At 39.1% G+C, this 279,813-nt stretch overlaps 1 long non-coding RNA gene across 1 annotated transcript; it reads right to left on the bottom strand.

Moving 5' to 3' along the window:
- Window positions 1–52,181: 52,181 nt before the first annotated feature.
- Window positions 52,182–257,752, bottom strand: LOC141578068 (uncharacterized). The gene is made up of 3 exons (XR_012507952.1): window positions 257,622–257,752; window positions 172,549–172,697; window positions 52,182–52,366 (listed from the first exon to the last, which is right to left on the bottom strand). It is a non-coding gene; the product is annotated as an uncharacterized LOC141578068 (long non-coding RNA).
- Window positions 257,753–279,813: the final 22,061 nt, after the last annotated feature.

Raw genomic sequence — 279,813 nt, 5'->3', positions numbered from 1 at the left:
AGTGGAGTTCTAAAACAGTTAAGTTTTTCTCCTCAAAATGCATTGTTTGTTTTTCACAGTTTAGAAAATTAATCTACACATGCACTGAGATTATACTAAAATTGCACTTACAGATTTTCAAAAATTATTTCTATAACCTTAGTTTTAATCGTTCAAGAGTTCACATTGTGTGGACACTCAACAAAGAAGTAATTTGCCTTGAAAAGTGTTTGAATGCCAGTTATGCTTTACCAGCATACATACCTTGGTTCTTTATAACCAATGGCAATTCAGTTGCCAGGGAAACACATGACCTAGCTCCTTTATCCCTGAGCTATCATAACAGATTTCTACCTAAATTTTCAAGGATGAAACAATGGCCAACTTTCTTAACTAAAGGGGATTTCAGAAAAGAACTAGTAAGGCTGATAAGAAACATATGCTAAGAAGGTAAGAACACAAAATTAAGTACTTTTTATGTTGGTACCATTGTCTTTATCTTTATTACCTCATAAAGAATAGTTTGTAGACTGGATACAACCCCCATTCCTAATGTGCTTCGTTATTAAAACAACACTTAATTAAGTGGTGGACAAAGCCAGAAACATGCGATGGTTTAAGGAAATCTCTTAGGTTATTTTCAGATGTTTCTAGTTTGGAAAAAGCCAAAGCATATTTTGTTCAGCACATTTTATTCCTATGTGTATTATAAGGGAAATCTAACCCATGTGTTTTATTTCATTAATATTTTGCCAAGTTAAATGGTTCTTTTGCAAGATATATTTAATGTTAAGTTATTTTTATGAGGCTTTTTTCCTTGGATTATGAATTCATATGTCACCTAAAGTAAGTATACTTTGATCCAAATACCTTGTAGTTATGAAGTCAGAAACCCACAAGACTTGGGTGATTTCCCAACAGTGCCAAGTGCAATATTTCATTTCTACCACTAACATCATGATTTTTTCCTCATATTTGTCAATCAGCGCTTATTGAGAAAACAACAGAGTTATTCTTCGTTTTAAGCCCTGCTTTTTGATAAATGTCCAAAGGAGGCTTTGGCTCAATTCAACATGGGGCACTAGCTTCAAATTGTGGCAGAGATCTTAAGTGTATGGTTTGTATACTGTCTGAATCACACCTGTGATTACTCAGAAGTATGATATAAGTGGGCACGTCAGAGGTCTTGATGACTACTAACCCATAAGAGTGGCAAAAATCACAGGTGAAAATATGAGGCAACAGAAACTTTCAATCAATGCTGGTGGGCGTGCAAATTAGTAAACTGCTGTAGAAAACATTTATTATCTAGCAAAGTTGCAAATGTGCATGCGCTATAACCCAACAATTCCACTCCTGGGTTTAGTCCCAGAGAAACTTGCACATGTGAACCAGGAGACATGAACAAGAAAGATCACAGTGTCATAATAACAAAAAACTGGAAACAATTTGAATTATCAATCAATAGGCAAAATGGATATGTTAAGCTGTGATAATCATACAAGAGGATTGTAAAAAGCAATGGAAATAAATAAATTATAGACACATATATTATCAACATGGATGAATCTCAAAAACAGAGTGCTGAATGAAAAAAAAACAAGTCATACAAGAAAAAATGTAGCATTATATTTGCATAAAGTTTAAATATATGCAAAGAATTTAGGGTTTAATAATATGTACAAATATGTAACACTGTGAGCAAAACTTATGAAATGATATAAATAAAATTCAGGATAGTCATTACTTCACATGGGGTGATAGAAATTTGAGGGGATAAGATACAGGAAGAGCTAAGATTTCTTTCATTTTCTATTTTTCAAATCTGTGTGGTGTGTGTATACAAGTTTTTGTTTTATCATTATTTTCATACTTTAAAATATGTTATAAATATTATTTTGTATTTATCCAACCTTAAAAAAGTAATTTAAAAAGTGCAGATTTAAGCATGCAATCTACATACTGGATTATTTACCTACTACTTCAATTCTCATGAAACTAAAGCAAAAGGTACAGTCTGTCAGAGTTGAGTTATGTGCTTAATGCTTCCCTTCCTGTTCTGACTTTTCAAAAAAAAAAAAAATCCCTTTGGGTTCATTCTATGTCTTACATAACTGGGCTATTTCTTATATTTGGGGATTAGATTAAATACTGTTAGGCAGCTTCTGTCATTCTGCATAAGTAGTAATGATTACTCTATCAGAAAAAAACTATAGTAACATAGCGTAGCAGTTAGCGTTTGACAAGCAAGTCTCTGCGGTGTGCTACAGCTGTCAGTGTAGCCATTAGTAACATGAAGACACAATGAGCTAAATTCTGCAAGAGAATAGACCTCTCCCTTGTTAAGAGAAGAGTGAATTCTTTCCAAACAACAGGGAATCTCTTTATTATGTAGAATCAATTATTCACAAGCTCAGGCTGGCCAGCCTCCTTCCCTCCCCACACCCTTCTTTACTTTTTTTCCCTTCCTCTCTTCCTTTTTTTCTTTCATTTATCATATTAAATATCTATTATGTGCCAGATGCCAAATATTCATGTATACGCTGATGTCCCAGAAGAATTAACAGGACCTTTGGCAATGCATGTACTGCAGTCACACTTCCTGTTTCTCTCTGGCACAGAATGACACTTACTTTGGTCTATCAAGGGATATCATCACAATTTTTGCCAAATTTGTTAGCTACAGAATTCCTTTTGTCTTTTAAAATTGTAAGCTCTGTAGTATATACAAATGAATGTATATTTTTAGTTACACAATCTAAGGGATGATGATAAAATGAACACTCATGTACTTACCATCCAGCTTAAGAAATAAACTGCAATTAGAATATGTGCCCCTCTTCAATTTTCCCTCCCTTTCCTCACCCAGAAATAAGGCACTATTTGAATTGTATATCATCATTGTCTTTTTAAAAATAGTTTTATAACCTATGTGTTTATCTCAATATTTAACAATTGTTTGAAATAATAATTGGATAATATAGCATATGTTCTTCTGTGAATCAGTGTTTGTGACTCAATGTTTTTCACACAACAATCTGTTTTTGTGATTCTTCCATGGAGATGTGGCTGATTTAACAGTTGCATGGAATTCCATTCTAGGCTTTTGTCCCACTTTATGTATTCTTTGTTGATAGGCTTCTGGTTTGCTCCATGTTTGTTATTCTGGAGAGTCTGCTCTGGAAATTCTTATACATGTCTCCTGGTACAAATGTGCAAGTTATTTCCCTTGGGTATACACTTAGAAGTGAAATTCTTTGGTCATAGGACATGTGACACTTCACTATACTGAAAAATGCGTATTTATTTTCCAAAGTAGTTGTTCTGATTTACATTCTCATCTGCACTGGGTGAGAGTTCTTAGCTCTACATCATCATCAACAGACAACATTGCTTGACTTTTTAAGTGTTGCCAATTGGGCGAGTGTGAAATTATCTTACCCTCCTTTTAAATTACAATTTCTTGATCACCAATGAGTTTGATCATCTTTTAATATTTGTTATTCATATTTTTCTCCTGTGAAATGCTATTCATGTCTTTTGCCTATTTTCCTGTTTGGTTATCTTTTTCTTAATGATCCACAGGAACTCTTTCTATGCATTTTTGATGAGTTCCTTTCTAGATATATATCCTCCTAGTCTGTGCTCTGAATTTCACTCTCTTTATGATATTTTTAAATGCCTTGTCACATCTTGATTTTCATGTAATCAAAATTATAAATCTTTTTCTTTATGCATTGTGTTTTTTTGTGTCTTATTTAAGAAATCCTTTTGTACACTGAGATCATAAATATCTTCTCCTTTACTTTCTCCTAAAAGTCTTTTTTATAGTTTTGCCTTTTACATTTAAGTTTTTAATCCACAAGGAATTAATTGTCGTAAGTAATGGTATATAGGGATCTATTTTATTCTCCCTCATATAGTCAACCAATAGTCAGGATACCATTTACTCAGGAGCTTATCCCTTCCAGTGATCTGCATTGCCATTGCCATCTATACCATTTCCTTCTAGAGAATGCTCTGTTTCTGGGTTCTATGTTTTCTTCTTTTAATATATAACCTGTCTTTGCACTAATAACACATTGTCTTAATGAGCACGGGTGGTAGAGCAAGTTGCCTCATCTTTTTCTTTTGCAAAATTATTCTGGCTATTCTTAGCCCTTTGAATTTCCATGTAAACTCCAGATAAAGATGATAACTTCCCTGTAAAACCCTATCTAAATTTTGATTGGAATATCATGACATTTACAGTTAACTTGAGGAGAGTTAATATTTACATCATATTGAATTTCCCTGTAGATAGCATGTTATAATTCCAAAATTATTTAAATCTTCTTTCAATAGATTAGATAGTTTTCAATAGATTAGTTTTTTCATATACAATTTGATGACTTTGGATATATGCATATAGTCTTTCATGAAACCTCACTGCAGTCAAAGTCAGGGTAAGAGATATATCCATCATCCCCAAAGTTTCCTTGTGCTCCTTTGTTTTTGGTTTTGTTTCTGTGAGTAAGAATGCTTAACACGAGCTCTCCCCTCTTAACAAAATTTTTAAGTGCGCAATACAGTACTGTTAACTATAGGAACTATGTTATGTAGCAGATCTCTGGGACTTGTTTATTTTGCATAACTGAAACTTTATACCCATTGAACAACTCCTCACTCCCGGCTGCCCCCAGCCCCTGGTAACCACTATTCTATTCTCTGCTCCTATGAGTTTGACTGTTTTAGATACCTCATATAAATGGACCATGCAGTATCTGTCTTTCTGTGACTGGCTTATTTCACCTAGTATATTGTCCTTCAGGTTCATCCATGTTGTCATATATGGCAGCATTTTCTTTTTTTTAAGGTTGAATGAATAATATTCCATTTTGTGTATATACCACATTTCCTTTATCCATTCATCTGTCAATGGACATTTGGATTGCTTCCATATTTAAGCTGCTGTGAATAATTCTGCAGTGAAAATGGGAATGCAGATATCTCTTTGTGATCCTGATTTCAATTCTTTTGGATATAAACCCAGAAGTGGAATTGCTGGATCATATGGTAGTTCTATTTTTAATTTCTTGAGGAATCTCCACATTGTTTTCCATAGTGGCTACACCAATTTTCATACCCCCCAGCAGTATACAAGTATTTCAACTTCCTTACATCCTTGCCAACATTTGTTATCTTTTGTTTCTTTGATAATAGCAATCCTAACAGGTGGCGGTAATATCTCATTATGGCTTTGATTTGCATTTTCCTGATGATTAGTGATGCTGAGCATCTTTCCATATACCTGGTGGCCACTTGTACTTCTTTTTTGGAGAAATAGTCTAAGTCCGTTGCTCATCTTAAATTGGGTTATTTTGGGTTTTTTGTTGGTGGTGGTGTTTTTGTTTTTGCTATTGGAGTTATTGGATTTTCTTGTATAGTTTGAATATTAACTCCTTATCAGATAAATGGTTTACAAATATTTTCTCCCATCATATGTTGCCTTTTCATTCTGTTGATTGTTTCCTTTGCTTTGCAGAAGGTTTTAGTTTGATGTAGTCTCTCATTTATTAATTTTTGCTTTTATTGCCTGTGCTTTTGGTGTTACATCCAAAAACTCATTGCCAAGACCAACATCAAAAAGCTTTTTCCCTATGTTTTCTTCTAGAAGTTTTATAGTTTTGGGTCTTATATTTAAATCTTTAATCCATTTTGAGTTAATTTTTGTGTATAATATAAGATAAAGATGCACTCATTTTATTGTTGGTGCCATTGTAAATAGCGGTTGTTTAAACGGATAAAACTATTTTGGAAAACAATGTGTCACTGTCTTATGAAGTGGAGGGAGCACATACCCAGCACCTAGGAATCCCAGCCTTAAGTTATAACCCAAGGGAAGCTCTTGCCCTTGAACACCAGGAGACCTGTGAGAGCAGCTTTGTTCATAATAACAAAAAAAATGAAAACAACTGAAATGTCCATGGACAGTATAGTGAAGAGATTACTGTGGTATATTCACAGGAACAGTAATGGGAGTAAAACTGAATAAACTAAATCTATGCATATTAACATGTGTCAAGACTAGAATCATAATATTGAGTGAGAAAAGCAAGTTACGAGCAATCCATACAGTGTGATTTCTTCAATATAATATTGAAGGACAGGAAATATTAGATAAAACATAGCTTAGGGGTACATGCACACATAGTAAGATTATAAAGAAAGGCAAGGGAATGATCATTAAACTCAGTAACGTAGGTACCTGGAGACAAGAGGGAATGGGGTTGTTGTTGGGAGAGCACACTGGACACTCTGAAATACTAGTCATTTTCTATTTCTTAAGCTGGCTGGAGAATCAGGTATATCTTATTACTTTAAAAATACAAATAAATAAATAAATAAATAAATAAGCCTAATTACCCGGAGGTGGGTAGAGCTCAGGGGTAGAGCAGTGCTCAGGGTCCTGGGTTCAATCCCCAGTTCCTCCATTAAAATAAGTAAGTAAGTAAGTAAATAAATAAATAAATAATTAAAAATATGTATTTGTGTATATGTAGACATGCCATACCTGCATACATGGTATACATATTTTTGATACATGCTATAATTTACAATAAAATCTTAATAAAAATTTAATTAATACATCTAACAATTGAGAATTATTTTTTGGTAATCCAAAGAGTACTTTAATGGTTTTATGACAGCTCATTAATCTGTTAGTGACTTAAGAGTGTGCTCTTGGTCTGAGCTTCTTACTTTGCATCCTCCTCTACAGTGAGGTAAAACGCTAACCCTAGTGATGTGTTTTCAGATTCCTTCATCTGTGTATTATGAATTTTTATAACTAACATTTCCTGATTGATCTAAGAAAGATTAACAGAGGTTCCCAGGGCCATCGTGCAGACCTGAGTTTGAACCCCACGGCAGCATTGAGCCATGTGTAATGTGTGTCATTGAAACACAGTATGGAAAAAATATCTGTTGACCCTTAACTTTTTTCTCTTCCCAGGCTTACAGCTGGAGAACTTCTCTTAGCCCATCTGACAAATGAAATGGGATAAGTGACAAATTTTGAAATCCTTCTTTAATTTCCATGGTGTGTTTATTCTTGTCCTCCATTCTTCTTTTTTATTTAAAATCACTTTAAACAGAAACATACATCTTTACAACACATACACAGACAACTCTTTCTTAGGCTGAATTGCATAAAATTTTTTCACCCAAGAAAAATATTCTAGCTCAATTTTCCTAAACTTCAGCCATTTGAAAACCCTTTTATGACTTTTGACATATCCATTTCCTATCTATGCCCTATAGTATATGTGGTATTTTTCTTTAAATTTGCTTGAATTTGACTCACTTCTGGTATCTTTACCTCACTCTAAGAAATAATATTAGTCAAATCATGAGTTTGATGTGCTATTTCTGTTTTGGCTAATATTCATGAAAATAAAATCATTACTATTACATGTTTAAAAGTTTGTCCATATATTATATTTGACCAAAAGTCATTTCGGGTATGTCCATGTGCTACACTTTGGGAGAATCTAATCAAATTTAGAAAGACCAAAAAACAAAAACAAAAATGAAACAAAAACCAGTCTCTCTCCCACCTCCTCTGCCCCAACAGTACACGTTCAACAGAAGGGCAACTGGCAGCCCGCTCCAACGTCAGCGTGCACCAGACTGCCAGTCTTTTCCTTTGTCTGCAGAATGTTTCCCATTTGGATTTGTTTTCTGCTTTTTAATTGGGATTGCCATCTCTCTGTTGCCCAGCTCATTATAGACGGGGGTAAATTTATTCCCTGGGAAACCAATACCCCTGCAGCTGCAATGCCAGCCGGTCAGCCGAGATAAGGTAGCAGAGCAGAATTAATAGACTGGTGCCCAAGTCCCTGTTTATATGTGGGCCAAGTCACTGGGGGCCTGTGTGGCTGTGTTGAAAGTGGATTGTCAACCTCCCCGTTAGTGTCCTGCCCATAGCAGGGTGACAGCAGACCCCACAGTATTCAGTGACAATCCAATTCACAACTCCTCGGTGATCAACCACTCGGGTTAATTTACTCAAATTCTCCACTAACTTTCTAGCTGGGTCATTTCTGGTTGATTAAGCCTTGCTTCTTTCTCAATGGCACGGTACATCTGATACAGTCTGATTAAATTTTTTTCCTTCCATTTAGCTGCTCTTTAAGGTCAGGTGGTTTAGATATTTCTAGAGGCTGCCACTGCCTCTTAGTTGCACACATGTGTATATGATGTCATGGGCAGGGGCTTCTAAGCGCATGGCTGAGTCCATTAAGACTCAGGGAAGCCTGAAAGGGAGGATCGATGTTTCATTGACATCAAAAGGCTCTACTTCTCATCACATCCTGCTGGACACAGGCTGGACAACATCTTATTACTAATCAGCTCTCTCTGACATTGAATTCTAAGGACTAGTGTTTGGAAAACCAACATATTAGCTCTGGCCTTCCCAGCTCCTCTCAGATAATCATTTGCCCCCTCACCAGACTTTACAATTTGACATTCTTGTTCAGTGACTTCTCACTCATTAAACTGATCAAGATACAAAACTTGTTAGTTAATTTTTCATGCACTTGGGGGATCTGGTTGCATATTTTAATGATCTGCTCTCAGAATATGCTGATCAAACTGCATATTTTGTTGATTCACTGTGACATATTCTTAACCACAGTGTTGTCGGCGCAGGGTCCTGGGTGATGTGAGCTGCATCCAGGAAGTACAGAGTGGATGCCTTGTGTGCTAATTGAGCTGGCAGCTCCTCTGAGGTGGTGATGTGCTCTCAACTGATTGATCTGAATAATAACCATTTGGAATTTTCATATTCTGGACCCCAGGGCTCAAATGGTATCAAAATCAATATTTACTAGAGTATCATTGTCCTAGTTAGACCTTAAGGCACTTTTCTCATTTGCTTAAGGTTTGTTCATGGAAACTGGGGACTACACACACACACACACACACACACACACACACACACACACACACACACACACACACACATCATGCATAAATGAGATAAACAAAGAAATCAAGGAGTAATTCTAAACAAGGTCAGGCAGAAAGATAACAGAAATCCTTAGCTACTCTCTCTGCTGCTGAAGGCTTAGAATTGACTCTATACATTTGGAAAACAAACCTTCTGTCTCTGACTCCATGTCACTGACTCCAAAATGATTCCTTCAGGCACAGTGGGTGCTCAGAGAGCCCTGTCAATGGGGAGGCAGAGAGAAGCACCACCAGGGCCTGTGTCAGGGGTCAGAGGACCTGGGTTCTTGCCCAGATTTTACACTTGGCTGCTCACATGACTCTTAGGAAATAAACAGAGTCTCCAGACATGTTTGTCAATCCATTTTTTCCAAAGGTGAGAGAACCCTAGGCACCTTTAATTTCTATTAAGTAGAAAGAGCCAGGTTATAGGTTTGAAGAAACATCTGCACCAAGGTAAGGTATTTTATGTTACAGACAGATAGATTTTGCTTTAATATACTTCAAAAATACAATAATAAAAATTAAAACGGTATTTGAGAATAGTGAGGCTATGTTCTCAGGATATAAACAACAAGATAGTATAAATGAACATACTTTTCAGCACACCTCAATCGGCATGGGTGGGTAGATGCTCTATATGAACCTATGAAGGGACAGACAGCTGTGTGTCTTCAAGCCACACAGTCTCCAGGTCTCTGTCACAGTAACTCAGCCCTCAGTCGCAGTGGGAAGCAGCTGTACGAGACGCAGCAGACAGGCTCGGCTGTGTACCTATAATACCTTATTCACAAAACCAGGCAGCCCGGCCAGGTTTGGCCCAAGGGTACTGGTCTGTTAACTGCTGGTCTAGATCATTATGCTATCATCCTACAGTTTACTCCTCTGTAAAATGAAAACATGGATGCAGGGAAAGTCTTGGAAGCCCAATATCAATGATCAGAACCATTAAGCTGGTTTTGTTTCATTTCATAACAATCACCAGAATGAATTAATTTCCAAAGCTTATTGAGCTATTATTTTGTGATTTGGGAAAACAAGAGAAACTTACCCTTTATACTGATTTAAAGTGAAGAAAAAGGCCGGTAACTACTGAATGTTAGTTAATTGAAATGGAATTCCCCATCTGATAACTATTTCACAAATTTGTACTTAAAATCCAGCTTGTGACTATATATAAAATAGATAAACAACAAGGTCCTACTGTATAGCACAGGGAACTATATTCAACCTTGTAATAGCCTATAATGAAAAAGAATATGAAAAGGAGGATATATGTATATGTATAAATGAATCACTATGCTGTACACCAGAAATTAACACATTATAAATCGACTATATTTCAATTAAAAAAAGATAAACTGAGGCATATTAATTTTTTTAATAATAAAAAAACTAAGTCCAGCTTGTGGACTCCTTCACTGAGAGAGGTGGGCAGAGCCATCTATCAGCACCTCTCCCTGAGGCCTCCTTCTAAGAGAGAGTCTTGGGCCTCCTGTGAGGCCCCAGACCCAAGGCACACACAGCCCAACCTCCCTCCTTCCAGCTGGAGATTCTTAGCTCCACCAGTGCTTCTTGACCTTTTCAAATATCTGAATGTTTGGCAGCACATTTGAGGGAATTAAAAGATAAACACTTTTTTTATTTGTTTAAAGCAAGTTTCAGAAAACCCAGAAAACTTCCTGTAACTAACCTGCTATTCTTCTGTTTGCCTATTGGCACCATGTCTCCACTTGAGTGGAAATGGTTACTGCCCTGAGAATGTTCTCGTGTGTTCTCCTGGAGCACGACTCTTCTGTGTTCCAGTAAACCTGTGTCTTTCCTGTAGCCCCGGCTGATTTTCCATCTCCCCCTTTATCTGTCACTCACAGCAAGTTGATCCTTGCCCCACACCACTCACCCTGCCAGCCCTGCTCAGACAGCTATCCAGCCCTGACTGACTTCACCTCAACTGTCAAACTGTAAAAACAAATTTCTCACACAGATCCAAATATGTCTGGACACCGTTCTGTTGTGACACATATATGACAGATGAGCAAATACAACCTGGTTTATGATATCTGGGTATCTTGCAAAAAAGTTCAAAAATCTCTGGTCTCACAATGTTCACAGAGCCCCAAAGTTTCCCTCTGTAGTTGATGAATGTCTGTATCTGGAAGGCATTTTTAAAAATAGAAATGCAAATGTCTTTCCCTGATTTTAAATGCACCCCTGGCAGGTAACAGTGACAGCTCTTATAGAACAGCAGTCACTATACTCAAAACACTTTCTAAACATTGTTTCATTTGCCCCTCACAACACCCGAATCTATACAACAACCAACACCTAATAGGGCACTGTGATTATTCTGCTTTACAGATGGGCTGATAGGAGCTTAGAGAACAACAAAACGACTCCCTGAAGTCATGCAGTTACGTGCAGAGCCAAGATCCAGACCCAGGCAGGCAGAGCTCAGAGACAACACACCTCTGCACCACTTTACAAGGCTTCACTTAATGACTTTTTCATTTATAACTCCTCATGAATGATTCAAGTTTTCTAGAACCTAAGGCTGCAGGCTTAATTGCCCCAGGCTCTCCCTTCCACCCAGCTACACTAATTTCCTTATTTGATGAAGTGCCTTCTTTCTTACACAGCTCTTTACAAACTGTGGTCAACAAGCATTTTATTCATTGCCTCCTTAGGTCTCTCCTCACCCTCAGTTCTCACTAGATCTTGAGCTGAGGATCGTTTCCTCTCCACTTCTACTTACTCACATCTTCCACTAGGGGGCACGTTCTGACCGTAAAGCTTTTGGTGTTCTTGCCAGGCAGCTAAAATACAACCAGGGTCACCCTAATGCTTTCATTCTGTTATAAGAAATGGCTTTATTCAAACTACAGGCCTCATTGTTATTTCATGGAGGGGGAACAACAGTAAAAAAGGAAACCATATAATGTTTGTGGACTGTTTCTCCATAATTCATTCTGGATTTCTATGCTATGTTGTATGGAATCCATTAAGCAGGATATTGAAGCTTATGAAGGGAGACCTAGTAATTCCTCTTTAATAAACATGAGTTACTTTTATTTCTTAAACTTTATTAGGCACTTACTCAAAACATTACTCAAAAATGCTTGTTAATAATATGAATGATGATTTTGATTCCGTTTGCATTATTAGAATTTCTAAAGGCCTAAAATACAAAGTCTGGACTATTCAGAAAGACTGAGAAAATGGCTGGCATTTGAATGTAAATCTTCGTGCCTGAATTTAATTCCGTCTTGACACTTCTCACCAAACCTTGCAAGGAAGGTAGTGGCTGCTACCACAGGGGCCTTTTTGTGTAGCTCAGGAAACTAATATTGGAGGGGACTTACTCAGAGCCTTAGGAGGGGGTCATAGATGAGGAAGGGCGCCGTTTTACGCTGCTTCCCTGTCGGCTGCACGATTCACCAAGCAAAGCTATCACAAAGAGTAAAGAACTATGAGTACATCTTTAAATTTAAAGTAAAGCTTACTTTGTCCTCCTTACCTGCCAGACCTCTAAATGCTGGAGTCCTGCTCAGTTCTATGCCCCCTTTGCTTCTCCATCATGCTCTTTCCCGAATCCATTTCATCCATATCCATGACTTTGAAAACCATTTATAGAGTGATGACTCTGAAGCTTATATCTCCCCAGATCTCTCCTCTGAACACCCAGCTTATACCTAAATATACCTGACAACTTATACCTTAGACCTGACGACTCCACGTGGATGACTTCTTGTCCTATCAAACCGAACAAGTCCAAATGGAACAAGGAATTTTCCACCACAACCCAGAACAGGTATCACCATCCTCCCAGCATCTCCCTTTCCCCAATTTCAGGAAATGCCCCTAGTATTTTCCAGATATTAAAGCCAGATACCTAGAAGTCATCCTGATTCCAACTTTTGCCTCTTTCCAAACCCAGATGTAACAGCCAGATCTCTTGATCCTGTATCTAAAATACATTTTATATTTTTCTACTGTTTTCTCTCCATTTCACATTCCACTTTAGTTCAAGATTCCATCATCTCTGGTCCAGATCACTGCAGGAGCCTCTCACTGGTGCCTCACTCCTATTTTTGTCCCTCTCCCCAACAATCTGGTCCTCATACAACAGCCTAATTAGTCTTCTTACAATATAGATTTGACTCTGACTTCTCTTGCTTAAAACCCTTCAGTGGCATCTCATTGCACAGAGAATAAAATCCCAACCTTATCATGGCCCACAGACCCTCTAAACTCTGGTCCCTGCCCACCTGTCCAGCTTTATCCCAACCCTCACTTCACTCAGCTGGCCTTCTGTGGAATCCAGAGCAAGTCAAGCTCTCCACCTCATGGCCTTGTGCTGGCTGTTCTTTCAGGCTTTTCCTGATCATCCAAGATAGGCAGATCTCCTGGTTATTCTCTGGCACCTTATTCACTTTCTTCCTAATGCTTTTTACAGGCTATGATTATTTTAATAATTTATCTGCTTGCTCATTTATTATCCTTCTCTCCAACTATGTATCTCCAAACCTCATTTGGTCAATAAAATAATCACTGCCTACAACACCAGCGTGCAAAATATGATTATTTAAATAACTCATTTTGTTCACAAATTTCCACTCTACCAAGGCAGGCAAATCTAATCTAAATCAAGGTGGTTCCCCCCTCCACTTCCCTGAAGTTGCACCCAAGTTGTAGGGGGTTACATGGGTGACCCCTCAAGATTTTTCATATTCTGTGTCCACACTAGTACCTGCCAGGACACCTGTTGTCCTTCCGAGCCCCTGTCAGTGTTCACAAGGGCCACTAGAGCGACATCCTCTTCCTAATCCAAAGGCCCTTGAGTCCATTGGTTCACATCACTGTCCTTATTAGGTGCAAAACAAACCATTCTACAGTTCCTGCACCACATGGGAGGCTGGTCAGTCTGTGCTGCTGGCTGCAGCTTGGTCTTCTCAACCTGGTGCTGCAGTCATGCTACCAGGGGCAGGCACAGGGCCCACCAACATCTGCACTCGTTACTTTCCTCCAACTCTTCTATGCTCTCAGTTCAGAGAATCTTTTCCTAGAAGGAGCAGGAGAGGGGATAAATAGAAGCCTTGCTCTTATGTTTGAGGTTCCCTCTCAAATATTTTGTCCATATGGAGTCCTGTGTGTTCCCCTGCGGGCCTGCTCTTCTGAAACTCAAACGAAAAAGGGAATTTTTTTCCTCCGCTTTCTGTTTTTCATCACTTCCCTGAATCTATGAACCCAGAAAAACTTAACTGGATGAATTGGAGGAAAGGATATCACAATGGAATTTTTTTTTTTTTGGTTTGAACTACTTTTGGAAAAAAGAAACTAAATTCAGAGTAAACCTTAAAGTAAACCTATGAGTACAAAACTCATAGTTTGCGTGGTTTTGTTAGAGACATTATAAAACAAGTTAATGGAAAAATCCTGGCAAATACTTTGCTCATGGAGAAGACAGTGTAATAAACTGATTTCTATAAAGAATATAAACCATCGCATTCTATTCTAAATGAAGTATAATTGACCTTCAATATTATATTAGTTTCAGGTGCACAAGATAGAGATTTGATATTTCCGTACATTACAAAATGATCAACACAATACTTCTAGTTACCATGTGTTGCCACACAAAGTTATTACAATTTATTGACAATATTCCCCATGCTGTACATTTTATCTCTATGACTCATTTATTTTGTAACTGAAAGTTTGTGCTTCTTAATCTCCCTCAGTTATTCTCTCATCCCCCCACCCACCCATTACCCTCTAGCAACAGTTTGTTCTCTGTAACTATAAGTCTGTTTCTGTTTTATGTTTGTTCTTTTGTTTTCTTTTAGATTTTACACATAAGTGAAATCATAAGGTACTTATCTTTTTCTCTCTGACATTTCTCTTAGCATAATACCCTCTAGGTCCATCTGTGTTGTCACAGATGGCAAGATTTCACTCTTTTCTATGGCTGAGTAATATTCCATTTTAGATATATATATATATCTCACACACATACACACCACATCTTCTTTGTGGAACTCCAATCATCATCACCATCATCTAGCAAGAGAGAAGGGACAAAAAGGGTCTACCAAACTGATAATAGCATGAATGTTGTAAGAGTTCAGTGCCCATAACACATGACTGTAAAAGCACTGCCACACCTGGCACAGATGCTGTAGACCAATGCCCCAGTCAAGACTGCTGAGCTCTGAGCAGCCCAGAGTCGGTAGTTAGCAATCCTACAACTAAAGAGGTGCCTTTAAACACTCTTATGTGTCCCTGCTCCCTGCTGTCAGGCTGAGAAGAAAAGGAAGTGGCCCTCCGTGTTGGACCTTGCATGTTCCCAAGGGCACGGCAGCTGAGGAAGCAGATTTGGGGAGCAGGAAGACAGGCACTTGAGAGGAAGCCTGGGTATCACAGGTGGGCTGGCTGTGGTGATGGTCTGTCCAGGGCAGATTCTCTTCCAGGTAAAGGAATCTGATTCCAAGTCTTTTAGAATCCTGGGCCCGTAAATAAACAAAACAACAAACTGAAATAAAACTAAAGTACAACTACTTACTTTTAAATTTTTACTGAGTTAGAACATTTTTACAAAAAAGAAGTCATAACTAAAACATTTCTATCTACTTTCATAGAGGAGAGGGTGTCTTCCCACACTCTCCCCACCTCCACCAAGAGATGGGGTATACTTTGGGAGATCATTATCTCAGAGCGAGAGCCAACTCCTTAAACTGAATAAATGTAGTTTTATGAACAACTTCCTACATAGTCTGTATCTTTCTCACTTCAATTTGGACCAGTGAAAATTCTGTTATGCATCTGTATGGGATCAACAATTAGTATTTGGGAGCCATTGGTATTGGGACTCCAACTCCCCTGAGGGAGTTTGAGACACAGCAGCAGACTCACTGCTGGAAAGAGCTGTCTGTACTCACTCCCCTTTCCCTCAGCTTCCCCTCATCTTTCACATAAGGGCCTTCCTCTGCCGTCACTTCACCAGAAATGGTCCCATTAAGTCACTGGGGACTTCCTACTGACTCAACTGAATGGGTACTCCTCAGACATCTTTCTTCGTCTTACTGGCATGGGAAACCATTGATCATTCCTGTCATTCTTTTATTTTTTTCTCTAGCATCATTACACTGTACCCCAGAGAATTAGGTTCTGCTCTTTCTGACTTTTCACACACAACTGAGCCAGACAAGATTTTAGCTACAAAATATTAACAGTAATAATACAGATGTATGTTTTGTATGGGAAAATGTTGGGAGAAGTCTTTTTTTTTTTTAATGTGGTAGTGTATATGTAACATTGCCAAGGACAAATGATTTAGGAAAATTAATATTTACTTCTTTTTACGATACTTAGAAGAGGGTACAATCATATTTTTATCTCTAACTACTTACAGTAAGAAAAAACATACCAAAAAATGGCTTTATCCAAGTTCTAGAAGATGATTTTCCCCCTTGCAGCTTATTGAATTAAATTTAACTACAAAATTACAAAAATATCAAGTTCTAAAGGCACTAAAAGCAATTACTCATGGGCAGTATTTTTTGACCCTATTTCTCTAAAGATAGCATTATAACTTCTACATCTCTATTTTTTAAATTTATGTCTAAAATGTATCTTTTTAGCTGATCTTTCTTTCCTAAAACAACATTTTCTATTGTGTTGACATATAAGATAGTCTTTTTGGGGGTACTGTACATTTTAGACTTTAGCACTGCCATGGGGATAAAATTAGCCTTTTCCTTTTCTTAAAACCTTGGGGTTTTAAAAGCTAAATCATTAAATAGTGAAAGTCCTAACTACAAACTTACTACTAACCTAAGAGTTTATTCATTTAATTTTTAGAAATTTTTAGAAACATTTCTAAGATTTATATAGTCTCTTTATAGAGCCTTCCTTAATCTTTGCACAGAGTAGGTATTCAGAATTTATTTATTGAGTTGAATCTTGCAAGGAAATGATGCATCATCTAAACTCTTGATTTGTATCTTTCATTTGTCACTTTTCAGTCTGCTCTGTATTAAAATTACATTTGTATTTCATATCACTAATGAGCCTGTCAGTTTCTTGAGGTAGGAATCATGTCTTGTATATCTTTGTCTACTTCATAGAGCCTCGCACAGCTCCTTTCATATTGCAAATGTTCAGTAAATATTTAAACTGGGGTGGGGGGAGGACCACATGAAAACTTACAGCAAATCTCAAACTAGTGAAATGTTTGAAAAATTCTCTTTGAAATCAGGAATGAGACAGGAAGATCTGCTATCACCCCTTGTGTTCAGTGGTGAATTCAGTGGAGTAACAAGGACAGATTTATCCTATACTTGAAAAACCAAAAAATGGAAAACATACATGAAAATTGGTTTCTGTGACATTGGCTATCAATCAGTGTAGGATAGTCATTCCTGAAATATGAAAAACAAATGAGATGAGCCCTCTGCTTGCCCCAGACTATTGCTTTGACAGGGTTTCCACACCAGGTTTGCAGATATGCACACCCAAGGGGAGAAAGGTGAACTCTCTGAGTTCAGGAGAAGGAGCTACAGTCCAGAGAGACCAAGGTGGCTAGGCCATGCAGCTTGAAGACCAGAGAGGAGAGAGCTGTTGTGACCCTCTCTGTAGGACCTGTGAGTATAACAGACTTTATTTTCTTGAATCTCTCTTGTGTCTCCTCTTGTGGCTGCACCTGACTGACCATCACATAAAAGAACAAAGAACACAGGAAAACACTGGTTCTTTCATTCTGTTTCATTGGTTTGCTTATCCATCACTCTTAATCCCACACTAACTTCATGATTAAAGCTGTGTTAATTGAGAGACAGTGTCTTAATGACAGAATTATAGATAAGCAAATGAGTAAAAAAAGAATGATAAAGCAAAAAAAAAGTCTCATCAATACATGGAAACAATATTATTTCATGCCTGGAATTGCAGATCAATGAGGAAAATAAAAACTACTTAATAAGTGGTGTTAGGACTAATGATTAGCTAGTCAAATTGTAAAAAGGAAAACTGGAATTTTATCTCACAAAATGAAATTTATGTATAAGTAAAGTGAAGATTAAAGTGTGAAAATAGATAAATGTTTTGAAGTTGGCGTAGAAAATTTAATATAAAAACTATAAATAGTTTGATAAATTCATCTACACTGCAATTTTAAACTTCTGTTAATCAAAAGATATTGCAGAGTAAGTGAAAGGGCAAATACCAGCTGGGAGAAAAATATCTTCAACACACATAACTGGCAACACACACATATATAGCCAGACTATATAAAGAACCAAAAAGAAAAAAAAGCAAACAACGAGATGTTTGAAAAATGGACAAAAGAGATGGACAGTTTACAGAAGATGAAACATGGATGGTCAAAAAACACATGAAAGACACTCATCTACATTAATATCCAAGAAAATGCAAAAGAGAGCCACAGTGGGAAGTTATTTTACACTCATCAAAGGCAAAGATCTAAAAAGTCTGAAAATACCAAAGGTTGTTGAGAAGACAGAGTTTGAGGGAAACCTTTGCCTGGTGTCAAAAAAATGGTGCTATCACCTTTGGGAAAAATTTGGTAATAACTTGCAAAGTTGAAGAAGTGCATACCCAGCAATTCCATTCCCTTTTAAGAGCCCTAGAGAAACACTCACATGTATGTACCAGGAGACATACAAGAATGTTCGTAGCATCATTTCAATAAACTCTTGTTTTCACCAACCCAAAAAGAGAATTAAAAGAAACACATAAATAGGATACTGGGTAAACAGGTCGGAGAACAGTCACAAATGAAGTAGTATACAGCAGTGAAAAATAACGAATCAGAGCTATAACTTTCAATGCAGAAGAATCTCACAAATGCAATTAAGTGGAAACAAATGTACATAGACCTTGAATCTTTACAGAGACTACAGCTGATAAGCCACTCTTGCTTCCTTCCCCGTTACAGAGCACCAATACTACTTGGCAAATTGCTTCCCAAAATAAAGGGGACCTTTCAACTTGGTGTGGTCATGTGATTTAGTTCTGGCCAATGAGCTGTAAGTGGAAGTGATGACTAGGATTTCCGGGAGCTTTTAAAGGTGTTGTGCTCAGTTGCTAATGATTTTTTTTTTTTTTGGTCTTTCTGCCTTTTTCCCTTCTTCTAGTCAGCAGTGTGAATGTAATGGCTGAAACTTCAGTAGCTAACTTTAGATTATAAAGTGATGCAGAAAATGGAAGCCATGAGCTAGGATGAAACTACATTCCTAGGTATCCCTAGATCAGCCCTGATGGCCCATCTCCAGCTTCTCTGTATGTGATAGAAGAATAAACGTGTATTCTGTTTAAGCTGCTTTCATTTTGTGTTTTTCTGTTACATCTATTTGTTTCTATTTACATCTGTATCAGATGTAAATAAGATTTAAAAACATGCAAAGTAATTAGTATGTAGCAAAGGCCTGGAAAGCATGCAGTGGTAAACAACAAATTTAGGATAGTTATTACTTTCGGGGTGGGATGCAGGGGGAGTAGATGGGACATGTATATACAACATATATTGGGTTTCGATTCATTTTGTTTTATTCTTTATACCTTTTTACATGTCTTAAATGCTCACATAAAACTGTTTAAGCCTTTGGAGCCCTTGGAGCTCTGGGAGCATCAAGCACGCCAAGTTATCATTGTGGACTCTGCATGCAATGTGCCTTCCTCAATTCTCCTTTACCTTGGGTGACCTGAGTTGGACAAGTAGAAATAAACCTGCTTTTCCCTAAAGGCTAAAACAGTCACCCTATATATTTCCTCTCCTCTTCTCTCATCCCTCACAGATACACGCAGAAGCTTTCCTTTAGCTGAAAGTCTTTCCAATATTGAAACATTTTCATACTTCCTTTCTAAGTGTCACTTCAGCCTGTATTCCTAGAAAGGGAGAAGCAGGAGGACAGGAGAGAAGGCCTCTATCATCTCTGCACCTTAGGGTGGAGTTTGGTTCTACTGCACATTAAGTGTTCCTTTTCTCAGATGGCATCATTCCGAAGAGCTGAAGAAGAGGGGGCTTTGCTACGGGGCCAGCTGTTGCTTAGGGCTTGGCACGTCAGGCTGCTCGCTCCCCACCATGCTAAGAGGATGTCAAATCCATTGGATATTTAAGAGCATGCCAAGAGCAAACAGCTTCTACAATGACAGTGTAACAATTTCCCGCTGGAACGTTTCACAAATGGGTTGATGGGATTCAACAGCATGCCTTTTTCAGAAGACTTTATAGACACGATCGCTTATATAAAGATGAAAGTGGTGTTTTGGGGAAAACGCCAAGTTGCAAATCTGAGGTGGAGAAGATATTCCATTAACCTTGTATCTATGAGACTGTCTATTAATTTCAAATGATAAAGGGATGTCAGATAAAGCCAATTAGCATAAAACACTCTTAGTCAGCTTTGCAAACCTTCAACAAATAGCAACAAGAATGAAGGACATTTGGGGATGGAGTTTTTCCAAGGAACTATTAGAAGCGATTGTGTCTTCACTTTCTTTCATCTTGTATATTCTCTGTGCAAGTCCTAAGGCAACTACTAAGTGATTTTCTAAATCCACTCTTCTGCCTGTCTCTTCTCTCCTTTGTGATTTAATGCCTTGGATCTCTTTACAGAGAAGAGACAAATGGTGACACATTCTTCTGGGGAAGGAAATACATGATTACACTTGATTTTCAGAATGTCTGAGAGTCCCTCAGCCTGCTGGGAAACTGCCATTTTTAAATTCATGATGCAACTGTGGTGATGAGGTTTTTCCACTTGAGGTTATTTCAGTGATTAAGAGTGAGGACTGAGGTACAATCATGGGTGAGCACTGTACAAATTGGGTTTGTGTGGTGGTGACTGTTTGTTCTCCAAATATACCCCTGGGTATATTATTACAGGTACATTTTTAATGTTCACTTTATGTTTGGCTCTGGGTCGATCAACATGGAAGACACAAGAGGCATCTAAGGTATGGGTTTTTCTACTGCTGTAAGGAACTTGGAGGCAAGGACTAGGACTTACTCATCTCTGTTTCCCCAATGCCTGGCATACAGTGAGTGCTCAAAAAACAATTTTTGAGCAAATAAATTTATACATCAAACAATTAAACAATGAGCCTATAGTAATATGCCATAAACTAACAAAATATATGTAACATAATAATATAGTAATATAATATAGTATCTACCAAATTGTGATACTGACTATATGAGCTATAGAAGCTCCAAGAAGAGGAAAGTCATGCTAAGAGAATGCTTTGTAGAAGTTGAATTTGAGGAGGCACTTGAATGCTGGATACAAAATAAGAACAGACAGCATTCCAGGGGCATGACTAATATGAGCAAAGGTATAGCAGTAGATATGAATAAGGATGCTTGCAAGATTAGTAGAATAGCCTTGTGTTGAAAGTATAAAACATTCCTTTTGGAGAAATAATGACCCCCACAGCATCTGCTACAAATTCCTCAATTAATCTTAGCTGCTTATCCTTTCATATGCTCAGAGAAGGTGATCAATAATGATGGTTTCATTCTCTTTGCCAACGACTAGTTTTGTCAAGGGCACATAAGCTAATCCTAGAGAAAGAGTTTGGGGACTTCTGGGAAAAGGGTCTTCTTCACCAATTAAAGGGAAAGCCTGTTTCTTCACAGGGCATTGTCCTGTCTGCATGTGATCTCTGGAGCTATGGCAGCCATCTTGCACCCATGAGGAGAGACATAACCATACACAAAGATGACAGGGCAAAAAGATGGACAGCACTAGAGTCTGTGACAACACAGTCCAGCCAATCCTGAAAACATTGGCCCTGAACTTACAAAGTGAGATATTATGTGCTATCATCATTTGAGCCATTTTTGGATTGACTTTTCTGTTGTACTCAAAAGCATCTACACAGTTAATTTCTCCAAATAATGGAGGAGACTTTAGTGCCTTTGGCTCCACTAAGTAATAGAAAGAGACAATAACAATTTTAATAACCATTGTTAGCATTTATTGAATGTTTACTATACACCAGGGGCTTTCCTTAGTGCTCTATATCATTTAAGGAGGAGGTAAATATTTGTATTAGTTAAGGCAATGCTACCTGCTCTAAGAAACACCAAAATGTAGAGCAGCTCAGACACAATAGAAGCATCTTTATTCATCCAAGTGCAGTGTAAGTATTCCTGGTTGGCAGGCAGTTCTCCTCCAAATGGAGGCCCAGGGGACCCAGGCTCTTTCCAAATTGTTGCTTTTCATTTCCAACGTGTGGCTTCCTAGGATGTTCTGGACACTGATAATAAGCTAGCAAATGAGGAAACAGGTACAGAAGGTGTGCCTACTTCCAAACCACATTAACAGAAAGCAACACACATCACTTCTACTTACATTTCATTGAGCTAACCACATAGCCCCACCTAGATACAATGAGGGCCAAGAAATATAGTTCCTGGCCAGGAAGCCGCTTCACAGAAAAATTCTATACAATGGAAGGGGAACAAGAATCATCCTTGAGGACCCTTAATATCACCATTTTGCAGTTGAGGAAACTGATGTGTAGAGAATTTAAGCAACTTACCTGAGGTCACAGTGGTGGAGTGCACTATACACCTTGAAAACATTCTCTGTCTTAAAAATTACTACCCAATTTTCTTGGGTATTTGCTTTGTCTATAATTATGGATACCTGTTACTAAGTCAGGAACTGTTAAGTATAACAGGAGGAAAATGTGGAGGCCAAATTCAACTGAAATACTGAAACTTAATGAGGACTGCCCCACCCATGTAGCCTCATCTCCCCCACCTCCATTTGGAAATGCATGGTCACTTTGGATTGTCGCAAACGCTGGGGGGTACTACCCAAATTAACCTTTTGTGGCCTGGGATGCTGATGTTCTATGATACGCGAGATAGCCTGACTCTATGAAGAACTGTCCCATTCAAAAAGTCAGTGGTGTCTCTGCATGACAGCAGACCAAGGTTGTCCCTTCTGTGCAGGGCTTACATGCTAGTGTGGAGAAAAGATGTGGTTTAGCTGGAGCACAGATTCTGGGAGTAGAAGGTCTCTGCCTGAGTTCTGTCCTACCACTTACAAGCTAGCTGAGGGGAAGTGAGGCTCTGAAAATAGCTCCAGGAAGGAATGGAATGGCTGAAGTATAATAAGAAGCAGAGGAAGAGAGAGTCCACCCAGGAGGGATTTAGCTCTGTGTGGATACAGGCTGGACTCCTGGTAAGGGGTGAACATGACCTCATTCAGCAGAGAGAGCCACAGGGAGTCAGTTACAGAGCCTGCTCTCTGGCTGTTTCAGTCTTGAATGGAAGGATGAGTAGAGTTGCTGGAGGGAAAAGTGGAAACTGATCGTGACTGAAGGAGGGTAGAGAGACGAGTTACTGTTGTTATGAGGGTAAGAAGCCTCTTCCAGCTTTTTCCATTACTGTTCCTTTTAGATTCTCTCTCCATACAGGGCTGGGGTGACTTCCCACTAAATTGAGGCCCAGGGTCTGGACTCCAAGGATGATGACTGCAGCATCTCTATGCCAGACAGGAATGGTTCTAAATGCTCAGTACCTGCATACAGATGTCTTGTCTAACCCAGCCCCTGGCCTGGTGCGCTTAGCACCAAGTGAGAGGTGACTTACTAACTGGAAATGGAAGCATGAATGTATGTATGAGTGAGTTCTCTTGATAACCTTCCCATCGGTGGATAAGCATTACTGTTCAGGTTTGCAGGGTGAGGAAACCGAGATTGCTAAAGCTTCTGGGGAAAAGAGAGAAATTAGCAGTGCAGGGAAGGTATCTGCTACCTTTTAACAAATGGCTTTAATGAACTGAATAGAAAAAAGCTTTATAAAATGCTCCTCCAGCAAATAGCAAAGTTTTGTTTTAAAAGTGAGCAAACAAGGTGAACAGGAGACTAGAGACTCATAATGGACCAATTCTACCAAGACACACACTAAAGAAATACCTTCCTAACAGATTGCTCTCACTCATGGTCTAGAGTCTGTGACCACGTTTTAAAAGTTGTGGGGAAACTAGAGCCAGAGCTGCCAACTCAAAAGCTCACAGGTCCCCAGGGTTCTTGTTCCATCTTAGGAGGTGAAACCGTGCCTCAGCTTCAGCCATTGTCACTGTCATGGAGAAAACTGTTTCAGTAGCTGAATTTTCCCATTTCCAAGAGAAGCCCAAAGTCTCCATTTTTATGTGAAATCTCTTTGTTTTTAAATATTGGCAACAAATTAAAAATCTTTACAACCAGATCCCAGAACATTATCCAGCTTCAGCTCTCTGGTATTGTGTCCTCAAAACAGATTTTAGAAGAGAAGGATAAGACACTGAAGCTGGTAGCAGAAAATGTTCAAGAAGGAGGAGGGTGTGAGCTGGAGCCCTCCTTGGCGATGTAGCCTGGGATTCCTGGTCCCATCAGTGCCTGTTTCTGGGTTACCAGAGGGCACTTTGCTCCAGATCTTGGTCCCTGAACACCTCTCCTCCCCAAGGTGGGTCCTGGGGAAGCCACCCCACTTGTATGGCTTTAGATAAAGCCCAGTAGCACCAAGCCAGAGAATGACCCTTTCAGGTATGTATTGTACATTTATGTCTCTTTCAAGAACCAGAATTGCTAGCCCGGAACCTTGTGTGGTGGTGATGAGGCACGTACTGAGATGCCTTGAGATGAAGAAAAATGGAAACCTGTCTGGATGCATCCCTTATCCAGACCATGGCCCTCAACCTGGATCACTGACTGCTGGAGTAGAAGTGTTTACCACGCTTGCCTGCATCATCTGGAATTGAGAACTGTGTACCCGGCAATTTGTAGATGGTGATCAGACACCATCAGATCTCAAACCTATACCCTTTTATGAATTTCAGATTCTGTGAGAGAAAAGGGTCATGGTGTGCAATAAAGAACTTGACGAGCACAGCTCAGGTGAAGAACAAGATGTGAAATATTTTTTGCTATGGAAATTCTTTGTAAGATATGTACATACTTCTAACTTTCAATCAGTGTCTTGCATTCAACAGACTTCAGTTCATTCTTTCCGTATGGTCTGAGAAAGCTGTTAACGTGTGCTCTTCAAGCAAGTGAGGAGATCAGCATAGAATTTCCAGTGAGTAATATTTACCTTTTTGATGTTTGAATAGCTTTGCTCATTTGTAAAATGATTGCAATCTGCCGAAACTGGGTTTTGTTTAGACTCTCTGGGAAAACCCTGATATCACCGCTCCACATCCCTACAGAATTAGTGCTGTAGGGACCTGTACAGAAACGTGTTTATGCTTTAACTGCTAGCCACTTTCTTAAAGATTATATAAAGTATCAACAACAACAGAATCTGTTGGGCCACCCAAGCTGGCAGCTGCTTAGTTTGTAGATGGGTGCCAGTCAGCCAGAAAGATGAACTGAGCTAAAGACAAGTGTATTCTGTGAGTTGAATTTATACCTTGGATTATTTCTGAGCACAACAGAATGGTATTAGAGCTACACACCTGAAATATTAGTAAGAGCCTACAAATGACATATTGGGTGGTATTTGTCTCATTGGACTAACATTTACTGGCTCAGATGGACGGACCTTGATGTGCGGGTTGTGTGAGACCTGTGAGCTTTCTCCTTTTGCACTATTTAAAGAAAAATCAGGAGAGTTTACAAAAGAATAAACTGAAGACTCCGTTTTCTAATAGTTTTGTTTTTGCCATAAAAGATTACTGAGAATTTGAAAATGGAGAGTGACATATGTGTACACGTGTGTGTGTGTTTATGTATCTCAAAGCTAAATGTGATTTCAAAAAGAAAAATGTAGCTTTTGTTTATTAGCATCAAACAAAATTCTATGCAATTTTATAGGTAAGATCTGAATTTTCATAGTAATAAAATTGATAGCATCTCTTAAGGTGATGAGTAACTTATTGCTGCCTTTTGTGTCGGAGAGAGTAGATTTCATGAAAAATACAGTAACAAAACGTGATCTAAAACTTTTCGAAAACCTGCTTTTCTCCTGACTCTATTCTTTTCTTTAATATATATATTAAAAGAAGTTAAAGGAATGGCCAATAAAAAGAGGTTTCAACATTCAAATTCTAAGACAAGCTTCTAAGATACTTCTGTGTGAATTGTTTTTCCTCTCTGAGTCTGAAATGTGGTTAGGATCTACCCGTAAGCTCTCTTTTGAATACCATCCCCCGATCGTATTCATTTTCAAAACACATTCTTTAGGACCTAAGTATGGAGCACTTTGATAAATAAGATAGGCCTCTGTATCATTTCAGATTCCAAACCCACAATCATGCTCCATGCCGTCAAGGATCAGGAAGTTGGAAGCAGCTAACAGAAAGTTAAGCTGATCTGCTTGCATGATTTTTTTCCCAGTGCTGCATTTTAGAAGTTAACCACTACCAAAAAGCCACTAAATAAGAGGTCAAACAAACACACATGGTTCTCCAAATGCATCACTTTTCCTAAACTAGGAGCTATTCAAAAGTGGCAAATTGTTTTAGGCCTTTTTCTCAATTTGGGAAAGAGTTGTGAAATAAAATTTTGCTTTTTAGGAATTTAATGGCTCAATTCTATTCTAACCCTTCAAAGAAACTCTTCTAAAATCCTCAATTAGGATTGATTTCTTTGTCCTCTATGTCCTTCATACCATTAAAAAAATCCCTTGTTCTTTTAAAGAACAGAAAAACAATAGAGGGATTTAAGAAACTAAAAGTTGGTTCCTTGAAATAGCAATGAAATTGACAAAACTCTGGCTAGACTCACCAAGAAAAAAGAGAAGACACAACTGAAATAAAAAATAAAAGCAGGTTGTTACTAGCAATCTTTTAGAAAATAAAATGGATTAAAAGAAATTGCTATGAATAATTGTGGGCCAACAAATTAAATAGCCTAGATGAAATGGACAAATTACTAGAAACACACAAATAACCAAAACTGACTTAGAAGAAATAAAAAGCTGAACAGTTCTATAACAAGAGATTGACTCAGTAATCAAATCTTCCAGCAAAGAAAAATCCAGGATGATACACCTTCATTGGTAAGTTTTACCAAACATTAAAAACAGAATTAATACCAATCATACACTCTTCCAAAAAATTGGAAAAGACAGAACACTTCCAAAAATCATTCTATGAGGCCAGTATTACCTCAGAACCAAGGCCAGATAAAGACTCTATAAGCAAGCAAGCAAACAAACAAAACTACAGATGATAGCCTTTATGAATATAGATACACAAATCACAAACAAAAGTAGCCAACTGAATTCAACAGCATATTAGAAAGGATTACATACAGACAAGTAGGGTTTAACCTAAAAATGCAAGAATGGGTAAACATATGAAAATCAATCAATATAATACACCACATTAATAGAGTGAAAAAGCCACACTATCATCTCAACTGACACAGGAAACATGTTTGAGAAAATCCAGACATGGATTTTCATGATAAAAGCACTCAGAAAGCTAGGAATAGAAGGCCATTTCCTCAACATGATAAAGGGCATTTATGAAAACCCCACAGCTAAGATCATACTCAATGGTGAAAGACTAAGCATTCTCCCTAAGATGAGGAACAATAAAATGGTGCCTACTTTCACCACTGCTATTCAACATTGCACTGGATGTTCTAGCCAGAGCAATTAGGCAAGAAAAGGAAATAAAAGACATCCAAATTGGAAAGGAAAAAGTAAAACTGTCTCTATTCATAGATGACATGGTCCTATATATAGAAAATTGCAAAGAACACACACACACACACACACACACACACACATACACACACAAAACTACTTGAGCTAATAAATGAATGCAGCAAAGTTGCAGGGTACAAGATGAACACAGAAAATCAATTGTGTTTCTTATACTCCAGCAATGTACTATCCAAAAAGGAAATTAAGAAACAATTCCATTTATAATAGCATCCAAAGCATAATATACCTAGAAGTAAATTTAACCAAGCAGGTGAAAGACTTGTACTCTGAACACTGTAAGACATTGCTAAGAGAAATTAAAGTAGACTTAAATAAATGGAAATACATAATCCATGATTATGGATTGGAAGACCTAATATTATTAAAAGGCAATTCTATCCAAAGTGCTCTACAGAGCCAATGAAGTCCCTATCAAAGTTCCAACAGCCTGTTTTTTTTTTTTCAGAAATGGAAAAGATGATCCCCAAATTCATATGGACTTGGAAGGGAACTTGGATAGCCAAGACAGTATTGAAAAAGAAGAACAAAGTTGGAGGATTCACACTTCCCAACTTTAAAAGTTATGACAATGCTACGGTAATCAAAACAGTGTGGTAACAGTGTGGTACTGGCATAACAATAGATGTAGATTTAATGGAATAGGATAGAGAATCCATAAATAAACCCATACATTTATGACCAACTGATTTTTGACAAGGATGCCTTGACTAGGAGTGAATGGGATGTTTTAAGCTGTACCTCATCAGTTTTGTTTGTACTTGGTACTGAATGGCCTCGTTAAGTTCTATGCTCCAAGTATTTATTTGTCAATTGTCAAGTGAGTTCTATGTTGTCTACAGACATGGAAAAGTGGAAAAAGCACTCTCCATGAGCCTTCTGCTGTGCCAGGTAGGTGGGGATCTGACAAATTTTATAGGCTGCTACCTGACTAACCAACTGCATATTCAGGTAAACCTTTCTCAGGATTAATCTTCAAAGAGTGAAAGTTTTGTGTTATGTATGCACGGAGGGCTTCATGTACAGGTGTCCCAGATTTGGCAAATGAAAATATAGACCCTCAGGTAAATGTGACTTTCAGATAAACAACGGTTAACTTTTTAAATATACCTCAAATATTACATGAAAAATCTTGTACTTTCTCTGACAACCTGCTTAATGTTGCAACTTGTTTAGACTAGAAAAGAGGCCAGTCTGTTTTCAGATATTTGTTTTCAGCTGTTCTTTAAAACAAAAAACCTACATCCAGTTTTAATTTCTTGTCTTCATCCAGTTTTAATATTTTCTTGCCTCAAGGTAGCTGAACATGATATGCTGCCATTAGGGGATATCTTATTCTTTTTTATACTAATGCTGAAGAACAATCCACAGATGCTGACAGATAGTCCATAACTGGGAGTAATCATTAAAAATAGTCAGTGGCTACAGACAAACATCTCTGCAAACATATTCAAATGGAAAAAAAATAAAATGGAAGATTTGTGAGCTTTTAAAATGTCTGTTAATGTATTTAATTGCGTAAATGGCTTTGTCACCTTCATACACCAAAGACATTGGATCATAGTGGCTTTGGATTTTATATTCATGGATGTCCATCCTTATTTACCACTCCAGATTTTTACAGCCCCCTTCTACACGAACATGGATAGAATCATGCCCTTACAATTTGCATACTGTAAGTTAAAGAACCAGAAGAAAACGTTTAAGATCGGTAACAGTTCATTCTAATACTTCTATTCGTAATTGACATTTTTCTCATTTAAAAACCAATAGAACATTTTAGAGTTATTTTCAATGCAATAAGGTAGACTTTGATAAGGCATAACATTTCTCTTAATCATCCCAATGAGTCCTTTCAGAATTTTAGGATGTGGCATATTTAGATTCCATGCTATTTTATCTTTTATTTCAATTGGCCTATGTGATTGAAAAAATGATCAGAAATATTAGATCAGAAAACTTTTGGTTCCTCTAGGTAAGAGATTGGCAGGAAAATTCAAATATTCTTAGAAAGATTTCTGTAGGTGTTAAATAGTACCACTTTTTCTCTCTTGGCCACTCCTGAAACATATCCTCCCCCAAATCCTAACTTCAAATAGCTCCTAAGTGTTTACTGCTTGTCAGTGCTATTGTAACTCTTCCAACCTTCACACTGCAGTAGGGCAGGTACTATTTTTATTTTCAGAGACTGGCACAGAATAGGACATCAGCATGTATTTGTCAAATAACTGAATACGATCATTTTTACTTTTGCTTTGATTACAGTTTCTTTAAATGACTGTTAAACTGTTTGTTTCTTCATTTGTTCATTTATGAACCAACACAAAAGTGAAATTTGTTTTCAGCCATGTCAAGGACAGTAGTGCGCTTCTCTCCTTAGGATTCATGGGGCCCATTTCTTACTGCCTCCTGGTGGCCGTAACTATTACAAGGGCGAGAACAGGTACTGAAATCTACAAAATCATCTCCAAAGCCCACGGGGGACTATGGTGAGGAAGGCAGGGGACACCCTCCAGTTGTGCACCAGGTACTGTGCTAGGCCTTTTACATGTGCTCTCTGCTCTAATTCTTCACAGCAACTTCCGTTATACAGATGAGGAAACTGAGGCATGAATACACTGAATCAAGGTTGCAAAGCTGGTGAGTAGAAGCGTTAGATTTCAAAGTCGGCATAAGGTGATGTCAGGAATTTATCTGACCAATTCACACTGTAACTCGTGTCATGTGAATCATAACTTCGTAAGAAGAGGGTCTACCTCCGTCTGTTCAATACTGAGTCCCTAGGACCTAGCACACAGCAGGCATTTGGTGAATAGTGGTGGAATGGAATGAATTATAAAATAAGTGGGTGTGCTCACTCAGTGTCCTTCCACCCAACACCTAAGTATATTAAATAAAGTAGGGCATCAAGAACTAAAGTCAAGTCACTACTTGGTTAAAAAAAAAAACACTAAAATAATGAGATACGTGTGTGTGTGTGTGTGTGTGTGTGCATACATATGTGTATCTGTACACACATGGTCACCACCATAACTAGTTCAATCAATCTAGAACTAATGCTGAATTTCTGAGGCAGTCTAAAACAGTATGACAGGCTAAGCTCTCTTCAGTTTACTCCCTTAGGCCTAAATTGAGCAGCTCATACAATTTATGAGGTTTCTGGGACAGAGTTTTGCTTGGCTGCAATATCTTGTGTGAGCAAAATAGACTGAATTTGGAATGATGTTAAACTTAGGGTCAAAGCAGGGTTCAACAGAAAATGAAGTATTGTAAAGGAACGTGTGCTCGATTGTTCCTCAAACCTGGGGTGTTAGGGGATAAAGCAAATCCCCCAGATACAAAATGGGTTTGAAGGTGATTTTTTATTGAAGTCTATTGTCTTAACATGTGGTTGTAATATGCACAAAACCGTGAGTTCTACCTTTGCAGTTATAACTCCACAAATGTTTTTAAATAAATGCTTCATCAGTTTGATGTTAAAGTGGGAATGATTTACCCAGAATCTTGCAATCAGACATCTGTGTGTCTGGTGTCTACTGATACTAACCCTAATACAGATGCAATGTAACTAAAAAATTAAAAATCAGATGCAGAAGTTAAAACTGTAAGGATTTAACTCTGTTCCTGGCATCCCATGGTAGACATCAGTCTGATTAATAAGGGACCAAGTTCTCTACTTCAACATAGGCTTTTTGTATGTTAGTTTTTATTTTTGGTTTCACCTTTCACATTTGTTAAGGTTCTATATCCCATTATTTCCTAGCTCCCTAAACAAGAATATTCAGTTTGATCCTCATTCCTGGAAGTTTGCATGCTTTTATTATTACCTGGCAGAGTAAGACCAGAGCCAGTCAGCGCCCATGGAGAAGGAGTCATTCTGTTCTTATGGTTTATAGACCAGCTGCTTTTTGATTTTTTCCTTGGAGAGCTTTCCAAACTGTACCTTGTCTGGCACTGCTGATTGAACGTTGAGTGATCTAGATGTGGATATGGGAGATGTGGTCCTTAGGAGGTAATTACTTGGTTTATAGCATCTTGGAGCACTGGCATGAATTATTCAGTTTTGCATTCCTGGTCCCTAGAAATGTAGGTGTTTGTTAAGAATTTGATTGAATGACTCCTCTTTCCACCATCGCAGGACCCCTGCTTGGCATGTCCCAGTGGTGTCTGGGTTTCCCTTGGTCACTTTGCCTTTTCTCTGTCTCAAGTACACGTCTTTTGGCTGCCTCTTTCCTTCTTTCTGAGGCCTGGATCACCCTCCCTGTTACTGCTTGTAATTTCTGCTGGCTATTGCTGCCACTCACACCACTTTTCATCTCCTCTCTCCTATCCAGCACTGTCTTCCCTCTCCATCTCTGTCTGCAGTGTTCTTGTCTGCTGTCCCCTCCCAAGGCCAGTCAGCACTAGTATGGAGGCACTGAGCTTATAAACATGTAGCTGGGCAATTAAACAGCACTGTCCTTTCCTGTCATCGATTCAGATAATCACCACAGTTCATCAGGCGCTACCTGTGGCCACTCTTCCCAGATGTACTTGGTGACACTGAGTTCTAAGAAAATGATGTTTTTTTTTTTTTCCTGGATAAGTTTTATTGTGGAGCCATCCCAGAAATGCAAGTATTCTGGAGATTAAATACCAGATAAGTGCTATTTAGCTGCAGTAATTCCTTTCAATGTCCCGCTGGGTATCAGTTCAGTGGCGTTTGGCATTTATTCACCATTGCCTCGTTTGTTTGTTTTCAAGCACGAGGGAGTAGGAGCCCGCAGAATTTATGTGTGATCGGGGGACTGGTGTTCATTGTGCTGTCAGTGGTGATACCCAGTATTACTGAAGAATTGACATAGGACTTCAACGGGAGTGTAAAAGGGAATTTTCATATGAGAGCCATAAGCTCTTTCTTTTGGATCCATTTTTGGGGTTACTTTAGAAATATTTTTGCAGTTTTTCACTGTTGTTAATCTTATAACCTCTGCAAAGATATTGTGGATGTGCTAAAGTTAGTCTAGGAAATATCTTATTTCAAAGAAGACATGAGAGTTGGCTGGGAGGAATCCACACCCCTTCCATGTTCTCCCAATAAAAAAATTCATGAAATAATTTTTATTAACTTTTTGAACTACATCTAAGAAACTTTAAGCCTTTGGGATTTCACAAATTATGAACTGGCACACCAGAATTGATCAGGGTTGGTAAAATCTAGATACATGAAAATCCAGAGGGCATCCTCTCCCCTCGTGGAAGAGCTTGGTGGGCAGGAAGGCCTGACCCAAACTGCAGAGGCCCATCCTGCTGGTGAACCTGCCCACATAGCCCCTCCCCCAGGCAGATTATTTTATATTGGTCAAAGAACAGGTTCCATGGGGCTGACTCAGAAATCCACATGGAAACCAGGTAAATAAACCCATACTGAAGTTACTTAAGAAAAAAAATTTAATTGTCTTTTTTCAAAACAACTTAGCATCTCTGAGCAGACAGATAAGTGACTTTACTATCTTATTAGGGACTACCATCCATCCTAGAAAAAGATGCTTAGTATTCATTGTCTCCAAAATAACAAAGACACAGGGAAAAAAAATTTCCATACCAGTTTTCTCTAATGACTCCCAGTCCCTTTAAAATACTTAGATCCTAAAGTATGTTTGCATTGCTCCTTAATGCTATCATTCTTTCTGCGTTATTGCTTTTAGGATGCTCTTGGCATAATTGAAATGGCAGGCTTTATTTGTGACTATAGATCCTGTATATTTTACTTAAGATCTTGATTCCCCCAACTATATAGAAATGTAAGTACATTATTTGTTCTGTATGCTCTGATCAATCAAAAATGCTTCTTAGCTCTTTCTGTCTACCTTTGGAAGATGACTTAGGAGTACACTTGGGACCAATGACATGGAAGTCACAGTGTTGAATTGATTCTTGGTCAGATTGTTTTGTTTGTTAAGCTCCTTTCGGGTTAGGCAGCAGAATAGAGATCAGCTAGAATTTTAGTCTAAATCTGTTTGGCTGGGCTTGCATATTAACATTAATATAATGAAGTCACAACAAATTATACAAAGCATTTGGAATGGGTATGGTGGTTGCTTCAACTTGTGAAAAACTCACTATTCCCCTGCATTTTGCAGCTGACATACTTCATTGCGGCAATGCAGAAAGGACTCAACTTGGAGATGTGCATTTTATCTTCCTGCCTTTTTAACCATCCAAAGATTACTTGAGTTTCCCAGTTATATATTCTCTCATTCTGTCAGGTTCTGGAAATTGAAGCCTCTAACTAAATTTTTGAACGTTTAGTGGGAATACAATAATACTTTTCTTTAAGCAATACATTTGAATTTCCACATGGTCCAAATACTCTTACACACTGATCAGTATTTTGAAATGAAGTATTGCAAAAGGTAATGTATATAATATATAACATATAGCTCTTGATATGTATATAACCCAAGAGGAATAAATAATCCAGTAATAGCAACAATGAAGCACACTGCAGACTCTGAATAAAGAAGTTTTGTGGAAACAACACTCTCTTCGAGGGAGATTACCATGGTCTCTCCCTCAGAATTGCCTTGAAAATGATCCCAAGAGGCAGCTTCATAGTAGGTAAGCATTTACTAACTCCCAATCCAATATTGGAGCTAAGTGATAGGTTCTAAATGACACTTAAAAAGGCATTAACTGACACCAATATCACACATATGAGATATTTTAAATATTAAAATTTGGTACTTTCTAATCTTGAAGGAAATGGGTGAGAAAAGATCTGTAGAATTAACTATAACATGTCTGGACATCAAATATAGATATAAAATCAGAACATGAAGGACACATTAGGAAATACACATGGTGAATAACAGAATGTTAATAAGAATTTCCATAATTGAGAAGAAAAGAAGTCTAAAAGAAAGATTTACATAGGACTTAAAAACAGATAATTAAAGAAGAAATAGAAATAATTAAAACATACATGATAAATAACTTAACCTCTCTAGGAATTGAATACAGGCAAAATGAATAGACCAAAAATAATAGACCTTTTTAGTCTATCAAATTAGCAAACATAAACTGTGGGAATCAAAGCTGATAAGGGCCGAGCTTGTTGGCACACCCATACTCTGCTGAGTAGATGTGTAAATTTCTACAGCCTTTCTGGAAGACATTTTAGCAGTTTGTATCAAGAGCCTTCAAAGTATGAATTTCCCATCTAGATATCTATTCTAAGGAAATTACTAGAAAAATGCAAGAAGATGTACCTACTCAGAAATTTGTCACAAGGCTGTCTGTAAGACTGAGGACAACCTAAATGGTCATTTACAATGAAATGTTCTAAAGTCATTAAAAAAATGTTGATTATAAATTTTTAATGACATGAAGAAATTCTTACAATATATAATAGTGGAGAAAAAGAAGGATGAAGTTTTATGTGTATTGTATATGTAGTCATGTACCTTGCATTAAAAGACAGAAAGGAATAAACCAGAATATTATCTCTGAGAATTGATATTATGAGTGATATTATTTTAGTCTTCATGGTTTCTACATCTTCCAATATTTCCATGATGAGCATATAATATTTTTATAATCAGAAGATGTCATAAATGCTAAAGAAATATACATTTAAAACTTTTGTGAAGCTATGAATTATGTAGTGAGAACTAGTATCATCCTCACTTCTATTAGCTCCAAAGGTCTCCTGAGGGGACTCCATTTTGCTGTTTGCGCTAGCCGCAGTGGGGAACTGCATGTAGGGACTCAGTGTGGGTTTAAAGGCACCAGCTGCCCGGTGTTCATAGGAGCACCTGCCTTGTGCATCATCTTCCCCTGACTTCTTGGAAGTTTGAGAGTCTTTTGTACTGACTTTTTTTTTTTTTTTGGTACCCTTTGCCATCAAAATGCCATTTGGGAATAAACATGTACATTATATGGCCTCTTCTAAGAAGTCTAAATAGCTAATGGTGTGGCCATTTCATTATTATACTTGAGATACTCATTTATAAAGGAAGACTTTTCCAAAGTCTTCTAGGTTATCAGCATTTTATCAGGGGATCAAATTCAGATGCAGTTTCCTCAGTTATCTTTGGTTCATCAGATAAAAAAAATTGAGCCAAGATTAAGCATTGAAAGTGGTGCACTTTATGCACCCCAATGTTCACAGCAGCACTATTTACAATAGCCAAGACATGAAAACAATCCAAATACCCATCAACAGATGAATGGATAAAGAAGATGTGGTACATATATACAATGGAACACTACTCAGCCATAAAAAATAATAAAATGCCATTTGCAGCAATATGGATGGACCTGAAGATTGTCATTCTGAGAGAGGTGGGCCAGAGAGAGAAAGAAGAATACCATATGACATCATTTATATGAGGAATCTAAACAATAACAACAACAATAAGGACACAAATGAACTAATTATTATTTATAACTAAGATGACTGATTTCTTGAATATGTTTAGCACATTTGAATGTCCTTTATGATTGGATTACCGCATTCTGTTGATTCTTATTTTGTAGTTGGCTTTATTCCTTTGATAACTATGTAAGTTTAAAAAGCTAAAGCTCTAAACCGTTCTTAGAAACAATTAGTACACATACGTAAACTAAAAAAATGTGGTGTATACTGTATATATGTATTTACATGTAATATAATGTGTATGTGCAGTCAAACCACAATAATTCTACCTAATAAAACTGAAAAAGAAAAAAAAAGAAAGTGGTGCATTTTAGATATGAAATTCTAGTTAGATTATAATGGCAGGTATTAAGAAAAAGAGTCAGGCCACCTCTGAAAATCTCTACAGAGAACACTTCGAATTCATAAATGGTAACTAGTGCTCTGCCTTGTGTCAATAAAAGTGAATCTTTAGAATGAACAGTTTATGGTAATAGTCATTTGGAACAATTGCATAATAAATTTAATGAAAATTAACAATAGTGTTTAAACCTACATCCCTTGAATGTAGGGAACAAATATGGGGGCACTCTTTGTTTTCAGTAACTTAGGTTATTAAAATTTATAATAGTTATGAAATCAAATTGAAATATTATGTTTGTCTTTTATTCACCGATGTCTGTGTCAGAAAACATAGGGGTGCTTATTGTTGACCAGCTTGATAAAACTGGCACTAGCTGTCTTTCAGAATTGCAAAGTGAGGGACCCAGCTCTCGTGTTCTGGATTGTCAGAGTATCAAATAATCACTTAAGAATCCTTGGCATGAAGTTTGCAGTTAGTTTTTGGATTCAGCAATAAAAGAAAATCAAAACAGCTTTCTGTCCTTTAGCAGCTCTATATGATTTTTATTACTTTGCCATAGATCACTAGCAAGTACTCCCAAAATGTTTTTTTGTTTGTTTGTTTGTTTGTTTGTTTGGTTTTGGTTTTGTGTGTATGTGTGTGTTTGTGTGTGTGTTTTTGTGTGTGTGTGTGTGTGTAGCAGAAAAATAAAAGCTTCATTTAAAATTGGATACTTTGAGGCAAGAGTGGATACTAGGAATACACCATTGAGTGAGTGACAAGGTTGGGACCAATTCCAGAGGTGCCATCCTCAGCAGGTCCTGGAGTGGGAAAGGTAGTCCCAAAACCTGCACAAAGGGGAATTCTTGACTCATTCTCCTTTCTTCACCTTCTAGTAAGATGGAGGGCAGAGAACTCCATGCCATCGTGGTTAAGAGAGAGCGTATTTGTTTCAATTCCTTTCAAATTGGGGGAGTGGGCTGGATTTATGATCTTGTCAATGAACAACCCAAAATACTGTTTTGATTTTAATTTGATCATATGAATGCTTAATCTCCTGCTCCATGTATTGGAATGCATGGGAGGGTGTTGTCCTCTAAATGACCTTTCCCAAAGTTGAATCCTGAGTCTAAAAGCTGTAACCTAAAACCCAAAATCATTGGCCTTAAAGAAATTTCCCTGAGAGAATTAAGCCATTCCTTTTTCATTTCTAAATGCATGTGCCTCTTGTATGCATTCAGAAAGTGTGGTATCCTTGGCCTCAAGCCTCTCTTGAGTTTTGGGATGCGTGGATAAGCAATAGTCTCTCAGCTCCAACTTGATTGGAGCCTGAACCCAACCTCACCCAAAATTAGTTTTCAAGTCCAAATGCAATTAAAAACAGATGTTTCCAAGCAGACTGAAAAAGGTTGTGAAAAAAACCTTTAGAATTGGGTGAATATGCTTGGTATTTGTAATCACTAGGAAGGGAGAAGAAATAAGAGTTGTTCCCGGAAAACCCTCTCTTCCTTCCTCCCCACACGGAGCCCTCCGAGGGCTCAGAATCAGTACCTGTTGAAGAGGTGTGTTATGATTTGCCAGGCTGGACGTTCCTGCCTGATCCACTTTCTAATCTATTCCAGGTCAAGACAAATTTGCATCTTGAGCGAGGCACTTCATAATTCTTATTGCTGAGAATGAAGTTCTACCAATAAAAGCAGGGACACATAAAAATAACTTGTTACTCAAAAGTACTAGAATATTAAAGATTCTTAGACAGAAAGTTTCATTTAGCACATGCTTTAAAACTCCTTCTAAAGCTAGCCTAATGGCAATTCAGGAAACATTAGTGAGTTTTAGAAGGTCCCCCCCCCCATTGAATCAAAACCCCATTAAAGTAAGCATAGGGGGGAAAAGGAGGAAAAAGCTTACTTGTGGACAAATAGTACCCATGAACTTTAATGCATTAAAATGGATTCATAAGTTCTTCTAAGATGAAAAACATGTGTCCAATTATTGTGAGATTCACCACTCCTTACAAGTTCAGAGCAGACAGTCCTCATCTCCTTGTCTTAAAATGAGTATGTCTATTTTCAGACTAATTTTCAGCATGAAGCCTGGTCCACCATTTGATTTTTAATCTCCTCTTTTATCCTTGGAATCTTGCATTCCTGGTGCACTTCATCTCTTTTTGTGTGTGGAATAATGTCCTTCAGAAATCTTTGATGCATTGGTGAATTAAAAAGAAAAAAATGAGATGTAAGTGCTTGCTCTATTTGTCATTTTTAATACGTTTTGAGTCACTTGATTTATGATTAAGCATTTCTTGGGAGAGGAGAATGTTTAAGGTGGTATTTTGAGCTCCATTTAAGGCAATTTAGTTGTCATCAGGCCTCCTCACCCCATAACCTTCGTAAGACCCTGCTTCATAAATTGGACCCAAACAATTGGCTTGTGTTTCGAGTAGACAAAGCCTTATGGAAATGATACTTGCTAAGTGTTTTTATTGGACATCTGGGTAAGAGTTAGCCTTTGTCAGACCAGTCATGGACCAGAGCTAGCCTGACTCCTACACCCTTGGTGGCAGTTTCTGCTCTTAGAAAACTCTTTTAAAATTCTTTTAAATTGAGAGGGAATGAGATTTGGATTCATTCTCTGCCCTCCAACTTTCTGCTTTGATTTCTGATTCTGTGCCTGAGATTGAGGGTGTTCACGCTATTCCTCCTTCATCTGTAGGTCAGGTCTCTGCTTTTAGTGCCTCTCTTGCCCTCCATTTCGCAGCAGGATGCCCTGGCATTGGGTGGAATCTCTGTAGCCCATGTGATATCCATGTCACACCAGAAAGCTGTCCCTCTGCTAAGGAATGGCAGGGTGGTTTCAGGCCCTGGAGGGGCTAAGTTGGGTTCAACCAGCTTCAAAGAGTGACTGCGATTGTCTCTACCCTCACTTCTTCCTCTCAGTGAGCCCCCTGAGCCAAACTAATGTTGGATGCCAGTGGCATAGAACCTCCTCATTGTCTGTTTGACCCTCGGTGTGAAGGAGGGAAGTTAGTACAACTTCACTCCATTTCTTACTTGTAAAACTGATCCTTCATTTAAAATAAATAAAAGCAATGAATCTGGTCTCCCTTGGGGGTTGGTTACCACATGAAAAAGACTGAGGAGCTTTCTGTAGTATTTTTCATTATTTGTACCATAATATAGAATTTTGTGTTGGGAAACACAGCCTTGACTTAATTCTAAAAATTTCTAAGCCAAAGGTAGAACATCACTTAGATGAGAAATTCAAGGACAAAGGCAGGAAGTAATCTGGCCAAATATGAAGCAAAAGCAAATAAAAAAAATATAGAAGAGGGGAAATGTTCAGAGTATTCAAAAGATGAATTTTATTCTTGTTTAAACTGAGAAAAATGTCCATTCCCCAAGAGAGATTGAATTCCCCCATGACTCAGAGTGCTGACAAGAATACCACACAGTCCTAGCATGTGGTACTCTCTGTCTTTTTATTGTTGCTCTTCTGAGAGATCTGGGGCTTTTTTAAATGTGGGATTGTAAAAAGTGTGCATCTCATGAAGGTGTTTATTTAACTCCTTCTGGTGAGGAGAAGGACCTTATTAAATGAAGTTTTCACATGAGTCCTCACTGTGCCTAGATGTGATTTTAGAATTAAGGAGGCATAAATGTCATTGCAGTCTACTGATGATAAACAGTAGTTTTAAAATGTTTTCCAGGTGACATAGCCATCTCACCTGGGACATCTGAGATGTGCTGTTCTCTGGAGGAAAGACCCTCAGCAAATCAGAGTGCAGCATGGTCTTTGCTTTAGTCAGTCCCTGTACTAGCACCAACTAGAGAGCTGCAAACAGAACTTCTAAAGCCAAAGAATTCTGCCCTAACCAGCTTTCGCCCCTCAGTTTGCTTGTCAATAATGGATGGAACTGAATGACATCTTTAATAGGCTTTCCAGCTTTAGAATTCTTTGGCTATTCTCTATATTCAACTCCAGAGTTTTATTTGTTGGTTTTAATTCCTTTGGGTGTAGAACATTAAGAAAAGGAAGGCAAAGATCAGGAAAGGGAAACAAGAATGAGAAAGAACTTGGAGAAGAATGAAAAGAAGTAGGTTTATAGATAAGTAATGGGGTGAGAGAACTGTGGGAGGCAGATTAATTTCCTGTATCTCAGATTTAATATGAGGGGGAAATAGCTGATGATTTGCAGTGTAATTCTGTATGTAGTGTCAGAGTTAATAATCTACTTAACTTTTTACTTTAGAAAAGCATTCCAGGCGGCAGCACAGTTCATTCTATACTGCAGGCAGAGACCAGGATGGCCCAGTCGGGTGGTGCCGGGGGCAGAGCCATTATTGGTTAATGAGAAGGAACTGCAGAGTACAAACTGCAGCCTCCTCCACGGTGTGGCGGGAAACTTCATTTTGTCACTGCTCTTTGGGTGCTCGGATGCTTCCATGCCTCTTCCTCCCTGCAGCATGTTCATTCCAGAACATTCTGCCCCAACCAGGTCCATCAGTTACAAAACAAAGAGTGGGTTTCCCATCAAGGTTTTCTGCAACTGGCTACATTTTAGTTGACCTGAAAATCCGTGGGAATTACTCCCTCTGTTTCTAACTTTATTCCACAATCAGCAGTGGTTCTTATCTTTTAACATACAGAATAACAAAAAACACTCTGATGTCTTCTGTGTGGCATCCTGGTCTCTTAAAGCATTCAGGATTGAGTGAGGATTACACATCCCATCTGTTGTGGGTAATTGTAAAATGTTTCATTTCCTTGGTGGGGGGGCTGTGGTAACACATTGATACTGTGGAGAGAAGTGGTTCTGGAAAAGATGACAAAGTTTTCTCAAAGTGGAACTGGCTGGTGTGAGCAGGCGTTCCATAAACAGTGGATCAAACACTGTGGAGTGGACTGACCTGTGGGTGTGGGCGTGGCTGGGAGGGGCCCCCAGTGCAGATGTCCCTCTCCCGTCCGGCGAGTGATGGGCTGTGATGAGGCCTGCAGCTACTCTCCAGATAGCACGTCTCTGTTCGGGGACTGTGCTGCTGCCAGCTGTTGCCCGGAGCTGCTTTGGTTGGAAAGTTACTTTATTATCCTCAAGCCTTAGGTCTGTCAGCTGCTATCCAGAGCTCAGCGAATTCTGTAGGCGGCTCTTGTGCCTTCTTTGTTTATGGAAACCACACCTCAGTACAATCCTTCATCGACATGGCAGCTCATTCAAGGGGTTCCTCTTAGCTTGTGCAAGAGGGATGGAGAGTTGGATCATTGATTGGAAATAGTCGATAAAATGAAGAGTCATTTAAAAAAACTAATACATACATACCATGGACATTTTCTTTGAGTTTAAAATATAAAACTGTATTCATTCAGGAATCATTTGATGTAGGAGGGAAAAAGTCTTTTCTTTAAATCTGGGTCTGTTATTGGTCTTGTCTTTCACAAACCACATTTATAAAGCATCATCTACACTTCTCAGTTTTGGGTTCCTTTAAAGTTATATCTACATTAGAGTAGATCAAGTATTTAAAGACACTCATAGAATAATCTGATAGCAGAGGCCTCCAGATTGTAATTGTCATCTTGTACCTTGATTCTTACAGTTGTCTCACTCACATATAATCGAACAATATTTTTAGGAGCTCCCTTTTGGCAAGACTTTCCAAAGTAGCCATCTTCATTTTTGTAGGAATAATCCCTTCCTTTTGCACGCATCTTTCATGGCTTTAAATAACATTTAGTTAAATTGTGTAACTGTATTAAATTCAACAGGGCATACACAGGTGTTGAATCAAAAACAAGTGATTCTTAAAAGACACCTGCACACCAATGTACACAGCAGCACTATTTACAACAGGCAAGGTATGGAAGCAACCCAAGTACCCATCAACAGGTAACTGGACTAAGAAGATGCACTCTCTCTCTCTCTCTCAGAATATTACTCAGCCATAAAAAAATAATGAAATACTGCCATTTGCAACAATGTAGATAGACCTGGAGAATATTATGCCCATGACTTATGAAATAACTCAGAGAAAGACAAATATTATATGGTATCACTTATATGTGAAATCTAAAAAGTAATACAAATGACTGTGTATGCAAAACAAAATCAGACTCACAGACCCAGAAAACAAACTTTTGGTTACCAAAGGGAAGAGGGCAGGGGAGAGGGGCGAATCAAGGGAGCAGAATCAAGAGATACAAAGTACTATATATAAAACAGATAAGCAACAAGGATATACTGTGCAGCACAGGGAACTATACCCATTATCTTGTAATAACCTATAATGGAATATAATGTGAAAAATACTGAATCACTATGCTGTACACCCAAAATTAATACAATATTTTAAATCAGCTATACTTCAGTTAAAAATAAAATTGATTCCTGGTGAACTTACAACTCAACCAGTGGCAGCAGGGGGAGGCCTGTTCCCTTTTTGGCCCCCCAGGCTGGATGCCAGGAGCAAGGAGGCTTACCCAGGGCGTGAGTGAGTGACCATGCCTCTGCAGAACTTGTAGCTGGGGTCACTAAGCCGCTTCTACTCTGATATACTCTTACCATGTCAAATGCAATGTGACAATCTTTAGCTGGGGAACAAAGATTGAAGTCCAGTTGCTGCTGAGTGTTCTGTGCAGTGGAGACAGCACACAGGAAGAGAGATCACTTTTGGCTAAAATGAGCAACCAGAAGGCAGCTGTTACGTGCTGAACTGTGTTCCCCCAAAGTTCGTATGTTGAAGTCCTAATTCCTAATGCCTCGGACTGTAACTGTATTTGGAGATAGGTCTGTGAAGGTAATTAAATTAAAATGAAATCTTTAGAGTGGGCCCTCAGCCAGTATGACTGGTCTTATAAGAGGAAATTTGGATACAGACTCCAACAGAGGGGGGATGACGTGAAGACACAGGGAGAAAACGGCCATCTATAAGCCAAGGAGAGAGTGTCCTCCCCTCCAAGCCCTTAGAAGGAATCAACTCAGCTGATCCCTTGCCCTCAGTCTTCTAACCTTCAGAACTGTGAGAAAATAATATCTGTTGTCTAAGCCACTCAGTCTGTGGTGCTTCGAATGGCAGCCCTAGCAAACTAATGCCGAAAGCTTTAAGGAAGACGGAATATTTGATGTGGGCTTAAAAGGATGGGTAGGTTAGCAGTAGATCAAGGTAAGAGGAAGAAAATTCCAGGCAGTTGGAAGAGCAAGGCTTGGAGGTGGGTAAGTATTTGAGCGCTAATGAGAAGACAGTTTGGCTAGAGGAGGGCTACTGTAGGGCAGTCGTAGAAGACTAGAAGAGGTGGGTCAGAGTCCAGAGCCTTGAGGGCCACCTGTGGGCAGTGGGACTCACTGAAGGTTCTGGAGAAATGACATGATCAAAGCAGCATATCTAGTGTGGCGCTGTTGGAGAAGGCTGCTCCGCACCTGCTAAGGTCCCTGTGTCTGTCAGCCATGTGAGCCTGACCTGCTTCTAGGGGTGGCTGACGACACTGCTTGGAAGTAGGGTGAGCAGCATGGGCAGGAGAGTCAGGACTCACTGCTACATGTGAGTGAGAAGGCATTCCTGCCTTATTCACTTCCATCCCTTACTATGACCATCACTCATGCCCCCCGCCAACACACATGCTCAAGAAAAGAAAGAGGCTTGTCGGGCATCTTGACATTATTTGCTTCTTCGTTGAGCAAAGAGTGGACAGTGTGAGTGGCAGAAGTCAGGAGGCACACTTAAGCTTGGGGTTTCTGATGAAAGTCCCAGCCCAACTCAGGAGGGAGGAACTAAACTTTAGTTCATCTTTGGGTTAATGTGATGTTTCTCACATTGAGGTGTTGAAACTGAAATAGCATTTTATCTGGCTTGCAAGTCTTAAAAGCCTGTATAACTGTATATAGTAACTCCTGGAGAGCCTTTCAAATCATTGGTGCTTAGCATTTGTGAATAAATGCAGTAATGCTCATTTCCATTACTGATAATGCTCATAGCCTGTTGCATTTGAAGAGGTTTCTCAGGCCTCCACCCATACTAGCTGTTCCAGAGCCTCATGACATTTTAAAAAATGATTTGCTCAGGAAAGATTGTTAAGAACAAGGCCCCACCAGGAGAGAGTCTGATTCAGTAGGTCTGGGATAAGGTCTGGGTACATTTATTTATAAGAAGTTCTGCAGATGATTTTGACATATCGCTGAGGTTGAAAAATCATTGATTACATTCAACTTTTCAAACTTTTATAACAGCTTTAAGAGCAAGGTTAAATTTGATACCAAAGAATTTAATCCTCATGCTTCTAATTTTATCAAACTGAATTAGCTTATCTAGAAAAAGTCTTTGCCAATCCAGGAACCAAAGTAGTGACTTCAAAACAGCCATGTCTGCTTTCAACCCTGATTTAAATAGATGCCCTTCTCTTTCTCTTAACTGCCTCAAATCAAACAAGCAAAACAAAACCACCTGAACAAAAGACAGAAAATCTATTTACCTAAACAAGTCTCTTCCCAGAACCACCCCCAACTAACATCAATTAAGCTGAAATATCTGTCTTTATCAAAACTTGTCCATAAACTTAGGTGTGCAAGAAACGGGACTTGACTTTTCTATAACTCAACTCAGTTTCTATTTCAAGATCTCATTCCATAGGAAGCAAATCTTAGTTTTAGTCAATAAAGAGTATTTCCTACCTCTTTCCCAGGAGCTGCACTAAGTCACTAGGAATTTAAATTAGCAGGGTATGGGAGTAGATGGTCAACAGGGAGGTCTGAGTCATCATTTGCTCCTGGTGGTATCACTGAAATGTCCCCCTTTCTGTCTGGTCCTTTCTGCTATGTCATCCCTCACATCACCTGCAAGGCTTTGGGCATCCACTAATTTCCACGCTTCTCCTGCGTACAAGATGAGGCTGTTGCTTCTACCCTACATTGGGCAGGGGTCAACTACGTGGTTGCCTTTGGTGAATTTATGTTGTTATAAGAGGCAGCCATTTCTACAGCTCTCCACACTCTGCCTGGGAAAGAGGGATGGGTTTCCTCCATTTCATTGTGTTTTCTATTGCAAGTCCCCTTCCCTCAAGGGCCCCAGCATCTAAGCCTCATTGCCCCTCGTTCTGCTGTGGAGAATCCCTTCTAATCCCTGGGGCAGCAAACCTTGTATTTACACAGTCAAGACTCTGCACAAATCTGTTGTATTGTTGCTGCCCTAGCATCCTTTCAATTTTCCTTTGAGAGTTGGACTTTTGAAGGAATCAGAGAAAATGCCTCGCTCTCCTCTTCAGGTACTATCACTTGTTCCCTGAGGCAATAAGCAGCCAGCTAAAAGCATCAGGAACAAGGAGAAATGGAAATAGAAAGTTAGACTTTCTCTGAAATTCATTTGCTTCAGCCTTGGTTGAAATTATGACCAAAGCCAGAAGATCATAAGCTTCAGTGATTAATTTAATAAAGAACTTTGAAGAATGTTGGCACAGGGTTTGGTGAATACAATGCACCAAATTAGCTAGAACATCTTAATATATAATAGCAGGAAAATGGAAGATGTTTACCTTACACACACTGAGAATATAAACAGCAGGGTTGGGGTGAAGATCTTTTTTTCTTCATATTTGTATTTATTCTGTATCTTGTTATCATTAAACCATTCTCTGCCTGGATTGCAAAAATTTCCTTGGGGAAATATACTGACTCTAAACTTTATTGTTATATTCTATGGACTACATCCATCCTTAATCTCAGAGACATGGTTGCTTGGAATGGGAAATTGCATTTACTCACCCTAAGTTTGTGAAAGGAAATTGAGTTTGATAGAATGTTTATTGCTAGAAACCAAGTTCACTCACCTGAAGTTGTAATGTACACACCAGCTTGGCCTCTCTAATTTCGTTCTGTTACTTTATTCTTATATAAGGGCCTTGACTTCATTTAGTTAGAAGGCATCAAGCCCTTTACTTAGCTTTCTCCCTATAAGCCTGTTTGAAAAACTCCAAGACTCTCTAACAGAAGTAGTTTTAAAGAGCAATATGAACTTAAGTTTTCTTCCACGAGTGAAAAAAAGGAAATACCAAGGAAAAACCCATTAATACTTGACGCTAATATTCTGCCACAAAAGTTGGTGCTTTTCTAACATTTCTTAGTGGCAAATACACAACTTCTGAGTGATGTCACTGAAGAGGATATAGACCAGAGAAAAGTCAAGGAATTAGGACACATATATTCAGTTTCTCAGGTCACGTGCTCAGTTCTATCTTGGTATCCAAGATGCTACCACCATAAAAGAAATTACCTTGGTAAAATTCATTCACGTGAACTCACTGGTTATGTATACTATCTTTGTCTCCCCATTAGTATACATATGTCATTAGGGGAGAGACTTTGTTCATTGTATCCCCAAGATATCCTACCAGGATGGCGTAGGCAGTCGATAAATATTTGCTGAAATAAGAAAATGAATGAACGAATGAATTCTCCCAGGATTCTGCGTGGACTTTCACCCTATATTTTTGGAAGTACAGTCAGAGAGAAATGTCAGATTTTAGTACACAGGTGTTAAAACAATCAGCATGCCAACATTGGCCATGCTGCTTTTAGAGCAAGAATCCTTTCCTAAATATTCTAGACACACAACTTACTGGTGTGGTACAAGACTCTATGGAAAGCTTGCCCCGTGCCCACTTTGAGGGGGTGGGCTCAGTCCCTCTGTCTGGTAGGATACACCTGTGTATTTGCAAAAGGGTATTTTCCTACCAGTAGTTGATATAATTTTGCTATGTGGATAATCACTGAGATTTGGAGGTGGGGCCCAGAGGGGAAGGAGCAAAAACACCCTGCCTGCTTTCATTCCTCTGGCAGTATATCCCCAAGGAATCAAGTAGTCTACAAAAGCAATTACAGCTTCTGGGGCACTCTACATGGACATGTGAAGAGTTTTAAAAAAACACAACAAACATACACAGAAATCTTCCTATTTCCCAGTTGTGTAGTGGGTGTAAAGGACTTAACATTTCGGTTGGCACATGGTGAGTCCTCAATGAAAGGTTGCTATTATCATTACAAACCATAGAGGCTCCTGTTATTGGAGGTTTGTATCTTTGTCCTGACTGGTGGAGGTGCTTTGCGAGGGATACGTCACCCAATCTAGAAAGCCAGAGCTGCAAGTCATGAACCAATCAATCTCCCTCATTTTACAGGCAAGGACACTGAGGCCTCAGGAAGCTAAACGACTTAGACAAAGTCATACAGGGAGACTGGAAGGCCTGAGCCGAATCCCCAGGCCCTGAGCCTGCTGTGATTTCCACCAGCCCAGCCTGGGACTTTTCAGACAGACAGAGCCTACAGGTATGTCTGAGCAAGGCCTCTGGCACTGCTCGTATCATTTACAGACACTGGGGAAGAGCAAGGGTGGGTTACACATCTTACAGGAAGAGAAAAACATCCCATGAGACCCAGAGAAAACTCTGTATCTGTTTGGGCCTCAATTTTAGAGCCTGAATAAAAGTATAGTCTTTTGGAATCACTTAATTTTTGGTAAGGAAAGAACAGTTCATTGATTTAGATGAATCAATTGCCAGCAGTCTCTTCCGTCTATAAATTTAAGTAAACTAAGTCATCATCAAGTGTAAACACAAGATAATGCTCCCCTATTCCATTTTCTTTTTTCCTGAGACCTTCACATCCAGCATTATTTGGGGGGGGAAATTAAATTAGCCAGCGCTTTTTATGAGGAAAGCTATCCCCTCACCCCCTGTAGATCTGATCCAGAGAAACTGAGGCCCATGGAGATTATGTTCTGAAGTTGATTTTTCTTCTACTTTTGCTCTCACTGGGGTTCATTCTGAAAAACGTGATTCTTTTTAGGTTTCAGATGCTCACTAGTCACTTTATTTTTAAATCAGTGTCTTTTCAGAGTATTCTTCAACATCAAGGGAAATTGAAATGTTATATTTTCTTTGGTCTTTTAACCTTGGGATTTAGAGCTTGATTTAGTTATTCCTCTCAAGATACGTGATTAATCCTAATCTGACTCCTCATGGGGACAGAATAGATTAAGACACAGCTAGCAGATGAAAAGTAAACTTGTCTCCAACATTTCAGAGCAGCATTTCTGAAGAGTAGATGCAAAGTTTGGAGAACTTTAGACAGGGCATGGTGGGAAGACCTTGGTAAGGAAGGCTCTTGAGTGTTTTGAATTTTTAATTATTCTTATTTTGGAATGAGAATCACATAGATGTTAGTTTAGAATGTTTTGCCTTGGCTTTTGAACGAAATTTTTGTAAAAAGGGAAATAAGTTTACTTTAGCTCACCAAACTGCCAGGTGGCTCAGTTTGGGGCTGTACAATAATTTGATTATGAAGTCACAATATAACAAATGGATTTCTAGGCAGAATTTCTTGAAAATAATGGATAAAAACTGCCAGCAATTCACTAACGCCAGAAGATGCTATAATAGTTGGTAAATACCTTGTCTGATGCCCTGTAATGACTTACAGAGCAAATCACTTAAGTCCTTTGTTAATTTATTTTTTCTTGGTCTCACAAGATGTTAGAGAAACATATGCTTCCTATTGTTTTCTTCATCTTTTAAAACTTTGGTGTAAGTGTAAAAATAATGACTGTCACAAAAACTGGCAGAAGAACCCTAGGATTTTATTTTCATATTTTAAGAGGAGATCCTAGATTTCCCAGATTCTATCAGATTGCAGTTTCTGCCATCTCTATGATGCTTGGGAGGTCTCATGATTACAAAAATGACTGTTGGATTTATTTTGAATTTGGGTTCTATGAATCTTTCTAGTCAGTTCTTTTGCTGACATTGAAAATATTGAAAGGCTTCTACATTATCAGGAAAGGGAAATCCAGTGTTTCTTTTAAGCTGGGATCTTTTTTGTTGTTCAAAGTCTCTGCAAAGGGACTATTGTTTCTGAGTCTATCTCTCAGTCTGTTTCCTAACAGTTCATGCAAAATACTTGGGAAATGTTGCTGGTGCTTTTCTAAAACAGACTGCTGATTGAGCAACTTCTCCTTTAACACACAACTTTTGGATCCTTAAGAAAACAAACAAAACTAGGAACAATGTCTGAGAAAGGTGGTATTAAGGATCAATACCAGTGATCATTAAAATAAGCCTAGTCTGAAGTAGTCACAGAATTTTCCAAATAGTGTGTATTTGCAGTAGGAGGATAGAAATGGCCTTAATTTTCACTCAGCAGACACTTACCAAGGGCTTGTCACTCACAAGGGACTGGAAAGAATTCAAGAACATATGTCATTGCTTCTGAGCATCTCAGAGTAGGGTCTATAGAGCATCAGTACTGAACCTGTATTCAAGATGCAGGTCCAAGGGCCCTACCCAGACCTATTGAATCAGAACATCTTGGGGTGAAACCCAGGTGCCTGCATTTAGCCACAGTCATATGCATTACAGTTGTAGAATGATTACACTGGGGCCTCACATTTTCTACATGGGGAAACAGACTTGTGGGTAAATGATGCAAATTCTTGAAAGGCAGGCAGATGAACTGAGCTGTAATAAAGTTACAAAACCTTTCAGGACACAACAACTCAAGAGGAGAAGGAAGCATGGTTCTAAGTTAACTGCTCTCAGGGAACACTGAAAGGTGAGGCTTTATCCAGGTGTAAGCAGGGTATCAAAGTCAATATTAAACCATGTCTGGGAAGTTGAGTACTGTACCCCATGGAGGATAGTAGATTTCCAAAATCATCCCAGCCAGGGGACCTGCACTAGCTCTGGTCCACAGTCCCCCTTTCTGTCAGTGACACTGTCAGTCTGCTACCTCTAGCCTAAAGCTTCATCCAAACAGAATCTCCCCTTTTCAAGCCAAAATCCATGGAAGTAAGAGAGTGGGAGAATTGGAAAGGGAAAAGCAACGTACTGTGTATATTTAGGCTGGGACGTAGCATGGTATAAGCAGAAAGAGATCTGGTTTCTTAATCCAGCAGTAGCTGCATGATTGTTGGCGCAGTAATTCCTCAGGGTCTCAGCATCATTCCTTGTGAATGAAGTTCTTTTTGATTCCTCAGCTGCATTTCAGCTGAGGCTGATTTGATTTGTGAGCCTCAGTGTCCTATCTAATTGATTTGCAAGGGACAGTGTCTTATCTAATTGCATGGTTGTTTAGACAAGCAAAGCCTAGAAATCTCACTGGCCTTAAGCCTGTCCTGTAATCCAGTCAGGAATCAGCATCCCCTTCTGCAGGTGCAACGGTTAGGAGAACAAGCTTTACAAGCAAGTCATCCACAGTGTCAGCTCCAGCTCTGTCACTCACTAGCTGTGTGACCTGGAACGGACTTCTTCCACCCTCAGCTCTTCACCGTTTACATCAGGATAATAACACCCATCTCAGTGTACTGTTAAGAGTACTACTGTTTATGAGATGCCAGCTCCGTGCCTGATAGATACTGTTAAAAAATGACTAATTTAGGTGATACAAACAAACTTTAACCCTTCATGAAGCTGACAGGCTCCATTCCAAGAACTGCAAAATGGGGCAGAAGAAGGAAAGCTTTTACAAGATAAAGAATTAAAAAATTAAGAAAGAATGGTGATCATTTTGTAATGTATAGAAATATTGAATCATTATGCTGGGGTCCTGAAACTAACACAGTGTTGTAGATCAGTTATATTTCAATTAAAGAGAAAAAAAAAAAAGAAAGAAAAGAATAAGGAAGGGAAAAACAGAAAATATCTGACTGGCTGGAGCCACAAAGTCAACTTTGTTTGGGGTGTGAAGGAGGAAGGAAATAAAGCTAGAGCCCAGAGCAGGCTTGGGTTTGGGGAGTGGCTGACTGGATATATTGGGCTTCTGGTCAAGTAGAACAATTACAGGGACACTAAAGTTATTTAAGTTTTGATTTACTGACATGGTGCCCCCAGCAGGAGTGCTCCCTCTTGGGCTTAGGCATAGAAGCTTCTTCTGTAGTTCTTCTGTATGAACGTCTATCTTAGAGGAGTGTCATATTCAAAAAGGAAGGGCCACCATTTATGTCCATCAAAAATTTAAAAAACATAATGTGTAATCCATTGCAGTGACATATCTCAAATATTTGACATCTGGAGTGGATCCTTTTTTAACATTCCCTCCTCTATGATAAAATCATTTTTTATCAATGATCACATAATAATCACCAACAATCATTATTTTCTCCGTTCATTCTTTGGTTTAGAAACAAATAATTAATCCTCCCACCCCTTCCCCTTTGGTAACTATAAATTTGTTTTCTATGGGGTGAGGGAGGGGTGCAGGAGGAAATAAATTAAGAGTACAGGATTAGCAGAGGATGCACACTACCATGTATAGAATAGATAAACAACAAGGATTCACTGTGTAGCACAGGGAATCATAGTCAATATCTTATAATAAACCATAATGGAAAAGAATAAAGGAAAGAATATAGATACATACATACATACATAGATGTATAACTGAATGACTGCTGTACACCTGAAACTAACACAATATTGTAAAGCAACAAAAAAGAAAAAATCCCAAATAATTAACAATTTTAAAAAGAGCAAATTGCAATTTTAAAGGCATTCAAAGTCAGTAAAATATTTCATGTCTGACTAAAACATTACTTGACAAACAAAATTATTATACCTCCAGTTCACAGAACCTCCAAGTTGTTACACAGAAATGACAGACTTCAAGATGTAATTCAAAATCTTTGTTTCTTTGTTTTATAATCACTCAGAGACTATTATTTATTTTGAATCTATTGTTTAAATGCAGGAAGAGGTACCACCCGGTCTGGAGGCAAAACCCTTGTCAACTAAAAATTGTCACTCACCTCTGCCTCTACAAGAATGAAGTTACATGCCACTGCAGTCGCTGACCTTCAGCACACCCTGAAAAGAGTTCAGGGCCAAGACCAGGAATGAGACACTCCACGCTCTGGGAAAAATGAGTAGGACAGGTCTTCAGATAGATATTTTTCAGGAGAAGATTGTTATGAGCCCAATTTCTTGCACCTTCTCATACCTAGAAAAGCACAAAAATCATTAATGGAGATATCTGCTCCTTGAGACTAGCAGCAAGTCTCTGCCTAAATGTGCGCTTGCTTGCATATATCCCCTTGGCCAAAATCACATGTATACTGACCTCTCCCTACCTCTTCAGAGCAGTTCCTCAGAGCCATCTGAGAGGCTGTTTCCCGGGCTATAGTCTTCATTTTGCCCCAGAAACTCAATTCTCATATTGTGCATTTTTTTTTTCAGTCAATGCTTGTACTACCATCAACTGCTCCAGTAATTTCAAAGGTTGAGAACTTGCTCTAGAACAAACTCCTGTGGTTGAGTCCACATAGTTTGAGGTTATAGGGAAGGCAAGGAGGAGACCCATTGTATAACTGGGAGTTCTTCAAATTAATTTCCATATAGAATACAATGATGGAGGATAAGTAATTTAAAGACTGAGATACTATGAAGCTTACATCTATATATTAGGAAAACTCAATAGGAACCACAATAGTTCTCCAGAACTTAGATGAATAAGGGATTTGGGGGGGGGAGACACTGACATTGTTTAGATACATTATTGGCCTGTGTTGATGATAAAAAGCAAATCAACTTTAGTCAGCTTTATTACTGTTTTTAAATCCTCTGCAGATAATACACCTCCCTACTGCCTAAGCCTGGCAGGCTCTCTCTGTTCCACACATGACACACCATGGGTCTCTTTGACCTATGAATTTGCAGAATCCACCTGGTACTGCCCTTTCACACAATAGGTACGTAATTATTTGTGGACTTAACAATGCTGATAACACCACATTTCCCCATGCACATTATTTTTAAAATGCCCAAGGACAAGTATTATTACCTACCTTTAACCGTCAAGTTTTGAGACATCATATAACCTGTTCAAAATCACACGGCTTATTAGAGGCAGAGCTGGGATTCAAACCCAGGGCTCCCTGGCTCCTATGCAGTCAGCACAAGGCCATGTACACAGCTTCTCATCTGTGCCATAATTTGCTGACACCTGACTACTGACTTTAAAATTTATAATGCATAATTAATGAAGTAACCTTTGTGGGTACTATTCAAGCTTGTTTTCATCCTAAATGCAAGCTGCAAAAATATTTGGCACTGGTGACTGTCACATTCATTAGGCGCCTTAAACCCATCTGCAGCTCTATTGATATTCATCAGCCCTGCTAAATCATTTACACCATCAGGAAATTAGTCTAGAATGACACTCCCTTTCAGCGGAAGGAACCAGGACAATCCAGAGAGGCAAGGAGCTGAGCTCTGATGGGAGGTGAATAATAGCAGGTAACTGCTCCAGGCCCCTCTGCCAGGGGGCCCTGGGAACCACTGTCATCCATAGGTTGGAGAAATAAAAACCCAGTCGCAGTGGGATTTTCATTCATATGGCAACACAATCCAGCGCCTGGCAAGTCACCGAGCCAGCACGGCCAACCATCTGTTTCAAAGCTTCCTGCATTTCCCCATTCATGTAGCCATTTAATCTGCCCTTGGCAGGACTGGAAATAAAATTGGGGGATTTGCTGAGAAATGCACAGCTCAGAGAAGCCCTGACTGCGATGAACTCAGGCCTGGCACACCAGGACCACTACAAGAAGCAGCACAGAGGCCCTGCTGGCCCCCTGCTTTTTCTAATCAGAAATTATCCCATAAGATGTCACTAGGGGGAGCCCCCACAGGACACAGCTGGTCTGCAACTGCACCCAAGAGATGGTTCCTGGAACTTCACAGAACTTTCTGATTCAGGACTTTTATTTATTTATTTATTTATTTATTTATTTATTTATTTATTTATTTATTTATTCATTCATTCATTCATTCATTCATTCATTCATTCATTCATTCATTCATTTCTGTTGTGGTGATTGGGAGGGTAAGGGAGATTTGAACCTTTTCTTGCTCTGGCTAGAAGTGGCACCAAGAAGCAGAAGCAACTTGAAAGACTGAGTTATCTTACCATATCTTCTAATTGAGGGCTCAAGAGTTAAGGGAACACCAGGTTAGAAATTTAGAGTATAACATTTATCTGATAATTTCCACTCATCAAACTTTTTTTAACAAAAACTTTAAAAAATTAAAATATGTCTAGAAATGCTTAGTTACCATTACATTTTCTTCTAGGAGCCCAAACCCTCATGTTTCGTACATAATTATAAATCAAAAGATTCAACTTTTTATAAATTCTCTAAAGTCACCAGCTCCCAGACACTGAGGAGCAGCCCAGCAACCTATGGGGCCTTTAAGAAATATACAGAAATGGACCCGTGAATTTGAGATGAGGTCTGAGAAGATATATTAGAAAAATACACAAACTAGGTGATTCTAATATCAGTCAGGTTTCAGAACAACTGCTTAGAAACAGCCCCCATAACACGATTTTGTCCACCTAAACCATCAGGGGCTCTGAATTCTAGTCTGCTGATGACAAATAAATGAGGCCCTTGGTTCTCTGAATGAGGTGTTCATCCCTGGATCTCTATTTCCCAGGCCTGCCTGATTTGCAAATTATCTGGGCATTGGTCATACTTGACCACTCATTGCCATCACCTGGAGCTCTTTAAAAAGCCCCCATGCCCGGGAGTCACACCTAGTGGCTCTGATTTTGTTGGTCTGGGCTGGGCCGTGGGCATTGAGATACTTGAAAGTTCCCGTGACTCTAATGTACAGCAGTTTGAGAGCCATTGACCAAGGGAGTCTGTTACAGCACAGAAGCCCAGGCCTCCAGATCAACCCACTGAATCAATACCTTTAGGGCAGAATCCAGGGCATCTGAATTGTTAACATGTACAACGAGGGGGCCTTTTGGCCTGGTAAGTCTGTGAATGGAAAGGACCTCACATTTGTTTAGCAATAGACTGTGGCCTCCCCTGTCCAGTCATTTTGCTAGAGCTGCGGCTGCGGCTGCCATTGGTCCACTGGAGCAGAGATGTGCAGAGTGGCAGTGAGGTCCGGGGCCAAGCCCAAGGCTCCCTCCCTCCCTCTGCTGCCCATCCACATACATGTGGATGCTTCTATAAATCACTTCTGATATGTGGTTCGTATTCAGGAAGTGTTCTGACTGCTTACCCCTGTAATGATGGAGTGGAGGAAAGGTCTAATTTTGGAATGACTGTGGCTTAGGCAGCGCCGTGTTCCCTGCAAGTCTGAATTTCCTCAACACAGTGGCTCCACCGCCCTGCCTGCTCACCACAATTACACGGGCCGTTGGAGGCACGCTATCCATCACAGCAAATTACTGGTGTGATCTGCTCGAGAACAAGGCTGGACGGCCTTGCTGATGGCAATCTTTGCAGAACCTTCTCCATAACCAAGACAAAGGCCAGGTGGGAGGAAGAGCTTTGCAGGCCAAGGCTACTGAATCAATTAACAAGATCTCTGCCTGACTTAGAGCCTGAGAGACAGGGGTTGTGAAAGCTACTAGTACACAGATAGCATTATACCAGGGTGCACGTTCTTGTCCCCTTGGCTTTGCTGGTGCAGTACAGTCAGGAAAGGGAATTAGCATTTGTGAAGCCCTTTACTAGGGCCACACTCTGCTAGGCCTTCATGTGCATTATTTCAGGAAATTTATTCAATAGCCCCATGAGGCACCATTTCTCTCATTTTCTAGGAAAAGAAACTGAAGCTCATTTATCTAGGATCACACAGGTAGAGGCAGAACAAGGTTTAAGCCCAGACTGCTCTGGCTTCAAAGCTCTTGTTGTCCTCCCCAGTTATCTTAGGCCAGGTGGAATTACAGACACCCTGGGATCCACTTCCTCAGAGATCAGCTTGTGGAGAGCTGGGGAGGCCAGGCAGCTGATGGATCAGCATGATAACCTGTGAATGGGTTGCTGGGTTACCGTCCCAGAAGGACAGGACAGGAAGTGGAACTCCATCCTCCTTTGCTTGAACACAGACACTGGCTCTTCCAATCCAGGGCCCTTGGTTTGATAAACTGGCAATGGGACAGCCATCCTGAGCCCTTCTCCAGAAGTGTCTCCCCAGCTCTCAAAGACCTTCTTTTTCAGGTGCTGGAGTCTTTGCAAATCTCAGCAGCCAGTGTGTTAGGACTCCTGACATCATCCTTGGGTTCCTGGTTCTACATCTTCTGGAAAGTACCCTGTGAGTCTAACCTTTGGCGATCTGTAGGCTGGGGGGTCTGTAATAAGAGAAAGGTCGATCAGCTTTGACCTAGGTGGGGGCCCTGCAGAAGCCAACCATGAGTTGTAGGTCTGAGTGCAGGAAGTTCATTTGGGAGGTGGCTCCAGAAGCACTGGTAGAAGAGCCAGAAAGAGAGACAGAAAGGAAGAGAGAGAAGCCCATAAAGGGTGCATTGTTAGTGGTTACTGGTGCTCAATCGGGGACCTGGGGTCAGTACAGGAGAGAACACAAACCTTTGGTTCATTACCTGCCCCAGCCAGGTAGGAGAGAGCTGAGGTATTGATCCTCCAGCTCCAACCCATCGACTGGCTGAGTGTTGTACCCCGGGTGAGGGGAGAACTAACTTCCTGCATGACAGGGGCCCTGGGCTGAGAGAAGCCGCTCAGCTGTTGGTGTTTCCTGGCCAGGGAATGAGTAATAGAGGAGATAGAAATGAGGCCCTCAAAATATCTGTGACAAACCCCAAATATGCTCATAGCTGGAGAGAGTTTTGTCATTCTGTGGCCCTGAAGACACTATCATGAAGATATCTGAGCTATGTGATGTGAACTCACTGTACGCCTAGGAGTGACATGAAATATATAGCTCCCAGTTAAATCTGAATTTCAGACGAGTCATTTTTAATAATGAGAAGGGCCTGTGCAATTATTTGTCGTTCATCTGAAATTCAGATTTAACTGGATGTCCTGTATATGTATTTGCTGAATCTGGCAATGCTCCCTATGCCTCCTCTCCGAGTCAGGGGTGGGTGTGGGGAAAGGCCACTCAGGTCTCCAGCCCTGGTGTCTCTGACACAAAGCAGAGGCTGTAAGACTCAAGGCAGCAGGGACATTCCTCAGTTCTGTGAGGAGCTGGGAGTGTCTAAAGGTAAGAGAATGAGGTTTTGAAGGGAGAAAGATACTGATCTTTGGAAATAGAAAGAGAGGAATCACAGAGTTGTAGAACCTAGGAATAAGCTTTGTAGCTCATGGTACCGCTTATTATTCTTTTTAGAATTCACATTCAACTAACAGTTCTTGAATACCTACTATGTACAAGGTTCTTCCCAAGGATCTTGTCAGCTCACCTTTACAACCATGCTCATTTTACACTTGAGAAAAATGGAGTCTCCCAGAGGACTGCAGTGTCCAATGTGGACCAATTCGCAGTTGAACCCAGATTTCCAGTCCCAAGTCCCAGGATCCTCTCTGCTGCCTCACAGCTGTTGGTAATGAGGGCATATCTGACCGCACATCCTACACTGCCCACGGCTGTTTATGTCAAGCCTAAGGTGGAGGCTTAGCTCAGACAGTAGGATTGCAGGCCCCTTGTGCAAAACTGTATTACAGGCAGCTTTCAGCCCACTAAGTGGTTATCATCAAGACCATCCCACAGACACCATAATGTAGGTGAACTGTATTCCTCCTATTATAAGCAACCCAAATTCCTTTGAAAACATTGGCTCTAGGAGAGACACACCCTGAATTTGAACTTTCTCATCCCACAAGGCAGACTCATCCAGGGATTCTCACAGGGAAGGGCTGAGGAAGAGGGGACATGCCTGGTTAAAGGCTCCTGCAAGCAGGGCTGGAGGGTGTGGGGCGAGGGGCCAGGAGGTGGTGGCCTGGGCAGGGAGGTTAGAGACTCCAGACACATAGCCCCTGTGCAATGAGGCCTGGAGGAAATGCAGACCTGATGTCCAGGCTCTACTAGTAACAAGGAGGATGCCTCCGCTGTGGGCCTTGGGGTTCTCATCTGTAACCTTCAGAATTCTATGGCTTTCCATGGGAAGAAAAAGGGAGAGGGGGCTGAGACAGTTGAGGGTCCCTCTAGCAGTGGTTTGTTCTGGCAAAGAATAGAGGGACAGACATTTCCAGAAAAGGAAGAGGGGGTGCATGGCCTTGCAGCAGCTGCTGGGCATGCTGCAGCCTGACCCACCCTGTGAAGAGGAGGCAGGAATGCTGATTTGGAAAAGCAGAGGCCGTTTTTATGGCTCATTCCCAGGTGAATGCTTTTCACCTAGAAATTTGCAGTGACTGACTGGATTGAATATTAAGGGTTGTTCCTGGATCCTGAATAAACAGATGGGCTCAAGGAGCCTGATGTCAAAAAAAAAAAAAAAAAAAAAAAAAAAAAAAAATCTGCAACCATTCCTAGCACCCTAAACCAAATTCTGAAATGAACAAACCAGTCAATGATGGGATGCCTAATGGGGACAGGGACAGCCCTGTGTCAGGTATTGAATTCAGAGAGTCACTTTACATCAGAAAAGGATGAGTCATGAGCTCAGCCTTCCAAGAAGGTTTGCGAGGAGGGAGAATGCAATTATCTAATGCAATGGCAGCTTCAATGAAGGATGACAAGGGAGTGGTCAATAAAAGAAAGATACCCAAGCATGATTAAGGCCCCAAATGTAAAAACAATAGTGATCATTCTCTAGAGAGTCACAACAAAGCTCCTTCTAGGGGAGCTGAAGTGAACAGCCCCTAGGCCTCTCTTTCTCACTCTCTTGTCTGAGACCCCCATGGACCCACCAAGAAGGAAGCTGCAATGAGTTTTTAAATCCAATATCAGGTTTGCAGGAAGGAGAGACTGGCTCAAAGTTACGGGATTCAGGGGCCAAAGATTCTGGCTTTCACAAGTCAGGTAAAATATTTATCCTGAAGGAGGAGGTAGCACCAGATGTCTTTCTTCTCGAGGGTAGTCCAGGTAAGGCTGATGACAGCTTCCTGTTCCATAAGGCATCCTTGAGGGAGGACAGAAAATGAAAGGGAGGTCTGCCAGTCTTCCTGGCACCCTCCCAGTTCTGAGACTCAGAAAACAGGCTTATTGCAAAGTAGATCAGCACCTGTGAAGGAGCAGGAGTCACAGGAGCTTAGAGATGTATCCCAGCCCTGGCTGCTCAGGGACAGGCTGCTGTGGCTCTTTTTTGCCTGTTACAGGCCAGGGACTCATGCCTCTTCTGTTCTGGTGCTATAAGGACCAATGATGCACCAAGGGGTCTGCTCCCTCACCTGTTGGGGGCTCAGAGTGTGGACTGTTTCCTGTACAGCCTGGGCCAGGAAGCGAGGGCTGCTGCAAAGTCAGTGGGAAGGACCCTGGGACACTCACTGCGCCAGTCCCTGCCTCCTTCCTCCATGAAGTAAAGCAGGCCAGCAGGCGCTGGGTGGACACTGAGCTGTGGTAGGCTGTGGAAGGACTGTGGCTATTTTGGTGAGGGGGGATCTGAATCCCCCTCACTGAGGCAGGCATGAGTTCTTTTGCTAGTGAGTGGGCCCAGCTGGCTGCCCGGCATCCTGTCTGGTTTGCCTTCCCTGCTGAGGTGTAGGGCAGGCAGTAGGTAAATGTCTATCCAGGAATGTGCCATGTTCTGAGCTAGTGCCCCTCAGGCCAAGTGTCTGCTGCAATGTTCCCTAAAGATTCTAAGACTGAGACCCATTTCCCACCATTTCAGGGGGCCTAGCGAAGGCTGTGTTCTCAGCTGCCATCAAAAGCTCCTGGCACCACCCTCTATGTATTATTGTAAGTCTGAGACACAGATTTGGGAAAAAAAAATGTTCCTTATTTGATAAAGATGTGGATGATGACGATAATTGTCCTTGAAAACAATCTTCCAGAGTCATAGGTTTATTTTTTTCTGTGGTTTGGGGATCAAACAGAGGGAAAGACATCCATCTAACAGCTGCCCCCTCAGGGAGTCAGCCTCGCCCACTCTGTCGTCCAGAAGCCTGTGAGCGTCAGAGCAGGGGAGCCAAGGGGCAGCTCCCGGTTCCGGGGGAGCCAGTTCTCTTGACTGTGCTTTCCTTTCCCACAGTCCCAAATCTGGCCTCCCGAGTTATCAGTGAGGGAAAAGGACTGGGAATAAAACTAAAACCGACCCTAGGACCATGTATGTTGTTTGCTATTCTAAGACTGAAACTGAATTTTAGACTGCAAGGACCCCCAGACCCCATCATTATGCAGATGAGGATCAGGATGGGGGAATGTCTCCCCAAGGGGTACCACAAGCACTGGCAGTGCCCAGGGGCCCTACGCCTTATCCCAACTCTGTGTCCAGTGGCCTTTCCATGGCTATACCACGTGGCTCTCTTATTTGATTCTATTATAAGGAATCAGGAAGAGGAGGGATTTAAGATAATCACTGACTGTCCTTTTTTTTTTTTTTTTTTAAAGATCTAGAATCCAAACATTCTGAAGTGGGGAATTGACACTCTTTCCAAATGAAAACTGACCATTCCATAGATGTGAAAATGGATATTTTGGCTTTAAGTATTTTCTACCCCAATCCCACTCATGAGCCACACTGAAATCATTGAACAACTACCTAAGCATTTTAAGAAACCCTCTCAAAAGACTCCTCCCTCTATCCTATAGCCATATTGGGGAGGGAGGAGACCAATAGAGATAAGAGGATGGTCGGGCAGCTGGGAGGGGAGAGAGCTCCGGGACTGGCCACTCCTGAAGCCCCTCTCCATCTCTCATGAGGAGACTTGTCCTATCAGCCATGTCTTAGGCTCACCCACCAATCACAAGCATGGGGAAAGGAAAGGAGGGGTCTCCTGAGACAGGCTGTCCTCAGACCAGGAACTGGCTGCATACTGTGATCCTCACTGCATTTGGAAAGATCAGCCTGGTGCTGTACAACCCTTCATCCGAACTTGGTCTCTGGGAAGGACTTTGAGCTACACGGTCTTAGAGGGAATGAACTTGGAATTTTCATTGAATTTCTCTTGTGGAGCATTGGGCAGTACGCATGTGAGTTCAGCTGCTGGTGATGGGGACTCCCACTGCTCCATCTGAGTAAAAGCCACACTTCAGAGGAGAAAGAGCAGGGAGTAATGGTGTCTACATCCCTGAGTCACCACCAGATCAGCCTGTCATGTGGACGCCATAACTGCCACCTGACTGGTCTCCCATCCCCCGACTTTCCTCTCTCTGTCCTTACACAAGGGCCGATTTTGTCTTAACCCAGTCCAAAGACTTCAGGGGTGGATCTCCACTGCTCATCAATTCAAACAAACTCTCACCTCTGAATTACAGGATCTCCATCCCACAGGCTCACCACTCCCTCCCTCCACAGATCTGCCCTCCTGCCAAGCCATATTTCTCTGAGTTTCCTAAGCTTATGCTTTCTCTCTTGAGCTTTCTCACCCCCTGTTTTTTCAGCTCTCTGTGCCCCACTGCCTGTGTCAGTTGTGGAGAATACAGGGAACCACAGCTTTCCAAAGTAAAGCCCAGACCTGTCCCACCTGGTGGTGGAATCAGCATTCCTAGGATCACAGAGCGATCTAGACTCAAACTTGTCATTGCCACTTATAAGCCAGATGACCTCTGGCAAGTAACTGACTGATTCTGAGCCCCAGTTTCCACTTCTGTTAACACAGGTAACATCCTGCATTTCAGGGCTGAAGTCAGGGCTGGAGGAGACTATGTACACAGACCATGAGCACAGGGCCTGGCCCCCACTGCTCAGTTAACCCTGGCCACTGGCAGCTCAGTGAAGGGAGAAGATGGAGCCACATCTCAAGCTCTAGGAGCCCAGTTTACCTGGATGGGGCAAAGCACTGCCTTGTTTGCACGTAGTGCCTCTCTGCTGTGAAGGTCTCAAGCTCCAGGGGCCCAGACCTACCTGGTCCCCTTCCACCCAGCACTCCCCAGCAAGCTCTCCCCTGCAAAACGAGCACTATAAGGTGCATTATATTCCCACTGGACAGTCCTTTGCATGGCTTTAAGGGGCAGGAGATCACTCTTCTCCTGATACCCTATAATAAGAAATGATATACTTTGATAGTTCTTTGATTTGATGGGTCCTTAGTACACATGAGCTAGAATTTGGGAGAACATGACTATAATTTGGGGCTTGTGGTTAAGTACAACTCAGATGCTGGATGTAATTCACCACCAGCCTGTCCTCTTGGGTCTTCCACGTGTCCCCTTCATTCTTTCATGAAGGCTTTTTAAGGATGTTCTATTTATCTCTTTTCATCTCCTGAATTTAGGCAAAGAATAATTTCACTATAAAAATTGCTCTAAGAACCTCTAATTTGATTTGTGTCTTTGGGCTCACCTAAAACCAAACCCTTACTCTACAGATGAGAAAAATTAAGGTCCAAAGAGATTAAGTAACACACCCAGGTAATTACAGAGGGCAGGTGGCAGATCCAGATGAGAGAGCAGGCCCAGTGTTCCCAAAGCACGGTCTGTCCTCACACTGTGGTTCCAATCATCTGTATCCATGTCCACTCATGATTTCTCCTATATTCATATATCTCCCATATTATTATTATCATTACTATTTATCCAGCACTTCTTCTTTAAACTGATTAGCATTATTTAAATAAATTTATTTTAAAAGGGAAATTTTATATCATCACCCAATGAATTAGCAATATCTCTTGCCATTGATAGCAAGTTAACTAAAGACAATGCAAAATACAATTATATGGAATTCTAAATAGATATTACTGCCTGGGTAAAGAAAACCAGCTGAAATCTGTTCTCTTTGATTATAAAGGACTATTGGCTAGCTTCAAAGATGTCCACGACCTAGTAGGACTAAATGAAAATGGATTCTGGACCTGATTCCAATGTTATCTAATGCCACCTTTCTGTCATTAAGAAGAATATACGTCAGTAGGATCTTCTCACACTTTGAGACCACTGCAGTCCACAGTGCTGCCACGCCAGGCCCCTGTCACTCCTTAGAGATCCAAAGACTCCCTTCCTCTCCTGCACAGCAAAGCCTTTCAAGGAAAGTACACCAAGATAGCTTCAGGCACATTCTGTTTGGTCACCAGATGCCAAATAAATACCCAACTCTCCTTCATTTTCATAGTAGAATAGACATTGAATTTAAGCATTAATTTTGGTAAAGCTTTTTAAGGGACTATCTTTTTCACCCCAGAAACAACATCAAGATAATTAAATTTTAGATCATAATGAATCATGGCAGTTGATCTCAGCAGTGGAAAAAATGCTATGATTTAAATTGCCAATATATAGATACTTTTAGTTCTTGGAAGCCAATGCCAACTGTGCCTGCTGGAAGTTAAACTTTCAGTAGCTTGTTATGAGTGATGCAGGTTTTAGTCATTAAAAAAAAAAACTTCAACTAAATAATTTGCATCCAAAGGATGACACCAGTTAACACCGTGAACTTGTTGTTTCAGGAATTGACCACTAGATGGAGCACTTGCAATTCAAAAATAAAAATCTTAGCCCTGGAGGTACAAGCATTTTACCAAGGGTTCTATTGTACTTATAAACCCTGCCTGTACACAAGCGAGAAGGCACTGCTTGCCCTGAAGATGGTATTCTTTTCTTTCCTCCCAGACTTTGATATGCCTCTGCCTCTTTCCTCAGGACAGGTCACTTCTCCCCACAGGCAGTTTCTCTGTTTGAGTTCACCTTTTTAAACTTCTAGCGTGTCATTATTCTATTCCTAGCTCTGCGACTGAGTAGGAAAATGTGTTCCTTAAGATGTGGTTTCTTTCTTCCATCTACCTTGCGACTACTCACTTCTGAGTGCTAAGACGCTGCTTCCTCAAGTCCCATTCCTAGATGCTAATCCGATGCTGCCCGCAAAAGCACCTTGATTTGGAGGACATTCATTCTTCTCCACAAATTACACCCCACTTTTATTCTCCCCCATGATGATAGCAATAAATCTTCTTTACAGTTTTTTTTTAAATAAAGTCCATATCAATGGAGCAGTTGTTCTTATACCAACTCTTTAAATACGGCCATAATGAGGTATGTGAGCCCAGTTCTCACAGTGAGGACAGGAAATGGGAGTGACACCTCTAAGCAGTAAGGTCTAAAACAAGAGAATACATTGAGACCATTGCAGCAAATCTGTGAGTTTATTTGCAAGTTCTAATTCAGGGCTGTACTTTCCCCAGGAGGTTAATGGCTTGTGTGTGTACACGTGCATGTATGTGTGTGTGTGTCATAAAGGGGGAAGACATCAGAAGAACTGAAATATTGACTTATTCCCTACACAAATAGGTATGCCAACAAAATCACACACAAAAGAGCCTCTTTGTGGCTGGGGTTTCCTGGCTGCCGCCCCAGAACCTAAGAACCCAGAGCTCTACTCCCAGGTGGCCCCTCCTAATTTTCTAAATAACCTTGGGCAAGTCACTTAACCTTCCCAAACCTCAGCTTCTTCGGCTATAAAAGGAGGATGCCAACAGCTGTCTCTTCACTGCTTCTCCGGGAAGTTCTGAGGATTAATGATGAGAGAAAGGCCGTCAAGGGCCTGGAGTTTCTTTAAGAAAGGTGCTGCTTACTCTTGGATTGGAGTTATAAAAATAAGAGGGATAAACACACACCAGCAACCCAGGTCAAGACCGTCACGAGGGCTCTGTGTCCTGCGGGTTTCCAATTTTCCTCCCTTCAAAGAGGGTTGACAGGGACCAAACCAAACAAAAAATACCTAATAACGCCTTTGTTTGACAAAATTCTCACTGGATCTTTATCTGATTAGGCTGTGTCTGTAGATGAAATGACTTTAAACATCCGGAAAGAACTGAAAGGAAAAATCGGGTCTGCCCAAAGACGCGGGGCACTCCTGCCCAGCCCTTCATCAGAGTGAAACGCATTTCTCTGCAGAGAGGAGCAAACTCCTCTGACAATTAGCCTTCCAGCTCAGTGGCAGTAATTATCACCATTAGAGGCTTTTCTTTCCCTCTTATGATGAAATATGTATTCATGCCGCGGTGGCCCCAATCTGTGGATGGCTTGGGCAGAACCCAAAATGCAAGGAAAGGATCAATTTTAACCTATTTTAAAACATTTGATCTAATTTGATATTTCTAGTTTTCCACGGCTTACAGCAAATAGATGAAAATAAATGTCTTGTCACATGTGGTGCTGCGAACTATGCCTTTTGGTTTTCAAAGACTCCTGAAAACAGGAGGAGAATCCTCTATTAGCTATGTCTGATGCCTCAGGATTTTCCAGCTGTCATTGTTCAAAGGTCTATTCTTTGGAGCCTTGAGGAATGACCAAGTGGATTATCTGCTCTAAAATGCTGTAAGTGATCTGCTTCTCCAAGTCTTTCAGCTGGAATAATGGGAAGGGATGGAGCAGAAGGGCGAGTAGCAGGTCCTCTCAAGAATATGAGGAGCATATATGCATTTCTATGTATTTCAGTCCTAGAGAGCTAATTCTGATATTTGAAGAGGAGGAAGCACAATAAGTAATCACAGATTGTGCCGCCGTTAGCTTCCTTTTCTGAAGTCTAATTATTGAAGTGGCCCGCTGCCTTGATTAAGCCTTTCCTCCCTAAATAATTAATTTGCACTTATGCAAGTGTATTTGCCTCTTCCAAATCTTAACAGATAACACTGAGAACCCAAATTCAGCAAACCTTCTTTCAAGCAGATAAATAATTGCCTTGGAATTCTCCTTGGTAAAGGTGGGCTAAACTTTAGTATACCATGTTAATTCAAAGCAGATATTAGCTATTTGGTGTTAGAAAATGTTATAAACTCATAAACATTTGTAAATGTACATGGTCTATAAGTTTAGTTAGCTGGAATATATTAACTAGTCCAAAGGAATAGTTTCAATGTAAATATTTAACCAATTTGTTTCAATCTATTTCACAAACATTTATGCCAACCAGATAATTTTTTTAAATGAAGGCTCTGGAATCAAGAAGAACTCGGATTGAGAGTGTTAAGTGGATGATCAGGGTTCTTTGCACCATCTGCAGCCAAAACTGAACACACATAGTTTATCAATGGCGGGTGGGTAGCAACTTCTTCATATGTAAAGAATTCGGGTGTGAAGTATGCATGAGCACAATCCCACCCACAGGGCTCTTTGATTCTTGTTGGGCAGGGCTTTTGTAAAGGAATACAGTAAGAGAAATCATTGTTTTCTTGATGCTTGTCTTTCTCTGGGTCCATTCTCATTGGGGAACATGTGTGCACCTCCTTACTACACAGGTGAGGAGATGGTTCCCATCCCTGGCACCCTTCCCGTTCCCATAACTGCTCCGTATTGGGATATTACTTCCTTCCTTTTCAATCCAGTCAAGAGAGCTTGGGAAGGAGTGGGACAGGGCAAGAGGACACTCCCAAGGGGGTTGTGGAGTACCCCACCGTCCCCGGGGTCCCCAAGCCCTCAGCCAGGGTCCTGAAACTGACTCCTTCACACTGACTCTCTGTGATGTGGTGTTTGACTTCCACATTATCTCATGATTTTCTGAAGTGTCACTGTTTTTCTGACATCTTGGGGTTCAGTTTTGGCATCACCTTGTTTCCCAGCTCAGATCTGAGGTTACAATGCCTGAAAGGCTATATCCACTGCAGGTATTCCAGGCCACTCATTCGAGGAAAAGCAGTTTCCAACCGCAGCTGGATCAGCTGGTCAAGCCCAGCCCCCTCCCCACCAGTTACCAAATTTCTGGTGTTAGAAGAGTTGCACTGGTGTTGGGATTTCCACTCCAGGTGGAAGAGACTCTTCCTGCAAGTATAAAGTCAGGCCATGCCTCTGTGCATCTCAGCGTTTTTTTGTGTGCGTATGTGGTGGTGGGTTTGGTGTTTTCTTCTTTCATTTTATTATTCATGTTATTTTCATTTTGGGATGTTATCCTTATAAACTGAAATCCCAGATGAGTGTATACCAGGCAGAATCATGAGACTCATGCTATGAAAAAGCCCATGCAGCCTCTTTTTTTTTTTTTCCCCCCAGAGGAACTTCCTTTCTGCCCTTGGAGTCAATCCTTCAAGATAGGAGCACAGGGTAAATAGTGACCTGGGGAAACATCTTGCTTTGGGTGTGTTTCCCCATGCTCAAAGATTTTTCAACAGGTCAGCTTTCAGGAAACTGCCATCGTAAAATTCTTCGTAAACTCACCACTGTCTTAGATGGATTTTAGTAGGTCTGTGTCAAGAGCAGGGCAAGGAGAGAGGCTGGATGAATTTCCCATGGAAGAGCTGTAACCTGAAGTAGTGTTCCCAGTAAGAGAAAGGGGCAAATGGAGAGAGCCAGGAATCTTCAGCATTGATAAGCAGTATTGATTGTGTGTCTACCTGGTGCTGGACAGCTAAGGAACAGGGCTGAAGATCAGAATGCAAGAGGACAGGGTAGTTTGGAAACTTTATAAATGGCTGTGCTAAACAGAGGAAGCTCATGAGCCTGGAAATAAGGGATCAAAGGGAAATGGGGCAGGCAGACTCTTTCAGGCCAAAAATTTCAAGGTATTTTTTGAATAACTGGAATGATGAAGGAAGGAATGAGTTGGGGAGTGTGGAATAATGTATTAGCTGGTGGTTCACCTACTGTAAGATACAGTTCTTTTTTTGTTGTTTATTTATTTGCTTTTTTTTCCCCACCAGATTGCATGTTTGAAATTTCCTTTTTTGATCTTTAAATAGTCCTGGGGGAAACACTTATAAGGCAGACAAGATGTTTCCAAACTTCTGTATGTTTCATTAAAAATAAATATTACAGAGGAGGTTGTAGATCAAATCAGTCTTTGTAGCATAATTAGCCAAGCAAATCCACCTTCCCTCTGCCATGATTATAGTGAGGTCATTCACCTTAGGTTTTCCACCAGTAAATTGTGGACACTACCTTTCACCAACCAGCTGAGTTGGTATTTAAAATAATTTTAAGCATATCTAGAACTCTGTTGCATTATAATAAGATTTATAGCTCTGTACATTTTCTGCAGTGATAGAAAGTTACTGCTCTATATCATCATTATTCTGAAATCTTGAGGTCTTTGCAATAATTCAAGAGTTTGACAATGAAGGATTTAGCCAAAGAATCTGGCATATTGCTTTGCTCTTATTCTGGGTAAGGTTTTGAATGAATCCAATTGAAATTTTAAGAAAAGGTACCTATATTTTTCTGATATCAAGTGTGATTATTAAATTTTTGTGCTTCTGCTATACTTCTTAACCCTTTATGAACATTTAAAAACATGCTCTTTCTATGGTTTCTTCTCAATAGGTTTTTGTGACTATTACTAAAGCCCTATTGGTCTCATTGACTAACTGCCATTCAATATTTGCCGATAAGTAGAGAGACATGAAAGGCCAGATTTGTTCCTATGACAGAGATGCTTGCTGTAATAAACATTTGTAGCACATTGTTTTTTCAACTTGAAGGCTATTTCAATTCCACTAGAAGGAATAGCTGAGTCTCAGATATTTATTTAAATCTTACTACAGCTTTCCTATTACATCCCTAAATAAGATGAAAAAATTCTTTGGAAATCCAGAGTTCCGGACAAATAACTGTTTTATGCCTGTATTTTAGAAACACAATCTGATGGTTATGCTAATTACAGAACAGGTCAAAGGTGCATTTTTTAAAAGGTCGTATTATCAGGAGAAAGGAAGGAGTACTTATTGAATACTTACTATGAGCTAGGCACTGAGTCAAATGCTTTCTTGAATTGTCAAAATACTAATCACAAGTCTATGGCAGGGTGTGATGAATTGAACTGCGTCCCCCTAAAAGGTGCATATATAATATATATAATAGTATACATATATATATATATATATATATATATATATATATATATATATATATATATATATATATATATATATATAATATTATATATGCAAGTCCTAACCCTCCAGCACCTGTGAGTATGGCCTTATTTGAAAATAGGGTCTTTACAGATGTAATCAAGTTAAAATAAGGCACACTAGATTAGGGAGGGCCCTAAATCCAGTGACCAGTGTCCTGGTCAGACACTGAGGATATACACAGGGGAAAATGTTCTGTGACAACAGAAGCAGAGATTGAGGTGATCCAGTTACAAGTGAAGGATGCTGAAGATTACCAGCAACCACCAAAAGCTAGGAGAGAGGCATGGACCAGATTCTACCTCAGAACCTCCAGAAGGAACCTACCCTGCCGACATCTTGATTTTGGATTTTTGGCTCCTGACCTGTGAGAGAATAAATTGCTGTTGTTTTAAGTCATCAAGTTTGTGGTAGTTTGTTACAACAGCCCTGGGAAGTGAATACATGTACCTACCGTGATATTACCTCTACTTCACACAAGAAACTTGCCATGAACATCTTGTTAGTAAGTGATGGGTGCTGGATTCAAACCCAGGGCCATTATGCTTTTACTAACACTTGCCTGATCGCTGTGCACATGACTCTGCAAACTTGATTTCTTCTCTTGTTAGTCTAAACTCTGTGGGAATAAATGTTACAGCCTCATGTCCGTAGGCGGGAAAATCATGTTGTAACACACTGAACTGTTTCCAGTACTTGAAATGACAAACACTGCAGCCGACCCCTAGCACATCATAGAGCGTCCCTGATGTCAGCAAAGTGATGTGAAATTATGCATGAATCAGTTAAATATTTGAAATATGCCAACTACACTCATCAAATTGTCCACCTTTGATGAGGCCTATAAAGCTGTTTGTTACTGTCATCAATCCCTATACTGGTTGAGTTCCTAGGACAAACAGCAGATTCACAGAAAACTACTCTTACTTTTTTAGATGTCAGATATTTTGTTTTCAGTGTATACTGCCTCTTCTAAAAGATTTAATTCTTGTTTCCTAAGGCATATTTAAACATATAATATTCATTTAATGCATCTGTAAATGATGCATGATATGTATTCAGAAGTAGCTATACATAAAATAATACATTTAATGGGGAACTTTTTGGTATTATCATTAACTTTCCCAAACTTGAATAAATCCAAAACATTTAATTTTGACAACTAAAGACTGACTTTCTAGTTCCAGGAGGGCTTGCTACAGCCAGTCATTTTCTAAGTGAGGGGACCCATAGATCATGAGTGAAACACAAGCAGACTTCAATGCTTGTGGAGAAGGAGGAGGAGGACCTAGCACAGAAGGACTCTCGGGGGTATGGTTTCTCTCTGCTTGAGCAGGGGAACAAGGCCTGCAGATGGTGTAGGAGGGCAGGTGGGGTGGAGCACTTCTGATAGCTTTGTGATCTCCAAAACAACTGGATCGTCCACCGCCCGTCAGTGAGGCTCAGGGGGAACCAGGATTCTACAGCCAAAATAAATCCCAGTCCTTTAAAAGCTTATAGAAAATGCCAATCATAAGGCTAACTTTTCAAAACACAGCACTGCCAACTCGCTTCAGACTGGGGTATGATACTCAGGTTGTATCAACAAGCTGAATATTATTTCAGGTCCACAAGTTTCTATGTTTCTATCACTTTAGGAAACAAAAAAGTAACCAAGAAAGAAAATCTTGGAACAGAGAAGCACCTGTTTGGAGAATTTCAGGTTCCACAAAAGAGTTTCCTGAAGATCCTACCAGAACACCAGTACAGAATTTTTAATCTTTTATTCCCCAACCCCAACTCATCCTTATGTGCGCCACAAGTCTCTATCAGACATACATTTGACTAGATAGCCCCTCTTTACAAGTTCTCCTGCAGCACCATTTTCCCCCCTACTTGCTCCACATTTCCCAGCAGGAGGGCAGGCAGGTCTACCCTCTTCTCCAGCAGTCTGTGGACCAGCCTCTGGCATTCTGTGCTGAGTATCGCTGAAGTAGCTCTAGGTCAAGCTACTCAGCTGGGCAGAGGTGGGAGCAGTGATGTCAGAGTTCCCTGGAAGAGCATTTATGAGTACATTGGCATCCTGGGGTGCCGGGGGAATGAATGTGCAAATGCTTCAACACCCTCCAGGTGCTTCTGGACTGCTTTCCCCTCTCCCACCAGCTAAGAATGATTCCTGCTCCTTTTGTAGCGAATCTTGTCAGGTAAGGAGCTCCAGAACGACAAACCCTAGCCTCTTAGTAGCTTTATAATGCAAGGGAAAAACAGAGGAAAAATAAATCCTTTCTTGGTCAATATTTTCTTATTTGATAGTTATGAGATTATATATTGGGCAGGCAGATGGTTTGCTTAAAGAGGCACATGAGTTTTCAAGTGCAATTGGGGGAAACACTGCCTGTATTATCTCCCTCTTCCTGAATGTTTCTCCACATCCTCTCTCTGCTATCATTCTCTGCCCACTGGCTCCTTGACTTCTGTTTTTCGATTGAGACAAGTAATAGAGAATCTTAAAGCTAGCACTCCTTATACTTATCTCCAGGGATAAATGAACATTTTGTCATATTTCCTTCAGATCTTTCTTTAAAGGTTTTATTGAGGTATAATTCACATACCGTACAATTTACTCATTTAAAACGTACAATTCAGTGGGTTTGGGAATACTATGTTGTTAATTTTTTTAATAGTGGTAAAATATTTAACATGAAATTTGCCATTTTAATTATTTTTCAGTATTCAATTCAGTGGCATTAGTTACATTTACAATATTGTGCAATCCCCACCACTATCAGAAACTCTGTAACCACTGAACAAAATCTCCCATCTCTCTCCTCCCCAAACCCTGGTAACCTCTAATCTACCTTCAATCTCTATGAATTTACCTGTTCTACATATGTCATACAAGTGGAATCAGAAATATGAGCTCTTCTGTGTCTGGCTTATTTTAGCTAGCAAAATGTTTTCAAGGTTTATCCATGTGGTAGCAGGTAGAAGAACATTGCTTTTTTTGGCTAAATAATATTCCCACTGTGTGGTATATACAACTTTTTTTTTTAATCCACTTGTCTGTTGATGGACACTTGGGTTGTTTCCATCTTTTGCTATTGTGAATAATGCTGTAGTGAACATTGACATACAAGTATCTGTTCAAATCCCTGCTTTCAGCTCCTTTGGGTATATAACTAGGAGTGGAATTGCTAGGTCATATGTAATTCTATGCTTAGCTTTTTGAGGAGCTGCCAAACTGTTTTCCATAGTGGGTACCACCTTACATTCCTACCAGCAAGGCATGAGGGTTCCAACTTCGCCATATCTTCACCAAACCTTATTTTTTTCCTTTTTTAAAAAAATGCTGTTCTAATAGGTGTGAAGTATCTTACTGTGGTCTTTGTTTGGCATTTCTCTTACGACTAATGATGTTGAGTATCTTTTCATGTGCTTGTGAGCCATTTGTATGTCTTCTTTGGAAAAATGTTCATTCAAGTTCTTGGTCCTTTTAAAAATTGAGTTGTTTGTCTTTTTATTGTTGAGTTGTAGGAGTTATTTATATATGCCAGATGCTAACTTTTTATCAGACATATGATTTCTAAATATTTCCTCCTATTGTCTAGGTAGGGTGTTTTTTCACTTTATTGAAAACGTCCTTTAAAGCACAAGTTTTTAATTTCGATTAAGTCCATTATACCTATTTTTCTTTGGTTGCTCTTACTTTTGGTGTACAGATTTTTTTAAGATAAGAAATAGAATATAGCTGATAAAGATGCCGCCTTCTCTCTATCATTCTCCAATCAAGCTCCCCTCTCTCCTCAGAGGCTATCACTATCATGAATTTGGTGTTCCATTTCTTATGGAATATAAGGAGTGCTAGCTTCAGGATTCTCTATACTTGCCTAAATGTTCAAAAACATTTTTCTAAATCAAACAGGTTCCACCCACGTTTTATACCCATAATATATTTATATAATATATATCATATAAAATACTATAATTCATATTACATTAATAAGATACTATATTATAGACATGTATACAATAACTAGCATCCTGTTGTATGCTTTTAAAATTAAATATAATGGAATCATTTTTCTTTTGGCAGTTTTTCCTTTGAGCCTACATTTGAGATCTATCCATGTGGATCCATATTTACGTAGTTCCTTAATTTTCACTGCTGTAACTGTACTCAATCAAATGATCAGGGAGTGATATTCAAATTACTGAACAACTGGCATGGTTCTGGCATCAAGCAGCACACACAGGTGCTCGTCATAAACAACAGCAGCCCTGGGTAGCCGTGCACACCCAGGTGCGCTTGTGCTCACCAGGCTAAATACCAAACCAGCCTCCACATTTGATCTATCTGCTCCATTATTGTGAAATTTAGATCGTTTCCAACTTTTCATTGTTATAAACAATACTGCTAGAAACATTTTGGTAGCCATCTCTTCATGTACATCTGTGAGAACTTCTCTAGGATATAGCCTTAGGAGCAGAACTGATGGGCAGTCTGCTAGCACATGTTCTATTTCATCTTTCCTGTTATATCAGAATTGTGGCTAAGCCCTAAAGCTGAGGACAAAAGATGTTAAGTGCCCACATTCCATATAACCACCACGACGTCATAGCAGTTGTGACCAGCTACCTCCCAGGAAGGCATATTGAGAGGCACCAGTGCTGAGAGTAAGTCTTTTCTCTGACACTCCATCCCAGTCAGGCTAAGGGAAAACAGACAGAGGAGAGGGTCCTTCAGAGAACACCAAGTTCACAAAGAAAGGATATTCTCTCTACACTTCCACAATATCCTCCAGAAAAGCCAAGGGAGGAAGAAAGATAGTCATGATAAAGGTTTTCTGGGCATCTGTCAGAATCATTCCCCTTCGCTACTGCACACAAACAAAGTCAGAGCCTGATGTTCCTCTCTTATGGAAGTTGGGATTGAAGGCTTGGACTTGCAGAGCACCAAATGCCCCAGGGGGTAGAGAAAGAGGCAGGAGAGAGAAGACAGGAATGAGAGGCAGTGGCATTCGTACTACTGGGCATGCAAATACCCTATGCTGGAGACACTGAGGCATGGTGGAAGAAGCTCAGGCAGATTCAATCCCATGTCAGGCAACTTCTCAGGGCACAAGCCCCCATGGAGCCCTTCAAAGAATACACACACAAGCCCCATGACAGCTCAGCATCTGGATCCTTCCATGTAGAGGCAAGATGCTGTGGGCCAGAGAAGCAGCAAAACACACCAAGCAAAGTCTACAGAGAGAAGTCTACTGTCCCCTCACCCAATCGTGCAAGAAGGAACTTTGCCATTTTCCTTTTCCTCTTCCCCATCCAACTTAAGAGGAAGAAGAGAGAGGAGAAGGTGGTGCCTGAGTCCCCACCTCCCTAACAAAAGCTTCTGCTGAGAGAGGAGGAAAAGAGCTTTGCATCAGATAAGGGATGGAAGCTTTAAAACAAGCAGAACTGAGTTTTTAAAATTTAAATTTTAAAATTTAACACTGAGTCAATGTGACTGCTCCAATAAGTGAAAGTGGCCAAAAGCTGAAGAAAACAGCCAAAGGATATTCAGGGAGCCTGTTCCTCAGCGGGCAGGGAGGATCAACATGTTATCATAGGGCATTTGTTGGACAGAATAAAATCTCGCCAGGTTTATAACCCAATGAGACTAGACTGTTTGATGAACTACTGATACTCCATCAACTAGCAGTAATGGGAACTGCCAAGGTGCTCTCCAAGTGGAGAATTCAGTTATACTCCCCTCAGCAGGGAATGAGAGTTCCTCTGCCAGTCGGCTGGGTGTGCAGTGGTATCTGTGTTGTTTCTACTTGCTTATGTTTTTTATTTCACAAAAATCATCAATTTTGAGCAAAACACACACACACACACACACACACACACACACACACGAAAACAACCAATTTTTTTTTTAAGCTGGAACTGACATCTTTATGATGTTGACCTGTCCTATCTAAGAACGAGAGATGTCTTTCCATTATGTTAGTCTATTTTTGCGTCTTTCAGAGGTGTTTTAAAGTCTTCCTCTTTAGAGTTTTGCACACTTCTTGTTAAGATTATTCCTAAAGTGGGGCTTTTTCTACTTTATATCTTCTAGTTATTATTTATGTATATTAAAGCTATTGATTTCTGTATGTTAATTTTTTAAACATTTGAGTTAGGGTTGTTACTCATTCTCTAGGGTTTTAGACATAGTATCAGATCATCTTCAAATAGAGATAGTTTTACCTCCTTTTTGCCAATTTGCCTGCCTTTAGTTGAGTTCTCCTATCTAGTTGCTTTGGCTAATGTCACCAGTAACATGTTGAATAGTGGTGGAGACAGTAGGCAACCTTGCCTTGTTCCTGATCTTAATAAGTGCCTCCAGTGTTTCCCCACCAAATGAAATACTGGCTTCAATACTGGCTTAATTCCTATTTCCTTGAATGTTTTAACAGGAAAGCATGTTCAATTTTGTCCAAACCGAAGAAAATTACCAAAAAAGCCATCACTATATAAATGGGCCTGGGCCCATTTTCACTTTCTGAGAAATCACCTAGCCCCAAAATATTAACATTGAAATAGTCCAGAAAACTTAGGTATTTTTCCTTCATCGAAATCTTGACTTCCCAGGGCCTTTAAAATCTCCCTCCCTCATTCTCTCCCTTCCCATCTACCCCCTCTCAGTGGTGATCAGAGGCATCTGTGATATGAGCCTGTGGCCTTGGGAGGCCCAGAGGCCTGAGGAAACAGGACTACCTCCACCTCTGGCCTTTTGTTCAGAACCTTCTTGCCCTCAATCTTCCTTCCATGTGCCTCTCACCTAGGTCCTGTGTCTCAGTCCATGCTTAGCTTCTTTAGATGGTGAGGCAGTTGGAATATCAGCCTGGTTTTCAACTGCAGATTTGCCTCCACGGGGATGACTTTTCACTGATGCCCATGGGCTGAGTCTGCATCCCGCCTCCTCTGTTTCATCCTCAAACCCCGCTGTCCAGCCTCCTCCATTGGGTCTAGAGGGTTGGACACACCCTGAATCCACCGGAAGGGAGTCTGAACACACCCTGCCCACGATCCCCCTGCATTTTATTTCTATCCTAAACTTGCAAGCTAATTGTTATCCTGCCACCCTTAGCTGACAGAATGTATAAAGGGAATGGCCTTTGAAGGTAAAAGAACATTACGGCTGGATTTAAGTAATAACGCGTCTCTCACAAGCCTGCACAAGTTGCAGTTTGGTGAAAATTACAGTCAAACCCTGTGTTGTAAACTGCTGTTTACTGGAGAAAAGAGAAAGCAAGGGAAAAAAAAATCCTGTAAGATACAGAAACAGTATCTGAGACCACCTGGCAGGGTGCTTGGAATCATTATGATGAGTAAAGAAAGCCTTGACAGTGACGGATAACCCCGGGAAGATCTGAACAGGGCCTTTTGTTTATCTTCACTTGCTTTTGCATTTAAGTCATGTCTTTCACTTGGGGGAGAGATTTCATCTTTGAAAGCTGAAACGATTTTTAACTCAAGAAAGAGGTTTACTGAGTTTTCCATGGACTTGTTTCCCCCATTCGCCCCCCACCCCCTACTTCTCTTTGCCTCCCTTCCTGCCTGCCTCCTTCCCTTCCAGCTGGGGTGTGTCAGTCCTGGGTGCCAGATGCAAAATGATTAAGCCCGTGCAGTTCCCCAAGTTGGACTTGTTATTGATTAGCACTTCCTAAATCAAACAGAATCTCTGATCACTATTGCAGGGCGGCCACCACTGGCTTGGGATCCAAGAGCTGCTAGAGTGTTTGAGCCTGAGCAGGCAGAGGGGGAGTTTTGAGGTGTCCTCCCCTACTTCATCACTTCTGTAGCCTGCAAGGAGGAAGAATAGCAACTTTCATCGCCAATTCATGTTTCTTAAGCACCGACTGGATGTGTGGCAGTGTGCAGTCACAGAGGGGATTTTGACAATTAGCAGGAGCTGCCGTCTTTACTCTCCTTGGCTGTGATAATTAATGCCTTAGGACATTTTTATGAGTTGGTATGTGCCTGGCACATGACATATAGTACTGAGAGCATCAATTACATCTGACCCTTTTCAAAGAATGGGGAATTCAACAAAGAGGCCATTTTGCCCATTTGGGTTGTAGATATTCTGGCAGGTAATTTGAAATATTAGTGAAATAAAATTAGAAGAGAGGGTCTGTTTGCAAACCAACCACTACCTAGTCATCTGTCCAAAGGCATGAGGTACAACCTCACTCTGTGTCACCTGTCCCCAATTCCTGCCCTTGCTGATGTATCAAGATACAAGTCAGTGATCTCCACATGACATGTGTCTGTCTTTTCATCTCTACATCCAGTCCAACCTCCCTTCCTTCTTCTCTACGTATACATATAAACGTACACATGCACACACACACAAACAGAATTGCTTTTCTTAACTATTTAAGTAGGCTGTATACACCAAGCCCCCTTATCCTTAAATACTTCAATGTGTGTTACAGAAGAATATTCTTTTACATAATCATAGATTATTAAATTCAAGACATTTAACATTGTTACAATACTAGTATGCAAACTTAGCCCATATTCAAATTTTATCAACTGTCCCAATAATGTCCTTTATAGTGTTTACCAGCCCAAGATCTAATCATGAATCACACATTACATTTAGTTATCATGTCTCTTTAGTCTCCTCTAATCTGGGAGAATTCCTCAGCCTTTTAATATTTCATCTTTTATGACACTGGCATTTTTGAAGACTACAGGTAGGTTGTTTTGTATATTATCTCTCAATTTGGCCTTGTCTGATATTTCTTCATGATTGGATTCAGGTTATGCATTTGGGGAAGGAATTCTACATAAGCAGAATTATTTCCATCTGAGGGCATGATATTAGGGAACACATGATATCAGTTTGTCTCCTTTTTTGCCATGTTATCTAAGACAAGTTTTTTAAAGAGTTTGTAAACTCACCTTTTTAAAAGCTGTTAGTATAGCCAGCTAGTGGGCAATATTAAAGACTTTGAGTTCCAGCTCTAAGGATTAAAGAGAAATTAGAAATATGTGTTGTAGGGGCCTGAAACTTGAGACTGGCCTAAAATATCAAAGAACAAACAAAGAAACAAACAAACAAAACACACCTCTTTTGCTTAAGATAGCACAAATCCAAAAGCTTACAGATTGAACCCACTGAGTCTGACTAATGGTTCCCAAACATGGTTAAAGCCTAAAGAGAGAGTAACAGTCTTCTTCTTAAAAAATTTATTTATTTTGGGGGGTAATTAGGTTTATTTATTTATCTTCAGAGGAGGTACTGGGAACTGAGCCCAGGACCTTGTGTGTGCTAAGCATGTGCTCTACCACTTGAGCTATACTCTACCCCACCAGTAATAGTCATCTTTTCTCTTTCTCTTTCACCTTTCTCTTTATCAACATGCACTGAATATTACTGTTGTTGTTGTTAATTCTGGGCTTCACCTTCCTCATCTTTTAAGTAAAGAGGTTGGACTTAATGATTCATTAAGTTCTCCCAGTATCTGTGTTCTCAGTAATATAGGCAAAGCAAATGGAATTTACAAAACATAGAGCATGGGACTTAGGAAATAGAAAAAAATATACCTACAAGAAAGAAATTCTGGAGAAGAACTTTCCTTAATGTTTAGCAGCCAGAAAGGAAGGGCTCGAAGTCAAAGGTTGTCTCGACATAATTTGAAACTGTTCTTAATTGTCTCTCTGCTTTCTTGGTCACCAGAGTATCTAACAGGAGATGAACCTTTTGCTTAAAAGGGCATGGAAGTTCTCATTTTATGAAATTTTTAAGGTAGCTACTATTAGAATCTAGAAAATAAAAATTCTAAGTTATTTTCTATTCTTATTGGAGATGACCTGATATGTCCTTTAAATCTTCTATTGTGGAAATGTTTGATGTCTGAGTTTTTTTGTTTATTTATTTGATGTGTTAACTTTTCCCTTTGACATAAATCTTTGGTTTATTCACTCTGAACCAGAGCCTGACATGCTCTCCAAGGCTGATGCCAGGCTTTCCAGGCAGTTGTTGGGGAAGAGTTGGCCACTGGGTGATTTCCTTATGACTGCCAGATTTCCAGATAAGGAAGAATCCCACTTTATTTTAGAACAGCCTCAGCTCAGGGCCGGAGCATAAACAACAAAGGAGAACTACTGGGCTCAAGAGAAGTTCTGAGGTATCTTCTCAGTGTGTCCTGGAGACTGGAACAGGTAGACCAAAGCTAGGAATTTGTGCAAATTCATGGCCTTTGCAGAACTTCTGAAAGGGATCTTACAAATAATCATATTATAGACAAGTAAACTGAAGGCCAGGAGGTTGTCTTGCCTAAGATCAAACAGCAAGGAATAATAGGTACTTTTCTAAGCACCTACTATGACCCCTGCACTTTACATTACATTATCTTTAATTCTCACAGTACCCTTAAGATATATTGACTCTTATTTCAAGGTTAAAAGTCAGACTGAGAAAAGTTAAAATACTTGCCCATGCTACATAGCTAGTAGGTAGCAGAGCCTGGTCTTGAACTGGGCCTGTCAGATAATAAACTCCCTGCATGTTTCTACACCACGTTATGGGCAAAAGGGAGGCTGGCCAGGGTACTTGTTCCTTCCTCCTGTCTCTTACTCTCGGGTGAGAGCTGTGTGAAGCTTGAGTGGGTTGATGCTGTCAGAATTCTTCAAATGTACTTCCCCTGTCAGAGTACTTATTATCTATTGTTATTACTTATAGGATTTTCTGTCTGCCCTGCCCTGGTCACAAGTTCCTCTGGGGCAGGAATCCTGCCTTTTGTTCAGAATTACAACTGATGCATCAGCACAGTGCCTGGAACATAGAAGATGTTCAATAAATGCTTATCAGGAGGCATAAAGGAAGGGAAGGAGGGAGACAGAGAAAGGAGAATGAAAAACAGAGAATGAGAGTAAGGAAGGAAAAAATAAAAGAAGAAAACTGTAGAGAAATTAAGTGGAGCTCTGACTTTATTACATTGCTAAGGCCTTCCTCCCTGTCACAAATTGCAAAGGAACCTAATTGGGTGATTTTTACACACACACACACACACATACACAAATGATACTACATTTTGGTTTTATCTTAGCAGAGAAAATTGCAAACAACTTAATTACTCAAAAATAAATGCATGAGTAAGTAAATTAGGTACATCCACTCAATGGAAGAATATGTAAATATTAAAAATAATTGTGTCAAATACTAGAAGGAAATGCAAGAAAATATGTTGTCTAGGATACAATTATTGGTTTAAAAAGGAAGCAGAATATTAAAATGTAGATATGTGCAGATGGATAAAGACAAAAGAATATATACACAGATATGGGAGTTTCCAGTTTTATTATATAATTTTTAAAATACATAGGGCCTAATATAATGTTGGGTACACAGTAAAAGTTAAAAATAAGAACAACTATGGTTTGGTACAGCCATTATGGAAAACTGTATGGAGCTTCCTAAAAAAAGAAAAGAACTACCATATGATCCAGCAATTCCACTCCTAGATATACATCCAAGGAAATAAAATTGCTCTCTTAAAGAGATATCTGTCCTCCCATGTTCATTTCAGCATTATTCACAGTAGCCAAGATGCGGAAACAACCTAAGTGTTCATTCACAGGAGAATGGATAAAGAAAATGTAAGCTTTTCATTTGGAATATTGTTCAGTCTGAAAAAGGAAGAAAATCCTGCCATTTGTGACAACATGGGTGATTCTGGAGAACATTATACCAAGTGAAATAAGCCAGAGACAGAAAGACAAATACTGCATAATCTCATATGTAGAGTCTAAAAAAGTCAACTGCAGATAAACAGAGAGTAGAATGGTGGTTTCCAGGGGCTAGGGGTGGCGGGTAGAAGAAATGGGGAGATGTTGGTCAAAGGGTGCTTTAAGATATAAGATGAATAATATCTGAAGACCTAATGTACAGCATGGTGACTATAGTTAACAAGATAGTGTACATTTCAAGTTTGCAAGGAGAGTAGAGCTCAAGTGTTCTCACCACACACATACATACAAAGGTAACTATGTGACATGATGGATACATTAATTAGCTTGATTGTGGTAATCATTTCATAATGTATACATACATCAAAACATCACACTGTACACCTTAAAGATATACCATTTTTTGGCTTAATGACTTAAATATAAGACAAGACACTATAAACCTTCTAGAAGAAAACATAGGCAATACATTTTCTGACAATATATCTTAGCAATGTTCTCCTAGGGCAGTCTACCCAGACAACAGAAATAAAAGCAAAAATAAGCAAATGGGATCTAACTAAACTTGTAAGCTTTTGCATAGCAAAGGAAACCATAAACAAAACAAAATGACAACCTACAGAATGGGAGACAACAAAAAAAAATATTTACAAATGATGTGACTGACAAAGGCTTAATTTCCAGAATATATAAACAGTTCATACAACTTAAAAACAACAACAACAAAAAAAAACCCTACAAAACAATCCAAAAATGGGTAGAAGACCTAAACAAGCAATTCTCCAATGAAGACATACAAATGGCCTACAAGCACATGAAAAATTACTCAGTATCACTAATTATCAGATAAATGCAAATTAAAACTACAATGAGGTATCACCTCACACCAGTCAGGATGGCTATCATTCAAAAGTTCACAAATGACAAATGCTGGGGAGAATGTGGAGAAAAGGAAACCCTCCTACACTGCTGGTGGGAATGTAGTTTGGTGCAGCCATTATGGAAAACAGTATGAAGATTCCTCAAAAAACTAAAAATAGACTTACCATATGATCCAGCAATCCCATTCCTGTGCATATATCTGGAGGGAACTCTAATTTGAAAAGATACATGCACCCCAATGTTCATAACAGCACTATTTAGAATAGCCAAGACATGGAAACCACCTAAATGTTCATCAACAAATGACTGGATAAAGAAGCTGTGATACAGTTACACAATGTAATACTACTCAGTCATAAAAAATAATAAAATAATGCCATTTGCAGCAACATGGAAGGACCTGGAGATCATCGTTCTAAGTGAAGTAAGCCAGAAAGAGAAAGAAAAATGCCATATGATATCACTCATATGTGGAATATAAAAAAAGAAAAAAGAAGACACTAATGAACTTATCTATAAAACAGAAACAGACTCACAGAAATAGTAAACAAACTTATGGTTACTGGGGGAAAGAGGGTGGGAAGGGAAAATTGGGAGTTTGAGATTTGCTAATATTAACCACTATATATAAAATAGATGAACAGTAAGTTTCTACTGTATAGCACAGGGAACTATATTCAATAGCTTATAGTAACTTATAATGAAAAAGAATATGAAAAGGAATATACGTATGTATATGTATGACTGAAATATTATATTGTACACCAGAAACTAACACACTGTAAACTGACTATACTTTAATAAAAAAAGATACACAAGTTTTACTTGTCAAATATACTTCAGTAAAGCTGGAAAAAAGCTAAAGCACACACAGAAAATTGAAAACAAAAAATAATCATGGTTTACTGACCATTTACACTGATTGCCAAGATGGAATAATAGGGATTGGATTTGCCAATTGCCTTAAACAACAAATAACAAAAACAGAATGTATGAAACAATAATTTTCAGAGAATGGACAATAGGCTGCAAAGTTCAATAATCCCTGAGAGAAGGAAAACAAACCAGATAAACCCTATAATTGTCCCAGCTTACTGCCTGGAGAGTTTCAATGTCACAGTGCAGGGAGGGAGAACCAAAACAGAACCTGGAAGTCTCTCTGAGTTGAGAAGACAAAGCTGAGAAGTAAGGAAGGCCAAAGCAACTAACATTTTCAGGGCAGAGTAACCAATTATAGAGAGCTACACAGAAAGAAAGCTCTGGAGATATTTCCCCTAGAGTCTCCAGCTGAGTACTGATCAGTGCATGCAAGTGAGGAAGCCACCCAAGGGCAGGGCACAGAACTACTGGAAAGAAACAGACCATGTTCTCACTGGCCAGAGTGGAGAGATACTATGATAAGTGGAGCATTGGATACAGTACTCAGAAGTGTATTGTCTTAGTAGACTAGATTAAAATCTAGGCTAAAAGCTGTTCTAGTCTGCCTAAGAAATCTTAAAGGCAAGTCTTGAAAGGATCATATTGTTTCCAAGTAACTTCCTTGCATCTCAAGGGGAAAAAAAAGCTCAAGAATGTTTAGAGAAATATTAAAATAGTTAGTACCCTACAAGGTAAAATTCACATGGTCTGGTATTCAACTAAAAATCACCAGGCATGCAAAGAGGAGGAAAATAGAACTCATAATAAGGCCAAAAACCAATCAGTAGAAAAGATTCAGAACTGACACTGATGATAGACTCAGCAGACAAGGATTTAAGAAAAATTATTATAACTCAGTCCACATATTGAAAAAGCTAGAGGAAAGCATAAACATATTAAGTAGAGGAAGATATAAAATGATGCAATTTGAACTTCTGGACATGAAAACTGTAATGTCTGATAGGAAAAATCCACTGGATGGAATTAACAGCAGACTAGACATTGCCAAAGTAAGGATTAGTGAACTTCAGGACTAGCAAGAGGAATTAACCCAAATGAAACACAGGGAGACAAAAGACTGAAATAAAATGAAAAGAGACTTGGTGGACAGTGGGACAACATTGAGGAGCCTGATATCTATGTAATCGGAGTCCTTGAAGGAGGGGTTGGAATAAAAAAAATACTTGAAGAAATAATGGCTAAAATTTTTCAAATTTTAACCTATAAACCCGCAGATCTAAGAAGCTCATTCAATTGACCTTGAAACCCAAGACAGCTACTCAAAGCTTTCGAATAATCAAAGTATTTTAAAATAGTGATAAAGAGAGAATCTTAAAACCAGCCAGAGGAAAAAAGACTTATGTACAAAGGAACAAAGATAAGAATGACAGCAAACTTCTTATTAGATAAAATGCAAGCCAGAAGACAGTGGATTAACATCTACTAGCGGCAAAGAAAAGAATGATCATTCTAGAACCTTATACCCAGCAATATCTTTCATGAGTGAAGGTGAAATAAAGACTTTTCAGGCATACAAAAGCTGAAAGAACTCATTACAAACAGACCTGCTGTATAAGAAATGTTAAAGGAAGTCCGTGAGGCAGAATGAAAATCTTTTTTTTTTTTTGATTTATAATCATTTTACAATGTTGTGTCAAATTCCAGTGGAAAATCTTATTAGATGAAAATCTAGGTGCATAAAAAGGAATGAAGAGCATTGAGCATGGGAATTGGTAAACATACGGGTAAAAACATACAAAGATTTTTTCTTCTCTTTTCTGTCTTTTGTCTGAGCATTTACTGTGTGGCAGGTGCTCTGTTAGTTGTTCTGCATACATAACTCATATCCTTATATTGCCTGTATAAGGTGGGAATTACTATCTCAGTTGCACTGAAGAGGAAACTTTGACTTAATGAGCTCAAGGCCATAGATCCTAGCTAGTGGGGAAGTCAGGGCTGGTAGCCAAGAATGATTCCCAAACACACAGAAGGCCTTCAATAAATAGCTGTTGTTTGAAAATGTGATGAAAGCCATAGCAAAAATCAAACCTGCAAGGTGACTACATCATTTGACAACCTCTAGGCAAGCCTTGAATAAAAATATTTCTAAAGGTTTTTACATAATATTTCCTGGAGAAGTAGAAACATGTACAAAAATAACTCTTGGTTTTAGGACAAGGTGATAAACCGAGCACACTATAAAATATGCCCCTGGACACACCAAACACAGTGGGGGATGATCAATAAACCAGAATCTATGAGAATTTTTAAGAAATAATACCATGATTAGGTAGCTACAATTAAAAGTTTCCATTCTGGTGGTTAGTGGAGAAGTCTATGGAGGAAAGAAAATGTATATACAACCAAGAATCATTAACATTTGGGAAAGTCAATGTCTTGAAAAAGGGAATAGGCAAAACAAACAAATAAATAAAAGAACCTACATATAAGGGAAAAGAATTAATAGGGCAATCAGAACAGGATTTTTAAATAATTAGATTTAATATCCTTAGTGGGATAAAGGAAAGAATTGCATCTGTTAAACAAGAAGAGGAGGTCCTGAAACAAGAACAGATTGTTATGAAAAAGAATAAATTAGCAATCTTGGAAAGAGAAGTAACTCCAAATTTACAGGAAGAAAAAACAGTTTGAGTGTCAATGGGTAGTGTTTTTCAACTTTCCAATGGGAAAGAAACAATTTTTCTAGTAGCTATAGCCAACCTGATGGAAAATCAGAAAACTATAAAGCAAAACTACAAAGTTTTACCAGAACCAATTAGCTAATGAGGCTCTTACCAGAGGCTGCCTTGTTAACCTTCTGTCCAATGTCCAAAAAACAGTAATTATAACAAGTGATTTTTCTAGGAGTTCTAGTTCTAGTTTCTAGTGTTCTCTTTAATAGCAGACACAAAACATGGCAAAAGTCTGGCCAGTGGTGTCATGCGCCCACAGAGCTGATGTGATTCAGCAATGCACAGGAGTGAAATGCTGTGTGAAGTCGTTCCATGCTCTTCTTAACCCTCTTATCATGATAAGCCATGGAAATTAATGTCCAGAAATGAAGAAGGAAATGAAAAGAGATCCTAGAATTTTAATGAGACCTCAAAATGAAGGCTTTTGAGGTTGTTTTATACCTCCAAATTAGCAAAAAGGAAAATGAAAACAGCAGTGGGGGAAAACTGAAAGTTTGAGATTAAGTAGTTGAATTCAAACATGTTGAGACACAAGACAGTCAGGGCTTTTATTTCTACTGGCTCTGAGGCAACAACTTGCTCTCGCCTGAGCTGAACCAACATCCCCGAGAATGCAGGAAGCTAAAGCTAGTTGTGTGATCTCAGGAATAACCCTAGAATGCTAATGACAACCTTACCCCAGGTGGGTGGGGAGATGCGTGTGATCCATTGCAGTTCTCCTCCACAATGACGTGGCCTGAGCCTCCAAGATTTTGGGGACCTCACTTCCCACATGCTGTCCATGAAATGTGATTCTGATAAAGTTTCAGCAACTGGCTCAAAGGAGATGATCCAAAAATTTGGGGAAAGCATCTTACGTAATTCAGATTGGGTTAATTTCTTATCAAAACAAAACAGAAAAAAATTTGAAGATCCTTTAGGAATCCATAAACAAGTCTTCCCTATGTAGTTTTGATATTAAAATATTGTCATGTCTGCATAATGGTAATTATATTCTAACTATTCCAGATAATAGAAGTAAGAAACAATCAACCAGGAGTGGGCAAAATCCCTTTTTTCTATCTGTATTTGCAAAACACTGGTCCCTATAAAATGCTCGAAGTAAAAAAAAGAGTTTTGTAAACCAGTAATTTGGGGCAGTGCTATGTAAGTTTCTCTTGGAGAGTCAGAGTGTACATTCAAATATTAAAGGCCCTGTTAAAGCCTGCAACAACAACAACAAAAAGTGTGAACTTTGTTAACTCAGCATTTCTGAAACTAATTTGTCCATGGATCTATTTGTCCATCCATTCACCCATCCACCCTCCCAACCATCCATTCACCTATATAACAATGATTACATCTCATGAAACTAGTGTTCCATGGAGCACAATTTGGAAAGCATGGTACACTAGACACATTTCCACTGCTTTTCTCACCTCTGTGGAGCTTTTGTCAGTGCTCCAACCAGAAAGATCCACATGGTCCTCTGTGGTCCCATAGAAATTTCCACAAACCACTTAAAGAATGCCTAATGAGGTTAAACAAAGGTTGAGGAAAAATATTTGATGACTATAATAGCTTCTCAGACTACACACTCCTCCAGGCATAAGGTATTTTCTTATTCATTTTAATATTCTCAGCACATGGTAGATGGTTAAATATTTGTGCAATCATCTGGTTACATCATCTCTCCTCTTTGTTTTCCCCTGTATTTCTGCTCCATTCTCTTGATGACCGATTTCCTCTGCAGGGTTCCTGGTTTCTGCTTCCCCATGACTTCAGCTCACACTTTGACTTTGAGCCAGTTTTGGCCCTGACTCTATATGATTTTTGAAATCTAGAGTATACCACTCTTTGATTACTGGCTGTGTCTCTTGGTTCAAGTTATAAAGAAAAATCTGGTTTAACCCAACTCATGTTTTGCCTCCTCTTTTATCGGCTATCTACCCTTGATCTAATCATCTGGATCCGGTCACGTATAATGAATGGCTGATCCTCTACATGTCCTGTTTTCCTTATTAGGAAAATAAGAACTAGAGGATTTCAGAGGGTTAACTCAGGGCCACACCGCTATTAAGTGATGGAGCTAGGACTTGACTCAGTATCTTAGGGAAGGCCTTCATAAAGGAGGGGATGGGCCTGAGTTGAACCTTGAGGGATGGGTAGCTTAACAATAGGCAATTGCCTTCTCATCAGGAAATGTCTTCTCCTGTCTTTGCTTATTTTTTATACATATAAAATCAGCCAAAATGTGGAGAAAGTGGTGTATAGTAGGATTTAAGCACCAGCCCCCTTATTCCAACTTCTGAGAATATCTTCAGTTTATATCATCGGGGAGGGGGAATTAACACTTAATAAACGGAATCTGGTAGATGAAGATGTTAAAAACATTATAGCCACTTGGAAAGAAGGGGCTTAAAAGGTGGACTTTGATGATAAAAGTTTAGAAAACACTAATCTAGTCCAATTTTTTCATTTCTCAGACTAGAAAGCTGAGATCCAGAATACCTAAGTCAAGGTAGATCACATTTTCAGTGAGCAGCAGAGTTAGATATGGAGTCCAGATCTCTTGGTCACACTCTGTGGGGTCTCTTTCCACCCCACCGGCTTGTCTCAAATCCAGCTGGTGAATTGGGTCAGGAGGATCTTGGGAACTTAACATTGTTTGAACTAATGATTCTGATCACCAGTCTACAAGAAGCAATTTGGGGGCCAGACTCCTGAACATAGTGGTTTTTAATCTTGCTTGCACATATTGTCTACTTGGGGAAATTTAAAAAATCCCAATGTCCAGGTGACATCCCAGACCAATTAAATAGAATGCAGGAGGTGGGACACAGGCACCACTAGTTTTAAAATCTCCCCAGGGGATTCCAATGTGCTGCCCAGTAGTGAAGCACTGCTCTACCATTTTCCTCAGTAAAGACAAATGCAAAGGTTTTGATTAAGAATTACTTTAACCTCAGCCAGCCAAAGGGCAATTAGGAAGCACTTAAAATTAACTCAACTCCCACCAGAACAATGCCTTGTGCATAGAGATAATCAATAAATATTTGTAGCTGTCGGAATATGTGACACTTAAACATCAGCTTTGACTTAAATAAACCACCAAAAATAAGAGTTACCCTTTATTGAAATTTTAAGAGAATTTGGATTGGTGAGGCAGACTGAAGCCTGTTCTCTTGAACACAACCTTTGTGGAGAACAAAAAACCTCATTCACTCTGTGGGAGCTCAGAATTTGTTCCTGAAATCTACAAAGACCAGACAGGAACTAAATTTGGGTGATTCTCTCTCCCTTTCTATTCTTCAAATGGTCCCTTTTTAAAACAGAGGAGACATTTTAGCTAACTGCCCCCCTTAATCCCAAAGAAACAGATGATGGATTCACTGTATCTCCCCATAAGAGGGGTCATGGTGAGCAGATGAAAGTCAATACTGAGAAGGCTTTGGGTGAAGAGGAATAGTTATTTTCTGTCTTCTCTGGGATTGGGGTCACAGGCAGAATGGAAAAAAAACCCTGAACTGGGCACCAGAAAGTCAAAACTTTCATTTTTTTCTTTGCTGCTAAATAGCTATGTGATCATAGAAGTAAAAAATCTCTCTGACATCAGCTTTCTCATTTACAAAAATGGTGATACCTCTTTATCTTCCAGAGTTGTGTGTGATAATTGAATTTGCCAGAATTGTGTAAAAATGCAAATGTTGTGTGACAAGAATAATATTTTCAAAATATGTAACCAATCTGGACCTTGGAAAGGTTGATATTCAACCTAGTATTCAAGAAAACAAAAAGTACACATCCCAACAGTCACTGGACAGAACTTAATGAGGAATGACCAGTGTTGGGCACTGCTCTGGGAACTAGAGACGCAAGGGTGATTGAGAGAGACATGCTCCCTGACCTCAGTTGTTTACTGTACTATGAAATAAAGGCTATTACACAGCAGCAGTCAGCCTTCACTGGGTTATCTTGCAGTAACAACTCCCAGATCTCAGGTGGCCTACAACCACAACTGCTTTTTTTTTTTCCATTTATGTTATATGATATTGGCCGTGACTTTGCCCACATGTCTTTTCATTCTGAGATTCAGACTGAAAGAGAAGACCTTTTCAAGGGATATGCTATTCTCATGACCAAGAAAAAGCAGTTGAGCTGGTGCAGACACCCCAAGGCTCATAAAGCTTCCATCAGACACAGTGTACATTATATTCCCTTCCACTGGCTACAGCAAGTCATGTAGCCACACTTGCCATCAATAGGGCAGACAATAGTACTCCTCAAAATCCTGCAAGTTACGTGGCAGCAGGCAGGGATATAAAATCCTTATGCAGAAGCAATGAATAACTCAGAGGGATAATACAATCTGTCCCAGAGCAGACAGTGTGGCCGTGTCAAGATGGTGTTGATAAGCAAAGGTAAGGAAAGTTTAGGGTATCATGAGATGCCAAAGGAGGGCCATCTAACTCTGATAGATTTGGGGATTCTGAGAAGGCTTTGCAGAACGAATAGGAATTAGCCAAGTAAATGAGGTTAAAGGAGGGAAAATATTTCAGGCAAGAAGGAAAAATGCATGAATAAAGGGTCCTGGGTATATCTGTATTCTGGAGTGTGGAATTGAAGGGTGGGGTAGGGATATCTAAGGCTGGAGGGTTTGAGGCCTTATAAATAGGATGCCCACATAATTTGTCTTCCACTGTATCTTTTCAATATAATCACTTTTAGAGCAGAAGGAGACACTGTTAATAAATACACTGGAGCAACAGGCATGAATCAGGACTATCTCAGGCAAACTAGGGAGAAGGCCATCTGACTGACAAGCCATGTTACAGCTTTATCCTATGAACAAGACTTTGAAGGGTTTTAAGCAAGGAAGAGGCAGGAAGCTCATTCTGACTATAATGTAGAGGGTGGAACAGCAGGGGGAGGAACAGAGTCAAGGAGACCACAGATCCTACTAACGATTCACATGAGAGAAGATGGAGGGATGGACATACGTGCACACACATGTGCACAAACACACACATACAGACACTAGTGTTATCTGTTATATATAAAAGATGGGCTCACTTCTGCCAAATGAAACATTCATGGCCTACAAAAGTCTCATAAATTCATGTGTTTGTTTCCAGAGTCATCAGGAACAAAAGAGACTAAAATTTTCAGGTCATAGTATACAGTCTAATATACATAATATACAGTATAAGAATATTTTGGTGGCTATGGGAGTCCTTCCAGTCACTAAACATGACAGAAGGACTCAAAAACACTTACACATGACTTTTTGTTCCAAGGGACTGGCTTTCCCTGAGGATTTCTAAGGTAAAATATGGTTACTATGCACATCTAGCAGAAGTACTATTGTGCTTTGTGCCCGAGACAGCTCAAACTGGGGTGGGTTCCAGCTGTCTGGATTGGTAGCACTACTGATGCATGTCTGAGATCTGCTGGGTGTTTATGCTGAGAGCCCTAAAGTGAAAGGGATCAACATTATTGTCTGGACCCTTTCAGCTGGAGCATCTTTAAGATGAACACACTTGCTTCTCTGTGGTTTGAGGTAACCAGCCAAGATTGGGGAGGATCAGGCTGTGAGGTTGAACTGCCTTCTGGGTGAAAACCTGGAGATGAGTAGAAATTTCTAGGTGAGCAATTCTGATTATGGAGAATTAACTCTAACAGTGGGCAGAATGGAGTACAGAAAAGGAATGATTTAAAGGCTCCAGGAGGCCTCCCCACCACCTGGATGCTGTAATTCTTTTCATGTCAGGCATGGCTTCCTTTCTCTGTGTCTCTGTTTTTTTGGTTTTTGTTTGTTTGTTTGTTTGTTTTTGCATGCTTTGTTTTTGACACATATTCCATTCTAGCAGCTATATACAGAGGTCTTTGAAATCAAAGTATAGCAAGAATATCCACCCATTCATGCCAAGTGTTGACTGACTGCAGCGATTCCCATTTTTCATAATCCTAGTCCCATCAAACACCACACTGTACATGGATGGCTTCTCTTGCTTGTTTTGCAGTTTTGTGGCTCTGTCTGACATGCCCACAATGCTACACTAGGCAGCGTTCCCCCTCACCTCTGCCGTTCTGCCCCTTCTTTTCCTCCCCGGGCCTTCCCAGTCAGGCTTTGTAGCTGTTACAATCCCATGGAGCTTCCTAGTCCACATTTCCAGCCCCCTTCTACCAGCAGCTCCATTGCTGACCCTCTTGCCCCTTTTCCTTTCCTACCAGCCAAGCTAAGCAGTTCTCCAAATATTTCAAAGCAAATGCTGTTGAATAGTAATAACAGCTCCCACTCTCTGACATCTTGCATTGTGACAGAATGAGCAATGAGCTCTTTGCCCAGAATGCTCATTCCATCCTCACCGCAGTCAAAGAGGTGGGTGTTTTTACTAGCTTTGTTCTATAGAACTGAAAACTGAGGTCAGGTACAAACCCATAAAGTGTAGAACTGGGTAACCAAAGCACCATTTTCAGTGCCTGACACGGAGAATGTGTGTAAGTTAGAATTCTGTATGGCTGCAAGTAATAGGAAGAAAACACAACTCCAAAGTTTTAAATAGAAGTGTACTTTTCTCACATGACAAGAAATCCAGAGGTAGTAGTTGCCCTGATTGGTTAATGAACAAAACAATGCAAGGACTGACATCTTCCAAGATAGCTGAACAGATCCAGTGACACATCTACCTCCAGAACTGGAAGGAAAAGTATTTCCTTCTTGAGTCCTTGTCTTTAGGGAAAGGGAACTATCCCCTCAACTCTATCCCCCCAACCCTCCACCCTCAGCCACTACCACCACCAGCAAACTTCCCTTACCTCTCAGTGGCTAGAATTGTGCAACACCCCCCACCACCATAGATCATCTACTGTCCAGTGGCGAGATTTCCAGGACTGATTCAGATCAATAATAATTTGTTCCATGGAGTTGGGGTGGAGAACTACACTCTGTGAGCTTAGAGTATCTTTCCTCAATAACTGAATAAACTGGGATTATGTTGCAGGGAAGAATAGTTGGAAATGGCTGTTGGAGAGGCAATTTACAGCATCTGCCAACTCAATGGATGTTAGTTCTCAACCTCCTTTAGAGCAGAGAGGAATCAATTCCAGGTGAACTCTCCATGTGAATTTTCACTATTGCCTCTGGATTCAGGTGGATGGCCCTGTGGATGGCATAAAGTAAATCTAAATCCTAGGTATGGTCAGTCAAATTTTCAGAAAACACACTTACAACTTGACTCCATTCAGCCAAATATTTGAGAGTGTCTCATTCAAAGGGCATACATACATCAACATATTTTAAGAACTCTAAGTACCTTGTGGGAGTCACTGCAAGTTGATTCTATGCTCACATGAACCACCAAAGACTAAATATATTCCCCTGGCTCATTTTGAGCTCTGATTATCTGATGTTTATTAAACAACAATTGGTCATCTTGGCAGCCAATGGACTAGCCATCATTTTTTGTGGTTTTTCTATCCAACAGTTATTTTCTTCTTCCTTGGGAGATAAAATGCTCAACAAAAAGATTCAATTTTCCAGCCTCTGTTTGAGACTAGCAGAATGTGGATGTGAATCTTGGAGATACAGTAACCATGAAGCAGCAAGCGTGAAGAAGAAACCAATACTAAGGGAAGCAAAGCAAAAAACTAGAAGGAAGCTGAGACACTGGTGACATCATATATCTGCTGAACAGGCCTGGACCATCTACCCATAGAATTTCTAACAGCTGGGAAAACAATATATGTTAAAGCTTGGTGGGTGGGTTTGTGTTCCCCGCAGCCTGATACAATTGTAATTGATGTCCTTTCCAATTGTGTTACAGTTAAAATAATTGCCATGTGGACAAGGGTGAGATTTCAGAATACCTGGGATAAAGGAAAACTTGGACCTCATCCTAAGAAGTAATTTTCATTCAAAATTAGTGCCTAGCCCACAATGGAAGTGGTCAGCCCTAAATGACCTTTGGGGCTCATCCTTTCTTTATTGGCCCCTCTTCCTTAATAAAGAGATCATCACTGAAAGTCCCTTAGCTTAGCGTCTGACCTGTAGCAACACTCAGAAAATATATCAATTTATAAGTTATTTCAGTTTTGTTTTCACTGTCTTTAAAATAATGGCACTATTATTTTGAGGAATGGTCAGGGTGAACTGAAGTGATGTATATGAAGCAGCTGGAATATTCAGTCATTAATTCAAGAAGCATTTAACAGAGCATCCGCTACAGGCCAGGCACTGTTCTCGACACTGAGGATGTAGCAGCAAACAGGGCAGAGAGGGACCCTGTTCTCATCCTAGTTTGGGATGCAGATCACAAACTACAAATGTATGAGCCAACCAGACTGTGTCCACTGGTGATTAGTGCTACTGAGAAACCAGAACAGGTGCTGGGATAGAGAGGTATGAGCAGGGGTTTATTTCAGTCCAGGTCAGGGAAAGCCTCAGGGAGGAGGTGACATCTTTCTTGAATGATAAGAGAGTCCAAAGGGAGGCACTGAACTTAGTAAATAGTCATTCTATTATTTATTTACATCATTTTCTCCCTTAAGCCTCAAAACAACTTTATCATATTAGTCCCATTTTACAAATTGGGAAAATTGAGGTCTGAGGAGGTTAAGTAACCTGCTTGAGATTACAAGGTAAATAAGTGGCAAAGCCACCTAGATTCCAAAAATCCTGAAGGGAGAGCCACTTAGCCATGACATTTTTGTGCTATTGCAAGTACAAGCATAAGAGAAAGAGTCTCTTGGGCTGGTGGGCCTCAGTGAAGGTTGGGATGAAGCCTCAGAAATAATGAGTCAGAGTAGCCAGGGCACAGGGGCCTGGCCTTCTAGGAACCTCTGATCCTTGGCTGCTCGATGAACAGGATAGGGAACTTGATGAGATTACAAGACATCGCCAAGATGGCCGGCGTTCCCAGAGACTCTGGAAGGATATGCCATCCATTCTATCCCAAATGCCAACCTCATGCTAAGAGAACTTTTGTCACATCAATGGTACAACAATTCTTGGAAGATTTAAAGACCAGTCCTGCCTCATAAGCAGTTAAAGAGGAAGAAGAAATCTTGAGAAGGAAATCTTGATGTCATCACCCAACTTAAAACTCTAACAGCCCTTTCTTCATTCAACAAGTATTTATTGAGCACCTACTGTGTGCCAAATAGTGTTGGAAGAACAGTCAAGTTTTCTGTTTTCATTAAGCTTTCATCTAGAATAAGGGAAGGAGCCAAGAAATAAGAAACAAACAAGAGAAGCTTGGTAATAAAGTGCTGGGGGCGGGTGGTGGGGAATACAATTGGGAAATGAGAGGGACAGGGTGGGAGGGCTACACTGGAGAGGGAGGCAGGGAAGACATGGGCACTGAGGCTTGAGGGTGGAGAGGACAAGGAGCATTCCCAGCTCTGGGAATGTTCAGGCAAGGAGTGTTCCATGGTCCTGCCCAACCTCAGCCCAGCCTAGGAAAGAGAAGCCTGTCCACATTCAAGGAACATAAACAAGAGGCCAGCGGACCCGGACAGTGTGAGCAACGGTGGAAGGAATGAGATGAAGTGGAACAGAGAGAGCAAGGCCAGGTCATGTGGCCTCATTAGCCTCGGTGAAAAAGCAGAATTGACTCAGCACAACAAAAGCCCTTGGGGTGCTGCTGTGGGGAACACGCCCATGGGCTTGAAGAGTTTGGGGGACTCCAGACCCAACCTCCACTCACCCACGAGGGGCTGCTATGAATGCCTTGGCGTCCCCTTCTGCTGTGGTCTATGAGAGATCCCTGCTAAGATAATTGGCATCAGAATGAAGATCTCCAGATGGCGTGGGGCTCCATCTTCTCACCCTGCATGGCCATCCATCACTGGGAGGTGACAGACACTCCAGGAGGCTTGAAGCCAAGTGAAAAATATCCCTGTATTTCTTGCTGCACTTCAGCATATATACATCAAGAAACAGCCTTTTCCTCACCAGCCTGTCCCACAGCCATCCTGAGCTCCTCTGGGGTAAAAGAGCGTATTTTTTTCATGCTAAACAGATAGAATACACTGAGTACTGATAAAGCAAGTCCTTGGTACAGCCCCATGGAGTCATTTGTCGAGAATTTCTTTGGGTAGAAAATGCCATGCTGAGGTTCTTTATCTCTTATCAGAAGTTGTCCCAAGGATACTCTCAAGAACCCAGAAAGGACAGATATTTTAGTTCAAGCCCCATCTCTACTTAATTGCAGTATTTCTGTTTAAATAGATCAATAGCCAAGTTCAACCTCAGTGTACAACATGAAAAATATCATTGCAATGCGAAGGGAGCTGCAATCTGTGGGTCAGATGAGCCACTCATATTAAACCCAGCAATGCAGACGAGAAGCTTTTGTTCTAATAAATGCTTATTTCAGTGTTAAAAGTGGGAAGGTCGCCCTCAGGCTCCACCCCCAGCTGATTGCTGGGCCGAAAAGGAGCAGAAGAAGCCAGGCGAAGCCTTGAGCTCCTCAGAGCAGAAAGATGAACTGGCCAGGTGGAACCACAGCCATGGCTCTGGGGCAGTTTGTCCTCTTGAAGAGAAAAGAAGAGAGAAAAATGAACAACTCCTTTACAACCTATACATTATTTTGTTGTATTTCACAGTTATTTTTAAAATGCCTTTTCAATGAACCATGTTTGTGAGAAAGTGGAACCCCAGTAAGGTGGGATGGGACCAAATTGAATTGAGAAGAAATGTCAGCATCCTTACAAGAATATTGACTTTGTTGGAAGGTCCCAGAGACAAGGAGCCCTACCCAAAGAAGCAGCTGTCAGGGAAGAGGGCAGCACTCAGTCTCTGGTTCTCTGTCTGAAATTGTACCTTTAAAACTCTTTACTTTGGATTTTCACTTTGGGTCTGTTTTCTGGAGACATTTACTAAGATGCAAATGTTCTTGGGGAAGAGTAATCAACTTCCACCAACTACCAGGTTATTGATGAAGAATTTAGGCAGAAAATATGACTTTATACAGGAGCAGACACTTGTGTGCACGTGTATATCTGTGTGTTCTTGCCTGTATACTGGTCCGTGTGTACATGTGTGTATCTGTGTGCATGTGTGTACATGCGGGATTCTGTATGTGTGTCCATCTGTCTCTGTGTGAATGCGTGTGGATGTGGGTAGTATATGTGTATGTTCTGAGTAGCTCTGGACTAGGAGTCCAGATAATAGGGTTTTCTAATTGGAGCAAATTACATGCATTCTCTGGACTCAGTCTTCTCATCTCTAAAATCAGGAGATCGGTAAATGTATCACTATGCTGTACACCAGAAATTAACACAACATTGTAAATTGATCATAATTCAATTAAAAAAAAACAGAGAACATCTTTTAGGTCCCTTCGTGCCCAAGTGTTCTAGGATTGTGTAAAACTATGTAAAGAGAAACAGGAGGCCCAGATCCCAGCTCCACTCTTCCCAGTTTCATCCAAAGCCAGTCTTTCTTGGCATGTGTAATAAACTTTATTGTCTGATTAGAAACTAGATCATTACTTCCATCTCCCACCAATAATGGGCACAGATCATTCAATAATTGTGGGAGGAAATCTTCATGGAGACACTAACTTTTTTAAAGGCAGAGAGCAAAATGAATGACATCCTTCTATTAATTTTAATTTCTCTTCTGCACTTCCTGGAAGTTGATGAGTCTGTTTCTGAGAAGAGATGCAAAAATCTTCCCCCCTATTCTGTTGTATCCCTTCAGGAAAGAAATGCTATGTCAGCGCTCCAGGCAGATCTGTGTAGGTGAAGGCTGCTAAACAAGTTCAGAACTGACTTATGTCTGAGGAAATGGGAAGGTGGAGTGAGGTGAAACTGTCACAGCTCCCTTCCCTACAACTTACCAAGAAAAGAATATTAGCAAAATCGCTTATCCAAGACTGGTCTTTGCTTCCATTTTATTTATCATACTACCTGTATGATTCCCAGGGCTACCGTTCATTAACTAGATGATCTTGGGCAAATTTCTTAGCCTTTCAGTGCCTCAGTTTCTTCATACATGAAATGTGTTTAATAATTGTACCCACCTTATAGGATTGGTATAAAGTTTCAATGAGTTATTTTATATAAAGCCTTTAGAATTTTGGCTGGCATCTACTAAACATTATATACTTATTAGCTACAGTGTCTAATTTTCGCATTCAGTATATGAGTATTTTCACACTAGCAAAAATACCGTTGAAAAGGGTAGACCTGGGAACCAGGAACCAGGGAATTCCAGGGATTCCTTCTCTCAGCTTTTACATCAATAAATTATAATTCCATATTTGCATTCCTACACTCTTAACACCAGTTGGGGGCCAAGTGCCAGCAAATCTGGCAACAGTATGGTGTTTCCTGTGGTGTTTACAATAGATTTCTGTGGCCACAAGGCATACCCATTCCCGGGAGCTCACAGCAGCCTATGATCCTTATTGCCTCCTTCACATCACCAATCTGATATAATACAGAAATGACAGTTCCCCACAGCTTTTGAGCAAATAATGCACTTAATTTTACTAGTATAGAAACAAGTCTTTTTAATGTCACACTTTTATTTTCCACAGCCAGTGAAAGCGCTTTCCTAGAGGATGAATCTGCTCTATGCTGAACAGGGCTGTCCTGGATGAGTAGCCTCCCTCCCATACTCACTGGGTGTGCCTCCAGTCCACTTGCCGGTCTCTTCTCCACCCACTCTTTATAACCAACATAATAGTTTCAGTAGCAGGATGAAAATACAGTTATAATACAGATGTGCCTAAACAGAACATTCTTTGTTTCTCTATGGATTCAGTATAGTTCTTGATAACAGGTTTCCATGTTCAGTTAAAAACTTAATCATCTACTAACTTGGTTCTCTTTGATTGTCCCTTGGGCAAGATAATAGATCTAATTCTCCCTTCTTTCCTTAAGAGTTTATCGCTACGGACTGTTGCCCTGACTTTGGAGTGAGGCATCTCATCCTGCTGCCCTCCTCAGCCCCCTCCGCCCTGACTGAGGAAGGCACGCCTCCTCCTGTTCCACCTTCCCTCCAATGTGAGTCTTTGCTTCTGGTTCTGATGTTCCCTGCTGATGCAATTTTCAGCCTGCTATCACAAACTGTCAACACAGGGGATTTCAAATCCCTGTCACAGGAAGAGAGGGAGTTGAATGAGATCAGCTCCATGAATTCCCCCACCTATGACTTGGCCCTTTAAAGCTGCTGGTCTTCTAAGGCTCAGCCAAGTCCAGCATCAGGTGTGCAGGTCAGAGGGCTCACCGCCCAGCCCAGGACATGGGAAACCTCAACCTGCACTCAATCACCATCAAGACTGAGTATGTCACTCTCAGCTGCCTTCCAAGGGCATCTCCACTAGTCCTGGGAACTTTTTGGATGTTCTCCAGGCCCCAGAATTGAGAGAGCCCGGGAGTGGGGAGCAGGGTAGATAGAAGGGTGAGGGTACATCTCTATCTCAGGACATATCACACCCTCTTTGCCCAAATCCACCAGGCACCCAATTCCATTTTAAGGCTTGTGTGGAGCCAGCTGGGCCCTGCAGGATGCAACTGTAAGCAACTATTCTTTCCTCACGATGGCCCCTTCTGCTGGTTCTGTAAGGTGTTTTTTCCTCCTCCCACCTCCTTAGATGAGAAACAGGCAGGTCCATGACTTAGCTGGTCCCTCTTGGCTAATAAATCCTCTGGTCATCTTAGTCCTCAAAAAGTCTTAGATCAGTAATGAATGTGTCTCACCTGAGCAAATAATCAAGACTCTGAACTCTATTTCAGGTTACTTTCTTTTCTCCTGCAGCTGGATCTCACTGCAAGGGGAAGCCTGTGGTGGCAGAGGGGACTGAGGGCTACCTGGTCCAGGCTATTTCCCCACCCTATCCAATCTGGTGGTCTCAGTTTCTGACTCCTTGTAGGAAAGAGAGCATGAAAGATGTTACTTGACTGGCTTCTATATGGTGTTGGTTCGTCCAACTGGCACAGATGGTTAAAGCTAAGTCTTTCTTTTGAGTGGCCCCCATTCCCATCTTCCATGTCACTGCCTTATCTGTGTCAGGTCACTTTCAGTGCCCCCTGCTGCCCCTGCACACTGCTTGTCCAACCAAGGTATCCTCACCTCTACAGAGGGTCTTCTTGGATAGTGTTATGGGTTGAAATGTGTACCCTTCCAAAAAAAGATATGTTGAAGTCCTAACCTCCAGTACTCAGAATTTGCCAATGTTTAAAAATAGGGTCCTTACAGATGTAATCAAGTTAAGATGGGGTCATACTGGATTCGGGTGGGCCCTAAATCCATTGATCTGTGTCCTTATAAGAAAAGGGAAATTTGGATAATGACACACAGAGGGAGAACACCATATGACCACAGCAGAGATTGAAGTTTTGCTGCCACAAACCAAGAAACTCCAAGGACTGAGGGCAATCACCAGAAGCTAGAGACCAGATTCTGCCTCTGAGTTCCCAAAAAGGAGCCAGTCCTGCTGCCACCTTGACTTTGGAATTCTAGCCTCCAGAGCTGTGAAAGAATAAACATCTGTTGTTTTAAGCTCCCTGGTTTGTGGCGTTCTGTTGTTTTCCTAGGAAACAAATACGTGCAAATTCTGCCTAGACCGAGCTCCTTCTGTGCAGGGATTATACTTTCCTCATTGTGCTTCCCACAGCCCCATCCAGCGTGGTGTCTGGAACACAGATATTGCAACATTTCTTTAAATGCCGAATGAATGAATAAGATCTACATGATTGGAGAAAACGCTCAGATATTTGGCGATGACCGGATGGCAACTCGAACAGTTTGCTTTTCACTTTGCCAATTTGGTTTCATCCAAAAGAGCCATTCAGTTATAAAACTCTTTTCAAGTCAAGAAAAAAATGCATTACTTATATAATTAAAATAAACCCTTGTTAATTAAGCTAAATGTTAGTTAAATTATTTAATAATTCAATTATTTTTTTAGCTCCTTATATGCTGCTCCTATTTAAAGAAATCACTCCTCTAAAAGAAGTGATATATAATATGTAAGTTCCTTAGAAAAGTAAAAATAGAGATACCATATGATCCAGCAATCCCACTCCTGGGCATAGATCTGGAGGGAACTCTAATTCAAAAAGATACATGCACCCCAATGTTCATAGCAGCAGTATATACAATAGCCAAGACATGGAAGCAACCTAAATGTCCATCAATAGATGAATGGATAAAGAAATTGTGGTATATATATACAATGAAATACTACTTATCCATGAAAATGAATGGAATAATGCCATTTGCAGCAATATGGATTTGGACTTAGAGATTATTATACAAGTGAAGTAAATCAGACAGAGAAAGACAAATATATCATTTACATATGGAATCTAAAAAAATGACATGAATAAACTCATTTACAAAACAGAAAGAGACTCAAAGACAACAAACTTATGGTTACCAGAGGGAATGGGAGAAGGATAAATTAGGAGTTTGGGATTTGCAGATACTAACTACTATATATAAAATAGATAAACGGCAAGGTCTTAGTGTATTGCACAGGGAACTATACTGAATGGCTTGTAATCTGTAATCACTATGCTGTACACCAGAAACTAATACAACATTGTAAACCAACTATACTTCAATTTTTAATATTTTTTTAATTTTCAGTAAAAAAAATAAGTGATACATAAAATTATCATTTATTGAATTTTGAATGCCTTTCTAAAAAGAGACATTATGGTGTCACTAGCAGCTAGTAAAGTAGTGCTAATTCATAGAACTGCTACTTCCTTCCTTGATCGCCTTCTTCCTCTTTCTTTTATTTTTTAAAATTATTTTCAAACTAAGGCAACCTTGCAGATTGCTAGCAGTCTGAAAGCCTTGCTTGGCTGACTCTTCCAGGAAACTCACACATCTATGCAAAATGATCATTCCGACCCCCCTGGTAACCATACTGTCCCAAAGATGGATGCAGCAGGGTTTCTTCTCTCTTTCTGGTTCCTTTGACCTCTTTTCTTGCTTCCCTCCATGGTAAACATGTTTATGTTATCAGATGCAAGAACACTGAAATCATGTGAGCCCATCATATCAACACAGGATCAGAAAAGAAGGAGAGGAACTGAGGTCTGACTTTTTTGCTGAAATTCATCTCTATCCAGCTTGGTAGGCTGAAAGAGCAGGACAGACAAACCAAGTGGACATATCTTCAGCCCTTTCCTCACCAGATTCCTCAAATAATGTGATTATAAATTAATAACTCCAAAGACCAAAGCTTCAACTGCTCAGAGACTTTCAAGACCCTGCACAATCTGTCCACAGTCAGTCAACACGTAATGCAGGGGGAAAGCATCACTGTGATATCACAGAGCTAACAGGAGAGAAGATGCAAACAAACTGAGGATGGGATTTGATTGGTAGGGGAGGAAAAGGCTTGGTGGATTTTAGCTTCTCCACCAGGAGGGTGGGTCACTGATGTAACATACTTTTAATTAAGGAAGTTGGAGAGGCTTCTTTATCACATGGGTAAACAATTTCTTAGAGTAATATAGAAGTTGTCAATGATTCTTTTATGTTCAAAAACCCCTATATTGTGCTGTAGGTCAATGAGAAGCTGTGGAAGGTGAGATCTGTTCAATAGTCATGGCCTGAGGTCTGCAAAAATTTCCATAATATAAGGAAGGATTCTACAGGGACAAGAATGCTAAACTGCAGATTTTTTTTTCTCCTGGATATCTCTGCTCCTTTGCCTCATCTTCCATAAACACTGCAAACAACACAGATTGCTAAATTGCTTTCTTTAAAATAAACCCAGGAATTAAAATTAAAACTTTGGCCAATCAATCAAGCATAATAATAATAATAATAATAATAATAATAATAATAATAATAATAATAACAACAATAATAATAATAATAATGATAATAATAACCATATCATCCCAAGCATGCACCGAACAGTATGGGGGAAAAATTGTGTGGATAGAATGAGAATTTAAAATGAAATTACAGAAGAGGCAGCTGTTTATTTGATTACCTCCTATCTTGGCATCTTGGACTTCAGCTCTATAAATGCCTGGTAGGCTATCGGGTCCTTTTACGCACTGCCAAGATTTCTCTTTGCCCTGTATTTATTTTTTGTCTCCACTGTGTTCCAAACCAATTGTTGCTGGGGCTCTAATGGGGTCAAATAAATATTCTAAGAAGAATCATATTTTCTTAGTTTTCTTTCAAATCATGGCTGCACATCCAGGTCTTAGCATCCTGGGCTCATCAAAAGAACATGCTGTTCTTAGTTAAAAAAAAAAAAAAGACAAAAGCATAATAGGAAATTCTACTCAATTTCATATCTGATCAAGATCAGCTCAAAATGAAGAATTCAGACACAAAAGCAACAGATTCCATTCAGCTAAGTTTGATCAAGTACAGCATTTGGTGGCGGGGGGAGAATCATCTACCCCTACTAATAGTGATTTATCCCTTTCTTGAAGGAGGGCCAAGCTGCTAGACAGTCTGTGTAGCTCCAGGGGAGGGCCTGACATGTTTCTGTAGCTATGACTGAGGGCACTGGAGGTCCTATGCTGGCAATGCTGATTTGGGGGGACATTTATCTTTTTTTCTGCCAAGTGCTTCATACATGTAGGGACTTCCCTGCCTTTTGAGTTTCAGAGACAGGAAGAACCCATCCCAACTCTAAAAGTAGAAACTGCCATTTCTTTGCTTTTCTAGCCTCACTTGCAGAGAGGGTGTGAGGTCATGAGCTAGCCACCAAGAGTCAGACTCAAGCATACCAAACAGAATCAGAAGCCAAAGATGCAGAGAAGAGAGCACTGCATGAACCCTTTCCCTGGTGGCAATGGTGGTTGGTGGTTGCAGGGTCACCATGTTCTAGGATGAAGTGGCCTGAGCCTTACGTGCCATCATCTTGTGCTTGGTGGGTGCAGCTATGCTCATTCCTATCAGGCTTGCTCTGTGGCAAGATGGTGGCTGTTGTCTCTGGCTACTTAACTGTGTTTCTCCAGCCCTTATGGTGATGTGTAAAGTACTCCATACCCTTTTCATATATGCCTCACTGCTGCAATCAGCTAGAGTTCTGTTGCTTGCAACTATGAGCACTGATGTTCATAAATAAATATCAGCACTTCCTTTGCTCTAACTGCTGTGTAGGGTATGGAAAATTTTTCATTTATATCCCCTAAGGGAATGTTGTTACTGAATGCTGATTGCGTTTCTTTAGTCTAAATTAATTAAATGACACAGTATCCATTGTAGAAAACAAAGAAAGATCATTTTACACAGTATACTGTAAATAGTGATTATAATGTGTGATCTTTCCAGAGAAATAGTAAGAAACAATGTGTTCATTCAGACAGCTCCTGTTGGAAATTGCAAGGCTGTCCTCTACGTTGTAATCCCTTTCCTCCTGAGCTCTAATGCAGCAAACTATGCAGTGATTTAATAAGAAAGTGACAGCAGTAAAATCCAACGTGAGGATAAGAGTTGGAAATAAAGTGAGTGTACAAATCCTGCTAGTCTATGGAAAACATGTGGGAGGTACAAGCATTTTTCCATAAAAGATATGAAGACACGGCACCAAGCTATTGTCTCTGATTTATGGACCAAGGCTATTTTCTATGCTCAGTTCCCGCCTTGGGTCCAATCAAAAGGCAGAGACCTAGGATGCAGGGTGAGCTTGTTTTCAATGCAGTCCCATGCACTGAGACTCTGCTTTTCCTTAAAGCTGACTTGGGGAGAGGCTGTTCCTAAGGCTGACGAAACCCTCTGACCATGCTGCCATACAGAGAGCACCTTCCTCTCATCAAGCACCCTCTGCACTATTTTCATAGCATCTTCCTCACTTGTAACATTTGACTGAATGCTAGTCAGCGTCTGTAGGCTCCTTGACTGTGGTCCTGTTTCTTCTACCTCTTGGTCTTCATCCGGTTCACAGCTGATCCTTAATATGCATTTATTGATTGACAAGTCAGAAGAACTCATGGGTACATATTCAGAATGGAGCTGAACTTTGGTGAAAAAGACATAATGAAATAAATATCCTAGCCACATAAGAAGATTTGGATTTAGAATCATGCCAAAGTAGAAGATGCCAGCGAGGGTGTTGAGCGTGTGGGCACATACGCGGGTTCTGGGGGAAGACAGGGAGGATAGGGACTTTTGTCCTCTTCCTAAGAAAAGCTGAAGCCAGGTTTTCGGCAATTAGTTAAGTTAGCTGTTGGTTAGTTCGTTAGTTAGGTTTGATTTACTCTCTCACACAAAGCCGCAGAGCACCAGAGCTAATGCTGTCATCAGCACCTTCTATCAGCTGGCATCAATGAGCTGAGGACATGAGAAGTGGCTTTTCAACACTATTCTACATTTATCAAATATCTATGAAGCTCCCCTACAGAATATATTAATTTATTTAATCCTAACAACCTAATGTTGTAGGTTTTCTTTTCATCCCACTTTACAGATAAGAAAACTGAGGCTCAGAGATGTCAGCCTCTGCCTAAAGCCCATGGGTAGGAGGTAGCAGTGATGGAACACAGGTCACAGGCCTTCTTAAATCATTTCTTCAACTTTGTTAAATATCTCATTAAATTCCTCTTAGAATACAAAAATGAGTTATTGTGAAAGAATGATGAGAGCTTTTATTCACTCATGGACTTGTAATACTTTTCCATACTGGGATATGAAGGCTTTAATGACTGGGAACTGTGTGAGGGCTAGACAGCTCAAAATACATGGGAACGAATCCAGCTATTTCAGTGTGAAAATCCTGAGGATGGTTCAGTCCCCTCTGCTCTCTTCCCAGAGAACATTCATCCTCTGAGCAGGTACTGCCTGTCTCAGCTTCATCCCAATCTGGATAACTCTTAAATATCCATCTCCAAGCCTTTTCTGCCCTGTTCCTTTGTGTTCCAACCCTCTGGCTGCCACTCCTGCATTCACTTGGACCCTCTCCAGCCTGTGCCTTGCAAATGGCTTCCCAAGGGAAAGAGCATTTGATGGCTTCATCCTAGAACTCGTTCCTACTCTGGATCACCCCGACTCCATCTTTTGGGGAGCTGGTGGTATCTTTTGTTTAACATCATTCTGAGAAACAGCTGAGTTCCCCAAACCCAGCTTGATCCTAATATGCAGAAAACATCAGAGTAGGTTCTGAACAGGTACAGCAGAGAAAAAAATACAATTGTTATCCAGGTAGTCTCTGGGAAACCCAGCTGGAAAACTATTTGGGATCAATATTTGTGTGTGGAATAACCTAATTAATGCTAAAATCTGAAAGAACAGGAAGACTGTTTATTATTTATTTTAAAATAGTTATTTGCACCTACATGTGCCAGGTAATTTACACCAGCTATCTTATTTGAGCCTCACAACTTCCCTGGGAGGTATTATTATTATTATTCCCATATTTATGGATGAAGAAAATCAGGCTCAGAGGGATTTTGTGCTCAAGTGCACCCAGCAGTGAGTGGTAGTGTCAGGACTGGACCCTGGTATGACCCCCCAAAGCCATGCATGCTCCTCCCCTTATTACTGTCGCTGCCATAGTCCCACTTCATCTGCTCCACCAGAGAAGAGCATTCACATTTGCCTTTCAAAAGTCAAGTCAATATCCGTGTAAGATTTATCACCTGAAAATTAATTATTAAACACATTCATCTCTTCCTACCTGATCTCATACCGGCATGAGCTACACTTAACTTGACAATAAGCAAACCTCTTTTCACCCCACTAATGTGTCCCAAGGTTCAAGCTCTGGCATCTCCATATGAGTGGGGAGAATTGAAGGGGTGACACAGGACAGGTCACAGGACGTCTGGACAGAGTCGCACTGAATTACTGGCTTTACTTGGTATTTGTAAATTTATATTATAAATGGGGAGTTGATTTGCCTGAATCTGGCTGATATGGTGCAATGGGATGTTTTCAATTTTGTAGACACTCCCAATCTTTGAGTTAGGAGGCTAAGCTACACATGTTTTTCAAAGGAACAACGAGATTCTAAAAACAGCAACATCTGCTTACAGAAAGAAATAAAACAAATAAATAAAACCTTCTGAACTCTTTTTTTGGCTTAAAAATGACAAAACAATAAAACCAATAGTCAATAAAATCAATATCTGAGTTACATATTGGAAGGACTGCTGGAAGATTTCTAAGCAATTTAATGAAGTGCAAAACTTGCTGAAGACAGATGATAAAACTGCATCATGGATCTCTAAACCTCTTCCTCCTCTAACAAATACATGTGGTCACATTTAAGAAATCAAAGAGCACCTTTTAACGAACATTTAAATCTTTCTCCTTTCTGTGTTCCTTACGCCACTTCACCAATTTTCTAAAATTCTAACATTTTAGGCATGTGGAGGCAGCAATTATTCCAGAAAGTTGATAACCCTGATGTTGATGAAGTCAATATGTAATAAGAATTAAAACATACTAGCTCATAAATACTATCAAATTTATTGGGTTTCCAGGAACTATGCTTACATAATGAGTTCTGTGCCCAAGCTTAATTGGTCAACATTAATTTCAACTTTTCCATTTATTCCCTCTTCCAAATGATGTTTTCCATAATCTGTTTGCAGTATGCAAGAACCCCTCCCTAAGATCTTAAGCATCTCTTTTTTTCCATTGCTTTGTAAAGTCTGTATGGGAAAAGAATTAGAGCAAACATATGCAATATTTCTTCGACTGAAATCAATAAGAATAAGGATATAGCTATATGTGAGCAAAGTACAAGCATTACGTATGCAGTATACACCCTCATGCTCTGTATCCACATGGTCACACTTCTTTCTGTGTTTCAGCACATTTCATAACATTTATGAAAGGTCTCTGTAAGACAATATATCTTTCCATTTTATGGTTTTATAATTGTAAATATTGCAAAGCAATGTTTAACAAAAGCAGACCTTTTCAAATGAAAAGGAAAGTCATTCGTAATTCCACTTCCCAACAAATCATGCTTTCATTTTTCCTTTTCCCTTCCATCTCTGTCCATGTACATACATAGTATTTTCCTTAGCTGTAATTCTTCTCTAAGGCAAATCTTGCCAATTCATGTATTATGTAACATTGTGACATATTTTTACACATAATACTGGGCTGTTCATAATCAAATTAACCTTGCCCATCGCAACCTGAATACTTTGAGAGGCAGTTATTTTAATTGCTCCCAAAGGTTGTCATTGCTCAACAATTTTTGAGCTTCCACTTTGTAAACTACTTTCGAACTTGCTGTTATGCTTTTGATCTATCTCAGGTGTGATAAATCTTTGTATTCTGAAGGTGGGTTTGATTTTTGGACTTAAATTTTGTCAAGTCAAGTTTGATAGATAATGTTGAAGTTAGTTAGAAAAACAAGTTTACTTGCAGCTAGTGAGTAATATCTTGAGACACTGAGTTTTCTTACATGACACATAGATTGGCTTCAAAGATCATCGCCAAAGAGAAGTCAAAAGAAATGTCAGAATCAGTGCAACAATGGTGGCTTCTCACAGAACCACCCGGAAGGGTACAATGCTTATTTGGAAATCCTAACCCTTGCGTGTGATTTGTAAAAGCAGTTCTATTAATTCATAACTTGACACCCCAGCCCCCATGCCGCTGATGGCTGCCTTATGTCTGGCTCTGAAGGAACAGCTGCCTCTGAAATTCTGGGGTCCCAGTAGTACATACCCCTCAAACCTCTCAGGTGTAAAGCTCAAACATCTGTTGTTAGAGAAACCAGAATCTCCCCAGATTAGCTACTCTCAGCAAGAGCATCCAAAGGGTCATCTCTGACATTCTTTGCAACTCATCTTAGTCCTGGAGGGTCTGGTTATCTGTAGGTGAGAGCATGGTAGTTCATGCAAAGAACCTCAGTGTGTAAGAATCAAAAGACTAGATTCTAGTCTTAGCCCTAAACCAGCAGGCCTTTGGGATGTCATTTCTCCTCTCTCGCTGCTGAGCTGGTGATTCTCCACTGATCTCCCCCTAGCTTTGTTCTCTGGCCTGCTGTGGTCCCTGGGAGCCGACCTCTGTGGTGCATTTCTTACCCTCTGGCTTCTCGTTAGGTTTGGCAAAAAAGAATTACCTGTAGATCAGAGGGTGCAAGGAAAGAGGTTGGGGTATTGATCCTATAATTTCCCCTCTCTCAATCTCTCTCTTTCCCCACCTCCCTCCTTCCCTCAGGGGCAGTGGTTTGCCAGTGGCTGTGTTTCCCTATGGTTGCTGCTCCCATTAGGTGACCTCCGTCCACATCTGCTCTTGCCAGGTTCTGGTAACAGCTCTCTTTTGCCCCTTAAACTAAGTAGTTAAAGCCTTCTCTTGTGGTTAGTCCCAGAGAGCTTCAACATCCCTAACTCTGCCTAGACCTCTGAAACAGTTCCATCAAAAAATTCCCTTTAATTAAACCGCCCCGATGTACCTTCTACACCCTGTGGGAGCTCTGTCTGATGAGGTCGTCGAATATATATAATGAAAGATTCAGACATGCTGAACTTTAAGGTCCCGTCAAGCCCTTCTGTTCGCTGGCCATACTGTTTGCTGCTTGAAGCAGGGTAATTTTACAACCACAGACTTGCTCGAAGAACAGTCACCTGCTTTTCTAAGGAGGCCTTGCTTTCGGTTTTATTATTTTTAAACTCAACCTAAGATAGTTTTAATAGTCAGTAGTCATCATCCATTATAGGAAACCACTTATTCAAAATATTTGGCTTAGAGTTGGCAAATAGACCCCAAAGCAAGTTCTTTCTATCCACATCCTATTTAAGAATCTCTAAAAGCCTATAATTAATTAGGCCACTTCTTCTTTTGCCTGATTCATGAAGTCCACCTTGCCCCAGTCATGCCCCTGCTGACCTGTCTGCAAGTTTGTCAGTCTGTCTTGCTGGACCCCATCCATCTGGCCTATCTAATTGTAACCACTGGGATGTAACTAGACACCAACGGCATTCTCCTTTTTGAGTAATCACATCAATGAGTTATATTAGCTGTCATATTAAAGTAGCTCTCTGCTAAACTCTGGTAATATGAGATCATAGTCACCATTAGCCTTTTTTTTTCAGTTGAGTAACACCATCTCCCTAATGTTTTTGCCTTCTTAATCCAAACGGATAAAATCCAAGAAAAAGAACAGAAAAATAAGGGAGTTCGGAAATGAGTCAATATTTCATTTCTGTGGGTAATATTTTTTCCTCAAAATACAAAAACAAACATGTTAAGAAGAGATCTCATGGAGCACCCACAATGGTCAATTCCTGGGAGAGTAATCACACCTTTTCTTAGGAAGTAAGGAAGCGGGATGGGGCTTTGGGAACATCAAACTTAACTTGGAAATAATCAAACTTAACTTGGAAATAACTGGGGTGGGGAAAAACAGATGTGATCATTCCATCAATTTTACCATCTTTGCCCCTTCTCCAAAAATATTAGACCAAAATTAAAATAAATATTAGCAGTTTACTTAACTGCCATATTTTATTACTCAACCAAGAAGAAAAAGTAAGTGGTTTCCAGTTTTTCATCTCTTCAAACATGGATTCAAAGTCGTTTTACTGGATTTTGAAGGCATGTTTACAAAAATGCCTGGGATCTCATTTTTTCCTATTTAAAATGAATCAAATATACTTTGTTTTCAATGTCTTGTGACTCCAATATATTTCTCAATGAATCTGATTTGAAAATAACAAACACTGATTTCATAAGCTGATGTCACCTGTCATAAATTCAAATTCTCAAACCTTGTTAAACTCAGACTTGCTATTTGGCATTGTCATTGCCCCGGCCATCTTTCTGCACTTGTCCTGAAGGCAGGAAGATGGGAAATAGGAAAATCAAACTGATAGGAAGTGAGAAGAACTTGAGAGGACTTTGGTGTACACAATTTAAAGTAGCAGTCCTCTGTCTACATGCACAGTCACTTTCCCTCCCTGTGTGGCTCCAGCTGTGGAGAAAGACAGGTTAACCACACTTTTAAGGAGGGGAAACAACAGAAGCATTCAGTTCAGTAAAAACGCGTCTAATCAAAAGTTATAAATTTTGGTAATTCTTCTTTTCCTTTTCTTTCCCTTTCTTTTTCTTTCTTTCCTTCCTCCCTCCCCACCCTCTCCCTCCCCCCTTTCTTCCTCACATCCATTTACATTCAGTAAAGTGGCCAATGCCAGAACAATAAAAAAACAACAGTTACATAAACAGGAACATTGAGATAGACTTGGGCTTCTTAAAAATTTATTAATCAGATTCCAATCATAGCATCTTGGGTATTATGCCTGATTTGAATGTTGAGGAAAGGGTGACTCTATGTTTGGCGTGACCTGCTTATGTCCCTTTAATATAAATACACAGATTGAATTTCCGCTCTCTTGGCATACCATTTCTGCTGCTTTTAGCAGCAGCTGCTGCTCCTACCACTGCTACAATTTGCTACTGCCACCCCTGCTCTGCCGTTCTTGGTGGAAAGTCAGTTTGGTAAATTGCCAACTCCAGAGATGACTTTTATAGTAATAGGATGCCCAAGGCCACGAAATTACACACAGGATCGTCAACTTCTGTCTAAACTGAACAACTGTGATAACTACAGTAAAATAAAGCCTTTATAATTAAATGCTTAAAAAAACAGAGCCAAGCAAAGAATGAGAAGAGGCAGGAAATCTCCTTAATGAATGAAATTCTAGTCACTTAATGTAGTTTTCTTACTTCCAGCAATCTATTTGTTATAAACAAGACACGGAAGTAATTCCTATTTTAGTCTTTTTCTATTTGAAAATATCTTTCTAGCCATGTGCTTGAATACACTAAGCCATGGTTTAAACTCCTACTTTTAACCCAAATAGGGTTTAGTGACATTGTAATGCCTACATTCATGGCATCACAGAACTTCAAGGAGTCTGAAGCAGTCATTTGGTTCAAGAAAATGGGAACCTTCCAGAACAGAACTTTACTAGTTTCTCCTTGAAACTCTCCAAGATTTCAGATTCCATAACCTCTCTCAGTGATCTATTTCAACATCACATGATCCTGGGACACAGTGCATCTGCTCTAATTTAAAGAGGGATCCATTTACTCTGAGAAAGAGAAGATAATGACCATATCGTATCTTGTCTTCTCCTTTTCTCCTAAATGAAAATGACAGATGAGATGGTCTACAAATCCTCCACTTCAAAGATTCAGATTCCCTTGCATTAATATTTTGGCTTCTCTTGAAGAGCAAGCAATACTCTACCTGAAGACAGAAGGAGCCTGTCACATAGAAAGAGCCACTAATGTTTGTCGAATGAATGAATGAACACATGCCCCTTCTAAACCCTGTTCTCTTAACCAAGTAATTAAATTTCCCTCAATTTTTTTCTTCATTCGACTAATTTTTCATCATAAACACTATGGAGACAAGGATGCATAGTGGAAAGAAAATGGGTTTCCATACCATATTGGCTAAGTGTATAATAAACTGGAACAAGTTGCTGGAATCTCTCTGCAGCTTTGTTTTTATCTCTGTAATATGCACTAGTGAAGCTGACCTCAGGGTTACTGTATAACATATGTAAAGAGCCCAGTGCAAGTTGAAAAAACACAACACATTCTTTCCCCCCATGCTCTAAAACTCCCGAGTTACTCCATTCTTTTTAAAGGAGAGCATGAAAGAGACTGTTATTTGCCTATCCCAACTACATCCTTCCCTTCCTTCTAATAAAAAGGCCTTAATTTTGAGCTAGCCCAGCTGAAGACTACATTTGCTAGCCTTTCTTGTAGCTATATATAGCCATATGAAAAAATCTGCCAATGAATATAAACCAAAGCATCAAGTGTCTTCTTTCAGAAGGTCTCCTCAAAAAGAGAATGAGCATCTTCCCTTTCTTCTTTCCTTCCTTATTCGTTCGTTCCTTCCTTCCTTCCCTCCCTCCTTCTTTCTCCCTTCCTTTCCTGTTGCTTGGAACACGGATGTTATAGCTGGAACTTCTGCTTTTGTCTTCAACTCCAGGGATGCAAGTCAGGTAGGGATGTCAGAATAAAAAGCTGAAAGGGGTTTGGGTGACTTTTTGAGGTCTATGAAGGCCTCACCTGCCTACATCCAGACTTGTTTTGTTGAAGATATAAACTTCTATCTTGTTTAGATCATTGTTACGTGGGCAGTTTCTATTACATGCAGCCAGGCCCAGAAGATAACCTCAAGTGGATAAAATATGTATTAAACTTTAATCCTAGCTCATAAATAATCAGTGTATATTCCTTAACCACTTACATATTATGTTTCTTTTCATCACTGTTATCATGTTGACTTAGACTACAGTAAAACTACAGTGATGGTTAACACTTAACTTGCAATATTTATATTTTTCCTTTAGTATTTATAACTAGCCTCTGTTAAGTTTCATGCTTCTTTTGGTCTCTTCCTCAGCAGGTCAAGGTCATTTCTATTTGAAGTAATATTTTCAGCATTATTAATAATATTACTAATTCATAACAGTTTAGAAAACAATATGGTAGAGTTGAATGGCCTAGGATTTGTAGTTTGAAGGCCTACACCAACCCTGGTATTAGTACCATTAGTTGTGTGACCTTGAACAAGTCATTTAATCTCTCTGAGCCTCTGTTTTATCCACAACAAACAGGCGTAATAATAATCCTGCCTTACTGACTTACTGGAGTTAGTGAGAATCAGGTAGGAGAATACATTTAAAGTACTTTGTAAGAAATGAAGCACCATGTGAATGTTGCTTGTTATGAACACTACTAGAAGAGACACATTATAACATTCTTTATCTATACAGATCCTAGAATTATCAGAGAGATAATTTTAAAGATTCCAACATATGGTAGTTTCCAATCTCTTCTTTTGAGGTGAAATAAATCTTTGATTAGAGACCTTACTGTAAAATGTAAATGAATCACAATAATGATCATAGGCTATATATATATATTTATATTTATATTTATATTTATATTTATATTTATATATTTATATTTATATTTAGAGTTGTTTAGGCAAAGAAGGAATAAAGATTTAAGATTCTTGAATTCTAAGCAATGAATCTGAGGATCTTTGTACCCTTGGTTCTCTCTGTCTCCTTTCTTCTCACACCATGCTGGTATGGATCAGTGGAATCTGAGTACATTGCCCTTGAAGAGCATGACAGAAAGGTCAAAGTCATTCTTTTATAGCTTGGCAATCATTTGGGACACAACTGAAAGTGTCAGTAAAAACCAAGATAACTTATATCTGTTACTACCTCATTGTCCAGGTGGGCAATCATAGCAAGAATTATTCAAGCTCAATTTTCCCTTCAAAAGCTATATTGATTATGGCATAATGTTTTCTGATGGTCCAAGGATCTTATGTTGACTTCCCAAATGAACTGGGAACGCCCATTTGACTCTCATCAGTTAGGTAAAAATTCCAATTACAAAGAAGGCTCTGATAATGAATATGTTTCAGTGGAAGAAATAAACTTAAAATCATACGCATTTAACTTGCACATTGTGATTTTACCGAATCTAGCATAGCGATGCACACTTTTAGGGTGACCACACGTCTTGGTTTGTCTGGGACAGCCCTAGTTTATTATGCCTGCTGTTTCAGTCTAATTATTAATAGTGTCCCTTTTAGTTTCTAAAGCACTCAGGTTTGGATGATAAATTATATGCTCACCCTAATTTAGAGGCATTTTATTGTCCTGGTTGAATAATATGAGGCATCTTTATAAATTCTAGGCAGGAATCATTTGTGAACAATCTGCCCTGTTGTGGAGCCTTTAAAACAACACCTCTGATAAACGTTTTCTTAGACCCATGAGCAAGATCTACTGACCCTCTTCTTAGGAAAGAAAGGCTTTAAAATATCACCACCTCTGAACAAATGTATCAGGGGTTGACAAACTTTTTGTAAAGGACAAGATAGTATGTATTTCAGTCTCTGTGGGCCATACAATCTCTGTCTCAACTACTCAACTCTGCTACTGTAGCATGATCATCCATACAATACGTAAACTGAGGGGCATGGCTCTCACCCCACAAAACCACATTTACAAAGATAGCAGGAGGAAAGGATCTGGTCTGTGGGCCGTAGAGCGCTGGCCCCCACCCTAGTGTTTTAAGATTTTTCCCTTGATAACTGACTAAAGGGAATCCATGTTTTCCAGATTTATTTTCAAGTGTTAAAAGGAGCAGAAGACAAATAGTTGGCTCTATTTAGATTGCTAACTATTATCATGGAAAGACGCTCTCATTTCTTGCAAACAAAGTTCTTAAGCTTTCTGTCATCAATACAACCTGTTCAGTCCAAAGAGTCACAGTCCACATTCAATCTAAAGAGATGCAATGAAGATGTTCCCTCTTTAAATGAGTCAACAGAAAGATGTGTCCTTCACGTGCTGTGGAACGGACAGACAGCTAGATTTGATTGCCTAGGTGTCTTAACAATTGCTTGGTTTCCAACATGTATTATAGAGAAGTTTCAGGAGATTTTTGTTTTATTCTGTACCTTCTTGTGTTCTCATATAATGGGGATAAGGTATAAATCTATCTTTGAGAGAGACGTCTGAAATGCTTAGATAAACAAGCTTGCATCTGGAAAAGAGGAATTAGAGAGAGAGAGAATTGAAAACATGCCAGTAGTTAAAACACAAGAGGAAAGTCCATTGCCCTTTAAATTGAAACAGAAGGAAAGACATGAAGGAAAGCCTTGAATAAAATTAAATAAATGCTGAAACTATACTAAGAAATACATCAAAGCACAGGATTTTCTCGCTATGTTGAGAACTGGTTTAATAATATGATAGTATGATATGGTGCACAGTGGGTGTGAGTGTGTGTGTGTGCGGGGGGCGTGCGCGTGTGTGAACAAGAATTAAAACTAGACAGCAGCAAAATGTTAAGACCAAGACATTGGACTTATATTAAGCAAAAAAATGTATTCAGTCAGTGTAAATAGACAAAGTGTGACATGCTCTAAATGATGATGAGTTGATGAATTCTTTGCTGTCTGACCTGTAATATCAAGCCCCAATCAGAAATGAGTGGTCTGTCTCTCCTGGAGAGGTAGACTTTAGTTGCAGCCTGGGGAAAGAGGACACATAAAAGCAGAGCTAGATTTGCCTTGCAATGACAGCTGCATATTAATCTAAAGAAATTCTAAAAAAATCAAAAAGACATTTTCCAGCAAAATACACCCCTAGAGCCTCAATCATAAAGCAGGGGAATAAACTTGAAACAGGATTGATTTCATCTTAAAGGGAATATTTCTTTGAAATGCTACCAGCTGTAGTTGTCTTATTTGGTTTTCAATCCTATAACAAAATTGTGCCATATTGTGTCAAATAAGAAGATAATATAACAGCTTTAAACAAATTTTGTAATTATGGGTTCAAACAAAAGTACATTAAATTTGTGTGTATTTGGGAAGTTATGCCATTGAATACTAAGTAGCTCTAAATATCAACCTTCATTTTTCACTTTGGTTATAAGACTTTCACTCTTAAAGAGTTAGATTTCCCCACCAGAAACTAGAGACTAGAAGAAAACCTGTACATTTCAGTGGTTTGCTGTTCTCTTTAGAAAATGCCAAGCACTGCCCTGGTAGAGATTGAGGATACTTAGGCATGAATGAGTATCCACGGTCTAATGCCTTTCATCAGACCCTAAGATCAGTTCTCACCTTTGGGCATCTTCACATTTTGCTGGAACATAGTTTCCAGACTCATGAAAAACTGGGTTTCTGTGTTAAGAGAAGACTTGATAACTGGATCCAATTTGGTTTGACTTTTATAAAGCTATTCCTTTAGTATTTGGTGTCCTTTGAGTGGAGAGGGAAAGATGTGAATAGGTTAGAAAGGCCTTGTAGATTTTCAATGTGTCAGGCAGGCCTGAGTTCAAGTTCTGAGTGTCTAGTTCTTACAAACTGGGCAGGGTGTTTTATTCTCCAGGCTTCAGTTTCCTCATCTATAAATTGGGGGAAATTTTAGTACCTCTGTTCTAGGTTGTTGTGAGAATTATCTAAGACAATGCACACAAAATACATAGCCTCAAGTCTGGCACATAATAATGGCTCAATAAAACAGAGCTGTTGATAAAGACCTTGATGTCACAATTAACTAAAACTGTTTGGGCTTTTGAGTAAGTTTGGCAGGAAGTAAGTGTGGGAGGTAGTCTCTTTAAGGCTTTTGTTTGTTTGTTTTTTACCAGCACTGAGAGCAGGATTCATAATCTCAACTGGATTTGAGAAGGCAGAGGATGTGAACACAGAGAATTGGATGACTCCATACCCTTTCACACTCTTCTTTCCAGAACTTCCTTTTGTCACTGAGCTGTTGAGTTTAAAATATTTTTTCCTGTAGTCTTTTGGTGTAAATTGGATGTGTATTCCAGCTTTCAATGCACAAATTTAGAAAGTAGTACTACATCAGTTTTTCCTCCCTGCACTAACGTTTCCATGGAAGAAAGTAAATTTGGAGCTTTCTAGTTTCTTTTTTCTGTTTATTAAAAAAGTTCCCTGCATGCAAAGTCCCTGGCAAAGTAAAGTTTATCCTTTAGCTCTTAAGACTTGATTCACCTTAAGCAAATCTTTTTAAGGGATGCTCTGTATCATAAAGCAAACTGTGCCTGACAATCATTACATGAGCATTATGTGAACCCTGAGGAATAAATAAATCACTCAAAAGTGCCCAGGGAAATGCAGGGAGAAGTGTGAGGGAGAAAAAAAAAGTGGGCTCCCCCGCACTGGACACTAGAGCATGTCACTCCTTATTCTAGGGATTTATGCAGCCTCACAGCAGTCTTGTGAAGCCTGGGCCCCCATTTGATGGATGATGACACTGAGAATCAGAGAACTGAGTAATCAGCCCAAGGGCACAGAACGACCAAGTGGCAAAACGGGGATTTGAGCCCAGCTTTTGCACCCCTTCTACCTGAATCATGTCCATTAGCAGCTATTTCATCTAGCAAAATAAGTGTCTAAGGCTGATTCTCTCCCTCGACCTCCACTACAAAATCTGTGCTCCTACTGCCTTAAGGAGTGGAGGTAAGAGGAGAATAAAAGAGCTTCTCTGAAGCAGTGTCCTCAAAGCATGGTCTCCAGACCAGCACCGCCAGCTACACCCAAGGAACTTTGTTAGATGTGCAAGTTCTTGGGCCTCATCCCAGACCTAATGAATCAGAAACTCTGGGGTAGGGCCAGCAGGCTGTTTTAACAGGCCCTCCAAGGGACTCTGACGAGTGCTAAAGTTTGAGAACCACCACTCTATAGCTCCAGACAACCTGTCTTGAAAATAATGTGCAAGCCATGTATTTGTTGCTGCCCTTCCTCTTCAATCAATGGCGGACAACTGAGCCTGTCTTGGAAGGGCAGAAATGAGAGGAATCCTGTGAGTAACGCTGAAAACGTTTCCACATAGAACCCAATGTTAGCTTTCAGTTTCTCCAAAAAAGTACTACAAAACATACTTTGTCTATTCCTGACAACAGCATGGAAGCCTTTTAATTAGTCCACCCTGGAGGAAATAGAGATGTGCTCATTAAGTAATTGCTCTGATGACTAGTGGGCAGGGGTGCGCATTGTTTTCTGATGCATTTGTTTGGAGTGAGCAGTGCTACCAAACTGAAGGCTTCTTACAGAGGGTGTTAACATAAAAGGACTCCAACAAGCCGTGTGGGAGAGAAGGAGGTGGCATTCATGGCAGGAATAGTCACAGAGCCAAACACATACACACACTCACAAATACCAGTTCACACTGTGCAGACTAATCAATGCCCTGTATCTCAGGAAAGTGAGCATTAATATTCCTGATACTCCCTGAAAGTTTAAAAAATATATCAAAAGTCTGGTGCTTTCTTCCAAGTTGCCATTGCATGTGGTTAAATGTCTATGCTTTACTGAAGGTGACTCAGCCAGTAACAAGATGTAGAGACCCAGGGTATAGGAATATAAGAAATTGAGGTGAATACTGTTTATAGGAATGTCCCAGCTTACAACTATGGGCATCTCATCCTAGCACACATTCAACTCTGGTAGGGAGTCTGAGTAATAGTATCCACACTCTCAGAGTTGGAGAGGAAATCTGAGACTGTCTTCTCCAACTAAAGAACCCTCTCTATAAAAGCTCTGTCCCAGCATCATTCAGTATCATTTTTGATGAGGTCACACAAATCAAATCAGGCTGTTGGAGTCACATACAGGAAGGGTGTGTGGGCCCAAGCCACAGAGGGCAGCTCCACAGATTGTGGTCCCCAAAATCACCCTATCACGAAGGAGGAAACAGGCCATATAAAGTAGCTAGACTTTTTGCCCTTTCGTTCAAACTTCCAAGAATAAGACTTTCCTGGCCCAATCAGTGGTTGACAAAGGCAGTCCCTTCAGGGGGCCAGGGGGAGAGTAGATTCTCTGGGTGATACAGGATGATGGGGCTGACTGAAAATCAGGCACCACACTGACTTCAAGTTAATGGTAGATGTATCTGTCTCCTACTCTAGATCATAAGCATCATCACAACATCTTATTTGTCTCAATAAAACCACTTTCTAGAGGAATCTCAACCTGTTAAGAGTATAAAAATGAACTAACTTAGATTTTGCCAAGAAAAAAAATTGGTGTAGGCTCTAGAGTAAAAACAAGTATTTCAAACTTTCTCCTTGCAGGTTCACAGCAGAATTTCACTCTCTGCTCTGATGAGGTTAAATGTGGCCATGTGACTTTCTTTGGCTAATAAAATGTGAGCAGAAGTAAAGATCACATCTGGGCAGAAGCCGTAAAGGGCCAGTGCTTGTTTCAGCACAGCCCTGCCCTCTGACATGAGGACTGTGGAAGCACATTTCAAGATGGTACAACATCAACCTGGATTCTTGAGTGACTATGGTGAGTGAGTCCATGGCTGACCCACACAGCACAAGTAGCATGGAAGTACACTACATATGTGTTGTTAAGACACTGAGATTTTGAGGGTGTTTGTGTTAAAGAGAAAGTCTGTACTGGACACTTTTCTAAAATGGCAAGGCAAATTTTATCTGAACTAATGCAGTAGGGGAGAGAGACTTCAGTACAGAACTGAACTCAACCCTCAATACAGCAAAGACAACTGAGGATTTATTGCCAATGGGTAGAGTGAGAGGAGTTAGCAGATGGAAAATTGCTAAGAAGGACTTCATTAGATTTCAAGGATGGGGGACTTCTCTATAAAGTTTCTGGGTAGGAGTCTTTGTGAAAACTGAGCCCAGGAGGCCAAGGTCAAGATGTAGTTGAGAAGAGGACTCAGAGGAACCTGACTAAAGTTCAGTCAAGGAAGGAGTCCTTGTCATGTTTCACCATAGCCTAGATTATTGATTATCTCTGCCACTTTGTTAGGAAATATTTTTCTTTTCTTTTGAAACTTGTAATAGTTTGCAAGAACTACTATAGCAAAATGCCACAGACTGGGTGCCTTAAACAACAGAAATTAATTTTTTCACAGTTCTGAAGGCTAGAAGTCCAAGATCAAAGTGTTGACAGGTTTGGTTTCTTCGGAGGTCTCTCTCCTTGGTTTGCAGATGGCCACTTTTCCACTGTGTCCTTACACGGTCTTTCCTCTGTGCACAGGCACCCCTGGTGTTTTTCTCTGTGTCCAAATTTCTTTTTTTATAAGTCAGACTGAATTAGGGCCCTTCCTAATGGCCCCATTTAAATTTAATCACTCCTTTACAGGACCTATCTCCAAATAAGTCACATTCTGAGGTACTGGGGGTTAGGGCTCCAACATACACATTTTGGGGAGACAGAATTCAGCCCACAACTTGCCCCAATTTTGCTCTCTCTAGTCCCCAGAAAGTACTGTATGCTTCCCTGCTCATGCCACTCATCCAAATGTGGGCCCTTCTTCTGATGTGGCCTGACCAGTGCATGGGCCACACCACTCTTCCTCCCCTTACTCCAAACTGTTCTTCTGTAAGCATGAGCTTAATGCCTGTATCACTCAGCTGGCTCTTCGTGATGCTAGAACTTCTTTGGGGTGACTTTTCTGTTAAGTTAAATTTCCCTCATTCAATTGATATTCTGAACCCAAACACAGTAGTTTATATTTATATTTGTTTTTGTTTATGATTATAAAACACATTTTTATTACCATCCTCATTACATTTCCTCTTATTTTTGACTTCTTGTTTGTGGCTTTAAAGTAGCTCTTGAATCTTTATGCTGTCATCTTGTATGTCCATTGCTAGTTTCATGAAGTTGCTTTCTCTGCCTTTATCTAAGATGGGAGATATGCTTAACAGGAAAGGTCCAACAGAGTTCTAGGTCACACCTGAACAGCCCCCTGCAGGTTCTCTGTTGACTCTAACTTAAGAATCCTGTATGTTCCGGATCCTGGTGGCTCAGCAATTCCTCAGCTGGATCTGCCCAAGCAGAGCTTGCCCAAGGGGAACCCCGAAGCTCGAGTAAGCCTCAGTTCTGACAGTACGCTGGCATTCTGAAGGGATTTCCCTTCGCCAGGGGTCCCTGGCACTGTATTGTGGCCATTCTCAGATCCATGTAAATAGAATAAAAAACAGCCCCAGTTTAATCTGCTGCTCCAGCTCCTGCGAGGACACAGCTGGTGAGGGTGTACTGACTCTATTCACAAGCCAGTCCCTTCTCTCCTGCCTTGCAATAATGTTGTTGTCTTTGTTATTCTATATCCTGCGGTGACTTCCCTGAGTGCAGCGAGTGATTAATTTAGCTGGTGTCACAGGCTACAACATGTTGATATAAAGGGAAAAAGAGAGAAAAAATGAAAAGTGCGGAGGGGTGAAAGGCTGCTGCAGCAAACACACACAGGAACCAAGCTCCAGCCCTCGCACAAGATGCTCCATTGGCCAGAGTGACCCCACGACATTGTTTTTGTGAACACGAGTATGAACTTCTGAATGGTTGAGTTCCGAAATTCAAAGCCTCAAACTCTCCCAGGGCTCTCTCACTTCCCCCAATGCCTCAGAAACATCAGTAGCTTCAGGAAATAATGAAAAACAAATCAGAAATAAAATCAGAACTTGAAAACCCATGGTTCTCTATGAAAAGGGCTTCTACTGTTCAAATGCTGGTTTACAGGAGAGTGAGATTCAGGATCTTGTATGAAAACAAACTCTAAGATCTGTGCTGTTTTGATGTCCAATTTAACCCCTTATACTTCTTGGCTCATGAAGTTGAAAAGGGATAATTTGGCCATAATTTGTGAGACCTCGTAGTGTTCACCAATCCTACATGGAAGGTTGTCTGCACATATGTTTGTTGATACTGGTGATAACTGTATCTATAGCCCACATAGGGCAGTTTTTAAAAAATTAATACCATGAAAAGGGTTTAATTTTATAATTGTGAAACCTCTGATAGCGGGTCTGTGAATAATACAGTTTTCCCTATATAGGATCCAACTCCTCCCTTGCCATTTTGTAAACTGGCTTTTAAATATTGGGTTAGAAGTAACTTAAGAGAGAATGATTTTTTTAGTTTTCACACTAAGCCCAGATTTTGACATTTTTATCCTCAAAAATACTTTAAAGAGATAGCTGTAATAATTTTCATTAAAAAGTGATACAACCGGGGAGACGGAGAAGATGGCGGAGTAGGACGCTCGCAGGTCACCCTCTCCCACAAATACACCAAGACCCACATCTACAGACCCACTCAGCCAACCAGAGCACCTGCGGAACTTCGACAGAACATCGCCCTCTTCAAAAGATAAACACGCCAAAAATCTGGTAGGAGAAAAGGAAAAAAGAAAGAACAAAAGGCAAAGCAGCGCAGGACGGGTCCCGCAGGGAGGGAGCGGCAAAGGAGGACTGGCGCTCGCTCGCTGGGTCTCCCCTCTCCAACTGAGAGGCCAGCTGGACGGAGGGGGAGCCTCCGAGGCTCGGATCTGTACAGAGCAGCCCTTGACTAACAGAACTAAGTTAAACGGCACAGAGCGTTCCCCCGACACCCAGCCTGAGACGCGGGCAGGCAGCGGCGGGCAGGGCCAGGCTGCACAAGCCGGGCGGAGGACGGGGGCGGCTGCACAGAGGCAGCCCCGGGGGACTGCAAGGGGCTGCACGCTGTGACTGTGGGTGCACAGGGCAGAACAACCTGGGCCCGCCATAAAACAGCAAGGTTGATGTGCTCTCGGGGGGAAGGGTGCACACCCCCATCTCTGAAAACCCGCGGAAAGTTTTTGGGGGAAGAGAGGCGGGGCTCAGGCACAGCCGCCATATCCTCCGTGCTGAGCACCCAGGCGGGGGCGGGGTGGAAACCTGCACCCCCACGGAAGGGCTTAGCAGCCTCAAAGGCCAGACTGAGACTGGCCTGCAGCCCGGGGCAGATAGGATCCTTCCATCCTGGTCCCTCAGAGAACTTGCTCCACAAAGACAAACAAGGAGCTGGGTTTTGGCTCGGAGCAGGGACAGGGCTGTCCCTCGGTCTTCCCCGAGCCCACCTGCAGAGCGCCGACCAGGGCGGAGCGCGCAGCTGCATAAAGAGCGGAGCTACCGGCGGCGCAGGTGGAGGGAGAGCGGCCCCCACGCCTTTCGGGCAGGAACACAGCCCCTGACCGAGGTGCTGGGAGGGGGCACGACCCGCCCTCCTACCTGGCCAGTCTGCAACATCTGACTGTGGCATCCGGAGGGGCAGCGACCCGCCCACCCACAGCAGAGGAGCACTGCACCTGACCCAGTGTTAGGAGGAGGCGCGATCGGCTTGCCGGCAGGTGCTGGGAGCAGCACAGAAGAGGGCGCCAACGGAGGGCCTCTGAAAACAGCAAGCTGAGCTTCCAAAACAGGACGAAGACAGAAAGACTTCACATTAAAAGCACACAGACTCCAGGAGAACACCGACAAACCGACCCCCCCCCCTTTTTTTTTAAATCTGTTTTTACCTGTTCTATTTTCTATTACTCTCTTAATCTTTACTTCTTAATTCATTTCTATTTCTCTTGGGTTTTGATGTCCTGCTATTGATTAGACACAGGTTTCAAATACATCTATTCATCTCCCCCCCTCCCTTTTTTTGTAAACGTTTTAAAAGGACGTCTCAACCCGATTAATACTCTGCTTCAACTCACTCTTCTATTATTCATTATACACTGTTTTCAAACCCTCTTTCTCCCTTCTTTTAAAATTCTTTCTCTCTCTCTCTTATGTTTTTTTCTTTTTTTCCTAAGTTCTATTCCTAAATAGGCATCAGATAGATAAAATCCTTAAGGACCAAAATAAACAACTGATACTCCATAAACCACAGTGCCAAAGAGGTATGAGCAAGATGAAGAAGCAGAAAAACCTTTCCCAATTAAAAGAACAAGAGAAATCCCCTGAAAGAAAGATCAACGAAATAGACATCAATAGCCTACTAGATCAAGATTTCAAAAAAGGAGTGATCGAATTGCTGAAGGAATTAAAACAGATAGTGTTTAGAGATATAAAATATGTCAAAAATGAAATTGAAGCTATAAAGAAGAGCCAAGTAGAATGGGTAAACTCATTGACAGAGATGAGGAATGATCTAATAGCTGTGCAAAGCTGACTAGATAATGCAGAGGAACGAATTAGTGATCTAGAAGACAGGGCAATAGAAAGCACCCATTCAGAACAACTACAAGAGAAGCAAATAAAAAATAATGAAAATAGCATAAGGGACCTATGGGATAATATAAAGCGTCCCAATCTTCGCATAATAGGGGTCCCAGAAGGAGAAGAAAGATCAAAGGGGATTGAAAAGGTTTTTGAAGAAATCATGACTGAAAACTTCCCAAACTTAAAGAAGGAATCAGATATCCAAGTACAGGAAGCTCAGAGGGTCCCAAACAGGAAGAACCCAAATAGACTCACACCAAGACATATCATAATCAAGATGGCCAGAGTCAAGGATAAAGAAATGATTCTAAAGGCAGCAAGAGAAAAGCAAAGAGTAAGTTACAAGGGAACCCCCATAAGGCTCTCAGCTGATTTCTCTACACAAACACTACAGGCCAGAAGGGAGCGGCAAGATATATTCAAAGCCCTGAATGAAAAAAAGATGCAGCCTAGGATCCTTTATCCAGCAAGGCTATCCTTGAGGACAGAAGGAGAAATAGAGTTTCACAGACAAAAAAAAAGCTGCAGGAGTTTAGCAACACTAAACCCATGCTAAAAGAAATATTGAAAGGGCTATTCTAAATAGAAAAGCAGCAGGATGCTACAGAAATGAGAAACACACAACTGGAAAGGTGATAACTCATGAATTACAAATAAAGTAAACATGAAATTATAAAAGAAGACATACAAATCACTGAGAGTGGGAGAGGGAGGTAGGGAAATATAGAATATTTTTTTCTTTCAATTTAAAATTTTTTTAACACTAGGATGGGTTTGAGATCACGTTACTATGAGTTTAATAAAAACAGTTATAGTAATGGGTTGACAGATTTACAAAAAAGGGTAATCACAAGCCAAAAATTTACAAAGGAGTCACAAAAATTAAATAAAATCCATGATAATACAAAGGAAAATTACCAAACCACAAAAGGAAGAAGAAAGGAACAAAGAGGATATACCAATTCAACTGCAAAGATAAGTTCAAAATGGCAATAAACACACATCTATCATTAATTACTGTAAATGTTAATGGACTAAATGCTCCAGTCAAAAGACACAGAGTGGCAGACTGGATAATAAAGCAAGAACCTTCAATATGCTGCATACAAGAGACCCACTTTAGGGAGAAGGACACATATAGATTGAGAGTGAAAGGATGGAAAAGGATATTCCATGCAAATGGAAAAGCCAAAAAAGCAGGTGTTGCAGTACTGATTTCAGACAAAATAGACTTTAAAACAAAGGCCATAAAGAAAGATAAAGAAGGACATTTTATAATGATTAAAGGAGTGATACAAGATGAGGATATTACACTCGTTAATATATATGCACCCAATATAGGAGCACCTAAGTACATACAAGAATTACTAACATAGATAAAGGGGGATATTGATGGGAATACAATCATAGTTGGAGATTTTAACACTGCATTAACATCACTAGACAGATCTTCCAGACAGAAAATAAACAAGGCAACAGAGAAATTAAATACTACAATAGAAAAACTAGATTTGGTGGATATTTTCAGAGCATTACACCCCATAAAAATAGGATATACATTCTTTTCAAGTGCACATGGAACATTTTCCAGGATTGATCACGTACTTGGGCAAAAAAGAAACCTCAACAATTTTAAGAAGATAGAAATTATCTCAAGCATCTTTACTGACCACAATGCCATGAAACTGGAAATCAACAACAGAGAAACAAAGGAGAAAAAAAGGAAAGCATGGAGATTAAACAATATGTTATTAAAAAACCAATGGGTCAATGAGGAAATCAAAGCTGAAATTAAAAAATACCTTGAGACAAATGACAATGAAAGCACAACCACTCAAAACCTATGGGACACAGCAAAGGCAGTGCTAAGAGGGAAGTTTATAGCGATACAGGCCTTCCTCAAAAAAGAAGAACAATCTCAAATAAACAATTTAACCCACCACCTGAATGAATTAGAAAAAGAAGAACAAAAAGCCCCAAAAAGCAGCAGAAGGAAGGAAATAATAAAGATCAGAGAGGAATTAAATACAATGGAGATTAACAAGACCATAGAAAAAATCAACCAAACCAAAAGCTGGTTTTTTGAAAAAGTAAATAAAATCGACAAACCTCTGGCCAAACTCACAAAGAAGAAAAAAGAGAGAGCACAAATTAGCAAAATAAGAAAGGAGAATGGAGAAATTACAACAAATAAAATAGAAATACAGAATATCATACGAGAATATTATGAAAAACTATATGGAACCAAACTGCATAACCTAGAGGAGATGGACAAGTTTCTGGAAACATACTGTCCACCAAAACTGAATCAAGAAGAATCTGAACACTTGAACAATCCGATCACTAGAAAGGAAATAGAAATAGCAATTAAAAACCTCCCTACAAATAAAAGTCCAGGACCGGATGGCTTCACCGGGGAATTCTACCAAACATACAAAGAAGAACTCATACCAGTCCTTCTCAAACTCTTCCAGACGATTGAAAAGGAGGGAATACTCCCAAACTCATTCTATGAAGCCACCATCACCCTGATACCAAAACCAGGCAAAGACACTACAAAAAAAGAGAATTATAGGCCAATATCACTGATGAACATAGACGCCAAAATCCTCACCAAAATTTTAGCAAATAGAATCCAACAACACATAAAAAAGATTATACATCATGACCAAGTGGGGTTCATCCCAGGGACACAAGGCTGGTTCAACATACGCAAATCAATCAGTGTAATACATCACATCAACAAGAGAAAGGACAAAAACCACATGATCATCTCAATCGATGCAGAAAAAGCATTTGATAAAATTCAACACCCATTTATGATAAAAACTCTCGCCAAAGTGGGTATAGAGGGAACATATCTCAACATAATAAAAGCTATATATGACAAACCTACAGTCAGCATAGTACTCAACGGTGAAAAACTCAAAAGCTTCCCACTAAAATCTGGGACAAGACAAGGATGCCCACTATCACCACTCCTATTCAACATAGTCCTGGAAGTCCTAGCCACAGCAGTCAGGCAAGAGAAAGAAATAAAAGGGATCCAAATTGGAAAAGAAGAGGTAAAAGTTTCATTATATGCTGACGACATGTTACTATATATAGAAAACCCTAAAAGGTCCACACAAAAGCTACTAGAGCTGATGGAAGAATTCAGCAAGGTAGCAGGTTACAAAATTAATGTTCAAAAATCAGTTGCATTTCTTTACACTAACGATAAATCAACAGAAGAAGAAAGTAAAGAAACAATCCCCTTTAAAATAGCACCCAAAGTAATAAAATATCTGGGAATAAATCTAACCAAGGAGATGAAAGAATTATACACAGAAAACTATAAACCATTGAGGAAGGAAATTAAAGAAGACTTTAAAAAATGGAAAGATATCCCATACTCTTGGATTGGAAGAATCAATATTGTTAAAATGGTCACACTGCCCAAGGCAATCTACAGATTTAATGCAATCCCTATCAAATTACCCAGGACATATTTCACAGAACTAGAACAAATCATAATAAAATTCATATGGAACCATCAAAGACCTAGAATTGCCAAAGCATTACTGAAGAGAAAGAAAGAGGCTGGAGGAATAACTCTCCCAGACTTCAGACAATACTATAGAGCTACAGTCATCAAGACAGCATGGTATTGGTACCAAAACAGACATATAGACCAATGGAACAGAACAGAGAGCCCAGAAATGAACCCACAAACTTTTGGTCAACTCATCTTTGACAAAGGAGGCAAGAATATACATTGGAATAAAGACAGTCTCTTCAGCAAATGGTGTTGGGAAAACTGGACAGCAGCATGTAAAACAATGAAGCTAGAACACTCCCTTACACCATATACAAAAATCAACTCAAAATGCATTAAAGACTTAAACATAAGACAAGATACAATAAACCTCCTAGAGGAAAACATAGGCAAAACATTATCTGACATACATTTAAAAAATTTTCTCCTAGAAGAAATAAAAGCAAGAATAAACAAATGGGACCTAATGAAACTTACAAGCTTCTGCATAGCAAAGGAAACCATAAGTAAAACAAAATGACAACTTACGGAATGGGAGAAAATTTTTGCAAGTGAAATCAACAAAGGCTTGATCTCCAGAATATATAAGCAGCTCATACGACTCAATAAGAAAAAAATAAACAACCCAATCCAAAAATGGGCAGAAGACCTAAACAAGCAATTCTCCAAGGAAGACATACAAATGATCAATAGGCACATGAGAAAATGCTCAATATCACTAATTATCAGAGAAATGCAAATCAAAACTACAATGAGGTATCACCTCACACCAGTCAGAATGGCCGTCATTCAAAAATCCACAAATGACAAATGCTGGAGAGGCTGTGGAGAATTGGGAACCCTCCTACACTGCTGGTGGGAATGCAGTTTGGTGCAGCCACTATGGAAAACAGTGTGGAGATTCCTCAAAAGACTAGGAACAGACTTACCATATGACCCAGGAATCCCAATCCTGGGCTTGTATCCAGAAGGAAATCTACTTCAGGATGACACCTGCACCCCAATGTTCATAGCAGCACTATTTACAATAGCCAAAACATGGAAACAGCCTAAATGTCCATCAACAGGTGACTGGATAAAGAAGAGGTGGTATATTTATACAATGGAATACTACTCAGCCATAAAAACCGACAACATACCACCATTTGCAGCAATATGGATGCTCCTGGAGAACGTCATTCTAAGTGAAGTAAGCCAGAAAGAGAAAGAAAAATACCATATGAGATCGCTCATATGTGGAATCTAAAAAACAAAAACAAAAACATACAAACAAACAAAAACAAAGCATAAATAAAGGACAGAAATAGACTCACAGACAGAGAATACAGACTTGTGGTTACCAGGGGGGTGGAGGGTGGGAAGGGATAGACTGGGATTTCAAAATTGTAGAATAGACTACACTGTATAGCACAGGGAAATATACACAAAATGTTATGATAACTCAGAGAAAAAAATGTGACAATGAGTGTGTATATGTCCATGAATAACTGAAAAATTGTGCTGAACACTGGAATTTGACACAACATTGTAAAATGATTATAAATCAATAAAAAATGTTAAAAATAAACAAATAAATAAATAAAAAGTGATACAACCTCATTAAAAAGTATCTTTGAAAAAGTCACCCAAAATCCCACCACACAGAGATGATCACTTTTAATATATTTAAGCTAATACTTTTCAGGCACAAATGTATGTAAGTGAATATATATTTCTATACTTTATTCTAAAAATGAGATAATGTTGGAAGTATTACTTTGTAACCTATATTTCTTTACTTAGTAAGTCGTAAACATCCTTTCTTGGCATTGAATTTTTTTCTCCAGTATTTTTAATGTCTACACAGGATTTATTTCATTGAGGGGATACTCTGATTAAATTTTTAAAGATAAGAGAAAATAAAAATTACCTAAAGTCCTCAAACTCAATAAAAACCACTGTAAATGTTTGTACGAGCAACTTTCCTGAGAGCTCTCCTGCACAATATTTTGTGCTCTCCATGGTGTTTTTCAATCTGCTTTTAAGCACTTGACAATGGATCAAGGAGAAACTTGCATGTCTCTGCATGTAGCTCTATATCATTATTTTAAAGGGCTACATTGTATTCCATTGTAATAGGTGCCATTATTTACACTATGGGTACCCTATTGATGAACATTTCAATTGTTTTGTGTGTGTGTGTGTGTGTTATTCTAAACAACATTCTGATGGACATCACTTAGATTTTTTTCAGTGAACTTGAATGATTACCTCTTCAGAGTAAATTCTAAACGTGGGGTTGCTGGAATAAATAGTACATTGTACATTTTTACTACTAAAGTGACTTTCAGAAAAGCATCAGTTTTTAATCTCCACCAAATAGTTTGTAAGAGAACTGTTTTTCAACACTGATGAATTATATTAACTCAAAAATTTTGTTTCTGTCCAAAGTGAAATGGTGAAAAATGAAATTTATTGTTTTATTCACATTTTAATTAGAATGGTTGTGGTGGAAGGGTATAGCTCAAGTGGTAATTAGCATGGGTGAAATCTTTTCACGTGTTGAATAAATGGTCTGTTCATGTCTTATGCTTTTTTTGTTGGTCTTTTTTATTGATTTGTAAGAATATTTAGTCAATAATATTTTTTTGTGATCTATCATTTGTCTTGCAAATATTTTTCCCATTTTGCTTGTCTTTCAATTTTGTTTATACTTTTAACTGAGTCAAAGTTTACTTTTTGTAGTCAAACTGCTCAATTTTTATGTGCTTTCATTACATGATTAGGAAATTCTTTCCCATCCAACACTATAAAAGATTATCACCATCTTCTTCAAGAACAGTAATGATTTTATTTTTTATTACTTTTAAAACTTTAATCAACCTAGAATTTATTTATTCTAAATGGCCATCTAGTTGTATCAATATTATCTATTGGATAATTCATTGTTTCCTTATTAATTTGAAGTATTACATTTATATATTATAAATTCCCATGTATTTTTAAAAGAACTTGCTTTTAATACAAAAGTAATATGTACATACGATACCAACCCCTGCTAGTTCTTCATTTCCCATCCCTAGAGGGAATTTTTTCCAAAAGTGCTCTAGGCATACATGAGCATGAGAGGTGTATGTGTAAGTGACATACGTACAGATAAGCATACACATGTGTGCATAATGCATAGATGTACACCTGTGTGTCCCATTTTATGTTTACATAGATTAAAGCTGTTTATATCTACTGCATGGCAACTAGGTTCTTTTTTTTTAATTAAACAATATATCTTGGAAATTTTTATAAGATTAACAGAGCTACTTCACCCTTTTTCATAATTGCATAGTATTCTATTGTACTTAGTCACCATTATTTCTTTAGCCAAGTAGCCTGTTCATTGACAATTTTTTCAGTCTTTTTTCCTATGATCAACAATGCTATAATGAATATTTAATCGCATTGTTCTTGCACATGTGTGTATATAATATGGGACAAATGTCCCAAAGTGTCAGCTGCTGGACCAAAAGGGTATGTGTATCTTACATTTGGAAGATACTACAAAATTGTCCTGTAAGGGGTGCTGTCTTAGTCCATTTTGGCTGTTACAACAAAATACTGCCTGGGTGGCTTAAAACAACAGAAATTTATTGCTTATGGTTCTGGAGGGTGGGAAGTCTAAGATCAAAGTGCCATCATGATCAGGTGAGGCCCTCTTCCTAGTTACAGACTTCTCATTGTATCATCACCTGGCAGAAACGGGCAAGGGAGCTCTCTAGGGCCTCTTCCATAAGGGTACTAATATTATTTAAGAAGGTGCCACCCTCCTGACCTAATCACCTCCCAAAGGGCACACCTCCTAATACAATCACATTGGAGTTTAGGATTTCAACCTAAGAATTTTTGGAGACCACAAACATTCAGATCATAGCAAAGTCAAACCAATTTTGAACTCCCATCTACAGTGAAAGAGCTTGCTTAGATCCTCGTCTCATGTATTTTTTTTTTAATCTTTCTTTACCTGAAAATTGCAAATGTTACCTATTTATTCAAGTGGATTTCTTTTATTATTAGTGAGAGTGGAAACCTTTCCATGTATTTATAAACCTGTTTTTTCTTTTTTTAAATGTGAACTCATGTTCCTGTTGCTTATAGAGCTGAGAGAACTTTTTATATATTGAGAAAATTAATCATTTGTCACTAATATATGTTTTAAATGTTTCTTTAGTTGGTCATTTATCTTTTGACTGTATTTATGATATTTTTGCTGTGCAGAAAATTTAATTTTTAGGTAGTGAAATTTATTAACCTTTAACTTTATGGCTTCTGGGTTTATTTTCTTGCTTAGAAAGGCTTCCATCAATTGAAAATTATAAACAAACTTCATGTTTGCTTCTAGAACTCCTGTGGTTTCTTTTTTTTTATGTTTAAATCTTCGATCCATCTTTCTGTTAGGAGGAATATTGAGTATATTCAGTTTTATTCTTTTCCCAGAGATCTAGATAGTTGTCCCTAAAACCGTTTATTAAAAACCCCATTTTTCCCATTGATTTTAAATCATGGGTTTATCATATATGAAATTTTCATAAAAAGTTAAGTCTACTTCTCAACTCTTCCATTGGTCTAACCTTTCTACTCTATGCTGATCCTGCACAGTTATAATTATTAAGTTTTATAATATATTTTAATGTATGGTAGGACCCTCCAATATTCTTTTCCTACTTTTTCTCACTATTCTTGACAAGTTCCAAAATAAACAAGCAATGCACTAAAAAACAAAACAAAAACAAAAACAAAAACAAAACCTCTAGTGGGCTTTTTATTGAGATTGCATCAAGTCTGCAGATTAACTTAGGAATTACTTGCATCTTTACATTGTGGAGTCCCTTTGTCTATTTAGCAGGTCTCCTTTCATGCCCTTGAGTGGTTTTAGAATTTTCTTTATATATTTCCTGCCATTTCTTATTGAGTTTAACTTCAGATGTGTAATGGTGTTTGCTGCTGTTGTGAATGGGATAATTTCTTCCATTAAAGTTTCTTTCAGATAGTTTGTCTATTTAAAGCAAACTTAAGTGAGACTTTTCCCTTGTCTCACTTCAATACTGATGTTCTTACTTTTATAGAGAATTCAGATATGTAACCACCAGATTATCAAACAGGAGTCATGCCTATGACCTACTCCAAACCCCAACCGGGTGTGAAGTGATGAAGAAATGATAGGAAACACTTACCAAGTAGATTGTTAAAATACAGATAATGGACAATCAATTTAATCTTCAGGTAATTGTACAGTTTTAGAGGGTTTCTATAATTTAGAACATTAAAGCAAAGGACAACGTCATTCTTAGCACAAGATAATAACTTCATATGAATCAATGCTGGTGACCAACGCACTATGAACATTTTGTCACTGACTCCTGCCCCCTCTTCCCTTTCTTCCTGTCTGTGTCAGAGATGTTTTCTCTTAATGCATTCAAAAGGGCTATTTTGGGATTTGAGTCACCTTTTCTCCTTGTGTCTCTGCAACAGACACAATCCATCAACCTCCTATCATACACAAAAGAAAAAAAAAATCCACTCTCCAAGATAGCAGTGGCGGTCACTTGGTGCTGTGTGTTATCATAAGGGCTGAGCCCAGGTTCTCTGATGTTTCTGAGTGTGAATTCTCAGCCACCTCAGATGCCCACATTTGGTGCCCTGCCTGGCTCAGTTTAGAACAAAACACTTTTCCTGACAGGTTGTGTGGTGCTAATTATATTTCAATTAGCAGTTAGTCAAAGCCCTGCAGAAACCCCAATAACAGCCCTTCACAGTTTCTGATAAGAAGTCATATGAACTAAGGCATAATTATTGCATCATGGATAAAGAGGCTACACCTATGTCATAGATCTTTATGTCAATAACTGAAGTAGTAAATGCTAATTTGGCTGGGTTTGGAAGCTGACCTCACTAATCAAGAGAGAATAAAGAAAAAGAGAACATTATGGTTTCTCAACTGGGTGGGGATAACCTGCTATGAAGATGAGAAGCCCAAGAAATGCACTGGGCATGATGATTATTCTTTATGAAGTGGAAAACTAACCTTTAACCAGGGGTTAGACCCTCTTTCTTTGAGGAAGCAGCTGCCCCACTCCTAATTTACAACAGCCCTATTGCCCAATACATGGACGGGCTGGAAAAGCCTGGAGGTAAACCACACGTACCCTGAACTGCAGACTCATACGACCAACCACCTACTTGACATCCCCATCCAATTTTAATAGGACTAACAATGAGAGCTTCCGTCCTCCCCCAAACCTGCTCCTCCAAGAGCCTCCCCACCGTCAAACTCCATTCATGCTTGATAACTCTTGATCTTTCACAGCCCATAGCTGATCCACCAGCAAATCGGGAAGGCTTTACCTTCAAACTCTTTCCAAAACCCCAACCACTCCTCACATCCACACTGCTACTATCTGGGTCCAAGCTGCTATCATCTCTCCCAGACTGCTACACTGGCCACATAAGTGGTCTATTCTCAACAAGCAGCCAGAGTGATTCTGTAAATACTAAATTATGTCCTTTATTCTGCTCAAAACCCTTCAATAGCTCCCCATGACAGAATAAAAGCCAAGGTACTTACCATGTTCTACAGAGCCCCTGGGATCTGGCCACCAGTCACCACTCTGCCATGGCACTGACCTGTTACACTCCCTTCGCTGCCTTCACTCTAGACAGCTTGCCACACTGATGTTCCTTCAGGCACCAGGCACGCTCCCACCTGAGCCTTCGCACTTGCCACTTCTTTTCCCCCGTTATCACGTGGCTCACTCTCTTACCTCCTTAAGGTCTTTACGTAAATGTCATTTTATCAGTAAATCCTTCCCTGGATATACTGTCTAAAACTGCAACGCCACACTCTTACTTCTCCCTCTTTCCTTCTTTTTTATCCTCGTCAGTTTTCAGCACCAACATAATTCACATTTTACTTGCTCAGTTATTGCCTGCTTGAGTCTAAGGTTTTGGAGGGCAAGGGTTTTTGTCTGATTTGTATCCCTTACACTCAGAACAGAGCCTAGCACATCATAGGCTTTATAGTTGTTGAATAAGAGAATGAAAGAATGGACAGTTGAGAGCAAGGGCACAAGATTTTTAACATTAAGCTTTAACAATATACTTATATTTTTACTTCTTAGACTTGGAAGGCTCATTGATAAAGCATATGTTAATGCCTTTTCATCACTTGAAAAAAATACTATCAAAGCTTTATAGTTTTAATCATCAACTGTTACCCTTTTGTGTTGTTTTATTTTTTCCTGAAGACTCTGAAAGGCAAAGGAAAGTAGATCTGTGTGGTTCTCAGCTTAAAGTGAAGACTCCACCATTCTCATTATAGTTATGTTGTCATTGGCAAAGACAACAGTGTCCAATGTTGTTCTTTTCAGTAGGCAGGGGACTAGGGAAGGCTATCACTGGGCCAGTTTAACCCTGAATGTAATGCTGTTAATCCTAAAAGCAAAGTCCAAGATGTTGCAAGTTAACCTGGTTCAAGTGAAGTCAGCCTAAAAAGAGACAGGTGTCAGCAGAGCCAAAAACATTTAGTGCCAATTAGCAATGATATTAAATCTAATGTAAAAAAGAGACCAGAATAATCTAACTAAAGTATGCCTGGTGGTACATCTTAGGGATCCAGAGCCTACAATGATGCATGACATGATGTTCTCAGGATCTCTGCTCATCAGATTGTGGGGTTTGATCACCTCGGTCACTTGGAATTTTATCTCCTACTTTTCCTCTTGATGTAAGTCCTCTACTCATTAAGTACATATCTGAAAGTGAAGTTTTGTTAAATGAAAGCTAATTTTTTAAATACCCATGTTTTCTTTTTATTAAACATTTTTATTGAGTTATAGTCATTTTACAATGTTGTGTCAAATTCCAGTGTAGAGCACAATTTTTCAGTTATACATGAACATACATATATTCATTGTCACATTTTTTTTCATGTGAGCTACTATAAGCTCTAGTATATATTTTCCTATGCTATATAGTATAGTATTGTTTATCTATTCTGCATATGCCTGTCAGTACCTACAAATTTTGAAATCCCAGTCTGTCCCGTCCCACCCCCCCACCCCCTTGGCAACCACAAGTTTGTATTCTATGTCTATGAGTCTGTTTCTGTTTTGTATTTATGTTCTTTTTTTTTTTTTTTTTTTTTTTTTTTTGGATTCCACATACGAGCGATCTCATATGGTATTTTTCTTTCTCTTTCTGGCTTACCTCACTTAGAATAACATTCTCCAGGGACATCCATGTTGCTGCAAATGGTGGTATGTTGTCATTATTATGGCTGAATAGTATTCCACTGTATAAATATACCACTTCTTCTTTATCCACTCATCTGTTGATGGACATTTAGGCTGTTTCCATGTCTTGGCTATTGTAAATAGTGCTGCTGTGAACACTGGGGTGCATGTGTCTTTTTGAATTAAAGTTCCCTCTGGATATATGCCCAGGAGTGGGATTGTTGGATCATATGGTAAGTCTATTTTCAGTTTTTTTGAGGAATCTCCATACTGTTTTCCATGGTGGCTGCACCAAACTGCATTCCCACCAGCAGTGTAGGAGGGTTCCCTTTTCTCCACAGCCTCTCCAGCATTTGTCATTTGTGGACTTTTGAATGATGGCCATTCTGACTGGTGAGGTGATACTTCATTGTAGTTTTGATTTGCATTTCTCTGATAATTAGTGATATTGAGCATTTTCTCATGTGCCTATTGATCATTTGTATGTCTTCCTTGGAGAACTGCTTGTTTAGATCTTCTGCCCATTTTTGGATTGCGTTGTTTATTTTTTTCTTATTAAGTCATATTAGCTACTTATATATTCTGGAGATCAAGCCTTTCTCGGTTTCATTTGCAAAAATTTTCTCCCATTCCGTAGGTTGTCTTTTTGTTTTACTTATGGCTTCCTTTGCTGTGCAGAAGCTTGTTAAGTATAATTAGGTCCCATTTGTTTATTCTTGCTTTTATTTCCATTGCTTGGGTAGACTGCCCTAGGAGAACATTTTTGAGATGTATGTCAAATAATGTTTTGCCTATATTTTCTTCTAGGAGGTTTATTATATCTTGTCTTATGTTTAAGTCTTTGATCCATTTTGAGTTTGTTTTTGTGTATGGTGTAAGGGAGTGTTCTAGCTTCACTGATTTACATGCTGCTGTCCAGTCTTCCCAACACCATTTGCTGAAGAGACTGTCTTTATTCCATTGTATATTCTTGCCTCCTTTGTCGAAGATTAGTTGACCAAAAGTTTGTGGGTTCACTTCTGGGCTCTATTCTGTTCCATTGGTTCATATGTCTGTTTTTGTACCAATACCATGCTGCCTTGATGACTGTAGCTCTACAGTATTGTCTGAAGTCTGGGAGAGTTATTCCTCCAGCCTCTTTCTCTTTCTTCAGTAATGCTTTGGCAATTCCAGGTCTTTTGTGGTTCCATATAAATTTTATTATGATTTGTTCTAGTTCTGTGGAATATGTCCTGGGTAATTGGATAGGGATTGCGTTAAATCTGTAGATTGCCTTGGGCAGTGTGACCATTTTAACAATATTGATTCTTCCAATCCAAGAGCATGGGATATCTTTCCATTTTTTAAAGTTTTCTTTAATTTCCTTCATCAGTGTTTTGTAATTTTCCATGTATAAGTCTTTCACCTCCTTGGTTAGATTTATTCCTAGGTATTTTATTACTTTGGGTGCTATTTTAAAGGGGATTATTTCTTTGTTTTCTTTTTCTGTTGATTCATTGTTAGTTTAAAGAAATGCAACTGATTTTTGAACGTCAATCTTGTAACCTGCTACCTTTCTGAATTCTTTGATCAGTTCTAGTAGTTTTTGTGTGGACCTTTTAGGGTTTTCTATATATAATATCATGTCATCTGCATATAGTGACACTTTTACCTCTTCTTTTCCAATTTGGATCCCTTTTATTTCTCTCTCTTGCCTGATTGCTGTGGCTAGGACTTCCAAGATTATGTTGAATAGGAGTGGTGATAGTGGGCAGCCTTGTCTTGTCCCAGATTTTAGTGGTAAGCTTTTGAGTTTTTCACTGTTGAGTATTATGCTGGCTGTAGGTTTGTCATATATAGCTTTTATTATGTTGAGATATGTAAATGAAAGCTAATTTATCCTCATTACACACACTGCTGCTATTTTAATATAGCCAATTTAGGTTTGTTTTACATTGTCTCTCACCAAGTTGTTCATTTTGTAATGGACTTCTAAAGATTAGAAAACCAGCAACTCAAACATAAAGCCAGGTTACTTTAATATTCAACAGTAGACTACAACCACACTACGAAAAATAAACCTTTTTCTAACGCTATTTGACTAGTCACTGGAGAGCAGGGAGGGTTTGGAAAGGGTATTCCCAGATTGGAAGCTGCACAACTCACTTTACATGTACCATATGATTTGGAGATGTGAATGGGATTTGGTACCTAGAATTCCTCTGCACAGAGCAAAAACATACATATGAATCTTTCCATATACCTGATTTGATTTTTCCCTTCTCAACAAGTCTCTTTACCCCAATTCCCATGTAAACATTCAGTACCTCTGTCATACCAAGTAAGTTCTGTGCAATGAACTATGGAGGCCTGCCTATTTACACTGCAATGTAAATATTCAAGTACAAATAATGTACATCCAAGATGCATCCTACAGGAGCAATTTTCCAGTCTCCCTGGTCCATGGGTCACTTTCTTAAAATAGTGGTATCTGAAGAATGAGATATCAATTCCTCACTTGGATGGGGGTGGGGAGATATGGGGTATGAAGTACAGCTAATGAGAAAGGCATTCTGTTTCACAACTTGTAAATGTTGGGGCAGATAAGGAGAAGCATTCACCCAGCATTGGGGCTCTATGTTTAGTTTTGTCCTGCCTTTATTTTTAACTACATTTCAAGGCTGTTGTGTTGAAAGGAAATGTTTGAACACTGTCTCATCCCCGGCTGAACCCTCTACTACACTGGTGGTGTCATGGAATTCTGCTGTCTCTGGACCCATCAATCAGAATATTTTTTTATCACAGGGCCCCCTAGAAAGTGCTTTCAGGCAACCCAGATCCTGATCATTACAGGGAGGGAGTCACTCTCTATCTGCAGTAATAACTAGTGGATTATGACATTCAGGTTTATAATCCAGAATAGCGGTTTTCACTCTGACAGGTTGTGAAACTGATTTGATGTAGCACAACCAATATTTTTAAATGAAACACTGTAGAATAGAAAATACCAAAGGGTATCATATGTAGTAGGAATAAGTGTTGGTTTGCAAGTTGTGTGTACGTTGAGTATTGATAGGAAAGTGATTGCTTAGTGTAGGTTGTAGTGAAGTTTAAAAGCCATTTATGGCAAATAATGAGTATTCACTGATATTTGTCTTTTCTCCTCCTTTGTGGTGACATAGCTACATCACTTAAGCCTCTTCTGCAGTTAGGTGAACCCATATGACTGAGTTTTGACCAAGAAAATGTGAACAGAAGTGCCATGCATTCCTTCTGAACTTTGGCCATGAAAATTTCTCAAACATGATCCTTGCTTTTTCCCCAATTGTAACTGAACTGAAAAGACCCAGAGGAAGGTGGAGCCATAAGAAGGGAGGAGTCTGGGTCCCTGAAGGTACATGTGGAAGGCTGCTTGCTCATCAGTCCACACTGAACTGTCAAGGGGGTGAAAAATAAACCATTTGTATTAAGTCACTGCAATTGGGAGTTTGTCATGACATCTAGTTTTACTGGCTCTAACCAACAGAGAACTGATAAAATGGTGAACACCATGGTGAAACGCTCTGCTCTCCTGCCTCATCTTACTCCAGCTCCTTTAAAACACAGCACCCGACAAGCACTAAGTGCCACGTCCACAGAGCATGTGAGGCTTAGTTTTCCTCACAGCCTAGCTGCACGTTTGTGTTTTAACCATGACTGAGACTCCCAGTTGGACCTCGGATTTTTACTCCATTATGTTCAGACCCTTGGCTCAATGCCTTTTGGTCTGAATCTAACCAAGCCCCTGGGACCTGCCCCACAGCCAGGTCATTCTCCACCAATCTCCTATGGATCCTTATCTATGGTCTGTGATCTATTTCAGCCTTAGGATGTACGTAGTATCTAACAAACAAAATTTATTTCTGATAAAAATTTTAATTATGTGAGAACATTCTTTTTCCAGGAAAAGAATTTGAATATTCCAACACTAACAATGAATAACAATAGTTAGCATGTACTGAGTGACTACCATAAGGCATATATTATCCCTCAATATCACAAAAATCCAGTAGAGTAGATATTATTATACTCCTTAAAAGAGGGAGAGATTGAAACTCAGAGAGGTTGGGACTTGCCCCAGGTCACACAGCTAGAATGTGGACTTGAACTCACATTTGTCTGATGACCAAACCCACACTTTCTCCTTCCTGATGACAAAAAAAGAACAAATGTCTAATAATGAGAAGTTTAGATTTCTATACATTGAAGAGGCTTCCTAGGAGCCCGCAGATGACCCTGCATAAGAGGGTACATGTTTGTGGAGGTCCTACTGTGCACTGAGTCATGCTGAACTTTTATTCAGTCCACTTGTGGTCTGTGGGGGACTAGGGAGATGAGGGAACTAAACTGAGCAGGTCAGTGGAGGCTGCAGTCATAATTGCTGTGCACACAGCAAGAGAACGCCAAACTTCCAACTAAGTACAGGGCCCAGGACAGCTCTCTGAAGTTTGGTCAAGAAGCTGGAAACTGACAGGAACAAATGAGACCATTCGAGGCTTATTCCAGTCTAGACAGAACTGCAGTTTGTGTCTTCAGATGTAAATCTAAACCAACAGTCTTTGACGGGGACCCTCATGGCTATCCACTGGGGAATGGGAAGAGAACACGAGAGCTTCTCTTAACAGTAATTCTGTTCTAAAATAAGACAGAAATCAAGTGTTTCTAACATCTAATAAACAGGCTAATACCAGCGCTCTCATCCCTTCCTTGTGTCACACCAGACAAGCGGCACCATGACAGATCTTGAGGGCAAGTGGGAGCTCCATGGCACAGCAGCCTGAGCACTAGGCCTTTACTCATCATTTCACTGTGTTGTTTTGCAACCCAGTTCAGTTTATACCACCTTGTTTAAGTGCATTTATACATTATGTTATCTGGTTGTATCTGTCAGGGTTCTTCAGAGAAACAGAACCAAGAGGATATACAGAGATATATAAGGAGATTTATTAGAGGGATTGGCTCATGGGGTCATGGAGGCTGAGAAGTCCTACAATCGACTATCCACAAGCTGAAGAACCAGGAAAGCTGATGGTGTAATTCAGCCTGAGTCTGAAGGCCCGAGAACAAGGGGGAGCCAATGGTGTAACTCCCAGTCCAAGCTCAAAGACTTGAGAACTAGGGCACTGCTGGCGTCAGTTCCAGAGTCTGAAGGCCTGAGAACCAGGGCCTCCAATGTTCAAAGGCAGGAGAAGATGATCACCCCAGATCAAGAGAAGAGAGGAGGGAGTTCACTCTTCATCTGCCTTTTTGTTCTATCTGATCCTCAATGGATTCGGTGATGTAGGCCCACATTGGTGGATCTCCTTACTCAGTCTACTGATCTTTCCAGAAACTCTCACAGACACACCCAGAAGTAATGTTTTACCAACTATCTGGGCACCACTTAGCCTAGTCAAACTGACACTGGTTATAACAAAACCAATTGTTACCTGGCTCTAACAACAACAATCTTCAAAAAAAAAAAAAAAGTCATACAATTTATAATATTCCTGCCAAAGTATCTGAATGCTGAAGATAGTCCTAAGAAGACAAGCACAAGTAAACAAGAAGAAAATGACAGAGCTGACTCATGTCTTACACTTTTACCTTTGTTTTGATCCCAGACACATCATAAGAAATATATGTAGATTTACTTAACTATAATAGACACCATCAAGACCCTTTAAAATAAGTGCGGACTTACTCATTGTCATCGATGATGCACCTCAACCCAAGTATATGTTGTTCTTTGAGATATTAACAAATTACTGAACTGCATGTGGATAATTTACCAAGAAACTGGGGGTGCTGCTCCACAATCTTTTACTGATAATAACTTCTGGCCAAAAAATGTGGAGAATACTGATAGGGAAGACATTCTGGCCCATCCTAGAGCACATCCCATAATTCAGGAGCTACCAGTAGATACTGAATGGCTAGATCTAGATTTTCCATGGGGAAGCCTGGGCCTCTGAAATTACACCTCTTCACCCCTTTCTTTGGGCCTCCAGAGCTGCACTAGCGCAACCCTAATTGCCTTCATAAACACAGGCAAAATCATTTTCAGCTGCCTGGGACTCTGCTGGGCAGATTTTGCTTTCATCAATCTCTTGCTGTTCTCCATCAAGCATGGTTGGAATGATTCGGTCTTGATTTGGATTCAGAAGCTTCATGCACTTACTGCTCTGAGCAAAATTTAATCAAAATATTTATCTCAATAATTTGGTCCAAAAGTTTCCTCAAATTAACTAAGGCAAACTGTTCAGCCAGGTTACTGCAGAAAGCCCTAGAGCGGGACAGAGCTGCGGGGGAAAAAAAGGGTGCAGTCAGGAGGGGAGGCCACACGCTGACTAGATGCAGTCAAAAGTATATACAACATTTATTAGCTAAAGTACCATGAAAAGCATTCTAATCAGCTGGTTTCCTCTCATTAAATGTTAATTAGTTCATATAAGCTTCCTGCGTAGGAAAGTATCAGGTACTTAGCAAGCATTAGGGAAGAGGCAGGTCACAGAGGGAGTCTGGGGGACAACAGACACCAGCGCAATGACATTGTTCCCTCACTGGGTAACATTTTTGTTTGAGGCATATGTGAGCTTCTTGAGGAGGATTCAGAAGGTCTGCCAGGAACAAACACAGATTAGAATTTTCATTCTGGAAATGAGTCTCTGAAATACCATTTGTTGAGTTTTAAAAACACACTTTAATGGGATTAGCTCCTGGACCAAATCATATTCAGATACATTTGCTCACACCATTTAAACCCACAGAAGAGGATAATCATATCGTATTAAATGGTCTTTTATTTTGATTGTTTAAGTGTGCTGGCTTAAAAGCCACATTGTTAAAAAGTTATAAAAGTAAGGAGAACAAAACTAAAGGGCTGTGTGGACCACAAAGTCATTAAGTGATCTGGAAATGGGTCAAGGGATCACACATGTCTGGGGCTAGAAGGAACTGTAAAGACAGCTTCTCGAGGCTGTCATGCAGTCAGTTCCAATGAGCATGGCCACACCATGTTTGTGGCAGCCTCTGTTCTGACTGGCCAGTGCCTGACCCCAAGCAGTTGCTAAATATCACAAATCACAAATATCACTCCTGATAAAGTCTAAAGCACTCATTTCACAGATAAAGACACCACGACCTAGAGAGATGAAGTGACCTGCCCACACTACACATCTTATGAAAAGAAAAACAGAACGTGGATCTGAGCTTTACTCTACAGTGCTCCTTTGGTATCTCCACACCACCATCCTCTTGCCCTAAACTTTGTTGCCATTTCTTTGTATAAATTGGTGGTGCAACAACCACCTTTTTACATAGAGTGACAAAGGTTATTAAGCGGATTGGATCAATGCTTTGATAACAGGTAAAAGAGCTATAAATTGCTATTTTTCAAAAACAGTGTCAAACATTTACTGAGTGCTTACTATGTGACAGACACAGATACATTACTTGTTTATTAACTTTAATTTTTTTAACAATAATAATTTAATAGCTCTCTTAAGTAGTTATGACTATTAATTCCACTTAACACATGGAAGAACTGAGGTACAGAGAGGTTGAGTAACTTGCTATGGGGGCAGATTTCTAAGATGAGCCCCAACTGATATTCACTCTTTGTGTAATTCCCTCCCTGTGGTTGCTGACTGGACCTAATGACTCCCTTCAAACAAATAACAGCACAAAAAGTGATGGGATGTCACTTCCATGGCTAGGTTACAAAAGCCTGTGACATCTGTCTTACTAGCAGACTCTTATTCTGCTGGCTTTGATGGATAGTCTATTGGAAATGCCCACGGGGCAAAAAACTGAGGGCAGTCTCCAGCCAACAGCCAGTAGGGAATTTAGACTTCTAATCCAACATCCTCAAGGAACAGTCTTGCCAACAACCACGAGTGAGCTTGCAAGTGAATCTTCCCCCAGTTGAGCTTCAGATGAGATCCCAGACCTTGGGCCAATGCCTTGAATGCAGTCTTTGAGAGACTATGAAGCAGAAGACAAAACTAAGTCATTTTTCAACTCCTGATCCACCAAACCATGACACAATATACATTGTTCTAAGCCACTCATTTTAGGGTAATTTGTTATGAAGCGGAAGATAACTAACACACTTACCCAAGACTATATAACTACATAATTCCTGGTATAACCAGGAGTTGAACCCAAGAAGTCTGGTTCCTAAATCTATGCTCTTAACCACTGAGACCACATTATCTCTCAGAAGGTATACCACGTTCCTCACGAACATCATTATCACTATCATCATCACTGTCACCACGTATCGTCATCATCACTACTACTACATGCCAAACACTGGCTAAATGCTTCATATAAATAATTTTGTGTAATCCTCAAAATGACCCTGTGGCCCCAAGTTTATAGTTCAAAAAATGAATCTTACATAATATAAACAGCTCACCTATGAAATTCAGAACTTGATACAGCTGAGTCCAAAACCAATGCCCTTCCCACTAAACTTTGCTGCTTCTCTGTAATCAAAGAGCTGTATCTAACCAGTTAATGACACTCTGATAAATAATTCTTTGCAACATTGGAAAAAATGTGTAACAGTTTTTTAGTAAATCAGTTTTTAAATAAAATAGATAAAAAATCCAACTGCTGCAGATTTTGCTAACTTTACCACAGTTAACAATTCCATGGAGACTTTCAGGATGTGGAAGTGCCATGGAAAATGGAAGCAAAAAAAATGCTTTATGCTTTATTACATTTATATAGCACTCCTTGTTAGCAAATATAACAAAGAATGAATTGAAGTAACATCAGTTGTATGATACTAAGTTTCTTTCAAGAATAAAAATCATAAGACCTAAATCTAATAAACTAACTTGCATTGCATATAAAATCTTGAGTGATTCCTTATGGTACATTAGATGAGAGAGCTCATACTCCCCATAGCACCATAGCATTAAGGTCCAACCATCTTAGTCCAATTTAGCTTTGAGCTTAATCCTCTACACAGCCACCACCTGTGAAACTCAAATCTGCTCATATCATATCATATCATATCAAGGTGTGCAATCAGAGGCCTAGATTTTTGCTTCTCGGTTGAACACATTGCTTAGCAATAGTGGAAAACAAATTTTTTTTGAGGGAGAAGAGATGGACAAGGGGAGGAAGGAAGGAAAGAGAGAAGAGAGGAAGAGAGAGCAAGAGAGGATTTCTCTCTTTTCATCCTAGCAATGAATCTTCAAATGCACTAAAATATTCTAATTCTATCATAAGTGAGCCACAAAGTATCCTGACACAATCTGGCTTGTAACAAAGTTCTCTTGCAAATTAAACAGAAAGAAAGCAGGAACTGTTGGGTACATGGTACATCAAGTTTCAACCTCTGCTCTTTTCCTGCATCCTGTTCATGTGGTCCTAAGATCCCTTCCAAGTTTGCCCCCATGGTTTTCAGTTTCTGAATCATAATTAAACAAAAAGTATCGTATGTACTCTTTTAGGGCAACTAAGAGTTCTGCTAAGTCTGATGTGCTTTTGCTGGTGGAAACAGTGGAATAATTAATTGCAATGACTCATAGTGAACCTAATCACGTTCTTGAGAATATTTGCAGGGTTAGCTAGGAAGACATAATAAGTACAAAGCCATCTAAATAATAGAGGAACCAGTAAGCATCATTTTAAATAGTCCTTGAATTCACATTATAGATGGACTATTGGCATGGTCTCATTCACTGTCACTTCATTAACCATCAGTGCGGGGATTGCTTCTATTTCTGTATTAAGTCTCTGACCCGCTTTTTCGTAGGCCAGCATCACTGCTGTGGTCTTGACAGAGTCCTTCAGACTTCAGCTGTCGGCCTTCGTCTTCCAAGCTCACACCCTCTTGTCCCTAATTGCGTTAGAGTGAGGGAAAAGCAAAATGACCTCAGTGGTATTTATTTGGCTCAGTGGGATGGAGACTTGGCTGGAAGAGGAAGTGGTAGGGCTGCTGCTCTTAATTTCAAGGGGAAGCCTTGAAAACCGGTACAAAGCCTGTGGATCCCTCATTTCTTAGATCTCAAGTCAGGCAGAAAAAGTTAAACTGCAACTTTGCCACTTTTTAGCATGTGATTATATTTGTTTTCTTTTCTTTTTTTTTTTTTTTTTTTGTAATTTGCCCACAACTGATTGTTTAAAACAATGTGCCTAGTTCTGTGTAAAGTTAGAGGGTGCAAATACTACTGTTGACCACTTCTTGTTTCCATCCCCCTCTCAGACCCTCAGTGTTTTTAAATCCCTCGATGTCTCTCTCCTCCCAAGCATCCCTTCTTCTCTCCCTACAAAGCACCTTTTATGCCTTTTAGGTACAAACATTATTTAGTGGCATCTTTTAAAACTTATTTGGATGGAAAGTTGTATAAAATAGATTACGACTTTCCACCCAGGGATGCCCCAAGGACTGTTAAGGTGTGCAGAAATGTCTGCCCCTGCACTAAACAGTCCCAGACGGCTATACTTTTCTAGTCCTTTTGTCTGTTTTCCATTATTTTCTGTCTCCTGTCTGCTGCCAATTCAGTATGCCTATTTCATTTCCCACAAATTCTGATCCACAAAATATGTCTCCCAAAAAATCAATTTTTGTTTTTGGAAATCAGAAATAGCTAGGATCTTAGCCATCACTATTCACTTTCTGACCCAGGAGTTAAAAGTTCACACAACGAGATTCTTTAATAAGTATTCCAAGGGACTGAAGAAACCTGGTAGTTTAAGATATAAAAGACAGCCACTCTAGGACTAAAAACAAATACACATATGTATACATTTATAATGATGGTCACCATCCATATTTAGCATTTTATTTCAAAAATTGATTTCTCTATTATTCAAAGTCCTAAAACAGCCAGACTCATTGGAGGTAGTTTTTCCTGTAGTCACATCTGACTGACTTTATTGAATTTCCTTTTCTTAATGAATCATGAGGGTTGAGTTAAATGTTAAATATCGGTGTTTATATAAGGAACATGCATGTTTGCTTTTTCTTCAATTAAGGAAAAGCTGGTTGACCTTTGTGCCACTGAGTCTTGTGCTTGTTAACTGTGTGGCTTTCCCATTTAACAAGCCCTTCTGGTAAGATCCACCACACCATCTCATACGCACAGTTGACTATCTATTTGATGGCATCTGCAAAAGGAAATGGCGCCCCAGAAACTCAAAGCTGGAAAAGTAGGAAATGTCTTATCATGATTCTGGGAGGTGCTTTTGACTGCACAAATGTACACATTAGGAATCTGGGGGTGACAAAAGGTTACTTCAAACCCTCAGAGTTGTGAGGCAACTCAGAATAAGTTTAACTACCCAACTGCACAAGAATCATTAGAAGAACTCTTTTTTTATACCTCTGACTCTTCTTCACCCACTTCACCCACTCCCTACCAACCACCTCTGTGGCAAACACCAATCTGTTCTCTGTATCTATGAACTTGGGTTTTGTCTTGTTTGATTCCACAATTAAAAGAGATCATATAGTATTTGTCTTCTCTGTCTGACTCATTTCACTTAGCATAATCCCCTCAAGGTCCATCCATGTTGTCACAAATGGCAAGATTTCATTCTTTTACATGGCTGAGTAATACTTCATTGTATATAAATACCACAATTTTCTTTATCCATTCATGCACTGATGGACACTTAGGTTGTTTCCATATCTTGGCTATTGTAAATAGCACTTCAATGAACATGACAGTAAATAGACCTTTTCAAGTTAGTCTTTGTTTTCTTGACATAAATACCCAGAAGTGGAAATGCTAGCTAATACAGTAGTTTCATTTTTAATTTTTCTGAGAAAACTCCATGCTGTTTTAAATAATGGTTACTGTAATTTACATACCCACCAACAGTGCAGAGGGGTTCCCTTTTCTCCACATCATTAGCAAAATTTGTTACTTGCTGTCTGTTTAAATTGGTCATTCTGACAGGTATGAGGTGATATTTCATTCTAGTTTTGATTTACATTTTCTTAATGATTAATGATGCTGAGCATCTTTTCATGTGTCTGTGGGCCATCTGTATGTCTTCTTGGGAAAAATGTCTATTCAGATCATCTGCCCATCTTTTAATTGAATTGTTTTTATTTGTTTTGTTTTATTTGCTATTTAGTTGTATGAGTTCTTTATATATTTTGGATATTAACCTCTTATCAGATACATAATTTGCAAATATTTTCTCCTATTCACCCCAGAGGCAAAGTATATTACATTTTATTTTGTTGATGATTTTCTTTGCTGTGCAGAAGCTTTTTAGTTTAATGTAATCTCACTTGTTTATTTTTGCTTTTGTTGCTTTTACTTTTGGTGTCAGATTCAAAAAATTATCACTAAGACCTTATTGTGGTCAAGGAGCCTACTACATCTGTTTTCTTCTAAGAATTTTATGGTTTCTGGTCTTATGTTCAAGTCTTTAATCTATTTTGAGTTAACTTTTCTGTATGGTATAAGACAGTGGTCCAGTTTCATTCTTTTGCATGTGGTTATCCAATTTCCACAATTTAGAAGTTGTTCTTTTCCCATTTTATATTCTTGGCTCCTTTTTCATAAATTAATTGACCGTATATATGTGGGTTTATATCTGGGCTATTTTGTTCCATTGATTTCTGTGTCTGTTTTTAATGCTAATACCACACTGTTTTAATGATTATGGTTTGTAAATTAGGATATAAGATGCTTCCAGTTTTGTTTTTCTTTCTCAAGATTGCTTTGGATATCCAGGGTCTTTTGTGGTTCCAAACAAATTTTAGAACTGTTTGTTCTATTTCTGTAAAATAATGTCACTGGAATTCTGATAGGGATTGCACTGAATTTATAGGTTGCAGTGGGTACTATGGTCATTTTAACAATATTAATTATTCCAATCCATGAACATGGAGTATCTTTCCATTTATTTGTATCTTCTTCAGTTTCTTTTCTTAAAGTCTTGAAGTTTTAACTATACCTCCTTGGATACATTTATTCCTAGGCACTTTTATTATTTTGATACAATTGTAAATATGATTGTTTTCTTAACTTACCTGCTAGTTCATTATTAGTGTACAGCATGGAACAGATTTTTGTGTATTGCTTTTGTATCCTGTAGCAATACTGAATTTGTTTATTAGTCTAATAGTTTTTTGATGGAGGTGTTAGGGTTTTCTATGTATGTCATCTGCAAAGAGTGACAATTTTACCGAGTTCTCTCAGTTTCTTAAAACATATTTAGTTCAACAACAGACATTTTAATTCATTATTAACACTTAAAATGATCTCTTCATATGTTATCACATAATTTGCTTTCAAATACCTTATACTAATGTGAGGTCTAACCATACCTGCTGGATAATGTTTCATAAAGGTGAGGACAGAATCTTAAAATTAGTTGACGAATACTAACATCAAATTTTCTTCCCATGTCGGCAAGTTTGTATTTTCTTTCTGACCTTCCTTGCTCTGGACATGGCTTTAAAGACTTATTTTTGTCATCCCTGACATTTTTACAATCATCTGCTATATATTTGCTGCCCGATATGGTAGCCACTAGCTAGATGTGGCTATTAAGCACTTGAAACATGGCTAGTGCAAACTGAGATGTGCTGTAAGTCTAAAATACACCCTCAATTTTGAGGACTTGATAAAGAGAAGAATGCAAAATATCTGATTAGTAATTTTTTATACTGGTTACATGTTGAAATGATAATATGCTTGATATGTTGGGTTAAATAAAATATGCTATTACAGTTAATTATCCTTTTTCTTTTTACTTTTTTAACATGGTTACCACAAAATTTTAAATTGTAAGTGGGATTCACATTACATTTCCATTGAACAGTGTTACTCTAGGCTTTAGTCATAAAGATTGTCCTTTCAGTTTTATATTCCTTTAAAAAAAACTCTCCTTTGTAATATGTTCTTTCATGTTTTGTGAAAATCCTACTAAATAGGATTCAGTCAGGAGCTTCCACTGCTGCCACATTGAGCTCTGCACTTCCCTCCTCACTTAATGTTTTATTAGAACCCTTTGCTTAGAATTTGTCAGAAATTCATTTTTAAATGCCTCCCCAAATTCTCAAGTCATTTTTCATTGGCTTGAAAATGAAACACCACTGCTACGAATCACACAGTAATGCTAATAACAGTAATCATTTGTTGAAGTATTACTATGTGTCAGGCACTGTGATAAGCACTTTACATACATCATCTCATGTAATATTTACAAAACCAAATAAGGTAACTTATGATGTCCATCATGCAGATGGGAAAACTGATGCTCAATGAGGTTATGGCAAAGACTGGCTAGCTATTCCCCTTTCTCTTTCCTTCTCTGCTCATAGCAAGGCTCTCTTTCCCAGTTTTGACAACCAAAAGTGTCTTCCAGAAGGCAAAATTGCTCCTCTTCTCCCTGATGAGAACCATTGGTGTAGAGGAGAAATTACCTTTGTTGTTTCCTTTATATTTGGAGGATGAAATTTTTGGCAACTCGTATGAAGGCTTTACCAGCTACATTCTTTAGGCAAATGAGACTTCTTGCATATCCTCAATAGTTGCAATCTGCCCTCTTTGTCCCTGTGCCAGCTTTAGGCTCTATCTAGTGTCCACTTAATTTTTCTGGCTGGTGAGTCCCTACAAATAAGCCCTCACAGACCTCGCACCACTGTTGCTCCTCTTTTCCCAAGCACTCTCCAGGGGTAATGCTAGTCCAAAAGTCATAAATGTGAATGATTTTCCTGCCACATATGTGGGCATCTCCATCCCAGGGGCAAGAACCAGCCCAGAGGGGTTTTTTTTTGTTGACTAAAGTGCTGGATTTCTGATGAGTACAAAGAAGAAAAGAAGGTCAAGTGAAACCTTTATCAAAAAAATCTCAATGGGCATAGATGGAAATTTGTTGTATTTAGGTCAAGATTTCATCATCCAGTCCTTTTATTTACTTGCTTGCTCTAAAGCTAGGAGGTTACAAAAGAAAAATAGTTCCAGTGCTCATTCAAATGACTTGGACACCAGCTAGAATCTATTTCTCAGTCTTTTACATAATAATTACTGTTTTGAAATGCACAGTACCTATGTCTGTTTCCCATGACACATTATTTTTTCCTTCTCTCCAGCTGTGTCCTGGAGCCCAGTCACATGACCCATGAACAGACTGCTTATTCAAGCCCCTTCCCTGAGAATCACATCCATCTGAATCCTCACTGGCATGCCCAGCACTCTTCACTGACATCATGATATCATGATCTGGTTAACATTAAGCTAAAAGTTCTACAAAGCAAGGATCATTGTGTGTATACGTGTATGTTCATGCGGATATGCATGTGTGTGTACTAAAATACTGACTTTTTAACAGTAAACTCGGAGTTATGTCTTCTTCACTATTTTTGATTTCGAAGATATATGGTGTAGACAAAGGGATCATTTTATTTCCCCCTACTCTCTTTCAAATCGGGTATAGTTTGGAAGAAAAGAAACAATTTTTTTAGTCCATTTCCTTTTCAATAATAAGGACAATATAGAAAGGTCTCCTGCTGCTTCATGTAGAATTATTTTAAGGCTGTTAAGTTGGTCTATCTAACTTTAATCAGGTACAGATGAGAGCTTGCTGATCTGTGCATTCTGAAATTTCATTGCTCTTACACAAACTCACTGCCTGGAAACAAGGAAGCCTGACACTTGGAGGGCCGTGCTGTCTGACAAACTGAATTAATAATGAATGAACCCATCTTGTATAATCAGGAAAGGGAGAAATGCTACAAATTAGAAATAAGCATGTTCTTCATTATAGGTGGCAGCCAGGATGCTGCTTAGGGTATCACTGATGCTCAAATTAGCTGTGGGGCACACGAACCACTTGCTGCCTCTCACTGTTCCCTACTTTTCTCTTGAGAGTCTCCTTCTCAAGGGATGTGCAAAATGAGGAATTCTCAAAATTCAGACTAGGGAGATGCATTTGCACCGCATGAGAATGACAACTTATTATTCATTCGGGGTGTACAGATACTAGAAATGGTTTACATTTCCATCTTAAATTAAGTTAAAGCTCTCATGTTGTTTAATACAAATTAGATCAAAATAATGCCAAGATGGGAATTTTTGCAAGATTTCTGGTATTCTCAAGAGATCCTTACTCTGAATATCATGTGCTTTTAAAGAAAATGAGCTGCCCATCTCAGAACCAGGGAAACTTGCTGGTATTTTGTTTCATTGAAGCTTATTTTGTTCTAAAATATGCTACGAAAGACTAGCCCTGGTATTAGTGTTGTATGCACACCAAAATCTGAACAGGTACAGAAATGTAACAAAATGAAAGATCCCAGGAAAGGTGAAACGGAAAGCCATTTAGCATCACCTCATCGACCAAACCTGAAAATGTATTTCTGTAGGGCAAAGGGTAGACAGCCTGTACATGTCAGCACCACAAATGTTGCATAAAGTATCACGGATTCTAGAATTGTCCTTGAGGCTGAGATAAACTGACAACCTGCCCACAGATCTCTGGTGGAGGGTGGATATGGGAGGAAGTGCCTCTGACAAGTGCTACTTGTCATGGTTTCATAAGCACCATCTTGGTTCTCCTTTACCATGAAGGTCTCTTGTGTAAGAGTAGGCTGAGGACAGTGTCAGTGGCCTGGAAGTGCCTAGTCTTTAATCAATGGAAAGAAAGCATGGAAGCCCCAGTTGTGCCATGTCTGCCTTTCAAGAAAGGTCTATGCTGGGTCAAGGTAAGGACCAATATATATAACTGATGGAATAGTTCCTGGTCACAATAAAACATGCTGACCAGCTGGGGAGATGCTGTTCAGATGTAAACAAAGTAGCCCCCTATTTGTCCAACTTCTGGCAACTAGCATGTGGATGAGAGTATCAGTTTGGGTCTGGAGGCCTTGAAAAAGGTCAGCCAAAATCAGGACAACATCCACAGCAGCCGACAGATTATGGGATCAGAGGGTCTGAAGCATGGAAAATTTCAAGAAAGAAAGAGTAGATAATGTGTGTAGCAGCAGAGAGTCTTTGCAAGGACAAAAAGTGGCTAGTTAGGATAGCCAAACTGTCATTGATGGATGCTCCAGGGACAAGGGCAGGTCTTTTCCTGGGCTTATATCAGGAAGGGCAGAGAAATCCCAAGTTGAACTGACCTACATTCACTCATGTGGTCCATCCTGCCCACTGCTCATGCACAGCCCTCATGAGCAACTATCACTGAGCTCTGCTTTCAAAAAAGTACTTGTGGTAAGTAGAAAAGTGCAAGGTGCCCATGCCCACAATCCCCGGAACCTGTGAATAAGTTATATTACATGGTAAAGAGGGATTATGATTGTAGATGGAATTAAGGATTCAGGTGATCTTGAGATGGAGGGGTTATCTTGGATTATCCAGGTGGATGCAATGTAATCACATGAGTCCTTATAAATGGAAAAGAGGAAGAAGAGAAAGAACCAGAAATGTGGCATCATGAGAGACTTGACAAGCCAATGTTGGTGTTGAGGACAGAAGTGGGCCATGGGCCAAAGAATGAGGGCAGCCTCTAGAAGCTGGAGAAGAGAAGAAAAGTGTTTCCCCAGAGCCTCCAGAAGAACACAACCCTGCCAACACCTTGGCTCTAACCCAGTGGACCCATTTCAGACTTCTGACCTCTGGAACTATTAGTCAATAAATTTCTGTTGTTCTAAGCCATTAAGTTTACACAAATTTGTTACAGCAACAATAAAAAACTAATTACCCCCTGTCCAAAATGACTCACAACATATTCTTAAATATGTTCAGAACTTGTGTTAGAGGGAATGATGTAGGCAAGAAGGGCCTCATGGCAAAAACCTCAGATGGGCTGGTGGTCGGGGGAGGCAAGGAAGAATGCACATGGTGTTTGTCACTGGCTTTTGTTCCCAGTCCAGTTCCCTAGGGAAGAGCTCTTGGGGGCTACAGAGTAATGATTGAAATAACTGTTTTCCATAAAACCAGCAGAAAGCAGCAGGCACAAAGAAGTATTGCTTTGGAGCCCTGCTAGCAGGGTGTAACACAGGAGGGCACAGAGACTGTCTGCTTTGTGCTCTGGCCATGGAGTGAGCTGCAGAGTGCCATGGAGCATCCAGAATGCTGCAGAGATGTCTGGCAGTGACTTGGACCATGGTGACCAGCGTTTGTGGGGGCATAGGTGGCAGAGCCCAGAAGAAATAGTCATTTGCATGTCAATATAGCAGGAGGCTTTACAAGAGACACTAATACACAGTGACCTGAGGTCCTGAAGCAGCAGCAATGCCCATCAGACCCCCTGTGCTACTGGTCTGATTATTTATGAACAGAGCTGAGCCTTCCTGGAAATCATCAAATGGAACAGAACTTTGCTGACGGCTGGTGGTCCTCCAAAAACAGGTGACACATAAGGTTGCCATCCTTATATATATGACCCTCCTTTACCAGTAGACTGGGGTGGTCTGGGGTCTAAAAATTTATCTTATAGTACCCAGGACTGTATAATGATAGGCACAAAAGAAAAGGGAGAATTCACTGGCAGTATCGGGATAAGTCAAAATTTTCCTGGGAACCTTGTGTCTGGGACTTCTAAAAAATTTCTATGTGGTATCTAAACCAGATTTAAGCCTGAGGCAAGGGAGCTGTGAGGCAGATACTCTAAATTGCTTTGTTACCAACTGTTAGCAGAGAATTTTTCATTGACTGTGCTGTCACTGATGCGGTATCAGCCCAAGAGAAACTCATATTAGCAAATAAAAGACATAACATTCTAACTTAGAACCTACATCCTGGAGAATTCAGATGTTTAACATCAAAAGAGGATGTGTTCTTATTTTTGTCTGAGAGCAGTTTCCAATAAAAGAGGATTAAAACATGTTCCTAAGAAGAGTACCCTCAAAGTTCCCTCTAGCTTTACAATCTCCGTACAAAAGAGCACACGGAGGGAGGGGGTCTTGCCTGCCCGTGCCCAGGATGGGCGCTGTGGATGCCTCTTTCTGAGTTGCGTGTTCAGGTCATTCTGCTACAAGGCACCAAGAGGCCAAAGCTTATCTCCTTCAAAGTGTTTTCTCAGTTGATACTGCCGGTGTTGCTGATGGTTTTTCCTCTGGTCCACCATGTACAAATTGACTTCTTTGTTAGAAGCTTCTCTAGATTCATTCCTGGAGATCTCCTGCCCTTTCTGTTTGGTTTGCCTTACGTGTTAACTAAAAGACCCACCATTTACTTTGATGAGATTTAAGTGTGCCTCTCATGGAGGAAAGGAAAGCCTCTTATTTGACAAAATGAATAGGAAAGAGTACAGATTGGCTGCATATAATCAGAGCTCACACAAACCCCAAGCAAAATGAAGTTGAAAATATCCTCTTTTCAACTGATTCAAAGTCAAATTCAGTTACAGGTTTAGGGAAGCTGCAAATCCCAAACCACGAACCAAGGTCCTTCCCCATGAGCTTTTCCACCAGCTTGAACCTTAGAGTTTATTTTCTTTTTGTTAGGATGTAGGCCAGTGGTTCCTTTAATTTAATTTCACAGTCCTTTACTGAAGCAGGACTAGGCAAGGAAAAATTAGAATGTGGAGTCAAAGGACTTGAACTCATGTCTAGAGACTTCGAGTTCCTGGCTGTGTGCCTGAAAGTAAATTGCTTAATCTTTCTGAACCTCAGGTTCTGCTCCTGCAAATTAGAGAAATCACTACCTGTCTACCTGTTTTACTGCCCTCACAAGACCGCTGGGAGGCACAAAGGAAGAAAGGGTATGTAGCTGCTATGTATTATAGAATGCCATGTAACTGTTGTTGTTGTTGTTACTGTTACTATTATTATTGGCTAGATTCTGTGCCCCTGAATGAACTTACAATCTAAGAGGAAAGTCAGAGGTGTATACAACTGACTATAAAATACAGCTGAATGTGATCCCTGCCAAGTGAGCCCAAAGGACCAGAGGCTAGGGGATGTGGGAAGGTCATGAAAAACAGGGTATTGAGGTCAATTCTGAGTGTTGGGTGGCATTCCTGAAGGATGGGGAGATAAGCACCTTGGCAGAAGGAGCAGCATGACTAGAGGTGTCCAGACTTGTGCTTGAGGGAGACATGCAGGGTGCCAGGCATGGAAGGGCAAGCCACCAGGAGATGGCCTAGAGCTCTAGGACTGGAGAAGCCTGGGAAATATGAGATATTTTGACTGACTACGAGTACGTGCCACAGGTCCTGATGTCCCAGCACAGAGCTTGAGTTTGAACTGGGAGGAAAGTTACTTAAAAACTTCCCTACATTCAGATTCCCTCCCATAAAGCTAATCCTTAGTTATGTTGTCTTTTTTCCTGTTAATTAGAGAGAATGAGTCTTCTCAACTAATATCCCTCTGGATTTTTGTGATTTCTTCACATCTCTCACCAGGTTCAAGCTGAGGAAAGTTTACACTTTAGGGAAAGCCCAAGGTGAACGGTAAATATTCCAGAAGTCACAGTCTATTTATTACCTCTGTGCAGCTTCTAAACAATGCATGCTAGTTAATTTCCCTGGCCCACACGTGCTCTTTGGTACTGAGTATCCCTGTGGCCAAATGAGGCTTTGCTGCTGCTTGTAGCTGAGCAGTGAACTGCACTGTGCTCTGTGGTAAGCTGTATTCTTCTTGCACTCGGATCACATTTCCATACACATCTGCATGCAGAACTGTACCCCTACACACACACACACACACAGCTCTTACTCTGGGCCCACTTCCTATGCTGGGTCGCATTCGTTGCCCCTCTCTGTAGTGTCATCATGGGGAAATTTACTGTTAAATGTTAACTTATCCAAGGTGATTAGTACAAAATCTGAAGAAAGGTGTTACTTGTGTACATTTTAGAGACATTTTACTCCTTTCGGAATTGTTTCCTTTCTCCAATACCCATTATTTACTCTCCCTCAAATATTTTGATTTGATTTTCTATTTCTCCTATAGACAGCACTTTAATGTTTAAATGTAAATAAACCTGTTACAAACTCTAGGGTCAACTATTTTCTCCTTAACTTGTTAAAAGATGCCCCATGTGTTCTTCTAATAATTGTATGCTGACTTAAACTAAACATATTTTTTTAAGTTCTCAATTATTTTCTTAAGCAGTGTTTAAAGTCTTAAGCACAACTTTTATTAAGTAATGAGAACTTTAGCTTAGATAATCTGTAACTTATATAGCAAAACTATAACTTTTCCAGGCTTTGTTTGCTTCATGTGTTAAAAATGTGGTAAATAGGGATCTAAAAAAAAGCAACGGTTATTTTTAGGTTTATGGATCAATTCAAGTAAAACACTGTAAGAATTATTAAGTGTAAGAATTTTTAAATCATAGTTTAAATTTTATAAGCTTTAATATTTAGGATATTCTTTTCAGAAAAAAATTCTTTCATAGCCTATAATTTTTACTTCCATGAATATGTCATTTCCATAGATACAGATACACATAGTAAATTGAACAAAAAATTACAATATCACATAAAAAACTCTCAAGTGTTTGAAATAATATGTTCAACATTTTATTTTCACCAGCACATATGATGAATTTACTATAGAGTTCAGATATCCAATGCCCTCCATGACTTCATCCCCTAAAATGAGTCTATTCAATGAGAAAAAAGGTCCAACATCAAAATAGCTATCTGGCATTAAACAAAAGTTTTTTATCAGCCTTTCAATTGACAGTATCAATTAACATCAAATATCTGACATCCTTGCCACTTAAAATGAAGACAAAATAATTACATTGCTTAGTGAAACACTCTCTGTAGCTTGACTGACAGGATCCATCTAAAATATTTTAATTGCTATCTAAGATGGGAAGTCTCAGCATGTGAGCCCTTCTGTTTCCATGGTACGTACGTAGGGTGCATAATAGTTAAGAGAGAAATGCTGCAAATAATGACACTTAGCTTAACACATCTAGGACAAAGAGTAAAGAAAGAAACCCAAGAACGAAGCATTCTGGCTGAAACTACTTCCTGCCAAACAACATGAGAAGCATGTTTACAAAAGAAATGCTTAACGTCTCTAGATTAGAAGCTCCATGAGGGCAATAACTGACTCTATCTTACTCATTATTGTGTTTCCTAGAAAAGTGCCTGACACATGGTTGGTGATCAGTAAACTCTTGCTGAATGAGTTGAGTGAATGAAAAAAGAATTAGGTGATTGAAGTAACAGTATTGCTGAGACATATTCAAAGAAAACATATACTTATTCATTCAACATTATCTATTGAGCTCCTATTATACGCCATGTCCTGCTATGCACTGGTGATAGAAAAGCTCACAGTCTAAAGTAAGAGACAGAGACACAAACAATCAAATGCAATGTGAAAAGTACCGTGATTGGGGTTTGCAAAATACTCAATGAGAATATAGATGAGAAAAGTATTAATTCTGCATTGGGAGAGAGGTCAAGGAATGTTTCCCAGAAAAGGTGACATTTGACTTGGAGTAGAAGGATGAGCAATTAGGTAATTAGGAGGACCCTGAGAAGAATGTTTTTGTGGGGAAAGGCATAGCCCCCAAAATATGAGAAAGCACTGAGAATTGTAATATTGCTTGACAAGGGCATGTATGAGGTGGAGAGTGGACCCAGAAACACAGGCATGAACCAGTGTATAAAGGATATCATAGGCATGCTACTCCATGTATGCCAGACCTGTCAGCAGTGGGGAGCCTTCAGAGGTTCTTAGGCAAGAAAGATAATGTGTGAATGATTTTTTTAAACCGTACTTTCCAGTGTTGGAAGACTGACTCATAGCAGATCAATCCTTTTGTCAAGAACAACTAGAAAAGATAGACTTAATTTAAACATTTAAAAAGGTTTATTTTGAACACACTGGAGAGCTACCAAATCACCCAGGACTTGAAGAACGAAGGTGTCAGAAAAAAGGGAAACCGTTAGAGTGAACATGATATTTTACACTTCTTTTTCCCTCAAGGTACTTCCAGTTCATAAATATCTTAGGTGGAGAGGAAAAAGAAAAAGACAAAAAAGACAAAGAAGCTAAGCAAAGTTTTCAGGAATCTTACAGGGTTGGAGAGACAAAAATTGGAGTTCAGGGATACCAAGGCAGGCAAGACTTGAGGAGTAAAGATTCTGGAGAGAAGGAATGGCAGAAAAGTAAAAACAAGAGTCTAAAATCCTTTCTTACCAAGATTATTTGATGATTTGTAAGCTGTGTAGTTAGATAATTTTTAAAGCTTAGCAGAATCATAGTCCTAAATGTAAAACACAAAACTATAAAACTTTTGAAGATAACAGAGGGAAAAATCTACCTGATCTTGGGTTCAGGGATAATTTTTTTAGATATAATACCAAAAGCATGAGTTATGAAGTAAAAAATTGTTAAGTTGGACTTCATTAAAATTAAAAACTATTCTGTGAAAGATACTACTAAGAGAATGAAAAGCAGAGACTGGGAGAAGATATTTGCAAAACACACATTTGATAAAGGACTGATATCCCAAATATACAAACAACCCTTAAAACTCTACAATACGAAAACAAACTACACAAACTATAAAATAAGAAATTTACCTGAAGAGAGATATAGAGATGGCAAATAAGCATATGAAAAGATGCTCAATAGTCATATGATGTACACAAATGTTTATAGTAGTTTATTGATAACTGCCAAAACTTGGAAGCCATTCTTTAATAGTGAATGGATAAACAAACTGTGTAACTATTCTGTATGATACTATAATGGTGGCTATATGGCATTATACATTTGTTAAAACCCACAGAATATACAACATAAAGAACCTAATGTAAGCTATGGATATTAGTTAATAGTAATGTGCCAACATTACCTCATCAATTGTAATAAATGTACCATACTAATGCAAGACGTTAATAACAGGGGATGCTGTATATGTGTGTGAGAGTGGGTGTATATATAGGAACTCTGTACTTGCCACTCAATTTTTCTATAAACCTAAGACTGAAATATAAATTCTGTTAGCTAAAAAAAAAAAAGCTAAACAAAGTATCAACTAAGAGGCTGATTATCAATTGTCTTATGGCGCTGGGAATATAAACATTGGGACTGAAGGTCTGCCGTGTAGAGATGGCCTGGCAAAAAGCAGGCTTTTGCCTGGGATGCTACATTGATTAAACTGTAAGAGTAAGGTTGAATCAGAAATAGGTCAGGACTTATAAAGACTGAAACTCAAGCCTTACATCAGGTCAATCATTTAATGGGTTTAAGTTGCATGCTCCAGATGCCTGCTAGAAGCTAAAGAAAATTCTCTGGAGAAAGATAACTTCAACCATAGCTTCTACAATGCATCATACCCAATGCCTGTGATTCAATCAAAATTGTCTGGTATAGCAAGAATAAAAACAAAGGGCAAAAATAGAAAATGAAAATAAAGCCATAGGTAATCTGAAATTCAAAATAACTGTGAAAAGATATAACAAGAATTTTATCAGAGATATGGATCTACCTTTAAAAGAATCAAACAGGCATTTCAGAACTTAAAACATAGATGAGGAGAAAATTAGAGACCTGAAATATAAATTAGCAAAATGTATGCAGCTTGAAGCAGTTTGAAGGCTAGAACATATAGAAAAGAGGAGGAGTCATGAGACTCAATGAATATATCTAATACACATGTAATTACAGTCCAAGAAAAATAGGACAGAGAATATTTTTTAAAGCAATGTTTGAAAAGATAATGGCTGAAGGAAAGTCATTCCATGCTCATGAATTGAAAGAATTAATATTGTTAAAATGTCCATACTATCTATAGCAATGTATAGATGCAGTGAAATCCCTATCAAAATACCAATGGCATCTGTCACAGAACTAGAACAAATACTCCTAAAATTAGTATAGAACCACAAAAGACACTGAATAGATACAGCTATCTTGAGAAAGAGGAACAATGCTGGAAGTATTGGACTTTTATAATAATCAAAGCTATAATAATCAAAACAATATGATATTGGCAAGAAAATAAACACATAGATCAATGGAACAAAATAGAGAGCTCAGAAATAAACCCACACATATACGGTCAGTTAGGCTATGGCAAATGGCAAAGGCAGCAAGGGTATACAATGGGTAAAAGACAGCTTCTTCAATAAATGGTGTTGGGAAAACTGCACAGCTACATACAGAAGACTGAAATTGACCACTTTGTTACACCATATACAAAAATAAACAGAAAATTGGCTAAAGACTTAAATGTAAGACCCCAAACCATGAAACTCCTAAAAGAAATAAGTAGTAAACTTCTGACATCAGTCTTAGTAACATTTTGGGGGATCTGTCTCCTTGGCAAGAGCAACAAAAGCAAAAATGAACAAGTGGAACTACATCAAACTAAAAAAAAAAATCTGCACAGCAAAGGAAACAACAAAATGAAAAGGCAACCTACTCAATGAAAAGAGGCATTTACAAATGATATTTCTCATAAGGTGTTAGTATCCAAAACATATAAAAGACTTACATAACTCTATATCAAAAAACTCCCAATCAATCTAATTTAAAAATGGGTAGAAGTCCTAAATAGACATATTTTCCAAAGAAGACATACAAATAGCCCACAGCTACATGAAAAGATGCTCAACACCATTAAACATCAGGGAAATGCAAATCAAAACCACAATGAGATATCACTTCACACCTGTCAGAATGGCAATAATCAAAAAGACAACAAGTAACAAGTGTTGATGAGGATGTGGGAAAAAAGGAACCCTCATACACTGTTGGTAGGAATGTAAATTGCCGTAGCCACTACGGAGAACAATATGGAGTTTCCTCAAAAAATTAAAAACAGAACTACCACATGATTCAGCAATTCCACTTCAGGTACTTACTCAAAGAAAACATAAACACTAATTTTAAAAGATATATACTCCCCTTCATTCATTGCAGCATTATTTGTAACAGTCAAGATATGGAAGCAACCTAAGTGTCCATCAATAGGTAAGCAGAATAAGATGTATACATATATATACATACACACACACAATGCAATATTACTTATCCACAAAAAAGGATGAAATCTTGCCATTTGCAACAACACAGATGAATCTAGAGGGTATATGTTAAGTGGAATAGGTCAGACAGAGAAAGACAAATACATTTGTATGTGGACAAATTTCATTTGTATGTGGAATCTAAAAAACAAAAAACCAAACAGAACATACCCATAGATACAGAGAACAAACTGGTGGTTGCCAGAGGGGAGGGGGATGGGGTAAATTGGGTACCATAGGTGAAGGTGATTAGGAGGTACAACCTTTCAGTTATGAAATAAATAAGTCATAAGGATGTAATATATAGTACAAGGAATATAGTCAGTAAGACTAATAATTTAGAATGGTGACAGATGGTTACTACACTTATCATGGTAATATTTTCATAATGTATTTAAATGTTGAATCACTATGTTGAACACTTGAAACCAACATAATATTGTATGTCAACTATATGTCAATAAAAAGACCTAAATAAATAGAAGGCTATACCATATTTATGGATTAGAAGACTCATTAAGATGTCAATTTTCCCAAAATTAATCTATAAATGTGAAACAATCCTCCCTCTTCCCCAAAGCCCTGTCAGTCCTTTGTATTTTTTTCTCCTGAAGAAATTGTCAAGCAGATTCTATAATTTACATAGAAATGCAAAGGGCCTAGAATAGTCAAAATAAACTTGTTTTAAAAAATTAGAGAATTTGTGAGATTTCAAGACACTGCCGTGAAAAGGCAGTGTGGTACTGGCATAAGGATAAACATACTGATATGGAACAGAATAGAGAGTCTAGAAATAGATCCACATATGCATATGGTAAAGTGATTTTCAAGAAAAATGCCAGAATAATTAAATTGAGATATGAAGGCTTTTCCAATCAATGGTATAGAACATTTAGATATATATGTGCAAAAATACAAATCTTGACCCTTGCTAGACATCATATACAAAAATTAGTTTGAAATAAATAAAACCTGTATGTGAGAGCTGAAACTATAAAACTCATGGAAGAAAGTAAGATAACATTTAATTCAAGGATGTTCTTGAATTGAAGGTCAGAGATTTCCTAAATAAGAAACAAAAATAAACTATAAAGTAAAAATTGATAAATTGGACTTCATCAGAATTGAAATCTTTACTCTCAAATGACACTGTTAGGAAGATGCAAAGGCAGCTCAGACTGGGAGAATATATTTGCAAAACTTACATCTGATAAAGAACTTATATTCAGAATATATTAAGAAAAAGCTCTTACAATGCAGTAATAACAAGATAAACAACCCCCATTCTTAAAACAGGCAAATGACTTGAACAGATATTTTAAGCAATAAGATATACAAATAGCAAATAAACACATGAAAAGATTCTCAGCTTCATTAGTCATCAGCGAAATGAAAGTAAAGTCACAATGAGATGCCACTACATACCAACTAGAATGGCTAAAATTTAAGACTGAAAATGGAAGGTGTTAGCAAGGATATGAAACAACTGGAGCTGTCATACACCGCTGGTAGGAGGGCGAAATTGTACAGCCATTTTGGAGAGCAGCTTGGCAGTGTCTTAGAAAGTTAAACATAGCAAGTACCATATAACTCAGCAATCACAGTCCTGTGTTTTCTACCCAAAAAGAATAAACGAATATGTCCATTTATAAAAAAAGAAAAAAAACTTGCATGTAAATGTTCATAGCAATTTTATTTATAATAGCCAAAATCCAGAAATAACCCAAATGTCCATCAGTTGGCAAATGGTTAAACAAATTATGGTATATAAAATAATAAAAATAAATGAATCAGTGATACACATAGCACAATTTTTAAAAAATTACTGATACAAAGCAATATGAAAAGGAGCATACTACTGATACAATAACATGGATGACTCTCAAAAGCATTATGCAAAGTGAAAGAAGGCAGATATTAGACTATATTATATGAGTCCATAAACATGAAATCCTAGAAAAGGGACAGAAAGCAGATCAATGGTTGCTAGGGAGTGGGGCTGTGGGGAGAGGATTGACTGCAGAAAGTCACTAGGGAAATGGAAAATGCTTTATATTGTGGCCATGGTGGTTACACAAATGCATATATCTATCAAATTTCATTAAATTATACACTTAAAATTGGTAATTTTATTGTATGTAAATATACCTCATAAACATTTTTGAAAAAAATAAAGTGAAATAAAATTTAAAACAATGAGACAAAAACTGAGCTTATTTGTCACTACTTGGTCCCAAGTTAAAAGAATATATATATATATATATATATATATATATATATATATATATATATATATATGAAGTTCTTTAGACAAAAGGAGAGTTTTTCACAAGAAAAAGAATATAATACCATATTGGAAACACAAAAGATCAGATAGATTAATGGAGTTAAAGAGTTCTAAGGTCCTTTCATTCTTCAGGAAATGTAAAAAATATAATTTGTATTCAAGTTTATAAGTTGAGGATACACATAATTTTAAGATAAACTCCAACAAATCTTTAAGAAATAAAAACACAGACAACTGAGCAAAACATCTGAAATAAGCACATCTAAAAAGATATCCAAATGGCCAACAAGTATATGAAAAAGTGTTCACCCTGTGAGTCATCAGAGAAATACAAATTAAAAACACAAGGAACAACAACTACATATTTACCCACCAAAATGGCTAAAATGTAGAAAAAAGATCAAGGGTTGGCAAAGCTATGAAGTAAATGAAACTTTTCTACCGTGCTGGCTGGAGTATAAACCAGGACAACAATTCTGGAAAAGTGGTTGGCAACAGGGACTAAAGTTAAACACATGCATAGCTTATGAACCAACAAGTCCACTGTAAAATACACATTCAATAGAAATGTGAACATAAAAGTCATGTTCAAGAATACTATAGAAAAAAGAGCTTCAGTCATAATAGACAAAAACCAGAATGAACTAAATGCCTATTGATGGAAGAAAGGATAAGTAAATTGTGGTATACCCACAAAATGGAATACTATACAGTGATGAAAATGAATGTTCTGCTACAAACATCAACATGAATGAATCTCACAAAAGTAATGCTGAGTGAAAAACACCAGACATAATGGAGAACATACTGTATGATTTCATATGTATAAAGTTCAACAACAGGCACCAATCTAAGGTGTTAGAAGTTGGAATACTAGTTATATTTGAGGAGGCATGGGTGGATTATAACATGGAAGAGGCACAAACAGAGGTATCTGGGGGTTGGTAATTCTATGTTGCTTATTCTGGATTGTGATTACCTGAGTATATTCACTTTGTGATAATTAACATAATAAACAATATTGGTGTCTGACACAGATCCTCTTTACTCAGTATATCCTTCCTTAGCTCCTGTAAGTGTTGGCTACTAGCAGCTCACAGCTGCACCCTTGTTCTGAGAATCAGTCTAGACCGAAAGAAGTGGTTTCCCTTGGAAACACTCCCAAGGTTGTGCCTTCCTAACAGGGTGATCCACAGCCAAAGGTTGAGTGATGCAGAAGTGCAAAAGCCAGGTCCCTTGGGATCACAAAACTAGACATTAGCTGAGTTGGGAGATAATTCCCCATGGGTCTTTCACATTTCTGCACATCTTGTGAGCCAGAGGCACTGACCACCTTTGTTCTGCATGATCCTTACAAGGTTGTCCATAGAGTGATCACCCTTGAAAGGTAAAAACAGTATCTCCCTGGAACAAAGGGTAAGTTTGTTTACTGTCCAGTATAATAAAGATAGTATCTCCCTCCAGGGCAAAGTTCAGACAGGTTCCTTCCCATTATAAAAGATTCAGTTTCCCTAAGTTTGGGCTCCTCTCCTGTAACAACCCACTGACTGTGTGGCATTACTGGCCCCACTCTAACATCATATGGGATGTGAGGCTCAGGGAACCAGTACAGACGCTGATCCTCTGCCTGCTACTATTGCTGTTAGTAATAAAGCCCTTCATCTCTGACCCTCAAGTCTGTTGGCATCTGTGAAACTGAGGCAGGCTAATTTGTTACCTTGCAGATAAGATAAAATCTCCCAGCCGTCCCAGCTCTTTACATCTTCTGCCACTTCTCCTGCTTCACTTTTCCTGTCCTCTTACAGGTTTCAGCTGTATGCACTCCCTTACTAAATCTCATAAATAAAAATCTCCGTATCAGGTTCTAGGGAATCTTTTCTAAAACAATACAGTTGTAGACTTAGGATCTGTGCACTTTTCTCTATGTACACTATACTTCTACTTTTTCCAACAGCTGATATAAATATATAAAAATAGTTCATATAAATACCTAAAAATATAAATATAAACTAGAGGGTAGAGCATGGATTAGAGTAGGAGGAGATTGGAGTAAAAACGTCCAGTTGAAAGTATACTATTAGAGAAAAAAAAATAACCAGCTACTAATCACCCTAAAAAATTAAAGTCTATTATTAGAGTCTGGATTAGAGAAAACTAAAATCTGACTGAGGGAGTAGCACATCAATAGAGATAAAAGAGTAGATATCCTAACATTAATATCAAAAGATACTTAAATGATAGGATGCAGGTTGATATACAAAATATTTAACAACTTGCATGTATGGACGCTGACCCATCAGAATGCTCTGGCAGAACTGGTGCCTGGAGGCAAAATATCGCCAAGTCTGATACAACAGATAGGACTTAACTGGGTGAACTCAATGAGTGAGAAGTGAATTGAGATGTCTCTAAAGTTTTCAGCTTGGTGACAAAGAGAATAATGTTGCCTTTAACTAAGATGGGTAGCATCATTTCCATTTACATAATCTCAATTATTTGATTTTCACACAAATGACTGCCAAATCTCTCTGACTCTTCTGAAAATCAGAATTATCTGAATATCTTATTCCACACACGCGATTTAGAATGAGATGTGTTTTTCATTTTAAAAATATTTTAAAAATCACACCAATTAGGAGCCATAAAGAAAGGAATGTAGACCAATAAAGTAAGCCACCTTGACAGATGATGTATCACTTTTAATCACACAGCACATGCGGCTGCCAATTGCTATTTTTTTCTGTTAAAGCACACTTTACAAATCATTTGGCTTTTTCACAGATCTTCCTAAGGCAGCATAAAAGCAGCTGGATTTTATGGAGTGAGACTCTGAATTGCTAATTCACAGTCTTTTGCCATATATCCCCTTTTAATGCAAACAGCTCAGAATTAACTCTCCTTAAACGATTAAGAACCTATGGCTTTCCATCTTCCCTTCTCCATAATTATCAGTATCTTTTAAAGAGGAAAGTGTGTTTTCTGTTCATTAACGGTAATACTACCTAGAAAGACCAATCAGTAAGTCCATGATCCGCCAGTCACTGTGGAAGTCAAATTACCCTCTACCAGGACAAAATCAATTAACACCACCAGGGATGTCATTATTGTCACATTATGTCACCCGATAGTCTCCAGGGCCTATAAGTGATTTAAATTTTTCTTTTTTACTGCTATGATTCCTGTGTGTGTGTGTGTGTGTGTGTGTGTGTGTGTGTGTGTGTGAGAAAGAGAGAGAGAGAGAGATGTGTGTGTGGGAGGGGAGGAATAAGCTTCATATTAACAAGGGAAATTAATTTTATGACATAAAAAATGAAGCCACTGTTTTAGATCTTTGGGAGAAAATGGTTTTACAGTAGGATAACTCTGAGGCCTAAAAGATTTCTCGTACTTAAGTATATTTCAAAGATTTGCTTAAACAAAAGCCACGTTGGCTGGAGTCATGAGGCACTTTCCTCAGTGCAGAGTAAGCAACGGCTGGAAATCTATCAAACCAACGCAAACTACAAAGCAGTCAGAAGTCCAAGAGGCCAAAGCTGTGATTGCTCTTCTAGTAAAGTCAGCTTGTTTCCCATCATGAAAAATAATATAATTCTAGTTTTTCAAAGTTAGACATATGTCAGAAAAGAGGGTGAAATAAGTGTCTGGCAGAACCAGATCTCATTTGGGAGGGCCAGAACTCACGCTATGAATTCCACGGACATGTCATGAGCAGGGGGTCTAATAGTCTGCATCTTCAGAACTGTTCCAGTTGCTTCGTCTGAAGGGTGGTTGGCTCAGTAGCCAAGAAAACCCCATTTGACATCATTCTCTTCTGACAGTTGTCTTATTCTTCCCCATTTCCTTAACTTCTCATCACTCATGGTGAATATTAAATGGGATCTGAGTTTGGTTTTGTTTTTTTATTATAGTAGTCTCTATCAGAAAGGAATACAAAATTCCCAAGTAAATTAAGTAGAATGCTTTAAAATGGCTGGTTTCCTTTTTAAAAAGTAGATCCAACTTCTGTATTTTGGCCTCCATCAGGGGGTATTTAATTAAGTCTATTCTGTCTAACATGATCTGATGTCATTGTACAAGGATATGTTCTTTGTTAGCAGCACTCTTAGTTTCAGACTCCTCTGTGTATTTGAAACCATGGTAACAGAGCAGTAAGCTAAAGCCAATGAGATAATGAGATATTCTCATTGTAATTGTGTTTCATGAGGGCACAAGATCCCACGGGTGGTATCTGACTGTCTTACAACTGCTAACAGAATTTAAGAAGCAGACATATATTAGCATGGTACCATTTTCCATAACAGCCATGTAAACATTTGTGACATGGCATTTTTAGCTGTTTCCAGCACATGAAAGTATGTAATGTGCATTTATGTCACCAAAAGCCACACAATTAATGAATATCAATATTTAAAAATCCATAGAACTTCAAGGAACTTCAGATTTGAAATGCACCAAGCAGGCTGTGGGAATGCGGTTTTGCATTATAATTATGAGCTGGGCTATGGTTTATGAGGGGAGAAATCCATCAAAGCAAAGAAAAAGAGAGCAGCTAGCCCTTCTTCACCTCCCAACCAACCCACACGCACATCCTGAAGGAGGAACGAAACTAACCCTAAGCAGGGTTCCCTGCGTTTTTTAGGAGGAAAGCCAAGCTGGGGGTTTCTAAAAACATTTTACTTTTAAAAGAGAAAAAAGAAACATTTGGAGAATAAAACCAAAATATTTACACGCCTTCTCTTCTTCTGAACTAAAATCCAAAAGGGGAACACCTCACTTTTGAGTTCCTTCTATTCTGTCACTGTTTGAAGTTTCCCCACAGTTTTCATTTGAGTTGCAGATTTTATGCACAAGTCACTGAATCCATGTTCTCCATCCTGATGAGGTTGCCCTAACAGGCATTGTGTCTTTTAATAAATAATTTAAAACCAAAAAGAGAAAGCACAATATAGAATGACTGGTTGATTCAAGCAGGGCTAAGACTTAGTCTTCATGTCACCAGCACCTCCCACCAGGAGCCGTGCTTGAAGAAAGAACTGACCTGAGAATGTGCATTTTGTCAGCTTTGTGACACCAGTGGCTCATGGGACAGAGATGGACCAACCTCACTGCCACTTTCTAGTCAAGGAATTAGCTTGCTTTCCCCTTCATGGACAAGGGGTGTCACTTTTCGGTTTTTTAAATGTACTACTGCCATTTCTAAAATGCTTTGGCATAGGGAGCTAAATTGGTATGAAAATCATATTAAGAGAGAAAGGGAAGTTGGTTTTCTTGAAAGTCATTCAAGTGCCTACAGTTTGGGGGTAAGAGTTCTCTTTCAATCTGCAGTAGCCACATTCAACTTTGAACGTCACTCAAAGACAGACAGTTCTTTCTTCTTCTGGTGTGTGTGTGTATGTGTGTGTGTGTGTCTCTGTGTGTGTGTGTGATGCACATGTGTAGCTGGGAAATGAAATCTATGCCATAAGTGGTTATACAGACATAAAATGTCACAGTACTGGAGAATATGGTCTTCGTCTCTGTGAGATAAGGGTGGCCTCATCACTCACGGCTGCTGCAGCAAAACTAAACCAGAAGTGGCTAATGAGGCCACCCCTACTGTGGGGAGATAACTTCTATATCTGAGCTGTCATGACCCATTAGGTCCTCACTACCTGTTCTTGGATGTGTCTCCCAGCCAGCCCTAAGGACTGTAGAGTCATTTTTATTATTATTTCTACATCTGAAAGGGGGAGACCTTGCTTTCTTTAAAACTCCTTCTTGTTCTTGAAAAACAGGAAATGGTTGTCAGGTTCGCAAAGCACCCTCTGGGTGCCATGTTGAAATGTTCAGTGAAGAGTTTGTTTAAAAATGGTTAAAATTATTCCAAAATGGCTTTACTTGTGAAAGCTTGGAAATGGGCTACTGTATTTTAATCTAGATAGGGTTTATAGGAGTTTTTTAGTTAGCCTAGGCTATTACTAGTTTTAGAGGATGAGACAAGAAATAAGAGATGAAATGTTTTTAAAACATTGGAATCAAAAAAGTATTGCTTATAAAACACATTTTGTAATGTACTTTCTTCAGTTTCAAGTGTTTTAACACCAAAACTTAGCCTGAGAATAGCAGCTGTCTACAGAAGCTGATTCTGTTTTGTTTAAATGATAGCCAGAGGCCAGCATTGATTTTCCCCCCTTACATCCCTTGCCTTCTACCCTGACTGGAGCCAACATTTCTAGGTTAAAAAAAAAAAAAAAAAAAAGACTGGAGAGGGGTGAGGAAGGAGATGATGTGTGTGGTGGAGGGACAAAATCTACATTTTACTGAGTAGCATGGAGCAGGCAGAATGACATAAAGGAGGGAGTCAGAAATTCGCAGTCCAGGCCTGTGGTTCCCAGATGCGGGGGCAAAACGAAATGACTTTAGAGAAATGCAATCGAGGTGATGGGTGAGCAGTAAGCAATAACTGATTGCATATGGACAAAGGCAGCAAAACGTCTGCCTTTGCGAAGAGAGGCACCGACCAGCACCCTTCCGCGTCCCCATCCCAGAATTTCAGAGGCAGTGGGCGCTGTGGGTGAAACATCCTCCCAGTTCCTTATTAAATGGGAGAATCTGCCATATTGGCCAAATATGCCTCTCAGACAGACACTTTACAGCCATGACTTGGAACAAAGCTGCTGTTTCTGCAGACAGAGGTTAGTGGTGCTTGGAGAAGAAAGAGCCACCAGGGCCAGAACAAACAAGACCGGCCCTCAGTAGGGAGGGTGGGGGTAGGAGCAAGAGCACTGGACTTTGGGGCCCAACAAACCAAAGCATAGGGCTTTGGGTCCTGGGTTCCCTGTTTAAAAGCTAGGTGAGTTCAACCCATAAAAACATAAATATACAAATAATACCTACTTTACAGTGCTGCTGTAAGAATGATATGAAAGAATACATATTGGAATATATATGCATAGATGCACAGAATATTTTTGAGTGACTGGCACAATCCAGGGAGCACATATGTGGACCTCTTCTCCTTTCTTCTGGAGGGAAAAAGGCAATTATGGAGCTGCTCCTATAGCACTACTATGAGGGTCAAATGATGACGTATTATATGAAGGACCTTGGGAATTGTAAAATACCCCGTAAATGGTGGTTAAAATAATCTTTAAATACGTTAAATTTAACATTTACATGTAGATAAATATATTTATAACATAAATGCCAATAGTATTTCAAATTTCAATTTCCTATCTCTTCATTTGAAAAAAAAAAAAACAACCTACAATAAATAAGCAAAACTTTATTTCCTAAACAAGGAGTGATTAGAGGAATAACCCGGGGATTCTTTTAGCCACCCTGCTTTGAGTCCATCACTGGGAGCCCAGCGACAGGGGAAGCAGTTGTTTTGCCAGTTTTAATGGTTCTTGGGGAGGCTAAAGGCAAAACTGTGAAAGAAAAGGGATGGGGGATGGGTCTCAAACTCAAAGCACTTTTCATCCAGGGATTAGTCTAAAAAGCCATACTTTTTTGAGGCGGGAGGACCTGACAAAAATGATTACATATGAAGTGCACTTTCCCAGTTTTAGAATGAAAAACATATTTTAATTCAAGTCAGAATGTGCTTCTAAGCTGTTAGAATTTCTACTCAAAAGACTTAAGTAGTGATTGTTCATAGGTGGAGAATGAGAAGCTTCACCAGAACTGCTCCCAGATGCTTCCGCCTTCTCTCCCATCAGACACATCAGAATCTTCCCCCTCAGATTTATGCATTTTCAGAATAAGCCAGGAATTGAGGAGAGCCCAAAGCCTGTGCCTTTTTCCTAGTCCTGACTGAGTGTCTGAAATCTCCCATTACGAACTCACTTGGGCCACAGCAGCATTAACGTCACTTGGTAAAGGGAGAGCTGACTCCTGCCCAGTGACTGCCAGTGACAGATCAGGATGAGTCAGTTTATTTGATGCTTCCTATTGCCTACCAAGATCCGGAACTGAGATACAGGACAAATAAGGCTGGACTTGTGGAAAGAGTGTCTGGCCAATTCTGGCCTGCTTTGCTCTCACTCATTCTTATATCAGAAGACTAACTATTCTGACTGTCCTACAAAATTATTCCAACTCCATGTAAGGATGTTATAAATGTCACCCTACAATTGTTCTCTCCCCAACACAAACAAGTCTGTCCAGTAGAAACAGCCATGAACTATGGCTTGCCAATAGTCTTCCAAAATGTGAAAATTGAAAAGTGCTTCCTCAAACCGTAGCTTCTGCAGTGGAAGACCCCAGTGAGCAGGCCTAATAGGAGTGCCTTATGCTCAGGGAAGGGGCATTCATTACTCACAGGAATACCTTCTAGGAGGACCTGGAGGACCCACCTGGTCAGCAGAGTTTCTCTTTTCCTGAGCAAGTCTAGGCATAGAAGGAGCACCTGAATGCACTTCTGAGACTGTCTTTCCCAGTGATCATACATAAGCTCCTCAAGGGCAAGGAGGGTGCCTATTCACTGTTGTATCCGCAACAACCAGCAGAGTACTGAGCACAAAGCTGGTGCTCAATTTGTTGAATAAATAATCAGTGAATCAATGAGTGTCCTATCCTATGCTTCTCCTTTTTTCTTGCAATTCCAAAAACAAAGTCAAGGTCTGCTGTTACTTTGCTACTTTTGCACTCTTCCCTTCCTCTTTTTTCATAGGCCCAACTTCCCTCTTCTCTCTCTGTCTCTCTCTCCTCTCTCTCTCACTCATTGTCTATCTCTCTCCACCCCCCGCCCCTGCCCTGCCCCGTCGTGTCTAACCCCCCAGTAAAACTGCCGACTTGTAGTTAAGAAACTGCGAGCAGAGTGGGTGAGCCCATCCGTGTTCCTACCTTGCTCGGTGCATCCTAGCATTTCCTCTCCAACGCCACTCCTGATCCAAGGGGGCTGAAACCCTCATACACGTGCAACTGATTACAGCTCCACACACTGCACAACACATTCGTCTTGTGAGACTTCAATCCCAGCCAGCTACAACAACCTAGGAGATTACCATGGCAAAGAAAATTATTTTCTTTAAGTGAAGGCTGGTTGACCACCATAGTGTGGTCACAATCACTCATTTCTCCCCCAATAAGAAGCACTAACTCAAATGTGACAAGGGCTTGTGCTCACATTCAGCCAGCTTTGTCATTTTCCTGCTGCCAGCCCAGCCTCTGAAGGAAATAGAACTCTCCGAGGTGCCTACCAAGGGAAAGGGGACTTGAAAATTCACAACCCCATTTTCTTCAAGTTCAGCACCAACATCCTAATGGAAATGAGTGTCCTTTTGCTGGAAAACCCACCAAAAGAGAGTTTGGGGGACATTTTTCCTTTTCAAAGTTCAAAACTAAAATTTATAAAGATAGTTTTTACTCCAGATCCACAACACAGAATGGAGGAACACTCAGCAAACTGAATGCATGCATTAGTAATTCAATCTTCATGGTTTGTTTGAAAGAAAAACAGAATTCTTAGGGAGAGAAAAGGCAGATTTTACCATTTAAGTTATTAACATACAAATTCTGAAAAATTGGTGAAACCCAGAAGTTCACAAATATTGAATAGATTTTGTGTTCCTGCTTGATTTTTCTTTTAGAAACAGAATTCAAGAACAACTTTTTATTGATGCAACATATTTAGTATTTTCCTGAAACATAATAGCATCTTGTCAATTAAATAATATGAATTTCTAAACAGAAGCTATTCATTAGTCAAATACTTTGGAACTGGATGCTAAAAAAAATGCTTGATTATAATGATAAAAGACTAAAATGCCTGCTGGGATTTACGGACATATTTCAGGTTATCCTAGAAAAGATTTCTAGGCCCAGTATTAAGAGCTTGTCTTGGGCATTTTACAGTCATCTGTGAACAGCTGACTATAAGTAGATTGCTTCTTACAACTCTGATTCTTAGCACACCTTGAAGAAAGAGCATAAACTAAAAGCACAGAATTTCAGAGCTAAATGGGACATCAGAGGTCCTTTAGTTAAACACATTAATTTAACAGATGAAGGGGGAAAAAAGACCTAGAGAAACTAAATGGTGTGGCCAAGGTCACTCAGCTAATGAGTGGACTCTAGCCCATGTTTTCTGACTTCAGTTCCAACTAGGTTCAGAAATCACCATATCAAAACAATATGTAAACAAGTTTAGATCAACACTCAGTTATTGTTCTTAGCTTTCTTTTGCCACTTTTTAAACACTTTCCATTCTATTTTTTAAAATATATTTAGAACATGAGGGAGTACAATAAATGTTCTTATTTCATTTTACAGTTTTCAAAATTTACTCAATACATTTTCATTTAATACTTGGAATAACACTGGAGAGTACAAAATCTCTATTATACATGAGGGAAATGAGGCTCAGAGAGGTTTAGGGACCTGTCCAATGATACACAGTTAGACAGTGTTAGAAAGAGGCTGACCCTTGGACAGAGGAATTTTAGTGAGCAAAATTCAGTGCCTGGACATCTGGGGCAAAAGTGAAAATTTAGCCAGAACTGAGGGCGTGAGAGGTGCTGAGGATTGTAATTGAAAAATAGATGCACTGCGTGGAAGGAATAGTTGTAAAGATGTCCCATTCTAATCTCCTGTGCCCTTAAAAGAAGAGGAAGGCAGAAAGATGCAGCAGAGGAAATGTGAGGCAAAAGGGAAATTAGAAAGAATCAGAGTATGGATGAGGATTCTACTTGCCACTGTTGCCTTGAAGATGGAAGAAGGGAGCCATGAGACAAGAAATATGGGTGGCCTCTAGAAGCTGGGAGCCTCTGCTGGATGACAGTCAGCAAGGGAACAGGGATCTCAGTCCTACAACCTTATGGAACTAAACTCTGCCAGCAACTTGAATGAGCTTGGAAGCAGATTCATGCACACACAGAGCCTCCGTAAAGGAAGGCAATTATGCTGGTATCTTGACTTCAGCCTTGTGAGGTCCTAAGTAGAGAATCAGCTGAACCATACTGTGCCGGACTCCTGACGTACAGAACTGTGAGACAACAGATGGGTTAATGTGTGGTTATTTGGTATGGCAATAACAGTGAACTGATATCACTGAAATGCCACTTTTAGTTTCCAAATTGCTTAAATTATTACGTTAGGAGTTTGGGGCCCTTCCCCTCTTTTCCTCCCAGGACTTCTTACTGGTAATATAGATGCCCAGGTGGTTAACAGCCACTTGAAACACGAAGTACTGCTTTATTAATTTGGCCAAATACCAATAACCTCATAAAAGCAGGGTTCCTGGTAAACTTATATCCAAGAATATAGCTTTGGTCTGAGGCCAACTTGGAGCATCTTATGTCTTCCTTCCTGAACTGGAAATGGCTGGGCCCACAGCAATTCAGAAACTGGGTACAATGGGCTGAAAATATGGCCATGTTCCTGCCTAAGTGTGCTACCAACAAAGGGGTCACTGCCCCCAAGGGCAAGAGGGACATGTGGCAACTGAGAGCACAAGGATACCACCATTAGTAAAAGGTGACCTAGTGAATGTTAGGTGGTACCAATCAGATTAGGAATTTCTGTTCCACTAAGAAAAAGTGAGTTACGGATGTGTGAGAGGAAGGATGGAAGTTTCTTCTATAAAGAAGGCTACAAAATAAGGAGAAGTAGAAAGGACTCTCCCTGCCATTTTACAGACTAAGTACTCCTTCTGGGTGGTCATGGGATGGGGAGGAGAATGTGGAAAACTGTGAATAAGTACCATTTGGCATACCGTGTCTGAATCTGGCAGAGTGAGTTCCTTTAAAGCACTAAATCCCAGATGCTTTTAAAGTAATTGTGATGACAGAAACAATCACTGGATATAAGAAAAGGAATAAAGAATTAGATTTTTCTCTATAAGTCTAACATTCGATTCTCACATGTGTTTATAATTCCTGACTGATACAAAAATGGATCATTTGAGAGGAGTCCTTTAGGATGGTATCAATATTCACTATTTTTGTCTACTGAATAGGAGTGAGGGGAAATTATGTTGAGTGCTTTGACACTAGGATCATTGCAAGAGTGGGGTTGATGATTACTTCAGGCACACAGAGTTTGAAGAGTTGGACCATCAAATATTAGTCTGAGAAGCACATGAAGACTTACCACCTAAGGTCAGAGGGCACATGGAGGAAAGACAGAGGGGAAAGTGGAGAGGACTGTGAGTTCCAGGAGTAAGTTGTCAGTTTTAGGAAAAGATTTTCAGAGGTGTTACAGGCATGTGAGATTATCAAGTAGGTGAGACATGTTTCAGTATAAATACATATATATTTACAACTATTTGAAGTGTTCCTGGCCCTGGTATTTGTCCTAAATTTGAGAATATAGTACAATGGCTGCATCTCAAGAATTCACTTCAGTTTACTCTCTTTGAGAAATAAGTTAACTAAGCCCTCTCTTATCTACAGAAAGGGGTATGTCACTTGGTCCTTCTGTCTCCTTTGTAGTTCTTAGACATCCAAGTGGAGATGTTGAGTAGACAGTAGGATAAGTAATCTAGAGCTGGACTAAAGATGCATGTTTGGGATGTGCCGTTGTACACAGGTATTAACGCCATGAAGTGGGAGAGAGTGCAGATGGAGGAGTCTGCTGTGATCAGAGCTCTTGCCCATAACATACCTGGTAGAAAAGGAAAAACCAACAATGGAGATGAAATAGGGCTTTCCTGAGTTAGGGAATACAAGGAGAATGGTGTCACAGAAGCCAGAGAAGAGTGTTACAAGGAGGGCATGCTTAAAAAAAGAGAGTGTATTCAGCAAGGTCAGCTGCTACTGACAGATGGAGTAAGATGAGAATGGAAGTTGGCAAATGGCTTTAGCAAGATACAAGTTATTGTGCAGGTTATTAGTGACCTTGATAAGGGCCAATTCAATGGAATGATGGGGAGCAAAAGCCAGGATGAAGCTGGGTGGGTATGGAAAGAAAGATGAGGAAGTGGAGGCACAAAATATAAACAACTCTTTCCATGAGTTTTGTTGGGATAAGGCAAGGAGACATTTAGAATTATCTGAGGAGCATTATGTTGTTCTTTTTGTTTTGTTTTTCAGATGCATGTGCCAATGGGAAATTGTGTGTGTGTGTGTGTGTGTGTGTGTAAGAGAGAATGACAGATTGATTATGGAAAAGAGATGTGCAAACATAAACCTATGCAATATTAAAGAATTTCAGAAAGCATATTGATATATAATCTTTAAGGGTAGTATTTGCTTGGCATTGTCTTTAATGGAATGAAAATACAATCAAGAGCAATCAAGGAGGTCTTCCTAATCTAAAAAGGCAAATTTTACTGTCACTCTTGCCCATGTCTTAAGTTCATAACCCTTTTCAAAAAGATAGGGTGGGGATAGCAGCAAATACAGTAACAGTAAAGGCAGCTGTTGGTTTCACTACCCTCTGCCATCCCTGAAGACAATCTTCTTATCTCGTGTTCAGAGATAGAAAGGAAGAGCACCATGAGGTGGTTTCTCCAACGTGCCCCAGAAGCTGTGAGCTAGAATTATAGTGCTCACACCCTCTTTTCTTAAACACACACCCTGCCAACCCCTTAAATAAGAAAGAGATGACAAACACAAGAAATTAGTGGCTTGCTAAAGTCTTTATCCTGTCAAATACTTGAAGGCATGAGTAACATGGAAAAAAACTATCCTACAATATACCAGCCACATACGAAATGTGAGAATTTTTTTCTGAATTGTATTTTTCTTTTTTTTTTGGTCCAAATTGAAGCGTGATGAGAAAATTGTAGGCTGACTGCTGTAGTATGAGTCTCTGCTGATCCCCATATAAACACACAGGGATTAGGAGGATCACACACATTTGATAAAGAAATAAATGTCCAGCTTTTGTAGTCTTTGTGATATAGAAGAACTCTGATATGGTTTAATGGAAATTATAACAGAACTATTAATATAAGTAAGAAATTTTTAAAAACCCATTGACTTTGTTCCCTTGAAATGAGTGACTGGTTAATAAATGGTTAGCAAGATTATTCAATTTGAAATATTAGGTTTCTGGTTCCTGTAATTTAGGTCTTACCTATCACTGGAAATTATCTAAATTGCTACATATATATTATTGTGTCATGTCAATAAGACTAAACATTTTTAAACATGTATATTCAAAGGTTATATTTATTTTTCAATAAGGAAAAAGTTTAATATATTTATAATATACTTTTGACAAGAGATTAAAAAGGGTATTTTTTTAAAGGATATTTATCTAATTATTTGTTATCACAGGATATTGTTTATATTACATTTTGGTGAGGTTATGGATATAGATTTCTTTTCAACTCTTATTTTTGTTGTTGAATTTTCTTCTTATCAAAGAAATTTTAAAAGATCATCCAGCATACTATTAAATGACTGTAATACTGGGGGTACAGAGATGTTTTAAACTGCAGTGACAGTGTGCCTTATGCCATAACCTTCCAGATCTTACTAAATCCAGATTTGACTGTAGGGAATTCATCTGATTCCATTATTTAGCTAAGTAGAATTTTATAGCCATTAAAAGCAAAGCAATAATTCCTCTCACTGAAGTCAAACATTAGACATTGTTTAATATATTTAATTATAACCTAACTGAGTCCTGGGACACTGCTGGCCCACTGATGGACTTCAAATGTTATTATTAATTTAATAATAACTTTTATTGAGTACTTATTCCTTATTCTGTGCCAGGCACTCAACTATATACTTTACATACATTATCTTGTTTAATCTTTTAAATAACCATGAGAAGTAAGCACTATTTGTGTTCCAAATTTACATCTTAGGAAAAGAGGTTCAGAAAGGTTGTGTAATTTGCCCAAGATTACACAGTTTGTTATTAAAGCCAGAATTGCAACTAGGTCCTGACTTAGGCCACATTATGATATGTTGAAATAGAGAACTTCTCATTCCCAAAACTGATATCCCTGGAGTTAACATTTACTGTATGATAAAACCTATGCTTTTTGGCCACTCTACCTCTAACAATTTGCTGAGATAAGAGCGCTTATGGCCACTCTGTGGTATTCTTCACTGCTTTTTATTGCTCCAGGATAAAAGAGGGCCAGCAAAGAACTGTCACGGCAGACATGCTTGTGGGTACACGATGCTCACTTCTCAGTCCAGTCATCTGCTGTTTAGTAAGCACCACTCTACACCAGGCACTGTGCTCGAGTGTGGGACAAAACAGACCTGGGCTTTGTCCTCATAGAACTATCAAATGGTTGAGACACACACTGAATAAATAAATTATAGATAAATCAATACAAGAAGTACTTTAGAGGGAGAAAATCTGGTTTCTATGAAACAGAATAACCAATATTTGGTTATTTTATATTAGGAGGTCAAGGGAAGCTCTACAAAGAAGGGGCATTTGAACTAAAGCCATTATAGACATATCTTTAAAAGGGGCAGATGAAAAGGCTATAAGAACTCACTCATTCAGCAAATATCTGCTGAGGACTTACTGTCTGCAAAGTACTGTGTTACATGCAAAAACTACAAGACAACAGTGGTGAACAAGGCAGGAATGGTCCTATCACCTGAGAGCTTCTAGTCTTGTGAAAACATCAAATGTAAGATCTCATTGAAGCTATAGGAAATTAATATAGAAAAAGTGAATTTAAAGAGAAAGAAGCCAGTGAATGTAAATACCTGTGTTAGTAATTTTTTTTTTCTGGTCAATTAAGAGTATTCAAGACCTATTCAGCTCCAACACTCTGAATCATCGTGCTATATCTAGAAGGCGTTATTATAATTAAGTTCTCAAAAAAAAAAAAAAAAAAGGAGTATTGAAAATGCTATAATCATTCAATTCAGAAGTTAAGGAAAATAAATGATCAGGTTTCTAAGAAAGAAACCTACACTGGGTCATGGTTTCAGGCAGCACCCGCACATATCTGTCCTACAGGTGGTGCAGTGCAGCTGGATTATTTCAGGTTCACTTAAGTGGTGGATTCAGTTCAAACCACAGACAAAGAAGCATGTTGGTAAATAATTTCTGCTGGCCTAGAAATTAACCATCATTGGTAACATGTCACATACTGCTAGGCTGGGCAGGAGTAGTCTTGTGATTGATGTCAAATTTATAGATGCTGAGAAAAAGCTCGGTTATCTATTCATTTCACCTGGAATTCATTATTTCAGATGTCATTTGATAGATACCATGAACTGCCTAATCTTCAAACAACAGAACACCTGTTTCCTTAATTTTTGTCTTTAAGAAAGAAAAATCCTTGTTTATGATGACCATATAAAGCCAAGGGTTCACTTTCTAGAGATTAAATAGAGATCTGCTTCTAACAAGGTGTCTCTGACTGTTCTGTTAAGTTGAAACAATTGTTGCTCAACTCTGCCTAAGTATCTTTGTATCTTTGAAACAAATAAATCAACCAGCCAGATAAACAACAACAAACACTCTAGAAACAAAGTACCAAAGAGCTATTAGGAAGCTGCCTCCTTCCTAAGAAAACACTAGTCAGATGTTCTAATGTGGAGAGAATTCCCTCCAGCAGGGGGCAGTGTCAAGGCCCCGACACTGATTTAGATTCATCCCCTCCCCTGCTTTCCATCTTGAATATTTCTCCATAATTCCTGCTGCCACCATAACCCCAATCCAAGGGGCACTGCCCCTTTTATCACTCTAGACGAGCTATTGCCCAAATTTTCCCCTTAATGCCCAGCTGAGACCTGTCCAGGACATTTAAGAAAATACTAAGGATTTTTTTTAAACTAAAGGAAAGAGCTTGAGAAAGAAATATGAAACTAGGTCATCCATTCAGCTTGTAAAATAGGGCCTGTTGTCCTGGGTTCAAGACCCATCCCACTCCAGCCCTGTGTCTGCCACCTCGTAGTGGACGCCATCTTGGTACCCACTATCACAGAGCACATTCCAAAACATCTCAGCAACTAAGAGAGGAAACCCCAGAGGGCAAACTACAGAAGAGGTAGTATCCAGTACTCTGGTGTCCAGTCTCAGGTGAGGCCTCTTCCCCAGGACTGAAGCCTGGATGACCACCTCCTACAGAGGACAAGCTGCTCCCTACTCATGGGGTGAGGACTAAACAGGACAACCACCTATGAGTACACTCCAGTAATGCTCACACAAGTGGCAGTGGTAAAGAACAGCAGGAAGACCACTCCACAAACAAAAAGGGGGGGGGGCATGAAATGAGGAAAGAAGCAAACTGTTGGCACCACCCATTTTCTGAGTGTGCACAAAGAAGCAAGGCAAGCTTTAAGGGAATGCCCTGGGCCACTGTGGCCAATTCTTTGGTGCTGCTACTCTTTAGGTGGGGTGAGATTGGGGGGGGGGGGCAGGGAGGAGCCATCTGAGGGCCCCACCACTGCACAGCTTGGAGAAGTAAACTTAGAATTTCAAGTAAAAGCAGAAAATCTGGAGAAGGGCTCTTTGTCTCTCTCCAGGTCAGTGATGGTGGTTGACACAAGCACATATTATCCTTTTCACCACCTCCCCAGCCATCATTAGGCAACCTGAAAAATCTGAGTAATATTGACTTTCAAGTATATCTCTGGACATAGCTAAAATTAACCCCAGAGAAAGGACTCTCTGGAAAAATTAGAGGTAAGTGACTCTCTAGATACATTTGGGCACATGACATTGGCTTCCTCAGGGACAGGACTTTCATAGTCAGGGAGAGAAGAGGGAAATCAGTAAGGAGCAAAAATCATCCTCTATCCCAATGTATATCCCTTCTCCCAACAATCCTGCAGGTGCTCTGTCTAGAGTACTTCAGTGGAAGGAGCTGACAGCACCTCAACTTCCCCAGTTTCCAGAGGCTACAGCATCCCTTATCAAAAGGATGTATGGGTACCACGGCAATCCCATAGATCAAGTGCCGTAAAACACTTCTGATGCTCTCCACAGACAGTGAGGATGGGCTTGCAAGAAAAAAATTCAAAACTCTGTATGTGGTTATTACATGTATTTCTATGAAAATTTTTTATATGAAACAATTCTTTTTTTTTTTTTTAAAAAGGTCATTCTCAGCAACTCTTTCTTTCTACTTTAGATGAAAGATGCCAGTAGGAGATATTACTGGGTCTCCCAAAATATAAAATAAGTCAACTAAACATTAACAAGACCTTAAAGGGGATAATAAAGCCAAACCACACTGGATATGGACCACAGCATGATATTCTAATAGAAAACTAACAATTACAGAGCCCAGTGGATTCTGGAAGGCAGCAAAGGAGATCATGACTTGCACTGTTTTCATTCTGTTCTGCAGCTCTCCAGTCAAAATATCTGAAGTCATTCTGCAAATCTATCATAGAAAGGGCCTCTTTTCTCCTTGATGTGCATCTGTGCGAAGTCCAGGATCTAAATACCAGATAGAATAACTATATTAACAACTGTGTTTCTAAGCCGCAGGAAACGAAGACATTCTCTGATCTTGACCAAGTCCACAAATGGAATCTACATCATCCAGCTACACTCGGGACACCCTAATGGCTTTGTGCACTCCCTTTTGAACACAAGAAAAATATCAGACAGATAAACTTCATTGAAAATAGAAACTTCTCTTGTGGCTTTTCACCTAAGACAAGTGAATTCAGCATTGTTGGTATTATCAGTAACTAGTATCCCATACATATAAATGTTTTCATCATCAGCTCAGAATATTGTGAAAAATGATGGCTCTCCACGTGGTCATCACAAAAAAAGCTAATTAGTGAAGTATTCTGGAAGGTTTAAGGAAGGTATCTGGAAGGTATAAGGCAACATATAAGCCAACAGATGTAAGCAATTTTTACAGTAAACATTATTTTATTATCATTAATAAACTAAAACATTATTTTATTATCATTATGTATTGCTGTTACTTAAGAGCAAAACCAAATTTCCCTGGGTATGGACTCAAATTGAAGTGGACACTAATTAATAAAATATAATTTAATAGTTTCTCCAAGGGAAGTTTAAATAATAATTTTTTCAGTCCTAGGCCAAAAGTAGCTGGAACACTCTGGAAAGGGATATGGCCTACTGATAATTAATGCTACTTACTCCCTACAGATCTGTCTTCCAACTACCAACTAGCTGAAGTTCTTAGCTTGTAAAAACTGAGGAGTTCACAACCTCAGGAAATATTGTTGTAAGCCGTGTGTGTGTTGAGGGTGGGTGAAGCAAAGGTGACCATTTGTCTCAAATGGTTAAAGCAGTGTGAAAAAACAAAAACTTTGGTGGCACATAGGTAACCCCTACGTATTTTCAAAGGGCTGAGTCAGACCATCACCCCTCAGACAACACTTCCAGATTCTTCCCTACAAAAATTCCCCCTCACTCGGTACCTTTTAAATTCTCATTTATATCCATACCCCTCCCTGTCTGGACACAGTTGCATTTAAGGGAGGAGCGGGGAGGCATAGGCCACAGGAATCTGTATCCACACCTTCCTATATTCAAAAAAAGATGAAAGAGAAAGAAATAAGTGTCAGTTTGTATTAAAAGTGTACAGCGTCCTTCTTTCTATTTGTGTGGTGTCATTCTGGCATTCAAAGAAAGCTGATGACTAACACCCATCACAGAGCTTAGAGCAGCCCCATTGTGACAGAAGGTGCCCTTCCTCTGCTTTTCATTCTTATAGTTCAGTGTAACTTAGCTCCTAGTTGCTGGGAGCATGCAATGAAGTTGGAAACTAAGAGGCCCTAAAAGGACATGCTCTTCTCATGAAAGAAGCTGTTCTCAAAGGTGCTTCACTCATTTGGCCACCTCGGCTCAGGGCAGAGGGCTACCTCCCATGAGGCAAGGGGGATATGTGGGCTTCAAGACTCAACCATGAATAGAGTTGGTGTCAGCAGGGTGAAGAACGTCAGAGTGAAGGAATGGGTCCCTGACCACAGTGTGTTCATGCCACACACTGATTCTTTCTGGTTCCTGCTCCCTAAATCTTCTTTACATTCCATTTTTAATGAGCATCTTCAGTGCCCATTACCTCTGAAATGCCACATCTCAGAGGAAAAAAAGCAAGACTGTGACCATGATTGTCTTAAGTTGTTTTAGTACACCAGAATTTCAGGGACTTTACAGAGCTCCATAAATAGAAAAGTGAGGCTGGACCTGTCCAGTATTGGGCATTTCCATAAGATAAAAAAAATTCAGATCCCAGTTCTGCTCCAGGTTTGCACATAACCTTGAGCAAGTCCATTTGCCTCCCGGAGTCTCAGTTTTCACCTCTGGAGAAATGCGTGGACTAGACTAAATTGTCTCCAGCATTCCTTCCAGCAATGAAATTCTATGACCTATAATTATTACATGGGTGGTATATTTCAATACTTAGCAGAAATTAGAAATGTCAAGAAAAAAAGCCTCTTTAAACACTTCTAAAACTTGGAACTTTGATTTTGCAGTAATCTTAAAGGCTTAAAACCTGCCAACACTCCCAAGTTTATGTCTTTGTCAACCAAGGATGGAAGAATTGGAAGAAGTCTGGTTTGAACAAATCCCAGTTACAATACTTTTTTTGCCCAGGAGGGTTTTATTTTGCTTAATCTTTTTTACTGATGTTAATTTTGAGGAAAATATGGTCCAATTGTTTCTGAGCCATTTTGAAATTCAACAAAATACAATTTACTTCCAGTTATTTGCTGTCTAACCCCAAACCCTATAAGCTCATTTATCTTTTCACTAGGTGTTTCTGTGGCAGTGACTAGATACAACACTGAAAAGGCCCAAATCTGGATTTAGACATGGAACCCAAAGAGTTTGAAAAGACTCTGAAGGGAACTGTGTATAACTCAGTGGTAGGGTGCGTGCTTAGCATGCACAAAGTCCTGGGTTCAATCCCCAGCACCTCCATTTAGTAAAAAAACCTAATCCTGTGCCACACCCCACCCCGCAACCCCCGTGAAAAACAAAATTAAATTAAAAAATAGCTTTTAGAAAGTTTTTTTAAAAACCGAGCAATATTTATTAAAAAAAAAAAAAAAAAGACTTTGAATGTGCCCAAACTTTGTCTCCCTTGGCAGGCTTTTATCAGGAGCGTGACTGTTGTCATGGCTGAACTATGAAGTTAATTTTAAAAACGGTTGACCTATCTGCCTTTCTTTTTCACAGACACTCTCCTACTGGGTCTTCATCAGGACATAATGCTTTTCTTGGAAACTTCAGGCTAAACTACCATCACTTTCCAGCTTCCTTGAAACTCTGCAGAGGTGGCAACATTGACAGCACGTAACAGGTGTGTTCATCTTAAATTCCTACTGAGGGAAGTTGTTAGCCAACCTTTTCCATAGCAGGAATGATATCTGTCTGGTTGCCACACGCCCTCCAATGCCAAGGCAAGAGGCTGGTACACAGAAGGCGCACAAAAATATGTGTGATTCAACACATTCTGAGACAACACACACTAAAGTGAATGAATAAGGTACATGAAAAGAATAAAATCATAATCACAGACCTCCCAGACTGGTCATCAGGAATTTCTCCAGAAACAATTACTTTCTGGAAAAGTAGGATATCTATATTCTGTAGTTGTTCCCTTTGTAAAACTTTGATGAGAATAGAGGATTCCAAGAATAATAAGCAGTTCTGGCTTATTTAACCAAAAGATATGAATAGCTGTAGAGCTCTATAGCACCTGCTGTTATTTTATCAAAAGCAAATTACTTTTTATAACTGAATTCATCCTGAACTGGTCATTTTGATTAGTGAAAAATAGTTATTTTGATTATTTTTCTCCATTGAATTGAATTTTACTAGTTGTTTCCACATACTATCAGCATACTCCAAATCACCTTATTGGAAGATTCCCTCTTCTTTTTTTATCCTCAGTCAATAGTTTCTGCCTTTAGTTAGCACTCATTTGCTCAGCAGATAAATGAGAGCTTCTTCTGTGCCAGGCTCTGGAGAAACAGCAGAGAAAAAATGTAGAGGCAGTCCCTGCCCTCATGGAACATATATTTGAGCAGGAAGAGATGAATGATAGATCAATAATCACATACCTAAGATAATGTCAGAAAGTAAGAGCTGAAAGCAACTATGGTAAGGGAGGCTGGGGATACCAGGCAGAGGCCAAGCCTGAGGCAGAAAGAAGCTTCAAGCATTTGAAGGATCAAAAAATAAGGCCAGCATGGGAGATGGAGATAGTACAAGTTGAGAGCAAACAAGGCTGGACCTCGTGGGGTCTGGCAGGCCATGCTGAGGAAACTGCTGCAGAGTTTGAAGCTAGAGGGGACCTACCATGACTCCTAAAAGATTCCTCTGGCTCCATGGGAGGTGGATTCTAGGAGGGCGTGAATGCTGCTGCCCAGGTGTGGCATGAGTGGTCACAGACTCAGGTGGTGGCAGTGGGGACAAAGCAAATAGGTAAGAGAGAGATCTCACTGGCAAAGGCAATAGGACTTGCTTTGCTGATTGACTATGGGAGGTGAGAGAAAAAGCCAGAGTGATACCTTATTGAAATTAATGAGATCTCCTAATTAGGATAGCATTTTACCATAAACAAATTATTAAGCACTTTTCCTGCCAGTATCACTGTCCTGCCTTCAGGAATAGGCTTAAAGATCATTAAAAAGGCATCTGACAGGAGTCAAGGGACCTCTAATACTTTATAACCATGGGGAAGGGAATTGCAGAAGTCAAGTTATAATAACATGTCACAGTCATAAAGCACGTTGCTATTTACAAAGTGCTTTCATATCCATGGTCTCCCTCACACTTTTTATTCTCCTTCAATTTATATGACATTTCCATAGAATGGGGTGAATTAGTAAGCTGATGCATTCATGTAGGAAAAAAAAAACAGATTCTGATGAAGAGTTTGTTGACACTCCACTGCTTATTATAAATTTTTTTTTCCTAAAACCTTGCCTGATGACAAGAACACCTCTTCTAACAAAAATCTTCTTCAGTAATTTAAAAGAAAGACTTTTTCATTATCTTTTGTTTCAGCACTATCCATAGATCACCCTGACCAGACTTAATAAAAATAAGATTCAATCAGAGCTTTAAGAATTTCAGCATTATGAAAGTTTTGAAATGATTACACTTTTCCCCAAATGAAAAGGAAATTCAGATTGTTATGCATGAATAAATTAGGGCCATAACCTCCCAGGCCTGCATACAGATCAAAGCAGGCTTTTGCCCCAAAGCAGGCTGAGAGTGGGAGCTGTATGCAAACAAGGGCTATGATCTTTCCAAGTAAATGGTCGTGATGCTCTCAGCCAGACAGCATGAGGAACCCTACCCAGGAGCCTTGGACAAAGGGACTGGTGGGTTCTGCTCCGTCAGAAAAGGACCAACCAATGTGCCCATCCTATCTAAGGCATTCTCCTGGGAGAAGATGGTGTGGCTGAGAATCATGGAGAGTGCAATGGCTTCAGGGAAGTGCCGACCATCACAATATGCCTCAGGATAAAGTGGAAAGGGCAGGGACTTCAGGGACCAGTGGCCAGGATTAGAGTGCTAGTTCCATGATGTGAATTCATCCTCCTCTATGAGATGGAGATAATTTACTCTCTTACAGGATTCATGGTAGGATTAAAACCCATAATATAAAACAGATATACTAATGATTGTTGTGAACATGATTAAATATATCAAAGGCAATCTTTATTAGGCATGAAAATTAAGGAGATTATTGATAAATGTTCTCACTGATCACTCTTCAAGTCAATTCAACGACCGTTTACTCAACTATGGTCCTAGGCACAGTAAAGATTAAAAAGACATTGTTTCTGCCTTCACATTTCTCTCTGTCTCCTGAGGTATATCTGACTATAATCCAAGATAGACTGTGAGAATACATATCAGAAACACAGGTAGGGACCTATGAAAGCACAGGACTGAGGGAGGCATTCATCCCAGTTGAGGACTGAAGAAGGCCTCACAGAGGAGATGGGAGTGAAGAGTGAGAAGGATTTCAATAGTATGAGATAAAAGAGAAGACCAGCAGCAAATGCATAAAGAAATCATGATTTTGGGGGGAAAGACTAAGACAGAACGAATTAGGTGGGAGAGATGGGCTTGAATTTAGCTAAAAATCTAGTTAGGAACTAGGCTGAGCTAGAGGGCTAGAACTCCCCCACAAATCTCTTCAAGATACAAGTTAACTTACAGTAGAAATGCAGGTGGAAGAGTCCAGGCTCAAATAGAATGTTGCTCTTTGGTTTGTGTAAAAGCAGCCAAGCAATACAAGTCCACCACTGGGTTCCCAATGATGGCTCTGACTCACGGGAATCACCGTGAGTCATAGCTCTGGCTGGAGCTGAGCTGGGGTGAAAGGTAGCTGTGCTGTGTTTCAAAGGGGGCAGGGGAGCGTCTGCTCTATCCTAGGTGGGGCTTCCATAGACAGGAAACCATTCCCTAGCCATCACCCCTGCGATACTTTACACATTATGCTAAATTAAACAAGGATGCTTTGTGGTCAAAATTCTCAGATTATTTTAAAAGAGCAAAGACCCCCAAGGTCACCCATTCTACCTGCTGTCTCTCATGAATGAAAAGCACAAAAAGAGACAGAGGGTGGGAAGGGAGGGTAGAAAGAAGGAAGGGAGGGAGGGAGAGAGAGAGAGCACGCACCAGAAATAAAACTGCATTTGGTAATAAAAAGATAAGGAGAACCAAAAGATAAGAAGAGACCAAGCTCCAGATACTAATAAGAAAGAACGAAACCAGGAAATAGAGGAAAGGAAAGAAAGTCAGAGGGAATAGATATCCAAGTATAGAAAGAATCAGGCAAAGGAGAGCAGAGGAGAGCAGGGCAATATTGCTAATCACCACAGAAATACAAATCAAAACTACAATGAAGTATCACCTCACACCAGTCATTCAAAAGTCTATAAACAATAAATGCTGGAGGGGGTGTGAAGAAAAGGGGAACCTTCTGACTCTGATTGTAGTTTGGTGCAGCCGTTATGGAAAACAGTATGGAGATTCCTCGAAAAACTAAAAATAGACTTACCATATGATCCAGCAATCCCACTCCTGGGCATATATACAGAGGGAACTTTAATTCGAAAAGATACATACACCTCAATGTTCATAGCAGCACTATTTACAATAGACAAGACATGGAAACAACCTAAATGTCCATCAACAGATGACAGGATAAATAAGTTGTGGTGTATTTATACAGTGGAATACTACTCAGCCATGAAAAAACTGAAATAATGCCATTTGCAGCAACATGGATGGACCTGGAGATCATCATACTAAGTGCAGTAAGCCAGAATGAAAAAAACACCATATGATACCACTTACATGTGGAATCTAAAAAAAAAAAAAAACAATGACACAAATAAACATATTTATAAAACAGAAACAGACTCACAGACATAGTAAATACACTACGGTTACCAGGGGTAAACGGGGTGGGAAAGGATGTACGGGGAGTTCAGGATTTACAGGTACTAACTACTATATATAAAATAGATAAACAACAAGTTTCTTCTGCATAGCACAGGGAACTATATTCAATATCTTGCAGTAACCTCTAATAAAAAATGAATATGAAAAAGAATATATGTATGTACATGTATGACTGAAACATTATGCTATGCACCAGAAGTTGACACAACATTGTAAGCCAACTATACTTCAATTAAAAAAAAAAAAAAAAAAAAAAGAAGGGAGAGCAGAGTATTCACTGGTATTGAGCCCTTGCATTTAACTCTGGAGTCTCCACAAGAAGCAGCAAAGGGAGAGGAAAAGAGATGTGAACAGACAGGAACGTGGATTGTAAGACACACAAGAGATTCAGAGCCTCCACTCAATCCTTTGAGGGTTGCCTGGCCTTTGTCACCATCATCGGTCAGCCAGGCAGCAGCCTTGTCTCAAAGTTCCCAGCCGCCCCAGACTGACTCCTGGACCAATCTCTTTTTCCTCAGTCCCAGCATTTGGACTCAGTTTCCATCCACCTGAGCTTCAGAGGTGACACAGCACGGTCAACTCTGCCACCTCCACTGGATTGGAAAGAAATCCGCAAGAGCCAGGAAAGCTCTGGTCAGGCTCAACACTAGACCAAAAAGAGGGTGGGGAGCTGCTGCTGCCACTGTATGTCTGCCCCCATCATCTCCACCCCTCTCCCCTACACTCCATAGGATCGAAGACCTGAGCTTGAGAAAAGGGATATGGAGCCCATTTCAAAGCTCTCAGAGGGACCCCGGCAGTCAGGTTTTTCTAGAACTTTTTGAAAATGAGCAGCAATTGTCTCAGAGAGAACTTCTCGCCTGTCATAAGCCCTTTGTCTTGACATCCTCAGGACTGCAGATACCCAGGTACTCCTTGGAGAACCACTTTCACCGTTTCCTGTGGTCTAGGCAAGCTGGTAAATTGCATTACCCAATATTCCTTCTCAAGCTCTGAAGAAAGTTCTGGATTCTCTCTCCAGAAAGGAAAAAAAAAAAAAGCCTGTAAAATTTTGCATGCATTTAAGGGAGGTCTGTGCTTTCCTCTTGCCCCCAACAACATCCACAGAACCTAAGGAAGCCACTGACTCCAGATTTAGACTCCCCGGTCTACAACCACTTTTCAGAAATCTGTTTACTTATTTCAGACTTGGAGGATAGTTTCGGTAAATGTTCAAGATGGCAGCAGGAATGAGGCATTCCTGAGCTAGGAGGAACCAAACATTATCAGCCTCTTTCATGTTTTAACCAATTTGTAACTCTGCTTCAACCAAAATCACAAACAGAAAGCAAAGTACCACTGAGACTCAAAAAAGACAGCAACTTTCCTTTCCTTGACCCTCAGAAGAAGTGAAAAAAAATATTGCTTCAAAAGTGATACAATTTGGGGTGTTTACCGGACTGGATAAAGCTTTAAAGAAAAAAAAATGTGTGCGGATATAAACATAGTATATAAGCCAGATTCAGGCTATTTCGTAATTATATCTTGCCTCTGACTAAACGTATTCACTTTCTATTGGAAAACACTTAATACTTTATAACACTTCAGAACAAGAATTTGCTTTCAACATGAAGGTGTTACTGTCACTGCCTATTTTTTCCTTGCTTTGTGATTACAAGTGCTGATCACAGCTCAGATAGTTGTAAAAAATAAACCTGCTATCATAGCTTGCATGTAATTAGTTTTAAATGTGTGGCCTATTTACAATAGCAAGCTGCACATTAGGCACCACAAACACTTAAAATGCCAGATACTGCCACACTTTTATGACAGTCATTAACTGAGTCACAGCAGCAAATATTTAATGTGACAGTTACATTAACATACAGCTCTGCTGATAAAGAAGCATGCCGAGCAATTTGCATTGCATGATGCAACGCTGAGCTGTACACTCTGACAGTGATGGTCTTCTACTTGGTCCAAAAAGACTTGAGGAAACATGGAGTTCCTGAATCCTCTCCCATGTTGGCAAGCAAAGGAGTCACATTTTCAATCCAACACTAACTGAACATCACCCACTTCTGAAAAATACATCTTCCACCTAAAATATATCTTGAACACTTGACACATACCTCTGGGCCTCTGATAAATCTAAATTATAGGGTCTCTCCTTCAGAACAACTGTAATATGAACAACAGAAATCCCTTTTATTTCATGATTTATTTCAAAAGGAGGTGCCAGGACCAGAGTGATGGTTTGGTGGGAGTAAACACAACTATACATAAGATTTAAAATAGACTCCTTGTCCTCCTGGATATACCAAAGATCAGCTCATCACTTCTTTAGTCTTACTGCTTCTAATTCCAGAAATGGAGACTCGATATCCAAGTTCTCAAATATCCGATTTCTAAAGCTGTCCCTACAGTTGGATTCCAAATGTCTGGTTTTTATCTCTGGTATTCAAGTAAAACTATTATTTTCAGAAGAATTATATTACAAAGCCATAATAACTGAGAGTACCTGTGTTAAAACATATTTTCTATGACTCTGGAAATACCACCCTAACCTAGGCTACTCTTTTTGGTATTACTTCTTAATGGTTTCCAGCTATGGTGAACATTTTCTGATAGTAACTGCCAGTGACAGACATCAGTTTGGCACACCTGAGGTGTAGGAATCATAAATCAAGACTGGATGAACATTATCTCTTTCCAAATTATGGTGGAAATACGTATCTCTTTTCAATATGGTGGAAATGTACCATCTGCCCTGCATCTCAGCAACATTTCTCTTATATCAGTTTACAGCAGGAGCTGCGAATTCAGAGGCCTACCAAGATCAGGCAATAAGACTGATGAGTGAGAGGAGCCAGATGCAACATATTATAGGGTGGCGGGGACTGTGGAAAAGTAAAAAATGAAAGGACGGTCTAAAATGGGTAGTTCTACACAGCCGAAGCAGATGTTGCCATGTAGGAGAGCAAATTCAGAACTGTAGATCCTCTAACTGTTTGAGAGGTAGAATGTCCAGAGTTTCTTGGAAGCAGCCAAAATTTTAAATTTTGACAATGAATTTGTTTATTTTTACTTGTGTCTGTGGGCACAGTTGGGTCCATTGCTCAAGAGTATGCAAATATAGTCTATGGTATTTAAGAAACTGATAATCCTCTGTCATTCATGGGAGCCTTGGAGGAGGACTTAAAGTCCCAAGCAGCTGAGTACCTTCTGAAGACCGACTTTGGTTCCCACCTTAACCCCTGCTAATAGTTCCTAGTTCTGGTCCTAGAAATCATTCTGAGTCTGAAATTATGGTCAAGAAGCTGGAATTTAGGTTCATGGATCAGAGATCTTTGACCATGTTTTATAGATTATATAACAATAAAGACAAGAGCTAACATTTATTGAACTCCATTATAAATGCCTTAAATGTATTGACCAAAAGCTAATAACAACAGTCACTTTTACAGGTCTTACTTGATGCCAGGCCCTGGTTTCCATGCTTTATATATGTAACTCATTTAATCCACAGGACAACCCCATGTGGCAGGTACCATTGTTATATGCCCTCTCCAACTTTGTAATAAGGAAATAGAGGCATTAAGAAGTTAAGAGACTTGCCCAGGATGATGCTGTTAAAAAGGGTGACGCCTGGGTTCAAATCCAGTCAATCTGGTTCCAGAGGCCATGTTCTCACCACTGTGCATTCTGCCACTTACCACGGGGGACTCAATGATCAAGAGCAAGCAAACAAAACATTCACAGCTGAGATCCATGGTACTCCATTCAGTTCCAAATTCTCTGATATGTACAGAAACATGCAAACAGAAACAAGCACTAGGAAACAAAAGAAGTAATTCATTGTCACTTGATGCCACGATGAGGAAGGGAACTGACATTTATTGAGGGGCTCTCCATGTGCAAGTGATTCACCCACATTAATATCTCATTTAATCTTCACCAAAACATCCTGCAGTATATTCTCCTCCCCTTCTGCATCTCTGGTTTTGGTGTGTCTGGTCAAGGGAGTCCATTAAGGAAAACCACAGAGAAGACTCCAGAAATTATTTTGCCTGGAAACACATCACTCTATTTATAACAAGCAGTCTTTTCTGATCATGTCAGGATTTGGCTTTGAATCTGTTAATCCCCACTGGGGAAGGACCAGGGTGGAACAAGAAGAGTCTATCAGAATTACCAGGGGAGTGTTTCCAATACACACTTGACCCCACTTCCTCTGGAAGATAGGTCAGTACAGAAGGAAAAGCAACTCAAACCCCTCTCTCCCCGGAGAAAGGATAAATTCCAAAGAAAGGTGCTGTATGCTTTTGTCCAGGTGATGTTTTTGAAAGTTCAGATGCACAAATGTTTTCACTTCGTCTACCCTAAGGGTGTGCTCCAGTCCGACAATTTAGACTGCTGGGACATCTCATCTCATGCTTCCCCCTTCCATCATGACATCCTAGTTTTCCTAATCTAGCCACATCCCTATACACTTAAAATACTCATCCTCCCATGGTGTTTACACATTTTAAATATTTGTAGCCCATTAAAAAGATATTGAGCACAGAGAAATAGAGGTCCACATTTGGAAAACATAAATCTGAGGCACTGGGGATTGCAGGCTCTCTTTTCAAATTTTTTTTTAAAGATGAGAAAGGTTTTCTTTGATATTAAACAGAACTCGAAACCCAGCAAGCTGTGCATTCTTTGTAGGACAGCCCTCCCAAAGAGGTTTACCAGCCCTCAGGGAACTTTTAGGAGTGAATGCTATGTCTTCTTATCTCCCCCACTTTGTCTTATATAAGATGGCACTGACTCTGTTCATTCCATCTCTCTGTTGCCTGAAGGTGCCAGAGACTTCTTCCTCCAGGCCTGGAGGGAGCGTGTGCCTTTCCTATACCTCTTCTGTGGTTTCTAACCTTTGCCTCCCAAAGGACCAAATGCAGACACACTTCAAAGTGTAAGCAAACTTTGACAGCACACAGAATATCCATGTGATCTATGGGAAAAAAATGTCTTACTATCCCCTGAAGCCCATCCAGGCCCAGGCACTCCATTTGGGAACCTGGAAGGTGGGCATAAGTAGTTGAGAAACAATTTATCTTCAGAGCTCCAGCAATTCACTTTTCCATCCCCCAATGTAGCCCCTTGTCCTACCCTCCTCACCCTCATGCTCCCCCTTATTCCTTCACCAGTAATATTTTTCCCAGAAGAGGAGCTGACCCATCCATACAAAGGCTGGCATCACTTGCTATACCCGCTTCTTGAGGTAGCTACCTTCACAGAAGGCAGACCTTTTTTGAAGGAAAGACCTAGTCGCAATATTGGGGGAGGTGTTATTGAACTAGGGAGGTTTTGTAGAGAATTATAAGATGGATGTCCTTGTTGGGAACTCATGAAATCAGCCTCAGACAAAATTAGGTCTTTCCTTCTTTCCTACATAAAAATCACTTCCGCACTGAAAAGGAGAGTAAAAACTCTCATTCCCCTCCTCTTCCAAATCCTTACTCCTCAACATGCCCATCTCTGCTCCTGCTCCTGGGCTGCTGAGCATTTGGTAAGAGGAAGACATGTATAACACAACTGTAAAGTGTGGCAGCAGGAAGGTTTTAACCTCACCAGGCTGCCCCTCTCTCCCCCACCATTCTGCACGTGGGCTATTTTGAAGCTTACCTCACTTATTTTCCGTTGATGAACTCCCCTCCTTCTCCACAGAGAAACAGAGAAGACATCAAGCTAAGATGCCTGCATGTCCTTCTACCTGTGCCCAAGTATCACCATTCCCTACCACTGCCATCATCTCCACCATCACCACCACAGCCACCATTTTGTTCACAGATACACCAGAAATGGTGTGATACTCTCCCTGCCAACACATCCCCCTCATCCCACAGGCCAAAACCCACCCCTTCTCCTACTTGCTCTGATACACAGTTCCAACAAGTATCTACTCTTTATCCTAAATTTTTAAAATGTGCTCAGCTCTGGCTCCTTCTTTCCAACTATACAACCTTTATTCCACAGGTGCTTTGAAAAATGAACAAAATTGTATCTACTGTCTTAGGGTAAACCCCAACCCTCTGTTGCTTTTGCCATTACAAGCCTCCTAATTCATCTCTCTGCTTTCAGCCTTACCCCTTAATAATCCAGACTCTCTATGGTCAACACAGAGATTTCACACAGACAGCAAGTCTGGTCCTGCCCAAACTCTGAGGAAAATCTTTCAGTGCCACCTGTATGAGTTTACAGTTGCTGCTTTAACAAATTACCACAAATTAGGTAGCATAAAAATGACACAAATTTATTAGCTTACTGTTCTGTAGGTTAGAAGTCTGACACAGGTCTCACTAGGCTAAAACCAAGACGTCAGCAAGATTGTTTTCCTTTAGGGAGGCTCTAGGGGAAAAACCATTTCCTTATAGTGGTTAAGGGCACAAACTCTAAGGTGGGATTTCCTGGGTTCAATGCTTAACTCTTGTTAGTTTTTTGATCTTTGCACAAGTTAACATATCTATTTCTCATCTATAAAATGGGAATGATAATGTGCTAAGTAATATACTTCATGAATACAGGTATTCAACAGCCCTGTGGTATAAAAGCAAAATTTCTATGCCCCTCTACTTATTCACATATTTTTCATGCCTTCGTAAATGAATGAAAAACAACAACACAGGCTTTGTGGGCAGACAGCCAGGATTCAAATTATTCATTTACCCTTTATGAACATGACTTCTTGCTTTACCCCCATCAGCTTTGGTTTCACCATGAGGCCAATAATATTAACACAAATCTCACAGAGTTGTTTTAAGAAGTATATGACCTAGGTGAATGACCTAGCAATAAATAAATGTTAGATATTATTATTGAGAAGAAACACAAGAGAACAAATGGTATTAAAGGACACAAGGTAAATATGTTCTCAACGTCTGCACAAGAATGACACACACCTGAAAATAAGGGTCAGTATTTTCCTCCCTCTTCATTCCAGGAAGCTCACCTCCCTGGACCCAGAGAAGGTTAGCTGCAAAAGTGGCCCTCCTTGCCTTGCCAGTGAGCTCTGCTAATGAAAAGCCATTATATTCGTATCTTAAAAAGTCAAATTTTCTCTCTAAAACTACATCAAACTGTGATTATTAAGAACTCAGGATATAGAACAAGTTCTATCAAAGACTCTGGATTTCATTGTAAAGCACCAGAGGAAATGGGGTTATAAAAGTTACATGGCTGCATTTTTATGCTACTATTACTCTCTGGAATTAGTTTCCTACTATGTAGAAAAATGGCAGTGTGAACATGAATGAATTCATCCCTTCCTGTTTATTGCTCTGGTGGAACCCAGCACTGGGCAGCCTGTTTGGACGGCTCCATAAGTCGCATTTTGTGGTTTTAGCCTGTCAGGGAGGTCACTCACTGATGACTCAGATATGCTGGCCTGAAGGTATTTATGTGATCTCCCGAGTCGGCAGAAAGCCTGCCCTCAGAACAAGGCAAATATATCCCTGCTCTTGAGGGCTTCAAGCTCTGCAATGGGGGTCTGACCTGACAGCTGCTTGTCCTGGGGGAGAAATAAAGGAAACTGGTGAAACACATGCTATTTCCGTGAATTCCCACTCATCTGCTGTTAGAAAATTCAGCGGAGACCCTGACAATAAAGGTTAGACTTGTAGTGTCACAACAGAAAGGAAAGGAACTTTAACTTGCCTTCAGCATACCAAACAGGCTGCACTTCATGCGATCTGTAACTCATGGAACCGTCTAAGGCACACCACGGAAAAACTATCAATGGGCATTTGTCTGAATTCATATTTATGGCATCTGTTTGACATGCGGTTTTCATTTAGATGGCAATCCAGATACCGCTTTGCATAAAGTTCTGGCTTTTTGAGCTGTCCATATCAATTGTCTTTTACCAAATATCGAGTTTTCAGATGTTTACAGATGCGCCAAAAGAATATTTTTAAATCGTTCAAAAGAATGGCATCCAAGAAAAAATCTGAAGCAAATGCTAATGAAAATTCTTATGTTTCTTGTAGAGAAATGCTCTAAAATGGAAAAAAAAATCATTCTATCCAAATTTACTGCAAAAGAATAATTTGTCTGTCTTTGGGAAATGAGTTATATCATTGCCCTTCTCTCCCTCTTCTTAATTTAGGCAAAAGGCCCATATCAAATGCATTAAATCAGAGTTTCATCATTTTTATAACTAGATGTAGTTTGAAAAAAGGCTGTAAAAAAATTCCTAATGCAATGACACAACAATCTCTGTGAGTCAACTGTTATTTCAGGGATTTATGATAATTCCTCATCTCGAGGAAAAATAAAGCTAATTGAAACAAACTCTGTGCTTTATATTAATGCCATTTGAATGCAGTGTGCACTGCCAGTTACAAAGTGACATGGAAAATAAGGCCGTTCTCAACAACACCATGGCTTCTCAGTTTTATGTATTTTTTAATTTCCTCTATGGAAAATCTGTTCTTCATAAAAGAACTGCTAGAGAAAAATGTGGAAAAAGTTGATTCATTCCATATTTACATTCTTTCTGGTACCTGGAAATGAACCAATTGCAAAAGTATGCCAAAAAAGAAGTTAGTTAAGTCATTTAGAAAACTCATCTTCCCCCTGGCAAAAGGACAAACCGCCTTGAGAAAGTCTTGCTTTGATAATGTAAAACACCTTCCCGCCTAATGAGTTCTGTCCTCCTAACCTTTTACCCAAGCCTCAGCAAGGCCAACCTTAAGAAATGGCTGATTTTCTTTAACACACAACCTACCCTGCAAACTGCCCACCAACCTGGGACAGTCACTACTCTCCAAATCCAAAAATTCCCCATCTGAGATCTGAACAGACTGGGGCACTTAACACACAAATGCCTCCAACAGCAAAGAAACACCAAGTTTTACTACAAAGCCAACTTAAGTCCTCCCGACCTGATCTGCTAATGCTATTTGCCATTTCACTTTGAAGAGCTGGGCAAAATAAAAGCAAGGTGTTGCTCTCACGGAGTAGAGGGCAGCCTGATGCATACTTCACAAAGCTGCCAGATGCATTTCCCATTCAGCTTGTCATTAACAGCTTCATTTCATTTCATCTAGGATAAAAAACAATTTAGAAGCATGGAAATGACATTACAGTTAGGTTGCCCTGAAACATCACAGCAGTTGAGAAAGCTATTACACAATTGCATCTTTCTTTTATGAAAGTCCATAGTTTTTCCTGGGTCACACAGCAATAGAAGTCATGGCTTTTGACTCCAACAGGTGACAACATTTCTCCCAGAACAAAGCAACCCTTCATAACTTTCACATAGAGGCAAAATAAACCCTAACCTAAGGAAAAAGGGAGAAAATCTGGGCTTCAAGATGGTGACCATGCAAATTTGAGTGACTGCTTTCTAGGAAGGTGGGGAGTGAGGATCAGGGACAGTAGCCTCATTTATCATTTAGTGGCAAACTCCTGCTTCTTGCTCTAGTTAATACAGTTTCCTCTTTCACGTTTTTCCTCGTTCAGTTCTCTTTTCTACCTCCACTCCAGTACCAATATAGAGCAGAAAGAACACTGGACATAAATTCATAAAGTCTAGGTTTCAGAATCTAACTTGTGTCATTGGGTAAATTTCTTTTCTCTGACTTCAGTATTCTTACCTACTCATTGGTAATCTTATAAATTAGATGGTCCCTGAAGTTCTCTCCAATTCCAAAGAATCCATTGATGTTATTCCTTCATTCATACATTGATATATGTAAACTTACATCTGCATCTTATATGTGCCACACAAAGAACAGCATGGACTCATCCTTCAACAGCCAGCTCCAATTTTAGCCCGCTCATTTGAGACATCTTAGCCCAGATCCCTCATTCAAACTCCCAACCAGTAAATATCACCACCTACAAGACATTTCCATCACATGGCTCTCCCAGAGACTCCTTTAACTCAATGTACTGAAACTGAATTTACCATCTTCCCACCCACGCCTGTTCCTCCTCCTATTTTTCCCTCTGTAAGTTTAAAAAGTTTAAGCTCTAAACTGTTCTTAGAAACAATGATTAGTACACATATGTAAACTAAAAAATATGTGCAGTATATTGTATATACGTAGTTACATGCAATATATTGTATATGTGCAGTCAAACTATAACAATTCTACCTAATAAAACTGAAAAATGAAAAAAAAAAGACTCACTGCAGACACCATTTCCTCTGAGAAGCCCCCACTGTCCCTATGTGTTCCCTTAGTAAAGATCCATGACCTTACTAATCATGCTGTAGAATAATTGCCTATTTACTCTTCATCTCCTGCACCAAACTCTAAGATCCCCGACAATGTGGAATATTTTTATTCTTTTTATGTATCATCAGCACATGGTGCTGACATATAGAGATTGTTCAAAAAAATAGGTTTTATAATCCAAGCAAATTTCATCTACCCTCTTTTTTTTTTCTTGTGCTTTATTCATATTCTGAGTTTTCAGGAAATTCCCTGGCTGACTATGATCTTCAAAAGGATGTAGATAATTGATATACTAATACAAATATTCGGAGGAAAGTGCTAGAAGTTAGTTATGAAAATACCGCTTCTTTAAAGACAAGCAAAAAAGAACAATGATCATATTATAATAATCATTCACCTGGAAGTTTACAAGCTTTTTCTCATATGATATCTCATTAATTTTTAATATTTTATACAAATAGTATAATAGAAGTCATTTTTTATAAAATTAACAAAATCTTATGACATTACAAATTCTTTTTGAGAAGAGGCTGGATATGAATAATTAAATTTAAAAAGAACCCACTATGTTAACAAATATGCTATGTTTAATTTTTTCCATTTCCCCTTCTTATATTTATCCATTTCAAACATAATTTTACATAGTTAAAATCACAAAATAGATATAATTTTATATCCTGCTCTTCTCATGTTCTCATGTTGCTGCTTAGTTTTAATTATTATAATTTAAGCACTGAATAATATTCTACCACAACGTACGGGTGCCAGTGACAACTCATAGACCTACAGCTTTAGCCTTCTCTCTCATCCTTTCCGCCACCTCCTGAGCTGCTACACCTGGATTCCTCATAGGAGCCTCCAACTCAAGATGCATCTGATTTAAATCTACTATCGCCCCATTAACTCCCCTTAAACCTGATCCTCCCCCTGGGTTCTCAGTTACAGGGAGTATGGGGCCACCTCCCACCAAGTTCCCTTAGCTTCTCTGTTTCCCATTCCTCAATCTGAACATCCAAGTCAACAATTCTCAACAACGTTATCTTTTAAAATCTTTCCCTTTTCCATCCTCTCTACTGTTATCTTTGTTCTTCAATTCTCTCTTGAGCATGGACACAAACTTTGAGTATTGACACAGCTTCCTAACTGTTCTCCACACCTTGTCCATTTTCTACCAAACCATCATGGTCATCTTTCTAAAATGGATATTGATCTTCTCACTACACTCTTTAAAATCATCCAGTTGCTCACCATGCCTATGGATAGACTTTAAATACCTTAAACTAACAAGCAAGGATCTCAGTAATCTGGCCCTTTCTCACCACTTGTTTTACTTCCTGGGTATTGGATCCCCATCCCAGTCATACAAAGGGTGAGGTCTGGGACAGAGCTCGGGACAGCTGATGTCACTTGCCTGAAGGCTGCCCCAAAGGAAATTCAATGAAAGCAGAGATTGTTTGGGGGAAAGCCTGAATCAAAATCCTGGCAGACTTCCATGCTAGCAGTTGTCCCCAAGGCTGCACAAGAGGAATGAACTCATCTGAAAGCAAAGGAACAAAATTCAGGAAACCCACATGGAAGTGAAGGCAGGTTTAATACATAAAATGAACAGCAGAGACCAAAGCAATTCTCTGAATTCTCTTTTCAAGCAAGGGACTACCTCACTTGTTTACAGAGATAAACCTGCAGGCTGAGATCTTCCAAGGCTGAGCTTGGAATTATAATGTGCTCAGGTCTTAAAGCACCACTTAAAGTGCCCCAAGGTGTCAGGCTCTCTCCCACCTACATATAAATGCTGTTTCTTCTGGCAGAATACTCTCTGACCCCTTATCTGCCTGGCAAAGCCATTCTTCAAGTATCTGTGAAGTCATCCTTGAATCCTAAGGCAATATTAAGTCTAGGTAACATCCTAGAATCAGCAGAGTGTAAAGTATGTATTGCATTTGGTAATGGGCATCCAATTTATATTATAACCACAGAAAACCATTAGAAATGACTATAAACAGAAGCCCTTTCTTGTGCTACTTAAAAATGGAATTTGCTTTCCCCCCTATGATTTTTGTTGTGGTGTGTTGACAAATGCTCTAAAGAAACTTTAAAAGACTAGATCAACATCAGATGGCATGCCTAACTGATAGTTCTTGTGTATGAATCAAAAGTCATTGATAAACCAATAAATAAATGCTACAAAGTATTTAAAATTATTCTTAATTTTTTTTCTATTTAGTTATACTGAATATGGTCCTGATTAGTGGTAAAAATTAAGCCTAAAGCCTACCCACTCCTCTTAGAGAATAACAGATTGGGAGATTCAGACCTGTAGTTGAGAATAAAGTTAATTTAGAACTTTGAGTAGTTACTCAGAAGCCAATGGATGCCTTTATCATCAGTTACTGCTCTTTGTAAATTAGGTTGACTCTTTTTGTTGTCCATTCTACTTTAACTATATCTGAAGATTTAAACCAGTTGGGCCACCACTCAGAAAGGGATTAAAATCATTCCATGGCTAAAAATCTCTCTGTATCAAGAGCTTTTTTCAACCTAGGGGAGATTAATAAAAGTGCTACACTGAGTAGGGTTACCTAGTTCTAAAGAAGTAAATCAGGAAAAGACATTTATCTCATTATCAAGGGGATTCTGCTTACATGATCCCTCTCATGAAAGCCATGCTAGGAACACCACAGAACCTACACACAGGTTTACCAAGTGGACTCACCTGGGGAAAGTGTATTGAGCTGAGTAAGGGGATGTGATTACTTTTTACAATATCTAAACTGTCTTTCTCCTACAGACAGATGGGAAGCCACCAGTTATTTTGATACCAGTAGCCCCTTCATTAGAATACTGTTGAAGTTCCCCTTAGACTAACCCCATGGGTTACTATTTAACAGTCTTAAGTTGCAGTTGTAGATTAATTTGATCAAATGTTTTCATCTCTGTCTCCAGAGATCAGTTTTGTGTTGAACCAATCTTCCTAGTTCAGATCTCCTACAGATGAATCTTTAGATTCGACCGCAATTCAGATTCCTAAATGTGCACCTCAAAAGTTCTATAGTTCTAAAGGAGAGAACCAGCCTATACTTCCTATCATTAGAATTATAGTTGTGAGGAAACAAGAGTTGCAGTGAGTGGCCAGATAAAAATGGAGCCCAACACTTTGAACATGAAGGAATTAATTCTTGAAAATTCAGCTTTCTTACAAAGGAATCATTTTGAAGGGTTGTCAGAAGACTATCAGCATAGGGTGTTGAACTTCATTGCTCATCCATCCATGTTCTGAGGAAGAAGGCTGAGTCACTGTGGGCACTGCTCCAGAGAGCCCTGAACATCAAGGAAAATGCAGGTATTGGCCTCATGAGATCTGGCAGCACATGTTTCTTGAACCTGCTAATTTTGCTAACCCTATTTGAGTTGCATAAGTCCAGCATGCTAAGCCAAGATACAACACTGCCAACTTCATAAGTCCTTTGGTCCCTCTTCCCTGGGAAGAGGAGAAATCTGAGCAGGAAGGAAGCCATGATGCTGACATTCTGCAACAGATGAGAATGGCCTGCACATGGGTTAGCAACCCTGCAATCCGAAAATCACCTTACAGACAATTTACAGACGTGGAGGAGACCAAACTAGATAGCAAAGTTGTACTGAAGACCTACATTTATGACACCCTTGCAACAGCCAGCTTAAGAAAAAACAGTTTAAATAGATCCACAATCTCATTCTAGAGGTGAACTGTTTATCTGAAGCAAGAACATCAATTGCCTACAGACCAATGAAATACAACCAGCCTTTTGTTTCTCCCAGAATATTAAAAATAACCAATAAATTATTCCAAAAGAATTCAGTGATATTTTAGGATCAATTCTATGCCAGTTACCTCTGAGAGCCTACAGGAGCTTATAATCTATCTGAGCAGAGAGCAGCCACACAGGAAGTACTAGGAAAGCATCTGGCGCTTACCTGTACCAAACAAACAGGAAATGCACAGTACTTTCCAAAGAAGGTGTATTAGTTTCCTGTGGCTGCTGTGACAGATTACTACAAATTTCATCGCTCAAAACAACAGAAATTTATTCTCTCATAGTTCTGGAGGCCAGTAGTCCAAAGCCACCATGTCAGCAGCTGGCACTCCCAATGGAGGCTCTAGGGAGAAGTTATTCCTCGCCCCTTCCAGCTTCTGGTGGCTGTCTATATTCTTCAGTTTGTGCCCACATCACTTCAATCTCTGCCTCTATGGTCATACTGCTTCCTTCTCTTCTGTGTCTCAAACTTTCCTCTCCCTTTCTCTTATAAAGATGCTTGTAATGGCATTGGTCCCACCAAGATAATCCAGGATACTCTCTTCATCTCGACACCATTAAATGCATCTGCAAAGACCTTTTTCCAAATAAGATTATATCCACATGTATGGAAAAATGGAGAGCCACTTTTCAGCCTATCACAGAAACAAACATTTACCATAGGAAGGAACAGAGTTTGCTTCTTATTCCTGAGATGATGGTTCTTGAGCAGCACTTGTAAAGATGGCTAAGATTTAAAGTGGCAGGCAAAAGAAGTTGGGCACTCAATGTGGAGAGATCAGCAGGTGCAAAGGCCATCATGTGTTTTCAGCAAATGAGGCATGAGGCCATATGTGGGACCCACGGGGAGTGATTATTATCACAGTTCATCAGTCCCTGATGGAGGGCATGTAGTAATGAGCAGGGTCAAATCAGGCTGGGCAGTTGGGATGGAGCCAGATTATGCAAACTCTTGAAACACAAGTGAAGAAGCCCAAACTTGATGTAATAGGCAACAGGGAATCATGGATTTTTAAATGAGGAAGTACCTTGATGGCTAATTTTCTAGGACCTTACTCCATCTTCCCAGCATGTGCTCTTTTATTTCTCCTATTTCATTAGCAAAATCTAAGCCAAAATATTTATCATTTCCCTAAGTTATCTTTTTTTGGGAAACAGTAATTCAGTATAATTCCCATACTGATAGGTTCTGCTACTGGAGTTATCTATCCATTAGGGGGAAAATATACATATATTTATAATCTCTATTACTTTGCTTGAAGAAAAGGCTCTCTTCACGAACAATTATTTATACATCTGGCTTATAATAAAATCATATCATGCAAATAAGCTAGATTGACTCAAAGATGAAATTCTGATTATAACAATATGAGACTTCGCAGTGTTCCATTAGGGAGAAAGGAAATGCTAGTCAGCAACCCAACCAGGAAAAACTATTTTGGTCCATAAATTATGCAGCTTTGTGTTTATTCAATTAGACTAATCCTAAATGAATCCTTCCGTGAAAACTCTGTGTAAACACTGCAACACACAACAGGAAAGCAATACTGAAGGGATGCCTGCAAGAAGGGTTCCCGATTGGACCTGCCGCACCGTTGCTCACTCATTTGACTCCACAGACATCTCCAACAGTGTGAGATCAGGTTTAATAAAAACTCCGTCTGGCTCTGGGGCCGTGCAAATCCAGGTGAGGCCTCACAAGTTCTTAAAATTTGATTGTTTGGGGCTCCAGCAACACCAAAATCTGATGGAACTTTTATTAAACCTGTGAGAGCCTTAAGAATACATATTTTAAAAACCAACATGGAATATTGGGAGGCCTGCCCTTGTGGACATATACTGAAAGCTCCCTTGTATGTGGGAATTGGATGGGCAATTGTCCCTTTTCCTGACTCTACATTGAGTAAAGCAGGCAATGTTGGAATCCTGTACCCATCTGCATTTGCTACAATTCCATTTCTACATTAATAATAAATAATTAACTTAGCCTGGTTAAAACTAAATATATGAGAGCTTTTACATTTCAGGAAAGAACCTTTACTTCTCTACAATTTGTTTAGTGGCTGGTATCTTCCTCCGGGCCTTAATGACAAGCACCTTGATGCTCACAGATGATGTCTAATTGATAGAGAGGCTCTGTATTATAAACTCAGTCTATTCTTTGTTATCTAGTGATATAGTCAACACTGATTTAACTACCTGGTTACATTGAAAAGCAAGTGGTGTCCCAAATAAGAGAAATAAGGAAGAGGTGGTAACAGAACAGCTGGAAAACATTAACTCTCTCAAGAAAACAACGCTGGTGGTCAGTGAACAGTGTGGAGTTTGGAGATAACAGTTAAGTGAAAACCCTTTAGGACATTCCCCCCACCAGTACCCAAATGTGGGTTATGTTAAAATTCCACAAAACTAAGACTTTAATCTGATGCCTTTGGATACCAAAAGAAACATTTTCAAAATGGTATTCACTGTAGTAATTTAACCCCTCTAAGCCATCTGCGAGACACAACAATTTGGAAATCACCAATGGTAAACACAATATCTTGTTTTTCTTTCTGCCACTACCATTTAAGTTAGTTAGAAAGCCTCTCACAGCCTCTTAAAGATGGTATATTTCTGTTAGGATGTAAGAAAAGAGGAAACAACAAATGCATAGTGGTCCCACAGGGAGATAGATCCAATATTTTTGGATGACTCATCAAAGCTCTAAACTCCAACAAACTTTGGAAGCACCAATGGTCCATCTGAAAATGCTATGCTGAAGGATCACTAAGTTACTAAACTCAGAAAGTATTTCTGGGTTACTCTGAATAGAATATTGTGCAATTGTAAACCTTTAACTAATGTTTGTAGGTCTCATAAAATAACTACATAGTGCCGGAAATTCCATGCCTCAGGCCCACTGTCAGTTCAGTATTTTGCTACCACAAGATTTGTCCAATTTTTTATAGCACAGAATAAGTGAATGATAATAGAACTGATTTTCATGGTCGTTTAAAATTAGGTATTTGTAGGTGTATAGCTGTCAGATTTTTAATGAACAATTCTGGCAATAGCTCAAACTAAAATTATGTTGTTCTCCTGCTCAGTAACATAAAAGAAAACATCCCATAGTAATTCAGACCAAAGTTCCTGAGACTCAAGTTGCCCATTATAGTTCTAAGACTGCTCGTTTTCAGGAATTGCTTATCCAGCTAATCAATTCTTGAGTATTTCAGAAATTAAATCATTTAGAAATGAAATGGTAAAGCTGATGATTAGGGACTAGGGTACCATTATGGCCTTGGTCAAATATGGACACTGAAATTTTTCTGACATGAGAAGAATGTTAAAAAACTTCAACATCTTCTTATCCCGGCACACACCCCATTACTTGCTCTGTCTCTTCTCTGTATGTTGATGTGATGTGTGTTTGTGTGCGCATGTGTGTTGTGCACATGTGTGGATGTGGTGAATGAGCTGAATGTCTCTCTCTGATGTAAGTGTTCTCAATTAGAGGATGAAAAAGAAGACAGACATGGTGAACTCCAGTGCACCAGTTCTTTGTTTAAAAAAAAAGTTTATGGATATTAACACTATAGGTCAACCAAGAGGCCATAAGCTCCTCATTCACGTGCTGAATCTTATTCAAAATTCAGAAAGGCAGAATTGTTTCATGTTTGAAGTAAATGGCCCTCTCCCCAGGACAGCCTGTGATCTGGGAGATATGAACACTGATGGGGACCATTCAGAAGTGGACTCTGCGTGGTCTTGCCCCTCCGTCCCCTGAAACATTTTAAGAACACAGACGGAGACCACCCTAAAAGCTTTCTTGCCTTTGCAAATGTTTTTGTTATAAACTTATAAAGCAGTAGAAAAAGTTATCTAAAGACCTTCATTTGTTTATTCAACAAATACTAATATTCCATTGTGCTGTGCTGTAAATAAGACAAAATCAAGGATGTATAAAATACAGTGCCAGTCCACAAGGCAAACATCAATAAACAGCAAAGAAGCCCAGTGAATTGCCTCCTCTACTTTGTTGACAATGTTATCAGTTATTCCTTGTGAACTTTTGGCAGAGAACCCGATGCTACCTGGCCCATGGAAAACAAGTCTTCCATGCCCTATGTGGTTATGACCTCTGTTAGAAAGACAAATCTGCTTAGACAACACCCAGAAGGATGGCGATGAACTCTCGGAAAAGCTGTAAATAGCATCATTGGCCATTATTTTGATCAATACTACTGATTTATTCGACCTGACTATAGCAGGCATGATGTCTATCTCCTTTACTATATTCACCCACAACGTTATGTTTTACCATTTTCTATGGTTCCAATTTAAAACTGAAATATAAATATTAACATGCACTTTTTAAAGTTCTTTGAGGGCACAGAACAAGTTTTATTTTCTCTATGTCCTCCCACATCTAAGGAGTGTTTTACACAGAGTATTCATTTAACAAGTAGTTACATTGACTTGGATCTGCTCACAGTTTTTCAAAATACCTAAACAATGACTAAAAATACAGTATAAATCTTAGGAAGAAAGCTCTGGTTTGATAAGGTGAACTACTCATTTCTAATTTAAGAAAAAAAACTGTGGGTAAAAAATGTAACTCCTCAAAATCAACCCATTTGTTAATAAAACTAATTTTTGTCTGATAAAAATCATCTATAAACTTAGTTATTCTTTCATTGGGTTAACACATCTTTTACTGAACACCTACTATGTACAGATCTTTTACTAAGGTGTAGAGTTCTCAAATCGTCACACATAGAGATGGATAGCTTGTCTGACATACAACTGATCTCCAGGTGATCTTTATGCTTTTTGCACTGGGGTCAGAAAGTCAAAATGTCATGTATAAGATGCGGCTGTGAACTTCATTACTGTAGACTTCCTTGCCTTTTCCTCACTGACCTCATCCCTTAATTCACATTCAGTTTCTTTTTCTCTAGCTTTAGGTATATGCCCAGAGGTTAATATTACATTTCGCCTTGGAAGTATCTATATCTGTAAAGAAAGCTAAAGAATCTGTTTATAAAATGTTCAAATTGTTCCAAAAAAAATTGCTCCCCAACACATCTGGCCTATCACTCTGGTTTCTCTCATCCTCTCAGTCTTACACTGCTATGACATGGGAGACTCAGAAAGATTACTAGTGACATGATGGTTACCCTAAATTCTGATCACCTTTGGCTTCTTCAAAAGAGAAAAGACATTCCCAATTATTTTGCCCTCTTCTGTGAACCTTCCCACCCTGCCTTCTCCAAAATACCACCATAAACCCTTTCCCCTAGTTCCATCAGTGCATGGCTCCTCACCAGTCCCGGGCTCATGGGCCTCTACTGCCTCTTCCCTCAACTCTGACTCCAGCCAGATCACTTTTGGTATGAACTGAAGGTAAATTTATTAATCTCCAAGATGACACCCTTCACTAATTCCTAGTGGCTAATATAAATCTTCTATTCTCTCCTCAGCAGCTTCTAAAACAGGTTTGATAAGCTCATAATTTAGGCAGCTTTCATGACCACAGTCAGATCTTCCCTGGGCTAATAATTATCTCCCATAGGTAATTTTTTTAGGCTACTGATCATTTGTCTTACTAATCTCTCTATTTGTTCTTGCAACTAATAGCAGATCCCCAAATACCCTCTGTAATTTTCTAACAAGCAGAATTTCAATTCCCCATAAAGAAATCCTGCTTTAAAGTGTAATTAAAGATCATCTAAGAAAAACAGAGCCAATTTTGAACAGCCCAAGAGCAATTTTTTCCCTCTGCCAGGAGGAAGGGTGTTTAGGGGGAATTAAAAATCACTTTGCAAAATTATAAACAGGTTTAATGTAACCATTTTGATCAACGGTCTCATTATCAAGTAATATATCTAAAATTAAGGTAATGGATTTTAAAAGGAGTAGATTGAATAAAAATCATCTGCTATTCAACAGGCATATCAACCATGCAATTACTAATTCTGTTTATAACTACAGCCCTTTACTCTTCTTAAAAGGGCAATGAAAGCAAAACTTGGTTTGTGAGCTCCTATTAAATTAGCATTGATTTTGTTTTACTGCCAAGCCAAAGAAATTTCAACATCAAGGAGTTCTTTAACCCTATTTAAAGTATGCATTTACACAGAATTTAGTCCACACATTGTTTATCTTGCTATTTACAATGAACTAAAAAAAAAATTCAGTCCCAGTATAGCTGTTTTATGCATTGGCTATTTGAGAAATTGCTAGAAAACAGCAGTATACTATTAAGCAGAACGTAAGATGGTTGACACTTCAGATATAAACTCACTGAAGTGCAATCCAAAGTTAAACGTTAAGAACTGCCTGCTTTTGATCCATTACAGAAAGGAAGGCTCATTTAAGGCAAAGAGTGACAAGTGCTAAAGTTACTTTCTCAATAGTTCTTATATTTGTAAATATTTAAGGTTGTTTGGAGGCAAATCTCAAAGACAGAGAATAATATATCTATTAGATTAAATAGTAAATAAAGTACAGCTTTTCTGGTTAAAAAAAAATGTCATTTCAAGTGAGAAATAAAAGCAATGAAACTTTGAAACAAAAATTCCAAAAGCTATGGGGAAATACGGCACAGTGTTGACAGAGGTGTCAAAACCACTCAAGGAAGTCAGCATTTGGTGCAGGCCCCATGGAAAACACTATGGAGGCTCCTCAAAAAAATCAGAATGACCATATGATACAACAATCCCAATTCTGAATATATATCCAAAGGAAATAAAATCACTATCTTGAAGAAATATTTGCACTCTTATGTTGCATGCAACATTATTCACAATAGCCAAGACATGAAACAACTTCAGTGTCCATTGACAGATGAATAAAGAAAATGTGAGATACATATATACACACATATATTTTAATATTATTCAGTCATAAAAAAAGAAGGAAACCCTCCCATTTATAACAACATGGATGGACCCTGAGGGCATTATGCTAAGAGACGTAAGTCAGACAGAGGAAGACAAATGCTGTACGATCTCACTTACAGGTGAAATCTAAAAATGTCAGAGTCAAGAAACAGAGAGTAAACTGATGGTTACCAGGGGCAGGGGAATGGGGGAAAAGGGGGATGTTGCTCAAAGAATACAAACTTTCAGCTGTAAGATGAATAAATTCCCAGAATCTAATGTCCTTCACGATGACTATAGTTAACAATACTGTATTGTATACTTGGTTGCTATTAGAGTAGATCTTAAATGTTCTCACTATAACAACAGTAACAAAAAAAATAGTAATTATGTGAGAAGAAGGATGTTTTAATTAACCCTACTGTGGTAAACAATTCACAATTTTTACATGTATCAAATTATTACATGGTATACCTTACCTTACACAATGTTATATGTCAGTTATATCTCAATAAAGCTGGGGGTGGGGCGAGGAAGCCAGCACACTGCAGCTGTCTCACTGATATCTACAAAGACATCTTGCATGAGGTTTGCTGCAAATATAATAGCAATATGTTGAACTCTCCTACTTTGCAAGAACACGATCTTTTTCTGATTATGTGAATCTAAAATTGATTCAAAGAAGGACAGCTTTAGACTTATGTCAAAAGGCCTTTCCATAACAGAAATGTACTACTCATTTTGAAATTTAATCATAACCCTCCAGATCTCTCTAAGTCCCTAGAAACAATTTTTTTTAAAGTATGGTATAACTTTAAATGAGTTCTCCATATTCTGTTTTTCACTTACATACTATGTTAGGATATGCTGAGCATCTCAGGAGTTTCTTTTATAAGTAAAAACAAGAGAATTGGAGAGTAGAAACAAATTCTATGATCAAGATAACTCAGAGAACTCTCAGTCATTAAAGGGCTCCTTTCCAGAGCCTGTCTGGGCAACCCAAGAAATCAGAGAATGGAAACCATTAACTTGTTTACCAAGTTCTTCCTCAAACATTGTAAGTTCTTCTAGTGATAAAAAAAAAAAAAAAAAAAGGGTAGGGGAGCTCAAATTTATCGCACCTTTACCATGTCACTGGCATTGTGCTAAGCATGCTCCATGCATTAACGTAGTCAATCTTCACAACAACTCTATGCATATTTCCATTTTACAGAGACTTGCACAAAGAGAACCAACCTTAAGGTAATTTCAGTCAGGACAAAAAGCTGTATACTTGTCTATCAGAGAGCAAGATCAGCAGAGATCAAGAAATGTGAGACACTGGAAAATCTTTCCTTATCAGCTACAAAAATTCATTATTGCAGTAAATGATCTCCAAGTTTTCTTAATTGCTTATTGCTCTCGGAAAATAGAAAAATGCTTGTGCATGCACCCACAATACATATATATTCATTTATTATAAATTATATACTATATAGTATATATTGCTGTCAATAGCTAATACCTCAAGATACATTATCAGCTGAGGGCAAGTTTCATGATTTTAAAACACGAGATGTAAATCCACATGACAAACAGCCTTCCTGATAATTTTGAATATTTTTGGCTGAACTTGTCAGAGTTTGATTAGCTCAACATTGATCCTACTGTGTGAAGTGGCTGAAGGAGAGTCCACCTGGCAGGAAGAAGATAAGGATTAGCTCCATAGCCTTCTGGTGAGTTACTTGTTCTGCATTGTTAGTACTAGGTTAAAACCAATTCCTTTACAGGAATCTTGTTAAACTTTGTCTATGTCCTAACTTTTTTAAACAAGACAACATTCATAAATACACTTGACATAAAAAGCAGTACATCTAAAGACCAATGCAGGGATCAGGAACCCCTACAGGCCCTGCATCCGCCCCCTCCACTTTGAAATGCCTTCTTCAGGTCCAGCCCCAGGAGTCACGTGCTTGTCAGCTATGCGGGGCGGGGAGTGAGCAACAGTGCCAATCCATATCTCAGGTACAAATGAGTGGTTTGATTCTTTTTTTATATAAATTAATACATGTGTTAATGTATCCTTTATACATCTTAATGCCTCATCTGACTCAGCCAGTGTTGGTCCCTGATTTAAGTACTTCAGCTCCAGCAAAGAGGGGTAGACGTCAACATGGACGCGTACACACTGCTTTCAACACAAGGTCTTCCTGATTGATTTTCACTAACTTCCCAACACCCATCTGCCTAAATTCTCAAGACAGGGAGGAGATAGGGATAACATTAGAAAATAGAAGCTTCAGCCCTGCTATTTACTAAAGACAAGTTACTGTGCCCATAGGAGGCGTGATACCTACCTTATTTACAATTGTGAGGATTAGTCCATTGTGTACAAAGTATTTAGCTCAGGAGGCATCCAGTAATCACAGTAAATATCAACTGAATTATTACCAAATGTTTAATGCTAAGGAATAATTTAATGGGTAGGCTACTATAGGAAATTTTCTTCCCAGGAATTAGGAAAGCCATATGAAATTACAGTTATTCACATTCTGAGAAAGTCTTTCCACAGGTAAAGCCTGCTTACATCAGCATCATTATGCCAACTGAAGTCCTAAATCTGAGTCCCAACCCTTGACCTGGATTCGTAAGAGACAGGTTCAAACAATAATGATTTGATATTTTAAAAAAATAAACAATAATCAAATAACACATCTCTCTTTTTTTGTGGGGAGAAGGAGTTAGAATAAATCAGTGGTCCCCAGACCAGCATCATCAGCAACACCAGGGAGCTTGTTAAAAATACAAATTCTCATCCCAACCCTGGACCTTCTAAATCAGAAATTCCAAAGATGGGTCTTGTCTATTAAGTCCTCCAGGTGATTCTTATACATGCTAAAGCTTGAGAACTGCTGGTATAGCTTGAATCTGTGTTCTAAATCAAGGAGGTAAGTAAGATTTAATCTCAACTAACAGGTGCACTATCTTCATCTATATAACTTTCCTTTTATGAAGTAAGTTCTCTTCCCATGTGAACATTATTTACAACATTAGAACAATGATAGGGATATCCATACTTGTTAAATGTGGTTTGGTTTGGAAAAACTACTCAAAGTTAACTACAAACATTTGACTACAATTCAGAACTGTTATAAATTCAAGATTGTTGCTGTTCATGAGGCATTTTTAAACAAAATTGTATCCCTGAGTTATAATTTCCAATTTGGTACAATAAATAAATAAAGTTCAATATCTATTTTTTCACTGTTCCATGTCCTTGGTAATACATGTATGACTATCTCATAAACCTTTTTGAAATAAAGAAACAAAAAAATCCTCTATTTAATTTTCTCAATATTACATTTGTTAAAAAACATTTTCCCCTTATCTTTTTACTTTTTTCAGTCATTTTAATTTACTGTATATCACTGTTTTTTTTTAATTTGGCTAATTTAGTTATTCCAGATAGCTGTTTGTTTGTCTTTTATTGCATTCTGTCCACAACACATCTACAGCCCCACAGACAAATTCTGATCTTAAGCCATTTGAAAGAAGCGTGAAAGCCCAACAAAATCATAATTGTCCCCTAATGTGGAAAGGAAGACTTGTGCATTTTTCAACAATAAAAATAGACTTCTAGCTAGAGACTTCTGGATAATGTATAGAGCTGGGTCTCCTACATGCACTACCTTCCCTCAATACACATGACCCTCCCTCTGAATCAACCACTATTTATTAATGATCTGCTCTTTCACTTATTCATGGTTTGGGGCCTGCTGGCAGAGACTTTGGCCCACTCACATGATACTACTTATAAGACAGAATGTGGGTAATTTCAAGGCTTAGATGGCCTTTCAGTATTAGGACTGACAGATGAGATGTTGTAATACATTTGCAAAATTTGATGAAAGCCGAAAAGAACATTCTCAGATAATAAAGTATGGCCCAAGTCCAGACAGCCAGCTGTGAGCTTGATTCTTTAAAAATGATTTACATGGTCCAATTGCACTGTCTCTACAATTTTCTTTTTACACATCAGTCTGGATCTAGATTATATATAAGATTTATTTGGTGATTTTTCTTCATTTTGATTTATTATTACACTATTTGGACTCAACTTTCTCTGAAATGTCTTCTATGAAAAATGATGTAAAACTTATTGCATTTATTATACTTAATGATAAACCTTTCAGTAAATTCACCAGTGTAAAAAAATGATCAAAATAACATATATTTAATTTAATACAATACATGCTTTTTCTATAAGAAATTTTACATGCACAAAAATCCCCAAGATTTTGGCCTTTATCTAGGGCAACCTGCTTTCAGCAGGAGACTAGTTTGAATCAACTGTTTTCCCTTTTACATTAGCATCAAAATTCTTACATGAACCTCATGGTTATCTGTGAGACATGATAGAGAAAGACAAAATCTAACCATTATTTTTAGTTAGAAGGTTTAGATACTTTTCCTTATTTGATTCTACCTCTTCTGCATAGGATTTAAGTGTTTTATTTCTCTTACCAAAAAAACAGTTTATAAAATCTAATTCTCAACTGACTTTTTGTGGTCAGATATATACTCCTAAATGTTGTGGAATGGCTTAATCAATTTAAAATGCTTCCCAAATCCCTGGTCATGCCGTAAGACATGTAGTTCTCATTTGGGGATGAATTAAAAGGGTTAACATATCTTTCCAAGTTAATCAAGACTCAATTTGAACTAACTCAATTCTTTCCCAGCAATTTAATGCTTCCATTTTTTACCAGTGACCTGAAAATATTTGATTTCATAGATGCCAATGTAGACAAAAAGCCTAAAACACCAAAGAATTGGTTTTCATTGCAATGGCAGCTTGTTCATCTTGTTTAAGCTGGTTAGTAAAGTTCACATTTCCATGTCTAACATTCCAAATTTTATACTCATGCAATTTATGTTGCCATGGAATGTTTAAGTTTATTTTCTTGACCTGTGATTAAATTTAAAATTTTGATTATTTCTCCTATAATTTATTTTGAAACCAAAAGCCCCACATTTTCATAAATCTTTTAAGAGTTTGGAAATATGCTACCATAAAATTACCTACTTATATATTTTACAGTTCAACAAACAAAGCAAAAACAATCCATAGCATTAAAAACAAACAAATCTGAAGATGCTTAATTTAGGTGAGGAGGCATCCTAAACTAAGGGTTTTTAAAAGCCCTTACCAAATAAATGGTATCATTTGTATGTGATTGAGAATGTAATTGTTATTCAGAAGACGACAAATTGTGTTTTTAAAGGAAACGAACCTTCCCATATTTTTTGTAAAAGAGAACATCACTTAAATTCAACCCTATCCCAATACATCACCTTCATTTTGACCTTCACCAGGGAAAGTTAGACTAACTGACAAGTAAATGTTCAGCAGAAAAGGGAGGAAGCAGTGGCAGAGGGGAGAGTGTGGGTAGGGGGAGCTAAGGAGCCTTCACTGGGTAAAACACTAAGGTCACACAAATGAACCACTGAGCCAAAACAGCTGAGCTCAGAATGGTGGGTATTTCACATCAACTCATCACATCGTAGCGTTGAGTTTTGGTTCAGGTTCCTTTTTTATTTCTGTTCCCCTTTGAAAGCTGAAACTTATTCAGAACTGCAATTTTTACAATAAGTCAGGGAAATATTAAATGGTCAATTTATTTAACTTTGAAAATATCAATGATTTAAAATTTGTTAACCACCCTATTGGCTTTGTTTTGTATATATGGAAGCCTTCATTTTCATGTTTCTTACTCATTAGTGGAAAGTCCATTTATCATGATTCCAATATTATTGTTACAATGTAACAGAAATTCACTGAACAATTACAGAGTTTCAGATCCCACTCACTGCTGGCAGCTGCACTCTAATCGCCAACCGTTAAACCTGCGTTTGGTCACTAATACACTGAAACATTGCTAATGACATGGAGGTATGACAAGATAAGACCAGCCTCATAATGAATGACTCCACAAAAGCAAAGTGGCAAAAGTAATTATAGAATCACATGGACTGCTGGCCTTGAATTGTCATGGACATCCCATTTCATGTTCAGCTAAAACAACTCAGAGATAACCTTATGTTCAGCAGGAGCAGAGGTTGTATCACAGATGTACTTCAACTGACACATGCTTCTGTCTCAAGAACTAATTGTTCTATAGGAAAACATCTTTAATTTCTTTATTACTGAGACAAATTAAACTGTTTTCCACATTCATATTGCATCCTGACTACACAACAAGCCCTGTAGAAATAGGAGTAAATTATTTTTAAATGTTTTAATAATCTTTAAAAAAATTATACCGGATTTTATTAAATACTACCGAGTATGACCAACATCCAATGCATTCTGTAAAACGTTGCAAGAAGCTTTAACTTATACAAGATGTGTAACTAGCATAATCACAAAAAACCATTGAGTGTATTTAAATATGTCAAATGTTTAATCTGATACAATTATAATCAGGAAAAATTTCATCAACAAGTTGAATAAAGATGCTGATAAGCTGTATATAAATATTTTAAATTACTTAATGTTTTAAATATATATTTCAATGCAAATAAAAATCAAGTGAGCAAAATAATAAAATTAGTCCATAATTCTATTAGTCTTAACATGGAAAACTGAAATTTTATTTTTTAACTAAGCAAAAAAAGAACTGCTTCACTGAGGCCGCAGTGCAACAGCCCAGTTGGTCCATCATAAAACTGAGCCTCACAATCCAGCGCATGATATTGTCACTTTTCTCCAGATGGACATTTTTCTCCACAGCCCATTAATAGACACTGTCAAGGCGTTGATAAACACCAGAATCTAAGCATATATATCAATATAGTCTGTTCTGTGACGGGAGGGGGAAAAAAACTGAAATAACCACAAATTCTAAATAGACTTACTGCTATGATAATCTCTACAACAAATGCAACACGTCAAGGCATTTCTAAACATTAACCATTTGTTTGAGTTCTAGTCCTAAAATAGCATCATCCTAATCTTATCAATTTGAGGCTGAGAAAAAACCATAAAGTCATGGATTTGTTTGCTCTTGTAGCACATGCAATTCCAATTACTAGTTCATCACTGAAAAACACTGTTTTTTAAGTTAAAATTAATAGGAAGTGACAAATGAGACATAGTAGAGTCAGGGTAAGAAATTTATAAAGGAAAGAAAAATGTTGCCAAGGCATAGCAAAGGGTAAAAGGAAGTTGCTGAGTTCTGGAAAAATACTTGATATAGGAAACTGTTTTGTATAGAGCATATTTATTGCATATTAAAGAATTTTACACAGACCTGCACGTTAAGCTTTTGCTAGGAAGAAAGTATCATTCTTTTTTCTTATTTTGCCTCAGACAGCAAGAAAAACAGAGCCAAAATTGGAGCCCACAGCTGCAAACTGACAAGATCTTGTAATATGTTTGTTTTATTTTTTAATTCACCTTTCCTTGGTTTCATTTTACTTTTTCATATTATATCTATTTATTTTACCTTATCCTATGTACTTTGATAAACTGCTTCAAATTCCTCTTAGAAAGAAGTGGCCATAAGTTCCCTATCTATCTCAATGAATCTAAGTCTCCCTTTATTGTAAAATGCACCATTTGTGTATGTGCCACTAAAAGGGGGGCAAAAACCAACAAGGAGCACAGTGCCTATTGAACTCCGACACATCATCAATTATAAGATGCATCCTGATTTCAGAGATGATAAAAGTGAAACAAAAGGTCCATCTTTCATGAGATCTGGTGCGTTCAGGGTGGTATGACCGTGGACAAAAGTCCATCTTTGAATCAGTGAAATACAGAAACCTCATTCTCATTCGTGTATTTGTAAGTATTCATTGACAGTTTAATTTTGCTCCAGGCTTTAGAGGACAAAGCCAAGAATTCAAATTGTGTAGATGGGCAAGACGTTAGCCATCATCATGTCCTACCCTCTTGTTTTACAGATGATGATATGCAGAAGAGAAGATGTCATCTGAATCCTTAAGAAACTTATTATCTCATTGCAACTTCAGTGATCACAAGACAATTTAATGTGCATTGACTGTCCATCAGTTACTCAGAGAACGGGGTATATTTACCACAAATGTGTATATTGAGACTAAAACTAAACCTAAACTTACAAAGATTTTTCTATGAAAAAAGACATCAACTAAGTATTCTCTTAGATCTCATTTTTTTCTGCAAAATATAAGCTATTTTCATTTCTGGTATCTCAATTATTATTAAAGAGCCCAAATCATTATTTTTTAAATGATTAAACTCTGTTGCGTAGTTAATTAGTTAATGTTAGTGAAACATCTAAGCAGAAAGTGGGAAAAGCAATCTCATGTAGGAGAATCCCATGTTGTAGAGAGAATTTGACTCCTTGGGTTCTTCATATCGAGAATAAAATTAATTTTACGTGGATTTTGTGACACTCTAGTACAAGTGAAGAATAAAATTTCTCTTGAACTTATAGTGTTATGTATGGATACAGAGAAAAGGAGTCATTTAAGTCAGAATTTCTGATTTTTGTTAAATGGTGGGTATGAAAAGATTTTCATTTTTCCTCACTTAAGGATTATGATACATTATCTTTATCCGTGTAACATTTTTAACTGAATGATAAATGTTATAAACATATCTTTAAAACTTCAAGCTACACTAGTCATAACAGAGACAATCCAGTATCATTCATATATATATTGAAAGACTTCCATACTGAAATAAAATCTGAATGTAAGATAATTGGCAATAAGAATATTTGGAAGTGAATAGTGACTTTGCCTGAACACACAACATTTAAACATTAATGATGGTAGAAAACTAATTAGTAAAATTTAATTGGATATATGCAAAGTGGTATAATGAGAAGAGTTAAAGCATATTTAATTTTTAATCCAAATCCAAACTCTGAAGTGGAAAACCAACTAAAACCAATCACTGTAAAAGGTAGAGACTGACACATTTTAAAGATTGCCCTATTAGCACACAGAATGAATTGATGTCTAAAATTAAATACAATATATTCTCTTGTGCTTTAAAACACACACACACACACACACACACACAAAATGCAATTATCTAAATTGCTTAAAGACAAAAATTTGAAATGGAAGAGTAGACAAATGTATATGGAAAATGACTGCATGGAATATAGTTTGAAAAATTAATTTTATTATATGCAGATAAGCACCCACAGCAAGCCATTCAGGGGACCAGAGAAACCTAGAAAGCAGCGAAGGTAAAAGGAGACATGTCAGAAGTAGTGCCCAATTTCACAGAATCTGATATCGGGGCAATATGATATGGAAGTCAAAAAGGTCAGTGCTATTTCAAGGAATGTATGTTACAGACAAGTCGAGAGTCTCTCTCTGTACACATGATACTGAAACCACACCCAGAGCTCAGAGCAAAGGAAAAGGTCCTCTTCAGAGGATCACAATCCTCGCTGCATAGTATGATCATTGGGGAACTTTAAAATACTGATGCCTGGGCCCCCACACCAGGAACTCTCACTGATCTGGGGGTGGGCCCTGGGCATGAGGACTTTTTGAAGCTACCCCAGGGGATTCTAACGGGCATCGAGTGTTGAGGACCTTGGTTTGGAAAGACCTTGAAGCACTTTTTTCTTGCCCTTAACTGGTTCTGCCTTTTGCTGATTGGTAAGTGTGTATCTTTTTCTTGCAAGTGAATGTAATTTTTCATTCCTGCCTGATATTGTTCAAAGTGGAAATGTGGAGTTTGTGCACAACATGAGTAAAAGACAATGTCAAGATTATAAGTCAGACTGGGACATTGTGCTGTACACCAGAGATTGACATATTGTAACTGACTGTACTTCAATTAAAAAAGAAAAAGAAAAAAAAAAAGATTATAAGTCACAGATGTGTTATCTTAAGCACCACGATCAAGTCTGCAATGTTTCCCAATATCTTCTCTGTATGATGGACAATTATGCTAAGTATTGAGCATTAAAAATGTCTAGCTTTATGGCTTCTCAGCAGGGAAATTAAAATACAACATAATAAAATATGTGTTGTATTTCTCAGGTTGTTAGTGGCAACAGAAACAACTCTAATTTAGACAGAAAAGAAATTCTTCAAAGGTTTCTCTTCACAGCAAAGGAAACCATAAACAAAATGAAAACAAAACCTATGGAATGGGAGAAAATACTTGCAAATGATGTGACCAATAAGGGATTAATTTCCAAAATATACAAACAGCTCTTACATCTTAATATCAAAAAAAAAAAAATCTAAAAATGGGCAGAAGACCTAAATAAACATTTCTCCAAAGAAGACATACAGATGGCCAATAAGTACATGAAAAGATGTTCAACATCACTAATTATTAAACAAATGCAAATCAAAACTAAAATGAGTTAACTATCACCTTCCACCTGTCAGAATGGCTATCATCAAAAAGTCTACAAATAATGAATTCTAGAGAGGGTGTGGAGAAAAGGGAACCCTCCTATACTGTTGGTGGGAATGTAAACTGGTGCAGCCACTATGGAGAACAACATGGAAGTTCCTTTAAAAAACCAAAAATAGACTTAACATATGATCCAGCAATCTCACTCCTAGGCATATATCTGGAGAAAACTCTGATTCAAAAAGATATATGCACCCCAGTGATCATAGCAGCACTATATACAATAGCCAAGACATGGAAGCAACCTAAATGTCCATGGGCAGATGAATGGATAAAGATGATATGGTATATGTACAATGGAATACTACTCAGCCATAAAAAAGAATGAAATAATGCCATTTACAGCAACATGGATGGACCTAGACATTATCATACAACGTGAAGTAAGTCAGACAAAGATAAATATCATATCACCTATATATGGAATCTTTAAAAATGATGTAAATGGGGAGGAGCCCAAGATGGCAGAGTAGAAGGACGCTCGTAGCTCACCCTCTCCCACAAATGCACCAAGACTCACATCCACAGACCCACTCAGCCAACCAGGGCACCTGCAGAACTCTGACAGAACATCATCCTCTTCAAAAGATAGAGACGCCAAAAATCTGGTAGGGGAAAAGGAAAAAAGAAAGAAGAAAAGGCAAAACAGAGCGGGATGGGTCCCACGGGGAGAGAGAGGCAAAGGAGGACTGATGCTCGCTCACTGGCTCTCCCCTCTCCAACCGAGAGGCCAGCAGGACGGAGAGGCAGCCTCCGAGGCTTGGATCTGTACAGAGCAGCCCTTGACCAACAGAACTAAGTTAAACAGGCACAGAGGGTCCCCGCGACACCCAGCCCAAGATGCAGCCCAGCAGCTGGGGGCAGGGCCAGGCTGGCCAGGCTGCCCAAGCCGGGCGGAGGACAGGGGCGGCTGCACTGAGGCAGCCCCAGGAGACTGCAGGGGGCTGCGGCCCCGTGACTGTGGGTGCACAGGGCAGAACAACCTGGGCCCTCCATAAAACAACACAGCTGATGTGCCCTGGGGGGAAGGGTCCACACCCCCATCTCTGAAAACCCGCGGAAAGTTTTCGGGTGAAGAGAGGCGGGGCTCAGGCACAGCCGCCATATCCTCTGGCACTTAGCACCCAGGCGGGGGCGGGGGCGAAAACTGTATCCCCACCTAAGGACTTAGCAGCCTCAAGGGCCGGACAGAGACTTGTCTACAGCCCGAGGCAGATAGGATCCTTCTGTCCTGGTCCCTCAGAGAACTTGCTCTGCCAAGACAAACAAGGAGCTGGGTTCTGGCCCGGAGCAGGGACAAGGCTGCTCCTCTGTCTTCCCGGAGCCCGCCTGCGGAGCACCGAGCTGAGGCGGAGCATGCAGCGGAGCAACCGGTGCCGGGAGAGGGCGGGTGGACCCCTGCCTTTTGGGCAGGAACACAGACCCTGACCACAGTGCTGGGAGGGGGCATGACCCGCCCTCCTACCTGGCCAGTCTGCACATCTGACTGCAGCATCGGGAGGGGCAGTGACCCGCCCGCCCACAGCAAAGAAGAGCTGCACCTGACCCAGTGTTGGGAGGAGGTGCGATCTGCTTGCCAACTGACACTGAGAGCAGCACAGACGAGGGCGCCAACGGAGGGCCTCTGGAAACAGCAAGGTGAGCTTCAAAAACAGGACGAAGACAGAAAGATTTCACATTAAAAGCACAGTCTCCAGGAGAACACCGACCCCTCCCCTTTTTTTTTTAAATCTGTTTTATTTTATTTTATTTATCTGTTCTATTTTCTATTACCCTTTTAATTTTTACTTCTTAAACAATTATATATACCCCCAGTTTTAATCCCTTTAAAATCTTTTTAAAATATTTTTATTATTATTTTTTAAAAATTCTGCTTCAACTTGCTCTTCTATTATTCATTATACACTGTTTTCAAACCTTTTTTTCTCCCTTCTTTTAAAATTCTTTCTCTCTCTCTCTTTTTTTCTTTTCTAAGTTTTATTCCTACATAGGCATTAGATAGATAAACTCCTCAAGGACCACAATAGATAACTGATACTCCATAAACCACAGTGCCAGAGAGGTAGGAGCAAGATGAAGAAGCAGAGAAATCATTCCCAATTAAAAGAACAAGAGAAATCTCCTGAAAGAATGATCAATGAAGTAAACATCGATAGCCTACTAGATCAAGATTTCAAAACAGAAGTGATCAAAGTACTGAAGGAACTAAAAGAGAGAGTGTTTAGAGATATAAAATATGTCAAAAATGCAATTGAAGCTGTAAAGAAGAACCAAGTAGAATTGGTAAACTCATTGGCTGAGATGAGGAATGATCTAAAGGCTGTGCAAAGCCAACTAGATAATGCAGAGGAACGAATTAGTGACCTAGAAGACAGGACAATAGAAAGCACCCAGTCAGAAGAGCTACAAGATAAACAAATAAAAACAAATGAAAATAGCATAAGGGACCTATGGGATAATATAAAGCAAGCATGCCAATCTTCACATAATAGGGGTCCCAGAAGGGGAAGAAAGATCAAAGGGGATTGAAAAGGTTTTTGAAGAAATCATGACTGAAAACTTCCCGAACTTAAAGAAGGAGTCAGATATCCAAGTACAGGAAGCTCAGAGGGTCCCAAACAGGAAGAACCCAAATAGACCCACACCAAGACTTAAATCATAATCAAGATGGCCAGAGTCGAAGATAAAGAAATGATCCTAAAGGCAGCAAGAGAAAAACAAAGAGTCAGTGACAAGGGAACCCCCAAAAGGCTCTCAGCTGATTTCTACACAAACACTACAGGCCAGAAGGGAGTGGCAAGATATATTCAAAGTCCTGAATGAAAAAAAGATGCAGCCTAGGATACTTTATCCAGCAAGGCTATCCTTTAGGATAGAAGGAGAGATAAAGAATTTCACAAACAAGAAAAAGCTACAAGAGTTTAGCAACACTAAACTCATGCTAAAAGAAATACTGAAACGTCTACTCTAAATAGAAAAGTAACAGGATGCTACAGAAATGAGAAACTCACAACTGGAAAGGTGATAACTCATGAATTACAAATAAACTAAACACGATATTATAAAAGAAGACATACAAATCATTGAGAGTGGGAGAGGGAGGCAGGATAACATAGAATTTTTTTTTCTTTTTTAAATTTTTTGTTCACGGTAGGATGGGTTTGAGATCATGCTACTATCAGTTTAATAAAAACAGTTATACTAATGGGCTAATAGACTTACAAAAAAGGGTAACCACAAGCCAAAAACTTACAAGGGAGTCACAAAAAAATAAATAAAACCCATGATAACACAAAGGAATATTACTAAACCATAAAAGGAAGAAGAAAGGAACAAAGAGGATATACCAATTCAACTGCAAAGATAAGTTCAAAATGGCAATAAACACACATCTATCATTAATTACTGTAAATGTTAATGGACTAAATGCTCCAGTCAAAAGACACAGAGTGGCAGACTGGATAATAAAGCAAGAACCTTCAATATGCTGCATATAAGAGACCCACTTTAGGGAGAAGGACACACATTGATTAAGAGTGAAAGGATTGAGAAGGATATTCCATGCAAATGGAAAAGCCAAAAAAGCAGGTGTTGCAGTACTGATTTCAGACAAAATAGACTTTAAAACAAAGGCCATAAAGAAAGATAAAGAAGGACATTTTATAATGATTAAAGGAGTGATACAAGATGAGATTATTACACTAGTTAATATATATGCACCCAATATAGGAGCACCTAAGTACATAAAACAATTACTAACAGAGATAAAGGAGGATACTGATGAGAATACAATCATAGTTGGAGATTTTAACACCACATTAACATCACTAGACAGATCTTCCAGACAGAAAATAAATAAGGCAACATAGAAATTAAATAATACAATAGAAAAATTAGATTTGGTGGATATTTTCAGAGCATTACACCCCAAAAAATAGGATACACATTCTTTTCAAGTGCACATGGAACATTTTCCAGGATCGATCATGTACTTGGGCACAAAAGAAATCTCAGCAATTTTAAGAAGATAGAAATTATCTCAAGCATCTTTACTTACCACAATGCCATGAAACTAGAAATCAACAACAGAGAAACAAAGGAGAATGAAAGGAAGGCATGGAGATTAAACAATATGTTATTAAAAAACCAATGGGTCAATGTGGAAATCAAAGCTGAAATTAAAAAATACCTTGAGACAAATGACAATGAAAGCACAACCACACAAAATTTATGGGACACAGCAAAGGCAGTGTCAAGAGGGAAGTTTATAGCGATACAGGCCTTCCTCAAAAAAGAAGAGCAATCTCAAATAAACAATTTAACCCACCACCTGAATGAATTAGAAAAAGAAGAACAAAAAGCCCCAAAAAGCAGCAGAAGGAAGGAAATAATAAAGATCAGAGAGGAATTAAATACAATAGAGATTAACAAGACCATAGAAAAAATCAACCAAACCAAAAGCTGGTTTTTTGAAAAAGTAAATAAAATCGACAAACCTCTGGCCAAACTCACAAAGAAGAAAAAAGAGAGAGCACAAATTAGCAAAATAAGAAAGGAGAATGGAGAAATTACAACAAATAAAATAGAAATACAGAATATCATACGAGAATATTATGAAAAACTATATGGAACCAAACTGGATAACCTAGAGGAGATGGACAAGTTTCTGGAAACATACTGTCCACCAAGACTGAATCAAGAAGAAACTGACCACTTGAACAAACCGATCACTAGAAATGAAATCAAATGAGCAAGAAAAAACCTCCCTACAAATAAAAGTCCAGAACCGGATGCCTTCACCAGGGAATTCTACAAAACATACAAAGAAGAACTCATACCAGTCCTTCTCAAACTCTTCCAGACGATTGAAAAGGAGGGAATACTCCCAAACTCATTCTATGAAGCCACCATCACCCTGATACCAAAACCAGGCAAAGACACTCCAAAAAAAGAGAATTATAGGCCAATATCACTGATGAACATAGACGCCAAAATCCTCACCAAAATTTTAGCAAATAGAATCCAACAACACATAAAAAAGATTATACATCATGACCAAGTGGGGTTCATCCCAGGGACACAAGGGTGGTTCAACATATGCAAATCAATCAATGTAATACATCCCATCAACAAGAGAAAGGACAAAAACCAAATGATCATCTCAATCGATGCAGAAAAAGCATTTGATAAAATTCAACACCCATTTATGATAAAAACTCTCACCAAAGTGGGTATAGAGGGAACATATCCCAACATAATAAAAGCTATTATGACAAACCTACAGCCAGCATAGTACTCAACGGTGAAAAACTCAAAAGCTTCCCACTAAAATCTGGGACAAGACAAGGATGCCCACTATCACCACTCCTATTCAACAAAATCTTGGAAGTCCTAGCCACAGCAATCAGGCAAGAGAGAGAAATAAAAGGGATCCAAATTGGAAGAGAAGAGGTAAAAGTGTCACTATATGCCGCCATGTTACTATATATAGAAGACCCTAAAAGGTCCACACAAAAACTACTAGAGCTGATTGAAGAATTCAGCAAGGTAGCAGGTTACAAGATTAATGTTCAAAAATCAATGCCATTTCTTTACACTAATGATGAATCAACAGAAAAAGAAAGTAAAGAAACAATCCCCTTTAAAACAGCACCCAAAGTAATAAAATATCTGGGAATAAATCTAACCAAGGAGGTGAAAGAATTATACACAGAAAACTATAAACCACTGATGAAGAAAATTGAAGAAGACTTTAAAAAATGGAAAGATATCCCATGCTCTTGGATTGGAAGAATCAATATTGTTAAAATGGTCGCACTGCCCAAGGCAATCTACAGATTTAATGCAATCCCTATCAAATTACCCAGGACATATTTCACAGAACTAGAACAAATCATAATAAAATTCATATGGAACCATCAAAGACCTAGAATTGCCAAAGCATTACTGAAGAGAAAGAAAGAGGCTGGAGGAATAACTCTCCCAGACTTCAGGCAATACTATAGAGCTACAGTCATCAAGACAGCATGGTATTGGTACCAAAACAGACATATAGACCAATGGAACAGAATAGAGAGCCCAGAAATGAACCCACAAACTTTTGGTCAACTCATCTTCGACAAAGGAGGCAAGAATATACAATGGAATAAAGACACTCTCTTCAGCAAATGGTGTTGGGAAGACTGGACAGCAGCATGTAAAACAATGAAGCTAGAACACTCCCTTACACCATACACAAAAATCAACTCAAGATGGATCAAAGACTTAAACATAAGACAAGATACAATAAACCTCCTAGAGGAAAACATAGGCAAAACATTATCTGACATACATCTCAAAAATTTTCTCCTAGAAGAAATAAACGCAAGAATAAACAAATGGGACCTAATGAAACTTACAAGCTTCTGCACAGCAAAGGAAACCATAAGTAAAACAAAAAGACAACCTACAGAATGGGAGAAAATTTTTGCAAATGAAACTGACAAAGGCTTGATCTCCAGAATATATAAGCAGCTCATACGGCTCAATAAGAAAAAAATAAACAACCCAATCCAAAAATGGGCAGAAGACCTAAACAAGCAATTCTCCAAGGAAGACATACAAATGATCAATAGGCACATGAGAAAATGCTCAATATCACTAATTATCAGAGAAATGCAAATCAAAACTACAATGAGGTATCACCTCACACCAGTCAGAATGGCCATCATTCAAAAATCCACAAATGACAAATGCTGGAGAGGCTGTGGAGAATTGGGAACCCTCCTACACTGCTGGTGGGAATGCAGTTTGGTGCAGCCACTGTGGAAAACAGTATGGAGATTCCTCAAAAGACTAGGAATAGACTTCCCATATGACCCAGGAATCCCGCTACTGGGTATATATCCAGAAGGAACCCTACTTCAAAATGACACCTGCACCCCAATGTTCATAGCAGCACTATTTACAATAGCCAAGACATGGAAGCAGCCTAGATGTCCATCAACAGATGAGTGGATAAAGAAGAGGTGGTATATTTATACAATGGAATACTACTCAGCCATAAAAACCGACAACATAACACCATTTGCAGCAACCTGGATGCTCCTGGAGAATGTCATTCTAAGTGAAGTAAGCCAGAAAGAGAAAGAAAAATACCATATGAGATCGCTCATATGTGGAATCTAAAAAAAAAAAAAAAAAAAAAAAAAAGCATAAATACAAAACAGAAATAGACTCACAGACATAGAATATAAACTTGTGGTTGCCAAGAGGGGAGGGGGTGGGAAGAGAGAGATAGACTGGGATTTCAAAATTGTAGAATAGATAAACAAGATTATACTGTATAGCACAGGGAAATATATACAAGATCTTATGGTAGCTCACAGAGAAAAAAATGTGACAATGAATAAATACATGTTCATGTATAACTGAAAAATTGTGCTCTACACTGGAATTTGACACAACATTGTAAAATGATTATAAATCAATTAAAAAAAAGTTAAAAAATGATGCAAATGAATTTATTTACAAATGAAAAATAGACTCACAGGCATAGAAAACAAACTTGTGGGTGCCAAAGGGGAAAGGAGGGAGGGATAAATTAGCAATTTGGGATTAATAGACATGCACTATATATCTATGCATAAGATAGTAAACAACATGGACCTACTATATAGCACAGGAAACTATATTCAATATCTTGTAATAACCTATAATGGAAAAGGATCTGAAAAATTATATACATAACTGAATCACTTTGCTATAAACCTGAAAACTGTAAGTTAGCTATACTTTAATTTTTTTAAATAATAAATATATTTTTTAAAAGGTTTCTATCTAGAAAGCTAAGAACCAGCTTTGAGGCTGCAAACTGATAGCAGTGCCCAAAATAATACCTCAGCACTGTCCCGTGAGAACCTTGCTGCTCTTGGGCACAGACCTGGCCAGCCACCAGCCTCTTGATCTGCTGGCATCCCAATGCAGGCTGCAGGACCCTGTAGCTAGACCCCCACCCACACCAGAATGGAGACCTAGCTCCACTGAATGGAGTCCTACTAAATGGAGTCTGTCTACCACCCACAACAGAGTGGAACCCTAGCAGTCCCTGCTTCCATGTCTGCACCTACTGAATCTAAGTCAGTGAAGCCACATGCCTGCTCCTGGCTCTCAGGAGGCTGGCAGAGCCCTCAGCTGGCATTTCCACTTCCATAGTGGAATATGTTCTCTCTTTCTCACTAAGACTCATAAGGTGGGAATTCTTCAAACAGAAAGGGAGTTCATTTACTGAGGAGCCAAAAAAGAATAATAAATGGCCTCCATGAGAATCTTTCACTTTTCCTGGAATTAAGCAAAGAAAGGAAATTATTTGGTCTGCATTTTTATTCTGTGTCTATAGTTTGCCGTATTCTGAGACTAGACTTAATTGAAGCTCCCAAGTTCATTTCCATGTGTCTTGGATTCATCAGTCTCTCCAACACAAAAATATTTTATTAAGCACTAAAGTAAAGTTGCTTAGTTCATACCTAGGATACCGAGTTTTTATGCTGGTTTCCCACATTGTGCTACGGTACGTTCCTATATCTAAAATTTGCCAAGTGTGGGCAGGTATTATGCATTGCAAAATACTGATGTATCCTTAATTACATGTGGAATGTGAAACAACCATGCCAACTACCGTATTCTGGACATTTATCCTAAATTTTCCATTTAATGTCATAAGTAGATCTTATTTTTAGAGGGCACAAACATTAGGTATATGCCAGGAACTATGAGGTTTAACATGTTTTTGTGGCCCTGACATCCTAACTTGCTCAGGAAAGGAAAGTTTGTGCTGGCTCAAAGACATCTCTAAAATTTCTTTCCCCTGCATGCGATGCTTTATTTCTAAAACATTTTCTGGTCTTATAAATTACAACTCCTCCTGCCATTAGTTGGCAGACACTTTAAAAGGGGTGGTAATATACACTTTTTCAGAAGTAACTGAATGGTATGATTTCAATCCTACATAGTCACTGTTTAGCAGTCTTGTTCTGACAGGTGAATCCAAATTTTCTCTTTGGGAATATATTAGGTTATTATCTCAAATAGAAAATCAAATGAATCCTCAACAAAAGATTTCTCAACGAAAGATTTCTCAATTTTTTCAATGGGAAACTTTCTTTTCCCATGAGAAGGAAAGAGGACATCTTTACCCAAGAGCAAGCATTCAGTTCAAATCAGAAAAGATATGAAGTAGTCAATTTCAACATACAGTTAACAGAAACAACTTTGGAGGAGGGACCCCAGTATTCCCATAACCTATCTTCCTAATGCAAAATTCTGAATCTCCTTTTGGGAAAACAAAAAAGAGTCAGGTTAGTTTTGAAAGACAGAGTATTTCCAAATGCAAAGGGTCCCACCTGAGTCATCATGAACAAGGCTTTTATGTGTTACCAGGTTCCACCACCTCTATGCATTTTTCTATGGAGAACGTGCATGGCTTTCAAGAAAATCAAAAAGGGACATATTTCAAAAAATAAAAGTTAGGAAACAATGTTCTGAGAATAAAACAAAGAGCCTCTTATTCCTTCCAAGGGTGGGTTCTTCAGCCACCACCATCTAATTGAAACAGTGAAGGTAAAATCGATTTTCAAAATTCAAAATTTTTCTGGAGTTCTAGTTTCTATATTTCTTAGATACGAGGACACAAACTGCAAACATCCTTATTCTAAAGGGATTTCTTTATGGGAGTGAATTACTCTTCCATTACTTCCAAAGCAGTGAGTCCTAAGCGGCTACTCCATCCAGTATTTATAAGCATGGCCACCCTCACCACCATTCCCAACCAGAGCCACCACATGGTGGCAGGTGACAGTACTGTTCAAGATACAGAGCTGTCCCTCTGCAGTAGGAGATATCGCCATATAGAATGAAGTAATAACCATGAGTGAGGCATTCAAGCCATAAAAATGGCTTTTTTTTATTTTAAAATGCTCCTTGGCAGTTTAAAATTCTAAAGCATAGTCTCTTCTGATGCTTTCCATTGTGTTTCCACAAAATTCAAAGGACATAGCTGTCATCAGGTATGGCTAATTGGTCCTTTTTAACATACTAAAAATATTCTGATTTGTAATCCAGATAGTCCAGTCCTCATCAGTTTGTGATTACAAAATGTCATGACTGAATTAATCATTAGCCTTTTTTTTTTTTTTTTTTCAGAAAGTCATCTGTCTCAAAGTGTCCTCCCTTATTTTCAGGAGTCCCCTACTAACCCCAGTGCACTTTGTTCATCATGGCATTACACCAAACAGTTCCCAAAGCATGGAACTCTAGACCCAGAAGATGCCCCAGGAAGAAGAAGACTCAAGGTCTCCACGTCCCTCCTTGGAGAGAGGCCATGCACGTTCAGTCAGTACAGGTGCTAAGTACCATTTTGCCTTCTCTAATCTAAAGTCACTTAACTGATGACCCAGAAAGGGAAAAGTTTGTGGTTGAAGTAGATGCTTACTTTCAGGTGTAACCTTCTGCAACTTTTATGACGTCATCCTTGTTAAGTGGGTAGGATGAATATCAACTGCTCCATGTTGGAGATGAGAACGTTGAGGCACAAAAAGGTTAAATGATTTGTTCAATGTTACCCAGGGTATGTGTGACAAAGCTGAGACTCAAGTCCAATGCTCTTTCTATTACCCTGATGGTTTGGAGCTTCCAAATAGTCACAAGAGGCTGGGACAGTCACTTACTCCATGCCACCTAAACACAGAAACACACCTGGGTCTTCAGAGAAGCCATTGTAGGAATGATTTCCTGGGTCACAGGATTTTCCTCAAATTCTTGATCTTATTATCCTACCCTAATACCTTAGCAAGGTCAGGAAATTCCTACTGATTTCTCTCACCAACCCACAAGCAAACTTTGTCAGCCTTTCTCTATTCACACCAATTAGGAATGATAAACCTGAAAATTTCAAGAAATTACGAAATTTAATGAATTGGAGAGAGAAAATATACAAAAACTTTATATTTAAGGTTTGAAAGACTCTTTTAAACCTTTACAAATATAATATTACTCATTAGTTTATGGAATGGGAAATATATCAATTGTATTTGATTTGCTCACAAAATCGTTAGGTTTCGCTGCAGTTCAAATAAACCATTTAATGGATTAATTGAAATCTACATTTAAATGTGTTATATTTTCATATAAATGGAACACTATATTGCCAAACTTTAAACAATTTGGCTGGTTTTTATATTTTTGAATTTTTGAGAAGCAGAACTCTTGGGAATAAGTGAAACTTCACACATTAGTAAGACAGAAGGTTATTATATTTTCTGGGCAGAGTCTTCCAATATAGGAAAGGAGGCCATAGTTTTTAACAAAAGAATTCAGATTTAAAATAAAACTTTTTGAATGGTGATGTTATCACAACCTGTCAGTCTCTGTTGTCCAGAAACTTCTATAATTTCTGCCTTTCAAAAGTTTCCTTTGCATCGTTTTGTGGACTTCTGAGAATTAGAATTTTGTCCTGAGTGAAACAAGTTTCTTCTTGCCTGTTTTCCAACACAGCTCACTTTCTTCTATGAGAGGCAGCCCTGTGTGGATGTACCTGACTTAGCTACAAAGAAGAACCTGCTCCATGCAAATTCTGTAAGATCGATGCCTCCCTGGCATGCCATGCAGGAGTCCAAAAAACACTAACCAGTCCCCTCTGCCTCCCAGATCCCACCCTCACCAGCCTCTGGGTAGCTCCTTTTCCTGAAACTCCTCAGCTGCATCATCACTTGGGTTCTTTATCTCTTCTCACCTAATCCTCACCCCACAGCTGCCGCTTGTTTTTCAACACAGGTGGGTCTTAAAAACAAAATTGATCAACTATGTGTTTAAGAAGAATCCAAGTGTGTATAACATCTTTTCCCTGCCATTTCATTCATCCACTCAACAGACTTTTCTTAAGTGCCTGCTCTGGCTAATTTGTTCTGGGTGCCAAGGATACAGAAAGTGTTAAAACAGGACCCCTGACCTAGAAGAGCTCCATCTAGCAGAAAAGACACTGTGTCCAAAATAAATTATGACACCACAGAGTACACATAGCATCAAGTGCTGAAGAAATAGAGAAGGAAGCAAATTACTCTACTGGGAGAGTTAGGGAAAAGAGGTGCCTTACAACTAGGTCCTTGAATGTAGAGAGGAGTTTATCAGTCTGAAAATCTGGTCACAAGTATATCTGAGGTAATGGCATATTTTAATTGGAATAAATGGGATGGCTACATACATTTTAACACACACATCAATAGAGTTTTGGAAGTACAAATGCTGTCAACCTCCAAAGCTCTGTGAGAGAAATTTATGCTTTCTGACCCAAAGGAGGGACATCAATCAACTTTTGGCATTCCCTCCACCTTTCCTCACAGTCCTGTCAGGAACCTCTCCACACCTTCACCAACCATGATTTAAGTAAGTTATCCCTTCTCCAAGTTTTCAGGCCTACCTGTTAACATCCCCTCCATCACACCTGATAAATGAACCAGCAATTCATTCTCGTGGAAATACAGCTGTAAAGGTTCATAAATAATAAATTAAAACTTGCAGTTGCCATCTAGGTAAAAATAATTTTTAGGCTGACTATTGAAAGAGCATTTAGTCATAGCTCAGGGTGGAATATGGTTCTACCACATTCAGATCTAATTTGTGCCTAAGGGGAACTATCCAGGTAAAGGTGGACAGGACAATGTCAAAAGTATCTGAATGTCTGGCATTTCATAGGTCTAATAGCTAACTATAACTTGAGGGTATTTGTTAATGGTTTACCCATGATCCTGATTTTCCTCATCTCAAAAACAATTTTTTTTTAATGGACAAAACTTCTGCTCACTGTCTCCTCCATATCTCCTTTATTTCCCCACCAAATTTGGGGTACAAATTATCCCTCCACTGCCATCTCATTACCACCCATTCCCTTCTCCAACCCCTCCTCACCTGCAAACAGTGAGATCTCCATCAGGGCACTCCAATCCTATTCTGATTCTGCTCTTGAAGATCTACAATGACCCCTAATCTGGAATCAAACATTTCCATCAAAGCTTAATATTTTATACTACGTGATGTATTATTCCTGCCCACAGTCCCTCTTTCTCAAAGCCACCTTTTCTCTTAGTTCTGAATGTAGTCATTCATCAAACATCTACTGATGGACCCAAGTTTGTGCCAGGCACTGAGGTTAGCACCATCTCTGCCTTCAAGAAATTTATAATCCAATAGGGAAGTCAGAAAAGAACCCTATAGTTATAAACAGGCAGGGAATGTTATTAGAAGACTCACTGGGTGTATCCTTTTACCCAACAAACCAAAGCCTGGAGAAATGTCCTGGAGAATGTGAACTGAGTTAAGAAGATCAGGGTTGAGTTCACAAGGAAGGAAAAGCAGGCATGGCATTCCAGGAAAAAAGTACATCTATGCTTCTCCTGTCTTGTTTTCCTCCCTGTCATTCTGTCTACCTCTCTCCTGTTTTCATTCTGGCTATAAACAGAGACTCAGTCCTCATTCCTCAGGTGCTTTCTCTATCCACTTCAGCTCATCAACAGAGCCTACTTCATAGTTTAACCATCTGCAATGTGGGATGATAGTCAAATCTGAGCCTCCCACCCAAGATCCCCAGTTCCCTCAGCCCACAAGGAGAGCATGCCATCTCCTGGTTATCAGTGTTTTCAGACTCTGGCTCATTACCTACCCATGAACAGTGGCCCTTTCACACCTTGAGAATTTCCAGCAATAGTATCATCCTTTTTCCAGGGACTAAAATTCAAAATCTTGAGAATAACCTTTTCCTTTTCTCTTCCTCCCTACTCAGTTTTTCATGTGTTCATGAATGAATGGAACTACCATTTATCATGGCTTCCCCCTCTTTTAAAACCTCTAATGGACACTGCAGCCTGAGGGAAAACCCATGTTGGTGTGAGGCACAGGAGTGAAGAGCTGAGTGCTGGAAGAAGCTATTTTGAGCTTCAACATTTTCCTCTCTGAAGGAAGCAGTTGATGAAAGGAGAATCTTGGATGGACAGTCATGGATAGATTATGAAACTTACTCCCACATCTTGAGAAGCATGTAAAATGTGAAGGGGCTGGCAGCCAGGATGGCAAAGTAGGAGACAGAGCTCACCTCCTCTCCTAAGCACACCAAAATCACAACTGACTACAGAACAATGACAGATGAACACTATTATATATAAAATACTTCAACAACAAGGACCTACTGCATAGCTCAGGGAATTATATTCAGTTTCTTATAATAAGCTATAATGGAAAAGAATTTGAAAATATATATATTTATGTGCATGTATATGTATAACTGAATCACTTTGCTGTAAACCTGAAACTAACATTGTAAATCAACTACACTTCAGCGAAAAAATAAAACTAAAACAAAAAAGACTGGGAGAGAGAAGCAAGATGGTGGAGTAGAAGGACGCTTGTAGCTCACCCTCTCCCACAAATACACCAGAACTCACACCTACAGACCCACTCAGCCAACCAGAGCACCTGCCAAACTCCAACAGAACATTGTTCTCTTCGAAAGACAAAGACACCAAAAATCTGGTAGGAGAAAAGGAAAAAAGAAAGAAGAAAAAGCAAAATAGTGCAGGACCGATCCCGTGGGGAGGGAGCAGCAAAGGAGGACTGGCGCTCGTTTGCTAGGTCTCCCCTCTCCAACAGAGAGGCCAGTGGGTTGGAGGGGGAGCCTCCAAAGCTCAGATCTTCCCTGAGCACCCCTTGACCGACAGAACTGAGTTAAACAGGCACAAAGGGTCCCTGCGACATCCAGCCCGAGAATCGAGCCAGCAGCTGGGGCTGGGGCAGGCCACCTAAGCCAGGCGCAGGACTGAGGCGGCTGCACTGAGGCAACCGCAGGGGACTGAATGGGGCTGCACGCCGTGGCTGGGAGGGAATACGGAGCAGAACAACCTCGGGCCCCCATAAATAGCGAAAAAAGCAAAGCAACACGGCTGGTGTGCTCTGGGGGGAGGGGCGCTGTAGCCTTTGTCTCCTCAGACCTGTGCCGCCATTACTGGAGATTCTCACGAGAAGAGAGGCAGGGCTCAGGCACAGCCGCCATCTCCTCCTGTGCACAGCGCTGGGGCAGGGGTGGGGCCAAGCCCTGAATCCACACCCGGGGGCTCCACAACCTCCTAGGCAGGACTGAGACTTGTTTACAGCCCGAGGCTGATAGGCTTTTTCTGCCCTGGCACCTCAGAGAACTTGCAACACCAAGACAAACAAGGAGCTGAGATTTGGCACGGAGCAGGGGCAGGGCCATTCCGCGGTCTTCCCCAAGCCCGCCTTCAGAGCGCTGACCTAAGGCGGAGCAGGCAGCTGCACAGAGCAGTGGAGCAACGAGTGCCGGGAGAGGGCGGGCAGCCACCCCCCTTCCTGGCAGGAACGCAGCACCTGACTACGGTGCTGGGAGGGGGCGCAATCCACCCACCTGCCTCCCCGAGTGCAGCATCTGACTGCAGCATCAGGAGGGGGAGTGACCTGCCCGCCCACCGGCTAAGAGCTCAGCTCCTGACCCAGTGTTAGGAGGGGGTGCGATCTGCTAGCTGACAGCCAATGGGAGCAGCACAGATGAGGGCGCCAACAGAAGGCCTCTGGAAACAGCAAGCTGAGTTCACGAAACAGGGCGAAGACACAAAGACCTCTCAATAAAATCATTAAGAGTACACCATCTCCAGAATAACTATATAACTGATACTCCTTAAGCCACACTGCCAGAGAGATATGAGCAATATGAAGAAGCAGAGGAACCACTCCCAATTAAAAGATCAAGAGAAATCTCTTGAAAGCATGATCAAGGAAATAGACATTGATGGCCTACTAGATCAAGATTTCAAAAAAGGAGTGATCAAAGTACTGAAGGAACTAAAAGAAATAGTGTTTAGAGATATAGAATATGTCAAAAATGAAATAGAAGCTATAAAGAAGAACCAAGTAGAATTAGTAAACTCATTTGCTGAGAGGAGAGCTGAACTACAGACTGTACAAAGCAGGCTACATAATGCAAAGGAACGAATAAGTGACCTAGAAGACAAGACAACAGAAAGCACCCAATCACAACAGCTGAGAGAAAAACAAATAAAAAACAATGAAAATATAAGGGACCTATGGGATAATATAAAACATGCCAATCTACGCATAATAGGAGTTCCAGAAGGGGAAGGAAGAACAAAGGGGACTGAAAAGGTATTTGAAGAAATTATGACTGAAAACTTCCCAAACCTAAAGAAAGAATCAGATATCCAAGTGCAGGAGGCTCAGAGGGTCCCAAACAAGAAGAACCCAAACAGACCCACACCAAGACATACCATAATCAAGACGGCCAGAGTCAAGGATAAAGAAATGATCCTAAAGGCAGCAAGAGAAAATCAAAGAGTCAGTTACAAGGGAACCCCCATAAGGCTCTCAGCTGATTTCTCTACACAAACACTACAGGCCAGAAGAGAGTGGCAAGACATATTCAAAGTCCTGAATGAAAAAAAAGATGCAGCCTAGGATATTCTATCCAGCAAGGCTATCCTTTAGAATAGAAGGAGAGATAAAGAACTTCACAGACAAGCAAAAACGAAAAGAGTTTAGCTACACTAAACCTATGCTAAAAGAAACATTGACAGGTCTACTCTAAATAGAAAAGAAGCAGGATGCTACAAAAATGAGAAACTTATAACTGGAAAGGAGATAACTGCCATGAATTATAAAAAGGATAAACACGAAAGTGTAAAAGAAGACATCTAAATCATTAAGAGTGAGAGAGGGAAGCAAAGAAAGCCACTGTGGAAAACAGTATGGAGATTCCTCAAAAGACTAAGAATAGACTTCCCATATGACCCAGGAACTCTGCTCCTGGGTATATATCCAGAAGGAACCCTACTTCAAAATGACACCTGCACCCCAATGTTCATAGCAGCACTATTCACAATAGCCAAGACATGGAAGCAGCCTAGATGTCCATCAACAGATGAGTGGATAAAGAAGAGGTGGTATATTTATACAATGGAATACTACTCAGCCATAAAAACTGACAACATAACGCCATTTGCAGCAACCTGGATGTTCCTGGAGAATGTCATTCAAAGTGAAGTAAGCCAGAAAGAGAAAGAAAAATACCATATCAGATCGCTTATATGAGGAATCTAAAACAAACAAACAAACAAAACAAATACAAAACAGAAACAGACTTACAGACATAGAATACAAACTAGTGGTTGCCAAGGGGGTGGGGGTTGGGAAGGGAGAGACTGGGATTTTAAAATGCAGAATAGATAAACAAGATTATACTGTAAAGCACAGAGAAAAATATACAAGATCTTGTTGTAGCTCATAGCGAAAAAAATGCGACAATGAATATATACATGTTCATGTATGACTGAAAAATTTTGCTCTACACTAGAATTTGACACAACATTGTAAAATAACTATTACTCAATAAAATACGTAAAAATAAATTAAATAAATAAATAAAAGAGGTGAACATCAAAAAAAAAAAAAAAAAAAAAAAGACTGGAATCTACCAGAAAAAAATCTTCCATTATTAAAGACATAAAGGAACCACAATGAGACAGGTAGGAGGGTCAGACTCATGATAATCAAATCCTCCCTGGGTGGGTGACCCCCAAACTGGAAAATAACTATATTGGAGAGGTTCTCCCACAGGACTGAGAGTTCTGATCCCCATGTCAGGCTCCAGCCTTAGAGCCTGGCACTGGGAAGATGAGCCCCCAAAGTATTTGGATTTTAAGGCCACTGGGGCTTAATTGCAGGAGCTCAATAAGACTGGGGGAAATAGAGACTTCACTCTTAAAAGATGCATGCAAAAATCTCATGCTCACTGGCACCAAGAGCCAAAGCAGTAATTTTGTAGGAGCCTGGGCCAGATCTACCTGCTGGCCTTGGAGGGTCTCCTGGGGACCCTCAGGGAGTGGCTGTGGCTTACCCTGGGGACACACACACGATGGTGGACATACTGGGGAGTATTTATCTGCATGAACTCTCTTGGAGGCTGACATCTTATTTGGGTCATTAGCACAAGACCTGGCCCCACCCAACAGCCTATAAAATCCAGTTTGGGACACCTCAGACCAAACAACTAACTAGATGGGGACATATTCACACCCATCAACAGACAGGTTGCCTAAAGACTTCCTGAGCCCACAGCCACCTCTAGACATCCCCTAAACACAGCCCTGCCCACCAGAAAGCCAAGACCCAGCTCTATCCACTGGTGGGCAGGCACCAGCCCCTCCCACCAGGAAGCCTGCACCAGCCTCTAGACCAGCCTCACCCACCAGGAAGTAGACACCAAAAGCAAGGAAACCATTATCACTGTGAAATGAGTCCCCAAAGCAGGCCAGACACTACCTGGGACCAGCTGGCTCCTGACCCCTGGATGATGAGAGGGAAGAGCACTGCTGGGATGCGTAGGACATCTCAAAGGGCCTGTTCTCCAAGATCAAGAAATTTAACTAGCCTACCACATACATAAAAATACAAATAGAAAATTAGACAAAATGAGGGAGCAAAGGAATATATTCCAGACAAAGGAACAAGATAAAATCCCAAAAGAACTGAGTGATGTGGAGATAGGCAATCTATCCAAGAAAGAATTCAGAACAATGATTGTAAAGATGATCAAAGAACTCAGGAGGAGAATAGATGCACAGAGTGAGAAGTTAGTAGTTTTTAATGAAGAGTTAGAAAATATAAAGAACAACCAAAAAGAATTGAAGAATACAATAACTAAATGAAAAATACACTCAAAGGAATCAGTAGTAGACTAATGAGGAATAATAACAGATCAGTGAGCTGGAAGACAGAGTAGTGGAAATCACTATCTCTGAACAGAAAAAAGAAAAAGAAAAAAAAAGAAATGAGTTTAAGAGAGTTTTGGGACAACATCAAGTACACTAATACTGGTGTTATAGGGGTCCCAGAGGAAGAAGAGAGAGAGAAGGGGCCTAAAATAATATTTGAAGAGATAACAGCTGAAGACTTTCTTAACCTGAGAAAGAAAATAGTCACCCAAGTCCAAAAAGCACACAGAGTCCCAAACAGGATTAACCCTAAGAGGAACACACCAAGACACATTGTAATTAAATGACAAAAATTAAAGATAAAGAGAGAATAATAAAAGCAACAAATGAAAAACAGCAAATAATATATAGGGAATTCCCATAAGACTATCAGCTGATTTTTCAGCACATATATGACAAACCCACAACTAATATCATATTCAATGGTGAAAAACCAAAAACATTTCCTCTAAGATCAGGAACAAGACAAGGACACCCATTCTAGCCACTTTTATTCAACATAGTTTGGAAAAAGAAATAGAAGGAATCCAAATTGTTAAAGAAGAAGTAAAACTGTGACTGATTTGCAGATGAAATAATACTACACATAGAAAATTCTAAAGACACTATCTGAAAACTACTAAAGGTCATCAATGAATTCAGTAAAGTTGCAGGATACAAAATTAATATGCAGAAATTTGTTGCATTTCTGTACACTAACAACAAAATATCAGAACAAGAATTAAGGAAACAGTCCCATTTACCATCACATCAAAAATAATAAAATATCTAAGAAAAAACCTACCTAAGGAGGCAAAAGACCTATACTCTGAAAACTGCAAAATGCTAATGAAAGAAACTGAAGATGACACAGATAGAAAAATATGCCATGTTCTTGGATTAGAAGAATCAATATTAGTAAAATGGCCATACTATCCAAGGCAATATACAGATTCAATGCAATGTCTATCAAATTACCAATGGAATTTTTTTCACAGAACTGGAACAAAAAATGTTAAAATTTGTATGGAAACACAAAAAACCTGAAATAACCAAAATAATATCTAGAAAGAAGAACACAGCTGAAGGAATCACACCCCCTGACTTCAGACTATACTACAAAGCTACAGTAATCAAGAGTATAGTACTGGTCCAAAATCAAACACATAGATCAATGGAACAGGATAAAAAGTCCAGAAATAAACCCATGCCCATATGGTCAATTAATTTATGACAAAGGATGCAAGAATATACAATGGAGGAAAGACAGTCTCTTCAATAAGTGGTGCTGGGAAAACTGAACAGCTACATGTAAAAGACTGATATTAGAACATTCTCTAGCACCATATACAAAAATAACTCAAAATGGATTAAAGACCTAAATGTAAGACCAGATACTATGAAACTCCTAGAGGAAAGCATAGGCAGGACACTCTTTGACATATATCACAGCAATAATTTTTTTGGATCTGTCTCCTGGAGTAATGGAAACAAAAGTAAAAATAAACAACTGGGACCTAATTAAACTTAAAAGCTTTTGCACAGTAAAGGAAACCATAAACAAAACAGAAGGACAACCTATGGAATGGGAGAAAATATTTGCAAGTGATGTGACCAACACGGGATTAATTTCCAAAATATACAAACAGCCCATACAGTTTAATACAAAATAAAATCCAATCAAAAAATGGGCAGAAGATCTAAACAGACATTTCTCCAAAGAAGACATACAGATGGCCAATAAGTACATGAAAAGATGCTCTACATTGCTAATTATTAGAAAAACACAAATCAAAACTACAAGGAGGTATTACCTCACACCAGTTAGAATGGCTGTCATCAAGAAGTCTACATACAAGAAATGCTGGAGAGGGTGTGGAGAAAAGGGAACACTCCTACACTGCTGGCGAGAATACAAATTAGTGCAGCCACTATTGAGAACAATATGGAGTTTCCTTTAAAAAGCTAAAAATAGACTTACCATCTGATCCAGCAATCCCACCCCTAGGCATTTATCAGGAGAAAACTCTAACTCGAAAAGACACATGCACTCCAGTGTTTACAGCAGCACTATTCACAGTAGGTAGATAGTGCTATTCACAGCACTACCCACAAGATGTGGATGCAACCTAAACGTCCATTGATAGATGAATGGATAAAGAAGCTGTGATATGTACATACAATGGAATACTACTCGGCCATAAAAAAGAATGAAATAATGCATTTCCAGTTGCATGGACAGACCTAGAGTTACCATACTAAGGAAGAAAGTCAGACAGAGAAAAACAAATATCATATGATATCACTTCTATATGGAATCTAAAAAAAAGACACAAATGAACTCATTTACAAAACAGAAACATACTCACAGATATAGAAAACAAACCTATGGTCATGAGGGGGAAAAGAGGGTGAGAAGGGATAAATTGGGAGTTTGGGATTAACATATACACAATACTATATATTAAATAGATAAAAAACAAGGACCTACCAAAAAAGAATATATATTTATACATACATATGTACATATATGTATAACTGAATCACTTTTGTACATCTGAAACTATAACACAACACTGTAAATCTACTATACTTTAATTTCAAAAATTTGAAAAAAAAAAACCTCTGATGAACTCTCTGTTGCCCTCAAAATAAAATAAATTCTTAATCTAGATTTTAAATTCTCCATAATCTAGTCCCTCATCCAATGCGAGCACCAATATCATATACTCTCACCACAATAATATAACATCTGATGATTTTGAAGGTGTCTTCCCAAAGTACTTTTGGAAAAATGATCTCTTCTAATCTACCAAAAGCCCCAATAAAATAGGCAAGACAGGCATTATTATTTCTCTTTTTTCAGAAGATAAAATCAAGGCTCCAAGAAGCAGATTTAATCAGGTCTTTTAATTCTTAACTCAGTGTACCTTCGCATTGATTCACATCGTTTCATGTTTTCTTATGTAAGCGTGACATCAATCATTTATTTCATTTGTGTGTCTTATATTCTCTCCAAGTTGTGGGCTTCTAAAAGGAAGTGTCTGAAATTTTTTTCTGTAACTCCTCAGCACACAGCATGTGGCACTGCACTGTGCATCAAAAAGACACTCAATAAATGCTATTTGAATAAATATTCCAAACCATGTGATTCTGCTTAGGGATGTCACAGTCTTACTCCTTTGCTTAAAACTCGTTACACTCAGCTCTTCTGAATTTGAGTCTCTTAATCTATACGTGTGACCACAGCTGACAAGGTGTTCGTCATCTTGCTATGGCCAATCACTCTGATTTCATCCTTTCCCCTCCCACTTGCTCACCAGGCTCCAAACATCTGGCCTTCTTTCTGTTACTGAGGTTTGTTGAGCTCATTCCCACCTTGGAGCTTTTTTCTTTTTTTTTTTTTTTTGCAACATGTCTGAAACGACACCTTGGAGCTTTGCGTTAGCTGCTCCTTCTAGCAGGAATGCTGGGTGGCTGGCTCCTGCTCATCATTCAGGTCTTAGCACAAATGTTACCACCTCAGGAAGCCTTCCCTGATCATCCAACCTAGAGCTAGCCCCTAGTCATTCTCATCCTGATAAATTTTCTTTCCAGTACGTATCACAATGTGATTAACTATTTATGTGTTTCATTGTTTGTTTCCCACCAGAAGGAATGAAGAGTGAATAAACCTCAATTTCATCTATAAAATCAAGGTGTTGGCATACATAATCTCTAAGTTCTCTCCCATGTTCTTTAGGGAATCAAAGCTCTTGTCTTTTCATAGAATCAGCCAAGGTTCCTTTAGTGGTTATCATTAGGTCATGTTTTATTTTTCTCTTGACTTTAGTTCTCTCACTGAAGAGACTCCCATGAGTAGAGGAACAATATTAAGAAAAGAACAAGGTCAAACAGTATCATTCAGGTAAAGAACACCTTGCTTCATGTTGTGACGCAGCTGCCGCTCCTGTCACAACTTTGTAACAGGCTGCAGTTCCTACAGTCACATTTGCTATCTACTTTTTGGTTTTTAATATGTTTGCATTATTCTCCCAATATACTCTCTTTTTTCCTATGGCCTTGATAGAAATATTCCTAAAGTGGTTATTATTTCTGAGATTTCCCCAAAGTAAAGAATATACTGACTGAGAAATTAGTTCTTATTGGTACATATATGATGGAACAAGTCAGCAAGTGCCTTCAAAGGCTAGTGATCATAACAGCAGATGTTGTATGTGTTTGTGTATCATTCTCTTTATATGTTGGGCATCCAATTACTGCTAAATCACAGTTATTCATGGAAAATACTATTTTGCAGCTACTCTGAAAACAGTAGACATATAAGACACTGTAATAAAGACTGAAACTAGCCATTTTAAGTGTTTCCAAGCATCATAAAGAATCATCAACTGCTAACAGAGGTTCTAAATCACAATGATTGCTCACCTTTACCTGTGCTTGTCTCAGAAAAACAAAATCTGGATACTCCTTTGTCAAAAGTCTCCAGAAAATGCACTTTAAAATTTGTTCAAAACATACTAAATGTTTACCCATCATTTTAGCAACTTTAGATTTTCAGTGTTTTCTGATCTCATTGCAATGTACTTACATGAAGATAAATTGAACAGCCTTCCTTAAAACCTGACAAGGTTAGATGCCTTTATTGTTCACAATATGAAAAGATCAGAAAATGGAAGAAAGTCTCCTTAGAGGTTTCTTTGGCTTCATTTCAAATCGAGCTCTCAGTAGAAACTGCGGCCTTGCATGCATCACTTTTGTTTAGTTACATCATCAACTTCTGGTTTGCATTTTTGGCATGAAGATACCAACTGAATCAGACTATCACTTTCTGCCTTTGTCCACACATAGCGACCACTGACATCTTAAGATTTTTATAGTTAATTAGCACTTCAAAGAACAAAGAAAAATAGAAACTGAGCTTAGATCAAAACGTAAGCGTTTATGGTGGCCACCTCTAGCATGGAGTGCTGGCATGCCTTGCCCCAGAGCAGCTGCGGTGGGGGAGGAAGGTACCTGAAGAGAGTCACCAAGGACAAAGGGTTCTCCTCCTGAGCTGGACCCCCTCTCTTGGATTTCTGCTTAGCATCTGCTTAAACCTCAGTGATTTGATTACAAAGGTAAGATAAATTGGTCCCCAAGGACTACATCAATTAAACTAATAACCTAGAATTTCAAGGACAAAAATTCCCAAGTCAAAAGATTCAGAAAAATGGAATATTTACAGGAAAACTGTGAAAACCTCTCTTCCAGCCATGAACTTTATAAAATCAAGCCTCCTCAAATGTGTCAGATTTAATTGATAATCATAAAAAATGTTACAAACCGTGTAATTATTAATCTTTTCTTCCTGATGGACAGAAGGAATAAAAAATTATCAAGTCAATTTCAAGCTAAGATGTAAACATCATAATTAGTTTTGCTCTAGGTCTTTTTATTTTTCATGAAAGATTCTCTATTGATAGAAAAATAATTTACAAAAACAGAAGAAATATTTATTGCATCCTGCCTTATGGTCATTATTGATCATTTAATTTATAGCCTGAATAGATTATTTCTACCTTTAAGAACATTTTAGGATCTGTTTTCAAATCTCAGTACTATATCTTATTTCATGTTATCTAAATATATAATCCAAAAAAAGGCTTAAATTATTCTCAACACTTTAGAAAAGTAATCTTGTTTCTTAATCACATCTTTATCCTAGATATCAACATACTCTTCCTCCCATCATTATTTCACTCATTTAAAAATAAATGCATAATAAGTCAGTCATAAAAAGACAAAGATCATATGATATCACTTATATGTGGAATCTAAAAAAGAATGATGCAATCTTATTTATTAACCAAAAATAGACTCACAGACATAGAAAATAAACTACGGTTACCAAGGGGGAAAGGGAAGAGGAGGGATAAATTAGGAGTTTGGGTTTAACAGATACACATTACTATATATAAAATAGATAAACAACAAGGACCTACTGCATAGCATAGGGAAATACATTCAATTTATTGTAATAACATAATAGAAAAGAATCTAAAAATATATATATAGGTATAACTGAATGGCCTTGCTGTACACCTGAAACTAACATTGTAAATCAACTACATTTCAATTAAAAAAAAAAAAAAAGCTGAGCACAGATAGCAACTACAGAAAGGGTAACCCAGAAAAAAATTTAAAAAATAAAATAAACATTTTTTGACTATCAAAAAATTATAAATAAAAAAATTTTAATGTGTGTTTCCGAGTGCTGCGACAAAAACTAAGGTACACATCTCCTACTTCCCCATTACTGCTAACTTAACTCGAGGAAAGGTCTCCTTATATAATATAGGAAATCACTTCAGCTCTGTTATTTATTTAAAATAAAAATCAAATACTAAAAGCTAAACATGAAAAAAGTCTCATTTGGTATTACAGATAGATAGTGTTTAAAAAGATGTGAGTAACAAAAAGACAATTTTACATTTATAAAGGAAAAATCCCCCAAAATGATTCAAAAGCAATGTTTAGCCTCCTATCTATTACACTCTAAACCCATAAAAGATAATTAGCCGTGTTTGTCCCCATTTTCCCCCCAAAAGCTATTTATTGTCTAGTACAAGTTAAAAACAGAGTTTTAAAAGCCAATATTCACAGTTATTTTACAATAGAAATACCAAAAGTAGAAGAGAAATGAGTTGCCCAGCTTATTTCTGCTGCAGTGGCCAAGCCTCAGCCAGAATTCTGGACTCCCCAGGACCACTGAGCATGACCCCACAGGTAGTGGCCTGCTCATCTCCACCATGTACCATTTGTGTGGAATGCAGCATTCAGTGGCAGCCCTCAGCACTGGGCAGTGCACCACCAGCATAGCTGCACGTGGCCTGCTGCGTGCTGCACTGCTTCCAGTGGATCACACTGATGTTACTTCAGTCTGTATTCTCTAGCAAACATTTTCCAACCGTCCTTATTCCACTTGCACAGTCCTCCCTGGCATGTAACGTTTTTACTTCCTTTGTTACAAGAAGGTTCTGGATGTTTTTACTGACCTAAAACTATCAGTTTTATTCCAAAAAACAGCTATGTATAAGTCTACCAATTACATATCACAAATAAATTTCAGAGAGGATGTTATTTTTCCTCTTAGGCTATATGGCATAGAAAAAGAACATGAGATTTAATGTCAAACAGATTTTCCTGGAAATGTGACCTTGGGCCATTTTCTTAACCTCTCAGAGCCTCAGTTCCTTCTTCTTAAGATGGAAGAGATAAAAATCACTTTCACATCTTCTTGTAAGGATGAAAATGATACATATCAAAGAGACTAGCACAGTACTTGGCATAATCTGTGGTATGTCTTAGCTTTATAATTTTTAGCAAGTGTCAACACTATTGTGGTATTGAGTTTTCAGACATTTTACTCATTTTTTCAATTCATGACACACTAGTGCTCATTCATGATAGGACACAGGAAATAATGAGATATTCTGAGACTTGGGCCTGGCCTCATCTCCCCACAATCAATGCCTCTTAGGAAGCCACTGTCTCTATGCCATGTGTTATGGACTGAATGTTTGGGTCCCCCCAAAATTCAAATGTCGAAGCCCTAATCCCCAGTGTAATGGTCTTTGGAGATGGGGCCTTTGGGAGGTAATCAGGTTAGGTTAGGTCATGAGGGTGGGGCCCTCACAGTGGCCTTATAAGAAGAGGAAGAGCTCTTTCCCTCTCTCCCTACACACTTACAAAAGGAAAGGCCATGTGCGTTCACAGCAAGAAGTGAGCTGTCTGCAGGCGAGGAAGGAAGCTCTCACCAGGAGCCAAACTGGTGGGCACATTGCTCTTGGGCTTACCAGCCTCCAGAACCATGAGAAATAAACGTCTGCTGTTTAAGCTACCCAGTCTTTGGTATTTTGTTATGGCAGCCTGAGCTGACTAATACAACATGATTACAATCTGAGAGCACACTCTACTCTGCTGGGGAGCACTGAGTAGGTCTATGGCATTTTGATGCAGAACATTCAAGAAAACTATGTATCAGCAATAAGAGACCAATGCAGAAATTGATGGTGCAAGTTTGAAACTTGACAAGTCATTCCACACAGAATTTTAAATCTTCAAGTTCATTCTGCCCAAGGGGCTCACAGTTAGCAAATAAATGGCCTCAGTGTTTGCTTTTCCCTGGTTCAGTATAAATAGGCCCTTTTTCTGGATGAGCAGTAATTTCCCTGGGTAGAATAACATATTCAACCTTCTGAAGCATGCAAAATCTCTGCTTCACCTACAGGAAGAGCTGTGAATGATGAAGAAGGTGAGGGATCAGGCGGTTTCATACACATGTGTTTTTCCTATAAAGCAGCATATGTTTTTCAGGTTGATGTTGGCCAGATTAGATTGATCAGGTCTTTGCTTACTGAGAGTAAAAGAAATTTCTGGGCTATCTCAAAGTGAAGCGACAATCAGACAGGTGATAGCCCTGCACTGGAAGAATATTAACCATGTGGATATTTCTAGATAGACGATGGGGTGTGGGTGTATTTTTTCTGCCAGGATGGGAAGATGGCAAAGAAGATTGTTGGATGTGTGTGATCGTTTTGTATCCAGAAATGAGATACTAGTGCTATTCAAATAGGGATGGAAAATCTATCACTTCTGAGACAACTCCTTGAATGATTGCAGCCCTTTATTCTGAAATGAAGTGTCACAGATAATCACCCAAGCTTCCTTTCCTTTTTTCTGATGATGAGAAAGAAAGAGTAACTCTAGAGGTAACGGCCATGCAGGTGAGGTCAAATGTGGTGCTTCAAGCAGTTCCCCCAACTAAATATCGTGCCCTTTTCCTATGGGAAGCCACACCTCAAACAAACGGAGCCCCTCACCCCAACACTCTGCATTTCCCCACCTGCTTACCATGCCTTTGCTCCTGCCCTCCCTCCTACTTCCCCTCACTACCTGGTGAAACTCTACCACCTCCCAAGGCTCAGCTCAAATTCCATCTTCTCTGTGAAATTGCCAATGTCTCCCTTGCTAAAAGCAATACCTTCCCACCCTTAGCACCCAGAGGGCTTCATGTGTTTGCCTCCTACACTGGGCATATGCTTCCACATGCTTTGTTGTGTATTTCACCCCATCCTTCGCCTAAAACATCCTGGAGTCAGGAACTGTCTTAATCATCCCTTGGAGCACATCATAGTAGGAACTTTATAAATATTTATTGAGTGACTAGTATGTCTTCTCTTAATTTTCTCTCTCAAATGATCAAAACTACAATCAACTCAAACCATACAGAATTTAGGACCAGCTGCATCACACAGTTCCAAGGGGCGCCATTTTCATTGCCCACATGTAAATTGTCCCCTGAAGTCACACAATATGGCTTCATCAGAGCATCAGCCCTTCCACGTGCACAAAGACTTGAAACACTTAGAATTTAGAACAAAGTTTGCTGCTAGGTGGGCATCTCAGTGCTTCCTGACTATTCATCTGCAGGAATAAACACTGATATTGTTTAACATCTTTTCACATTGCTTTTACATGTGTGTTAGTATGAAGGCTTAGAGGGCGGAGGATTGAGGGGCTGACAGAATGGGAGGAAAGGTAAAGCAAGAACCAAACAAAAAGGGGCACATTTTTGAGAGGCCCATCAGAGAGATGAGCCAGAAGGTGTCAGCCCCCTTCTCTGTCTTGTCCAGGCCTTTGGGCTACACGGAGGGGACCTGTTTTCACTCTACAAGAAGGCTCTTTATTGGTCACAGCTGTACCTCATCCATAATGTATTAGCCCGAAGAAGAGGCAGGAATCTAAACCCAGAAGCCGCTCCAAGAAATGACGAAAAACCATGTGAAACAGCATATTGCTATGATATGACTGTTTTCTTCAAATTTAATCAAGTTTATCCCAGGAGGACACCCCAAAAATTGTATCTTCAGAACTAAGGGCCTGGGATAGGGTGGGGGAAGGAAGGAAGCCAAGGGAAACAGTATTTATTGAGAGGGGTGGGGTGGGGATATGGAGTCTCGGCTCTCCAAATAAGACTGCAGGATGTAAAACATGAGCAGCCCAAGGCTCAAAGAACTAAAAGGGCTTACCCACGTCACACAGCAGATCTAAGAAGATGACAGCCCAGGGCTCCTGCTTCCCCAGCCCAGTGTCTCACCACAACTTCCCAGTGTCACATGATTACCTTGAGGGGTTTACCCTGTCTCAATGCACTGCACCTTCTCAGGGCAAAATAAATACAATAGCCATGGCTTCTTCCTTGTGAACTTTGATCTAAAATAGTTAACTGCATTTATGCTGTTACAGGTTTTTGTGGGCTATTATTGTTAACACCTGTTTCAGATAACAATCATTAGAATCAGGGGTTTTACAGTTCGTATAAACATTTCAAGAGTAAAAGTAAATCTTTCTTGCTGGTGACAAGATTCTGTATGTGTAAAATTTAGGATACTTCGAGACAAAAAAAAATGAGAATTAATCAAAGAATTATATACAAAATAAACACACAAAATACATAACAATTTTCTACATGACAATTTTTCTATGCTGGTATTAAATAGCTAAAAATGGATATTGGGGAACTGTTTAATTCATAATAGGGATGTCTATAAGATAGTAAAAAAAAAAAAATCCCTAAGAAATATTGTTCAGGCCATGTGAAGAAAATTATAAAATCTTATCAAAGGGCATAAAACAAAGTCTGAACAAAGGAGAAAAGGAGAAGATTCAATATTATAAATTGTCAATCATCCAAGAATTAATATATAACATTAAAAAAAGTACAATTTGAATCCTATTGGATTTGGGAGGGATGTGGGTTGAATAAAGTTCATATGGAAAAATAAATAACCAAAGAGAGCAAAATAAATAAATAAATAAATAAAAATATAATAATAAAGTCAGGGGTTTTAGAGCAGGGGGTGGTCAACTTTTCCTGTACAGGCCCAGAAAGTAAATATTTCAGGTTTTCTGGGTGAAGAGGCAAAATTAATAATATTATGTAGGCAATCTGTCTAACAATTTAAAGCAGCATCATTTAAAAATGTAAAAACCATTCTAAGCCGGAGGGCAGTACAAAGCAGGGGCTGCCCAGGTTTGGTCCACAGGCCATAATTTGCTGACCCCTGGTTTAAAGGGTCAAGTCCTAAGCAATACATGTTCTTTCAATGGAAACCCTGGTTGTACTGAAGGCATCATTATTTCTGAAGGAAATGAAATGCTAAAAGAAACCACTGAGTTATGTGTGCTTCGAGGTCTTTTCAGTAACAAAATCTCCATTATGGAGCAGATGATTCTCTCAGAGCAAAACACTCCAGTGGACTGGACAGCTCACCCATGCCTACAGATGAGTCACAGAGTCAAGGTGTTCTAAGCCAAGACCCTAGGAGCTACTCAGGACCGGTAGCGCTTTCCATCCTAGCATTGCTCTGGCTCTTCCATTCATTTCACACCTTTCTACCACAAAAGCACCATTAAATTATTTTTTCCTTTAAAAATAAATAGTAATAAAACTTTCAGGTAAAGAAAAGAAGGGTTCTCCATTCTATTGAATAGACAGAATAGCAGTTGTGCCTGAAGTTTCCAGGGGTCTAAGATTTCTCTGGTAAAACTCAAGGGAGACAAATACAAACACATCTACTATCAACCCAGTAAGATAAAAGGTACGCTATCACTGGCAGGTCAGGATGCTGAGATCTCTAAAATGCATTTGCTCCAGTGACCAAATTCAGTCTCTCTAAGTCCATGATGCAAACTTACATCCCTGGTGGAAGGGAACCCTCTGAAGCTAGGATCTATTTACATTCCTTCACTTGTTTATTCATCCTAAACAATTAAACACCAGAAAGTTTATCACATACTCACCCACCCCATCTAAATATGGATCAGACTTGCCACATCTTTGTAGCTCTCAGGCACTGAATCCTTCAAACAGCTGTTTGAAAAACAGTTGTTGATTAGAATACCCATTAAGACTTAAGTCAGAGAGTAATTCTGGTCCTGGTTTCCCTATTAGAAATAATAGCAAATTATTAACCATTACCTCACAAAACCTTTAGAAGAGAACAGGTCACTTAATCTGCTCTCATTAGAGAAAGTGAATGATTCTCTCAAATTTGAGAGTTACAAAATCATCTTCAGGTTGGAAAGGACCGCTGGCATCTATGCCAAAACAGAAACCCCACCTCTTTGTTTTTCAAGGATTCCATAGTTTCAAGCATTTACAGAATCCCTCTTAATTCATGCATTAAGATTTCTTTCCTGGTAAATTTTATTCATTGGTACTCATGCTTAGCTTCAACTGGATTTCAAGACTGACCTACCTATTGTACTTCTATATCCAAGAGGACTAAAGGTTGGTTCTTGGGGCACAAAGCCTTGGGAATTGTGAAGGATGGCCTTTACCTGTGGACTAGCACTTGTCCCTAAATGAACAAAAGTCTTTCTTAGTCCTGCCTGAGACTAAATTAGGACCAACTGAGATGACTTAGCCAATATGAGTGAAAAGAGAGTGTTTCTCAGAGAAGGGGTGGCCAACTCCCCTGCTGAATGGTAGGAGATGCCCCAGGAATAAGATGGAATTTCCATCATCTTCTCTGCAGAGCTTCAAAGGGGCTGGCTTTCTTGGAGTACAGAACAAAAACTGAGTCCTAAAGGGACCCAGACAAATTGACATTATGAGAAAGCAACTCTTAGAAAGGCTGTGGCCAACTTACTTGCATGTGGAGTAGCTTGATCCTTCAGACATCCATCTACCCACCTAACCAACCCCTACTATCCATCCCTGGATAAAGACACTTTTTTATAGACTTCTCAGAGCCTGCAGCACTATGCTTTGCAGGCACCATCTACTCAGGACTTTCCAATGCTATGGCAGCCACATGGGCATCTGTGGGTCTGCTGGTCCTCTCTCCGTTGCTGTCTATTCAGGACACCCACAGCACTTTGAGGCATCCCTAGCTTGCAGCATGTTAAGTCTCATAGCTCCCTTCCTGATCTGGTGATGATTACCATTCTTCTAACAACACCTGCTGCAGGACATCCTGGTGGCCCATCAGGTGAACTAAAGACTCCCTCAGGAGCTGCAGTGGTTACCAAGGGTGCTACTAAATGCCAGATGATGGGATAAAGTTATAAGGATGCAAGAGGTGCCTCCTCCATCTGCAAATAATGAAAATGTTTAAAAACTCACTTTATTAGCTGATGGAATATAGCAAAAATAAAATGGGATTGCTATTTAATATACGTTAAGTTGCTACCACTGTGACCTGGCTGGTCTTAAGGTATGACAGCAGTAGTCTTAGTTACTGCTGCACTTCCCCAGTTTCTACTAACCCAGCTGAGTCACAGCCTTCAATATCAGGCACTGAATTAGACTCTGGGGGCACAGAAGAAGCTAAGCCATGGTCTTACTCCTAAGGAGTTCTCAGACTGGGGACAGCAAAGGATGATTACAATACAACATGATAGAGGAACATCTGGATCATAGCAGGCAAGCAAGTTCATTGTGATACTGCTTTGCATGGTGCATGCTTTAAATGAAGTCAAGCTTCACTTGACTAAGGCCTCCTGAGCCTTCAGTTCTCATTTTGACAGTAGTTTCCTCTAGGACTCCTTCCCCAATTAGCAAGAGACCTAACAAGACTGATGCTCTTGAGTGACAAGTAATGGATCACCCTGTTGTTCATCATTGCCCTCTACCCTGGGGCTCAGCTCAGTGCCTGACACTGCTTAATCACTCTTCTTAATCAGGAAAAGGCTCCATGGAAGAGGAAGCATTTGAACCAAAGTCTTGAAAAATGAGGTAGAAACAGCCAAGAGGAGGAGAAAGTACGTACAAGAAAGAATCAGTATACATGCTCAAGGCATGCAAAGGATGCAAAGGTCTGGCAGCCTCCTACCATGGTAGGCTCACGTGCAGGGATGGGCAGAGAAAAAACAATAGGAGATCAGGCAAAGATTTCAGTTGGAATCAGCATATAAAGAGCTTTGTATGCCAGGATGTTATCCTGAAGGCCGCAGGAAATCAGCCGCAGGCCACTGATTTCTGTAAATAAGACATAACAAAGTTAGCCTGTTTTATTTTTTTCCAAACTATAACCAACAGCAGTGTGGAAAGTGAACTGAAGGCCGCCTGGGCCCAGGCGGAGCACTCCCAACACCTTCTCCCCGTGCTTTAAACTCAACCCTTGCTCTCTTTTTAATACTTCCCCAATGAATATTTTACATTTTTCTGGCAAATTTGCTATTATTTTACAGTCTAATGAGTTTTCATGTCATAACCTCCCTCTGAGATCCTGGATGCATTGCTCTGCCTATATTCTTTCCATCTCATAGAATGAAGATTCTAACCAAGGAATGGGACCAGGATGCTGCCTCTTTGTTGGTGGGGGTTTCTCTCATCCTTCGTATGACAAAACCTTGTGACGCCTCCACGGTGTCAGTCAGTGCAGCGGAATAGAGGCAAGCATGCTTCCACCAGCCTGAGTACAGCTACCTGGTCAAATCCTGATGCCTGTGCACGGCAATGCCAGGCCTGCATGTTTCCCACAGAACTGAAGACAGCTCTGCCACAGAAGTTATTCCAGCTCTAACAGCGTCACTGTGGGTGAGCTAGCCTCCTGCCATCCGCAGGGCTCCTCAGAGTTTGGGAGGTCGTTGTGTTGGGGGAGGGGGTCTGCTCCAGCGTATTCAATATAAACAGCCAATCCTCTTACATCAACACCTTCCTCAAATCCTTCCTGTGAGGAGTCTGCAACCTCTGCCTGCTGTTCTGTCTGAGTGCGTGCTTTGGAGAAGAACAGTGACAACATCCCTTTGAAAGAGAAACCAGAAAGAGAGAGTCCCGAACAGCAAGGAAAAAGAGAAGGGTGAGCTGGCCAAGATTTTAAAAGAGCCACATCTCCATAGGCTTCAAGATAAAAACCATTTCCCCTAATAAAGGGATTATCCTGGAGTATTTATGTATGGATTTATGGTTAAAAGACAGGCAACTTCCTTCTACTCAGTAGGAAATAAACACACAGTTCCTCTCTGCAAACAAACAGAAAGGTGCATAACAAACTTTAAAGCAGAGCAGAGCAGACTGCAGTGTGAGCACCCCAGCCCTCAGCCCCACCGCTGCCCTCTAGTGCAGCCCGTTCCCCTTCTTCCTGCTGCCCCTGGCAACCCACCTCTCCTTCAGCCCTGCAGATCTACCCTTAACCTCTGTGAGCTTTACCTGCTTTAGCCCTTTGGAACCCAAGCTTTCCACCTGTCCTCTCATTATAAAAAAAAAAGAAGAAGAAGAAGAATCATCATCATCTGTGTCCTCCTTGTTTTGTTGAGAAAACTCTTAGCTTCAGTACCTTAAAAATAAGAGAATGGGTATCCAGGAATGATACACAGCCCATTGGAACTAAAAGAATTTTTGTGGCAGCCTTAATCCAAATCAACTGGGGACAGGCAATATAAACATATTTTTCAGCCCCTTAGTAATAAAAAAAAAAATCTAGCAATGCTTTGAATGCTTACAGGGCATACAACATAGGCAATTCTGGTTCTTTTTTTTCTTCTTCTTTTTTTCAGCTTTATTTGTTCTTTTTTGTACTAATGAAAATCAGGCACTGGAAGTAATGCTGCTTTGTGTTTATAATAAAACCTCATTAATTCAAATGCAACTAATTTATAACTTGTGATAATTTTACCACAACAGAGCTGAATTTGCCAATGTGCAATATGTGATTTTGCTAAGTAAATTAATAGTTTAAATCAAATTTTAGAAAGACTATTTAACTTCCCCAAACAAATTATCCTTAAGGACATTAGTAGGTATTTGCATACAGAAAAAGGAACATTAAGACTCATTTGTGGTTACAGCTCCACAGTCCTTTTCTCTTATCTAAAAAACCCTTGAATACAGATGGGTTTCAGAATTTAGAATTTTTGAAGTTTTAGGAAGTTAATAAAGTGTGTATATCATGTATTATATCCCATCCTGAGTAGAATCTAAGGCATCAATCTGGTAATCAAAATGAATGAATATTTACACTAGGTTAGACAAAGGCTTTCCATAGCTTTACATAACTTCAGGTCAGCTTGTTCTATCAAATCAGTTCAGATTGGGTTAGATTTGCCAAAACTAAATTATGGAAATAACTCCCACTTTCCAGAGCTCTGGAGTATCTGGATTGCGGATAAAGGCCCAAGGACCTGTGCTGAATTATCCCTCCATGAAAGAAGCAGCCCCTGGTTAATAAATCTGGGGTCCTTGCTCAAAGGACAACTTTGAGAATGATAACACTGCTGATTCAATAACTGAAGGTTTCCAACTCACGACCAGGTTTCCCATCAGATGGACCAAGTCAGTGGTCACTTAGCCTGCATATAACTTCTTGGATCTAAAGAAACCTCCTTTGTGATCCTCCAAATTAGAACAGGACTTAAGCATTGCATTGAGGAATCTGACTGCCTCCAGAGATGACCACAGCTATGCTGAAAAATCCCAGTGCCCAAAATAGACCTCACATTCCACAAACATTTGTCACAAGTGGATAACCCCAAACGTCTTCATTCTTCCAATCTTGGGCTACCGGTTCTTGAAGAACAGCTGTGGATTTCAGTCTATACACATGCCTGATCAAATCTTTATAAACTGCAATGAACAATCAGATGAAAGTCAAAGTCAACCATCCAACATTCCCTTGAAAAGATTTTTTTAAAGAGGTGAATCGAATAGTCACTAGAACTCAGCTTCAGGAGAAAAGTCACTCTTGATCCGATGATGAAAAGTTGGTGGGAATTCACACCACACACCATTTAGTATGAACTGAAGGCCTCTTGAAGTCTTTTGTTTACACTGTTCTACCTATTGGTTTATCTATCCAACAAACTTTCCAGAGCTGAAAAGAATTAAGCTAAATATAAAGTTATGACAAAGTGCCATTGTTTCTCTTGAACAATTTCCTACTAATTCTCTGAAAGAGAGGCTTGTAGAAATTATTTGGTGTGTGTTGTTTATCTGTTTATCCATTCCTTTTGGGTTTCTAATTTTATATTCTGAACTTGCCAGTAAGACAGCATTTCGTGTGAATTTTTAATCTGTTTTTTTTTAAATTGTGCAGAGATTTTTCAATAACCTGTTCTTAGTAAGTGAGTTTCTCCCTTTCAGGTAGGTCTTTGTCAAATATCATTCTCTTAAAAATCTTTGGAAAATATTTACTTTATTACTTTTCTCTTCCCTGGCAATACAGTGTAACCTTAAAATAATTTGTTTAATGTCAGTTTTTAAAGGATCAGAGATTGCACTAGAAATTTTCATAAAGCCAGGAATTAGAGACTATTTTTCCCTTATTGTCAATGTGTATGTATCAGCCCTAATTCACCAGTGGAACTGGAGGTCATTATTTCTGAATTTGCACATTAAAAATAACATCTTCCCATAAGGGAATATCTTTAAACCACAAATGCCAGAAATAACAATTGTATTAAACTGCATTTCATGAATACATAATAAAGTTCAATTTACCACTATTTATCATGTTACTTAAATTAAATCTATAATGGAAAAGAGATTTAGTTCTGTTTTGAAAATAACAAATTCCTTTATGCCAATTGCACAGGATTTATATTAGCCCCAATGCATCCATGTCAATTTATTTGTTTTTTGCTTAATTAATATTGTATTCTATTGTTGGGATCCTAGGGGACAATTCACATTCTTTCATGTACGTTTTTAAAGATTAAAGAGACACATACACATATAATACATTAAAATTTACTATAATTCAGCTGTATTTATTTATAAAATCTGAGGCTTTTAAAAAATGGCATTGTAACTCATACATACATTCTCACCCCCTCATAAAACCTCCAACTTATATTTGTATACTTCACTGGGGCTTTGACAGTTGCCTGGAGTTGCTAGAAAAAGTCACTGCGAATGCAGACAGCAGTATTTTCAGAGCTAATATTTGTATGGTACCACACACATTCATACATGGAGAACTGAAGAAATCCACCAACAAATTCAAGATAAGCACACACCCACTTTCAGCTACCTGCACATCTTGGCAGAGGAAGAAGACAAGTGCTGAAAGGCCTTGAATTATTGTGTTATTAGGTATTTTTGAAGAAGAAAGAATTTACTGTTAATCCTATATTGAATTCATTAATATTCTTTATATGAGCTTATCCAATAGTTTCAACTGTGTCTCCATCTTAGTAAATGGTTCCATGATCTACCCAACCACCCAGACCAGAAATCTTGGGACTTCTAGTCCCTCTCCTGCAATCAGTTGGTCACCAAGACAAGACCTATCTATGCATTCTATTCTATGACATCTCTCCAACCAATCTTCTCCCCCACCTCCCCGTATTCTGCAGTGGCCTAGGTACCAGCTCTCACAGTCTCTCTCCTGGGCTGGTGCGTTGGTCTCCTAACTGATTTCCTAAAAGCTGCCTCCCTTCTCTTATAGAAAAAAATGCAAAATCATAGCACTACTCCCTTACTTAAACTCCATCACCAACTAGACAAACTACAGACTGTTACCATGGCTTACCAAGTCCTCCATGATCTTGCTCCTGCCTTTGTCTCCAGCTTTATCTCTCACCAAATTCTCCTCAGAATGACTCCACAGCCTTATCGATCTGTGAGCCACTGGCTCTGGCACAGCCCTTACCAAATGTTCTCCTTCTGGGTGCCCACACCATGCATTTGTCAGGGTTCAGCTCAAGTCTGACGCTTCCCCAAATCTTTCCCACTTCCCCTTATCTTTCCCACTTCCCCTCTTGCTTCACATGTAACAACTGAGCCCTCTTCATTACACTCTCACTCCCCTCTTCATTACATTCTCCTAACCTAGTATCTGACCATTTTTATCACACTCATTTGCTTACATGTCTTTTCCTTCTTGTGTGGAAATCTTTGCAGACAGAGGCTGTGACTTATTTATCATTGCATCCCTACACCTAGCACAGTTTATGGCATATAGTAAATGTCTAATCAATAGTTATTTAACAAATTCAGGAGAACCTGGCCTGCATGTTTATTCATAACTCCTCCAGCTAAGAGAGGAATCTTTTCTGGTAGAAACAGGATAACTGTTATGAAATATTCTCTAGCACCCCTAAAGCATGTTTCCTAATAAACATTCTATCTAAAACCCCAAGCCAAATGCATTTTCTCTGTTGGTATATAATGACCACTTTTTACTGTGGCATTATCTTGAAAATGTACAGTTACTACTTAGTGCTTATCACGTGGCAGGTTTATCACCAGAGCAGGACTCAAAAAATTCTTGAAGAAACAGCTTCCCAGCAGCTAATGTCTCCAAAGTCTCCTTTAAATCCCGAGTGAGGCTAGCTGACTCAGCAGTTCCAGTAACACTCTCTTCCCCAAATGAACCCTGCAACAAACCATCACTGCTACTGACAGGCATCTGAAACTCAGGACTGCTTTGCCCAGAGAGGATGCAATGGTTTACCTGACAGCAGGGGAAGCTTTCCCTCCAAGAACAGCCATGTGAGGCATCAGGAGTCCCCTTAACAGGTTAGGAAATGAGGTACAAAGCACAAAGAAAACTGACCCAGTTTCTGCCATGATCACATTGAGATGGAGAAAGTAAGCTTAGAACACTGTCTCCAATATTTTCTGAATCCAAATTCAAATTTCCTATTATACACATAGAAGTATTCATTGGGAGATAATTAAGCCAAATACTTTGATCAGGAAATATGGACAACCATGATACAGAGAATTTAGGATTAAATAACACTAAAATGTCCTTGGAAAGACACAATTCTTACATGCCTGGGGGGGAAGGGTGGGGGGAGAGTAAGGAAAGATAATAGTAGAGAAACCATATTCAGATTAGACTGTACTCTGAAACAAACAGAAAAGAAAAATCCTAAATCAAGCTATTTTCCATCTCAGAACCCACATTTCACCAAAATGTAAAGAAAGAAATTAACTGCATGTTATATATTTGGTCAGATCAGTTTTAAAATCGTTGTAACTAAATTAGACTTTTCTCCTAAATGAATCAAACAGAAAACCAGCAAAAATTTCTTGAGCACAGAAAAACCTATTCAAATCTGCAAAATATAATCTAAAAGAGAAAACACTGATACAAATTATCTTCTTATAGTTCATAATATTTGCATGAATTTGCATAAAGAAGGTTGGATACAGTAGCTGTAAATGCTACCCAATTTATACGAAGCAAATGGATCTTTTTCCTTGAAATAAATACTCACTCAGCAGGCTACTTTCTCACCTCAAGGATGAAACTCAATGGCAGGTTTCAAGATAGCTTTGACATGAACTTGTGTATCAGAAAAGCAGAGAAATACCATTACAATCATGTTTAATCCTTTAAAGCTGTGATTGAGAAGTGGCATTTGGACAGGATTTAAACTTGGCTTTGGCCAGGAAAAAGATTAAACCAACTCCAGTTCTCTCCTAGCCTTATTTTTTTTCTCATTAGTTAGATGTCACATAGGAAATGAAATTATTATAAACATATTTAACTTGTTTAAATAACTTTAAAAACATAACTTACAATCAGTGGGTTTCAAAATTCAATAAATCCCCTCACTTATTAGTTACAGAATATAGTTGCCTTTAACCTAATAAACTTAAAAACATGTCTTTAAGGAATACTCTTTCTTGGCAAGAATTAAATTGGCTTGGCTAATTTACATTGTTTTAAATTTAGAGAGAACTGTGTATTGACTCATGATTACAATACACAAACCATTTCCATGAAATGGTCTGAATTAACCTCCATGCTATTTATATAAACAGCACATATCACTAGATGCATTGCAGTGTACTAGATGGGAATTTTTTTTTTCAATCAGCAAATTAAGCTTGTAATTTAATCCTCAGCTAACTATGAGAATAAGGGAAGTTTAGTATTTTGTTACGTTCTAAATGACAGCAGCTCATTGTTTCTGTATGTTTTGACATACCAAAAGTAGTTGTTAGTGTCTAAAGTTAATGCAAAATCATATAGTATTTGAGTGTGTATTTATAAAACTTATGTAATAAAAGAAAACACAGCTAAACTATAGATGAAGTGATGACTGCTAAGTTAGTTAATAGATATGTGTAATGAATGAGTTGGACCCTAAAACTTCTTGAGCTTATTAATTAGAAGGGTATCCAATGATAACATTTACCCTAAAGACCATTATGGAGATAGAACTATTATAAAATTTTCACAGTCAGTTAGGGACCATATCCTTACACTGTTAGTAACCACTGCTATCTAATCATGAAGAATCTACATTAACTCAAAATAGGATAAAAAATATTCAGGATTAAATTTGTTAATAAAATCTGACAACCACAAAAGATTTGAAGAACAATAGGTATGTGAAAATGGGCAGGTAAAACAGTGAAAGGATCAAGGATTACAACTTCTAAAAAAAGGTACATTATTTTTAAACCACTGGTAATAATGTGACAATTTGATTTTAAAATCTCTTTATATTCCCAAAAAAAATCAAAGAGAGATTTTTAATGGAATGTTTTCTTGTCCATATTGTTTTTCATATTATGATTTAAAATGGAGTTTTTAATATCTAAGTTATTGGTTATTCATATATTCTTCACCCTGAATCTCCCCATCTACTGCAGATAAGTTTAGCAAAAGTATTATTTTTAATCACTGTTATGTCAGTAGAACAGAAGCACGATACCTGATACCATACCTGGTCCACAGGATTCCAAAAATAACTGGATCAAAATAAAGCATTTGATTTTACTCCCAAACTTTCATGTCTCTCCAGCCACAGAGCATTTTTGTTTCCTCCAGTAGACCATGCTTATTCCCATTTCAAGGCATTTGCTTGAATATGATGTGCTCTCTGTTTAAGCTCATCAATCCCTGAGTCTTCACATGGCTGGCTCCTTCTTTTCTCCTCAATCACTCTATCTGAAGTAGTGCCCAGTCCACTTGTTCCATCACTCACTGTCACATAACCATTTTTTCTGGTCTTCATTGCACCACTTCCCCCTGTAGAATGTCAGAGTGGAGAGGAGACTAACCTAACCTGCCTTATTCATGACTGAACCAGAGCTGGACATTGCCTAAGACCGAGTAGGTGCTCAATAAGCACTTGCCAAATGAATCATTTCTATAGAATTTTATAACTCACCACTCTAGGTGTTGTTTAGTTAAGATCAGATCCTAATACTTTAGAAGTAGAAATGTCAGAAAAGAAGCAGGATAGCTCATATCATTAGTCAGGATCTTGGGTCTTGTCTGATTGCATCCATCCAGAGGATCGAATTAGCTGTTAGTTTAGGTAATATACCAGCTTTTTTGGAGATTTGTGCTTCTATTTTCTAATTCTTTTCTCACAAGAACAAAAACTATTCTTGTTTTGCTGAGGAAGTTCAAGGGAATTAGAAAGAATGTAAAATAGCATATCAGGATATCTCTATGGCTTCACTTTTCATTGCAAACAAAAATGAAAATAACTACATAGCTATTCAAAAGAAAATGTAATCTACAATTTTATTAAATAAGTAATTGAAATCAAATCTAAACAAAATAACTTTAACAAATAAAGAAGGATATTTTATGTACTTACACTTTCAAAAAACATTGACCTAAGATAGGAATGATAATAGCCAACATTTATTAAGCTTTTCTCTGCACCAGTACTCTTATATGCACATTCCCTGTTTTAAATCATTTAGTCATTGAAAAACTCTATATAATAGGCACTATTACTGTCCTCAGTTGACAGATAAAAAAAGTGAAGCACAAAGAGTTTATGGAACTTGCTCAATGTCACACAGTTAATAAGTGTGACCAGAATTCCAATCTATGGATCCAAACTTTACAGTTTGCACTCTTACTGTTCTACAATACAGCTCCATTGGCTAGAGTTATCACATGAGTAGAGATAACATATATAAAATTCCTATCACAAAGTCTGAACTATTACAGGTACTTGATTCTGTCCTTAGCAACATTTTATTTCTACATTATCTGAAAAAAGGCAATTCAGAGGACACTGGCCTCTACCAGGGGACAGGCCTCAGATCCTTGATCCTGAGTTTGTTAGGAAGAATTTATCAGAGCTGAAGCCAGGCTGTCAGCCTGGAGTCACGAACTCAGAAGTAAGTAAAGATTTAGGAAGCAACTGAAGCAGCAAACAGGAAGTCAAGTAAGGAATGTAAGAGATAAGAATCACCTTGTCAAGTCAACATCAAGTACACTGTAAGCCTGATAGATAAAGTCAAGGTCAGGAACAAGAGAAAGCAGGACGTGGATGATAAAGGAAGCTGTTGAACCCAATAGTATTAAGAGGGCAGAACAGGACCAGACAAAAGTGGAAGAAATGTGGGCCTTTATATTCAGTTGGTTGGGTGGGGGAATTTCCTCCCACACCACACTCTGACTCATACACTAACCCCATGTTCCCAGAACCCTCCGCAACCCCACAGGTCCTGACAACTCCATCTCATAGTGGAAGAAACTGATTTGTGTACCTACCTAAACAATGTCGGTAACTTTTCAGAGAACCTATCTATAATCAATGATAGAAATGAAATTTACACTTCAGTGCTTTTCCAACAAAAATCTAAGATGACTGAGAGCTATCCCAACACTGGGAACAATCACATCATCTATGATTTTGCTTCATAGTTTCCTTTCTTATTGAAGGATAAACCTTAAGAAAAAGAATGAAGGAGGAAAAAGCCAAGAATAGGATAGACAGTATCAGTCCCAACCCAATCTTGTTGATCAATGGCTGAGGGTGACATTTTCCTCTCATCAGCAACATCTGGCTATATATGGCTGGTCCCAAGGAGAGACAATGACTTTAATCAAAGCTTTCAGAGAGCCAGGAACATGCCCTTAAGCTTCCAGGTATATTTTTAGTAAGGAGTCAGAAGCAGGATTCACAAAATACATCTTCATTAAATACAATCTAAAATTATGTCAGAAGCATAAACATATATATGATTTTAATATAAAAAACGGTTTTCACCTAAAGATCACTATTTTGAATATTGTCAGAATGCATTTCCCTGGGTGAACAATTAAAAGAAGATTTGTTGGAAGTAACAATTCTTTTGATTCACTTCTTCCATCCCATTGTGTATAAAGTTTCTGTGAAACTGAGAAAGAACAAGGAATCATTTCTGAGTTAGACCTTAGAAGAAGGAAAAAGGCATGGAAAGCTCTTTTTTTTAAACTGGGGGGTTATTTCTCAGAAACGACCACAAAGGGAATCAAAGATGTCACTGAAGTAATATGTCAGATTTCTGAGCAACAGAGGGATTTTCTGAATTGTGAACCTAATTTTATATTTTCCCTTAACTTCTTCTGGAATAAGCTTCCAATTTAGAGTCCCATCTGTAAAGTAATAGAAATTATCTACTTATAAGCACCAAGTGAAGGGAATTTCCTGGTATGGCAATCTGGTACCTCATTATCTGGTGAAAAATGTCTACATATTCAGGATTATGAATGTCACTAATACATCTAGAATCAGCACATGTCAGTCATCAATATTCATATTGCTCAAACAAAATAGCTCATACTGTAGCTGTTCATAAATCTGGCAGAAATGGGGGCAGGGGAAGAAAAGGGAGAAGTGAAGAGATAAAGAAAGAAAGAGCTCAGGGATATATTGAACACAAGAGGGGTCTCCATTCATTCAGTCTAACATCTGCTCAGCCTGAAGTGGAACCACCTGTTAGTTTATTAAATTGTAGAATTAATTTATGTGGAAATAAGAGAGGAGGGGGAAAGGAGGCTTTAATTCATACCAAAGGGGGAGGGAGAAATATATACATATATGTGTGTGCATGTGTGTGTGTGTGTGTGTATATCCTCTATCTATTCCCATCTTTTAAAAAAAGCCTTTCATGGGCATAATCAGTGCCATGAATGACTAGCTTCATCATATAATTAATGGAAGAAATGAAATGTCTCCCATGACTGTTATGTAGGCATATCATCTGTAATCTATTCATCAGCAATTTCTTTGGTCCTCCTTGAAGAAAAAAGACCACTGATCCCTCAGCAATTGCACAACAGCAGTAGTAGCAGCAAAAAGAGCAAAGAGAGACCAAAGGGATTTTAGCAACACCAAAAAAGGTCTTACCTCCTAAACACGTGTCTATTTACCCATGTTTGTGGGGGATATTTTCATTTCTCTGCAGCAGAGCAGATGAGAGTAAGACAGCTTCAGCTAAGGGAGCACAAGAAGCCTGGCCCTGAGTAATGCAGAAGTCTCCATTAACCTCTCTGCCTCCTTTAATGAAAGACATACTGCTTTGCTTCCTCCAATAGTCTCAAATCTCAGGATCTCAAATTTGCTGAATTAAAGTGATGGATATTATATCTACAGTTGACTTCCTCCTAAGCTTGCCAAGAATGTCAGATGGTCATCGAGGAGCACAAATATGAAAAGAGATGAGAAGAGCTATATAAACTTTTCCATGAATGTAGATAGAGATTTCCCAGTATCTCCCACATGCCAACATGTCATTTTTGTCTTTTTATAACCTGTGGACTAGTTATCTAAGTTGATCACAGTTACCTGAGGCACTGTATATGACAGCCTCTCCCAAGGCCTGTTTACCAACCACAGTCATTTAGGATTTTCTTTTCTTTCTTTTTTTTTCTTTTTTCTTCTTTTTATTTTTTGAGGAGGGGCGGATTTCTCTTTGAGTTGCATTTTACTCTTTTTCAAACAACTAATGCTGTCCTTTCCTAAAGACTATTTCTTTCATGTAGCCTAGACCTTATAAGGCAGCTTCTTTAGGCAGTGCTTTTTGTCTGATTAAGGTTCATAAACTTCCCTGGGTAAAAATGAGAAGAGATTATTTCAAGTTGCATCCTTTTCGTCTCTTGAAAAAGTCACCCCCAAAACTGAGGACAACTTTCCATCAAGATTTTTATAAAATGCAGTTGGAGAAGCCAGCTTTCCCTGGAGACTTATCCAATTACACGGGCTGTGTCGTCTTGCCCTGAGAGAGAGAAGCATTCAAAATTGTGTTTTTCTGATCATGGCAGTGAGTGTAAAGAGAGAAATCTAAGAAATTCAATTACCTCCCTAGGTGTCACTCAGCTTTGAGACTAATATAATTGGCTATAAATAATATGAGTACATTTCGGGCAGAACCTCTGTGGGTTTCATTAGGAATTCCCTTGCCACTGAGTTGCTAACAATTGGGCTTGCCATGTGGGTTAGTTGGGGTTGCAACTGCAAAGAGGTTACTTTGCCAACCACTGGTTTCCCTCATTTTCATGGTCTTCTTTACGTATTTTAATTAGCGTCCCCAATGTAACATTTAAAGTATGTATTGTCTTTTCAACACACACCAAAATGACATTTTAAAGTAATGGTTTAAAAACCCAAAGCAATGCTTGATTACGATCTCAGTGCCATATAACATAACTTTTCTCTTTTTCATGCTCCTGAAATTGAAAGGAATTCTACAATAACGAAGGATATAAATAGGAATGGCTGATGTAATAGAATTCTAATTCACAAAGGACCATGCTAGTAGCCCACTCTGACTTTGTATGGGGATTTCCCTTGACCACAGTCTAACCAAGACTTCCCAGCTGTGAAATGGGGAAAACTGTGGCTCTCTACTTTATTGATTGCACATAGCAGGCAATCAATAAAATTTGTTGATTTTATCCTAATTAAGCCTTTTGAAAACTGAAGTATGTTGATAGAATGTTTGAATGGTGCCACGAAGGATGAGGCTTTTGTAACCATGCCCACATGGATAGGCAAACCCAGATGTATTTCGAAGTCATCCAGTGTTCCAAAGAGTTTTTCAAATGTTTTGAGTTTAACCAAATCCTAAACACATTGTGCCAAGTACTATTTTCCTTTAAGTCTCAAACTCATGTGAATTTTAAGGGAAATTAAATCCACATGTTTCTGATTCATTTTTACTTAAATCATTAAACTGTTGTTTTGGATGAGCCATTTGACTTCCAAGAAGCTTTTCTTCACAAACTCTTTTACGCCTTTTTGGTGTGGGGTCAAAAGCAGGAAGTCATACTTTGACAATGATAAATTAATTGTGACATCAAACACTGCAAGTCCAAACCCCAGCACTCGAGCAATACTTCAGCAGTTGACAAGTTCATTTTCCTAATTTTCTGTCAAGAAGTGTTTACATTTTTCTTTATTTTGCCAGCATAACCTAAGAAGCAAAATGTCTCACCTACCAGCACTATACCACATAGAATCCAGATACCGGGTTTTTACTGTTTTTGCAAAAAGAGGCAACAGCACCATTTTGCAGCCCTGTTCTACTTGGACAATCTTACCCAAGGAAAAGTTGGAAAATATGTAGTATAAAACTCTTTCTTCTTCCAACTTAAGTTATCCTGAGCAAGATGTCTTATAAATGCCATTCAAAGCCTGATAGGAAGTTACTCAGGACCCTGCAAGGGAAATAGTCATCGCATCACGGGCTCCCTCTCATCATTCTCTTGACTTCATAGTTCACATTAAGGCCCCCTCTCTACAAAATTTCACTCTTAAACATTTTTAATTTCTCCCCATTATTTCTAATATCAAATGCTCACAAGCCTTCTCCATCTTTTGGAAAAAAGAGAAAAGGAACACTTGATTTGTTTGTTCCTCCCTTTAGCTAGCTTCCTGTATCATTCCTTCCTTCCATCTCCAAATCTCTAAAACTTCATCTCACTAACCATTCTCCCCCTACCACCAACTTCTTGGTGACAATGTTCAAATCTACATTTTTAGTCTTGATCTTGAAGTTTACTGAACAACGCCACATAGATATTTGGCCACCATTTCAAATTTCAAGTTGATAAAAATTTAACCAACACTAACTCTCTGCTGCTGACTTCCCCATTTTTGTAACTGGTAGTGAGTTTTATCACATTTCCAGTCAGTAACCAATTTTTTTGGCAATTTGGCATGATAATGCACCCTACATTCTCCCATCTTTTTCCTTTTCACCACTCAGCCCCTCACTACCTCATAATTGTGCCTACAAAATGATCTGTTTATCACTAGTTTTCCCCCAGATTTCAGGCTAAATTTGACCAACAGATACAATCTTTTTAAAATACCACTTGGCTGAATTTACTCCCCAAATTGATAACTTCACTGGCTCTTCTTCCCACTGTCAAAAAAAGCCAAAAAAACAAACAAAATTTATACTCCCAAACCTTGTGTACTTAAAGTAGATGAAAGCTCTTCATAATCTGCCTTCAACCTAAATTTTCATGAATTCTCTCTTCTAGGCCAATTGATCAACTAATGTTCCCTAACATAATTTCTGCCTTCCTCCACCTTTGCCTCCCCTCCCTTCCACCCCAAATTCTTCCCACTGTGATCCAGCTCTCATCGATCCTCATCTACAAGCCTTTTCCAGATTAGGCTTTGCCAGTCAAAAAGTTCTCCCTTCTTTTATATCACAGCTCTTATTTCCCTTTGCCTTATCATACCTTTTGTAAAGCTCTGAATGTGTTGTCCTTTTCACATGGTTATGACTTGTATCTTAACTACTTTAAACGTCTTAAAGGCAGGGACCATGTATTGCTCACATGTTTCAGTAACTATTTGATTGAGTAATTAGAACATTAATAACAAAGAAATAAAATAAAACATCAACTTTAAAATGAAATAGTTATGAGTTCCAAGTCTTTTAAATATACCTAGATATTTTAGTGATTGTCCTTTACATACCTTGGCACTATAAACCTTAACAGCATATTTTAATACCATGAAGTAACAATCTGAGGAGAAGGAAAACTACTTCCATCACACCATAATATGATATGCTGATACTAGCAAGTGATTTTACTATATTTGAGAAGTGCAGGTACACAAAAACATCTAAAGATGGAGAAAAGGTACACAAAAAATGGGACTACACAAGTCAATGGCAATGGTCCATATTTAACAATTTAATAGCCAACAATTACAGGGAATTTACTATATTCCAGGATCTATGTTAATCCTTTCACATGTATTATCTCATTTAATCTTCACAATAACCTGATAATGTAGGTATTACTATCCCATTTTACCAAGAAAGACCAAGGCTCAGAGAGGGTAAAAACTTGCTTCTCTCTCAAGTCACAGAATCTGTAAATGGAATAGCTAGGTTGGAATCCAAAGCCAGAGACTGTAACCCTTACATAATCCATGCCACTCAATTACATCATCTATTTGGAGTATATATCAGGTATGATTCAGTTTGAATTCATTCACCAAAGATTAACCTTTCAGTTTTCATTTTACTTCAGAAAAGCTTCCTGCCTAGAAGATACACACACACACACACACACACACACACACACACACAAACACACACACACATACACACACACATATACACACACATATATATACATATAGATAGATATTCTGAAAACCGAACAATAATATTTTATGATGCCTTAAAACTGAAGCCCAAAAAAATCACTGATCTGAAGAAAATATATCACTGGCTTCAACATCACTTGAGGAAGAGTAAATTACATGTGTTATAATGAAAGATGTTCTAGATGAAGAGACTGGAGACATGTAATTTCACATCACAGCGTTTACACAGATTACTCAGTTGGCCAAAGCACACAGCTTCTCTGGGCCTCTCTTTCTTCATCTGTAGAATGAACTAGGTGATCTCTAATTATCCCTTTCAAATTTAAAGTTCTGTGATCCAATCAATATTCACAAGTCTGAAGCAGTGAGGAATATCAAACATTTTCTGGATATATTTCAAACTCTCAGTAGCATTATATCTAAAATTCAAGCCCTGATTTGAATTTCCCATTACTGGTATAATCATACCATTTAATCATGGTTCACACTCAGGAATTCTGAATCACAATCATTCATTACTTGTGGGACTCCCTAACTAGACAATAAGCTCCTTGAAGAAAGGGACTGAGTGTTACTTAATTCTACATCCTCAGTGCCTGACATACAATACAAGCTTCATACATACCAGCTGAATGATTAAGTGGGAGTTTAGGGATCTATAGAAAATACAGGTAACCACAGTAACCTGTGCAATTCAGGAAAGGAAGAGCAGCAATAAATAATGTAAACTTTTTCCATAACAGAGAATAATTGTAAAATAGATACAAATTATTTTGTTATAAGCAGGGCATTGCAAGTACAAGAGGGAGTATGGAGACAAAGGTACTACTTAATAATTACTACTGAGAATTAAAAGTATAAAAGAAGTGCTTTTAAATCCTGGGGCAGTAAAGGCCTTCCTATACAACATACAAAATTTATAAACCATAAGAAATACTAGTTTTGAGTGCCTAAAAATTTAAATTTCCATGCAAAGATGCCATAAACAAAATTAAAAGATAAGCAATATTCATCAAAAGACACCATTAAGTGAGTAAACAGCAAGCTAAAAAGCAGAAGAAGATATTTGCAGTACATATATGTAACAAAGAACTAAAATCCAGATAATGTAAATAACTGCTACAGATAATCTTGGTGAAAAAATATTTTAAAAGCAAATGATCTATTAGAAAAAGCAATCAAGAAATTTAGATGATATACCTCATGTGAGATATTTCACAGAAGAGAATATCCAAATGGAAAATAAACATGAGAAAATGTTCAGCCTCACCAATCATCAGGGAAATACAAAGTAAAACCACATTGTGATCTCTACATATCCACCAGAATGGCTGAAATTTTTTTAAAAACTGACAATATTAAGTGTTGGTAAGGATGTGGAACAAGTGAAACTCTCATATACTTCTGGTGTGAATTTAAGATTGGTATCATCTCTTTAGCAAACAGTTATCTACTAAAATCTAACATACACACTCTTTCTTTTGCATTCCCAGCAAAAATGCAATTCACCAGAAACTATACGGCAGTGAAAAAAAAATTTTTTTTTCCAGCAGTGAAAAATTTTTGTGTGTGTGTTTAAGTTCCTGTAATCTTATATTTGATTCTGTGATTGGCCCCAAGCCACATTCTGGCACCTAACCTAATTATGTGTATAGAGACAATGGATGGAAAATGGCATGATAAGCACTGGCATCCTTTTATAAAGCAACTTCTTCAGGTGAAAATGTTATAATAGCCTCATCTGACCGTAAAGAACAGACTGTTTAATCTGGAGAGCAAGGGAGCTTTATTGCGAGTTGGGAGCTCAGCATAGTCCCAACTCTTCTGAAACCTCCTATATACACCTATTTCAGTCCTCTGACTTTCCTTTGTCTTGATCAATTACTTAACTCTCACATAAGAAAACCCAAAGAAGCTATAAATTCAACTGATAGGGTAATTTTGGCAGCTCATAGGATCAAACCTTGATTTTATTGAGCTATATCAGTCCTTGGATTTTAAGAGATAAAAGAGTCTTTTAGTCTGATTCTAGTTAAGTCCTCCTGTTTCAATTCAATGCTTTGAGTCAAAAGTTTAGGGACTTAAACTTGTGATTCCTTTTCTCTAAGCCAGCTGCCCAGGGCTCTAGAGCAATGATCCTACTCACAACCTTGAATGCTCTTTCATACTGTCTTACAGCAGTAACAGAATGGTTTTCCTCATTTTCCCCCCATTTATGATTCATGTTTTTATTGAGGTTAAAAAGAAATTTGTAACCAGACATAAAGAATAAAGTGGACAAGAATGTTATAATCTATGTAATATTCTCTCATTCTTAGTGGATAACTAAAATATAGCAAAAGAGTATTCTCGGTATTAATTCTAAGGTTGTCTAGTTAAACAATTATTTGGTTATATTTTCAATAGACCTCTTAACTACTTAGAGTTTCTTCTCAGAAACATTCAGGTATTACACAGGAAACATTCATAGTTTGAAAAACATTCATTTTTTATACAGGATATACAAATTTGAGACAAGATATTTATTTTAAAAAACCCCACAATTGTAGCTGCACTGCTATCCTAACTGCATTGTAGTGATTGTTGTTCAGTCAGTTGTCCATTATGTACAACTGGATTTTAATATTGTAATTTACCAAGGTGCCAAAAGCCACTCAATAGACAATGTCTATCCTCAACAGACACTTCATTCCAGGTCACCACAAACAATAATTTAAATAATTTTCCATAATAATTATTATTTTACCATCCCTTCCAGGCACTGCCAGATTCAAATTTTTGAATACCAATAGAATTTTCAATGCCTTTAGCCCCATTCATGCTGCATGACCAATACCAGATCTTCCTTATCTTCTTGACAGTCTTTTGACTGTGATCCACTCTCTTGCTGATGACTGTAACTTCTGGAGTCTTTTTTCACAATCAACAGAAATCATCTCTGGCTAAGTTAAGCAAAAGGGATTTTGGGGAAGGCCACCAGATATCTCATCGTATCAATGGAAAGCTTGGGGCTTGAGCAGGAACAAAGGGAGGTTAGACAGCACAAAATCGGCCAAGGTTCCATCACAAAAAATCGTCTGGTGAAGACACAGCTGCTGACACTACCAGAGCTGCCGCAGATAATTAATCAACTATTGCTGTGGTTTTGCAGCTTCAGCGATTTAAGCAAGAGCAACCAACTGGCCAGGCCAGGGTGCTTAGATGTCTCAATGGCCATAAAAAAGGACAAAGCTCTATTAAATAATCCAACAGAAGAATTATCAAAGTCTGTGAAAGTTACTTTACAAAAAGATAAACAAGGCCAATTATCGTATAAAAGCTATTTTACCTCACTATTAAAATGAAAGTTATAAGCATAATAAGAAGTCATTTCTTAGCAAAAACTGACAGAAAAACTAAGAGACTAATAATATCCTATGTTTGTGAATATGGAAGAAAACTGGCAAATTCTATAATACACAGATTCTATATTAAGTGTAAATTGGTACAGTCTTTTGGATGGGGAATTTTTCATTACTTATCAAAATTTACAATGTGCATATCCTCTGCCCCAGAAATTTGACTTCTAGAAATACAACCTAGAGAAATGTTCACGTATGTCCACAAAAATATATGTATATGGATGTTCTCTGCAGCACTGACTTGTACAATTGGAAATGACTTAAATGCCCCAAAGTAAGAGGCAGGTTAAATAAATTTTGATATATTCCTACACTGGAAGTCTGCAAAGTCATTATAAAGAAATAGATGGATTTATATAAACTGCTTGAAATCTCTCTTAGGTATACTCTTAAGGAAAAAGAGACAAATTGCAGAATAAAATGTAAGATCCCATTATACGTAAAATTAAAAATAATGCACATGCAAAGAGAAGGGTGTGAAAAAATACACACCAAACTTAACAGTTGCTATATGTAGGGATCTAAGAGTTGGGGGCTTCCAAGACAGGGGGCTTCTACATTTTGTTCTGTGAACATACATATTATATGAATTTTTACAATAAGAATGTATCCATCTTTCACTTCTATATTAAGAAATGTATGGTGGATGAGGCTGGTAGATGAAGCTAAAAAAAAAAAAAAAAAAGAGACTAGATTTAAGTAGTAGAGGTGCAATTCTGGAAGTACAGTCTCTTCCTGGATCAAAAAGGAGCACAGATTTTACAGTTAGTGGGGACCTGAGTTCAAATCTTTACTCTACCACTTCTGGTTGTTTATCAGTGGGAAAATTACTTAGCCTCTCTGAGCATCAGTTTCCCCAACTGTTTATAAAATGAGAATGATAATAGTATCTTTCACAGAGTGGTTGTGAGGATTAAATAAAATAATTAAAATGCTCGATGCTGTGCCCAACTCATTGCATGATAATGAATGGTGACCATCTCTTGCTCTCCCTCTTTTTTTAATAAAATGAGAGAAGAATAAAGCCTCACCTTCTCTTTTGACAATCTCCTCTATTCAAGAGTCCCACTATATAAGAAACAACTTACATGAGAATTGTTGTTGTTGTTGTTGTTGTTGTTGTTGTTGTTACGTCCTTAGTTTTCGGTTCACCCTCATATGGAGGGACTAAGTGCCCCAAAGACCAAAGGCCTGGCATAGATCCTCAGCCTCACTGCTAAAGAGAGGATGCCCAACTCCTGTACCAGGTCCCAGTCCCCAGAGCTCACCCCTTTTCTAATCAGACCTTAATACATGCTGCTTCAGAGCATATAGCAGAAGACCTTTAGCAGAAGAAAAACCGAAGCATTTGTTTGAAATATTTCCACACAGAAAATCACATGTAGCTTTGGGTTTTACACTTAAAAGCCTCTTTTTTTTTTTAAGAGTCCAAAATCTGATCAATAGCAGGGAGGCTGTAATACTGATCCCTTTCACCAGAGAAATTTACAACCTAATAGGGCTTTAGAGCCAAGATTTTCACAGCAATGAAAATGATGTGGCCAGAGGGAGGGGGTAAAGGAAGACGTGGGTGATAACATCCTTGGGCTATCTCTAAGCTCCATTACACTATCCCAAAGAAATATAATAGGATTTGAGGCCCAATTATTACTTCCTCCATCTAACCCCCTTCATTTAACATATCATTAGTATTTTTAGACAAGTCCCTTGGGGCTCTCACACTTTCCTAGGTGAGTCAGACAGCAAGAACCGTGGCAGCGATCCAAGGAAACTGATCCCCCTTTTAATGCTCCTTTCTGGTTACCTGCTATAATGCAATTACCATGTACTGAAGCAATTTTCGGGAAAATGACTTGACAAGAAGAACTCTGTCATTTTGTAAACAAGAACAAACGTTGTAATTGGATCTTAATTACACAATGCTCTGAGAGGTTATTTTTATTTCTTTGCTTGTTAATGCAATTATTTAGCTTCCCTATTTTAGCCTTGACCTTGCAGGAAGAGGGTATTTTCCAGTCAGCATAATGCTTTATCTTTGAAAGCTACAATCAATAAGGATAATTAATGATGCCGGCTGCAATGATAGCCTCAGCAATCATTATCCCACATTAATCCCTGCAGTCAGACTGGGGTCAAGGCCATCTAAATCATTCACCTAGGGGTGGAGAAATTCAAATCATTTACCAATTTAAATCCTTGCAAACAAATCCCACTTTAGTTTAAAAGCAGTTTGAATGCGGACAGGGTTTTGTTGTGTGTGTTTTCACTAGACGCTTTTTTTTTTTAATGACCAAATAGATACTTTATATTAGCATTGCAGTTTTGTTGCTTGTGTTTTGATAAATTAATGTAAAAACACGAAGCACATGAAATGTCGTTGTGCCTGGAGGTACAGGACACATTTAGCATTTCACACACTGTCCCTGGTTTTAAAAGAGGAAGGGGAGGGTAGGAAAGGGGAGAAGAAGGGGAGGAGGAGGGAGGAAAAGAGGATGGGGGACAGAATGAGAGTCAGTGGCCTCAGGCTGGCAGAGACCTGGGGAAGAAGCTAAAAAACTACCAGCTGGAAAAATCTTTGAGATGGAACTGTGGGCTCACTCAGTATTATCAAAAGGGCTGTTGGATGTGGAACTTCATACTGGATCTTGCAAAACATTCTCTGTCGAGGTCTGTTTCTCCCTCATTTTGGCCCTTTTTTCCCTGCCTTTCCCTTACATGCAAGCTGGATGACTTGATGTATGCTTCTAATTGTCTGCTATAGATCACACTCTGTTATAAAGAATTCCACTGGGCTCCCAAATATTTTTCAATGATTTCATTTTAATTAGTGTTTTGCTATAAATCATATTCTTAGTCTGCATACACTGGAGATGATATCAAATTGACGCCTGATCTCTCTCCCTCCTTCTCCCCCCCCCACCATTCCTCTTTCTTTCCAGAAATGAATTAGCAAATAAAGAGAAGTCTGTAGTGCACTGGGTCTCAATAAATATTTGTTGATATTATATAGCCAAGTTTACCTCAATCCTCTTTTTTTTTTCCAAGTCATGTAACATATGAGAAGGAATTATAGCAGCTAAGTGAGCTTTCCTGGCATGGTAATTAGGGACTGGGATATTTACGGGTGTTTGGGGATGGAGGACTTGGGGATAACTGCTAGGAGCAGAGTAAAAGATCTGTAAAACACTCAGATGGAGTCCCTCTGTCGTCTCACCATGAGAAATTCTCTGCAAAGACTGTATTGAAACTCCGAGAATTCATCATCCTTTGCTTTTTCATTATGAATCTCTTTCTCCTAAAGAGAAAGCACTTAACAAGTCTAAGCATAGTTATTATATTCATGATAAGGAACTCTTTCTAATGAGATTTTATCACTACTTCGCCATCTCCCAAAAGTAGACCCTTGTTTCATCCCTGCAAAAGAAAACCAAGATATTTGGGGGGTTCTGGAATAGATCTGAGTGGAGGGGAAAAGTGAGTATAACTGAATTAAGAAGGAGAAAATGTGTTTGAACATGGAAAGCACATGCCATTCTAGGCTGGACGGTGGGACTTCCAGCTCCCAGCCGTCTAAGTGCCTGCCACTGTCTAGGCTTGTGATCTTTCATGAACAGTCCCGTTTTTGCAGATACTGTCTTCTTCTATTTCACTCTACCCTATCTGGCCTCTTACCTTGCAGTCCAATAAGCATATTTTGTAAAGTATCTACAAGCAGGGCTGGCTATATAATTCGTAGGCCCAGTACAAAATGAACATGTGAGACCTCACCCAGGACAATAAAGTCAATCTCCCCTTCCCATGGGTCAGCCATGTCAATCCACAGTGGAGGGCACTCCTCCCACTATGGGACTACAACCTTTGTTCTGGAGGCACTGGGACCTGGATTAGTAGTAGGATCTAGAGAGGCCCCTACTGAGTTACCCACCTAATGCACCATGGAGCGGCCAGCCTGGGGAAGGGATGGCCACTACCTTGCCCCACAGAGATACCATGGAACACACAGCCAAACTGAACCCTCCCCACACCCACACCCAGAACCCCAATGGGGTTCAGAGCAACAGTGGAATGTGAGCATCCCCCCATCTTAGAAATGTGACCTGGTCATCATTCCCCAGGGGAGGGGAGCAGCTGGCTTGGAGAAGGCAGGGAAGGGGAGGTGAGGTGAGGCAGGGTACCAGAGGGCACAGAGCAGGAAGCTAAGAACACATCCTGGAGGGGCAGGGAGGTGATGCGAGCCAAGGCTCCAAGCCCCCTGACACTCTATTGTCCCATTCACTTACACAAACTCAAAGACAAATTACAAATCCAAAGATAAACTTGTTAAGAAATTCAAGATTGCAATTACAGAACACTAAACCTCAAGCACAGGACATTTCTGAACAAAGGGTCCTATTCATGGGCGCTGGTCACTCGCCCATGTAGCCAGCCTTCCTATCATGTACCCAAAGGGGAAGACCCAAAGAAGAGTAAGACTTAACTCCCTTCTAGGAGCTCAGTATCTAGTAGAGGACACAGGCAGGTAGGAAAAAAAAAAACAAGTTACATAACAGTGTGAGTGTGGTTCCCTGAACAACTAGTATGTACCAGGCATTGTCCTCAGCATCTTACTATATCATCATCGTAATCCTCACAATAACCCACCCCATGAGGTATTATTATTATTATTATTATTATTATTATTATTATTATTATTATTATTATTATCATCATTATCATCATTATCATCATTATCATCATTATCATCATCATCATTATCCGTTTTTTAAAATAATGAACCTGAGGCTTCAGAAGTTAAGTAACTTCATCAAATTCATATAGCTAAAAAGAGGCAGAGCCAAGATTTGAATGCAAAATAAATGCTCCTAAGTATGGTATCCTGCTGCTTCCCTTGTCAGAGATTTGTGCAAAGTCCTCTATAAAGACTCCAGAGGTCATGAGCACTGCTTTACAGGAACTGAGAAAGGCACTACAAAGGTGATGAACTTGAGCTAGGTTTTGAAAAATTAGGGCATCAGAGAAGGAGGAATGGTGTACGTAGTTATGGAAGGGCCTGGAAAATTTGAGAAGTTCATTTTAGATAAAGCAAGAGATTCACAGCAGAGAGCAGAAGGGAATAAAGCCAGGGAGGCAGGGTAAAAGAAGTGTGTCATGTTAAGGCCTTGGGCTTTACTCTACAGGTAGTGGGGACCTAACAGTAACCAGTGAGCTGAATGGTAACATGATCGCATGACTAACCCTTCAAGAAGTCAGGCCAAATTTATGTGGAACACGCCCAAAGCAACAAGGACAAAATGACTATCTTTTGGAAACCATTTTCAATGTATGTCAAGGATTTTGCAAAGGTTCTTCAACAGCAAAGTCATTCTTCCAGAACAGCTACTAACTCAGCAAGTGCGGCCAAAGAACAAGTGGAGATGTGCTAGTCAATGGGAAAGGCCCCTAAACAGGTGATCAGAAAACGCTGGCCCATTCTCATGGCAGTACGAGGAGAGGGGCCATGGAATAAGGCCTCCTTTGGTAGCTACTGCACTGAGGTACCATTACTGTCTGGATCAGTGTTTGAAATGTACTCATATAATGGAGACAAGTACAGAATCCTCAAAGGTTATTTCATTTACAACCAATCAGTGTCCCCAACCTGGACTGGAGTCAGGAGATGTCAGGTTGAATTCTGGCCCGGGCTCTGTTTCTAACAAGCTCTGCAATCTCGGGCCTAAATGTTTACTTACCTCGAAGCATCTTCCCAGGACTCAGGTGGGTGAGACCAGGTGAACCTGTGCCTTAGAAGTAGAGACGTCTGGGTTCAGATCTCAGCTCTGACACTTGACAGCTGCATGACCTTGAAGTTACTTATCCTCCATGAGGCTTGGTCTCCTGATCTGTACCGGCAAAAAGATTTTAACCATAAAAGCATACTAGGAGTATAAAATGATATAACAAAGAAATATGTGACTGGACTAGTTCACACGGTGGTGCCAAGAAATGTCAATTCCCTTTACCTTTCTGTCTTCAGTCTGCTCATCTGTAGTGTGAGGGAGTATTAGACAGGTTCCAAATGGCCTCCTAGCTCCACCTTTCCCTGACTCTAAAACCTTCCTCCATTTCCCTCTTGGAGCACATTTTACATGCCATGCACTGTGTTGTATCCTGGGGGCATAATGGTGGGCACTATCCTTGTCACGAAGAAGCGTATTACTCCAGCAAGGCAGCATTTTGACAGTAATTATTTATCAGCAATAGCAGGAGAGTGAGTTGCCCAACAGTCACCTTTATGTGAGGAATGGATGGTCAAGGTTCCCCGTCTCAGAATATTTTCCCTAAAACCTGAAAATTTTCTGAAATGCAATTTTTTGAAGTTTGAATTATTGAATGGGAGAGAAAATATATCAATCTATTTTTGGTTAATGCTTTCGTGAAATTAGTTAATGGTGAGATAAGAGCTGTAAGGAAATGAAGGGGAGAGGGATAGATGCCTAGAATGATGGCAGAGGTGGGAAGGAAGCAGAGAGGAGATGAATGATGGCAGAGTTGGGAAGGAAGCAGAGAGGAGATGAAGTATGCCAAACACCAGGCTCCAAATCTGTAGTATCTGTGCTGAGGTGGACTCCCCTTTCCCCAGGACTCACCTAACCAGCCTCTGTGGGCCAAGTTCTAGAATACAACTTTGGGTTCTGGAAGCTTCCTCAAGAGGGAAGGGTTGACTATATGGCACACTCTAGCTTCCTAGATTTCCCATGATAACTCTTTTTAAACAAGCTCCATAACCTAAGTAATTTTAGTTTCCAGCTTTATCTGGGCTTTTGCTGACTCCATTAACTCCCAAATAAAGCTGAGAGGATGAGCACACACTTAATTTTCTTTGTTCTTTTATGGAAAAAAAAATTTTTTTAATTAGTCTAGAGGCTTTTTATTTTTTTTCTTTACAATTATACCCTCTCCTCCTACTTAGATTCATTAGTTTGGAATGTGAAAATGGCTGTGGTAAAACATGGAAATTGTTGGGATTTTCTTGTCTTAAGAAATTCAGAGGAGATGCACAGGAATGGGTCTCCTGAACCAAAAAGTGAGCAGTGATGACCAAATCAAATTAGTCCAGGAGCTGCCTCCAAATCCACATGTCCATTTCTTTTCCATGTTTGCTATCTGAGGAAGACAATGTCTTGACATCTCTCTGTAAGAAGTAAAAAGACCTCCCTCACACTCTTCTGTCCTTAATACGAAATTTGGGATTTTGCCAGCTTCTCAGTCACTTCCTGATGACTCTCAATGCTGAACTGGCATTTCTTTGGCCTTGAGAAGGGAACAGAGAGAGGACTGGCCACTTTCCAAAGGAGACATAGGAGCAGAAGGAGGGTATGGAGGATGCTCCCCTTGGCATTGAATTTTTAGGAACAGTGAATCTTGTCCCTAAGGCATTTGGGGCTCCTCCCCTAATTCTTTCAGGAGCATGGTCTGCTTTGTGAGGGGTACCTCTGCACATCCTGGTGACAGAAATGGAGGCATCCTAAGAGGGAGCTAGTTTGGGAAAAGGGGGAAAAGACTGTTTTAAGCATATTAAGTAAACCTTGTATTATAGTAGGACATACTAATGGAAATGGCCTACAGCAAGTGATGAGATATCTGAGATTGGAGTCCAGGACTTGGGTCAGGATTATGAGACATTGATATTGAGGGTCATCTATAAGGAGCTGAGGACTGAAGTGAAAGTTTGTTAGGGATAAGGATAGCCAGAAACGAGCAGATGTGACGCTCGTCCTGGAAGAGGCATCTGCTACAGATGTTCCCTATTTATGACCATCCTCCACAAGAGTCCTTAGCCCTGACCGTTCTAATTCTGCCTCCAAACCAAGCATGATAACAGTATTAGAATCACCTGGAAGCTTTGTGACGCTACCAATGCCTGATACCCACCCCCAGTTATTTACTTACATGATCTTGGGTCCAGGCATTTGGAATTCTACAAATTCACCACTGTGTGGTGACAGTATTG

Source organism: Camelus bactrianus, chromosome 1 (assembly GCF_048773025.1).
Source record: "Camelus bactrianus isolate YW-2024 breed Bactrian camel chromosome 1, ASM4877302v1, whole genome shotgun sequence".
NCBI classification, from domain to species: Eukaryota; Metazoa; Chordata; class Mammalia; order Artiodactyla; family Camelidae; genus Camelus; species Camelus bactrianus.
This window is presented reverse-complemented; position numbering and strand designations above follow the sequence as displayed.